General features: G+C 40.7%; 4 protein-coding genes and 1 long non-coding RNA gene across 61 annotated transcripts; 2 read left to right on the top strand and 3 right to left on the bottom strand.

Moving 5' to 3' along the window:
* Positions 1–4,062: 4,062 nt before the first annotated feature.
* HECTD1 (HECT domain E3 ubiquitin protein ligase 1) lies at positions 4,063–75,551 on the bottom strand. 50 transcript variants are annotated; one of them, XM_083504881.1, is made up of 44 exons: positions 73,789–75,551; positions 72,388–73,441; positions 57,620–57,886; positions 52,500–52,734; positions 51,396–51,623; positions 50,142–50,423; positions 49,509–49,779; positions 49,224–49,300; positions 49,038–49,136; positions 47,975–48,089; positions 46,965–47,139; positions 46,466–46,604; positions 45,830–46,000; positions 44,791–45,013; positions 44,658–44,702; positions 41,911–42,174; positions 39,968–40,044; positions 38,168–38,302; positions 37,602–37,748; positions 36,553–36,647; positions 35,478–35,583; positions 34,086–34,220; positions 33,223–33,362; positions 32,491–32,814; positions 31,130–31,296; positions 30,720–30,896; positions 27,723–28,559; positions 25,312–25,533; positions 21,223–21,356; positions 15,152–15,308; positions 14,419–14,641; positions 13,726–13,780; positions 13,302–13,484; positions 12,731–12,941; positions 12,553–12,638; positions 10,866–10,993; positions 9,539–9,740; positions 9,264–9,401; positions 8,474–9,081; positions 7,989–8,067; positions 7,779–7,872; positions 7,504–7,654; positions 5,574–5,718; positions 4,063–5,044 (listed from the first exon to the last, which is right to left on the bottom strand). In XM_083504881.1, the coding sequence occupies exons 3-44, from the start codon at positions 57,757–57,759 to the stop codon at positions 4,907–4,909; spliced, it is 7,758 nt and encodes a 2,585-aa protein (XP_083361007.1). In that variant the 5' UTR covers positions 57,760–57,886; positions 72,388–73,441; positions 73,789–75,551; the 3' UTR covers positions 4,063–4,906. The 50 variants fall into 50 exon arrangements, with proteins under 50 accessions (XP_083361007.1, XP_083360985.1, XP_083360996.1 ...); XM_083504859.1 differs by lacking the exons at positions 72,388–73,441; positions 73,789–75,551 and adding an exon at positions 64,038–64,381 and having other exon boundaries at positions 49,509–49,797; XM_083504870.1 differs by lacking the exons at positions 72,388–73,441; positions 73,789–75,551 and adding an exon at positions 64,038–64,381 and having other exon boundaries at positions 49,512–49,797.
* On the top strand, positions 64,570–98,745 carry LOC310710323. The gene is made up of 3 exons (XR_014527934.1): positions 64,570–64,940; positions 65,628–65,690; positions 97,386–98,745. It is a non-coding gene; the product is annotated as an uncharacterized lncRNA (long non-coding RNA).
* HEATR5A (HEAT repeat containing 5A) lies at positions 83,840–142,648 on the bottom strand. 4 transcript variants are annotated; one of them, XM_083505642.1, is made up of 37 exons: positions 142,548–142,648; positions 134,278–134,504; positions 133,633–133,844; positions 132,277–132,385; positions 131,504–131,653; positions 129,764–129,938; positions 127,439–127,599; positions 124,794–125,049; positions 122,822–122,977; positions 120,933–121,183; positions 118,470–118,581; positions 116,455–116,607; positions 115,945–116,044; positions 114,639–114,748; positions 113,122–113,285; positions 112,863–113,038; positions 111,113–111,218; positions 109,989–110,179; positions 108,867–109,026; positions 107,276–107,465; positions 105,947–106,116; positions 104,413–104,439; positions 101,568–101,706; positions 99,838–100,017; positions 98,792–99,031; positions 97,365–97,546; positions 96,804–96,872; positions 96,247–96,426; positions 95,636–95,867; positions 94,680–94,928; positions 93,945–94,072; positions 93,575–93,722; positions 90,447–90,719; positions 90,053–90,277; positions 88,813–88,964; positions 87,309–87,522; positions 83,840–84,718 (listed from the first exon to the last, which is right to left on the bottom strand). In XM_083505642.1, exons 2-37 carry the CDS (start codon positions 134,401–134,403, stop codon positions 84,420–84,422), a joined length of 6,165 nt encoding a protein of 2,054 aa, XP_083361768.1. In that variant the 5' UTR covers positions 134,404–134,504; positions 142,548–142,648; the 3' UTR covers positions 83,840–84,419. The 4 variants fall into 4 exon arrangements, with proteins under 4 accessions (XP_083361768.1, XP_083361767.1, XP_083361769.1 ...); XM_083505641.1 differs by lacking the exon at positions 142,548–142,648 and adding an exon at positions 141,946–142,183; XM_083505643.1 differs by lacking the exons at positions 104,413–104,439; positions 142,548–142,648 and adding an exon at positions 141,946–142,183.
* Positions 142,649–145,832: 3,184 nt separating this feature from the next.
* On the bottom strand, positions 145,833–151,373 carry DTD2 (D-aminoacyl-tRNA deacylase 2). The gene is given in 4 exon segments (XM_083510253.1): positions 145,833–147,722; positions 149,050–149,119; positions 151,063–151,250; positions 151,253–151,373. Coding segments are annotated over 4 exon segments (690 nt in total). The 5' UTR covers positions 151,359–151,373; the 3' UTR covers positions 145,833–147,396.
* A 3,952-nt stretch (positions 151,374–155,325) lies between these two features.
* NUBPL (NUBP iron-sulfur cluster assembly factor, mitochondrial) lies at positions 155,326–211,815 on the top strand. 5 transcript variants are annotated; one of them, XM_083509736.1, is made up of 11 exons: positions 155,328–155,492; positions 156,806–156,953; positions 158,272–158,306; positions 173,296–173,386; positions 180,744–180,783; positions 180,891–180,981; positions 192,178–192,271; positions 194,283–194,368; positions 203,639–203,759; positions 207,834–207,916; positions 210,043–211,815. In XM_083509736.1, the coding sequence occupies exons 1-11, from the start codon at positions 155,379–155,381 to the stop codon at positions 210,103–210,105; spliced, it is 966 nt and encodes a 321-aa protein (XP_083365862.1). In that variant the 5' UTR covers positions 155,328–155,378; the 3' UTR covers positions 210,106–211,815. The 5 variants fall into 5 exon arrangements, with proteins under 5 accessions (XP_083365864.1, XP_083365862.1, XP_083365863.1 ...); XM_083509737.1 differs by lacking the exon at positions 155,328–155,492 and adding an exon at positions 156,305–156,557; XM_083509740.1 differs by lacking the exons at positions 155,328–155,492; positions 180,744–180,783.
* The last annotated feature ends 5,525 nt before the right edge of the window (positions 211,816–217,340 follow it).

Here is a 217,340-nt window from a genome sequence, read left to right as displayed (position 1 = left end):
CTAATTCCAAAGTGGGGGGGGGGCCTCAATAGGTTATCTTCAGATCTCAGATCTCTGTCATGACCTCCCTGGAAGGGAAACTTGTACCTGGGCCAGGAGGGATGGAACTGAGACTGAAGATTAAAAGATTAGCAGAAAAGATGTGATGATCAGATAGATGATTTAGCACCTTCAGGGACTGTTTCCCTAAGTTTGGTCTAACCATAAAATTTTCACGGTTCCCGATTGTATGTGGATGCAAAAACCTTTTGAAGAAAACTAAAACAAAGTTTGAAGATATATCTGCAGGGAAGTATTTTATGTAGATTGGGTGTAATGGTTGTTGTCAGGGGATACAGAGCTTTGAGCTACTTAGCTGACAAGATCTCCCCTAGAGAATATTGAGGCTCTCGAGGAAGCTTGAATAGCAGGGCAGAACACGGTGAATGTTATCTTCTATCTGTTGGCTTCTTGAGGCCAACCTCTGGGGATAAAATCTTTGAAAGCACCATGACCAGGGCATGTAGAAAGTGAACTTGTAACACGTTCAGAGTACCATGGAAAGTATATAAACATTTTACTAGGGTCCTCCATGTACCCTACCTTTGAGGAGGCTCCATCCTATCTCATCATGTCATCAAACACTTCTGAAAAATAGGTTACTGATCCTATTTCATCCACTAGCTTGAGAGCTGTAAGCAAATTCTCTTTTCCCCCCTGATTAAGCTGAAGAGTTTTGATGCTTTTGACCAAAAGCCTGATGGGAAACCACCTACTTGAATAGGTCCAACTTAGCAGACAACTGCCTCCATCTCCCTGATGCTTTCACTTGTTAATGTAGTCTGGGGTACTAAGGGGAAACCATCCCCCAAATGCAAGACCAGAGTGGGAAAAGGAACTAATGATCACACCCAGGTTTTCTTCTCCACCATCCTTGGAGAGAGAGAGACAGACAGACAGAAGCTATATGTGGAAAACAAAGAAATGGGAATGTGAAATCCTTCCTTTGCATTGTGTTGAAGAATGAGAGACACAGCTATTGATGGGTTATCTTCCTTCTTCAAATGTGTTTACAATGCTTGTGTGTTTGTTTACTCCAAGTAGGACTGGTGGAAGCTGCTTGATTCACTGTGTCAAGAAGCCAGTGGGCTAAGTCAGGATGGCATTTCTTCCAATTCATGGTAGGAGTGGGGGGACAGAGACATTCCCCATCTGGAGTTAGCTTAGGAAGACTGATTGCCTATCTGGCTAGTATTGAGGAGCTTACTGGCCTCATTGCATCTTTCAGTGCTCAACGGTACAATGCTACTGTTATGGTGCTTAGTGATGGTTTCGTAGATTCTTCCAAGCACAATGGTGGGGATAGATGTGGCTTCCTGGGACGCTAAGGTATTTAGAAGGAAAAAATTAGAGGTTGGGATTGAGTGACCACTTAACACCCAAGAGGCCAATTACTGCTGCTGGGCGGGACCTATTCTAAAGAAATTTATGGACTTGGCCCAGGAGCTTCATCTAAACTGTTTCTCTTATCCCATCCATACATCAACAGAGAATGTTTTCTTAATAGCAACCCATTTATGTAGTTTAATGTCAGATGCATTGCTGAATGAAATTAATGTCTAGCAAAATGAATGGGTCTGGCTCAACATTCCATACACTTTTAATGTGAACTAGAGCTCCAAGTGAAGATTACGAAGTAGCAACTGCTCAAGCAATCTCTACTCTTCACAGTGGATGGGTTAAGGGAGTGGGGCCTACTGCTGTAAACATATCAGACACAGGACCTGGGACATTAAAGATTAGACACGCAGTAGGCACACAGCAGGTGGCACTGTGGTCTAAACCACAGAACCTAGGGCTTGCCCATCAGAAGGTTGGCGGTTTGAATCCCCGCGACGGGGTGAGCTCCCATTGCTCGGTCCCTGCTCCTGCCAACCTAGCAGTTCGAAAGCATGTCAAAGTGCAAGTAGATAAATAGGTACCCCTCCGGCAGGAAGGTAAATGGCGTTTCCATGTGCTGCTCTGGTTTTCCAGAAGCGGCTTAGTCATAGAATCATAGAGTTGGAAGAGACCACAAGGGCCATCGAGTCCAACCCCCTGCCAAGCAGGAAACACAATGCTGACCACATGACCCGGAAGCTGTCTGCGGACAAACGCTGGCTCCCTCGGCCAGTAAAGCGAGATGAGCACCGCAACCCCAGAGTCATCTGCGACTGGACTGAACAGTCAGGGGTCCCTTTACCTTTACCTTTAGGGGAAGGCACACAAGCCCAAGAAGTGCTACCATGACTTACCTTTAAGATAACCTACATGATAATTGGCTTTTTGGGTATCAACTCAAAAACTATCCCTGTACTTTAAAGGGGCTTGAAATAGTTAGAGCAAATGTAGCTGCTGCTCCTGTCACCCAACTGCTCACTCTGTGCAACTCTTATAAACAGTGTGGAGAAGAAGAGAGGCATCTTTTCATGGCTTATTATGAAGATGCATCTCTTGATTGACTCTTGGCAACGCTACAGAGACACATAAAAATTACAGGATAATTCAACACACCTAAGAGTGGATTATTAAATATCCTAATAGGTCAGTTCCGAAAACAAAATCTTACCAGCAGTAATGCAACAAATTAGGCATTATAAGCACTTGGGGAAATGACTGTATTCTGGAATATCAATTATTCTAACCTCCAATAAGGGCCCTTCCCTGCATTCAGTTTAAATAGCTGCCTTTGTTTGCTGACAACCCATTTTTGTATAGTGGATTTACAGCTTGATTGCTAAAGTGCTGAACGAGCAGTGATTGAAATCTGCTTGTTGTGAATGTTAAGAAAGAGTGCATTCCTCTGGTGAACTAAAAGCACCTGGAGATTAAGCAGTTGGTGCTATTGAGAGTAATTTATCTCAACATAATGGTGCATCAGTTCTATAGAAAAGAATATAATTTCATCATCAAGGTTAACCAAAATATGTCTGTGTCATATCCTACTAATGCAATGCATAAACAGAATGGTATAATGAGAATGATTACTGCCAATCTTACCTTTAAAGTTTTTGCTTTGCATTCAGGTTTTGATAATAATGGTAAATGTATTATATAAGTTTGTCAAGAAAGCAATGTTTTCATTGGGGTATTCCTGCATTGTAGGGAAATGGACTAGATTACCCTCGGTATCCCTCCCTACTCCAATTCTATGATATAAGCACTCTTGTGCCAGCGAAGTATCAAAACACTGTGAACTTGACACTGGTTATACAAGGATAGAAGGCCTGATATTGCAAAGATAGGAGTTGCTGATGTTTTTCAAAAATGTTAGATTCTACAGCTAAATTATGTGCAAAACCAATCTTCAGTGTAAAAGACTATCATTCCATTTTAGTTATATAAGAAAAATCCAACTACATTTACTAGTGAAGAATTACCATATTTGCAAGATAGGTTTTTTCAAATTAACACAAACCAGGAGTTATCCTTTATTTAAAATATTGCTGCGGTCAATAGGCCAGTCAGGCCACCAAGTTTTAAAACCACCTGACTATTTGTTTGCTGTGCTAGTAACAATGCAAGCTTACAACTATGAAGGATCTACGACTGTCAGGAGTGGCTTGAAACAAACATTATGGGCCGCAGGAAGAAGGGGGACATTTAACTCTGCAAACGTTCAGAATGCCTTGTCTAAGAAGAAATACCAAAAACTACCAGATACAAAACTACCTTGAATCAGAAATGGTTTTGCATGGCTTGCTTCTAAATAAATCAGCAAATGCAATTTAAAGAACTGATCTGGAGTTTATTAACTAATATTAAAATTCACCTGGCAAAGCTGCAAGGAACTGTAAATGTAATACATTGTAGGGCAAAGCAACTGGCTCATGGGACATAATGCATAACAGCCACCTGCTATACAACTGACCTGATTTTTAAAAATCCACTAACATTTGGAGCCCTTTTTGTACTTTTAGAGGAGGTTTGGAAACAGAACTGTGTAGTACAAGACCAAGTATTTTTATTTGAAGAAAGAAAGCATTAGAATTCAAGGCACTATTCTGTATACCAACATAACAGAAGAACTAGTAAGCGGTTTCATACGCTGCAAACTTTTTAATGATTAATGTTGAGCATACACATTGGAAATCTTTTTTTAAACTTCAAACTGCAACAAGTTAAATAAATGTTTTTAATATACAAAGAAAATACAACCAAAAGTAAAACTTGCTTTAAAGTGGGCCTTGCACCAGGGATCAGTGTCTTTTAAAAGCTTTATTGTTGAGCTGCACGCACACACACATACACACATACAAGGATTTAATCTTTATAGCAGGGCATTTAGAAATCAAAATGTATTCCCACTTGAAATAATAATAAAAGGTTGTGCATGATTATATGCAAACACCCCCCCCCCAACACTAGCATACTCCTATAGTGCAGGCACCATGAAAGGAAGGAAAGGAAGGAAGGAAAGCTTGAGATGCCCAATGACTAAGTTTTATGGAAGCAGATTTCTGACCAGTTAGCTTAAAGCCAGCAAAACAGGGATCAGTGATGGCAACTGTAGTGTACAGGGTATTAAACACTAAACTTTACACAAATACACTGTTATAAATCTTGTATCAGTGAACACTGAAAATCGGCAGATCTGCTCTTTGGAACAGTCAAACATTTGCTTCAGCTTCTGGTTGCACAAGCCCTTGGAAGCATCACACAGTGTTCTTGCCTTTTTCTTGCTGGCTGTGTAATTCATTGGGATTTGTTTCATTAGCAGCTAACAATTTTTCCATGTGTTTCCAAAGCCTCATGGATGGGGTGGGGGAAAGGCAAGTCTCAGTAGAGCACAGCGTGGAGATTGTATTTTCTGCACATACAACACAAGAGGCTTCACTAGTTATCAATGCAAAACCAGTTTGTCATATCCTGTGTCCTATTCATCAGCTCAGTTGAGATGAAAGCCTTTCTCCATGGTAGCAGCTAGCAGGCGCTCTCGCATAATCTCTTCAGAAGAATACTCAGGCAACTTAAGGTAGTGCACACATGTATTCACAGATGGGTAACTTGCATCCGTAGCATCAACCTGTGAATAAAAATCCACAATCAACTTTTAAAATAGCGAGTGTAGCACACATTTCCTTTTCAATTCTGTGTTGTTAAAGGTAAAGGTACCCCTGGCCGTTAGGTCCAGTCGCGGATGACTCTGAGGTTGCGCGTTCATCTCACTCTATAGGCCGAAGGAGCCGACGTTTGTCCGCAGACAGCTTCCAGGTCATGTGGCCAGCATGACTAAGCCGTTTCTGGCGAACCAGAGCTGCACATGGTAATGCCGTTTAATAGGTACCACTCCAGCAGGAAGGTAATCTACTTGTCCGGGCCCCCCCCCAAGGTCTTAGGGACAGTGGACTGGCCCCCTGCTGAAAAAGTTTGCTGACCCCTGCATTAACAGGTTCCATGAAGACCTCTGCCAAAGACCTGACAGGCACCTTGTGGAGTGCAAGCCATCTTCTGAGTACAAATGTGTGAGCTATCTCAAAGACAAGACTTCATAAAAAATATCTAACACACCTTTGCTTAGATATATAGTCAAAACTTTTAAGAAATGGCCATACCTTGCGTACAACAGTGAGACGGGGATGTAGATTAGCCAGGCCTCCTGGGGGAAGTGTTGAACAGCCAGTTGTGAATTGCAGGAATGCTTTTCTTTCATCAGAAGACATGCCACACAAAACTCTAACGAATCTCAGGAATCCAGGGCTAAAGTACAAAACAGAACAAATTTTAAATACACCTACAGTGTTGACTATGTGTTGCATAATCAAACCAGTGTTGAACTAGTGCATGAGCATGCACACACTGCATCTGCACATCACAGTACATTGGTTCTTGAACTTAATCCATTCTGGGAGTCCGTTCGACTCCCGAAACTGTTTGAAAACCAAGGCGCAGCTTCCGACTGGCTGCAGGAGCTTCCTACACTCAATTGGGAGCCACGTTGGACGTTCAGCTTCCAAAAACATTCATAAACGGGAACACTTCAGGGTTTGCGGTGCTCAGGAGCCAATTTGTTTGACAACTAAGCTGTCCGGGAATCAAGGTACCACTGTACACCCTAGTTGTTAAGTGGTTCCCACTTCACTCTTCCCCTAGCACAAGCAACAAACCATGCACCTGGTTTAGCAGCATTACAGTCAAACTGGGAATTGTGGTTTGTTTTTGCTCCAAACCAACCATGATATGAAGCCAAAAGTGGTTTGTCTGGACTGAAACAAATCTTAAACCAAAGGCCACGGTTTGTTACTCAGCTGCTCCATAATGAACTAAGTGTCAAATGGCTGACATGACCAAATGGCTTTTAATGCTTGTCTTTTACTATATTAAATTCCTAAATAAATCACCTTATCAAAAATTAGCATTTGATGATAAAGATATGTCTGTAGGTACACTTTATTTTTGTTCGGGGGCAGGGAGATTATTATTAAAGAAATGTTTGCCAAATATTACATGACTATGTTAGTATGTAAACATAGCATTTCCCTGTCTTCCTCTTTGCTGGCATGAAAGTTTATTTACTTATTGTGTGTTCACTCCTACAGCAGTCTCCTCCTCATTACCTACACAGACCATGAAAACGGCATACAAGCATCTAGTTTCAAGTCTGCATGAGGTGGACCAATGCTCAGAACATTGTGAAGCAATACCTAGCCGTGTACTTTTAAGCCTTATCTTATTTACCTTCCCCTGCCCAACATCCCCCCCCCAAAGGAAGACAGATTGCACAATTGAGATGTACCCATGTAGACATCAGTTCAGTGAACTATAAAAATCTGATTTTGTTTTATTACTGCACCAAACAGATCAAACCAAGTTGTTTGACAATAGTCCATTTACTGTGATTTTCTAAAAGTATTTTCTGTTTTCTTTTCATAACAGACAAATTACATTTTTAAAAGCAGGCACCTTCAAATGAATTGCTACAGTGAGGGAGTGACAAAAGTTCCCTTTTATCTTGTGTTTTACACTTGCTATGTATCTCCTCCACACTTTATGCAGGAGACCTGGTACATGTGAAGAAGAAAAAAACCTTGCTTGTTCTAGCCAGCTTAATAATGAAGCATTCAGAGACAGCTTGATAGAACTATCCAGCCATAAACATCAATGTGGGAAAAGTGTCTGGGTATGCAAGCCACTGGGAGATCAGTGGCATATGCAAAGCTGTAGACACCCATTTGGATAGCAAGTGCTGCTCAAGCGAAGCACCACTGATTAACAACACACTCATATCCAGAGGAGTGTATGGAGTGTTAGGTGAGGGGTAGTACCTCTGGTGGGGGACACGTCATGCTACTTCTGGGGTAGCCTGTCCACCTTTGGTCCCCCACCCTGCACTCAGCTCTTACCGGAGGCTCCTAGAAGCTGTCAGGTGTAATTATCTAGATTGAATTTTCTGCACTTGTCACGCATTTTCAGTGTCAACACCCCACAATTCCTTGTTGCCAAGTCCTGAAAGTAGTGCAAATATCTTGCCACTGGGTAAAGTACCTGTCTCGAGTGTAGCCAAGTTTAGGTTCTGTGTAGTTGATTATATCTTCAGCTGCCCACGACGGTGACTGATTTCCACAAAGAATCATCTGCACTTCTTCATGACTGAAGGAACTCAGCTTTTCCATTGGAAAGACTCTGTTGAAGCCATCTTGAAACAAAAAGTAAAAAAGCATAAGCACGAGCTGAGAACCATGTTATGTTTGAAATTCCTTAACTGATAAATATTTCCTTTAAATGGTTAAACAGCCCATATATGCTAGTCAGTTACATACCTCTAAAAGCATCCATCTGTTTCTGTATGCCAGAATGCATGCAGAAGTCAAATATCAGATCCACGTACTCCTCTGCATTATCCATAGTAACCAACTGTAACGAAATCGATGTAAATGGACAGAGAATGTTTACATTACATCACATCACAGAAGAATTTTGGGGAAATCAAGTAATATTTAACTCTCTCATATTAAGAATTTTTCCTCTACCTCATCTTCACCACCAGGCTTAAGATCCACTGCTGTAAAGCCATATACTCTGGAAGAAGGGCAAAACTGGAAATTCAGCCTGTAAGGTAGGAGATGGAATTAGTAGATACACAGCAACAGTGGCAGAAGACATGCTTTGCATGAAAGAGGGCCTAGATTCAATCCCTGGCATTTCCTGGAAGGGTTGGGAATTCTGCCTGAAACTCTAAAATGCTGCCATCAATCACTATGCATCATATTGAGCAAGATGGAGAAATGTTCTGAGTTTGTGCAAGGCAGTTTGGTTTGCTCTTAAGTGGGAATCATCTCACAAAATTTGAAAATTCCAAACAGGAACACAGTAGAAACGATATGGATAAAGCACTTTTTAAAAAAAATTCTCAGTGTATGGAACAAAATGTCTAAACATGCATAGGTCAATTTATTACTCCACAAGGCGGCCACATGTTTATATGAGCAAAAGGGGGGTGAGTGTAATACCTTACCCTAAATCTTCTATGCTAAGAGAAGGTCCCGATCCTGATGGGTTCTTCATCATTAGTTCCTGCATTTTAGTATTTTTCTCATCTTCTGAAAGTCCTTTGTTGCTTAATATTAGACGTCTCTTTATTGCAAGGTCTTTAATTTCTTTTAAAAATCTTGCTCTGTGAGGGTTTACCAATTCAAAATCTTCCCACGTTAAAATCCCATTAAACCAAGCTGGGGGTTTAGGCTTTGGTGGATCAAGGATAAATTCTGATTTGGAATCTTCTTCAAAGCTTCCTACTGAGAGAGAATCGTGCCCCTCTTCCGTAGACGCCTCTGATTGACTTTCTGTGCAGTGCAAGTCTCTGTCACCCCGCGACTCATAAATCAATTTGCTCATATTGCTTTTAATGTCTCCCATGCACATGAGTTTAAAGAACGGCTTAGAAATAGGCAAGTCCACCAGTCTGTTGTCTTGGATGCATTTGGCTAAGAAAATCCCCAGAAAGTGAAAAAGTTTGGTTATTCTTTCAAGTTCATCACTATCTTGTGGAAATGGTGCTGTGAACAGACCACAAGATCGCTGTACATAATATCCCGGAGGTTTTAATCCGCCACCTATATCCACCTGTTTTTTAAAAAAATAAAAAAAGTGAAGGAAAGTGTTAAGGTATTTCAAGAGATACACAAACAGAATGTATCTTATCAGCTCCACTTTACTAATATCCTTTACTAATATATTATTATATATTATATTATATTATATTATATTATCCTTTACTAATATATTATTACTAAGACAAAATATACCTGACGCGATTCATCATCCGGAAAGTCATCATCGCAGAGCCATGCTCCCAGTTCTGTCCTCTGGAATTCTGCTGCCACCAGTGCGTAAAACTCCAAGGTGGGTCCCAATCCTGTTCCTTCTTCTCCCAAAAACTCCACCTGGAAACCAGAGACCACAACAATAGTACTAGCAGTCTTTTGGAATATATCTTTTCTAATAAACAACTGTGCTCACTTAACACTACACAAATGAGAGACACAGTGAAGTATTCTTTTTTCAGAGGAACCTATTTTACCTCTAGGACTGACTTTCTGTCTGCATGAATCTGCATTACATTTTCTGCCCACTCCATCAAGGATTCACCACGTGGAACTTTTACTCTTTCATGTTTAAGGCGCCCAACTCTGAATTCTCCTGGATCATCTCTTCGCACTGTGCCTGTCGTTCGCGTTCGCTCAACAGTGGCCTCACGTCGATTCTGCAGCCACACTATTGCTCTGGTATCAGGAAAAAATGCAGATACATTGCTTTAAAACTCATACGCATCATGACTCAGAAAAGCTTTTTAATGAGACCTTCCTTAGGCCACTGTTTGCTTTCAAAAAATGAGTTGTAGATTTTATCATTGTTAATACCCTGCAACCTTAGGGTGAAGGGTGGGTAAGAAATATTTCAAATAAATAAAAAATAAGTGATATCCTTGCAACAGCACAGAGTTCAATGGGACAGGGTGGAGCAAGGCTGGGAGAACCATGGTTTGGCACTCCCTGTCTCCCACAGATGGCACACATATCTGCCACAAGCTACCCCCACCTCAACACCACCTCACCCTGCCCCATCCCAGCAAACACAATGCTGCCACTGCTGCTCTGTCCCTTCCATTCACACACACTGTTGCTGTTGTCACAGCTGTGATCTCTTTTGTCAGTTGCTATCATTTTTGCCAGAGGCTATGCAGGAGAACTGCCTTGAAGACAGAGTCTCTCTCTCTCTCTCTCTCCTGGTTAGCTTTCCTCAGCCTCTGACACCAGTGTTTCCTTATTATCTTTCTGCCTCTTCCTACGCTCTGGCCAACTGATTGACTCCTCTCATTCATCTGACCCTCAAACAGTGACATGCCTGCACTTAAATTCACTTCAGTCAAACCCTCTAACCAATCATAAGGTTATCCTTGGAATTCTGAATTCCCATTGGGCAATAACCAAGAATCAATTATTTTTAATGGAATGTGCACTAAACGTCCTCTCACAGTTAGACATTTTCCATACTCCCAATTCACACAAAAGCTAGATTTTGTTGTTAACGGCCAGAATAGAAAATTTTGCAAAACACCTCTTATAGCAGTCTAGTTGCTTCCTAGAAAAATGCCAGCTGAACCCCCTCGCCACGATCTTTTCTGACTATAGTTAGAAATAAAAGACCAGAGTCCCCCACCTTCACAGTGTTAACCATTTTCAAACCAAACAGCATCCATATCATAACAGAATTCTTGTATTTAGGATATACTACCTAAAAATTCAATTTCTTCACAAGGAAACACTGATCTTCCAAATAATGACATTAAAGAGATTAAATATTCTGAAACTGCAGCAAATAAGCAATTTGCTTGTCAGGTTTCTTACCTTGATGCCCCAAATGCTGTACATGTGAAATACAGCTGTCGAGTTTCGAATGGAATTAAGAAAGGGCACTTGCTAGTTATCTGTTCACACCAGTCTGGCAGAGCTCCGCTTGCTAGTGCCAATGGCTCCTGTAATTTAATACACCCACTGTTTAAAATGCAATGTTCTGAAGAACAAAATGTATGATGGATAAATAACTATTTATGCATTCATATTTTCCTACACACTCACCTTATACAACTAGTTTTTGTACTTTGTAAAAAAAAACAATTGTTGTAAATAGAATGGTCATAATTAAATAAAAATCTACTACTGTATGTTGTAGAAAATGGTTTGTTCTAAATGCATTCAAACGTCTCAATATGTCATCGCCCAACTTGACACAAGGGTTCCCAAGGTGGTGGGTGGTGGTGGTAGTTTTTGTGGACATTGGGCTGTCAACCACCATTCTGAATAAAGGTGGAGATTCAAAATGTGACTTTGGTGTGACTTCATCTGATCCAGGCTTCCTCAAACTTGCCCCTCCAGATGTTTTTGGCCTACAACTCCCATGATCCCTAGCTAGCAGGACCAGTGGTCAGGGAAGATGGGAATTGTAGTCTCAAAACATCTGGAGGGCCAAGGTTGAGGAAGCCTGATCTGATCTTTGGCATGATGGGCCCAAACACCACTGATTTCAAACTCAAGATTTCAAACGCGGCAGAAAGGGGTACCAACAGCCAGTTTGAATAAAGATGTCAGTCTGAAAGAGGACTCTGCCTGATTTTTGGCACTGTTGCTGTTGGCATCTGTCTGTGTCAAGAGACAATGGAGTGTGCCTCTGGGGGTGAAGTCAAACCACTGCATTAGCAGCACTGAAGTTACTTCCCCAGGGCGCAAGCCTGGTCAGTGTGCAGGGAGGTCCTGGGCTGCCCAGATGACAAGAACCCACTCTCGGCCTTGGGCTGAGGTGTGTGCACACAGTCCCAAACTTCACAAATTACACTATCCATTTTAAAAAATAATAATCCTGCTTTTTCAAATTCCAGGGAAACGTCAGCCACTCCCTGCTAGTACTAAATAAAGTAGTAGTTTTCTTAAATGTTAAGCTGTCATTTTTAATCACTGAATGTGTTGTATTCATTTATTTTACAGCTTTCCTCCAAGGTGTTTTAACTTATAGATAACCCCCATTTCACCCCCATTTTTATCTGCAAAATAATCCCAAAATAGATTAGGCTGAAAGGAAGAAACTGTCCAAGTTTACCCAGTGAGCTTCATGGCTGAGTGAGAATTTGAATCTGGTGCCCACAGTCCAATGCTGCAATTGTTAACCACACTAGACTTCATGCTTTTATAACAGTGCAATTTAAAGGAAATTCTAATTCTTTTATGACTTATGTCAGTAAAATCCTACCAATCTATGTTCAGTTTTCAAGATCAAGGCTGCAATTAATTGAACTGTACAACTGACTCAGCTTTGGATGCCTCACCAAAGCTCCCTTCCAGCACATGGCAAATTTCAGTATCAAGTACCATGGGCCATCTAAATAATGAAACAAAACCAGCAAATGAAGAAAAACCACATTCAAATAATTTTCACTGCTTCCTTTAAATAAGATGATATTTCAGACTTCAACCATCTACAACAGCTTCTATGAAACTAAAATGCCTCAGAAATAATCTCAGTAATAAATATATATATTACCTCAATCTGTTGAAGAATTTTTGTGGTGATTTTTTTGCTTGTGAATTCATCTGGTGGGAAATTAAACTGAAGCTGTTCATCTCCTTCTGAAATTATTAATAGAAATGAATAATAATGTACTAATAATATGTTTCCTTTGTGGAAGCTTTTAGGGGGAAATGTATTACATCCTACTTACCTTCTTGAGAATTTCGAGTTGAATAAGGGTCACTTGCAACAATATACAAAATACGGAGCAACTGTAGAACATCTTCTACTCCACAGGAATTCTGTCCACTACCAGCTTTGGCTTGAGGCTGTTCTTTTATTGAACTAAGAATGTCTGAGTTCTGAAGTGTGGAAATAGCTCCCTGGCTCAAACTGGACTTTGATCCATGTTCACAAAAATCCTGTGTAAATAAATGAATGGAAGGAAAATAAATACATAGTAAAGGTTAGAATTGTGATGTAATTATTTTGAACTTTGAGGCAGAGAAAATGTAAACATGGTTTGCATGATGCAAATACTGAGCCTTTAGCTGTTGTTAGGCACTATATTATTATTAATAATAATATAATACTGTGTCTATTCGAAAGCATACAAAACATTGGAGCTGGTAAAAGTTAAACATGAGGGTCACACATAAACGTATTTAACCAGAGTAAATTGCATTAGTCACACATCAAGTCCCTCTGTCAGGACTCATAACACGATGCAAAATAAAGCATAGACATTCCCCAAATCAATACTTTTAGATGCAGACATATACCTTGTATGCAGCTATGAGCTGGGAACAATTTCTGTTTTTCCTAATGCTTTTATTAGTGCCGGTTAATTTCCAGTGGCGCAGAAAGGCTGAATCCGCATTCTTCTGCAGGTAGGTTATCAAGTCATTCTTTGGTAATTCATCAGTGCCAAGGTACTGTTCCACATGCTCTATTGACCAGCAACCCTACAACAGGAACCACCAAATGTTGGTATTTCCTGGTTGTAAAGTTTGAAACATTTCACATGCACTACACACATTTCTTTAGGAACATGCATTTACAAACATTCTTTAACATATCTTCCATACAACAGAACTCAGTTAGTGTAGCTTTTTAAAAAAGCTGCTGCTTTTTTTTAAAGTGCACAAACTGCACAAAAATCTGTTGACAGCCACATAAGTATTGAAAAGTTAAGATTTATCTCACCATTTTCCCACTTTCTTTCTCTTTATCAGAATCCTTCATTTCTCTGTATACAATTCTAAACATGAAAAGATTTAGAGTTATTTATGTACTGGCTTTCTACAACAGAACGCACTATTTCCAAATCAGTATGAATCTTGCGATATAATTTAAATTGACTTCTGCTTACACTCTGCATACTAAAATAATTCTGAATGCTTTGCTGCGTGCCACACAAGAGTAGCATTGGTGAGTCAGCCAATGATGCTTCTTAATACTAGACTGGCAAAGCAGCTGATACAACGCATTCCAAGAATTCAACTGCTGGCGCAACAGCTCTTGAATCTTGTTTTTAAATTCTTTAAACTATAAAAACCATGAATACATTTTGAATTACAGGCCAGCTTGAAGCACAACTATTCATTTTGATGTAGCAAGTGCACTCTTTGTGGTAAGAATTCTTTCATCAACACTTATCTGTTACAATTTCAAAAACAGTGTAAGAACCCTAACACTGAAATGTTAAGGCAGGGAAAAAGAAATGATGCCAATGTTTACATAGGACTACCACTATCCAAACACTACTGCCGCACAACCACCATCCACAAGGTAAGAGATGACATAGCAGCAGTTTTTGATATAGATTGTAAATACACAGTGCAAAAAAATGCAGCCTTAGACTGCTTTAGATACAACATCAGATTTTAAATGTCTTACGTGTATGTTGGCTCCCAAATTCGTCTGAGCTTATCAGATTTCACGTTGCCATTGCAGGAAAGTTGTAGCAATTTTTGAACATAGTAAAAGATGGTTGATCGAAAATTTGTTAGGGGCAGCTCAACCTCACGAGATGTACCAAGGCCTGTAACTTTCAAGGTAAGTGCTAAACGGGGAGATGGTGTACACTCAACTTCTTCCAGGAGTTCCAAATGGGGTGTTCCTGTAATCAGTGATAAATCAGTGCAATGAGTAATAGGTTTTTTAAAGTCTGCAACAGCTTTCAACATCTCACATATATTTCATGTTATCGTAATTCTTATCTAGACCTGAAAATAAATTCAAAGTAAAGGCCTCTGAAATTTCACAACGGGGAGGAGGAGAGAATAAGTATTTCAGCTTTACCCTGTTACCCTTACATGGTACCTGACTCACTCATTCAAATCTCACTTGCTTCAGACCCCAACTCCTTTCTCCATTCAGCATCTCATTCTCATCAGCTTCTTCCCTGTGAAAACAGAGTGTGTCCCTCCCCTGCTACAACCTAGATTTGTGAAGGGAGAAAGTTTGGGAAGGTGGTAGGTATCTTAACATGTCCACCCCAAACCTAGTTGTGTCTCTCCTCCTCCAATCTTGTTCTTCTCTTAGGTTCTCTGACATGCTTGTGTATTTGTACGTGTATATTATATATTTATACTTCGCACATGGTTTTTCAAACAACTCATGGATATACCTGGGGGAGGGATTTCAAGATCAGTTGTCTGTTGAACATTAGTACGGCCAGGTCTAGGATCAAACGCAGGTACTAAAGCAGAAAACTGACGTTTCAAAACATAATCATCATCCCATGTTCTTCTACGACCTCCTTTTGTTTCATACTCTTCTTCTTCCTATTATGTAACAAAAATGGCAAAACGAACAAAAAAGCTATTTTCCTTTTTTAAACCCACACTGGATAGATAAGTACAAAAACTATCTATTGCTGCTGTTGCTAATTACTAATTAATTAATTAAATTTGTATACTGCCCTTCACTTGAAGATCAAAGGGCAGTTCACAATATGAAAATACAAAATGAGAACTCAAAATACAAAATGAAAGAAGAGCAAACCAATAACCCCTCCTCCCACAAACACATTTAAAAGGCCATAGAATGTCCAATCAGCCAAAGGGCTGGTTTAAGAGAAACATTTTCGCCTGGCACCTAAACATATGTAAGGAAGGCACCAGGCGAGCCTCCCTGGGGAGAGCATTCCACAAATGGGGAGCCACCACAGAAAAGGCCCACTCTTGTGTTGCTGCCCTTGGGTCTCTTGTGGATGGGACACACTAAGAGGGCCTCAGATGATGATTGGAGGTTCAGGTCAGTCCATACAAGGAGAGGCAGTCACCGAGGTATTGCTGTCCTGAGGCTAATAATAATAATAGTAGTAAATTTTATTTATATCCCACCCTACCCAGCCATTACCGGGCTCAGGGCGGCTAACATCAAAATATAAATACATTAAAACATAAGATTCAACAATCAACTTTAAGGCTCTATGGGTCAAAACCAGCACTTTTAATTTGGCTTGGAAATGAACTGGCAACCAGTGCAGTTGGGGCAGGATCGGTGTAATATGCTCAAACCATTTTGCCTGGGTGAGCAACCTGGCAGCCAAATTTGGCACCAGCTGAAGTTTCTGAACTGTCTTCAGAGACGGTTATTTAAGTTGGGTAAGCCATGAGAATAGCATGAGATTAGCTAAGTATAAGTAAACAAACTGAACTTGCTGTACACTGTAGATTCTCACCTACACTTTCAAAAACTTAAAGCAGGGGTCAGCAACCTAAGACCCATGGGCCGGAAACAGCCCACAAGGTCATTTGACCGGCCCACGAGCCACCCCTAAACCCCACAGTGCAGGGGCTCGCTTCCGTGACACCGGAAATCACGTCTGTGCACGCGCAGATGCCACAAATCATGGGCGTGCGCACTCATGCACATGCACAATCCGGCCCACATAGGGATCTCTGCAGGACTAATCTGGCCCAGGCAAAGATAAACCTTGCTGACCCCTGACTTAAAGCATCAATGCTATCCTGTTTAACTTACTTAAAATGCACAAACATAGCTGTCACTTGTTTAGCCAAATTTACAGAGGAAATTATGTGAATTCTCATCCTTGATTCTTATATTACCTCTGCAGCTGCAGAGATAAACCTGACAACAACAGATCTAACACAGTGCGTAAGGGACAGCAACAACCTACCACCTAAGAAGGAAATCATCCCTATGACAACCACAACGCGCTCTTGGACCAGCATGAGATACCTGGATGAGGATGAACTTGGTATCAGTCAAATAGAACACCTCAAGGTAGATTCGCCAAAAAAAGGAGTACTGATCACTAATGTTAGCACGCTGCACCCTTCAACTGATTCCATTGAGTACCTGGGCGATAATACATCTATGGACATTGCCAAAATGAATGAAATCCAACCAACAGATAAAAAGATAGGCCCAAAAAATCTTTCAAAGGCAAATTGACTAAGATCATTTTTTGGCAAGACAACGTGCAACCTTGCCTTGCTAACTTGGAATATTGCAGGTTGGCAAAAGAGGGTTTCTGACCAATCCTTCGCTAAATATATCCAGAGATATGACATTGCGTTCCTCCAGGAGACCTGGAGCACAAGTGAAGTGGAGTTAAATGGCTTTTCTGCGTTCTCCCTCCCAGGTCTTTTAAGTACTAGAGGGGGGCGAGTTAAAGGTGGGTTAGTTACTTTAATCTCAACAAGGCTAAGGGCCACATTTAAAAAACTAGACCCACTAGACCATCTGGCCACAGCTGTGCAAGTACAGTGGAGAACCCACAGCTGGCTGCTGATTAATGTATACCTACCCCCACAAAGAGAGAAAAGATTGATAAGAAATACTTGGGCTCAGTTAGAACAGTATCTTGACAAACTACTAAATCAATTTCCTGATGCCTCTGTAGTGATGGCAGGCGACCTAAATGCCAGAACTGGACAATCTGATGAGGCTTTGTGTGCCCATTTCCACGAAACAGTCCCCATTATAGAGGAAACCCACCCAATACCAGCTAGAATCTCAAAGGATAAAGGCTGCAATTATGCCGGCTTATGCCTACTACACTTGGTCAATAACTTGGACCTGGTTATATTAAATGGCCGTACAGAGGGGGAGAAGGTCGGAGAATTCACATTTATATCTAACAATGGCGCCTCCACAATTGATTATATAATCGTGTCGTATGATCTTCAAAACAAAGTTCTGGAATGCAAAGTGGAGGAGCGCTTAGACAGTGATCATCTGCCATTAAGTGCACTCGTAGCTGCGGGAAAGGATTTATCCTGCGCTGAAAAAATCGAGCATTCGAGCCCTACAGCTTTGGAGTTCAGATATTCGCGCATTAGATGGACAGATGAACTGCATAAGGAAATTTCAAGTAGGCTATGCTCAAAGGAATTCCTCATTAAGAGAGAAAACCTTATAACTTCCTCAAGCCATGAATTAAAGATAAATTTATTTCAGGAGTTAATTTTACTCCTTCAAGATCCCCTGAAGGAAAAAAGGAACAGGCCAAGTAGGCAACCCTCAGTATATAAAAACTCCAAACCCTGGTTTGATCAAGAATGTCAGGATATGAAGCTAAATTTACTGAAAAAATACAAGAATTATAGATCTGCCAATTTACCCCAACTCCCCACGGGTTGGTTTGAAGATAAACGGAATTATAAAATTTTGATCAAAAACAAAAAACTCCTGGCACAGAAAAGAGAATGGAAATGCCTAATAGATGCATCCAGAGAGAGAGATTCGGCCACCTTCTGGAGACTGGTAGCAAATGAAGTGCGACCTACTTCCTCAGAAGTGGAGTATACTATACCTGCAGGGACTTGGGAGGCATTTTTCCAATCTTCATATTCAGCTCTGCCTTTGACACAGCCACTAATACAGTGTGCGGCAGGTGATGAGTGGCCTCCGGTGTCGGTCGCGGAGATTAGGAGGCTTATTCAGGCACTCAAACTCAGAAAAGCCCCGGGAGCAGATAACATCTCTCCTGAACTTCTCAAAGCCAATATTGACTGGTGGGCCCCAGTCCTTGCCACCCTTTTCACCAGCATAGATCAAACAGCAATAATACCAGAGGACTGGGGATTGGCAATCATCATTCCCATATTCAAGAAAGGCTGTAAACTTGATCCAGCCAATTACAGACCAATCAGTCTCTTAAGCATCATCAGCAAACTTTATGCAACTCACTTACGTGAAAAGCTTGCGGACTGGCTGGAACAGGAGCACATCCTAAAGGAAGCCCAGGCTGGTTTCAGGGCACATAGATCAACTCTAGACCAAGGATTGGTATTGCAACATCTAGTGGAGAAATACACCTCAAAGAAAGGAGGCTCTCTCTATGTAGCCTTTATAGATTTCAAATCAGCCTTCGACTCGATACCCCGGCACAGACTTTGGGAAAAACTAAATGTCACAAACATCGATAGACGTCTTTTGCTTCTTATCCGTAGACTACATGAAAATACTCGGATCCGTGTTAGATGCGACCGTTATGGGAACCTATCAAAGGAAATCCAAAGTTCCCATGGTGTCAAGCAAGGCTGTGTTCTTGCCCCTATTCTTTTTAACTTCTATATAAACTCCCTAGTCGGAAAGATGGAGGAAGCAAGTACTCATTCCCCAAATCTAAATAATACACCAATCCCGGTCCTTTTGTACGCGGATGATGCAGCACTTATTTCCTTCTCTTGTGTGGGCCTAAGAAAACTTTTACGAGCTCTTACAGAGTATTGCGAAGCTGAACACCTAATAATAAATTACACTAAATCAAAAATTATGGTGTTCTCCAAGAGAAAATTCCGACATAAATGGAAAATTAATAACCAACCTATTGAGCAAGTAACATCTTTTAGATATCTTGGAATAATTTTTGATGAGAAGGGATCTTGGTGCCATCAGATTAAGAATTCCATTGTAAATGCGCAAAGATCTTCCAGAGCTACCATAAGATTCTTTTACAGAAAAGGAGGTCAATATGTTCCTGCTGCCTCCCAGGTCTTTGTTGCAAAAATACTTCCACAATTGACGTATGGCACCCAGATATTTAATTGTCAAAAACTCAAGTCCCTGGAATCTGTACAAACTAAATTTTATCGTTCCCTACTAGGGTTACCTACCTGTGTCTCTAACACTGCCATTAGGCTGGAGGTTGGCCAACTCCCTATTAATGCCAGGATATGGATCCTGAAGATTCACTTCTGGCTAAAACTCATATTTTTCCCAGTGGGAGTGGCTCCATTGACTCTACTAGACCCGTTCCAGTCTAAATGGAGATTGTCGCTTTATGAAAAATTGAGGGGCCTGGGGCTTTCCTCACAAGAACTCATAGCCTCAGGCTTTGAAAAGGCTAAAATGATGGTGAGTCAGCGAATTGGAGATGTAGAGCTTCAGGACCATATGAGCAAGATAGATAAATATCCAGCTATCCAAGACTATGGAAAAGGGTTTAATCTAACCCCATATTTGCTGGACCTACAAATCGCAAAATATAGGCGGGCGTTTACCCTTACCAGATTTGATGTATTGCCATCTGCCTTACTAAAGGGCAGATACGAGGGCACACCCTATGCTGAACGAGTTTGCCCATGTGGTCTGAAGGAGGTGGAAACGGCTTCACATGTGCTGTTACACTGCGACCTTTACGGGGATATCAGGTTACTGTTTATCTCCCCTATCGTTCAGAAATTTCCAGGCCGATCTGAATCTCAGCGGCTGAAAATCCTACTAGGAGACAAAAACCCAGAAGTAACACTGAAAGTGGCCAAGTTTTCTGCGGCCGCGATCAAGCGGAGGGCATTAGCTGTAAAAAAGTAAAAGATCTGACCCCTGGATAAGCCCCCCCCCCTTTTTTAAGCCCATACATATACTGTAGTGCATATATGAGTATGTATATGTGTGTGGGTGTGTGTGTATATGCGTACTGTTTTTATGTAAAATTTACAACTTTTAATCGACACCATCATTCCCTTGTAAATTATTGCTGCCTTTTATGTTTTTTTCTTCTCTTCTGGTCTATGACCGTAATAAATTTATTCATTCATTCATTCATCCTTGATTCTTTTCAAGCAGAATCAAGACTCAAGTTAATCTGGCATCTACAATTCAGATTTCTAACGCATATCACATATATGCAGTATTTTTGTGGGTGTGACGGTACTCACCAGTATGAAGTGCCAGCATCTCTTTTTAGGCTGGTGCATGGCAGCCACTTTGCAGTGGCACCCATAGAAAAATTATCAAAATACAAGTAGCAGCACCTCATTTTTAATCCCCCAAATTGCTACATATAAGCATACAGCTAAAGACTGTTTGCAGCCCATAAGCCATATCCAAGGTCATATTCTGTAAGAGTTCACCTCAGATAATTTGACACTGATATAATGGAACGGGGGAGGGAAAGTACCAAACTGGACATTTATTGTAGTAGAATCTATTTACATAATCTGTTATTTAGGGCTTTCTTTCGACGTTCCACTGAACTAATAATAAGAGGACATTTGATCTGTAAACAAGGTAGAACTTTTGTAATAAGCCACTGAAATGACAACAAGCTGTTGCTGCTGCTGCTGCTTTAAAAACGGACAAGTTCTCTAAATTGACAAAACTGGTCCACGATGAACAACCTATACTATACTACAAGTTCAGGAGAGTAGAAGGTTTTTTGATATGGTCCCCAAATAACTTCAGATCAGACAATATTGTAAAAATAGATATGCACTGTACCATAACTTCTTCATACTCTTGATCTTCTTGATTGTCATCTTCATTTTCGTCATCTTCTTCATCTGGCTCAGGTAGATCTTCATCATCATCTAACTCCGCTAACAGAGTGCTGGCCCGACAGCTATCAAGAAAATCTACACAGAACACACACAAACCACACACTAAGAACTCAGTTGCTTGTTGTTTGCTTTATAAAAAAAAAGGCTGTAAGGATGAAGACTGATTTTGTTCTATAAATTCAAAGCAGGAACAGGAAAAAGAGGCTCAAGACAGTAGAGAAGAAACCTATTTAATGAATTTTGACAAAGGGGGAAAGCATTTCAGAAAACAACCTGAAAAGGAATGGGAAACTATTTGGAATAAGGTAAGATACTCAGACAAACTGATCCCATTTGTAAGCACAAACCATTAGTGGAAATGGCTAGCAAGCCAATAATTTTGCTACTACAGTTGCAATACATGTTTCATAGAACTTATTTCCTTTCATTTTCAAAAACGTCATATAATATTAGCAAATTATCTCATAAACCACTTTCATTCCTGTAGCAATGTGTCAAACCATGAGAAAAGAAAAACCACAGGAACCCCTCTAAAATAGCAGTATTCCAAGTTCTACAATGACAACTACTAATACTGGTACATAGCAGGCCTTCAACCATTCATGAAAGACAGGTTTCCATTTCTTGTTCTGTGTTCAGAGCACCCAAAGAACTGCAGGTACATTGCTAACTAACAGCACTGAACCCACAACTGTAATGACACATATAATGCCTACAGTTTCAAACATGGAAGGATGGGTTTTTTTTCACTTTGAAAGCAATTATCAGTCCCATCAAAAATATAGCAATGTACATCTGCCTACATTGCAGGAGCAAGGCAAGAACGGAATTGGAAAATGGTGCTTTGTTTCCTATACAAGCAGAAATTGTGCATATATAAAAATCCTAACTCTAGGAAAGTCAGAAACTGCACATGTTTTTTACATACAATTTATGTTCATACGGGATGCCTGTCACATATGAAGCAGTCTAAATCCCAATACAGCGTAATCTCCTGGTTTTATAGGAGGCATTTTTGCATTTCATGGGTTGTTAACTTTCTTAAAACATATTACAAGCTCCTGAGATCATGCAAATGAGACTAACCAACCAGAAAGCCATCATTAAGCTTAACCTCCCATAACATCTGAACCTGGGACACTGGCTTCTTACTCTCTAATAACCATGCTCTATGGAGATTTTAACAATATATTCATAATTCAAAACTAATGTGGCAAAAACAACAACTCCTCAGGGATAAAAAAAGACAAACTGCTACTCTGATAATCACTTATACCTCAAATATGGCAACTAGCACTCAAAGCAAATTGTAAGACAACTTTCTAAAGTTTATGGCATTAGAACATCAGCCTAAACGCATCTTTAACAGGTACATGAATATATCTGAGAGATGCTTATAGCTTTCAAATTCTGCTTCATACTGCAGTCTAGGAATTCAACAGATACCACTTCCAGACTAAAAAATTAATTCTCATTCTAAATTCTAATTTGCAAAGGCCCACATAATTTCTTGAATCGGTCTGTACTCTGAAAGGATGCCTTCCCACAGCCAGTGGCATGCAGCATTTCCCAGTGGCTTCTGCTGATACAATGTGAAATATTCATTACAAGTTCCAGCACTGTCTAGGTTCATTCCCCCAAGAGCTTGATATAATTTCTATCCCTTAATTCTACCATTCCCTTTTGTCCCCAACGCTTCCCCGAGAACTTCCTTTTCAGCTCCTAACTCAAATGGAATCTATCCACGCCAATATGCGGTAAACCCTTTGAGGATTCTTACATTTATTCTACAGTAATAAAGCCTTTTGTTGGGGATCTTATCACTTCCATTTTGTGTGCAGTCACCCCTAAGTACCAAACAGGAAATGGGAGAAAACTAGCACTCTCTCTGCAGAGCTTTTCCTTCAAGCAATGATCCAGCGGTCATCTGTACAGTCACACAATTTGTTACTATCCGTGTACAAATAACAGCTAGGAACTTTCTAGACCTCTAGCTAGTGTAGCAGATTACGTGATCCCATCCTACCATTCCATCTCCTAGAACATTGCATTTTTGTGTGTGTGCTTTAAAGGGATGAATGACAATCTTCCCACTAAGTTCTCTTCCTACTGCCATGAAAGCAGCTCATGTAACTTTTTTTGCAGCCATCCCCTAAATAAGCTCTTTATTTTTAATGCTATTCTTCTGCCCCTCCCAGAATCTGGGCCTTCAAATCTCCACTATAATGTCTGAAAGACACATTACTATTCAGACTTTTCCTGCACATATATGATGAAACTGATTATTTTAAAGAACTGCTTCAGCCATGGCAGAAAAGTTCTGACCTCCAACAGCTCTGACTGTTGCATGAGTGTCTTAGAAGAATATAATGTTGATCCCTGTGCTTACTGCAAGAAATACACCAAGAAGCCTAGCAGAACCCATTGACCAAACTCCAAATCTCTTTGGGAATAAGCATTAGCAACCCCAGGACTTTCTGCTACTAAGACATCATCTTCAATTTTCCCCACATGAAAAGCTATTTGAAATGACCTCTGTGTGAAAATGATGCAGTTAAGCTTCTGTAGGTCTTTACTATTTCGAAGCAAATGTGTGCATGCCAAGCTGTTTTGTTTCCCCATAAATATGATTACTTATAAGCATGGCACCAGGTGTAAATATTTTTCTATAACCAGGCCTTTGGCTGATTAAACAATCTATGGTCTTTTAAATGTTTGTGGGAGGAGAGTTATTGGTTTATTTCTGTTTCTCTGTTATATAGTTTGTGGTCTCATTTTGTATTTTTATGTTGTGAACTGTCCTTTAATCTGTGAATGAAGGGTAGTATAAAAATTAATAACAACAATAACAACACTGGCCAGGTTTAGACCTAATGAACCCAGTTCTCAAGGTCATGTTGGGGGACTTCTGTAGGCTCGTGTGCTCTCTTCTTTCCTGACACATGCTTCCTCTTCTATTTATAGGATTTTCCTAGAGTTTGCTGACATGTTGAAGCTGGCAAACTATGGATAGCTGCCACTGAATTATGGTTTGCCATGTGATTTCACAGTTGTGTTTGTGATAATGGAGCAGTACACCAGTCCAGCTGACTGGAGATTTTGCCTGTGACAAGGGACCAGGCTAATGCACATGAAACAGTGAATGTGCTGTGGAGATGTGAAGTATTATTAGCTGTCAATGCCTTTCAACTTTCAATTTTGACAACTAAATTCATACATGTGAACTTTGATCCATAATGTGTTCTTCTATCAGAATATTCCACCCATGGGAGGCAACTCCTAGGGGCCAAGCTCCCTTCAACCCCCCCCCCATAACATATTTGAGGGAGCTGAACCCAAATTTGATGGGCATTGCCATTCAAATGGTGTGCATGCACCACGTCTTGTGATCAATTATGCAGGATGGGCTTACCTGGGGACCCCAAATATTTTATTCAAGTTGGCACCCCTGTTCCCACCCAATTCTGGATGGTCCACCAAACCCCAGAAGTCACCTTTGGTGGGGGGGGGAGGTGAGCAGGGGTTGCAATTGGAAGATGGGAAAGTCTCATTGCACAAGTGGAATTCTGCTCACACAAATTTTGATCTAAGCCACTGTTTTCAATGTGAACTTACTTCACAGAATCAATAACTGCAGCACACCATACTGAAAGACTAGACATAACAGTGATATAATACATATATAATCTGGATTTCTGAATTTTTAGAAGTTTTCTTAATAGGCTAAGACATTCAAATCAATTGCCCTACATTTTAAATACCTTTATACTGAAATGCTATATAAAAATATCATAAATACAAAGAATGTAGAGGATTGTGAAGAGCTGATGTTTATAGAAAAGATGACACTGGGAGTAAAAGCCTTTGCTGGGGAACCCTTTATGTAACTGGTAACAGGGTAAACAGCTCCGTTATTTGATATGCTTTAGTAATGAAATAACTAAGTGAGAAACCCATAACAAAAGTAAAGGTGAAAACAGAAAATTATTAATGGGAAATCTGCTTATGTTCATTTAAAAATGAAACTTACCATATAAAGAATATTCTGCTTCCTGACCTGTATCGCTCTCACTAGATGTTGATGTTAGGCTAGTAGTTAGAGTGTTACTAAGTGACTGACCAACAGATAAAACTGTAGTTGCTGTGGCTACATTGCTGCTGCTAGTAACACTGGATGTAGACATGGTCACTGTTGATGTGGTACCAGTTGTAGTCAGATTAGGAAAACTTTGGGCACCCATTAGAGGAGAAGCTATAGATAAAGATATGGTAAGATAAAATAAATGATCCAGAGTAGAACAGTTTGCATTCATGAGTGCTTCAATGTGTTTCAATATTTTAAATAGTCACCAAGTCTATCTTATTCATCAGTGCAAAATTACAGGCCAATGCAAGAAAGGGCTTCAAGTAAAACAAAAGACCAAAATAGAAATCTGCTTGTGTTGAAGTAGCCCACATTCTAGTTTTGAACAAGTACTATGATAAGAGCTAAGTGAATGTAATGCTGCTTCAATCTAGGCAGGAAAAACTGTCACCCCAAGAGACGAGTCAAACAGAGATTCTGTTGAGTGATGACATTTGTGCCTCTAGCAATAAGAGGAACATACCACCCACTAAGGGGTGGTCCTAGTGCCCTTTGGAGAATACTGATCACATATGTTGGTCCTCCAGAGATAAAAGAGTGAGTTCAGCACTGCTTTTGGAGAGCCCTTTCCCTTTCTGAGCAGATTAGCAGAACAGTTGCATTAACAAATTCTTCTTGGAAGCGGAGGGGAGGGGAGGAATGCTTTCAATAGGAACAATAATCTTTTATTTAATTTCCATGAATAAATTTGAACTTTTAAACAGGATTGTCTTGAATAGTTGCTGTAAATAGATCAATCCAATATTTTCAAAAGCATTGGTAGTAATTTAACTAATATAGAATGAACCAAGAATAATCTAATTTTCTTTATCTGCTTTGGGTCCCAGGTGTGCAAGCAACTGTGTGTGTGGTTTCTCCCTCTTTTCTGAGAATGCCAGAATGCTCTCTTAAAGGAAGAACAAACATCTCAAATCATACTTTCTTAGTGCATATATACATCCCAATCCACAGTTTGTTAAAATTGTTTTTGCAAACGAAAATCAAATTATGGTTTCAAGTTCTTACTTGGTACAACTTGAAAATCATGATTTGCCAAATAGTTTAAGTTCAAGCATCACAACAAACTTGGTTTAGGTTTACAAACTATGGTCTGGTATTACATTTGGACCATCTCACTACTGACTCTAGTGAGTTAATCCATTTTATTAGTGCTTATCATCGATAATATGGGGTGGAAAAATTAAACACAGTAAAATAATTATATAGAATAAAACTATGTTTTACTAAACTCATCTTAGTTCAAGTAAGTTTTCACAGTCATGTTTCAACTCATTTTTTTAAATATAAACATATGAGAAAATGGATTTTTACAATATTCTCTAAAGTGCAAATAATAACATTTCCAAATAAAGGGAAAGGTGAACAGCAGTTCCCTCAAATTTTCAAGTAATAAGGGCAGCAGTTCAGTTTCCAATGCACACGCTAGTTGGCTATTCTTTTCCCATTTCATATCAGGCACTGCTCACCACATTAAAAAAAAGACTAGAATGGCTGCACTTCCATGGCTCAACCCTCTGCCAAGCATGGACCATAGTTGACAAAAGACAAAATAGAGAAATAACTTGTCATCTTATTCTTTCAATATAAAACTAAATCAGCAGTATCTCCTTAGTCTATCTAAAGAAACCCTTTGTCTACATTCTTAACATTTTAGCCTCGTAGCAAGAACTGCAGTAAAGCATAGAAACAAAAATAAATGGCAGCACATATAAATCTGTGTTTGTAACACTCATTTGTTTTTAAAAAGTATGAGCAATTTTAAGACAACACTGTTTTCCCTAAGCTTTTTACCTATTTCAGATGAATGAAAGATTTTTCAATATTTTGAAGAGTGAGAATATAAGCACCAGAGTTTCCAAATTAATTCAAATTCAAGTACAACATTCTAAGCAAATTTCTATGAGACATGCATTTATTTCTAGGAACATCACTGATAGATTAGAATTAAGAAACAATTTAATGCTCTTCTAATCTATCCAAAGGATTTCAGTGCTATAAGTACCAGAATAGACTTAGCTATGATGTTGTGGCACCTAGATTTCTTCTTAGCAATGATATTTACTTTAATTCCCCCTGAAATGAAGCATTAAGTAAATGGAGTAAGTAAATCCTGCTGCACAATTCTTTAATTACTGCAGCAAGAGCAATTTTCCAAGACAATACAAAATTGGGGGCAATATAGCTATTATACCACCCCAGATGACTCTTCAAAGCTACCATTATGTCAAGAATGTCAAGCCCATTTCTTCCCATTTCACAGGTGCAGCATAAGTTGGCAGGTATTTATTTTTACTTACTTGCAGTGCTCATGACATTTCTTCCTAAAGTATTAGTGTTGTTATCACTGCTACTTCGGCTTAAATTCATGTTGTTAGTGGCATTGGTGCGAGCGATGTTCGCCACTCTCCGGACGAAGGACTCCAAACTAGAGGTTTCTCGTGAGGATAGGTTAGGAACACTTGCACTGGAACTCATTGGAGCCCCAGCAGCCAGAAGCGAACTCACTGATAGTCTGTTACTTGCTGAAGAACTAAGGGGTCTCTGAGAAGCAGCTTCTTTATTTGTCAGCTCAGATACCGAGCTAACATCTGGAGAACTCACACTAACAATTCCCATGGATATAGCATTGGACTCCCCAGTTGTGCGGATTGAATTGTCAGTTCCTAGCTTTCTTTCAACATTTTCATTTCCCACATCGGCTGTCAAGGTGCTGGTACTTGCACTGGACGCTGACCCTACTTCAGTCTGAGGCATGCCATCAGCAGAGGAAAGGACAACAATTGGCTCATGAACGTCAGTGCCTGAAACTATATTTTGTTCCATTACATTTTCAGATCTCCGCTCCATTTTTGTCGAACCCAAGCTGATGTCGCTGCTACTGGCCACGCTACACACAGAACTGCTACTTCCTTTTCTACTTGAAGAGCCTGCAGCAGCAGTCATCTTGTCTGGACAGTTGTTTTTCACCAAGCTGCTCCATGACTGCGTTGTGCCTGAAACAGTGGATGAAACAGGTTTGGGTGATGCCGCTGAATCAGGGTCGTACCCTGGGGCAAGCTTGAGGTCAAATTTTCCTTCTGCGCCCATACGGTAAGAGTTAGAGCCACCAGCATCCCAGGTGACATCAATCCAGCCTAGAAAGGGACAGGAGTTTGTGAGACCCAGCAGAAAGCAGACAGGAGCGTGTCAAGACAGTAGCTCCACAATATGGGATCAGCTTCTCATTGGGCCGCTATCTTGAGTCACAGAAATTACTTAATAGGCTTTAAAGCCAAACAAAATAATAGAAAGGTTTGAAATTCAAGCAGTGTGATCATTGTAGGTGTACTACATTAAAATGGACAGCTCTTACCATAGTTCAATTTAATACTCAAGATCTGAAAATCCAGTCAAAAATGTAAAAAAATGTTTTGTATTAAAAGTAACTATAAGTTTACATTTTTAATTCCCTTAAAAGTAAAGTTTGAGCTATGTGTAGTAGAAGTGTGTGGGCATTTAAATGGTTTTCTTATCAGAATACTTGGTAACTGTTATTATGTTTCACATACTCCAGTCTTTTAAGTTACTGGGGGAAATCCATTATTCTATTTTAAGTCAGCTCGCTAAGTATGGTTGGCCTCCATCCTCAGCCGTTGGTCAACCACAGCAGTGGTAAATGCAGTTCAAACTGCACCTGAAACCAGGCTTTCCTTTAGGTTGAGGCAAGACAGTCCCTTGAACCTTTATTTAAAAGGTGGATGGGAAGGGAGGGCAAACAGACCACGCTTGGGTCCAAGGAGCATCCTTGCAGCTTCCTTCTGCTTATGATATGAAGACCTTTCTCTATGCATTATTTTAATTACATTTTAAATAACTGGCACTCCAGTTTTTGTTTAACAATTACTCCCTTGGAAGAAGATTTTTAGTTGATATGGGAACTAGAGAGAATTGTTTTCTTGGAACTTGGCCTAATATGGTTCATAGAGTGAGGGATTCAGAGTGTGGGAGCTAGTTAATCAAATCTTGAATGCTAAAGAAGACAAGCACATTAAAATATCACCACAAAATTTTCTATCTACTTTTCTACTTCTATCTAATTTTCAACTACTTTTCACAAGTATTTTTAAGTGAATGATTATTAGGATGATTTTTTTGCATAATAGGAGAAGGATCATTCTAAAGAAAAGATACACTTGAGATGGAGACCTTGAATGTGGCATCATATCCTTCCTCAAAAAATAGATTTTTAAATCTAATTGCTATGCCACTGGAAATTTAATATCTGCCTCTTAGCATTCCCCACTTTGGTTTAATCATATATTAGTATTAAGAAAACAGAAACTTGATCCCAGCGAAGCTAGTAAGGTAAGAAATGGCAGAGAACTTGACAAAAGCTGAAGAAAAAGCAAGTTGCAAATGCCAAGCCAGAAAAGGGATAGCAAGGTATTCTGATATTATACAGACAGGAAATATTTATTCTTCTTAGACACTGGATCAATTATTCATACCCATAACTCAACACACAAAATATAGGAGCAGAAATGCCACAGCTAATCTGTATATTGGAGTTGCATGTAATTAGCACAACTTGTATGTAACACTGTATTTTATGGACATGTGAAAATCAAATGAGTGGTGGTACTTTACTTCCCCAAGGAATACTGTTCCAATAAGACCTTGGTTCTTGATCTCTAACCATCAAGTAACTCTAACATTTTCTTTCTTGAAATAAAAGTTTCCCAAAGTACAAGTCAGAATCTCCTAGAACTAGGGAAGTTAGGTGTGACTAATACCTGGGGGAGTTTATGAACCGGTTTGTCCTTCTCAATTTCTGGATGCTTCTTGAGGTCAAGAGGCAAGTGATATCTTAGGACTTCTTACCCACCCAGTAATTAAGTGAGAGGTTTTCTCCTGGTTTTTCCAAGGAATTTCACTTACTACTTCTGCAAATCTTACATTATTCTACAGGCTCCCTTTGTGCCCTGCTTTTCTTTCACTTTTAGGCAGTGATTTTAAACATTCTTATTGATTAACAAGTTCCATCACTATAAGTAAAACTTATTTTGAGGTAGAAATGTTTAGAACTCGGGTGCTAATTTTATCTGAAGAAGCTCAAACAGGTTTTCTTTATGTCAGCAGGTCACTATGACAAATGCACTCTTGATTTAACATGACCAAACAGTACACTATTTCCTTTCTGTCTTCCTTTTGATTTCTGAATCTATATTTCCCTAATCACCAAACTAGAAAATGCAGTGAACTACTATAAATAACTTGTGGAATAAAGAGAGCTAATTGTTTAAGCAGTTGCTCACCATTGTGCAATTCGCCTGTAACAGTGCCTTCACCTTGTGAACTACCATCCTGATCTCTCCATTTCCAATCAATTCCTCTGATGACACGGGCACCTGGAACCATGTACTTCAGAACCTGAGAGCGTACCAGTCTCCTCTGCCTTCGCAGATTAGCCTCTGCTTCTTTAGCTGCTTTTCCTACATGCAATCAAAACTAGTAATGAAACACTGCTGGTTAAGCTATCTATACAAGATTTAAGCATTCCAACTTGGTGGCAGGTATTTCAAATATCAAATGGATATTTTGATCTTAAAACATGCTTAGAAACATGCTCTAGATTGGCACTAAGTTTTTGAAAAAGTTTAATTCATGGCCTACATTACAATAGCTGGTGCTAAGAACAAGAAATCATTCTATCTACATTGCTTACCTAGCTGATCTTCACACACACCATTCACAGTGCCATAAAGTTCAAATCCAGAAAGAGAGAGGTAGTGTGTTTGCCCACTGGCATTCTTCCCCATTTGCTTAATTCTTACATGCCTCCAGCCTTGCTTCTCATCCTTTTGTAGATCTAGTGGCCATGTTGCTGTTGACCTTTACATTAGTTTGGGGAAGTTGAAGGAAAAAATTAGGTAATGATAAATTTAAGTGTCATGACAAAAACACAGAGAAATATTAATTATTTGTATGGTGGTTTTCATGGATCAAAAAGACCACCAGTTTACAAACAGAAAATTACTCTCTCCATTATACCATCACATGAATTACCGTATTTTTCGTCCCATAGGACGCACCTAGTTTTTTGGGGGGAAAATAAAGGGAATTTTTTTTTTCAGGGCGCCCTGAAGCAGAGCGCTCCGCGTGCCGGGCAGCAGGCTATCCGCAGCGTGGGGAGCCCTGCGGGGAACTCCTGCAGGGCTCCCCACGCTGCGGATGTGTTCCCGAAGCGCCGGGCGCTCTGCTTTCAGGGCACCCGGCGCTCCGGGAAACAGGCTGCTATCTGCAGCCTAGACATCCCTGCGGGACCTCCCGCAGGGCTGCCTAGGCTGTGGATGTCTTCCTGAAGCCTGGAGAGCGGGAGGGGTCGATGCGCACCGACCCCTCTCGCTCTCCAAGCTTCAGCGAAAGCCTGCATTCGCCCCATAGGACTCACCCAGATTTCCCCTTCATTTTTGGAGGGGAAAAAGTGCGTCCTATAGGGCGAAAAATACAGTAAATTTATTTAATAGTTGTGTTTCACTTAGCACTGTTGACTTGGGCCTTGTTCATATGTTATGGTAAACCACAGTTAGTGGCTTACCATGAATGGCCCAATTTAGGCAATTTTGCTTGTCGCTGCTATTGAATTGGGGGGCGGGGCAGATCTTGGCTTATTGTTTCGCTTCCAACAAATCAACCTGATCATTTGCTGAAAGCAAAACAAACCATGACCCCCAGTTTGGACATAACATAGGGCTGCCATGTTTCTACAGACATGTCCTGGAAATTCCAGTCGTATGGCAGCCCTAACATAACACTAAGCCAAGAATCGTGGTTGTTTCATCTATATGCTAGAAAAACAGCCAAGGCTTGTGTGATCCCAGTAAACCATTAACTATGATTTACCATGTTTAAGCCAAGCCACTATGGAAAGCCAACTTTTATTATTCAATGAATTTCAGCACAATGAAGTAAATCCGGGACCCAATGCTATCAAGAGGTTAATTTCCAATTACTTCAGTGGACTGAGAATGGCCCATACGTTATGAAACAACAATGGTCCATGTAAATGGAAATATTTTTACATACCCTGGTTCATTCAGACTGCAGTCATCAACATGAGTATATAGAGTAGTCCAGTTCTGTCCATCCTTAGATACTTGAAAAACCCAATTTCTGAGAGCAGATCGTCCATAACCACGAGCATGGCGTAATGTGTAAGCTGATGGTATCACCCAAAGACCAAGGTCTATAGCAAACCATGCATTTTTATCATCATTAGTATGACAATTCAGAGCTGAACTGTCACGGCTTAAGATGTCTTCCAAACGGCCATAAGGCAAATTTCTTCCTTCTGAAGATGTAACTACCACCAGCCCATAGGCGGCCGGATTTACCCATTCATAAGCTGTTCTACAATAGAAACAACGATGTCACTATTACTCATGAATACTTATTTAAAGCATTTTAACTCCCCTCTTCAGCTGAAAAGACTTCCAGAGAATGGGGAAATAATACAGACTCAAGCATCAGATCTTATAAGAAACTGGGATGGCAACAGTTCAGGGAGCCTGATGGAATGGCCATAGGTAAGTGACAGACAGTATAGTCCAAATTTTAAAAGCTAAAAAACAAAAGCTAATATGCCATGCATACTGCAAACTATGTCCCAATAATACATTTTTTAATTTAAAAATGATGCATGGAAAATCCAGTGTTGCCCTTGGAAAATATTCAAAACTGGCCTGCAGGTATTTAAATACAATGCTATTTCATTCAAGATTTTAGCACTGTCTCAAGCTGAAGTTACTGAAATCTTACTTTGCATTTGTTCCAATCCAGTAAATAATTCCATTTTCATCAAAATCATGCTGGTGTCTGAAAATGAATGTCTGCCCTTCTCTGAGTTTTCGTACAAAAACAAATGATGATCTATCAAAGTCATACCACTGCTTTGCCACCTAAGGAAGAAAGAGGAAACAAAAATGTATCACATAAGTATAGAGTTTATTATCATCACTATTTTTATATATTACTTTTTGGTCCAAAGACCCCAAAATGGCTAACAGCATATTAATACACGATCAAAATATACAGTAAAAAGGTAAAGGGACCCCTGACCAGCAAGTCCTAGGCTCTGTGGTTTAACCCACAGTGCCACCAGCATCCCCTAAAATATACAGTAAAGCACAATTAAATGTCATAATTCCATCAACAGAAACAATTTAAGACGCAATGTAAGAGGAACAAGAAAGCCTTCCCAAGATGGAGGATTAGAGGGTGCTCATCCCAACCCCCACATCTCACACTTGAGGACTAGAAACCTGAACAGACATTGACAAATAACTACAAAAAAACAGTCACCTCAAACAGAAGAATTAATGTAATTCTTTCTGTAAACATGATAGGCTGGATCGAGTGCTTGACCCAAATTTGATCTTCCATTCACATAAGCGGCTGAGATTCATAAATGCTCCAAACAGAAAAGACATTCACTAATGCCTCCTGCCTTTTCCCATATGGTTCCCAAGGATCTCAAGACCCTCCAGAACAACTTTTCAGTCACCTCATGGGAGAAATGGGAATCTGCAAAAACTGCACTTCCTCCAGTGGAAACTACCATGGGCTGAGCTATGTGTATGGGTAGTCTGAATCCAACCTGGGGAGAAGAGGAGTTTGCTCACCATTTTGAGGAGGTATTGCTCTAAAGATTCTACAGTTGCCAAGGGCTCCATTTTCAACATTCGACCTGTTCTGTCTATTAAAGCTGTCTCCCCAGAAGCACGCTCCAAGCGAAACCGCAACCGTCTCGTTAATATCTAAAGTCAAAGCAACAATATTTTTACTTAGAAACATCCCTTTCATTTATTATAAATACTAATGATTATGTTTTCAAAGTCAAGCAAGCATTAATAAACCAGGAAAATCAGCACAACTGACAAATCTGCATAAGCGGTATACACACACACTTACACAAATGCACAGATCCAACAGCATTCTTACTCTAGTAGAAAGTCTTTCCCACTCATGCGTAGTCTGTTTTGGACTCAATATGTCAAAAGTGACTGACATTGTCCTGGGTGGGCAGGCTGCAGCTTTGTTTAAATTCCTATCAATAACATTTTATGGCCCACTAGAGTTCATATGCTTTAGTCCGTATCTTCAATATTCACAATTTTTTTCATATTGTAATACAACCCCAATTACATTCCAAGTTCTTTCACCAGGAAGTGCTTTCACCAGGTCTCGCAAAAGGAACAGCACTGCTACATTTTCTTCTTCCACTCATACCTCTTTGGACCTGAGCTGATTATTAAAACTTTTATTTATTTAGAATGTTTTTATACAGCCCTTCATTGAGCTGATTATTAAAATTTTTATTTATTTAGAATGTTTTTATACTGCCCTTCATTGTATTTAGGGTGGGGTACAGTATAAAACAAACACAAAAAAGGTCAAGGAAGGTTAAGGAGGAAGCTCCCACACCCAACAAATTAAGAGTATAGGCTGTTATTTTTTTTACTTAATACTAAGAATTAATATGAAATCACTTTTCTATTTACAGCAATTATTTACACAGCCCTGCCTGGACCTCAACTAGAACCTTCATGCGTACACAGCAGCAAATCTAGATGATACCCATAAATGTTTGTTATGCCAAACCCACATTCCGTAAAACTTTTAATGGGTGACACCCAGAGTTGTGCAGAGTGGAACTTTGTAAACTGGATGCTCTGGGGGGTAGGATTTTTTCTATATTCCCCTTGCCTCAAAAATCAGGTCCAGAGGGCTGGGGACCCTCCAAAACAACATGGTAGATGGTGCTGGGGGCTGTAGAAGGAAGGGAGAATTGGCAAAAAATGCCTCTCCCACTTCTGTCTATGAATTTGTCCAGTTTGCAAAGTGGAAGACTCCATTGGAACTGATTGAAGCATTATAATAATGAAATAGGTCTGTATCCAACTAAAGTAGCTCAGGACAACTGTAATTTATGGAATTTTATAGGAATAGCAGAGATAAGGCACAGAAACATTTTTATTAGAATGTAGTAAATTTCTACCATATTGAAAAGTTACCTGAAGATTATACGTTGATCCTGGTGTATCATACAAGTGTAGAGGTAGACGTTCAATAGATTCTAATACTGCTATGAGTTTCCGAATTAATGCAACTGCTGGACGACTATGAACACAGAGAAGACAAATGTTACTGTCTATAATACAAAGGGCTTTGAAAAATGAACAGAAGTTATGAAAACTTCAGAGTACAATTACAACTTCAAAATGTTGTTGTGATGACAAGCTATTTTTAAAACCTTAACTCTGCCTATTTAAAAACCAAACTCAAGCCAGCTTGCAACAATAAACATGATCCAACAATATATAAAACAGAGATATTGCAATGGTTTGTCATTATGAGAACAAGTAACCACAAGCCTCAGACTTTTGTGCTCCCACCACACAATGGGGAGAAAATGTAAACCAACAAAATTTGTAACAAATCATCATTTCTCATTACACCCTTATAGTAGAAACTGCAGTTTGTTACTAACAATATTATATGCTGTGCATGGAAACTGTAGAACTTCCTGTTCATGCTTGCTTGTTATCACAGCAATAATGCATGATTTGGCATATGTCTGAATCAAAGCCAGGTGCATTGATTCATCAAACGTCAACACTTTAATTTTTTCTAGATCAGCTTAAGCAATGTTTAAAATGCTTTGTACTACATATCAAAGCTCAAAGCAATTTTTAATTATAAAATATTGCTTGGAGAATCTGAGATAAGGAGATCTGACGATAGTTACACATACCTTACATCTCCACTAGGTTAGATTACTGCAATGTGGTTTTACCACTCTCATTTTTTATTGTAACATTATTGTGTTGTTATTCCAGCAAAATTATCTTGGGGGCCTTGTGAGGGCCGAAACACAGTACAGTATATGCATTATTCAATAACTAATACTCTGTTTAAATGGGATCTACAACTGCAAAGCAACACTGATGCGGTAAACACCGGGCAATTTAAATACAAAAAGCAGCAAGTTATGTTCTAGTCCAAGACCAATATGCCTTTTACTATTGAAAGACAAGTATAAAAAATAGTTGTGTGCACACATTATTTTTCCAGGAACAACAAAATTACCTTTCATCATCTTCATTTTCACTGAAAGCTGTTTTGAATACATTTATTCTTTCCACTAGCTGACTACAATCTTGTTTCAAATCAAAATCCACATTCTAAATGAAAAAGAGGGAATTGTTAAAAGAATGGCTGCTCAAAATTTGGGATTAGGCCATTATGGCTAACTTAACTCATTACACAAGGAGAAAACCAACTTCTCAAGTACCGCCTGACAAAGTGACAATGAGAAATGGGGAGAAGTCAGATGCATAAATCACACAAGTTTTGAGGAAGAACAAAAAATAATTTTTGATTCAGAAAGACAAGTATCTTATTCTGGAATGCACTGAAGTTTGTAATAAAAATTGTGACAGTGAGTGACAGTCTCCTGTTGCTCCAAAGACTATCAACCTGAACTGTTCAGCTCTTGCAATGAGAAATAAATGTGCAGCCCTATTGAGGGCAAAGAAACAGCAAGTGTTAACAACACCCACCTATCCTAACAGCACCATTCCCAGCATTTTTAAAATCTTCGCCTTCTTCACCTCTTCTGATATTTGCTATGTGATTTAATGAAAGTAAAACAAGTGTTTATAGTCTGATTGCCAGGCTGCATCTTCCCTCTGAAAACTCTCCTTTGTTTTATGGGCAGCACTGTCTGTCCAAGGCATGGTTAGACCACTAGAGCAGCACTAGGTTAACAGTGCTGGTGCAAACAGAGCTTCATGTCTCTTGACCCCTGTTCTTTTTTAGGTTAAGTTTAAGTGAAATCATTTCTCACAGCTAATAGACTACACTGTAGATATTCCTTAAGAAAATTCAAAACCTTCTACATTAACTGTGATTAATACAGTTTCACTGCACTCTCCACCTGCCCTGCCCCCCAAAGCTCAGGTGACATACACAGTTATCCTTCCTTCATCCTCACAACCACCTCACGAGGTTAAGTTAGGCTGAAAGATGAAGTTAACTGGTCCAAGATCAGCCAGTTAACTTCATGGCTGTGAATAAAGACTTGGCTCCTTGGCTCCGAAGTTCCCCTCATTCCCTCATTCTGCAATAAAACTTACATTATTCAAAACAGTAAGAAGAGCCTGCACCAAGCCACTGCTGCACATTTCATATGGTGAAATAGTATTTTCATCCTTCAGAAGGACAATTAAGTTTTCCAGAGCAGTCTTCATTAAATCTCGCCAAGTGTTTTCTCCCTCAATAAACTGAAAAAGAAAATCAGATAATAGTGGCTCCATTCACTTTATGGTATTACACAACAGTAGTCTAACTGCGGAAACAAGAACTTCACAAAAAAGTACTGCATACACACAGTAAGCAGTACACTTCACATAGCATGGTGCAGATTTAAAACTACCATTTCCAGATCAGGCTGCTGTTATCTGCCACTCACCCTATTTCATATGCAAATTCCTGTGGCCCACTTTGACCTGGGCTTAGTATTATGAGCAGCTGTCAACAGCCCAAGTTAAAAGTAACCTGGAAATGCTTCTAAACTCACTTGGAGAATCTGCCAATACCATCAGACGAAGACAGGTGGATTAATTTTTATGTCTGAATCAAGTCAACATTAACAACAGCAGCAAATTACGCTTACCACTGCAATTTACTCAATAATACTTACCTGCCTATTTGTATGGAGCTCCCATGAAGATTCTAATTGTGTTGCTATGTTCCTCAGTGTTACAACTACACCTCTAGGCATACTTTCGACAGCTTTGAAATGGTCATCGTACAAGTCTCTTGCCATAGTCCGTACCTGAGCATCATTTAAGAAATCAGGATGAATTTACAATTTCATAGAATCATAGAATCATAGAGTTGGAAGAGACCACAAGGGCCATCGAGTCCAACCCCCTGCCAAGCAGGAAACACCATCAGAGCACTCCTGACATATGGTTGTCAAGCCTCTGCTTAAAGACCTCCAAAGTAGGAGACTCCACCACACTCCTTGGCAGCATTTCAAACCAAATGAAATATTTTATTGATATTTATGAATGCCAACCCTGGATTAGATTCGCTTGGAATGACAGTACATAAGTAACTTACAATTGAGTCAGAATGCTTTGTATGATTTTGTCTACAATGATAGCCAAGGATGTTTTCGGCTTTACCATTTGAAATGCTTTTGTAAATGGAGCTGCCAAAGATGGAATATGGAAACCTTTATCTACAAAACATGGGCTCTAGCACTGAACTATCCCCCGCACCCACAAGTCAGGATGTCAGTTACATTTCCCCTAAGAACCCCATTAATCTTGGTTTGTTAAACCAAAGTCCATTGGGGACTTTGCTCAAGGCTGTCTGCTAAATGTTATGGCTACAGATTTGATGTGTTTTTAAGAAGTGCATTTCCCCAACTTATTTTCAGACCCAATCCAAAATGCTACCTTTGTACCATACCATAAAGTCATAAACAATCTGCTTGAAGGTCTCCCAAATGAACTTTATCCATCTGTTCAAGCCATCTTCTGAAGTCTTGTTCCAGGTGATGACTTATTCAAGAGTTTTTAGAACACACTTTTTTTTTCATGTTGCCTCCCTGCCCCCAGTCTTCCCAAGGATGTCTGAAAGGCACCTTCATTCACTGGGAGATGCAGTCAGCTGTGTACCTCCCAATAACAGAGGGCTCTATGATTCAGTAGAGGCTTCTGGGAGTTTAAAGGGGGGGGTTTCCACAAATTCCCCCTTTCTCTTGCAGTCCCTTGCTGCTGCTGCTGCCACCGCCACCACACTGTTCCAAAGGGTCCCCCTGCCCTGTTGATCTGATGGGAGAGTGCAGGGAGGTGGGCTGCAGAGGGAGAGGGGAATAACCTCCTCTCCCCCTCACTTTCCACTAATGGAAAATTCTACTGGATGAAAGAGCCTTTCATCAGCAGAGGGGGACAATAAATCTCTGAAAAACTTTTTTTTGGGGGGGGAGGGTTGGAAACAAAGGTCTTTGAGGAACTATAATTCTTAGTGATATCTTCTGTAATCTGTTGCTTCTTGAGGCTGACCTCAATTAATACTAATGTATTAATGCATTTTTGAATGGACTTTAGATTTCAAGTGAGTCACTCTAAATATTGATGCAAGTGGAAAAACAAGTTTTGATCTAATGTTGCATGAATGCAGTACTACTCATGCAACAGAACTCCCCCATCTGCTTCAAAATCTGCTCTGCAGGTGTAGGGCAAGTAGGCTTGGCTGAAGGGGAGGCCTGGCGTACCTAACTTGGCTGAAACCTCCTCACCACTGCTCTAACAAATCCTTTAACTGATCTCATCACAGAAGTGAGAATTAATTTATATGCTTTTTAAACATAGATAGGCTAAGTATCTAAACCACCTCAAGCCAGCAGCTAGCATGTACAAGAAGCAATACAGAAAGTAACAAACTGAAATCCAAATTCTCCATTAAAATGTTTTAAAAACATACTAACCTTTTGTTTGGTTTTTTCCGACTTTGATTTTGCCTTTCTTCCCCTTTTGCCAGTCCAACCGGTCACAAATTCTGATCCTGCAAAATATCCAGGATATTATGTTGCCAGTTCATTTCTGTGCCCAATTCAAGGTGCTCACACTACTGTTTCAAGTCCTATACGACTTAGGCCCCCAAATAACTGAATGATTGCCTCCTTGCCTACAACCCCTCTCCTGTTTTCAGATCAGCAAAGAGGGCCTGGCCTTCTTGGTAGTTCCATCACACTCAGAGGTTGGGTCTGTGTGACCCTGAAGAAGGCATTCTCTCTGGAAACCCTTAAGTTATGGAATTCCCTCTTTACAGAGGTGCATCTGGCAACTTCATTGTATGCTGAAAACATCTCTCTTTAACCTGGCTTTGACACTTAAGGTATATTTTTAGGATCCATTCCAGTTGTGATTGCAATTTGTTTCACACTGTTTTAAATGCTGTATTTTATATTGTTGTAACCCACCAGGGACCTTCTGGCAACAGTCAAAATAAAAAAATTCCTTCCAGTAGCACCTTAAAGACCAACTATGTTAGTTCTTGGTATGAGCTTTCGTGTGCATGCACACTTCTTCAGATACACTGAAACCGAAGTTGCCAGATCCTTCTATATAGTGAGAAGGTGGGGAGGGGTATTACTAAGAAGGGTGGTGGGAATGGGTGATTGGCAGATAGCTGAGATGAGCCTGTTGACGACTCTTAACGACTGCAATAGGTATTACAGGAAAAGGCAAGGGGTGAGAAGGTGAAAAATGGCTTAGTCATGTATAATGAGATAAGAATCCAATGTCTCTGTTCAGACCAGGTCTCTCCATGGTTTTAAGTTTGGTAATGAGTTGCAATTCAGCAGCTACTCTTTCCAGTCTATTTCTGAAATTCCTTTGTAGTAAAACAGCTACTTTGAGATCTTGTATAGAATGTCCTGGGAGATTGAAGTGTTCTCCTACTGGTTTCTCTGTTTTATGATTCTTGATGTCTGATTTATGTCCGTTTATTCTTTGGCGTAAGGTTTGTCCTGTTTGTCCAATATAGAGAGCTGAAGGACACTGTTGGCATTTGATGGCATACACAATGTTAGATGATGAGCAATTAAATAGTCCCGAGATGGTATGTGTGATGTTGTTGGGGCCAGTAATGGTGTTGTCCGGGTGTATGTGGCAACAAAGTTGGCATCTGGGTTTATTGCAGCTCTGGTGCCAGTGTCCGTGTTAACTCTGGTTGCAGTATTATTGTGGGTTAGGAGTTGTTTAAGATTGGGTTCTGTTGCTTCTGGCAACAGGTGGAAAATAAAAATGATGGTGATGGTGTTACCCCTACACTGGCAGTTTAGACATTACAATCCTAGTCTAACATATCACAGTTTGCTAGATCAGGAATACACTGGGACCCCATGTGTATCTTCTCCCCTCTGCCCTTGCAAGCATGTTTAATGTAAGGTTTCCCTGGTCTGTTAAACCAGTTTAAGAAGACAAGAACCATCTACTGGATCAGGCTAATGGCACATCTAGTCTAGCATCCTGTTCCTGAAGTGGCCAACTAGTTGTCTATTGGAAGCCACAAAAGAAAACACTCCCCATTTGGGTTTCCTAGTAATCGGTATACAGAGTCATATTGCATCCGATGGTGGAGGCAGAACATAGCCATTGATAGCTTTATCCCCCATAGAAAGTATAATCTGGATTTGGAGTCATAAGTATAATCCTCTTTTAAAACCATTCTAGCTGGACACCATCATTACTTCTTGGAGCTGTAAATTCCATAGTATTGGCCAGATGGCCAGGGCATCCAAACCAGGAAATTATGGCTTAAGTGTTCCCTTCAAACCAGATTTATTGAAAAAAGAATGTAATTTCTGACCGAGCCACTGTAGATATATACATGCAATTACCTTTTTACACATATCTACATACTCACCTAAAGAGGTTTCAGCAGCAAATGAATGTTTAGTTCCTCTATTGGACTCAAAGACAAAACCTGGAAGATCTTCTTTTAATATTGTAGCTTGCTGACCATCTGAATTGTGAATAGCAATTTCTCCTTCCTTTAGACACGTAAGAGACCAATTCCCCACTGTGAGTTTAGCTGGGCCTGGGACAGATAAAATTGGCTGGCTTGTTGTGGATGGTTTCACCTGGCTTCGGGCTCTCTGTAACTTCTCTAAAAATTCACTTCGACTTTCTGTTAAAAAACACACACAAAAAGAAGTAAAGGCTAACTAGTATTTGACTTTTAACTATCAGAAAGTAATAGTTTAGTTTCCATGAAGCAAAATGGGTGGGCATTCGATGCAAAATTATGTTGTAGATTCAAGTTCTCAGGATAGATATTTTTCACCGGCCTCCAATATCACAATATAGGACAACAGAAAATGTCTACTGGCCAATGGTGAAAGTTTTATGTTTTGGAAATCATTATATTACATAATGATTAAATATAAACAAACTGAATAAACTGAGCTAGTTGTTAAAATCCATTTCTACTAAATGAAATGCATCTAGGGGAAAAAACCTTGGATTTTATGGAGAATGGAAGCATCCAAATTTTGGAACTAAAGAAAAAAGAATTGATTTAATAGGAAAAGAAAACCAAATGCAGAGTTGTAGTATGGAATTCTGGGAACTGTAATTAACTGCTTTAATAGCAAAAATGTCAATGTTGTGTGTTGTACATAACTGTGTAACATATAAATACATTTTATGTTTATGTATTTACTACTACATTTTTAATTTATCTTTCTTTGAAAATAAAATTCATTACAATGTCTAAATGATAAAATACACATTACCCATGTTGATTGGGTAGACACTACTGACAGCTAATGAAGTTGAGTTTTGCTATATGGTCATGTCCAAAGTACCTTCAGTAGACATTTAGGGCTGGTTCATATGGCCTCATACCATCATCTCAAGAACCGGTTAGACTTTCATGGAAGCCCTACTTTTTTCAAGTTGTGCTTTCATATGCACAATGACTATATACAACTGCTGAGGTTTCCATTATAACAATGGCACTATGCAGAAATGCAAAATCACATAAGTAATGCTATCACAGCTTGTTATGCTCCATCCCTCACAAAAATGTAAAAAGAACAATCTTAGGCATTCAATGTTAACTCATAAATTTCCTCTCCAGACAATAAGATTACTTACTATATTTCCCCATTCTCACTCAATGCTCTCCACCCTGGAAGTTCACAGTATTTTTCTGAGCAGGTAGAGGGGATTGACCTTTAAGTTTACAAGCTTCTATACTTCTGTGTACCAGGGCAGTCTCCCAAATATGTATAATTCACTCCTTTACTTTTTGGCTGCCTGTTTTCTTTTGTAGACTGACAAGTAATTCATCACCTAGGACAGACATGGCCAAACTTGGCCTTCCAGCTGTTTTAGGACTACAACTCCCATCATCCCTAGCTAACAGGACCAGTAGTCGGGGATGATGGGAATTGTAGTCTCAAAACAGCTGGAGAGCCAAGTTTGGCCATGCCTGACCTAGGATATTTACAAGAATGATATAATCTCTGACTACAAGTGTTTTTGTCACAAGTAACTGGGAACCTTCAAATCAAGAGTTTTACTGTGCCTTGTGTTAAGCCATGCAGTGTGACCAAAAAAAAAAAAAAAAGTTCCCAGGCGAAGGAGGCTAGGAACTCTTTTTAGGTTCTGAGGCTGCTCCCTAAACAGCCAGCTGATTGGCCTGACCTGAAAGGACTATCAAACCCTTGCAGCAGATATGGGATTTGCATGGGCAAACGGTCAGCTAGTCTGGCTGGCTCCTATCTCTGGCTCCCATTCCATTGTCCTTAGGCCCAAATCTCAGAAACTCATGTAGCCAGCCTACTACTTTACCAGGTCTCTATAGTCCAGCATTTTAAACAGGTATCCATTATAAATGAAATATCTATCACAACTGATAAGGTGTCAAAAAGTGAATATGAAAGCAGAGATAGCTGGCTTTGCATTTACATGATCCCTGCAGATCAGAAAAAATAGCTGAAAATTATACTGCCAAGTTATGTTGCTATAGCCTTATGTTGCTATTGCTTTAAATTCTATCACCTCAAATCTAAAAACTGATAAAATTAGCATGAGATAATTAAAAAGCTATTTTATGAATAAGTAGAGTTTAAGAACTGAACAGAAAGGCTTTGACCAAAGCATCAGAACCAGCCTGTAGCCTCACACTACTGGAAAAAGCAATTTCCTGAGAATTTGAATCAGAAGATCTATTACAGCAATTGTTCAACGGAATAAAGCAATCTTACAATTCACTGCACACTTGGCAGTGAAAAGGGGGCAGCAAGCAATATCAACTATGTTGAAGAGCTACAGATAGCTTAAGTACAATGTGAAACTTCTAGCTCAATGTCTTTCAGTTTCTCAGTTCTGATCCACCTGATGAGAAACTTTGCACCACTTTTCACACACATGCAATTTCATTCTGCTAGCAAGTTGCAAGCCACGTCATCATCATTCCAACTTGCTTTACCTGAAATGCAGTGGATTACCACTAAATATTGCCTTTTAATTACTGTTTGACTAATATTAGTATGCATGGAAAGAAATGAAGACAGAATGAAGCTAAGATGTTCACTGAACACAGTTACAAAGAAGTCAGTTGCTGTCACATGCTAATTGACAAAAGCATCACAATAAACTGACCACCTTCCACCTGTTTACATCCTTTACTATTTAGTGAGCCAATTCCTGTAAAAAAGAATGTCTCAAAATCAAATATATAAAATGTAAGATTCTTATGATATCTTTAAAGTATTAGTTGAGAACAACATTGTACCTGAACTATCAGATCCTCCTTCAGGGCTGCCACTGGAATACATTGTAGCTAGCTTCCCATCCAAGATAAATCTGAACCAGCCATTGCTACCATTTGATAGCTCCAAAGCTGCAGAATCACTCCAAATATACAAGCAGTCTCTTCCCCTAATGATTGACCAGTCTCTCCAGTGATAGGGTTTACCCTGCTGCAACTCTTTAGCATCTTCTTGAGGTTCGTCTTCCTGTAAAGCAAGATACAGATAGGTAGCCGTGTTGGTCTGCCATAGTCAAAATAAAAAAAAATCCTGCCAGTAGCACCTTAAAGACCAACTAAGTTAGTTCTTGGTATGAGCTTTCATGTGCATGCACACTTCTTCAGATACATCTGAAGAAGTATGCATGCACACGAAAGCTCATACCAAGAACTAACTTAGTTGGTCTTTAAGGTGCTACTGGCAGGAAGTTTTTTATAAAGCAAGATAGTTTAAATTCATTCACTGTGGAATTCCTTAAGGGATCCGTAATACATTGTAAAACGCAACAGGTATACCTGCAGGCTACATTCTTACAGAAACACTTAGAATTTCAGCTGACACTGTCTGCATACAATATACAGAAAGACACTTAAAAACTGGTACAGTGGTACCTCTGGTTACATACTTAATTCGTTCCGGAGGTCTGTTCTTAACCTGAAACTGTTCTTAACCTAAAGCACCACTTTAGCTAATGGGGCCTCCCACTCCAGCTGCATGATTTCTGTTCTCATCCTGAAGCAAAGTTCTTAACCCGAGGTACTATTTCTGGGTTAGCAGAGTCTGTAACCTGAAGTGTATGTAACCCGAGGTACCACTGTATCTTAAAAGCATACTAGAGACACAAAGTTTGCCCTTTTCTCTCCTATCCAAGCAGAAGGCAACAGACTGCAGCACCAAAAAAGTTTCTTAAATGAGTGTTAACACATTAGGTCCAGCAGCCCATTACTAGAATTTAATGTACTTTTCACTGATATTTAGTCACATTAAGGAATCCCAGACAGCATTCAAATATTGCGTACTTACTTTCTCTGGTTTAGATTCTTCTTCATTCTCATCGTCAGAAGTTGGTCCTGCCAAAGTTGAAACTTTACTTATCACACCAAGCCTAGCGAGCTGATCCAAGAACAGGTCGCCTCCTTTATCAACCAAATCTCTTATAATCTGTAATGCTAGCAAGTGGCCATCATCGTCATCCTGTAAAGTTGCACAGAAGTAAAATAATAGGGATGTACAGTAATTCACTGTATATCTTGATGTACAGTTAAACATTTATTACATAATTAACACCCACCACTCCCAACAGAAAGGCAATCACTCATGGCCATACCACTGCAGGAAAGTGTTAAGTCTAATTTTTGAGAAGTAATCCTTCCCGAGACAAGAAATGTAGGGACATTTCACAGATTAACAAACCTACTGTACACCCAACAGGGAATCACAATTAATCCCAATTCCAATGAGATATTTCTATACGAAGCACCACAATCAATCTCTTTGCTTCTTATATTGAATCCACTTAATCTAATCTATTCAGAGGCACATCTAATTTGTTCTTAAACTTCCAGTAACTTCCTGAACTAAGCATTTCAATGCTCCACCACACATAAAAACTAAACTGATATCATTAGAAAAGAAAATAAATAGAAAGATAACAATTACCTCTTGATCTAGAACAGTAGCAGTGATCTCTACCAGAACAGTAGGCAAATTATGCCCAGCATCAGAATCACAAACCTCTTTTAGAAGAGCTTCAGAACAAAAATGAATCATTTTTCTAATGAGAGCAAGACTTGCTTTCCTTTTAGAAAGAGAGAGAAATGATATTTTAAAGAATGAAACGGGAAACATACATACTTAGAAGAGCACAACACATTGGTAAATGCATTGAATTGCTACCCACTTTACATGCTGTCTATTGTTATCATCAGGTAACAAAATATTCTGACTCTGGCCAAGCTACAAGCTGGACTTGGAGTTGGGACATTGCTGATTTGCGTTTTTCGAATTCCATTCAGCATACCACCAAATATAAATCATCCAGATTTTGCTTTGCTTTTGGCTTGGTCATTCTTGAAAATCCAGAGCCTTGAAAGTATTCTAGCCACACAATATAGCATGTGAATCTCCACATGTACACACAGCCCTTTCCCCTTTGTACCTTATTGAAGGCAGCATAGTTTGTTGAAAAGTTTGAGCAAACACAGGCAGCAGTCTTTTCAAATATATTGGTGCCATTTCTGGATCACCTCTGGGCTCATTTGATTCTTCTTCATCTTTGTTTGAATCTTTCTTTTTCTTTTCATCGCCTTTGTTAACTGGACACATCCAGTCACCTATAATTGTAGAACACTATTAACACTGTTATGAGTTTTAAAATTGTTTTAAAGAAACCATATATAAACAATTTCCTTTCCAATGCAGATACAGACTAGGATAAGAATCTCCACAATACACTACTATAGATTTGTCTAGTATTAGGATCTACATCTTATATTCTATTTCCTATCTTTGAGGAAGAATGCATATGGTTATATAGCTGAAAAGGCAGCGTCCATGCAAAGGCAGAGGTATTGGCAGACTCTGGAGGAACCCCAAGTTTTACAGAAGTACAAAGAATCTTAAAGAAAAACCCTTGCCTTCCTGCCTCTATCACGTGAAGAGGGTTGTAACCCAACCCATTCTCCTCCTCATCCACCGCCTAAAATGTTTTGTTTTTGTCTGCTTGCTCCTACGGCAGGATTTCAGTTGGCCTGCTCATACCATAGTTGATAGCTGCATGTGAAGCTTCAGAAAGAAGTGAGACAAGACACTGCCATGTCAGGCTGTTGTTACTCTTCTGCCTTAACCCCCACAAAAATATTATGCCACAGACTATTATGGCATTTTTTTCTGGACGTTCGGCTGTCATAGCTACATGAAAAAACAATCTCTTATACTAGTTCCATTTGTTTTGAAACAGGGCAACAGTGAGCTTATTGCTGAATGCAGTCTGTTTATTTCAAGAAAATCTGGTAATAAATAATCAAACTGTTAACATTTCAGCAGTATATTTTTTTCAAAAAAAATGCTATCTTATGGCACGGATTGAATTCTACCTTATTAAATTCAACTTAAATTCAACCAATGCTTTACTATGACAAAAACTGCCTGGAATCTTTTTACACTAACCTGGAGATTGAAGAATAGCCACTACTTCACTGTGCCCTCTTTCACGAGCTTTGTCCAAAGGAGTCTTTCCATCTTCATCTCTCAAATCTGGATTGGCACCATGTCGCAAGAGAGTCTAAAAGCAAGTTATTATTACCAGAATTACTGGAATAAAAAAGCTACTCAGTATGTCAATGGTACAATTTAGGTTCCTCTGACTATGTACAGAACAGATTAATGACTTCCTCCCTCCCTCTCCTAAAGGGCACCATCCCTTACTTACTATTTGAATCAAATCACAGTATGTTGTGATATCTAAACCAGCTGGCTACAGTTTGAATTACAGTGGTACCCCGCAAGACGAATGCCTCGCAAGACGGAAAACTCGCTAGACGAAAGAGTTTTCCGTTTTGGAGGTGCTTCGCAAAACGAATTTCCTATGGGCTTGCTTCGCAAGACGACAATGTCTTGCAAGTTCCTGCGGGTTCCCCCCCCCTTTTTCTAAGCCGCTAAGCCGCTTATCAGCTGATCCGATCAGCCGATAAGCCGCTAAAAGCCGCTAATAGGTCAATGGGCTTGCTTCGCAAGACGAAAAAACCGCTAGATGAAGAGAATCACAGAACGGATTCTTTTCGTCTTGCGAGGCACCACTGTATTGCTCCAAATCAGAATTGATTCTAGTTTGGAGTAAGCACTCCTACTAATTTGCTGGTTCAGACATCATAGCAAACTGGTTTTTGTTTCAAAAACTAAGGAATGCTTTACAGAAGGGAGGAGGACATATACACTGCTCTTGCTCAAAATAATCCAGATCATTGAGGGTTGTCTGAAGGCAGCTATTGAGATGGTGAGATATGTTACATTGTTATGTTTTTGTGAAGAGTTTTGCACAACTTTCATACTTGCCAAGGGCACAAACACACACTAAATAAATGTGTTTCCAAAAAATAAAAATCACATATGCCAAACATGAAGTATTAAGGGACAGAACACTTTTAAAAAAAGACATACTTCAGCTGGTCTAAATGCTGATAAGGGATGGAATGATTTGTTATGATAGAAAAGATAAATATTTAAAAATCACCTTTGCTACCTGAGGTCTTCCAAAACATGCTGCATAATGTAAGGATGATGATCGTTGACCCCTATTAACATCAGCACCTCGTTCACAGAGAAATTCAACCTGTTTACAGATGAGCAACAGTTTATTTTTACTTGTACCATTTCCTTTATGCAGAAAATCAAAATAATGTTTCTTTTCCTTGTTTACCATTTCCTGAGTTCCAAAAGCAGAGGACCAGTTTAAGAGAGTTTGTCCTACATCATCCATAAAATTTGCTTCAAAAGCTAGAGGAGTGGAAAAGAAAGTGTCATTATATGTTTGCAACGATATAAATGAAAACAAAATGTTAAGTCTCAGTATTCTACCCTGCATATCAAACAAGCTAAAAATAATTTTCAACAAAAATATTATTCTTAGTGCCCATCCGTTATAGAGATAAACATTAAGAAGCAAACTAGAAATTACAATGTCAAATAGAGGTCATTTGCTTACCACCTGTGTCAATAGCATCTATTAGGGCATCGGTATCTTTGCTGCGGATGCAATCTATCAGCTGCCGATGGGAACGGTCTCCAGTACTATCAAGTCTACGCAATCCTGGGATTCTGCCTGTAGATCCAGCACTAGACTTTGGCAAGGCTTTCCGTCCTTCAAACAGTAGCACCAAAAGAAGATCTACCAAACGCATGGTATCAAGTACACATCTTTCATCACCCTGCAATGCACTCTCTATAGAATCTGGAAGCTCAGATCTTAGGAGATCCTGGAAATAATTAAAAGTCTGAACAATAAAAATATACAGGACTTTAGAAAATCCAATGAGAAAGGGATTGCATCTCCATATAAAAAAGCTAATTTTTTTATTATTTATTATTATTTCAATTTACATTGCATCCTTCCTCCCAAAGGAGCTGAGGGAGGGAGCATAAGCAAAGTTCAAATGTAGCAGTAACAATTAACATTTTAAGGATTTTAGAATGTGAACTAGACGAAGGTCTACACAAATTTATTCTTATTTATGATGACAGAAAATTAAAGAAACAAAGAACATACATACAATATCTGCCAAGAAGTAAAGCTTAATATTTTTTTTAAAAAATAGATATTTAACAAAGAAATTCTTACATGTGTTACTACTGGAGATCCTCTGCAGAGTGTTGATAACAGGCTTACAATAGTTGACACCTGGTTACTTAATTTGGAATCTGCAGTTGCAGATGGTGCTCCTGTGCTACTCCGGCCAGGTTTACAGGCTGAAGATGGTCCTGAAGCTGTGCCACCTGCTGCAGCCATTCGAGATAATAGCTCCTCAGTTAGTCCATGTTTGGCTAATGGCGCTGGATCAACTCCACGGCGTGTAAATCGGTCAGCCAACGAAGCAAAACAACGCAGTGCACCATCTGAAACCTGAAGGAACAAAGCATATAATTAAAAAGATTTGAAAGACAGAAAATTTAAAGTAAAAGCATCAATATTGACATTTAGTAAATTATACAAGAACACTGTTTCATATCAATCCACAGCTTCTGTACTTTTTTAGCTATGCATTATTTCTTTTACGACAACAGTCATTTTCTAATGCAAGTCCTAAATAGGGATTGTAATTGGGGAAATGAGACACAGCATTACGTTACAGATATATGTGGGATGAATAATCTCTGACCCAAACAGCATCCACACAACTGTTCAAGTGCAAATCCTAGCACCTAAGAAAGAATACCACGAATCCTCATTAGAGAGTTACTGTGGTATAGTGGTAAAAAGTATCAGACTAAAACACAGGAGACCCAGGCTCAAATCTGCATTCAGCCACAAAGCTCACTGGTGACCTTTGACATCACTTTCTCTTCTACCTACCAGGATTTATGTGAAGATAAAATGGGGAGGAGATACAATGTGCACGATCTTAAGCTTAAATAGCAGCTAGTGCTTTTCCATAACTACTTCCACAAAAGCTTGTGCAAGGGTTTGCATAAAAATTAGGCAGGTTCTATGGCAGTCCCAAAGGTTTCATTTGTGCAACTCTTTGGCTTTTATGTCACTTTATGTGAAAATAAATTAAAGCACAAAGTGTAAACAGATCACTGTTTACTGATCACCAAAGAACATTTTTTTCCTTCCCATTTCCATAAAAAAGCCAACTGCAATCCCTCTAATTCCCCATAGGAATAAAAATTAAAAGTTACATTAGAGCCAAGGATTTCATGCTACTTGAAATTAATCCTACTACCATACATCCTACAACCATACAACTGTTTACTTGCACTAGCCAGTGCTGGCAATGTGCACTAAATTCTTTGTAATATTTGTTATACAGTTCTCAATTCTGGAGTAACCTATTTACAGTGCTTTTTCAATTACATATTCTAAATTGTTTACCTGATGGTCTTCATGTTTTAACAGACTGGAGAGGGATTCAACACAAATTTCTAATGAGGAATCTTGAGGTTCCATTTTTCCACAGAGTCTGGATACTACAGCCATAGCAGAATGCAACGTATCTTTATGAACCAGGTGCCCACTGTCACGAATAAATGTCAACACACAGTTCAACCCCCCTGCTTCAAACACAGCGCCTGATTCACGGGTACAGATGAGTTCCAACACCTAGAATGAAAATGGAATTACACAGACAATCATACAACAAAGCATGCATTCTTTCCAATTCAATTCTCCTAGTGCTTATTCACTTTTTATTTTAAAATATTATTGATCAAAATCATCAGTATGAATGCATTAAACCTCTCATGGTGCCAAAAAAGCTATAAACATGTAACAGATAGGGGGCTGTGTATGCTGGCCCTGCCCCTCCACCCCAACATTACCCTGTTGAACAGAAAGATCTGAAGGGAGTTTGTAAGCATGTGTGAATCCATGATCAGGAGCCCTGTGCTGACACACATACAAGCTCTTTTCAGACCTTAAAGCTCAACTTGGCAAGTGGGGGGGGGGCGGAACTGGAGCACACAGGCATGCGCCTCCTACACATTTACAGTTTTCTAACAACGGAACATGGCCCCAGGTTTAAAAAGTGTTATGCGTATCTAATATTAGAACACCAGAAGCAGTTTGTGTCTGGAAGATACAGAAGCCTAAGGTAACTGGATAAGACATATGAGTTTTAACGGGCTATGTCATATATGACTTTAGCAGTCTCAAGGTTCAAATATCTAGGCGCCAAGCAAGATACGTTGCAGAAGATCCACAAACAGGATCTCACACAGGTTTTTAAAAATAATGTTAATAGCAATTGTGGAAATGCAATTAGATTTCCCACTTTTCAAGACAATTTGTCCACTAAGCCATCTACTTGAGACTGTTTGGGATAAGGGTATATTTTTGCAGAAGTTTTATTGTTTTGCTTAAGATATCAAAATTTAAAGCAATTCTGTCCTGGTCTTGTAAGTAGACAACTATTATAAAAAACATTTTCTTATTATGGAGCTTTGTTTTCTGTGATGAAGGAAAATTAATACACCATACCTTTACACACTGCTCAGCCAAGTCTCTGCTGGTTCTGTTGTTAAGCTCAACAACTACTAAACGATTACAAAGTGCTTTGATAGCACCATCCACTCCCACAATCCGTCGAGTGCATTCCGCTGATACATCCAAATAATAAGTTATAGCACGAGCTGTTACCTCCAATACATTGTCAGGAGCACTTTCATCAAGGAATATTTTGCACAGTGCTGGCAAAAAGGTACGAGGGGGACATCTGCAAGAAGAGACAGATTACTCATCACTAACATACACATTTCCATATACATTTCTGTGATCTTTGCCATTGCAGGGAGTCTCAGGGTCCCTTCCAACTCTACAATTCTATGAAAGATTCTATGAGCCACTGTTTAGAATTAACATCTAGACAAAATAAAATGATTACAACTGTTCTGGGGTCACAGATATGGGCTTCAATACTAATTTCAGTTTCATGAACAGAACACTTGCCCACTGTCTGAGTCTCCCTCTGCAAAAAAATGTTCCTAATAGTTGGCTGACCCTCTGTAAGATACTAGTGGCACAGGAAACTACAAAATGAAAACAGAACAGTTAACAATTGGAGGGACCTTCCTGCAAGTGCATAACTGCCTTCGACTCAAACAAACAACTTTGGATCCAATCCAGTAGACATATATTCTGGTTATAAGCACACCATCTATATCTGGAATGGAAAAGGAAATCTAAACTAGTTAAAAGCCTGTATGTGAAAATATTTTTGGGTATGTTTTTCTGAACTTACAGAGGACCTATGCTTTAATTTCAGTTACATAGTAAACCTCCATTAAAAGTCAAAATCCAATAATTCAAGGTAACAAAACCGCTACAAGCAAATGACAATAGAGACCACTCTGCACATCTGAAACATATTTTGACAGATTTCAGTTCTTTTGTCTGGATACTGTTAAATTAATGCCTTCTTATACATATGACATACTACCTTGATAAATCTTTGAGTACATGAAGGCTTGCCTTAACGAGGATAACGGTCAGTTCTCCTCCTTGCCTAGGTTGAATAATAGGTCCAAGATCAAGTGAGTGTGAGTGTGTGTGTGTGTTGGATATTGTCATGCACTAAATATTGGGGGGGGGTGCCATAGCTGAACAGTAGAGTACATGCTTTGAATGCAGAAGGTCCATGTTCAATCCCAGCACTTTCTGGTATTTATTATGACATTGTCTGCCTCCACTTAACAAAGTTCTCTAGGTGAGTTACAATAAGTAAGTTTTTAAAAAGTTGAACTATAGTGGAAACCATAAACCCATTAAAGAGTAAAACTATACAACTGGGTTTTTTTAAAAAAAGAACTTTGCACCCCCAAAATTAAAATGAATTTAAAATGAAGCACAGCCTAACAAAAATATGTAAAAGCCCTACGTGAATGGAAAGCTCTTCACTCAGTGCTTAAAATACTACAAAAATTGTACCAGACTCCCTGGAAAGGCTATTCTATAACCAGAACTAAAAGGGACTCAAATGCATTTGGCAGGGGCAGGTGGAGTAGGATCTCTCAAGATGGATCTTACATTCAGGTGGGGCTGGGCAAGAACCCTGGATAACCACTTGCTAGTCAATGTAGACAACAGCGAGCTACAAGGATGAATGGTCTGAGTCAGTATAAGGCAGTTTTCCTGCATTCCTTCCTGGACTGCTAGAACACTAAATAAATTACGATTATGACACAAGAAGTGCATGTTTGTGTTATTCTGTATGTTCACTCCATAATCAGATTTGTCTACTCAATTCTGAGTTTTCATTCCACAATAATGATTGTGCACAGAAAATTGCTTTGCCTAAAGCAATAAAACCTTTTTCTTTAAAAACTCTGAAGTTGGAAAAGATCAAATAAGTTAAGGAGCTAAATGCCTTTAAATTTTGTAATGAAATGGCAGCAAGATAAGTGAATCAAGTTTTTTGCACATACTCCAATTCAAATAGATACAAAATAATCACTCAAATTACAACTGTGATAAGAAAAGAGGTATAATATTGAGAAAAAATGTGAAATTAATCAGCAATATGTTTCACTATCATCACCATTCTACCTTTCTAAAGGCTGTTTCATACAATATACCTTCCATGGAACTATTTTGTACTTCCTCTATAGGGTGGCTTCTCCGGAGTTTTGTATGTGCCCGCCCACCAATCAGAACAACCCATACATGAGCTGCCACAAGCCACCACCCAGAATGTTTTGAAGATGCCTGGAGATACAGTGGAACCAATTTGCCTGGAAGAGGCAGTAAGCATTAAGTGGCTTATTGCATAAAATCATGCAAAGTGGCCCTAAACCTGGATGAACCTGAAAGTTTAGAAATTCCATAAATTAAATCTTTATTCTACCTGCAGCCCTACTGAATCCCTAGAGCCTGTCCCTCTCCACATATGGCAACTCTTCATTCTGTCCATTTCCATTGCTGCCATAGGAAGAATTTAAGTACTGTAAAGTTTTGTTCAAGAAACATGAGTCTGGGTAACCTGGGTAATAACTTGTAGTGACTAGCCAACCATCTTGCTACTCTGTAACACCGCATTTGTTGCCTCAAACAGCAAAACCATTTTACTCACCGTCCACAATTCAACCTAAGTAAATACTATCTTATTCACATTTATTTTTAAATTTATTTGTTGTTGTTGTTTAGTTGTTTAGTCGTGTCCGACTCTTCATGACCCCATATACCAGAGCACGCCAGGCACTCCTGTCTTCCACTGCCTCCCGTTCTTGCCAATTACTCCAAGCAAGCAATAGCATATTAACATTGGTAAAATAGCATTAACCTGGTGCAATCACCCCTATTGTGTGTAACTGTCTCCAGATTAAAGATTCCACCCTCCTTTTCTGTGGGTAAACATGCAAATTGCATGTTCACGTATACATATAAATAGAAGCACAGACAAGCCTAGGAACACACAGAATTCAATGCCTGAGCAGGGCTGCTCATTTTAGCAAGGAATATACTTTAAAACAGAGACAAAATACACATACACATCATGAAACATATACAAGATAAATAACATTACCCCACAGAAAAAGACAAAAAAAACTTTTAAAAAATCCTGAGTTTTTACCTAACAAATGAATCCAGTGTCACAATTAGTTTTAATAGAGAAGGAAATTTAAAGATTTCTGAAATTTACAAACAGAGTAGCAAATAGACAGGAATCACCATGCACCAATGTTACCCATAACCATTTTACTATAGTAATTTAATAAAGATGGTTCTGCACAATTTCAACTATAAATTCTAACTCTGTGGTTAAATCTCTGAAGGCGATATCCAACTAACAAATCCCTCTAACAGAAGTCTGTGCAAAGACTTCCCCCCTCCTCCCCAAATTGGCTTGGTGCGTGTCAAAAGAATCCCCAGAACAGTGCAGTGGGAGGGAGTCATTCTAACTAGCTGAAATGCTTATGCTGATGGAACAATTGCCATAGAGCTACAATGAACTTCTCCCACCAAGTCTATTCAAAGTATGACTAACACTGGATATTTTTATTGTTTATATTTATTTATATCCTGATGGTTTCCCAGACAGGGACCCAAGGCTGCTTACTTACAGCTAAAATAAAAAGCTAAAAACATAGGGCGGAAGCAATCATTTTAAAATTCAGTGGCAAATGCATCAAAGTATATATAGTATTTAAAACTTTCTTAAGTGTTATTGTGAAAAAAATGTGATGACTAATGATCAGGCTCCCTGAATCACAGTCACAGAAAGGTGACTTAACACTACCAACTAATATTAACAGGACAGAAGGACTGAAATGAACATCACTACCTGTAAAATGCTTTTTGAAAGTCAACAGTTTTACAAACAAATTTCTAACCTATATACCAAAGTGGTTGTTTTTAAACTAGTTAAGTCCACTAAGGACCAGAGTGCATCTCCAGTGTCCATCTCGCTAATTTTAAGTTTGTGGTTTATGGCTCTCAGTCATAGTAACATACTTTTAAATAGCAAAGATGTTCCATTTTCCTTGACTTTAGGTAAAATATGGTTCCAGAACTAATAGACATAGGGGCTCAAGAACAGGCAAGGCATTCATGCTACCATTTCCCCCCTAAAATTTGTGGTTTCTTAAGCTCTCTGGTCACAACAAAGGGTTTACTTACTCTTGGCAGATGTATTTCATTACAACTGGGAAACTTTTCTAGTTCATAATAAAAAGCAGTTTACTGCTCAGAAGAAAAACGTTTAAAGCAATATTGTTCTAATAACAACTACTCTTACGAGCTCTTGAAGGAAAGAAAAAATCCTATTAATCTCAAAAACAAAAGGCACATTATTAAATCTCCACAGTTCTTTCCTTATGTATCAATAAGTAAAGGTATCTTATTTAATAATAGTTTCCAGTCATCCACAGCAAATGACACAATTTAGAGACCTTAAAAATTATTAACTTTCAGTTCAGCTTCTCAGAAGAGAATCATGTTTTAAAACATTAAGATATGGTATAAGCACTATAAAACAAACTTGTCCACTATGACCCATAATTTCTAAGGTTAGTACTAAAATCTATTTCTGCTAACAGCTGCAACATTTTATAATTGTTATTTAGTCAGGGCACAGCTGAAACCCTCTGCTAAGTTTTAAAGTTAACAGTAACTGAACCGAACACTAATCTTAAATATTTCAGAAAATAAAGAATTAGAAGAACTTGAAAAGAAAAACTGATCTTTTAAAAATGATCTTGCTTCTGTCACCTTTTTTGGAAACACGCTTAATTAAAATTATCTTCCGCCCCCCAGTAGATCCATATGATTACAGCAAAAGCTGTAATGCAGATGTTTTTCTTATACCCAAGGATCTGCACGCATGCTAAAAGCAGCAAGCAAGCTCCCAAGAAGGAAATTAGTCCAGCTGCCTCCAGACGAAACACGCCTTTAACAAGAGTACAAACCTGATGTTAAAACAGATAGTGCTACAGCTGCTCTTTTTTTACTTCTTTTAATGATCACTACAGGTGTCAATGGATTGCTCAAGTCTGCCTAGAAACACTAGTTAACAGATTCAAACAGCAGTATTTCAGCTTGATGTGGATGAAATTGATCAGCAGATGTAAGCCTGCATGAAATTATGAAAATAAAAATTTACTTACGTTTCAAAGCATCGATCCACATTGTCAGACATCAAAAGCAGCATACATAACTGCTCCAGAGCTATTAGTTGCATGTCTCTTTCATCTCCTTGCCCCATCTGCAGCCACTCGAGCAATGTATCTGGGTCCACATCTGCCATGATTTTAAAGAGCTGCCTTTTCTTAAATTAAAAAGTAACCCAAAAATATTTTTAAAATATGGTCAGAATAACTTGAGTGCAAAAAATCTTCCACTCTGCAAAGATCCCAGGTTCCTGTAGTCTTTGCCTAAAAAAAGAAAAAGCAATCCATCAAGAGGTGTACAGTCAAATTTTAAATTGTGCTTCCCAACTGTATCACAACATTTTTATGCTGCAATTCTATACATAGATTGAACTGAATGGAATTTATTTCTGAGTATATGTGTAGAATTGTCAAGCAGATACTTACTGCAAAAAAATATGCACACTTTGGAAATAAATGTGTACCACAGTAACCTAAGTCTTGCAGTCAGGATAAACTATGCACAATAGATTATATCTGATGATTTAGTATACTTTATTTTCTTTGTGCTAATCACTGAAAAAGTGCTGCACAGTGTCATCCTTTACCAACAGAATTGGTCTTGTGTTGGGATATTTCACAAGGCACTGCTAAAACAGTTTCAAGGTTATCATTGCAGCCATAACAACCAGAAACATGTTTAAAAATATCACTATATAAAAGTGTGTGTGTGTGTGTGTGTGTGTGCTGCCCAAAGATGTAGTAAACAGTGGTACCTCGGGTTACATACACATCAGGTTACAGACTGCTAACACAGAAACAGTGCTTCAGGTTAAGAACTTTGCTTCAGGATGAGAACAGAAATTGTGCTCCGGCGGCACAGCAGCAGCAGGAGGCCCCATTAGCTAAAGTAGTGCTTCAGGTTAAGAACAGTTTCAGGTTAAGTACGGACCTCCGGAACGAATTAAGTACTTAACCCGAGGTACCACTGTAATTGGAACAGTACTCAGATATTAAACATTACTCATGTTATTAAAATAATTTATCCAGGGCTGTAAAAGTGCCAAGTGCCTGATCAACCAAGGATACAGAAATAGTATTGAAACCTAAGGATTTTAGTTAGAGGAAGCCTGATGCATAAAAAATTAATAGTGGTTCCCAGTAATTTGATATGCTTTTCTGCCCTAACTTTTAATCTTCTTTATATCTTTTCATTCATCATGTTAGAGTTTTGCATACAACACATAGGTTGATTATGCGAAGGTGGCAGCATCAAGCCCAGTAGTTCCAAAAAGGGCAACACCAGCAAAATGTCACAATCACAATGTTCCAGTACTGCATCAGTGCTTGTATCTAATACTATGCATTCATTTGTTGATGTTGTAATTATACCTTGTAAGAAATGACTATGGTTGTAAAGGGAAAACGGAACACTAGCAGTTCAAGAACTAACATCCTCTTCCTAAATAATAATCAAGTTGTTGTTTTTTTACAACTGGAACATCTACTGAAGCATTTTTTATCTTCCTCTTAGGCTATAAGGTACTGACATAATGATCCCCTCCAAGATTCAAGTTGTGACCACATAATGATTAAAATGAATCCTAAAGAGTAAGAAGGAACTTTTTCTGCTGCCATAATATTGCTAATTATGACCAAACATTCCTTAAATATTTAAGGAAATAGTGTGATATCCAATATTACTTAGAGTAGACTCAATGCAATCAATGTACTTGTCCATAAGTTACAATGAGTCTACTCTGAATATAACCAACACTGACTATTACCCTAATAAATTTTGGTTTAAAGAACTCCGATTGTTGCTGTTTTCATTCACCTTGACACAAACATCCCACTAACAGACTGCCTATTTGTAACAGAAGGGGTATGTATATCAATGATGAGATACCAACAAATGTGGCAATTACAGGCTACACTAGGAGCACTTTTTTGGACTGCACTACCCACAGCTTCAGCCCAAGCCAATTCATATTTACTTAAAAGTTTCACTGAGCTCAGAGCTGCATCTTTCTAACAGAACATACCATAAACTCCCAAGAAAGCTGTCCAGATCCTCCAGACCTTCTCAGTGAGCAGAGAAATGATGTCTACTGCCACTGCTATTCCACAGGCAGAAACAATCATCCACAGTGAAGGACAAAGGGAGACATTCTGTGGGTATGTCAGTCAAAACCCTGACCCACAGAATCCTATGAAATCTCACTCTCATGAAATACTCCAAGAATGGTGGCAAAACTATGCCAGCCCAGGAACTAGTGTTATTTCCACCCCCACCATAGCAGTCCATGGGTGGGAAATTTTTAAAAACCCAACCTCAGTAGGTAAAAGTAATAGCCACTCCTCCCACCTTATTCACTGGCAGGCAGAAAGCAGCAGTGATTAGAAAATGGTGGTATCTCCACCACATAATATCCCATTACTTTGGGACTAGATGCCTTGTTGCTAATGCCCCCTTTCTTGGGCAAGGTGCTGGAGTGGCCACCTTTAGGTGTTCTTAGAAGAATCAAATTATTTAGACCAATTTCAGTCTGGCTTCAGGTCAGGCTTTGAAACCAAAACAGGCTTGGTTAACCTGATGAATGAGCAGCTTTATGACAGAGACAGGAATATTATGACCCTGTTGGTTCTCTTGGACATCAGCTTTTGATACCACTGACTATGGTATCTTGCTGGACCAATGCTGCAGGGTAGGGGGTTATGCTGGACCAACTCTACAGGCGTGGTGTTATGGTAGCTCTGCTTCTACCTGCAGGATAAATTTCAAAGGGCTGCATTGAGTCTTTTGCTCTTCCCCATAGCAGCTGTGCTGTGGGATACCACAGGGATCCATCTTGTCCCCCAAGTTATTTAGAATCATAGAATCATAGAGTTGGAATAGACAACAAGGGCCATCGAGTCCAACCCCCTGCCAAGCAGGAAACACCATCAGAGCACTCCTGACATATGGTTGTCAAGCATCTGCTTAAAGACCTCCAAAAAAGGAGACTCCACCACACTCCTTGGCAGCAAATTCCACTGTCGAACAGCTCTTACTGTCAGGAAGTTCTTCCTAATGTTTAGGTGGAATCTTCTTTCTTGTAGTTTGGATCCATTGCTCCGTGTCCGCTTCTCTGGAGCAGCAGAAAACAACCTTTCTCCCTCCTCTATATGACATCCTTTTATATATTTGAACATGGCTATCATATCACCCCTTAACCTCCTCTTCTCCAGGCTAAACATGCCCAGCTCCCTTAGCCGTTCCTCATAAGGCATCGTTTCCAGGCCTTTGACCATTTTGGTTGCCCTCCTCTGGACACGTTCCAGTTTGTCAGTGTCCTTCTTGAACTGTGGTGCCCAGAACTGGACACAGTACTCCAGGTGAGGTCTGACCAGAGCAGAATACAGTGGCACTATTACTTCCCTTGATCTAGATGCTATACTCCTATTGATGCAGCCCAGAATTCATTTGGCTTTTTTAGCTGCCGCGTCACACTGTTGGCTCATGTCAAGTTTGTGGTCAACCAAGACTCCTAGATCCTTTTCACATGTACTGCTCTCAAGCCAGGTGTCCCCCATCTTGTATTTGTGCCTCTCATTTTTTTTGCCCAAGTGCAATACTTTACATTTCTCCCTGTTCAAGTTCATCTTGTTTGTTTTGGCCCAGTTCTCTAATCTGTCAAGGTCGTTTTGAAGTGTGATCCTGTCCTCTGGGGTGTTAGCCACCCCTCCCAGTTTGGTGTCATCTGCAAATTTGATCAGGATGCCCTTGAGTCCATCATCCAAGTCGTTGATAAAGATGTTGAATAAGACCGGGCCCAAGACAGAACCCTGTGGCACCCCACTAGTCACTCTTCTCCAGGATGAAGAGGAACCATTGATGAGCACCCTTTGGGTTCGGTCAGCCAGCCAGTTACAAATCCACTGAGTGGTAGCATAGTCAAGACTGCATTTTACCAGCTTCTTTACAAGAATATCATGGGGCACCTTGTCGAATGCCTTGCTGAAATCAATTTATATCTATATGAAGCCATTTAGAGAAGTCATTAAGAGATCTGGAGTTGGGTACCTTTGGGATGGTGATGGCATGACAACCACTTCTATTACTTCTGTCATCTAAATCAGCTGAGGGTGTGCAGGCGCTGGACCACTGTAATGAACTAGATTACAGTCAATAAATTGTGACTGAATCCTGGAAAGATGAAGGTCCTTTGGGTTGTTGGTTCTCATGTTGGGGAATGAGGCAGACAGCCTGCTCTAGATAGGACTGCACTCCCTTGAAGGAGCAAGTTTGTAGTCTGGGAGTAGTCCCAGGTCCATCTTGTCACCAAAGGTCCAAATGGCAATGGTGGCCCAGAGTGCTTTTGGTCACCTTTGGCTGCCTCACCTGCTACCACTGCTCCTGGAAAGGGATAGCTTGGCCACAAAAGTGCATGCTCTGGTAACCTGGTTTACTGTTAACTATTTCGAAACTTTTTGGCATGGCCTTCCAATGCAATGGAGAGATCAGGGAATGTATTTGGAATGCTATACCTTATTGACTTGATTTACATCAAATTATATCTTTCTATATATGCACTAAGCTATGTATGCCATTCCCACTGCTTCTGGGCATTGCTTACTTATTTATATGTTCCTAAAGTTCTGTTCTTGCTGTCATTCAATTTTTTATAGCTTTTAGAGACTGATGGTAAACTTTGTCAATTTTGCTTTAAAAAAAATATTTTAAAGTTTCTTTTTAAAAAATTAATTGGTCTCAGTGATTTGATAGGCTACTGATATGGATTACTATCTTAATGTACTGCTGATACGTTGTATTACTAGGTTTTTAAAAAATTCTGATACACATCACTCTTTCTTATGTATTAAGCCACTTTGGGTATAATTTGTTATAGAAAACCAGTATAAAAACTAATGATAAGCTGAAAACAGATGAAAAATTCTCATAATTCCCTTGTACTTCAGAAGCTAAATGCTATCTTTATTGGCATATTAAAGCTTCTTACTCTTACTCTAACATACAAGTAATTACCTATTTTTGTAAACCTGAGGCTGTTCCTAGGTCAATATAACCACCACACACAAAAGCAGTTTGAAGTAAATATGCCCTTTCACACATTTGCTTTTATCCTTCCATAAATGAATTATATTACAAACATGGAAAAAGTAAACTGTACAAAGTTTCTTCAGTACTGAAGTATTAGGGAGAGGAAGACTCTCTCCAGAATTGTGCCTTTAAAAAATATATTGTTGGGCAAAGTCTGCCTGTGTGTTTGCTTGTGACGTGTTAGCAATTAATAATGTTACCTTTTAACAACTTGGTGGGGGAGCATTCCAGAAAAAAACCAGCCTTATGATGTAAAATACTACCCAGTTATAAACAAAGTTACATAGAAATTAGTCAAACTTACTTTCAACTTGGTCTGCATGAGAGACCAAACTAAAAACAATAGAATGATTCCTGCAAGCTGAAAAACCCCAGGTAACAACAACAAGAAACTTTGTCCTGTATTAAATACATATATCACAAAGGTAAATCCTTCAAAGGCTGCCTACATGCACAGGGAAAGGCACACTTAGCTTAAATAAATAAAAGTCAAACACACAGTCAGGCACACTCTCCCACAAAGTAATAAATGTGGGGGAAGGGGCCAAACTTTTGTGGCAAAGCACATGCTTTCCACACAGAAGGGTTCAGTCCGCAGTATATCCAGCTAAAAGGATCTTAGGTAACAGGGCTGGAAGTTACCCAAGACTTTGGAGAACCGCTGCCGGTCAGAGTAGATAACTACTGGGCTACACAGACCGACAGCCTGACCATGAGGTACCTTCACACGTTCGTGATATAATTATTTGCCGACCTTCTACGACGAGAGTGAATAACGCCAACGCCAGACAATACAGCCAGGGATGTTACACTGACTTTTACAGATCCGGCTTGCAATCCAACCCCACCCGCAATTCTCCGAGAGTAAGCCCCGCTGAGCTCAATAGCATTCCCTCCCGAGTAAACACGGTTAGCATTACAGCCCCTAGTCACAAAGGAGAACCCAAAACAACGTAAGGCCACAAGCTCAGGCACCGAGAGGAAGCCGATCACTTCCCCTCCACAGGGCCCGCAGCCCAGGGCTCAGGCGAGCCCCGAGGAAGAAGCACCTGCTCGCCTCGCCTCCTACTAGGCCCACAGGCCCCAACCAGATCTCTTCGCGGCAGCCCGGACAGGCGACCCCGCTCGCTACCCTCCCGTCCCCAAACCCTCCGTTTCCCCAGGCCTACCAAGCCCCGCCGCGCCTGGACTCGGCGTGGCCTCTCTCCAGCCTCCCCCCTCCAGCCGCCTTCCCCACACGGACCCCGAAGCCCAGCCCGACCCGCCAGCGGCGGAGCCGTCCCGGAACCGCCTGCCTCGGAGCCCCAAGCTCTCCCCGCCTCCTCTTCTTACCCGGACCGGGCCGCGGCGCTCGCGTTGTCTGGCAGCCGCAGGCCTCGCAGGGTGACCCGGTCAGGCGGCTTAGGAAAGGCCGCCGCGAGGCCCCGCCGCGCTCTTGTTTCCTCCTCCCCGCTGCCCGAGTGAGTGACTCGCTCGCTCTCCGCGGCGCCGCAGACTTTCTCCTCAGACGCCGCTGTGGCCGCCTCAGCTTCCCGGCGTCCTTCGCTCACCTCCCTCAGTCCATCGCCAGGCAGCGACGCACCCCGTCCATCTTGATCCTCCCGGCACAAGAGCGGGAGGGGGAGGGTGACGGGGAAGCGAGCGCCACAGACACGAGAGGGGGAGGAGGAGGAAGGGGAGCGGGAGGGGGAGGGGGAGGAGCCCGTCAGCCTCGGAGTCACGCTCGGGCAGACTCCGGGAGATACCGAGGGCCGGCAGAGGGGGCGCTGCGGAGGCCAAGCTCGCGCCGGCGTTTCCTACGCTCTTTTCTTACCCGCCGCCGGTTACTTCTCGGACTGGTTTTCCCTCAGCTTCCTCGCCTCTCCGTAACGTTGGGGAAGCCTCGGGATGGGTTGAATTGGAAGCAGCAACAGCAACAACAACAGGAAGCGCCCTATCGCGTGCCTCAGGGCGCAATGGCTAACTTTTATTCTCCTCGCTCCCTCGTTAAAAACGAGGAAGAAGCGACCTCCCCTCATATCATATACTACACATGTCTCCCCCCCCCCTCGGCCCAGTTTCTCCTGTCCAAAGAGGAGCGAACTTGAGTCGCAGCAGCAGGCGAACGAGGGACTGGACGAGAGGAACAGAAATCAAAACCTTTCTTCTTCCCACGAGTCGCCATTACCTTGCGGGATGTGGCTTTAAAGCGGGATGTGAGGGGGCGATTTTATGAACGACAACCAAGTTTCTTGGGTGAGCGGAGGGTCCTACTAGCTGTAGCTCGGACAACGGGGTGGCTCCCCTCAGGCCCAACAAGCCTGGGGAATGGGCAGGGATTACTGTATAAGAACTGCAGGTCCGCCTACAACCGCCTTCAGAAGGGAAATGCGGTTGCCTTCATTATGTTTTTTTACCCCCAAAAATATAAAATATTATTATTTATACTCCGTCCATCTGGGGCAGTGAGTGCACCTGGCGAGTTGGGTCAGCAGGTTGTTCTCCAACTGCATATACTGCACAGACACTGTCTATTTAAAGCACATCGCCCACCACCAAAGACTTGTGGGAACTGTTAAGGGTGCTGGGAATTGTCACTCTAGGAGGGTGAACGACAATCTCCAGGGTTATTTGTAGGAAAAGGAAAAGTGCTTTAAATGTATGGGGGGGGGTGTACACAGCCTAAGTCAGAGATAGGGTGACCCTCCAGATGCTGTTGGGCTCTAAACTCCTATCAGCCCCATCCAAAGATGCTGGAAGTTGGGAGTCCAACGATTATCCTTAGTCAAGGTGGTCCTGTAGTGTTTTCTCCACTTGAAGATCCAATCTATGTGAGCATGTGGGCAGCAAAGACATCACATTAGAAGGGCAATATAAGGAGTGCTAATTTTACCGCCCAGCATTTAATAATATTTCCTATATTCCTTCTCCCAATGTGCTCAGGATTCAACTCTCCCCACCACAATCCTACAAAACAATTTATACCAAGGGACAATGAGCGGCCAAGTGAGTTTAATTAATTTATTTTATGTTATTTAATTTAATTAATGGTTGAGCAGCCATTTGAGTCTATGTGTCTCCAGTCTAAGCCTTATCTGTCTGATGCTACACTGGGGGGGTTGAGGTGGGTGACACCTCCAGTGTTTCGGACCACAAATGAAGTATTTCTCAGGGACACCTACATATCTGACTAGCTCACTGATTCTACATAATATTAAGTAATTGAGTGTAAGTTCAGTTATATACAAAGTATATGTAAATATTAACTAAAACAAACAAACAAACAAGGACAGGGCTCTTGCACCTTGAATGTAAGAGGGGAATTTTAGCAGGTGTAGCTTGTCATTCAATTATCTCTTCAGTACAACTATTAAAGGTGCAGGAGTCCTGCCCTCTTTTGCATCAGCCCTTCCCAACCAATGTATAGTGGTACCTCGGGTTAAGAACTTAATTCATTCTGGAGGTCCATTCTTAAACTGTTCTTAACCTGAGGTACCACTTTAGCTAATGGGGCCTCCCGTTGCTGCCGCGCCGCCGTCGTGCAATTTCTGTTCTCATCCTGAAGCAAAGTTGTGTTGGATGAGTTTCAGTTGGTAAGGCTCAAGGTATTATTTCTGGCCCGAGGTACCAATGTATGCCAAAGGCACAAATTAAAAGGAGGGAGAAGCTGTCCTAATGAGGTATTTTTTTTAAAAAGGCCTTTGGAGCTTGCTGCATCACTCCAAAAATGGGAAATGGAAATGGCACTCTTTATGAAGTAATGTAGTAAACATATGGCCAAACCGTTAATTTACAAGGTATGTATATTTCTCAAGCAGTTCCAGGGGAGCTCCCAAGCAGTTCAAAAATTTTAGTTAAAATGAACAATTCTCCAGTGAGTACATGTGCTAGTTATGGTCCTTCTCTCTTTAGCAAAAAGGTTGATGGAAGCAGAGAATCCATATGTGTATGACTGCAGTCAGTGGCAGAGCTTCATGCTCTGGCACTGGGGGGGGGGGGACGAAGAGCAGGCAGGGGGCGGGGCTGGTGTGCATCATGGGGGTGGGGCATGCTGCCTGCAGGGGCGGGGTGCCCAGTGCGGGCAGCCACGATGGCACTCTACTGGGATCGCGCTGCCAGGGACGGGGCGCTCCCCCCCTCCTCTTCCTCTGTCAGTGACTGCAGTTCCACAGGGCAGGGTTAACTCATTGGTAAGGATTTCAGAGGCGAGGACCTAACCATTTCAGCCTTGTGGATGCATGGGCAAATTGGAATGTAAATCTGAGCATTAGTCTATGTCATTTACATACCAGCAGAGCCATGGGGACAATGCAACTACACTATGTAGAAGGCAAAACAAAATAAAAATAAAAATATGTAGAAGGCAGTTCTCTGACCACCTAATTTCTTTGTATATTATTATTATTATTATTATTATTATTATTATTATTATTATTATTATTATTATTTGAATTTATATACCGCCCTATAACCAGAGGTCTCAGGGCGGTTCACAGAAGAAAATCAAAATATAAAACCACAAAATATATAATCAAAATAAAAACAGCACCCCAATAACCCCCCCCCCAAATAACCCTCATATTTTAAAAGGGCATAGGATGCCAATCAAAACAACCAAAGGCCTGGTTAAAAATGAATGTTTTTTGCAGTAATCTAACCTTGAGGTTACCAGAGAACAGACAACAGTAGGCTATCCCTGTCCAGATAGAGGCGTAGCTGGGCCACCAGTCAAAGCTTGATGGAAGGCACTCCTGGCCACTGAGGTCACCTGAGCCTCGAGCAACAGCAAAGGATCCAGGAGTATCCCGAATCTATGAATCTGCTCCTTCAGAGGAAGTGTAACACCATCAAGAGCAGGCAATCTCCCACCTATCTGGTCTAGGGAACCACCCACTAGCAGTGCCTCAGTCTGATCTGGATTGAGTTTCAGTTTGTTGGCTCTCCTCCAGTCCATTACCAAGGCAAGACACTGGTCCAGCTCTTTCACTGCATCGCCTGCAGATGTAAAGGAGAAATAGAGCTGAGGGCCATCAGCATACTGCTGACAACGTACTCCAAACCTCCTAGCAGTTTCATGTAGATGTTAAACAATGTGGGGTATAGGATTGAGCCCTGTGGAACCTTCAATGTGGGGTTCCATTCCCCACAAGGAACACCATTGCATTCCCCAAGTAACACCCTTGGGGAACGGCCATCCAAGTAGGACTGGAACCACCGCAAAGCGGTGCCACCCACCCATAGTTCAGACAGTTGCTCGAGAAGGATACCATGGTCAAAGGTATTGAAAGCTGCTGAGAGGTCGAGAAGAATCAACAGGGACACATTTCCCTTGTCTCTCTCTCTACCGAAGTCATCATACAGGGTGACCAAAGCAGTTTCTGGGCCTTATCCCCGATTGAAATGGATCCAGAAAATCAGTTTCTCCCCAAAGTGCCTAGAACTGGTCTGCAACCACTTGCTCCAAAACTTTGCTTAGGAAAGGGAGATTAGCAATTGGCCAGTAGTTGGTTAGGTTTTCCGAATCCAGGGAAAGTTTCTTAAGGAGTGGTTTTACCACTGCCTCCTTCAAACAGGCAGGGACCACCCCCTCGTAAAGAGGCATTGATCACCTCCCTGGCCCAGCCACCTGTTCCCTCCCTGCTGATTTTTATCAGCCAAGAGGGGCAAGGGTCTAGAATGCAAGTGGTCACCCTGATTGATCCGAGCACCTTGTCCACATCCTTGAGCCTTACCAACTGAAACTCATCCAACACAACATGACTAGACTCTGCTCTGGACACCCCATGATATTCATCTGCTATAACAGCAGGTATTGGCAGATGCAGGCGATTTTATCCTCAAAATGCTTTGCAAACAAGTCACAGTGAGGTACCATTGGTTCTATCACCTCCTTTGGGCCAGCCTGTAAAAGGCCTCGTACAACCTAGAAAAGCTCTGCCGGACTACATAATGATTCAATCGAGGCAGTAAAGTAAGCCTTCTTTGCTTCCTTCACTGCCACTAGGTAGGCTCAGGGGTTATAATGTCAATAGCCTGAGCCATTCGGTTGTAAAGACATTACAACTTCGACATTATGACATGCCTATGTGTGTTTGGTTGTTGTTGTTTTTTAGTATTTTAAGATAGTCCCAGGAAGCAACCATATGCCATAATGTGTAGTCCCTTCCTAGGATATTGTATGGGGGAAATATGTGCCTCTGGAGAGTACGGTTGCAATACAGTGCAAAGAAGCCAGTCCAAGGACTACCTCATAAGTACCTGGTTTTTAATTTGTTTGTTTTTTAGTAGAACTGTTCAGTGTTCACGCTTTTATTTAAAAGTTTACACATGAACAGAGTGTCCTGGACTCATTTTTGCATGTAGGAGAAACTGACACAGGACAGAAATAGGCTGTTTCATTCATTCCTACACATGAGGCAACCACAGCCTTGAGACAAACAGCTTTCTGCAGATAGACCCACCATGTGAGACATATTTTAACAGGGACTATACACATAAATTGTTGTTTGTTTTCACTGTTGGTGAATGTATACACACCATCATTTTTAATATTTCAGAGAATTTCCCTCAGCATGAAAGAGAATGGGCAAACCTTGTTCATATATGGTTGGGTACATTGGATCCCCTCAACTGGGGTTAATGTGTTTAGGAATGGGGGTAAACAGGTTGGAGGTTAGTTAACATTCTTAATTGTGTTTGGTTAAATCTGCATAAAATAGAGCACCCTTTAATTTTTGTTCTTGGTGTTTATTGTGAACTGCCTTAGGAAGGCCTTTGATCACAACATGCATTATGAAAAAAAACACCCCTAACTAATCAGTAAACATTGTGTTACGACCTTCAAAGCTGCAGTTCTGAACATGCATTATATGAAATATAGTTTCTGTTAAATTAAATCTGCTGATCATGTTCTAGGATATAAATCGAACTGTCATTCTAGTGTTAGGATTTAGCTCATTATTTTTAAAACCTGTAATCTATAGTTCTGAGATCCATCATTAAGTAGGAACCATCTACTCAGAACATTCTGTATATAATTACTCTCTGTGATTTGCTGTGAAAAAAGGCCACATTCAGGCACACTGGGTCATCACAGTGGCTCTTTTTGTAGAGTTGCATGACATTTTTAGTGAGGCTATTAGTCACAAAAGAAGTTAATAATATAATTAACGTAAGATTATAGTTTATTTAAATAGTGGTGACTATGTGGCAGATCCTTCCTGTAGTCACCAGGAAAATGGAAGTATGTAGAGAACCTGAAGACAATGGCAGTTCTTCCACCTCACACAGGACCAGGCAGTCACATGTCACTGTCCTAGGCAGACATCATTTAGGAAATCTTTAGTTACTCTGACTGACATGTGATGTGTCAATATCATTATAAGTGTAAAAGAATGCTGATCTTTAACAACAAGAAGTTATATTTTAATTACCACTGAATGGAAATTGGGAAGATATGTGGATTGTAAAATATTGTATAAAATGTGAAGTATGTCAGACAAAGCCGAGATTAGGGATGGCAGAGGAAATTAGTTCACTTTGAATTTTATTTTGAACCTACCACATTCATGCTTCTGAAAACAATATGAGAACTGAAACACAGTTCTCAGAAATTTGTACTTCTCCAAATGTTGTGATGCCACGTACACACACAAAAGGATGAAAATCATGTGCAAAATACACTCCATTAAATATTTTGCAAAAATCCCACATACTAGACAACATACAAAAATGTGTATATTAGGAGATATGAACACAAAGATGCATCTGATTGTTCATGTGGACTTCTTTAAAAAAAACACAACAATAACACGTACTGTATGTATCTTTTCCACAAACAGGAGCGCAAACAAGATTGGAACAATTGAAAAGAGAGAGAGACTGAAATTGACATTGCTGTGTGGAGTGTTCTGTTTAGTATTCCAGTCAGTTATGCCATCCTCCAGGATAGTCCATTCCATTCCCACCCAGTTTCCATCACCTGCCCTGCCCACATCATTGGTCAGCATTCCATGGCTACAGAGCACATTCAGTCTCCATTCAGCTATTCTGGGTTTTCTTTAATGATCAGGGTGGGGGAAGCTGATTGTAATGCCATCAGCTCCTGTTTCAGGTTCCAGGACAGAACACCAGTAAATATTAACTTAACTTTAAATACTAAATCTGGTAAGACACAAACCTGACTACCTAAACCTAACATAAAGGATTGATAGTGTTCCCGTGGATGGAGACTAGTTTATGAGCTGGGTGGACTGGTGAAAAATGGAGATGGGAGTAGTAAATTGATGGCTTGAGGGGAATTTGTGAGGGTAAGCCCAATGGAACATTTGTCCTTAAGGGTTACCAGGGCCTATAGATAGGCGTGAGCCTTGTGGAAAACATTTTGATCCCACTGTTGGGGACAGAGCTGGAGATAAGTGATTATCAGAAAAATATTTTAGTTTAAATCTTATTTATTGATGCATAAATAAAATGGGGCAAAACCTACCTGGGATAGAAAACATCAGCATTTATTCCAAATAGTCTACAGTGAAGCAATTAAAAGGCACTGTGGAGTTGATGCTTTTTACCATGTCACTTTTGACTGTCAATCTGCCATTATTCAAAAGATATACAGTTGTTTTAATAAGTAAAACAAATGGGGATAAATTATTAAAGTGGCATTAGCAATACAAAATATTTTTATTTTAATCCTTTGGATTTTTGTTTTATTTATGTGCCCCAAAATATCACAAAAACAGTTCCTGCCTCACACACTTTCCCAATTAAATTTGTGCCATTTTTAAATTTTAACATAAACATTTTAATTAGTCATATTTCAAAACACTGCATGACTGATGCTTCTGTGTATCAAACCATTCCAGGATTCAGAAATCTGAGCATGGTAGAGGTACCCTAAATCAGTGTTTCCCAACCGGTGTTCCGCGGCACACTAGTGTGCCGTGAGACACCGGCTGGTGTGCCGTGGGAGGAAGGCGGGCGAGTCGGGCGGTGAGAGGCGGCGGCGGCGGCGAGGATCCGCGTCGAGCCGGGGGCGGCTCCGCGGTGGTGGTGCCGAGCGGCGGGGCAGCGCGCGCAAAAGGGAGGAGCGCGAGACAGCGGAGGAGGAGGAGGCCGGCATGTCCGGGCAGCAGCAGCAACAACAGCAGCAGCAACTCCCGCCGCCGCCCCCTCCTCCGCCCGCTATCGCCGCCGCCGCCTCAGCTGCCCTCGCTCTGCTGCCTCCTCCCACCCCGGCAAGGGGGAGGGAAAAAACTTTCGCTTTTGTGCGTCCCTCCCGGCGTGACGCTGCGCGCTGACGTCACGGGGCGGGGCTTTAATGGTGGTGTGCCGCGAGATTTTTTTCCGGCTAACAGGTGTGCCGTTGCCCAAAAACGTTTGGGAAACACTGCCCTAAATGACCCCATAGATCTTAGCAACATTGCTTGGAATGACACAGTTTTCCAAGTGTAAGAAGAACAAAACACATTTATTATACTTGTGATCAAATGCTTAGCAATGTTGTTTTTCTGTACTTCTGCTTTATTCATACCTAGCACAGAATGCAGAACATTAACCTTTTCCATCTTATCCTTAAATTATTCACCATATAATTTATTTTCTTAAAGAAACAAATGTTTCAATCTGTTGTGCTTTTTCACAGAAAAAAATCATTTCCTGTTTCAGATTATTCTTGTTACAGTCAAAAGGATTAGCTACTTACTTGATACGTCCACTGAAAGGGTTACACAGTATACCGGTAATGTCTTATTCAGTCCAGATGGCTTTTCAGACATCTTCTTGAAAAAGACTTTTATCCAGAAAAGCAAATCCTGCTTTAAATCTTTTTCATTTAAAAAAGGGGGTTGGGTGAAACTTCATATTAAGATCCCAGCAGTTCTCTTTCAGTTTGACTCTTGTACAATCCTAGAACATGTCTGAACATAGGATCAACTTTGTGGCTTTTCCATCGTGTCACTGTCTGTAATCTTGGATCCCGGTAATCACAAGTGCAACTACGTCAGCTGTAAAGCACACTGTTTACCATTCACCAGCTTGTGCAATGTGCTGCAATGAGAAGTGTGTTAAAGGTTGACTATTACATTCTTCAAATGTTTTGATTAGTCATGTTGCTGTGGTTTCTGCCTGAGGACTATATGCAATGTAAGTTTTGAAAGTGCACTGTATTTGAAAACATCAGTCTAGTTTTTATACAGCCATTTCTGCTCAATTTCCACTTTCAGACATAACTAACAGCATCTTTCAGACAGGATCTTTCTCTGCTTAAAAAAGAATCTATAATTGAGCAAACATTCTATAGATGTAGCCTCCTCAAGCTTGTGAGTCCAGCAGACAGGAAGTGAACTCCCTGCTTAAACTTCCTGCTTGTGCCGGGCTAAGAGCTGAAGTGACGAGGAAGGCGTCAACTTTGATTCCAGCCAATCAGGAATTGCAAGACATACAATCATTCTGTGAATGCAGAACCACACTTATTCTAGGATGACTAACAATTTTTCTGTAGTACAGCTTGGCTTGCCTAACCACAATAGCTGTGCATGCCCTGTGGAACTTTTGACTTAGGGTTTCTGACAATTTCAAAAACAGTTTGCAAAGTGGTATTTAGCTGTAGTTCGGTGAAGGGGGATGAGTCAGTCCCTGTACTTGGGAACAGAGAGCTGGTCAAAGGGAGAACAGAAACTCCTTGTTAGAACACCACTTTCTCCCAGTCAGTGTTTCCAAGCAAGATTCAGAGAACTGGTTATCATGCCCTACAAAGCCTTACAGTGGTGCCTCGCAAGATGAAAATAATCTGTTCCACGAGTCTCTTCGTCTAGCGGTTTTTTCGTCTTGCAAAGCAACCCTATTAGCGACTTAGCGGATTAGCGCTATAACGGTTTAGCGGCTATTAAAGGCTTAGCGGCTTAGTGGCTAAAAGGCTATTAGCGGCTTAGCGGCTTAGAAAAAGGGGGGGACAACGAAAAAAATCGCAAGACTCACAAGACATTTTCATCTTGCGAAGCAACCCCATAGGGAAATTCGTCTTGCGAAGCGCATCAAAAAATGGAAAACCCTTTCGTCTAGCGGGTTTTTCGTCTTGCGAGGCATTCGTCTTGCGGGGCACCACTGTATATGACTTCGTTTCAGTTTGTGGGACATTAGCAGCCAAACCTAACAAATGCATATTATTGCTAGTTAACATGAGAAGGGGCCTAGTCCACAAAGCTATATTGCTAATACAGTAGGCAAATACTCAGACCATTGAAGTACAATTGGTAGGGAGGGCTCTATATGATGTCATTTCCCCTCCTCTCCTAGAAAGGAAGAAACATTTGGAATTATTATTTCTCTCTCTCTTCCTTTTATTGGCATTGGTACAGACATGCTTCCGCTTGCTCCAGCTTTAGGCACATTTCTGAAGCTGGTTATACACTCTCTCGCTCTTGCTCTTTGTGTGTGTCTATATTTGCTGCTACCTTTGTTGTAAGCCAATTCATGATTATCATCCGAGCAAATGTCCATTAATTTATTTAAGGAATTGCTTCTTATAAGAGCAATTATGTGTGACTGGCATTTACTCTGGCCTTAAGTCTTTTAGGACAATCTGATATATATGTGGAATTTCTCAAAAGCACAATTTGATGAACATTGTGTTCTCATTATATTGAGGACACTGATAATTCATTGCCAACCAGGCTTTGTAGGATCACAACACTGAAGGCTTTCTGAAAATATCTTGGAGACTTCTGTTTTTTTGCAGGCTATATCTCAAAGGAAGACTTAGTTTCCAAGTCTGTTTTATTTTGTTGGTGTTGGCTATAGCAATCTGAGTGTCTACTTGTTTTATTATTTGTTGGTTTCTAGCATTCACTTATCAGCATTTTCTTTTGTTTTTTTCTGTGTTTTATTGGAAAGTTTTGTATGTTATGTGCTTATTTTTAGCTTAAATGTTCACTAACTTAGGGGAAACATTCTGAAAATCAGGATACACATTTATTAATAAAAATTTATTAAGGTTTCAAACAGCATTTCAATAAATGCTAAAAACAAGATTTTGGGATACAAAGCCTTTTCCAGTCTCTTATCATTCTTATCATCACCAATCTGTTGATTTCTAGGAAGTCTGCACTGTGAACATTGTGAGTTGATATCCATGAGAACATACTGTACCTATGTTAATCTGTCCTGCTCTTTCTTCTGTCACTGAATTAAGGCCCTTCACATGGTCACTGTTTTCAAAGCTGCTCTCTGTAAGGGTCAACCTAGATATGACTTGAATTGCATGGATGCACTTAACATGCAAGGTTTTTGTTGCTGTAGTATAAATAGCAACCTCTTGAGTGCAGGGTTGGGCAAGTGAAGTTTATTCCTGCCTCTTTATTCGTGCCACAGCCTGATCAAAGCCGCCTCTCTGCACCTGCTGTTTGCTATTCCCTTCTGCAGTACTGTGCAAGAATCATTATGCAGCACATTGAACAAACAAAAGTAGTGAATATCAGAAAGAAAGCTCCCACCACAGGTAGCAACAAGAAAGGAAATTCCGAATAAACATCAGGAATAACTTTTTGACAGTAAGAGCTGTTTTACAGTGGTACAGTCTCCTTCGGGAGGTTGTGGACTCTCCTCCTTTGGTGGTTTTTAAGCAGAGGTTTGATGGCCATCTGTCTTGGATATCTGAGGTTCCTACATTGCAGGGGGTTGAACTAGATGTCCCTTGGGGTCCCTTCCACCTCTACAATGCTACGTTTCTATGATCCTACTATGATTTCACAGTTCTTTAAACAATTGAAAAATTAATGCAGCAAGGAAAGCAATTCAACATTAATCTGATTATAATAAAATATAGCTATTGAACATAGAACATTGTAAAGTTTTAAAAATATAAATTCATAATTTGTACTTGTTAATATATTAATATTATATTTCACGATATTAAATACATTTCTGTTTACAAAACTGTCTTGACATTGTTTCTCTTCTCAAAACCTAAGGAGTTCAACAAAAATGAAGGCTTAATTATTCAACTTCTGGCACTTTTGGTACTGTATCTGGAAAGTTAAATCAAATACTTCCCTTTAAAATAAATTAAGGAATTATCTCCTTATCTTTATTGCCTCCCTGTGGACCAGCTATATCACTACAAGAAGAAAACAAAGTGGAAAATGTAGTGCAGGAATATCCCATAAGGTATTCAGTGCAACAAACTTACTTTGTCACCTGTTGAACCAATGGCCTGCCTTTGAAGTTCATGGGTTCAGACTAAATTGGGTACATGGTGAAAGACTCATGTGATGTTCTCACCACATGTCTCACTTCCAGTGCAATGACATTTTGCCATACCACTGCCCACCCACTTAATCATGTGGAACCTGACACATAACCTTCCACTTATGCTCAGCCCAGGCTGGGCTCATTCAAATCTACATAATCCCCACACTGAATGCTGAATTTTTTTTGTGGGGAGTTTTTTTTTTAAAAGTTCACAAATTCTTCAAAAAATGTGAAGAACTGGATTTAAGATTTTAGAAATGAGGAACAAAATTTGGAGATTTGTCCATCCCTAGCCATAGGCCTATGCCCCGAGTCCTGACAAGAAGTACATTGACAGTTCTACAAACCATTGTTTATTACAGTACTTTATGTCTTCCCAGGAAGTCGTACGTATTACTGTGATGTCTGGGCGCTTCCTTATTCTTTATAATCAACTTATATCTGGCCTATTTCATGCATCTTAAAATCAATTGTTTTCATGTCTCTGTATCAAAGAAGGCATTAGATTATAGCAGAGACAGGCAAGATTGAGGCTTGTTGGATCTAGTTTATTTTTGTTTTGTTCTTTTACTCAAAGTCCAGTATCCTCAATCTCCAGTTACAAAATCCAGTACACAGCCATGTTCAGCTCTTGGGGGTACCATTTCCAAATATAAAAGCTTTCTGTTGTCATCATCCTCACTACCAGCAAAGCAGAGCAGAAAATTAATATTCTACATTTTGCTATTTCAATAAGCCTGAATCACAGATGGAGATTTTAGAAAAATGAAGAGATTTGTGTCAAGTGGATTACTACCAGCATGTGTTATTACGTCAACTAGTAAAGAAAGTAACTGATTTGCTGGAAGCAAAATGACAATTAAGAATGCATAAAAACAAAGAAAGCACAGTATTTGAAAGACATTTTTCATTCCTGGACTTTTAGGGGCTCAAGCTTGGTTCTTCCATAAAGTTCTAATAATGAACACCAAATGTAATTTATCACACTATTCAATATAATATACACAATTTTTGTTCCCTCTCTTTTAAGTAGGTGCAGAGGTCAAGTAGGCATTTGGAGAATTACGTTGAAAACATATGTTGCATGTGAAATCTCAAGTTCAGAGTTAGATATCAACCTCAGGGCATATCCTAACACGTTTATAGGTGTTTGTGTGAAAACCTATGGAAGGATTGGGTGAGATTTTGTTTTTTGTGGTTTTTTTGAATAATATTTATTGAAAAAAGACTTTTTTAAAATTACAAAGAGGAAAAAAAAAAACAAAATTCCAGAGGGAAAAAAGTACAAAGACAAGAAAAAAGAAAAATAAACCATCATTTTCAAATTCTCCACTTTCATTACCTTCTTTCCATGACCTCCTTCTCCTCCCATCTCTTGTATCTTGATTAATAATTGTCCCAGCAAATCCTTTCCATAATTCATAATATTCTGTCATTACATTACCTTACTCTATTTTCATCTTATCTTATATAAAAACCTTAAAACTTAAAATTTAAATCTTATTTTTACCAGCTTCTCATAACCCTTTGGGTGAGATTTTGAACCTGAAATGCCAGACTCGGGTCACATTTGCAGATATCTTTGTAACACAGATTAAAACACATAAAACATGTTCATGACCAGCCTGGCATTTACCAGCAGCACTGAAGAGAGGGACAACTCTGACATTATCACCCCAGTTCTGCATTCTGGGGAGTAGCTAAGAAGTGTTAATGATTTTATGATGGTAATGCCTCTTCTTCTGAATATTCGCACTTGCCTTCCAATGCTATAGCTCCCCTGCCCATCACCACTGAGATCCCACCCATAATTCCCTTATTCTGAATAGGATTTCCCTTAAAAAAGGGGGAAAGTTGCCAACTATGATCCCACCCCCACCCATACTACTTCCCTTCCTCCCAGGCACATGACTCAAAGGTGCTCAAGGGCCAGGTCATAATGGTTTTGATGATATTCCACAGTTACAACCAGATGTTATTTTCACTTCAGTAGGGAGATTCGCCCTGTTAAGAACCTCAGCTACCTTACCTTCTAATAAGGTACAGATGCTCTAGATAACGCTCCCCCACCTCCCACCCCAAAAGCCACCTCAGTAGATACCCAGCAACAAACCACAATTCAGCCCCTACTGTAGGGCCTACATATATAAAACACAAAGTGGAAAAATCTAGCAGCATTAAGTTGTTATATTGTCATTTCAAAGTGCATCTGTAAAGCACCATTCACGCCCCATTTGGCACAAGCATATACTTAACGTATTTTATGTGCTTTGTTTTTTTCTTATCTTCTCTACTGGTAATTGACTGGAATTATATATACAGTATATATACCATGCACATACTTTTTAATTTCCATAGTTCATCAGCAGTATACCAAAGGTGCAAATCAATTGCATATATTTTTCTTTGGGGGGGGGAGGGGGGAAGGCAGGGGAGATTAAGATCTGAGCAGTCCCTGCCTCCTTAACTAAAAGCTTCTTTCAGCTGGGAATATTCGTCATCTTCAAACTCCTCAAATCCTGTGTGGAAATATGCTTAGCACAAGCACTCTCTTAACCAATTGGCATGGGAGACATTTACATATTGAATGAGACCATACTATGTCTGGCATTTATCACTTCAATCTGCTTCCTGCATCCGTGCTGGTGTTAAATGATTAGAGCTAATAGCACAGAGGCATTATCAGAGATGCACTGGCATAATTTAAGAGGAACAGATGGGAGGTCTGGTGTTTCTCAGGAGGTCCGGGCAGCTCCCTCTCAAACATGCAGCTTTTCACAGGATGCCAAAATGTTCTTGCTGTGCTTTAGCTAATTTTGGAGAAAAACAGTTAAAAAAAAACCTAGCTCAATTTAGCTTTAGGTAGTAAACTGACTGATAGGTGTTCATAAATAAAGATAAATGCAAAGAACTAAACATTTTGCTATTAAAAAGAATTTTAAGGGCCAGACAGAAGAGAAAATGAGAGAAGTGGAGCAAACGAATGTGCTAGTTTCCCTGCAGTAAAAAGTAATGGTGACTTTTTGAGTTGGTTGTTAACTGCAGTACTAAATCTTCCCGTCTCAGTCAGGCTGAAAGTGTTACGTCGTACAGTTACAACAGTCTTTTATAGTTCTGTTATTGGTAAAGTAGGCGGTCTTAAAACATGTCGTTTAATCTATTAAAGAAATTATTCCACTTCAGCTCTAATTTGCTGCTGTTAATAGTCATGTGCACTCACATTTTTGGTGCAAGCAAATCAAAAGCAGTGAAAAAGAATTGGGACTACAATGGCCTAAATTTTTAAAATATACTTGTATGAGTGGCCAAAGAAGAAAACAACTTGCAAAATGAAACAAACCACACACATACAACTAGTTAACTAAATAAATAGAAGAAAACCCACGACTCAAATCCCACCAGGATTATACTTTTAGCATCAAGAATTAAGTTTAGGCATACGGTAAGTCTTAAAACGTTGATCGGAAAGAAGAAAATGGTACCTTGCTTTGGGAGTCAAGAAATACACAAATTTCTACAACCACTGAAATAAACTGAAAGGAAACCCTTTTTTGTAACCTGTAATTAAATAAATATTTAATTGGACTTTAAAAATGTAAAATTTCATTCCACTGCTAATATATTTACTGCATAGAAATTCTCCCCCCCCCCCCATATGTGAAAACTAATGCAGATCCCACACGTTCTAAATATAACAATGAATTGTTTCTTATAATTATGTCTCTTGATAACTGAATCAACATCCTGTAGTTAACATCTATGGCAACTCATTAGGAGGGATGAGCAAGCACAGCAAAATAAAGGCAGGAAGTTGCTTTTTAACTTCAGTGGTTACATAAAAAGTGCAAGTTGTTTATACTTGACTTTATGCGGCACTTAATCTTTAAGAGGTAGCATGGCAGTTTTCTAAATTCCCTGGAACTGAAATGGTATCTTCTTCCTAAATGCATTCAGTATAATTACCGGTACCTATACCCTAGAACCAGCTTAACTAAATCAGTTTCCTGTCTTCTCCTGTAGGCTCACATAAATTTACAAAATATGAGTGAAAACTACTTGTAATAAAGATTCTGGACAGATAAAACACTTCTTCATGTAGCACATAGTTATAAGCTACAGGACTTGCTCCCACAGGAGGCAGTGATAGAGAACAACTTGGATGGCTTTAAAAGTCACAATGGTTTTGTTCTACACCCTCTGTCAGAATCATAGAATTGTAAAGTTGGAAGGAACCTCTAGGGTCATCTAGTCCAACCCCCTGCAATGCAGGAATATTTTGCCCAACGTGGGGCTCAAATCCACAACCCTGCGATTAAGTGTCTCATGCTCTGCTTCTGAATAGCAGTTGCTCGAAATTGCAAGTTGCACTCCTATCATTGCGAGTTTCTCACAGGCATCTGGTTGGCTATTGTGAGGAACAAAATACGAGATTAGATGTGCCATTGGCCTGATTCAGTGGGTTTTTCTCGTGTTAATATACTTTTGCTCCACTTTAATGATTGAAAAGAGGCTTTCATCTTCTGGGTATTTCTTATGCAAAAAAGAATGTTCTGCGTGTAGATCCCATTTCAGGATTTTGCCATTCAGCGTTTTCTGAGCTGCCTCTGCAGTTCCTGCTCTTGGACAGAGACTACAAATGAGACTAGCAGCTACGACTGCACAAGTCATGATGTGGGAGAGGAGTTCTAAATCATTTTTTTATTATGACATACATGCCTCAAATAATTTCTTATCAATCCTTAATTCTCCTGTAATATGTTGCACTGCTTCCAAAAACAAAGTGTATCATCTGTGAACATCAATTGGATATAGGGATCTGGTGGTTTCTTGTGTATGTTGAGATGGACTGTGCCCTTTGGATCTTGAAAACCTATGCCAGAAGAATATGACAGGTCTTCAAAAGGTGGTGGTGGTGAGGAGATAATGGATGGTGTTAAACAAGTTAAGCAACTTTATTAAAGAAATAAAGGTAAAGGTAAAGGGATCTCTGGGGTTGCGGCACTCATCTCGCTTTATTGGCCAAGGGAGCCGGTGTATAGCTTCCGGGTCATATGACTAAACCAGCATGATTAAACCGCTTCTGGCGAACCAGAGCAGCACATGGAAACACCGTTTACCTTCCCGCTGGAGCGGTACCTATTTATCTACTTGCACTTCGTGCTTTCGAACTGCTAGGTTGTCAGGAGCAGGGACCAAGTAATGGGAGCTCACCCCGTCGCGGGGATTCGAACTGCCAACCTTCTGATCAGCAAGTCCTAGGCTATGTGGTTTAACCCACAGCGCCACCCGCATCTTATTAAAGAAATACCTGTTGATAAATCCATCAGAGGGAGACAGGCGGACACCCTGAGACCTCTGCTTCTTCTGGACTATCTCCCTCCCACAGTACAGACCCATCAAAAACCTGTAGGAAGGACCAAGACCGGCAGGTGAAGACCTCAAGGTGCCTGCTCCAGCTGGTCTGGTTTTGTTTTAAAAACAGGGTTTTTAGTGCAGCCATGGCGTTTTATGAACATTGAGAGCTGCTTTGAGAACACTAGAAAAGAGGGGTACCAATCTGTAAACGAATGAAATATCCATGTTTAGGTATACTATACTAACTCTGAACTACAGGTGCTGAGAACAGTTGTTCCCTTTATGCTCTACTTGTAAAAGACTGCTGTCTAGTATAGCCACTTGTTACAAGTTCACAGTTACACCACCAATAGCCACGATTGACTGATTTCAAAGCCTTCAGAAAGTTCTACCAAGATGTTGAAAATATGGTACACTTATATTGAAGAACACTTCCTTATTAACATTTTAATTCTAAATAAAGCACACTTATCCACACTTCGCTTTCCTCCGCTCTTTCCAGGCACAGTCCGCAATTTAAAGCTCTGTGTCTGAGCACCCTGTTGTTGTTTTTTCTCCTTTCCCTGTGGAAACCTGCTCTTTAGGAGCAAACTTCAATGGAAAACACGGATTGATGTTTGCTCCGATTCAGCTTTAAAGAGTGGGTTTTCGTGGGGAAAGCCTGGGGTTTTTATTTATTTATTTATTTATTTATTAAAAAAGCTTTGGCACAGAGCATTAAAAGATTCTGCATGGAAAGAACAGGGCAAACGTTAACTGTGGATAAGCCTATAGAGAAGCTGAATGCCAGGGTATCCCAAATGTGGGAAGGAACAGAAGTAATAGTTTAAGAGACCAACTTGTTTAAAAATGTACTTAAGACAAGGGTTGTAGTTTAAAAAAAATTAAAATCAGGTTTTATTAATAAAATAGCAAGCACACCAATTTAAGTGAAGAAAATTAGCTTTATGTAAATTAGAAAAATGACTTGTTAGAATTTTGTTCAAATGGTCAATTCTGTACAATTTACAATTTTATATACAAAATGTATAGCAAAATACAGTACACATTCCTGAGTCTCAGTTCTATGGATGATATTTTTTATTTTCTACTGATTATTAGATGGAAATACTGTAATTATCCTAGCATTTGGTTTATTTCAGATAATACTGGCACAAAAAGGCAATGGTTGCCAATACAATTCTTAAAACAATTAAAAGCTCACGCTATTAGTATAGACTTCTATACTAAAATACAATCCACTGCTAAGATGTAACGTTTTGTTTATTTCAATGACTCATTTGCAACTGAATACAATACAAGCCCACTTTAACAAATCTCCCTTTGATTCCTATGCATCTGAGTCGATACATCAAATTAGCCCATGGGGAGATCATCAAATGATCATGATAGAGAATGCAGAGAAACTGTGCATCAGAGCAGTTTTCATATTCTGAACAAAATATGAAAGCTTTAACCACCTCTTTAGCATGATAAATTTAAGAAGATATTTCCTGCCTAGGTGGGATTTTGTGGGTAGTATAAGGTATGTTCAATCATAAGTATATGTGCTTAACTTTGGAAATGTAAATCCTTCAGATAATAAGTGGAGCTTCATTACAGTCATGAGAACTTAAAGTCCCCAATAGTACTTCATGTGTGGATTTAAGATACTCGAAAGTAATTTTACACACTTTTATGGACTATTATTATTTTATTTTTATTTATTAAATTTGTATGTCGCCCTCCATTCGAAGATCCCAAGGCAGTTCACAAGAGACCAAGAGAACATCCAATACTTTTTCTTAATGATGTCGTTTGCTAAATTAGCAGCTGGAACATGTTACAGCATTGCAAGGAATTTATGAATTAAAATTACAATTCAACTGTGATTGCAGTATTAGTATTTTTAACAACTACTGCGGCTTAGTGTTGAATAGTATCCCAGATTTATGTATCTGAGCCTAGTCAAACGATATTCCAAACCTGGAGCCTTGGTGGCAACAGCTGCCCCCTGAATTAACACTCCACCTTGAGCTAACCACATTTTTGTGCCATTAATCCTAGTGCAAGATATAAATTTTCCTGTTTATGGTCAAAGATGCACATTTACCATACTCCATGGGAGCTAAATGTGAACACGTACAGTGGTGCCCCGCAAGACGAATGCCTCGCAAGACGCAAAACTCGCTAGACGAAAGGGTTTTCCATTTTGGAGGTGCTTCGCAAAACAAATCTCCTATGGGCTTGCTTCGCAAGACGACAATGTCTTGCGAGTTCCTGCTGGTTTTTTCCCCTCCCCCCCTTTTCTAAGCCACTAAGCCGCTTATCAGCTGATCCGATCAGCAGATAAGCAGCTAAAAGCCGCTAAAAGCGCTAATAGCGCTAATCCGTCAATGGGCTTGCTTTGCAAGACGAAAAAACCGCTAGACGAAGAGAATCACAGAACGGATTCTTTTCGTCTTGCGAGGCACCACTGTACTCAGTAATTCATTAGTATTTTTGCTGAAGCAGCTCTCAATGCTTAACCTGCAAACTGCTTTTAAAAAATGACAAGTGGTTTGTTTTTTTAAAAAGTGTTGATAGTTCCACACTGGGAACTGATAACCAAAGTAATAATGATAATAAAAAGCAAAACAGGGGGGCACGGATGGTTCTGTTACATTGTGCATTGACAAATCAGACATGATTTCCTTTGATGTATTTGTGCTAATATCAAAGTGTGAAATAAATAAGCATGTCAAGGTTCCTACATATTCTAATAAAATCTTCATTAGGTTAGAATGCTGCAGAGTACTGAGAGAGAACTTAAAGAAGCTAGTAGCATGGTAAAAAAAAATGATATAAAGTCTGCACCCTGATTGAGCAAGAGAAACCCTCTTCTGGACTGGGAACTGTGAATGCACAGCCTATGGGTTTCTCATGTCCATATACAGCAGTAATGGCTGTGAATGTAGTTCCTACTACTGACTGACTCAGTAGGTAGGCAGGCACATGCATGCACATCTCTGGAATTGGGTTATAATGTGCTGATTTTCAAAGTTTAGCAGAATGAAATTCAAATAAAAACCGCACTTCATTATAAGGACAGCTAGAAATGACAAGGGACAGTTTGCCATCTTTGATCAAAGTGCTTCGGATTTCAAACGTTATTCACAGAAAGTTGGTCTTTAGCTGAATACTTTTCCCAGGGTTCTTGGAATGCCTAGGTGCTGCCTTGTCCTTGATGCTTTCCTGATTGCCCTTCACGGCCGATTCAAGCCTCGCCTTCATTGGCGGAGAAGAAGCCATTAGTTTTTTAAAGACCAAGGAATATTGCGGACCAATCTGCATCAGGTACTGTAAAGCAAACTCATGAAGACTCCTCGCTGAACTCGTAGCTGATCCTAGGGCGTTCTCGTCCAAAAGAAAAGAAATGAGGATAGGGAGGAAGCAAGCCACTAGCTGAGTTCCTGTGAAAAAATTAAAAACAAAGGATTAATGCCACTAAACATCATTTAGTTCAAAACATAAAAGCAAACCCCACTAAACCCAGCAGGATTTACTTTTAAGTAACCATGCAGTGGATTGCACTATTAAAATCATTATTGCAACTAGTTATTGAGGGCTTTCCCCCCCTATGAGTGCCCTTCCTGGGGCCAATCTCAATGTGGGAGCATGGGTGGGTTTTGAATTTAAGCCTTCAGAAGGGGTTAACTAGTGGCTTTACTGTGACAGAAGAGCCTTTACGTCTCCCTGCCTGTAGCAAGTACCCTTCCAGCTGCTTGCCACCTGACCTCCCCACCTTTCCTTAGTGGCACTCTGAGGCCAAATATCTGGAATCAAGCAGAGAATTCCTCCAAAGAGTATTTATATACAAAGAGATTGCCGACTACGGAAAAAGGTAAATGCAAAGTTATTAATGGCATTTTAAAACCCAAGTGATACAATAAAATGTATTTTTGACTTTGGCTATAGTCTACAGGCTACTAAACCTAGCATATGTGATTTACACTGACATTTCGCTGACTGGGCGATTTACCTCCTCTTTCATTGTACTGTGCCACTATTTGGTTTGCTTTGTTATTGGTTAGTTTTGTGCTTTTTCATTTTCATAACTGTTCTTGTTTTAACTGTGACATTTTGCAGCCCTTAAGTTGCAAATAATAAATAAAATACAGATAATAATCATGTCACAGACTTTTAATGGAACTGAGCTGGTTAAAAACACAACAGCAAAAACGGATAATTCTAAGTTAGCCCCATCTATTCCTAATTGTTTTCCTCTGCAAAAGGGAAGGCCATTGTTAATTAGCTGATATATTAACAGTGGCAACACAAAGTTTAAAAAAGCACACTTTTAATTAGGCTTAATGAATGTGTGCATTTCTCTCTACTAAACAATATCGGCAGGGAGTTCAGCAGTCATGGAACATACTGTCAGTCGTTTTGGAGTCCTAGATGTGACATTCAGGTTGCTAGATAGGAAGCTGGAATCCAGAATGTCCCAAGTTAAACAAAAACATTTTAAGCAGGCACCAAAATGAGTACTGTACAGCGAAGGCAACTACCTGAGGTCAATCAGGTAGTTTAAGCTTTAAAGGTTTTCTAGTCTCTGTGTCTGCACTGAGGGTTAATTAGACCCAAATGTGCATTTCTCTCTACTAAACGAGTAAATCTCGCATCTTGAAGAAGTCACATAATATTCTGAGAGATCCCACCCACCCTGCTCACAACTTCTTTGAACTATTGCCTTCGGGCAGAAGATATAGGACAATGAAAACACGAACCACACGCCTTCTGAATAGTTTCTATCCAAGAGCTCTGATTGCACTAAATAATGATCTCAGGGCCAGTTGCAAGGTTTAGTAAGCAGGGAGTAGGAAGGAATGAGATAGGTTTTAGGTTATGTTATGCCTTTATTCTGGATTATGTTATGTTTTACAGATTATGTCTAAATAGGATGAGAGTGTCGGAGATACGTGCAAATGTATATGTGAACCCGGTCTTTGGGTGGGTGTTTGATTTTCGTTGTTGTGTATACTGTGTATATACGGACAATGACAATAAATTTATCTAATCAGCAGGGAGTTCCAAGGCTGCCATGCTAAAAGATCAGTTTATTACAAGGGCAGAACAAATATGTTGCGCCACTCGTAACTGTGCCATTTCCACAGACTGAAGCAATTGAGTGGGATCATATTTAGTGATTGACTGCTCTTCTACCACGCCCTTTCTCCTTAAAACCTAATATAATTGTCACAAATTTAAAATTACCCAGGGAAGAGTAACACAATGTGGCTGACAATAAACTTTTTCTGTTAAAATGAGCCCCCAACTACCACAGATCTAGACGCGACATTCAGGTTGCTAGATAGGAAGCTGGAATCCAGAATGTCCAAGATAGTTCTCCAAAACGCTATCCGTTCCAGGCACAGGGCAAACTAGACAGGAAAAGCTGAGGGGTTTCACCAAATGAACAAGGTGGTGGTGTCAGGAGGAGGAATTTGGATTTGTTAGACTCTGGGTCATGTTTTGGGGGCAAGCTGGGTCTATATAAAAGGGAAGGGCCTCACATGAACAGCAATGGAGCCACACCACTCCTTGCTCTTGACATAAAAAAAGTGACTCAGCAGCTTTTAAACTGGGGGAAACAGATAGCTGGAGAACATCCATTTTGGAATGAACTATGAGGAGAAGGATGAAAATGTTTCTGATCATCCAAGTGGGGACAGGGTAGATCAAAGCACTGAGTGTACAGTAGGACAGACTAGCCGATATGACACAGCAAATCACCAGTTTGGCAGCATCTGCTTAAGGTGCACATTCTCTACATAGCATATTGTGTTCAGAAGGTTTTTCCAACACTGCATGCATTTGATAGAATAGTAATAATTTAAAGAATACTTTTAGAAGTAGTCTCCAAGTGATGAAATGTTAACAGATTAGCACTGTCATGAGTCCTTAATATGTTGTCACAACTGAAATGCATTAACAGAGACATATTTTAATTAGCAACTGATTCCAGGTGTCAGTCTATTTTGCCCTACAAAAGACACTTACGATGTTCCTCCTCAGCGAGAGCTATAACAGCAGCCACAACTTTTATCCCTTCCTGAATAACCTGAAGTTCAGCAGAATTCTCAGGCTTGACTTTCTCCGTTTCCTGCAGTTTGCAAACAATTGATGATGCCAGTGAATGAATGTAAGGATATGAGATAGTTCGATTTGGATACTGGAAAATAGTAAGGAGAAGCTGGTAGCATTTAAGTTGCACCTAAAAAGAAAAAGGAAAATTCCAAGTTAAAACACAAAAATGTAGTATTAGAGAGCACTGCTGAACTGCATGTGGGGGGATGCCCTGTGCATCAGTACATTTATCAGAAGCAGAAGACTGCACCAATGTCAGTAGCAAGATCTGCTTTCAGATACGGCAGGAAAAGACCAGACAGAGTAAATTAGGCGTATTAATGCAGGTGTGTTGCCAGATACCAGCATATATGAGTACACTGTCTTTCCCCCCTCTTTCTGGTAGCTGTAAGCTGTTCTATGTGCAGTGATCCTGAACTTAAAAGGTAAAGGGACCCCTTGACCATTAGGTCCAGTCGTGGCCGACTCTGGGGATGCGGCACTCATCTCGCTTTATTGGCCGAGGGAGCCGGCGTACAGCTTCTGGGTCATGTGGCCAGCATGACTAAGCCGCTTCTGGCAAACCAGAGCAGCACACGGAAATGCTGTTCACCTTCCCACCGGAGCGGTACCTATTTATCTACTTGCACTTTGACATGCTTTCGAACTGCTAGGTTGGCAGGAGCAGGGACCAAACAACGGGAGCTCACCCCGTCAAGGGGATTCGAACCGGCAACCTTCTGATCGGCAAGTCCTAGGTTCAGTGGTTTAACCCACAGTGCCACCCGCGTCCCTGAACTTAAAAGGTAAAGGTAAAGGGACCCCTGACCATTAGGTCCAGTTGTGGCCAACTCTGGGGTTGTGTTAAGGACTCCATATTGCCCAAATCAAAATAGAAGTGCTGAGATCTGTACAAAAAACAACAATCCTTCAGTATCAAACAGAAGGAAGCACACTTTTTAGCTTTTCCACAAGATGTACTATATACTATATATGCATCACAGGTGAAAAGACCCTTTCCCCTGTGGCCATTCACTTTACTTCAGATGGTGGAGGCAGCTGCCTTTCAGTGCAAGACAAAGATCTGCCTTCATCATGGGCTGAGAGATTTCCTACTATTTAGCCCTACTCTTGCCTCAGTGATAATCAGTGGGCTCTGCTGCCTAGTAGGCTGGGGCTGAATGTGGACACCAGGGAAGACTAAGGATGAGGGCAGGAAATTTCACCAGAATAATTCAGACTCCCTAGTGTTGCCATGTTATTACTGTTCCTGATACCAAACCTGAATGTGAACTTTTATTTTGAGAATCAAGCTGCTTTGAGGGCCTCCTAGGCTATATAGTGAGATAGAAGCATTCTAAATAAATCATTCAAGGCTGAACATAAAAACATAGCAATTGTAGAGTTCTAAACAATAAAAACAATATGCAGGACTTACAATAGGATCTTTAGATTCCATTGCTGACTGAAACTTTTCAATGCAACACTTCTGAAGGCACTCCATGGTAGCAACTTCTGGACTTGTAGACAAAATGAATATTGTGACTGCAGTCAGTAGACTACTTTCATCCAATTCTTGATGAGCACCATCTACCAATTAAAAACAATCTTAAATTTGTGTTCTGAAACTGGAGCATTTCATCAATCAAAATGCATAAATCAAGATGCTAAGATCAATTGTATCACAAATCAACAGATTTTTTAGTTAAACACAGTTGGCAGATAAACACATATTTTTAAGAATGTACATTAAATACTCTTAAGAACTTTTACTCAGCATGAACTATTGCTGCAGAATGTTTGAGCCCTCCTCTTCTGTCAGATTTTTCCCCCAGTGAATTGTATGCATTTGCTTTTTATTAAAAAGCTACAATATAGAGCAAGGGCGGATAACTTTTCAGAACGTTTTTAGTCATCTACAATTAAGGATATGCCATGGATGAGACCTCTGCCTAAGCTCATGGAAAGTTGTTGGCTAGCCCAAATAGGTTGGATAATGGGCCGGACAGGTCATCTGTTTTAACACAACTTCATATACGTTACTACTGCTACTACTACCATGTATCTTTCCAGAGCTGAGCCTTACTCAGGTGTGCTCTGGGAAGCCTCAACTCTGATTAAGTCATTCTTCCAGGGAAGTCCATTGGGAGAAAAAGAAGGAAAGGTGTGAACAACGAGTGGCATCCAAAGGCTTTTGAAAAAAAGAGAAGAAAAGTGAGTAGAAGGCAGGAACAGAAGGTGCTCGGCTCTAAAAAGATGTACAACATCAAAACGGTAGAGAAAGCAAAGACAGGTATGGAAGAAGGGTCTGACAAGGGGAAGAAATGTGTGTAAGCCAAGTTCTGCCCAAAGTGCAGTGGGGTTGAGAAAGCAAAGTAGGGACTGTGGGTAAAGGAGGCGGCAAGGTCTAAGAAGCAGCAGATCACCATCAGGGGAGAAGAAGCCCCTATCTTCTTCAGCAACCCAACTGCCACATACCAGTTACCAGAAACTTGTTCAGATGCCAGACTTCGTTTTTTGTACTCAGACAGTTCTAGTACTAGACAGAATGCTGCATTCTACTTACTAGGAGTGACTCACTGGTGTGGTGTTTATGATATTTAATTGTTGGCATACCTCATCCCCCACTCTTATACTGTCTTGAGTTATATACCAAACACCTTCCTCAGCCTTAATACCTTGATCCCAAAAGTTAAGAATAGTGACCAAAGCACTGCGGAGCATTTCATTCCAAGCAGTCCGACTCTTCTCTGCCCGGGCCATGGGAGAAGACAGCACTCCTTTAAGAGCTTGTAACGATGAAGCAACAGTCAAAGGCAACTGGCCTGTGGGTAATTTCACAGCAGTTTCTCTGAGGACTCCAATAATCAGGTACAAGATAGTAGGAAGAACGGCAATGCTTCCTGTAGGATATGAGAAGGGGGTGATGAAAATATCATGGTTAAGAAGAAATAGCTGCCAGTGCACATTAAACAAAGGAGAAACATTGAGCTTGCATTCCTAGAATGGGAGGATCGCTCCCTACACTGCCTCTTTCTTCCTCTCAAATGAAACATCTTGGGAGCATCCTACCTTCTGGTGAGCAGACTGCAGGAACATCAGAGAGGATTCCTAATGCCACCGATACTAGTCTGCTTCCATTCTCCGATAACAACTGAGGCTTTCCAGATGTAATTCCAGGGCTGCCCGTTATCTTAGGGTTCAGCTGAGGCAACTGCCTTACGAGAATGCACACACACATCTCCAGGGTTGCAAAGACTAAGGACTTTCCAGGTATCAGTCCTCCCGTGTCTTTGCCTTCTCCAAATTCCGGCAAGGTTTCCTTCTCTTCAGCTCCGTCATCAACTAAAATGGAAGGACAGAGATAGAGAGGAGTGAGGCCTTGTCAGCATATAAGCACCTGGGCTGAGAGGTCTCCACTTGATCTGCTTACCAGGCTGAGTTCAATGTGTTCATATATAAAGCTCTTAACAACTTGGAGAGCAGTTTACCTACAAGATCGTCTTACTCCATATGTGCCAATGCAACTGCTTCAATCGGCAGAACTGGCCCTTTTACATGTGGCACATAATACCTGCACCACATCTGAAAGATCTTGATCTTTTAGTGTGGCAGCACCAGGACTATGGAAGTCCCTGCCTATTGATATCAGGCAGGCACCTGTATCGTATTCCTTTTGGCACCTGCTGAAGGCATTTTTATTTAGCCCCAGCACCTGCGGCTTCTTTATTTATATAAATATTTTTGTATATTGCTTTCCCATCATGAGTGGTTTCCATACAACAAAACCTTATTAAACAATCACCATCAAAATACAATTAAAACACCAATAATAAAACCTCAAGCACACGTTTTTCTCCTAAACACCAGTAATGAGTCCTGTCAGAACTAACAGCATTGAGATTATATACCTCACGTGCAACTCCAGAGGAAACTGGACACATTTATCAATGTCAGTCCCATATAAGTAATAATAATAATTTTATTATTTATACCCTGCTCATATGGCTGTGTTGTCCAAGCCATGAAACAGATGTAAATGTTGTGTGCTTGTGTTATAAATTGGGTTTAACTTAGAGGGTTGCTTTTATCTGACACATTATTTTGATACTGTGAATTCTAAGATACCTGGAGTTCTTCAGAAAGTAGGCAAATAAATAGAACAGGACAGTCACTTGCACCCATGAGGGATAGAAACCTCCTGTGCTTTTACAAAGGAAGGTTCTCCCAGCAGAAACCATGCCACAGAGTTCTTTTCTAAAGCATTTAAAAGCCAATGCCACATATATTACTTATGAAAATAATGCCATCTATGTAGATGACGCTTTACAAAGAACAGGTCTGACAGGTCCCTACCTCAAGGCTCTTCCTGTCTAATAACAGACACAAAGGAAGCGAAAGAGGGAGGGAAATGGAAGCAGAGGTCAACAGGGAAAGAATCTACAATTGCTTCAGCTGTGTGCATTTGGATTTTTCCTGCTGTGGAGGCACATAATTTGCAAAACAGAACTCCATGTTAACATGTATCACAATTCCCAATTTAGCTTCACTCCTGCTATAGCTGTACTACAAATTCACAGAGTAGTTTTATTCCCAGTTTTACTGCTGTGCCATAGCATGAGGATTCAATACATAAGAAGAACACTTGTGTAAGCACACCAAAGGCCCGTTTTATCCAGCAACCTTTTTGCCCACAATGGCAATCTCTCCACAGAAAACTGCTACTTAGGTGTTTGCTGCTTCCAAACCCGGAGGCAGTACATAGTCATCATGACTAGTTGTTGCTGGCAATTTTATCTACCATGAATTTGTTTAATCCCCTTTTAAAGCCATCTAAGGGGTAACAAATTCCATCATTTAGCTGCACTGTATGAACTTACTTTGCTTTGTTTGTCCCTAACGCTAGAAACTGTAATTTTGTGAGGATGGTGAGAATGTTTGATTTTCTTAACTCCCTTTCACAATTAAAATTCTTCTTGGAGAAGAAAGAAACAACAGTTAAGTTGTTTCACTTGTAGGGTATGAATGCCAACTGTTAAAACAAGCTACAGTAGTACCTCTGGTTACGAACTTAATTCATTCCAGAGGTCTGTTCTTAACCTGAAACCATTCTTAACCTGAGGTACCACTTTAGCTAATGGGGCCTCCCACTGCCACCGCGCCACCAGCGCACAATTAATTTCTGTTCTCATCCTGTGGCAAAATTCTTAACCTGAGGTACTACTTCCAGGTTAGCGCAGTCTGTAACCCGAAGTGTTTGTAACCCCAGGTGTTTGTAAGGTACCACTGTATATTAATTCTGACGCATACTATGCTTAACAGCTATGTTCATTATTAAAAGGAGGGAAGACTTAAATTACCATCACTAACTAAAATAATCCTATATGGGCGCAGCTCCCATTTTCAGAAAGAATCTAATGCAGGACAAATATGGAAATAAATTAGAAATGCAGGTTAAAAATCTACTATTAGCATTATGCTACCGGTGAAAACAGGGACACGGGTGGCACTGTGGGTTAAACCACAGAGCCTAGGACTTGCTGATCAGAAGGTTGTCAGTTCGAATCCCCACGACAGGGTGAGCTCCCGTTGCTCAGTCCCTACTCCTACCAACCTAGCAGTTTGAAAGCTCGCCAGTGCAAGTAGATAAATAGGTACCACTCTGGCAGGAAGGTAAACGGTGTTTCCATGCGCTGCTCTGGTTCGCCAGAAGCGGCTTACTCATGCTGGCCACATGACCTAGAAGCTGTACGCCGGCTCCCTCGGCCAGTAAAGCGAGATGAGCTTCGCAACCCCAGAGTCAGTCATGACTGGACCTAATGGTCAGGGGTCCCTTAACCTTTACCTTTACTGGTGAAAAGAACCGCAGCAATTTATTTATTTTTACTTACCATGGCCCTAAGATATTTATTCAATTCTAACACATAATAAGAAGGGCCCTGCTTAAGGGTGGCAGGAGAAATTTGAGCCAGAGAAGAGAGAAGCATGAAACCTGCGTGACTCGCAACTCCCTACCGTTTATTGTGTGAGATCTTGCTTGTTTTTAACTGATGTTGGTTTTCTCCTGTTTGTTTTCTTTTTTGTATTTTGCTTTGTTTTTATGAAGTTTTTATGTATTGTCCTCGATCAATATTTTGTAAGCCACCTGGAAATATGCTGGAAAGCCAGCATATTAAGTTAAATGCCAGCAAGAACAATACCTTCTGCACTTCTCCGTTTTTCCTTGACATGTTCCTGAGCTGCCAAAAGAATCTGTCGAACAACTTCTAGAGCAGCAAGTTGAATGTCAGGGGACTCTCTCGTCACTATAAGCCGATGTAAAACATTCAGCAGCTCAACACTCAGCTCCTGTATAAAGGGGAACAGGAAAAGTGTGGAACACACAATGCAGCAACACACATGGTGAAATGTATCACAGAGGCTATTTCAAGCGTCCTTCACATTATGTCATGAGAAATCACGATGAGAGAAAACGAAGGAAGCAATTTCTTAGAGACATCGGGTAGAAGCAATTATTGTTAACACAGAACAATTCGTAATTCATACTTAGGATTTCCAATAGATTGTTACCTGATCGCCACCAATCTTAGACCTTGGCCAAGGAACATCAAGCAGCACCCGTAAGGCATGTAGGCAAGAAGTAATATTTTCCATTCCTGCATCTGACCGAGGAGAACATAGAAATTCCACACTAATTCCTAAGAAGAGAGGAGAGAAATTATGCTGTGAACAGGATCAGAGTTGAATTTCCAATAAAGCATCAGTCAATCGACTGGTTTGGAAATATCTGGCCCCTGAAATTTGACTTGTGCTGTTGTTATCCATCTTTTGGTGCCAGATTTTTGCACCAGGCATTTGAAATATGATTTTTATTGGGCCTGTGCTGGGACGAGTATATATTAGTACTCTTCCAGCTGTATGTTTCAGTTTTGCTTTGTTTTAAATTGTTATACACCCTGAGATCATTCAACATGAAGGGCGGATTAGAAATCTTTTAACAAATAAGATGTAAGTAAATAAAATTCCAATTCCCAGAGACTGGGAGAACTGGGTTTCAGTTCCTCTGACATTCTGGGTTAACAGTTCTCAGTTAGATGGGACAATTAGCTCAATTAGATGGACCACTGGCTTGATTCAATGAAATAATGGTGAAATTTTGTAGTAATCCCATACAATGCAGAATTTTATCAACAGTAGCATATTAACCACTTCAACATGTGCCTAACAGCTCATACTGATTTCCAACGACAATCAGAAAAATTACATGAGAAAATAACACCAGGAAAAGTTCATGCATTTACTAACCCAAAACAAGATGAAATCTATCAGTGTTCACGTCTTCAGGTGATTTTACAGCAGCTCTAGATGTTGAATCTTGACACATTGTAGTTGGGGTGACAGGTCGAGAAAGGTTAGTTAGACCTTCATCTGAGTCACCTACAAGAAAACCTGTGCTGGTAAGCCACAATGCTGTTGCATGAAGAATCAATGCCCAGGAGTTTTGATAGTGTGGCCTCGAATTTTCAATTGTCTCTGCAGTATAGAAAGCACCACCTACAATTAAAAGCAACAAATGTTTACATATTCCAAACAGCTCAAGGTAGCTTTGTATTACTACTTTAATTACACTTTTTATGGTTAAACAATGAGGAAGGTTTGGCCAGTTATTCTTTAAAAGTAATATTCACAAATCATCAGAGATGACTTCAGTAAACTTCTTTTTAAATTCTGCAGTCTTACAGACATATTATCACTTATGCACCCACATTTTTGAAAATTTCATTTAAATTTCATTGGCTACATTCTAATTTACTGAATCAGGCCCAAACTATGTGGCAACAAAATTAGTATGTATTTTATGTGTATGTATTTTGATGAACTGAGTCATGGGGGTGGGGAAGGGTGTGTGTGTGTGTGTGTGAATTCAACAGTGCTTAGTTTGTTTTGGGTTGTTTGTTAATCTTGTTTTGTGGATTATGAGTGCAACAATGCCTTGTGAATCTTATGACTTGTGATGTTTAGCTTAATTTTTAGTCGTTTTCTTAACAGTATTTTACAGAAGGTGGTTGTTTTACTGTTGATTTGCAATTGTTTTGCTGACGATTTGTTACTTATTTTATACGATTTATGTTGTAATTGTGATGTTTTATTATTGTTATTCTTTGTAAGCTGCTTTGTGACTCATGTGAGTGAAAAGCAGCATAGAAATATAATAGATTAATGAATGAAATGAAATTGTATTGTTCTATTTGCCTGCCTACCTTCAGCAGGAAGTTGAGAGGCAAATTCTGAAGGCAAAGTTAAGAGAGTATAATCCTGGAGTGCAGCAAGCCAGAGTTTGCTCAGATTCCCCAGATCTGCTTGGACTAGCTCCAGAAGTTCATCCACTGGAGATATTTGATCCCTGCAGCTCTCCTCTGTGATGTTTATTACCAAGGGTGGTCTGTTGACATTGCTTTGCTTTTTCTGCCTTTGTACTGCAACTATATAGACCTGTTGAAACAACAACATGAAAGGACAGTCTCATTGATAGGCCTTTGAATATAGGGGCAAGACCTACTGGGAAGTGTTGCTGAGTTGTATGCCTGTTCCTTGAATAAACAGTTAACTTCACTGGCAACTGACTCTGCTTCTTCGTGCTGACTTGCATCTGACTCCAGCCCTGACAACTGAATGGACCAATGGTCTGACTCAGTATAAGCAAATAGGAATGCTCTCCAATTCCTTGAACATCAGGGTGAAATCCAGGTGTTTTTGCCAAACACCACAACTCAAAACTGGAAGTTGACCCCTGTAGATATTCAAATGTCTGATCCACAAGTTATAATTGCAAAGTGCTAGTGCTACCATAAATATGTATATTAAAAAGTACCTCTGCCCAAGCTTTCAACACAGCTAGGATCTCCATAACTGATGTGCCTTCATTGTACAGTTGACTTTGGGCTTCTTGTCCCGCCTGTATTTTGGTCAAGGATGTCACAAGCAATTGATGAACCCTCTGAAGGTCACTAGGGTCACTTACTACACCACTTGCTATCCAGGCACTGCAAACCTAGTATGACAGAACAGCAAACAATATAGTTATTTTTGTAATGCTACAAAACACTATGCCTGGGTTTGTGCTCTCTTATTTACTTACTTACTTAGGTTATTAGCTTTCTCTCTGCTCTGGCAAACCCATTATGTTTTTTTTTTTAAATAAAATTTTTTTATTGGTTTTACAAAATTTTTAAAACAATACAAACATATAAAAAGACCTGGCAAACCCATTATGCAATCATATTTAATGTTCAGAGGTGAAGCAGTCTCAAATACTAATTTTTAAGAGACAAGATAAAGATATAATCTTTATCAAGTTTTACCTGTGATTGGTCAAGAGTTGATGAAATTTGAATTCTATATATATATATATAGTTTTAAAAAACTTGCCTGGCATGCTTTTGCTGTTACATCAGGTGGTGTTTCAGAAGTAAAAGCTGGTCTAAGCGCTGCACCAACCTAAAATAAAATAATTTGATAACATGCTAAAAAATATTTGAATATTTTGAAGAAACTGGCAAAGTTAACATATTCTTACAAATCTGAGTATGATTCTCTTAAAAGGCAAAAGGTGCAACATGCAGAATTATTCCTAATCGCTTGCCAACTTGATGAACATTTTGGGACCAAGTTATACATTTCAGTTGCCACAGAGGCTTTCTGGTTTCTGCTACTCTTTATACTGGTAATTTGGTAAGCTAATTTAAAGTAACATATGTTATAAAATATTTTCCAACAATTCATTTATTTTAGGCCAGTTCCACCACACATTTACAAATTCAGCTCTTGATTCACTACAGTGATGGCTATTGTTATAAATTCTATTCAGCCTGTGTAGTAAGACGCCAATAATATATTCCTTTATAACACAAGTTTTCAAGTGTGATGTAGGGTTAACTTTTAATATGCATTTTATTTTTCAAATGCCTCTAGAACCAAAAGCCTACTTACATTTGCTTGATATTGTTCCAGAATCACATGACCTGGGAACTCTGGCTCCGGCACAGTAGCAAACTTCCGAACAAGAATTAACAACATCTGAAGGCCAGAAAGACGAAGCTGGTCACTGTGATCCGTGGCAGCCATAAAAGCCATGCGGATCAAGTCAGCTAAGTGCAGTACTAGGAAATCATCTGGTGGGGTGGGGAAGGAAAACATCATTTTGTTAATATGAAAAATGTAGTTTAGTGTGGACACTTAAAGCATGGATGCCTATCTCCCACCCCCTCTTCTTTCCCGTCCTCTGAATTGTACACCTATACATAAATAGGCATCATTTCCTGCTGAACCAGGAAACCACCAATAACAACAGCAGATTGTCAACATTCTGCGTAGAGTCAACATTTTAGGTGCAACATCTGGAAAAGTTTGCTTCAGTAATATTAACTTCCAGGGATAAAGCTGTGTTAGTCTGTAGCAGGAAAAAAACCAATGAAAGGGTTTGAGACATCTAAAAGATGTAACAGATTTATTATGGCATTAACTTTATGGACCAGATTTCATTTCATCAGAAGTGTGAACCATTACCCTCAAGTTGACGTTTCTATATGGAAAAAGCAGGCCAAAATGGTCTTAAAATATAAAAAGTCCATGTTAATTCAATTAAAGTTCAAATGTCTGCAAAGTTACACAATAGCAGTGTTGGATGACAAAATCCCAGGTTTACTCTCCAGTCAAAAAAGGCTCCAGAGTAGTCTAAAGCCACAAGTTATAAAAACATCCCCTACCTTGAGGATTAACATCTAAGAGACATTACAGAAAAAGGAGGAAACATTGGGAGGGAGGAGGGAAAATGGCAATCTCGGGCATTAGTTCATAGTTACTGAAAATGCCCAGCTGGAATGGAAACAGTTCAAGGAGAGGATGAGCAAAATGTCTGGCCTTTCAGCAGAGCTGGCAGAAAGGATCTGTAGAACCATCTCTCTCTCCTATAGTCTGATGGAATGGCTACTGCTAGATGCCAGCTTAGTATATGTAGCAGGACAGGAAGCCATACTGTGGTTTGCTTTTTTACTCAAATAGCCATTTGACCCCACTGTTACATTTCCTCCCACCCATCTATATCCACCTGCCAACTAAGGACAATACAACATGTATCTAATAATACTATCTGCATTAAGTTGACTCTAGTCTCTGAAAAGTTTGTGCCATAATAAATCTACAAACCTCTTTGTTCTTCAAGAGTATTCATTTTTCTCTTGCTCACAAATAAGCCTACTAACAATAATCTGAATACACACCTCAACGAATGACTATTGCAATAGCTGGAAAGAGATTTTGTTGGATCCCATTAAGCTACAGTTTGTCAAATTAAATTTAGATTGCAATCCTATACCCACGTACTTACAGTTGATGTCTGCATAAACATGAAGACATACCTCTTGAATCTCTTTGCTTCATTTCTTGTGCCAGAGCTATGTCAAAGTGCGCGTTGCCTGCATTCTCACACTGGCCAATAATTTTACACACACACTCTGCAGCAAATACTCTAGTAGACCATCGAGGATGAGGGAAGGGGTGCAGCTTTTCATTGTTTTCCAAAGCTAATGCAAATTCATCATCCCCTTGAGCTCCCTCTTCTTCTTGGGTAGTGTCCACTGAAGCCACTGTGATGAAATCTGCATTGAGATAAAGGGAGGTAAAGTGCAAAACACTTAATGGATCAGAGTACTGTTGCAGCAGTACCCATCAAAGACTTGGGGTGTATAACAGGGCAGAAGGGGAACAGGAGGAATAGAGATAGGGAGGAAGAATGAGCAAGGAAACAGAGCAAGAGGTGTGGGGAGTGATGCAAAGGAAACTTATTTATATTAAAAAATGTAACAAAACTACAGTCGTACCTTGGAAGTTGAACGCCTTGCAAGTCAAACGTTTTGGCTCCTGAACACCACAAACCCAGAAGTGAGTGTTCCGGTTTGCGAACGTTCTTTGGAACCAAATGTCTGTCACTGCTTCCGTGGCTTCTGATTGGCTGCAGGAAGCCTTGGTTCCCGCTTTGGAAGTCGAACAGACTTCCGGAACAGATTCCGTTCGACTTCCAAGGTACCACTGTAATAGAAACTACCAGCAGCTATGTCCAGGAAAGTAAAAAGGTCTTTCTTTGTGCCATGAAGTAGGCACCAGCAAAGCTTTGCTAGGAAGAGAATCCCATAAAATCAAGTACCACCACTGAGAAGGCCCATTTCCCTGGGGCCACCTGACTCCCTTCTGAGGAGGGCCTCCAATGATCACACTGCATGTGGCTCCTCCTTTTCCTCTGTGGTCTTCTGACTTAGAAGTTTTTATGAGTCACTCTTCTCACTTATTACATGAAATTACTTGTAAAATAGGTTAAGATATCAGCTGATAGTATGGTCAGTTGATTCATTGATTCATTTATGTAATGAGAAAATCTACTTTCTAGGAAGAAGGCATCAGCACATACCAGCAGAGGCAGCTAGAACATCTTTGCAGAGTTTAAGCCAGAAAGAGAGTTTTTCCACTCCCATTGATATAAGCATATGGCTCAGGGTCTCTCTGATATCTTGGCATAGTTTTGGATCCAGTTCCTTGTCCAATAAGCTCAGTAATGCACCTTCAAGGCCTACCTCTCTGATGTTAATGCCTGCAAAAGCAACAACAGTGTGATCTGAATTCATCTGCTGAGAAACAAGCATGAATCACAGCACTTTAAAGCTGACAAAAGTTTTTAAGTGCAATACCGTGGCAAAATATTTAACCCTGAAATAATAGCAAAAGGCTGTTGCTCATCTCATCTCTCTAGCATCCTTAATGCCCAAAGCATAACTAAAACCAAACACACTTCAAGACATTCCCTGCCTCTATACCATGTCTCTGATTTCCCCCCATGATTCCATATAGTAAGAAAATGTCTTGGGGGAAGTGTCATTGTATTATTTTTAAACCTCATTTTTAGAGCCACAGCAATAGTCCAAATTGACTTATTTCAGCCCTCTGTTCCAACATACAGATGCCTATTCCTTTAATATGACCAACATGCAGCTCTTGGAGATGTAAAGAAAGAAAATTAAAGAACCATCCCCACTTCTGACAGAGGTAGTCACAATTTAAGGGGAGGAGTTATGCTGATCCCTGTCCATTCAGACAGCAGACCACAAACTAGCAAGGTCAGCATGGGTAGCAGACTCCAAAGGAAGGGTTGTACACTTCCATACCCTTCCTTCTGTTGGGTTACCTCTATGACACAAAACCAGCCATGGACGAAGCTGGTGATCTGTTGATCATGAAAGCTACATCCCAAGTTACAATATAAGGTCAGAAATAAGTTACAATATAAGGTCAGAAATAAGCTCCTACAAGCCATTTACTTCAATCAAAATACTTATTTATTTCATTTGCATTCCACCCTTCTTCCCAAAGACACCCAGGACAGCAAGCAACAAGTGATTATACATCTTTAAAGTAATTCCAATACTGGGAACAGTCTCAGCTTAAAGAAGGAAGGTCTTCAGTAGGCATCAAAAAGACAAGTACGACATAGTAAGGATTACTGTGTGTATCCAGAAAGCAGGAAGCCAGGCCTGCCTTTCTGAGCAAAGTGTGCAAATCGGAGACCAAACAGGCAAATAAGAAATACGTGTCTGTTTCTGGACTCTACTGCTTTAGACTGCAAAGTGAGTGATTTCATGAAAAAAAAGGAGCAAACCCCCCCCCCCACCAGCCTTGCACATACAAAACTAGCATGCGAGACAGAAGACTGAGACAGATTCATCTCTCTGGCATGACAGTTTTATAGGAGGATATAGTTTTTGATGTGGTGCAGCAGTCAAACTCCCAGTCCTTCAGTTTGAAGAACTATAGGTCGGAACAGATAAACCTGTGCCTTTTGCGCCTCCAAGCAGTCAGTTTGCAATACACAAATATCTGCAGGATTTTGCATGGCAAGATACAAGTTACACAAAACCAAAAAAATATTTAAGAGGGGAAAACATGATGAGTGACACCCGGCTATGGTGGCCTGCTTGTGCTTAGCAGGACTCTGCTCCTCTCTCATCTCCTGCAATCCCCTGCGTTCCCCCAGAATCAGGTCTGGGTGTTTGGGAGAACATCCAGAGGTGACTCTGGGAGTATAGAGGGGAGAGGAGAGAGAAGTCCTGTTGCATCCACTGATACAAGGTTGAATCTCAATATTACCTGGACTAAAGTCTTCTCTGCTGTCTTTAGCAAGGGCCACAGCATGTTCAGATACCTCAGCTGCCTCTCTTTGTACAAGCTGATGCAAACAAGCTAGTACTGCTCTCCTCAACAACAGATATGAACTAGAGAGATTCACCTGAAATATATAGACAAAGGATGTAATCTGGGTTGCACTTTTATAGGTGGTATCTGAAAGACAGGAGCCTGAAGTTCTTTAAGCAATAACATTTCTGAAACAAAATTAGAAATCAGATATTAGAGAAGAAAAAGCCAGAGGACAGTAGTAAAAATATCTGAGTCAACCTCCACTATCTTGACTGTGTCTGGCTGGTGTTAACAGTTCCATCTATTGTTTCATGTTAAGTTTTTCTGTTGTAAATCACCTTGAACACACTTGGGGGAAAGGTGGGATACAAATATTTGTTTAAAAGCAAATGAACAGAAAGATTTCAACTACTTTAGCTATGAATAAACTAAACCCTTATAAAATAAAACCTATTTTTGGTTGTAGTCAATTAATAAGCATCATTTATTATTTTGCGCCCTCAAAGAAATGCCATTCACATCACAGGCATATAATCATTTTAAATAGAACATTAAAAATGTTATAATATGGCTAGGAAGTTGTCTTTTACTGAATCAGGCCATTGGCCCATCTAGTTAAGCACTATCCTATATTGACTGACAATGGCTCTCTGGGGTTTCAGACAGAGGTCTGTCCCAACATTACCTATCTGTGAATGATAATATAATAAGGGATGCTATGAATGGTGAAATATTGATATCTTTCTTACATATACACAGTACATCAAAGATACTGAACTAATATAACACCAATCCTGGCCTGACTACATTGACTGCCAATTAGTTTCTGAGCCCAATTCAAAGCACTGGTTTTGACCTATAAAGCCTTAAATGACTTGGAACTGCAATACTTCTCCCCGTATGATCCAACCTGGACCCTGTGATCATCATCTGAGGCCCTTCTTCATACATGAGAGGTCCGGAGGGAGGCAACAGGAGAACAGGCCTTTTCTGCTGCGACTCCCTGCTTAGGGAATGCTCTCCCCAGGGAAGCTCATCTGTTGCCTTCTTTACATATATTTAGGAGCCAGCCTGCTTCTCCCAGGCCTTTGGCTAATTAAACAACCTATGGCCTTTTAAAGAAGGGCAGGGGGATTACTTTTGTTTGTTACTATGTTACGTATTTTTGTGTTTTTATATTGTAAACCGCTCTGTGATCCTCAGGTGAAAGGAAGTATAAGGTAAAGGTAAAGGGACCCCTGATCATTGGGTCCAGTCGTGAATCACTCTGGGGTTGCGGTGCTCATCTCGCTTTATTGGCCAAGGGAGCTGGCGTACAGCTTCTGGGTCATGTGGCCAGCATGACAAAGCCGCTTCTGGAGAACCAGAGCAGTGCATGGAAACGCCGTTTACCTTCCCACCGGAGCAGTACCTATTTATCTACTTGCACTTTGACGTGCTTTCGAACTGCTAGGTGGGCAGAAGCTGGGACCAAACAACGGGAGCTCACCCCACCGTGGAGATTTGAACCACCAACCTTCTGACTGGCAAGCCCTAGGCTCTGTGGTTTAGACCACAGCGCCACCCACATCCCTTTGAAAGGAAGTATAGACATCATAACAACAACAACAATAACAATAACAGGCTCTCTACCAATGGATATGGCATACTACAAATACCCCCTTAGCAAAGCCTGCAGCTCTCTTACATTAGCCACCAAAATATTGCTGTTTCAATACTAGTTTAGAGAATTTCATCATCTTAATTTACAAACGCAGACATATTTAAAATGTACAAATTTTGCAGACTCATTAAAACTACTCTCAATAAATTCCCGAGCATATTAAACTTGCTGAATTATATCTAGGCCAGAATGATAGTATCTACTAAAATTTGAGTTTAAATGGAGGTTCTAAAATTACAATGAGACCAACTAAATGAGCATGGAATTATAGAGGAAGTTAACAAGTTCTTTTCTATCTTGTGTCCATTTAGAAGCCTGAAAAATGGGGCAGAGCTGGATGCATGCTACAAAGAAACCTTGTTGGGAGGTCATGTACCTCATTTGTCAATGGGAACGCATCAGAATGATAGGAGTAACAAAAGGAGGTAAAATGGACACAAAAAGTGCTATGCATTCACAGTTAATCAAACCGAGTCTGCATCTAATAATTTCTTACGTTGCGGCATGCACACTAACTTATAAAGGTAATTTGATGCATAGAAAAATATGCCTAGCACATATTTAAGAAACCAAAAAATAATAAGATGTTTGAAGTTAAGATTTCAAGTATACAAATGCTTTATGCAACATTGATTCAAGCTGATCTCACACTGAGATTTATGCATGCTTAAAAAAATGCCAGTTCCTTTTTTTATATGAAAAAGCCAAAACACACAAGCTTAACTGCAAGACAAATAACAATGCTCATTTCTGATCTCTTTCATTTTTAAGAGACTGAAAATGGCAAAAACAAACACAGAAAAAAACAGGAAAAAAATGCAAGCAGTACATACAAACCACACATACAAACCACACCCACACACCCTTAAAATGGTGGTCTCTCTTTTTTTTTAGTTTAAGATGTTTTAAGTTAAACTAATGCAAAAATAAAATAGACACAAAAATAAAATATACACAGCAAAGTGTGTGTGCCAGCTATAAAAATGTTAAGAAAGAATTTGGTTAGACCGGAACAAAACATAACTCAACATGCTAAAAGTTTTTCTTGACATTAATGGTTAAATAGAGAAAATGAGAAAATTAAAAGAAGAACACTGAAAATTGCTGAAATTTTAACAGTGCACAGAGACCTACCAACACAGAATTTTCCAACAAGATCTCCTGCACAAAAACAAATGATAATCCAGTCATGACAAAACCTAGGTATCAGAACCCATAGTGATCCCAACCTTCAACAATGGAAAACAAATTTACTGCCACAGGATGAGCACTTGCACATTTCAACTTTCATTATGTATTACTCCGGGTCCTTAAAATGAAAAAGCCAAATGCCAATACTAACTGCTGAAAACAGCTTTCTTGATTTTACTGTTTTATCTTTTGTAAACCTGCTTTGAGGGTTGGTTTCTTTTTTAAAAAAACAAGCAGTTTATAAATCTTATGAAACAAACAAACAATGAACTGATAATGTTAAATTGCATTTGAAACCAATTTATATTTTTAAATTTACACCAAAGTACTTGCTGCTTTTTAAAAAGAAAAAGCAGACCATAATACCTATAGCAAGATGGGATAGTTCATATAAGGTCTTAATCTAGAGAAGCTTGGATGCTATGAGCCGTGGCTGCCTTTGGATTGCAGCCAAAAGTTGTCAGGAGCAATTCACAACTAGTACTCTGAAGTCATAGGACCCCAACCCAAATGTGCTGCCAGAGCTAGACAGAGAGCCTAATCATCACACAGTCTGATATAAAATTATGTCCACCAAATCTCTACACTGGGGCTCATTGGGACTGGAAGAGTGGAAGGCAGGGAGATGAAAAGTAGGTGGAATCATAACCCAAGTAATTCTAGTTTTGTCCCCATCCTTCTCTCTGCTGTCTTCTACAAGGGGAACACAGAGACTAATGAGGAAGAAGCTGACAACCAGGGCCTCCCTAGGAACTGGTTTTAAGTAAGTCATGGGGGGGGGGGCTGAGGAAGGCAGAATGGGCTAGTGAGGCAGCACCAATGAACTGTCTCTAAAGATTCATTATAAAATAATATGTGGGAGTTTTTTCTCTTGGACAACATTAAGTCCATATATTTCTATTCAAAAATTTCAGTATTTTAGAATGAAGACGTGGCAAAAGCATTCACTAACTTTGTATGTTTCCTATGTCTCATTCCAACTCAGGCAACATTATTTTACAGACCTATCAAGGAATCATTTACTAACACATAGTGTAATGTGATACACAGATGCCATCAACTGCTAGCAATATTCTTCTGCTGCCCACACAGGACAGAACCAGTAAGTGGTTACACTAAAGGATAAACACAAACCAGACACCACACCGACAATTTTCAGAAGCCAGTGAGAGAACTTTGCAATATCCTAGGACGCTCTGCTAGTAACCAAAGACTCACCATACTTCCAACAAAAATTTATGAATTGTTTCCTCAGAACACTTTGTTCATTTTCAGTTCCCACCCTGAAAAGGCAGGTATTCAAAGAAATTAACCTGCCTCATGGAAGTAGTGCATGTTTCAGTTTATGCATCTGAAAAAGTGGACTTTAATGACTAAAAAAGTATGGCACATTAACAATTTTTAAAGCTGCAGTTCCAATGCTCTGTTTCCAAAGTTACAAAAAGAGGGAAAGCTTAACATGTAAATATGTACTTACACACAGGCACCGTACGAGGCTAGACAAGTTTACATGACGAGGAGCAAACATATGAAGTTGCTGAAGGCAAGAGATGGCTTGAGCTTGGACAAGGCAGTCAGGATTATCTTGCATCACTGCACAGCCTAGGAGACAAGATGCCCTCAAGGCTGAAACTGTAGTGCTGCTGCCTATAACACAGGACAAAGAAGGAAGGAGAAAGATTTCCCTCTGTCATGTTCTTTTCCCTCAGATAGCAGTTAACAACACCAAAAACTGCATTACTATTTGTTCAGCGTGTGCACCGCCTACGCTAAATCTTCTAGATTACTTCTAACATTTTTAAAAAACAGAAATACATAACTGAAAATACATAGGCTCACAAAACATCAAACAATGAAGTCCCTGCGCTAAACAAAACTATATGTAAAAAAAAATTTCCCCATACAAAAAGAGCAATAATAGAAATTACTGAGACAAATTGGCCAGGAGGAAGATGTTAACTCTAAAGCCCCAGAACTGTGCAGGGGCAATGCATATTGGGACACTGGCATGGGACTAAGCTTTACCCCTTTCCCCAGTCCTAATTAGGCCCCCAGTGCTGGCAATTTGCATGAGAAAAAACCTGATTAGCTTCATTAGGAGTTCCTTCTCCCGCTGCCCACCCTGCAGACATGAGATCTCAATCCACATTGCAGCAGGCAGCAGGTGGTTGAACACCCTACCTTCCATGCCAGGGTCCTTGAATGACCTCTCACCCTGCACTGGCTAATTTCTGCAATAAAAACCACACACCCAAGGGCAAAGAACATGGTCAATGTCACTTGCTTGGGCCTCAACCAGATAGTTGATCTAGGCAATCAGGGAGAAGGGCACCTATGTGCACCCAGAGGGAAAAGTTGCCTAGACCTCAAGACTAGTAGGGGTTCTCCAGCCAGGGGGAAAGAGCACTGGTCATTTGAAGCACTCAAGAATAGAAGCATGCAGGTCACATTCAATTTACCCATTAAATGAGCTTTGAGGGCTACAAACTACACCAGTGTTTCTGAGACTTGTGTCTCCAGCTGTAGTTGGACTACAACTCCCATCATGCCTAGCTAGCAGGGCCAGTAGTCAGGAATGTTGGGAGTAGTAGTCCAACTACAGCCGGAGACACCCAAGCTAATGATGTGATTGTGCAAGACTTGGGGAAAAAAATTGTCCCGATATGCAGAAGTCTGAACATTGTTTTAGTTCTTGCTGTACTCCATACACATTTCACTAAGTGAGAACTAGCAAAGCATTATCTCCCAGCTTCATGATCAACAGCCTGGTTCCTGTCTTGTCATTATGTCGCAAATATGTGCATACCTTGCAACTCAGGACCCAAAGTAGCGATAAGTGCATTTAAACAGCGACCAAGGCTTTGATGAACTTCAGCATAAGCAGGAGGCACAGTCAACAACAACATAAGAACAAGAGAGAGGGTAGGTTCCACATGCACGTGATACAGAGGACCAGCAGAATCAATGACCAGTGACAGAGAATGCAGTGCCCAGGTCTGTAAAATACCAAAAATGCTGTGCTGTCACACATACAAATGCACAAACATAAAATAATTTGCAAACTGTGACCAAAAAGAAAATTATTGTGTAAAATGAGTGTACTTCTGTGAGATGGTGCTAAATAATATACTAATAATTCAGTACGACAACATGACTGGAAATGATAGGAGTTTAAGATGAATGACCTGAAGAAACGTAATTGCTCCTCACGGCAGGGCTAAGGGAAGGGAGAAGTGAGTAAGTACCGATTCTGGCATACATGAATAGAGACATGATATAAACTGGCCTGTACTTTCTTGCCTTCCTCAGTGGCAATAGCAGCTCACTTAACTGCTGAGGGTTTTTATTAGGTAGGTGAGGGAATATAATTAACTATATGTTATTCCCTTACATGCCCACGTGTGTGGGTTAACTGACAACATGATCAGTTTATATTTAGTTTATAAATCACAGTTGAACATTCATCTTTAGAGGCAACAGCATTAAAAATAAGTGAAGGTGAAATACTTGTGTTTACAGCAAAAACAGCTTCAGGCATATGCATGATGCTGGAATGATTGAAGGCACACCTCCTTCATGGCTGGCTGACGACAGAGAGTACTATATGCTTCTTCCTCTCCAGGAGAGGAGGGGGAAACCACATCACACAGAGACTTCTCTACCAATTACGTTTCTATGGTCTGAGTCTGTCTATCAGCAATACAGCTCTATGGCCTTAACTCTTAGAAAAGAATATCCATAGTTATATTTTACTGCATTTCTCCCACACCTGCATCTAAAATGGAGATCAGAATATATGGCCCTAGCACGTGTAAGAGGAGGGGTGCGGTGCCACATGGGAATCCACGCAGATCATCTCTAAGTGTTCATGCTTATCTAAGAGCTGATGCCCACCCCCCGTGTGTGTGTGTAAGTTCAGGGAGCAAACACTGTCCTTGCCAACCTGAGTTTGAAAATTCCATCACCCTCTTGCCCTCCATCCCTGTTTCAGAAGAATAAACAGAAGAACTGCAAGGAGGAAAGGATAGTGAATAGGGCACTTTGAACAGACACTGATCCTTCACCCCAGATTCATGTGCCTTTCATGGTGAGTCTTCACGTCCCCCAACTCAGTTCAATATCAGTCACAGCCAACAAGAAGAACAACCAACAAGAGCAACAACAACCAAGTTAACAGCTCAAGGATTTGAAGTCTGCTTTTATGAAGGAAGACATACTTTACAAAATGACTATGAAACAATACTCAAATGAGATAACATTTTTTAAAGGTTTGCTTGTTCATAGTTATATACGGGTGGGGTATAAATAATAAATCTGTTACACTACTTTTCCACCTGAAGGTCCTCAAAGCCACTTACACAATAAAAAAAGGAAAAACAGTTGAATCCAATAAATACCTGTACTTCAGGTGAAGTGCTGTCCTGAGATAATGTATAAAGTATTCCAACACAAGCATTCAGGTGCTGAGTGGAGCCTATTCCTCCTAGATATCTATAGAGGGATCCCAGAGCCAAAGAATGTCCTGTTCTTGATATTACATCTCTGGCAGATTTTAGTCTATGTATTATAAAAAATAAAAAAATAAACTGGGTAAGAGATGCTTTGAGCTCAACTTGGTTTTGGGGAAAGTGTCACATACATGTTAAATCAAATGAAATTAGAATGGTGATTATAGCAACTGAGTCCAGCTTTACAAGATAACTTTAGTGAAGCAAATAGAAAAAAAATATGTTACTGGTGTCAAGTCTCCTCATAGCTAAGTGGTATCCTCTGCCCAGAACCCAGAGGAGAAGCTGAATGAATTATTTGCATCAATATTCACAATGGAAGATATACAGTAGCAGATCTCAAAACTGGTTTTTGCAGTTTGCAAACTAACTTTTGCAGGATGGGAATCTGACAAACTGAGGCAGATAGTGGTAATGAGAGATGAAGTTCTTGGCCTAATACACAAAATGAAAACTGACAGATTACTGGGTCTGGACGGCATCCACCTGTCAAATGGCTGACCTTCTAACAAAAATAGATAACTTGCCCCTCAGATCAGCTTCCATCCCTGAGAACTGTAAAGCAGTAAATATCACACCCATTATTTAAAAGGGATACAGAGTGATCCTGGAAATTACATTTGTCCTAGGAAAACTAGTGGTAATTATTGTTAAAGGGAAAATAACCAAGCTTATAGAAGAACAAGCCTTGCTGAGCGAGTGTGGCTTCTGCAAGAGCAAGACCTGTTTCACTGAATTCTTTAAGAATGTCATCAAGCATCTGGTTGACACAGTGTACTTCGACATTCAAAAAGCTATTGAGAACCACCAGAACATCACACAGAGGGAAGAAATGGGAGATTTTTTTTCATCTAGCAAACTTAAAAGCTTGCACAGATGGAACATTCATCATGACAATGAACTCTACCCTTGAAGCTTTTTCTTACTTCTGAGTATATATGCATAGGACCAAGCAGTTCATTTTGTAGTACAGTGCAATGTAACAAAACAATGCAATAAGAAGTGCCTTACTTGTCAAAGCTAATTTGCACCAATCCAGCAGTGAAGGTACTGTCAGCAGCTACTTGTGCAAGTCTGGCTAAGGATTCTGCAGCAGAACATCTTAAGAGTGGGTTACTACTTTCCAAGGCACTCATCACTAAGGTCAGGGCAGAGCTTCGAATTTCTTCAGAACCTAAATTTCCCTTGCAGCTAGCCAGATGCTAGAACAAAAAAAAAAATTTTTTTTAAAAGCTCAGTATGTAGATACAGCAGACAGAATTTTACAGGGATAAAGACTATCTATGCAATATCCCTACAGGAGTAGTTCCAAAGGTTGTGTTATTCTACCACTCTAACCTGCTAAATTTTGGGCAATGATGCCTGAAAAATGAATATAAAATATATAATCCATCTTCACGTGCATGAGCAGTTTATGAGCTGTAGGGAAAAGGTTTTTTCCAGACAACATCAAGCAGATGAAAACAGAGGTGGGTTGCACATATTAGCAGTATATTTTTCCATTTGACTCTAGATGCAAGAGGAAGATAATTATGTTGCCAATACAGGACACCTCCAGCTATACAAACATGGTTTCCGTTAGAGAGTTTCTAAACAATAGTGGAATGTGGATTCCTGCATTGCACCAGTTTTTCTCCTTGTCAATTCAGCATGTTTTAAAGGTCAGAAAAGACAGTGTCCATCATGCAATTCCACAGTGTGCACGAGGTTAAGAAATAATAAACGTGCTCAAAACGTTAAAGAGTCTGTAACATGTTCCCTTCAAAAAAAGAAGTGTATAAAGCACTTCTAAAAACAGAAAACTAGGACAAAATCTGGTGGATGGTAAACAGAAAGAAAGAGAGAGAAAACATTTTAGAAGGGGCAAGCAACAAATACGCATATTTAAAGTTGCATTTATTGAAATTATATTCAAACTCTAAATTTTCTTCCTGGTGATGAATACTTACAAAGAGTATAGAATTTAGTACAATGCCACAATAATGTGATTTATTTTCAAGGACATAGAGCTCTCAGAAGTATTATTCAAATTTTCTAATTCACAGAAACAGCACTATAGTAACACCTTTCAATGTTTAAGGTATAATCACTTCTTAGCCAACGGACCTGTTTTTGTAACAAAGGGAGACTCTTACCTTCAGAACATTAGAAAATGCTGATAGAACATTTTGCTGTACTATCTGCTGCCGTGATCCTTTGGTTTGTTTTATAGATGTCAATAATTGTTCTAATACTTGCAACCTTAAACACATAAAAACAGGAGGAGACAGGGGATATAACTAATCTCTCTGTTATTCAACCAAGTTCAGCAGATATCAGGTTGTTGAGCAGGGAACACTGCTTTTGCTGTGGCATGTCTCCTAGTGTAGAACCCACTATTTCCCAATGTGTCCTTGGGGTCCTTTCTCTGGTTGTCTGTTAACCCCAATCTAGTACACCTTTTATTCTATCTATCCCTTTTAAAAAAGACTATCATCCAACTTTATCATTCTAAGTAACTACTATAACACTTCATATACAGTGGTGCCTCGCAAGACGAAATTAATCCGTTCCGCGAGTCTCTTCGTCTAGCGGTTTTTTCGTCTTGCGAAGCAACCCTATTAGCGGCTTAGCGGATTAGCGCTATTAGCGGTTTAGCGGCTATTAAAGGCTTAGCGGCTATTAAAGGCTTAGCGGATTAGCGGCTAAAAGGCTATTAGCGGCTTAGCGGCTTAGAAAAAGGGGGGGGGAGCGGAAAAAAATCGGAACACTTGCAAGACGTTTTCGTCTTGCAAAGCAAGCCCATAGGGAAAATCGTCTTGCGAAGCAGCTCAAAAATGGAAAACCCTTTTGTCTAGCGGGTTTTCCGTCTTGCGAGGCATTCGTCTTGCGGGGCACCACTGTATTTTGTTATGTTTTTAAAAAGTGATGCATGTGAACTTATTTGCATATATGGATATACACCCACACTTCATAAATGAAAAGCATTTTGTTGTTTGTGTTCTGCATTTTGCAAGATATTACATTATGTAGGATTGAGAAAACAGGTGGGAAACAAGTAACTATTGCTGCTGCTCCTACAGTGGCTGGATTAATATTCAAAGTGGCCTATCACAAATGGCCAAACAATATCTTTTAACTATTCTTCCTCCCCACAGCCTATTCTCTTCCTACCTGCTCACCATCAATAGACCCCCTATGTGCTTGTTATACCACAGATTGGTTTCACAAATGCTTGTGCACCTGAATTAGAAAATGACAGGACAGGAAGGTGAAGGAGCTTCATAAGAAGTTGTGTATGCACATGAAATATTAAATTAGAACTAGATTGGGAAACAGAAAAGTGTTCATGCATGTTATTTCAAAGGCAGCATTACTTGGAATGCCAGTTGTTTTCAGGCTGGGGTGGGTGAGTGTAGAATGGAGACAGCGGTGGAGAGCTCTTGCTTTCATGCTCTACAGTGGCCTTTCCAAAAGGACATGGCAGGCCACTACAGGCAACACACTGGACCAGGCAGACATATGGACTAATCCAGCTGGACTTCTACATTTTTGGTAGAAGTTTCTGCTCTAAAGGAACCAGAAGGATCAAGATGTCTCAGACTTTTCAGATAGACATGAATGGATTTGGATCTGGGAAAACCAATTTCAAATCTCACCTATGCAGAACCAGGATGGGTAATAGCACCACTTTCTCAGCAATTCTTGGTAGCTAATTATTTTCACACATAAGCTAACCTGAGGCTGAAAATTAATTCAGCTTCTGTATAATATTTTATATAGATATATTTTTACACAGAGTCCTCAGGCCACATAACCATTTACTTTTTTTTAAATTCCAATGTGCTGAACATTGCAACACCATGTTTTACATGCACTAGTCATGATATTTTTTATTGTTTTTACCTTTGGGACTCTGCAACATGGGAAAATACGACTCCAAAGAGACGGGTTGCTGCTCCAATAATGGATAATGTTGGCGGTAAGGGTTTAGGCACAGAACCACCTTCTGCAGCTCTCTCATAAACCGAATATGGGTCATACTCCAGACTTCCACCAGCTATACTGTTAACTAGGAACAGCTGCAAAGATTGGAGAAGTGCAATTGTTATCACCAGACATCAGACTACCTTATCTGAATGGGTAAGTTACTGCTGAAGCATACCTGCTCTTCAATAAATCTGTGCTCTGTCTCCTGTAGTAAGGGACCCAGTAAGTTAAGTTCATCCTGGTGACACAGAGATGGAAGGTAAGCAGCAGAGGGTGACATCTGGTTATCGGGCTGAGTCAACTCAAGCACTAGTTCTTTGAGAACAGCAGAGAAGCTTCCTGTAAATTAAGGAGATAGAAGAAAATTACTTTTATGTAAAACTAGTATCTAAAGATATTATTGGCAAGGTGCTTAAGGACGTGATTTCTTTTTTATCTTTAACACAGAAGAATCAGGGGAAGTGCAAGTGCAGTCTACCACTGCCACAGATTCTGCAGTCAAGTCAACAGCATTTGGGGAAACTGCAGGGGTCAGCACACCTGGAGTGCAACACACGAGCCTCATCCCAGGAAATCCATCTTCATGATTATGGCACCTCCCTTGCCAAGTATGTATGGTATTTGGGACTTCTGATAAATGTGCCTTTTGGCAAGTCATAACACTAAACAAGTTAAACAAATGTGGAATGTCAAAACTTCATAATACAGTGTTACCTCGGGTTACATACACTTCAGGTTACAGACTCAGCTAACCCAGAAATAGTACCTCAGGTTAAGAATTTTGCTTCAGGATGGGAACAGAAATGGTGCTTTGGGGGCGCAGCAGCAGCAGGAGGCCCCATTAGCTAAAGTGGTGCTTCATGTTAAGAACAGTTTCAGGTTAAGAATGGAGCTCCGGAATGAATTAAGTACTTAACCCGAGGAACCACTGTATCAGGAAAAGGATCCTATTAGCTATTTTGAGCCAAAGAAAAATGCAATGAACAATTTCAGAAAATCCCACTATTTGTAGAGCATCGTGGTCAGGTTGAAAGACAGCATGGACACAAAAATGAATTCATGTACCTACCTAAAAACACAAGTTACTGAAGTAAACAAACAAAAAAATGTTTAACAGAATTACACTTTCTTCTTTCGCTTCAACACTTTTTAGCTTTTGTAACAGCTTTGTTACAAGTCAGGTTTGGTTGTATTGAACACAAAAGTTACTTTGGAATGAAAGTTATTTTTCTATTCGTATTCAGTGATTATGTGAGCAGAAGGCAGCTTGCATAACCAGTCCTTTTATTTCCCTACTCCATGTCTGCAACCTCCACAAAGCTTCTGTGAAGTGTTGGGGAGCCCTCCTGCAATTGGTTTGGTGTGATGTCTGAATTAAGCAACAAAGGCCATCAGAGCAGGCAAGCGGCATCTTTTCCTTTCCCAGGTACTCTAGATATGGCTTAAACTTCATTCAGGTGAAACTCTCTTTCCATAAACCACTGTATAAATGGCCGGCCCTCCTGGGAAACAGCTCTCTCAATTAATATTTTGGCTTGATTACTATCCACACATTTGGTATAAATATAAATTCATGATGTTAAATTACTTTTCCATTAAAATAAGACTGGTTTGTCCATTTGTCAATAAAACAAAAAGGACAAGAACAAAACCTTTGGAAGTATTTCAGGGAAGTATTGCTTGATGACTTACCTTCATAGCTCTTTGGAGGCAACAAAGTAAGCAGTTCATAAAGTCTTTTCCTGTACATCACTGCTGATGGTTTTAAAGGATTGCCATAGGTTTTAGTTAGTGAAGGAAGCCTTAAAACATAAAAAACCACATACTAAAGTCAAAAGAGAAAAACATCTATCCAACAAATTCCAGCTACTAGTTTGCTTTGTACCTCACCTAAAATTCAGTGTCTGGAAAGCTTAAAAAAAATAAAAATTAAAACCACTGTACAGCACTATATATGTACAGTGGTACCTCGGTTCTCAAACATCTCCATTGATGAACATTTCAGAACCCGAACACAAAAAACTCAGAAGTAAATGATTCCGTTTTCAAACGTGCCTCGGAAGTCAAATGGCTTCCACCGCATGTTTTTCAATTTTCTCAAATGAATTTGCAGAGAGCCCTTTGTGACTCGGTTTTCAAACATTTTGGAACTTGAACGGTCTTCCGGAACGTATTGCGTTCGAAAACCGAAGTACCACTGTATAGCAATTCTCAAAATATCACTCCTTCTAATGCTGAACTGAGGTGAATACAGGACGTTGTGTTTTAACAAGTCTCATCATTAGTCCATTAAACTCAGTATTGCCTACACTGGCCAGCTGTGGCCTCTCTGGGATATCTGGCAGGAAGTCCTGCCCAGCTGTATCTGGAGATGGCAGGAACTGAACCATACAAAGCAGGTGCTCTACCACTGAGCTACAGCCCTTCCCCATCAGGCGAGTCCAGACAGAATTGGAGCCAAAACAGGATGGCAAGAATCCTGCCCTAAAGCATTCTAGTAAACAGTTAAGTCCAGTAAGAGAGACCAAGAAGGTTCAGTAGGGTTTGAACATTGAAGTGTGGTAGGATGAAACAGTCTGCCTGAACTCCTTACAATTTATAGCATTCTGCAAGAAGACATGGTTGTCTGGCTTCTTCTAAAACTTCGTGACTATACAAAAATGATGATACATTTAAAAGGAAGAAAGAACTACTGCTTTTTGTGCTGCAAACACACAAGTAAGGACCTGCTAACCAGTTTCTGTATCAGATAGAATCTTGCACTGACTCTATGAAGGACTGCTCTAGAAGTTTCCAAGCAATATTTTCCTCTCTTCACGTATAAAATTTCAACCTGGATTGCCACATTAGTACAACAATCTGCACAAAACCATTACTTGGTTGATATTTGTAGAAAACACCAGAGAAATATTCAGTGCTTTTATTTTTTGCTATGAAATCAACAGCTCAAAATTAAAGTTTTAGTTAAAAATGAGTGCTGCTCAGCAGCAATACTCACTGTGTCAGTAAAGCAACAGCACATGGGAGGGGAGGAAGCAATCTTTGAATCACTTCATCTGTAAGGAGGCCCCCACAATGGATGATAAAACTTTTAATAGCTGGGAATAAAGGATACTGACTATTAAAAAGTAGAACTTTTATTTTTATAATGAATTATAGATGTATAACAATACAATTGTTTCATATGTCCAACAACGATTGTTGTTAGACATATGTAAAAAGGCTTAATAAAAATAATCTGGTCTATTATAGCTAACTGGTAACTTCTATTTCTAAACAGTAGGGTGCTGCAAATGGTCAAATTCCCTTTGTTTTACTGTGGAACGTTAAGAACAGTTCTTTTATGTACTTGAACCCATCATTTCTGCCATAAATGGGAAACTGGGAAAAAGAGATCTCAGGAAGTATACTGTATATATACACACAGTCAAAAAGATAACATCATTTTTCCTTTAAAACGTGAAGAGAGGGGAGAAATTACAAAGCAGCCAAGATAAATTCCACATACCACAGAGAGCACCTGCCCGGCTTTCCAGCGTCACTTGCCATGTAAATGAATCACCCCGGCTTTTCTCAGTTTCTAAATCTTTAGGCGATAATGGGAAAGCACATTTCCACAATAGCAGCATTCTTGGAAGATGGTGCTGAACAACGGCCGGACCTATCATGTTAATATTGGACATTTTCTCATATTAATACGATGCACTAAAATTCTGATGTCAACAACGAACCTTCAAAAAACCACCTGCTAGCTGCCCAGAGGGTTCAAGGATGATGGGAATTGTAATCCAGCAACATCTGAGAGGAGCATTTGTTAGCTGAAATGGAACTGCACCAATCAGGCATAAGCCACAGCACCCAAATGATCTAGTTGAGATTCCTGCATTGCAGGGCATTGGACTAGATGCCCCTCCAAGTTCTTTCCAACTCTACAATTCTGTGATTCTTATGAACACAGAGTGCATCTGGCACCTTCACTATACAGTTTTTGGCTCATGCTGAAAATGCTATTTGTAACCCTGGCCTTTGATGCCTAAGAGATATATCTAGGGCTCAACCTACTTATACAATTGCAATTTGGTTCGAACAGTTTTTGATGTTTTATTTTAAATTGCTGGAACCTTGGGATGAATAATGGGTAATGAATTAAAATCATCACCAACACCGTATTGTGCCATGCTACACAAGCAATCTGTACAGGAGTGGCAGGTGAATCAAAACGCTCGCAGCCCATACTACCACCTCTGCTTTAAACAATTGCTTTTCCTATTGGGTTTTGCTTACATGTTCCATTCATGACAAGGCTTAGTACAACCTGCTGTGCTCCTCTTTCCGCCATATGTCCTCTTGTGCAACAATCAATACATCAATCTAAACTCTAAGACTTTTAAGGTAAAAATGAAAATATTTTAACTAAAATCAGGAGTGTCGAGGCTTCCATCTGAAACAGCACATATACTGCAGCTTGGTTGGTGCATATGTAGGCCAGTAAAAGGAGCTAATGGGGAAATGAGGAGCTGGAATTAAACCAATCAGCTGTTCAGCAGAGCATAAAGACAGGGGAAACAGAATCCAGCCCCCATCCAAAAATAGGATTCCAGCTTTGTAGATTGGCCTGTGCCTGGGCTAGGCAATTGAGTGTGCATAATCCCTAGCTAGAGGTGACATGAATTATTTTGCATAATTACCATGAGCTCAAGAATTCAGGGAGGAATTCAACCTTGTGTCAGGGCAAGCATTTCAGCTTTCCCTCTCTCCCTAGCTCACACACTTTTCAGAGGGATCTCTCAACCCCCACCCCAGCCACTTTCAGGGGGATGAAAAGCCCTGGTATGCAAGCACAAGTCCTTGTCTAGGGCTTCTGCTGAAGGGATTCATTAGCTGAATCTCACACTTACCTTTTCTTGATGCATATTTCAGACTCCCTCCATGCATGTTAATGGTTGTTGTTAAAGGGGGGGGGGGAGAGTTAAGATTGCTAACTTAAGACTGACTACTATTGTAAAAACAAATGTATGCTGCATATAGCTACCGACTTCACCTTGGTGCTTATTAAATAATTAAAAAGTCACTGCTATTAGAAAAAAATATTATACAATTCAGTATGGCTTTAAAGATGTTACAGGCTTAGCATGTAGCCACTTTTGCCTGTCAGTCCATGAGCCAACTGGATAACTTCCCCACCTACTGGGCACAGTATGGAATTCTGATACATACTTACATATAGCAAAAACAAAGGCATTTAAACCAGAAATGGGCACACTTTACAGTTTTCAATGTATGCCCTTGTGCTGTAATGGGAACACTCTCAGGAGAATGATAATCTTGTAACTATTTAAGTTATCCCTGTTCCCAGGTTAATCACCAGCTGGGTGGGAGTGTTTACTGAGGTGAATAATTAGAATATAAAAAGCCAGGATTTCTTCCTTGCAAAATAAACTAAAAAACCACCATACCAAGCTGATGTGCAGAACGCCACATTCATATATTGAAATAAATAATGAGTGGGCTACTCAGTCTTACCCAATGTCATTAAGGCAGCTATCAGGAGCCATCCAGATTGCATTCGTTGTATTGAGATGCGGCTATTCTGAGAAGCAGAACGCAACAAATCCTCAGCTACTGTCATGACTGCCTGTGATAAAAAGTGATGGTTTTTGCATTAACAATTAAACACTTTCCGAGAAAGGCATGCATATTGTTTCTATATATTTAACAGCTCCCAAAGAGGATAAATGGGAGCTGTTAATAATCGGTAAAATTCCAGAGCAGCCACTTTTTAATTCTGGTTAGCAAGGAAACCTTGTGAAACCTTAAAGATGAACCAATGGTGAAAGCTTTTGAGAGCTCGACTCCCTGTCTTCAGATGCTGTGAAGTGGCCTTTTGCATGTGAGAGATGCATATTATGCCTTCTGACTGGCCACTCCTTTGTTAGGCAATTGTGTTTTATTTACTGTCTTTTCCTTGGACAGGCTCCAGAGAGGCTGCTTCATGAATGGCTCCTTCTATTCACAGAAGGTGCCAATATGCAGCAGAGGCTCCTAGCTGGATGAACAGGGGTGGGTGGACGTGATGTTCAAGGATCCTAAATGATTCCTTTGGCCTGCAGTCTGTACACCATTTTTCATGTTGCCCTCAAGGGTCCTACAACCCTGGAGGACAGCTTCTCAGGCAGCTGCAGGAGGAAAGAGGAATCAGTAAAGATCACCTCCCCATTCTCTCAGAGCAGAACTCTGTTCAGAGAAATTCTGGACTGAACCTAACTGTGATTATTTTAACTTACTCTTGTTTTTCTCTTGTAAGTCACCCCAAAAAACCTCTGGTAGTAATAGTATTTATGTGTGCATAAACAAAACAAAATGCTGGTTTAGAGGCTTAGAATGGTGGAGGGGGTAAGCTGGCAGTATCTTGTTGCTGAATAAAATACCCATCAGAACTTGGGATGGAAACACAATAAGGTATGCAATAAGGCTTTAATGGCAAGAGCTGTTGTTTCCTGCTGTTTGGACCTCTATAGTGGCAGCAAATGCTTACACTAAAACTGCCTCCTATTTTGGATCCCATTGGATTTTTTAAAAATGGCAATGGCTTGAATATTAAGTTTTTAACGAAAATGTATAAACTGCTTGTGCATATTTTCTAAAAAATCAAAGTAAAGCTTCAGTTACTTATAAAACACGATTATAATACACTTATAAAACATGATTATAATACCCAAACCAATGAAAACAAATATGCATGAAAGCATCGTTAATTAAAACAAACATAAAATCAAGAAAAGGTTTAGAACAAATTTCACTACATCATGTGTCTTGCTGGAGCATAAAAATGTTCAACAGGTGTATAGTAAAGGCACATGCTTAAAGTCAGTAGCCAAGGAGTTTCAAAACAAAGGTGCTGCCATACTGTTATCCATTGCTCCTCTTTAGTTAGGCTTGTAATTGCAGGTACTGGACAGATAAGCACCTAGATTAGACTTATTGGAGAGTCACACTTCAATTCCAGAGGGATCTTGAGATGCATATGGCATGCAAGCAAGCCAGCTGGCATGCAAGGTACCCACTTCAGATCCAGAGAGGTAGCAATGAAAAACAGAAATAAGATCCCTTGCCAAAAAAGCTCCCGTCTCCCATCACAGAGAAGCAACTTATCTGTGGATGTACTTCTAATTAGCCGTTTTAAAAGAAAATCTTTTGCTTGGCAAAGACCAAATGGGTTTCACTTCCATTGTTCAGGAATACAAGGCTCAGATTCCCCCCCCCCCCTCACTGACAAAGCTGCGATGTCTGTGGGAAAGTGGTGAGCTATGGTAATCTGCCAATTTAAACTAATACCACGCCAGGATGAGGTTATGGAAGTTTGAGTCTTTTAAAAGAATTTCACCAGCTCTTAAAGAGATGGAAACTCCATGAATTCAGAAAACATTAAGCGACTTCCTCAGACGAGAATTCCCCCATCTCTCTTAGTTCAGTCTATTATCAAGAGCGGTGTTAATTTCTCTATTTAAGAAACAGTAATTGTTAATATTTTAATTCTTTCACTGACCTCGTGTTTTTGTTTTTAAAAAATCAATTCACTGAGGATTATAGTCTGACCAAAACTAAGGAACATTACACTGAAGCTTACCCGAGAGTAAGTGCCTTTGAAAACAATGGGACTTACATGCCAGTAAATATACTTGATTGTGCTGTTAGTTATATATGAAGAATAGAACTCAACACTCTGTAAAAATGATTTATCAGTGTAGCTAAATGATACATGGATGGAATAAAAAATCTTAGATCTGGTGCACTCAGTGGTCTAATACATTGAAATGGACCAACCAGTCATTTGAAATATTCCAGGTTTTTCAACACTTTCTTCATCATGCACAAATATTCCCTGCAGTGAGGAACAGGCTGTTTAAAAAAATGTTGTCTATAGCTGTATCAAACAGTTAATTATGCCTTTGCACTGAATACCAGGACCAAGGTTCAAATAATTACCTTTCCTTTGCAATGTGGAATTCCTAAAGGACACATTCTGACAGCTCCCAGTAGAGCAGCAACAGCAAAACTGTAGCCAGTCACTGCTTCTGGGGAGGATTTGAGTGCTGTGAGCCGCTCAATACAGCGATCCAGAAGTGGCGAGAGAAAGCAGGGCAGTGCCACAGCAATGCAGCGCAAACACCATGCTGCTGCCAGCTGAACCGAAATACTGGGGTGGATAATAATGGACACCACTGCATCCAAAACCCCTGGAAAGTCAGAAATGTTAAAAAAATCAGCACAGCAAATTTTCAGGAACGGTACCTGAGCTAGATTCACAACTGACTTCTGAACACACTAATGAACACCATACTAAGCAATTCTAGGATGCTTCATGTCATAAATTCCAGGATGTTTCGTCTTGCTCTTGACCATGTAACTGCTAGTTTTCTTATCAAGCTCAGAAACTTCAAATATTTTAATTATCTTTTTTCCTGTTTTCTCCTGCTCTTGGTCAAGCTATCTCATTTTCTCTCTACGTACACTATCAAAAAAAATTGTTCACTGTCTTTTGGCTTCCTGCATTGACTACTGGCGCAACATTCATCTGATATGATGGTGCCCATATTATAATTTTCTGCTCATTCCTTTACTCTTTTAATTGCCATCCCATCGTCCCTCATCTTCATTTAAGCTTCCTGTACTTACTTTCAAATTGTTCCACAGTCGATATTCTCTCCCTGTAGCCTCTTGCCTGCTACCTAGATACTCAAGGATCCAATCTTCTAATTATATGTAAGATTACTCTCTCTTTTATTTGCCCTTTCACTTGCAGCTCCCTATCACTCAGATGTTCTACCTAACACCCACTTTTCCTTTATGATCGCACACACACCCTTTCAGGTGTTTTCCCATGGACACTCCTTCCCCTTTTACCTTCCCCCTGCTTTCCTCTTGAAAAAGTCTAATCTTTGATTAGATTATAAACCTGGAGGAACACCTACCAACCACAATTTCTATACAGGGCATAGTGACTTTAAGGTGCTTTCTAACTAATAAACATTATTATTACATAACACTATTGTAGTGTTGTACAAAGCTAAATCACCTTTAGTAGGGGAAATAATTCTGAGAAACTTATCACAATTGCAACAATTCACCTTCAGAGTCTGCTGTGAGTAGTGAACAGCTCTTTTCTCATTATATTTCTTTAAAATACTCTTTTTGTAAGATGTGCAGCCAAGTTCTAACATTTTATTTAATTAGACACAAGTATCGCTATTTTCAGATAACAGTTACTCCTAAGTAAATGCAAATAGGTTAAGGCCTAAATAATGATTATATAGAGAATATATCTATTTTAACTAAGAGCCAGAGTATTTTGTGTCCTACATACGGTTTAAGAAAACAGAGTAATGAACTTCAAATCTGTGTTGTTGTTATTTATATGCCACTCATCTGACTTCAAACAAATTATAAAACCACAGGAAAACATCAAACATTAAAATCTTCCCTATATAGGGCTGCCTTCAGATGTCTTCGAAAAGTCAGATAGTTGTTTATTTCCTTGACATCTGACAGGAGGGCGTTCCACAGATTCCTCCCCTCCCCTTGACAACATGAAAACTGATTCCAAAAGCCCATTCATCACACATCTCCTACATATTATCTGAACTAACATAGAATCTTTACTCCATAAGGATTTAAAACACACACACACACACACACACACAAATTGGGGTAATCTGAACCTGTATTAGAATTTGCTTTAATCCTACAGCAAGCTGATTAGACCAAGGTACCCTTAACATTTTGTTTTCTTAAACTGATTCTTTATATGATGAGTTTCAATGATCCAAAACATACATTTCACAAAATCATGGAGAACAAAAGGTATGATCCATTACCTGTACTAGAATCTTGTAGCACAGGTGCAGCAGTAGTGCCTAAATTCTGAATGAGGTTTCCAAGCTCTTCCAAGGAACATATAAGCATATGCTGGCTTGCTACCACATCTGTCGTACCAACACGGGTTTCCACGTTACTGTCACTCATGGCAGCATCTAGTAATATGAAAGAATTGTGTGATCTTTGCTACATTAGACAAAACAAGAGACTTAAAAGACTAGGAGGAGATAGCTGGTACATCGACCATATCTAATATGGTTTTGCAGTAAAAGCGGGGCTTCATGAAAACACTAATGGCAGGAGACATTGAGTAGCAAAAAAGATCAGCTGACAACCAACTTTGCAGATATTCTCTGCATCTGCGCATGTGTAGAGGAAAATAGAGATGTACTTGTTAAAAGAGTATGGGAGACCATATTTTGATGCCATGTTGTGGCAAACATACAGGTCCAAATCCAGAGAACGTTAACTCATACGGAAGGACCGCTGAAATTAATGAGTCAAAGCTAACTTACCCCATTGATTTTAATGGCATATTAACTTTCTCTGAATTTGGGCCCAAGTCAATTGAGAAGAAAAAGTAGGTAGAAGGGCACTTCAGTCAATGAACTGGTGTGCACATAAAACTCTCCCAATCGCTTAGCCATGGAAGCAGTTCGTGGAATTATACATTCCATTCTCACAGTCCCTTCCCTTTCAAGTGTGAATAGTCCTTACTGCTAATACCAATCTTAACCACATTTAAGTCGAAGAAGAGTTGGCTATTAACCATTAATTGAATTAAGGGTTTGAAGCCAATTTCAAAATTCTGATTAACAGTAAGCCCTGGTTAAGCATCTCACCTCCATATCCTGATTCAGAACCAAACACTAGCCTGGATATTCTCCGTTTTAAAACCTATATATTTGAGTAGCAATGAGTGGCTGGGGGCCCATATGCTCCCAGAGGCCCTGTCTTCTCATACTTGACCCGAAGAATGGAAAACTGGTACTGCAGATGATCCCTGCAGTAAGTAAGAAGGACTTGAAGTCATCACCTATCAAGTGGTTGTCAGTGCCTTCAAGTCCACTGGATTGTCATAATCTAGATTCCAGCATTTCTGACACAACGTTCATAGATGCAGTGTACAAACACAAACCTCCCATTCTGAGAGAGACTAATGGACCATATGGTTATTTTATCTTGATGATGACTAGCTTGATGCCACAGGGAAGTTCATAACCAATGAATATGTGCATGATTCCCACACCTGTGGAAAATCCTCAACAGCTAGAAGTCAGTGATACACAATAAGGTAAAAAGTAAAGGTAAAGGACCACTGGACAGTTAAGTCCAGTCAAAAGCAACTATGGGGTTGCGGCACTCAACTTGCTTTCAGGCCGAGGGAGCGGGCGTTTGTCCACAGACAGCTTTCTGGGTCATGTGGCCAGCATGACTAAACCGCTACTGGTGCACGGAGGACCGTGATGGAAGCCAGAGCACACAGAAATGCCGTTTACCTTCCCGCTGCAGTGGTACCTATTTATCTACTTGAACTAGCATGCTTTCAAACTGCTAAGTTGACAGGAGCTGGGACAGAGCAACAGGAGCTCACCCCGTCAAGGAGATTTGAACCGCTGACCTTCTGATTGGCAAGCCCAAGAGGCTCCGTGGTTTAGACCACAGCGCCACCGGTGTCCCTGGTACACAATGTGCAGTTCTGACTCCCATGGTGTTTAGTCAGTCATCAGACTTACCTTCCACATAATAACCTTAACCTAAATTATGGAGAAATATTAAAGGAACTCACAGGTATTTTAATTATTATTCTGAAATAAATCCCAAAGGGCCATGTGGATTTTTTTTCCAGATAAGGCATCGCTGGAGATGCAAACAGTACTGCATAGCCTTCATGAGCAGATTAGGAAATGATACAAAGTACTAGTGAAAAGGAGGGGGAAGGCAGAGCACATAATCTTGTTAGTCCCATACCCACAACTTTCTTCAGCTTCCAGATGGCTTGACAAATCTCCTTGGCAGTTGCAATTTGAGCTTTCCCCCCAAGAAGGCCCCCTACTGTAGCTCGGAGGATAAATGAAATACAGCGGCGGCGACAGATAGCGTCCATCTGAGTCTGAATAGCTTTAGGGTGAGACTGGGAAACGAGGTCCAGAACATGGGAAAGCAAGGCGGAAAAATTCCTTTCAAGCCACTGCCCTCCCAGCGTGGAGATAAATACCACATATGCCTGAAAGAGATTTGATTAAAATGCAATATTTTTACATCAAAATCTTCTCAAAAATATAATGCAGTATTAAAGAAGTCATAAAAGTTACCATTAAATAATATTAACAGGACACCAAAATAATTTTGTTGATTTTTTTTTAAGACAACATGTTTCCAGCTTCATTATGTGAAGTAAGGTGGAAACAAACTGGCTTTTAGTCATCTAAGCCAAATTTAGATGCTATGTTGGGGGGCAAAAACTGCTTTAAATTAAACCAGTAGCGACAAGGCAGCTAGTTCCTTTAGCCTCTTCCTCTCTTATATTTAATAGCAGAGCAAGAGAAACAGCTATTACTTGTTATGTAAACTGTTGCATTTGGCATCAGTATGCAAGAACTTCCAGCAATTTAATATTCTGCATGTAGCACCCACATTTAGTGCAAAATGAAATTTAAGAATTATTAGGTTACAATACAAACGCTTGTGGGAATTAGGGCATTTTTACCCTCACCCTACAGGTTTTATTTTTTAAATGTTTGCCATGACTGGATTATTCCTCCTTATTACAAATGAATTTTAACTGTTTGCAACTTAATGAATCAGAACAGAATGGAAGAATATAGAGAGCCCTTATTCTGAAGAAAAAATTATCTTACTGGGTATCAACTTCTACTCAATGCAGTTAATAGGTCAACCTCATAAATACTACATCCACACTGAGAATCACTCTGGGAAGAAACACATCCAGAAAGAAAATCAGTGTTGCACTATGCTGATCTGTCAGCACAAGCATTGCAGAATGCCAGATAGAATTATCCATCTCTCCTCCTCCTGAGCACTGTTTTCAGGGTTCTCCTGAACCCCAAAACAATTTTGGGGTCATGGGAGAAAAGAAAACCCATTGCATAAGTGGAAGCCCTCACACAGGAATTTTGGTGAAAGGACTCATTAGGTGTATCCCCACCAATATATTGAATTAGTTACGAGAGAGTTATTTTATGGCAATCTAACTTTAGAATTAAAACAAAACAAAACAGGTTTCAACATTATTTTATTTGAGCATAGAGAAAAGAATAAAAAGTAGTTGGAGGACAAGATCTTTTGTAGTTTAGCTGAATACATTTTCTAAGCATCATCCCTTCAGGCTTTAGACATGAAAACACAATTATTTTTCTTCAAAAATGTGCGGCAGAAACAGCCCTAAAATAATTTTCCTGAGTAGCCTGCTACAGGTTCTGGACTTCCATGCATGATGGAATTGTTTAAAGAAGAAACTGTAGCTTTATTTTTATTTTAGTTAGGATATTTTGAAGGGACACCTGGCCTCACCATGCCGCAGGGTGATTTGCTTGTTGGACGGTGTGGGGAGAAGAGAAGGAATGAATTAGTGTTTCAATAATACAGCAAGATTTTTTAAAGCATTGGCTCTACTGGGGAGGGGATTTGGGTGTCACTTCATACTGGCACCCTATGAAGGGCAATCAATTAACAGATGGCAAAGAATTAATCCCCTCCCCAATACCGGATTTGCATTTATGTCCCAAAAATCCTCAGCTCTACTGACTCTGTAACAAAAAGTCTCAGATACGAAATTGCTAAATATGAAACTGCTCTGAGATTAGTTAGTTCTCTCTGCCATGGCTCTCTGTCCTTGACAGTCACTGATCCGAAAAAATGTGAAAGATGTGTCATTTAAGTTGCTTTATTAATGCTTAATCAAGGAACAAGTTCTTTCAGACATCAGCTAAGAGCAATTACATGTTTGTGGGAAAGCAGTCAGGCTCATGGTCTGTTTCTCACACAAACCACGAGTGAAAGCCAAGGTTTTAGAGAGAAACACATCATGAGCCCAGGTTCAGATGAGGCAAGAAGTCAGACCATGCCTGGTTTCCCGGCAGTGGAGCAGCAGCAAGTGAAAGAGGAGCAAAGCTCCTGCGATTTCAGCAGCATGCACAAGCGCACTGCTCATTCACATCAAGCCATAGTTTATTTTAACTAAGGTTTAATGGGACACGCGAACCAGATCACAGAGAAGGCCTCACCATTGCAAGCTGCAGAATATAATAGCTCTTAAATGAAAGCAGAAGGGTTATTTAATGTTAAGAAATTTTTTAAAAATATGAAAAGACAATGAACTAACACAAACATTATGAAAGGAAAATTATAAACATTAAAATAATTTCATTATTAGCAAATAATTTTTTCTTTCAAAAAGAGAAATAAGCACCATTAGCATCCAAATAAAACACTGGGAAATATTAGAAGACAAGTAATTAGTCTTCTGTAAAAGCCTGTAAAATATTAACATGTAAAGTCAATTAACTAGTTCAATATACACTACCATGCAATAATACTTTCACAGAGAAACAAAAACAAAAAAGTAACTTTTACAATATATAACATAATCAAACCTGAGTGACTCCAACTCTAACATCCCTGCTGACCGAGCTTGTCCCTTTCAGAATATCACCACTGGCTCGTAGAAATCCTGTACTTCCCCGAAGGAAACCTGTACCCAGAAGTTCCAAGGCTTCTTCAAATGAGATCTTGCGAACATTTTGTCTGGCAGATGCTTTTTCAATGAGGGGGGGAAATGCATCCATATTTATTTATTAGTTTCTACTGTGTTACAACAAAGTCTCAGGCATCATAACTAAACTTAAACATTCAGTTCATACGACATAGTTATTGGGTTAAAGGTCTGAAGTTCAGTCTAATCCTATGAACATTTATCTGAAGTAAATCTAAATTCATTGGACTTTCAAGTTTGCACAGAGGATCACAGAATATGTGTTTGAGCCTTATGTAACCACCTTGAAAAACCATGGATACCACCTTGAGCTCCTCGGAAGATAAAGGTACATATATGTAATAAATAAAACAAAATGTGATGAAGTTATTACTGTTCACTGGAGACACTGGCTGAAGGCTAAATATCTACGAACGTAAGCTTTGGGAGGAATACACACAGTTGTCAATGCATGCACTCACAGGAACATTTGCATTTGGCTTCCTGGGTGAGGAAGATGGCTTAGCAAGGCTTATAAACAGTATAATTCCTGATCTAGGTAAACTACAGGGCTGTTGTTTATTTTTACTACAGTACGTAATGGAAGAGATGAGTGAAAGCAAACACATTTTACTGGTAGTTTCAGGCTTAGAAAAAAATACTATTCATTTCCAAATTTATCTAAGGGGAGCAGCAGGCCTAGAAGTAAAACTTCAATATCACGAATCATTCTAAGTGTTATTTAAATGAGAATGGAGCACATTAAAAGAATCCAAGTTGGATCAGTTGTCCACTAAGGAGTGCTTTGATTAGGAACAGGCTATTCAAGTTGAAACATGACTTCACAGTCATTCCTCCCCTATATTAACAGCCATTTTTCTCTCTTTCCTTCTGTTATTCCCTGCCTTGTCTGCCTTGGGTGTTTATCCACAGCGATGCCCATTTTGGAACACGATAGAGCATGCCAATGCTGCTGACTCCTATATCCCATGGATAAACTGTTATAGATTTATTTACATCTATAATCGACCTCTTTAAAGCTAAAGGTAAAGGTACCCCTGACCATTAGATCCAGTCGCGGACAACTCTGGGGTTGCAGAGCTCATCTCGCTTTACTGGTTGAGAGAGCCGGCATTTGTCCGCAGACTTCCAGGTCATGTGGCCAGCTTCTGGTGATCCAGAGCAGCACACAGAAATGCCGTTTACCTTCCCACCGGATTGGTACCTATTTATCTACTTGCACTTTGACGTGCTTTTGAACTGCTAGGTGGGCAGGAGCTGGGAACAAACAACAGGAGCTTACCCCATCGTGGGGATTCGAACCGCCGACCTTCTGATCGGCAAGCCCTAGGCTCTGTGGTTTAGACCACAGCGCCACCTGCATCCCTCTTTAGCTACAGCCAAATGCATCATATGTATATAAGCTTAGCCATCTGAAATCAGTTTCCAGTTGTCAACTGGAAGTATAGATGTGGTCAGGTTTACAGGAGGGTTTGTATAGTACAAGCACCAATCTTGCTGAAACACTCAGCACACATCTGATTTCTAGGGTGTAGGGCAAAGTCACATGGGGAGAAAGCTCAGACAGTGAGCCAATGGGGTACTGCACTTGAGGTACACCATCTTGTATGGATGCCAAGGTTTTAAAAACTAGAGAAGTATACTCAGTGTGTGTGTGTGTGTGTGTGTGTGTGTGAGAGAGAGAGAGAGAGAGAGAGAGAGAGAGAGACAGAGAGGTCTTTAGGAATGAAGCCCTGCTCCTATCGGTATGAGTTTGAGAGTATGGGCTGACAGAACACCATTGCTACTTTTAATTTCTACTACCCTGAGAATGCAAGAAAGCATGTGTCTTTCAAATGAAGCTATTGTTAAATCCCAACTGTATATGTTCTGATTGCATTTTAATTCCAGCAAGTGACCGAAACCTTCACATGGCAGGGGGAATCATATACAATACATTGTCATTTGTTAAAACCACATCTATTTTGAAGGCTGTTCACTATTTACTGCAGTTTGCCAATAATTTCTACATTACAGCCCTGTTTAGGGAAGTTTTTAGTGACTGGTGTTTTAATGTATTTTTAATCTTCTGTTGGAAACTGCCCAGAGTGGCTGGGGAAATCCAGCCAGATGGGTGGGGTATAAATAATATATTATATTCTTCTTCTTATAATTATTATTATTTTCTCACATCGACATAGGAAGAAAGAAACCCTAATAAATTTACCTGTGCCGCCTTGTTTAGATGTTACAGCACTCACTAACACACTTCCTAAAAGCTTAGAAACAGCAATTCGTACACAATAATTTGACCCTTCAAACGATTTAAAACACAGAGTTACAACACTATCCAGGTCTGTACTCCACATAAAACTTGCTTCGCTCTGCAGTTCAAGAAGACACTATATAAAACAAAAGCAAAAACAGGGAAACAAGAAAAGAAATAGGTTCAGTCTTTTTTGCACAAGTGCAATGCAATGAACTGTGGAGTGTCTTCTGCCAGCTTAAGCTGGTGGTCCAACTACCACCCTTATCTAAGCAAGGATAACCTGGCTAAAGTAATCATGTTCTGCTGATCTCAAGATTGCACTACCACAATGTGCTTTATACGGAGCTGACTTTGAAAATGGTTCAGAAGCTTCGATTAGTGCAGAATGTGGCTACACAACCATTGACAGGTATAAGGCAAACAGATCAATTTGCTTGTGGGTTTTTTTGAATTCTTGTATGTTGTAAAATCAATTACCGTATTTTTCCGTGTATAAGACTAGGTTTTTTCCTAAAAAATAATTTCAAAAGGTTGGGGGCGTCTTATACACAGATACATCTCCCTCCATTTTCTTAAATCAGAGTCCCCCAAACTACATGGGGGCATCCTATAGACAGAAAAATACGGTATATAAAGAAAATTATTTTTAAAAATGAAAGGACTTCAACCTCACTGGTGTACATTATTTTAAAGTATTCTAAACTTGGCAGGGTGATCCACTTTGGCGACAAGATATTCAACAACTTCTGGGCCAGAGTGCTAATACAAGTTTGTAATATATGGGAATGAATAGTAACTTCAAATCACACAAATTCAAACTGTTTTTTAAAAAAACTGTTCATGTGAATTTATACTTTGCTTATAAATTGACTGTAGACTGAACACAGGAAGAGAACTTAAGCTCCTTGAGGAAAAGGTGAGATATAAATGTAAAAGAAAAATGGATTAAAATAATAAAACTTGACCCGATTACTAAAACATGTGCTTTTTACTCTAATCTGTGGGGCTTTATTTATACAATGGCAGTCAAGACTGCAAAATCCTATGCCCTTTAAAAAAAGGGGGGGTATTTTGTTTTTATTTTGATTACTGTATTGTTCTCTCTATAAGATACACCAGACCATAAGACGTACCTAGTTTTTGGAGGAGGAAAACAAGAAAAAAATATTCTGAATCCCAGAAGCCAGAACAGCAAAGCAGCGATCCCTCTTGCTGTTCTGGCTTCTGGGATAGCTGCGCAGCCTGCATTCGCTCCATAAGACGCACACACATTTCCTCTTACATTTTAGGAGGGAAAAAGTGAGTCTTATAGAGCAAAAAATACGGTATATATTTCGTGGTTTTATATTTTGATTTTGTTCTATGAACCACCCTAAGACCTCCGGGTATAGGGCAGTATATAAATTTAATCATAATCATGATAAAAAGTACAGCTGGATAAGATGTACAAATTCTACAATACAGGTTGCACAGAAAACTGACCAAAAATACAGCCATTTATGTTCATGGTGGAAAAAGCTTCCTAGCAAAAATATTACATGGATGTATTTTTTACCAACTGAATTGCAAAATGTAAGAAAAATCTTTTCTGTGCCGTGAGAGAGATGGAGACAATTGATTTTCTTTTATCCTCCATTTAACATATGCAACTGTATACAGGAAGATTAATTACTAAAAACAATTAATAGGGCACTTTACCTTTGCAGCAGCACAGCGAACTGCCATTGATCTATCAGTTAAGCATGAACGGGCAGCTTTGTAAATATCTCTGTGACATGGAATAGCAGCAACTCCCAGACCTTTCAATATATTTTGCAAACTTAGCATGATCTCATACCGCCCTTGAGACTAACAAGACAAGAGAAAAAGGTCATGTGGTTTTCAACTAAAGGACATTATTTTATCTACTCATTAGTTACATTTTCATCCCATTCTTCCTTGAGCAAGTTTAGAGTAATGTTTTTAGCATTACTGAAATCATGTGAGGTAAGCTAGATTGAGAGATCTTGCCCAAGGCCCCTTAGTGAACTTCATGGCAGGAGTGGAAACTGGAAGATTAATTATCTCACACAAACCACAACATTCTAGTCTCTGCACTATTCAAGATCTCAAAACCTGTAGAAGAATTCTTCTAAAACAAAACAAATTTATTTATGAAGTTTGATTCAAGACTAAAGTAGCTTTGCAAGTATGTTAATGAATTAATAATATTATTTCATCTTATACAATAATTTATGCTTATTTAAAATTCATTCATCCATTCAATTTATATTCTTCTCTTCCTCCCAAAGGAGCCCTGGGCAGCAGTAGAAAGATGATTCTAAAAATATGAACCCAAAGGTAATTGTCAAGCCTCATAATCAAACAGTACTCTCCTACTGGGAAACATTTTCTTCTAATGACAGAAATAAGTCTTCTTTGGGCATTTTTTCCAACTGTCAACTCACCCAACTTGTTTCATGTTTCCTTACCTCTGCATTCTTCATTGCTTTAAGGATATTCCCGACAGTATCCACAAAGCTGTTGCCCAAAATTCTTCCCAGTTTTTTGTACAAATAGCCCAAACAAACCACTGCAGCACTTTAAAAAAAAACAGAGAATTGGAAAGGGGGGGAAATGGTAGTCAATCAACATATGTTTAACAAAATGTTCTTAGTAAATTATACGATGCCAGCATTTTATCATGCACAACTGAAGCTTACAATTACAAAAAGCAATTTAGTATTAAATTACTTAGGAAGTAAACTACTGTATTGCTAAATTGCATGATCAACACTAAAAAAAAAAAGCTAAACTGATTTCACAATCATACAGAAAAAGAAAAACATTGTATGATCCTCTTTCAAGGCAGTTTACAACTTAATGGATCTATCTGAATAAATAAATAAGCCAGATCACCAGGGCAGCCATGTTCGTCTGCTCTGTCACAAAACAACAACAGGAGGTCTGTGATACCTAACCCCCCACCAAACCAGCAAAGTGACATTGGCATAAACTTTAATATCAGGCATGTCTGAAAAAGTAGGCTCTTGTCCATCCCTGTCAACATCAGTTAGCACAGCTGGATATCTGTCAGGGCACATAGCTGAAGCCCAGCTGTAGTAAAGGGGAGCAACAGCCACTGTTGCTTACTGTTCTACCCTCCTGATTTGCCTTGCCACCCATTAAGAGTATGTCCAGCAAATGCAAGCAATGGTGATGGCCATAACAAGCATCAAGCCAACATAAATGGGTATGATGGACTAGCCCATGTGGACCTGCCAATGAGCAAAGCTACAAGCCCAGAAGGATCCCAGCATGCCTTTCCTATCTCATTAGGATTGAGTTTTCTGGTCCTCATCTGAGCCTGAAGGGATTTTTCTCAGCAGGACTTCCTCCAAGACCATGTATGCGTTCTACTCCCCCTTCCAAAGCCTTCTGGGACATTCATATATTGTGAATTCATCTCCATAGACCTAGCAATGATAACATTTTTCATGGCAGTCTCTGCTACCATATCAGCTCAAACTCTCAAGCTGCACCAATGAATATGGGATCTGTTTGGACCATTCTATTCCATCACCCCATTCTAGTCTCGTTCCTGCAAAGGGGTGTAATCAGAGAAAAGGACAGGAGGAAAGGCCTGTGCGTAGTACAGTATAGCAAGTGGAGCCCACTATGACTCTCTTGCCTGGGTCGACAGAAACTGGAAGTCACTCCTGCTATCAGTTACAGAGCTTGTCACAAACAATTTGTTAGTTTTTATTTAATGCGCCACAGACACTTTGCCGTTTTAAAATGAAGGAGGAATATTCTAATAAGACCTCACAGGACCTTTCCAGACTTACAGTTTTGTCGGCAGATAGCTTGGTGAATCATCTTTACTGCGAATAAGTTCATTGCATTTATCAATTGTTTGGTGCACAGAAAAAGTGTCCCCAGTGCTATATATTATAGCAAGATTCTTGGCAATAAGCTGTCTGGCAGGAGGCCCTGGGGAACTGGTTAATAAAGATATCAGCTGTTCAACAAGTTTGCTCTGTTTTTCCTTTATATCAGCCTGAAAACATAAAAAGAATACGTAGTTCATTTATTTATTTAAATTCATATACTGCCCTTCATCACTAGATCTCAGGGCAGTTCATAGTATAAAATATAAGATAAAATACACAAGTTTGGTTTTACAGTTAGAGACAAGGCTAAGTTCAAATTGTGGTTGGGTCTGAATGTGAACATCCTCTGCTTGAAAAGCCTCACCCCTTTCTGAACTAGGCTCAGACCCATTCAAGTCTAAGTCAGTCTCAAAATCGGATGCACACACACCACACTGCTTCTGCCATCTAGCCAACCCTTAACAGTCCCCTATATTTGGGTAAACAACGACTTCTCCTCAGCACACACTGGTTAGGACTGTGGTCCACTTAGGAGATGAAAGTATTTAAAAAAGACAATTATCTCAAAATGTTATTTCATTCCAGTTGTACAATACTCACCCGGCTGGTTGCTGGCAAAAGTTTTTCCAAAAACCTCAGCCACTCGAAAACAAACTCTGCTTTCTGAAATTCGCCCAGTTGGTTATAGGCCTCTTTATTAAGCAAAAAGCTGTGAGCCAACTCCATGCCTTAAAGCGTTTCTTTCTCACTATCTGAAAGCCACTCATGAAGACACAAGACTGTAGCTAAGGGATATTAGTATTCACAGGATGAACGAAATGGAATACCTGCACAAACACAAATATATTAAATCACAGAATGTTTGAATTTTAATGCTCAATCTTAAGAGCTTCTCCTCCAGCAAAAAAAAAAAAAAAGTCAGAATGAGGTACAGTGATCACTTTGCTAGAACATTTGTAACATATTGCTGTTATTTATTCAATTTCCACCCCATTCTTTCTCCCAAAGGAGCCCAGGGTGACACATTTCAACTGAAACAGAACCTGTGGAACAGTCACCAGCATCATAGGTACAATTTTACAGCTGCCAAACATCTAGAAAGGATGTACAAGGTATTTTGCTTCTTCTCAATAATGCTCATTTAGAAGACCAGGGTGCCATAAATTAATTTTCAGCACTGTTAACATCATATGCATCAGAAGAAGAGTGTTGGATCAGGCCAATAGCCCGTCTAGTTCAGCATCCTTTTCTCACAGTAGCCAATCAAAAATGCCTATAGGAAGAAATACTGTCACAATACACCTTACTACTTTATGAGAAGAAATAATTATTTGGGAGTTTCAAGAAAAACAGATAAGCAGTGGTATCACAACTCACAGGGATTTCAAGCAGCAAGTTGCATTTGCTAATAGGCCTTGACCCACACTATTGAACAAGCACACAATTAGAAATATTACAAAATTACATGGAAAAGGTAGCCAGGAAGGAGCAGTTAGACAGACCAGATCATGTGCTCATATTTACTGTAACATTTGCTGCACACATCAAAATGGAATAGCTACATGTAACAATAAACACCAATTCTACATGAACAAAATGTAGATCAATAATCACCAACATCCTACTGCTATAAATTAAGTTTGCACCCTATTTTTAACTGCAGAATTACTCATGTCAACAACACCAGAACCATCCAGGTTAAAGAAGGTTGATCACATCTTTTAACACACATCCCCTTGATCTGGAGACTCCAAGGACTGTGAAACAAACAAACAAACAAACACACACACACACACACACACACACACACACACACAAATGGACTAAAGAAAGAGCTATTCTTGAAAAATATATTCACCCAGGTTCAAATTACACCCAGAGCTAGTACTTGAGCTAGGAATACAACAGTACTGTAAATGACTCTACCTTCTGAGCATGAATCAGTTATATGTCGAACCACAATTTATTTCTGCTTTCAGTTTTAATTGGAATTTATAAAGGAGGATACAAAACGCAAAATCTGGTAAGCCCCCCCCCCCTTATCAAGATACAGAGGTTGATTTATTTCCTTCTGGAAGTAGATTTCCTCAGGAATACTGGTTATGGGGTACAAATATATGTATCTTGGATAGGGCAGAGGGAACAGAAAAAATAAAATAGGATTCTCCATAGGACACAAGGATATCTTCTTTATTTTCTAACAGAATGAATTAGTGGAGGAAGGGAGGAATTTTTACAGCTCAGATGAGAGCTGAACATGAATGCAACTGGGCAGTCCAGTGAGATCTGATTATCTGATGTAATTCAAGAGAAAGGTCCTATTTATTATTTATACTGTTATGCTAGATGCTTTCTAAACATAGAAATAAACTCCTCTAGTGTACAATTTAAGTTATCTATAATTTACACTTAGGTTGTGATCTTTCTAAGCTAATTTAGGAAGTATTATTGAAATCCATAAGCTTAATTCCAGGTAAACACACAAGATAAGACATTTCTCATGGAATTTTGCAAATTGATCTACATAAAAATGATGCTTATATTTCTGAAGTTATATTTCAGGGGTAGCATGGCAAAGCAAACGGATTTGTGAGCTGTGTGATTCCTGTTACACTCTTAGGGGCCATTCCCCAATGCTATATAGCTACTAGGTCCAAACTGGCACAAGCCTTTCAAAGATACGATGAGACATTTAATGCTATCCAACGCCTTAGGAATTGCAGTGGCATCTGATCCAAAATCTCCCAGCAATGTGTGTAGGCATAGCTATCTTTTTACCAGGTGCAAAGGTGATTCTGCAGACATACCAAGGATTTGTTTCCACAATAGCCCGATGTACATGCCCAGTTTGCCACCTATACAATCAATTTGTCCTGCACGTATTGAAACAAAGTGTTTATATAATTCAAACCTGAGGAGTCAATCCTATACACTTACGTAGGAGTAAGCCCTAGTGAACAAAACAGGGTATACTTCTGAACAGACATGAATTTGATTGTGTTGTTACATTCTAGCAAACACATGAAGATAGTAAGGAGTTTAAGTGTTGTGTGTTTGGGCTTTAACTTAAAATCTATAAATTATCTTTGATGGCTTTCCATATTACTGTCTGGATAATTTATTCACGATTGTTTGAGTTTTCTCTTTTTTCCTGTGCATTCACAAGTACCACCAAGACTAAGTTCATCGTAAAGGTATGTCTTATGTGTCTTGTTTGTTATTACGTAATTTTTGTTTATTTGAGAAATCTCAATAAAGTTTTCTGGACAGGACTGGAAAAAAGCATAGGGAAAATATCCCTAGATCATAATGTATGTATGTAAGTATGTATATTATTTAATTAAACCAAGAAACCTTTTTACTGCCAAAATCTGTAAACTTGGGGGGAGGGGAAGTGTTGTGTGTATGTGCTGCAATTTCCATGCTTGCTCATATAAAGGAAACACCCTTTTTCTGACTAAGGCTGCAATCCTAACTCTATTATCTAGTAGTAAGCCCAACTGAATTCCACAGAACTTACTTCTGAATAGACATGGCTAGGATTTCACTGTAAGAATAATTGCATACAAATGACGGTGCAACTGCAACAAGGAAATAAGATTGTTTATACAAGGTAATATTTTTTATTAGCGGGTGGCAGGGTATTAAAACTTCTTTCTACTGAAGAACATATACCGTATTTTTCGCCCCATAAGACGCACTTTTTCCCCTCCAAAAATGAAGGGGAAATCGGGGTGCGTCTTATGGGGCGTATGCCTGCAAGCCTCGCGCGCCCGGCAGGAGGTCCCACCGGGTGCGCGAGGCTTGGGGCGGCAGCCTGTCGCCCGAAGCACGGGGAGCCCTCTGGAGGGCTCCCCCTGCTTCGGGCGAGTGTCTGCAAGCCTCGCGCACCCGGCAGGAGGTCCCGCCGGGTGCGCGAGGCTTGGGGCGGCAGCGGACTGCTTGCGCGCACCTAGAAGCTTGGGGCGTGCTGAGCTCAGCGTGCCCCAAGCTTCTGCATGCCGGCAAGCAGTCCGCTGCCGCCCCAAGCCTCCCACACCCGGCAGGAGGTCCCGCCGGGTGCGCAAGGCTTGGGGCGGCAGCGGACTTCTTGCGCGCACCTAGAAGCTTGGGGCGTGCTGAGCTCAGCGCGCCCCAAGCTTCTGTATGCCGGCAAGCAGTCCGCTGCCGCCCCAAGCCTCCCGCACCCGGCAGGAGGTCCCGCCGGGTGCGCAAGGCTTGGGGCGGCAGCGGACTGCTTGCGCGCACCTAGAAGCTTGGGGCGCGCTGAGCTCAGCACGCCCCAAGCTCCTGGTGTAGCGCAGCGAACCTGGGTGGGAAATAAAATTTTTTCCCTTTATTTCCCCCCCTAAAATCTAGGTGCGTCTTATGGGCCGGTGCGTCTTATGGGGCGAAAAATACGGTACATTCATGAGTGGCATAACCTAGATAAACTCAACCTAAAGTTTCCCGCTTTCTCTGTTTCATTTTAGTGCGTTCAGACTCTACATTTCTGAGATTATATCTTCCAAATTGACAAACCTAACTTGAAGTTATGATTGCCTTTGCTCTTGCATAGCATAGTTCATCTTTACTTCTCAGGACAAGACAATGTCCAGTTCTCCATTTCCAAACTTCAGGCTTAATTGATGCTGCTTATGTTGCCAAAACTGCACCGTCCACAAGAATGGAACCCTGAGGTTTGTGGAAATACCAAAAGCCTTTAGGGCTGGGAAAACATAAGGAGAGGAGACCCAAACACCCCATGAGTACTGAGTAGGCTCACTGGCCACAGAATGCTGAGTGGCTGTTGAGGGTGGGAAAGGAGGGTCTCTGAGGAGGGCTTGACTGACTGGCTGAAACACACTGAACAAGAGCACTCCACCCTGCAAAAATTTGTTGCAGGTCCCAATTCTACTGTATATTCCTATTCCCATTTTGTCAGATGAAACAACATGTCAGTTCTGTTATTTGTAACTATGATAAGATAGCACTGGTAAATGTGATTGTAAAGAAATGGAATACATTTAAGGAACAGCTCCTCCTGATCTAAATGCCAAGTGCTAAGTATTTTGCCTTCCTTTCACCACCTATCCTAGGGTGGACTTCAGATTCAAGCCCACAGTACAATAAAAAATATTAAATAAAACCTTTAGGTTCCTAGTCCAGCTGTCCATTTTTCTTAACATGCTTTCCAGATACGGAAGTCATAAGGATTTCTTTTCAACAGCAAAGCTGTGCCTTTTTTTACTTCATGTAGCAACTTTCAAACTCTCATTTGACACAGCCACATCAGCAACTAGAAATTGCTTCTGCAGCTTGGTAGACTGTTTTTGCAAAGTTGTGCTTTGCTCTCTCTCCCCCTTGTTCCTCAAAGAAAGGCTGCAATATTGCACATGTCACCATTCAAACATCACAAACAGCAGGGGCATCATTTTCTTGCTGGTATAAAAGAAAGGAGGATGTAGCATTTGACTTATTAGGAGTTAACTCCTAATAAGCATCCTTCCCACCAGGCAAACCAGTCAGTTACTGGTTACCAGGCTGTACCATATAAGTCAAGAGTCAGGCAAAAATACAGATAAAATGTAGTTACAGATAGGTAGCCGTGTTGGTCTGCCATAGTCAAAATAAAAAAAATTCCTTCCAGTAGCACCTTAAAGACCAACTAAGTTAGTTCTTGGTATGAGCTTTCGTGTGCATGCACACTTCTTCAGATACACTGAAACAGAAGTTGCCAGATCCTTCTATATAGTGAGAAGGTGGGGAGGGATATTACTCAGAAGGGTGGTGGGAATGGGTGAATGGCAGATAGCTGAGATGAGCCTGTTGACGACTGCAATAGGTCTTACAGGAAAAGGCAAGGGGTGAGAAGGTGAAAAATGGCTTAGTCATGTATAATGAGATAAGAATGAGATAAAATGTAGACCACTCTGAGAAATATATTGATACTGAGCCATAACTGTGCAAGAAGTTTCACTGACTCTTTACTTGGAAAATTTCTGTGTGTGAGTGTTACCACCTGCTCTCTTTCATGAGAAACTTATGGGGAAAATGAAAAATGAATCCCACCTTTCCTTCAGAGTAAACTTTCCCAAACGGGCACCCTCCAGATGTTTTGGACTACAGGGATGGTGGGAGCTGTAGTCCAAAACATCTGGCAGGTACCAGGTTGGGCAAGGCTGCTCTAGAGAATTCATGGTGGCAAAACTGGCAGTCTCCCATTCCAACACTGGCTAGACTCAACCAGTGATAACTTTAACAACGTTATTGCATCATGTGCCTTCAGACTGGCACCCTCCAGTCTAAATGGTCTAAATGGATACAACACACACAGAAAGATATCCACTAGGCTGCATATCACAATATATACCAGCAGAATTAATACTTAGCCACTCTCATTTTGTCTTAGACTTTATGCAACTTTGTGTTCAATACTCCCCAGTAAATCACTGAACTGTGCTGATTCTGAACATGAGGCTGCCTTCAGAAGCAGCTGCTAACTGGGAATGGGTGCTGGAACTATGTCTTCTTGGTGTTGAATCAGCATCACTGACTCCTGATCCATTTCTGAGCTTAATTAAAAGTGGGGGTGCTCACTTTAAAAGTTTAAATACAAAGTACTTGTTGGATCATATTTTCCTATACCAGTCTGACCAATATCACCCTCAGAACTTTCCTGAGTGTGCCTCCATGTTCTAAGGTACGGAGGGTAGCAACTGGGGAGGCAACCATTTCAGTTCTTTGGGAAGTTCTTCCCAGAGAAGAGTTCTGTGGCTTCTATGTTGATGTCAACTTGATACCAGGTATTTTTATTCACCACTTAGGCACTGTTTAAGTGTTATCCACGGTGCCTTAATTATGCTGAATGTTCATTTACTCTGCAGTTTTGCTGATTTTGTGCAGTTCATGTATTGTTTCTATTTTGCTAGCGTGAACCCCTCCTTCCGAGGATGTCCATGTGAAGGTGTAGCTAATGGTCACATGAATAAAAGCAACAGGGCATTTCCTAACGTGCACGCTCAAGATCTCTGTGTTGCTCCTTAACACACTATGCAGCTTTATACAATTGTAAGCTTCAGTGAGTTCAACTGGAAGGAAGATTGCAAGCTTTAAGCTTTTCTACCAACCAAGTGGTTACAGGGTGGTTAAAGGGTGGGTTTTTCCAACACTTTTGATCTAGGTTGTATGTACAATCTTCTCAGGAAGCAGTAGTGATTGCCACCGACTTGGACAGCTTTTAAAAAGGATTAGAGACAAATTCGTGGAGAATAAAGCTACCACTGGCTCCTAGCCACAGTGACATACTGACTCCACTGTCAGAGCAGCATGCCACTGATGCGAGTCACTAGGAATCAAAGAGTGTACAGGTGGGGGGCCTGCTGTTGTGCTCAGGTCCTCCTTGCAGGCTTCCCATAGGTATCTGGTTGGATGCTATTAAGAAAAGGATGCCAGGCCATTGCCCTAACCCTTTAGGGTTCTTGTTATGTTATGATGAACTCCAGATTGACTGATCCAAAGTAAAACAAAACAAAAATAAAGTGTCCTCCTAAAGGCCTGACAGAACACGTTTTGTACAAAGCAACATGATACGGGTCAGCCAGAATCTCTTGTCCATTAGGAGCCTGTATTTATTTATTCCACAAGCTGCAAAATTACACCCTTACAACTTGCATTTAGTAAGTCTAGAATAGCCCCCCCCATCCTGCTCCATACTCAGAATCAACAGAGGCATACAAAGATGATTACGGTACTTTACACATAAAAATAAACATTCAAGGCTACCAGTCACCCTAATAATAAAAATTCGACAGCAAGTAACTCGTCCTCAGCCTTTAGGGACCTGTGCTTAGCTCTGCAGGCAGAAACTGGTGCTTATTCCACATATCCTGAAGGCTGACCCCACGAGGACTTCCACTAGCAGCTTTCCTGGGGGAGATAAGCGCACTTCCCATGGCTTCCGGGGCTGGGGAATATCTCTTTTTCGACCCAAGCAACCCCAGCCCTTTATAAGAGGCTGACACTTTCCTTCCAACCCTGCTACACTTTCCTTCCTTGTTCGCAGGCTTGGCAAGGACACTTGAAAACTTTGAGGTGACGGGTGTCCTGCCCGTTCCAAGGGGGGACTGGTCGCCGTTGTCCCCTCTCTCGACACCAGTTCTTTATTGAACCTAAAGTCTACCCCACAACCCGCCTCACACTCCACCAGCGGGGAACTGACGCGTGTCCCCACCAAGCAGCTGAATCCCCTCAGCCCGTCCCAGAAACCTCCCCGGAGGAACAGCTTACCTCCGACCAGCGCCCCGACGGGACTCCCAGCCGGCCAGGGTCGGCTCCTGCGCCTCCTCTCCCCGAGAAAGAAAGAGGAGGAGGAGCTGCCTCCGCTCGCCGGCCTACAGGCAGCTTCCGCGAGGGGAGCCGGGCTGCGTGGCGGGCTCCGCAGGGTGGGGTCCCAGGCAAGCCGAGCGCTCCCTCCGCTGCCGTTTCTCCCCTGTGAAGCAGGGAAGCCCCGCGCCCTCCCCGCGGATCAGCAGCAGGAGGACGACGAGGAGGAGGAGCCGCCTCTCGGGGCGCCCTCCCTCTTCCCCGCGGGAGCAGCCGCTCAGGGCCGTGCAATCGGGCCCCGAGCCATCGAACGCCCGCGGCGGCCAAGCGCAGGCCTCGCGCCCCGGGAGAGGCTCCCGCGAGGAAGGCGGCGCGGCGGGCCGAGGCTCCCTTCTCGGGTGGCGGGGCTGCTTCAATTCGCAGCAGGCGCCCCCTTCTCCTCCGCACTGCCTGCTTCCCCCCTTCTTCTTCCTCTTCCTCTCTCTCTCTCTTCTGACAACGCTATGCTGGTCTGTGCTGTAATCAATAGGCGTGCATATATGTTTTATTTATTTATTTTAACTCGCCTGAAAGGGGTGAAACCGTTGTCATTTGTTTTCGCAGGAATTATTGACGAAGCCGGATCCTCCTCCCCGCCGCACCATGTTGTCTTCTGTACTCACACTCCCTTTGCCAAGGCTGAAAAGATGAATTGGTTTGGAGCCGGCCCCAGGCAACCACAGACAAATAACTCCGCTAGTTCCGCTCTGGAGTCAAACTTTTCTTTCATTCAGGGCCAGGGCCATTCCTTTCCTTAAAAAAGAGACAGAGACTGAGAGAGTTGGGCTTCACTTAGTAACCAAAAGATGACGACAGGGGAAAGAGCCTTTTGGGTTTTTTAGCCTGCATTATTTTTTTATTTTGAGAAAACATTTCTTTGTGGCACTGCCTTCTTTTAAAACATCCACATTCCCTCTTGCGCTGCCCCCTTGCATTTGATCTCCTGCATTTGATCTAACTGCAGCCACACACACAATTTTGTTCACAACCCGTGTGTGTGGCAGCCCACAAAATGTTTGCTTCTTTGGACTTGGATGTTACAATGAACTCAGCAGGACACTGCCTGGTTAAAATGTTTCGTGCCTCCATCCCCAGTCCTGCACTTAAGGCCATTCAATACATTTCCAAGATACTTTGAAAAACATGTATGTGAACGCTCTTAAGAGTGATAATTGGCTCTGATTGTTGACAGAAACCCAACAACCCAAACAGTAGCAAAACTGATTGTGATAGAAAGTCACTTGGGCTACCTGGAAGCAATAAAAGCATTCTAGGCAGTATTGAAACCTACGGTAAGTGGCTGCGGCTTGTTTTCCATGCAGGCACAGGTCAAAGTGCTGGTGCTTATCTTCAAAGCACTCTACAGCTTGGGATCCAGGTTCCGGAAGGAGTCCCTTAAAAACTGTCTTTATGTTACAGTGGTGCAGCAATAAAACTGCTAACACAGTTTAAAACTGCTAACACAGCAAAGTTAAGCAGGGTCCTGTATGGTTTCAAACTGGATGGGGAACATGCATAAAGATTCCTGCTTTGCAGGGGCTTGGACAGGGTGACCCTCGGGATCCTTTCCAACTCTATCATTCTATGATCCCATTCCCCCCCCCCCCGCTGAGCTAAAGTAGGTGGCAGTTGGGGAGATGTCATTCTTGATTGTAATGATCTGCCTCTGGAATGCTTTCCTCAGAGATGTTGCCTGTTACTTATAAATCCACATAAAAGTGGATTGAGGTCTTTTTGGTGTCAGGCACCATATTATTTATTTTAATTGTATACTATTCACAACTGTGTGGTCACACTTTAACCCACAACATGAGTAAAATACCAGAGATGCCTCAGATAGGCAGAATGCAACTCTGAGGGTCTCTAGCAGGCCAACCAAATCCCCTGTAAGCCTGGGTAAACAAATACACATTGGAGTTTCTGATGGTTTTATTCCTGCAGTGCCTTGCAAACTAGACACATCAGACTGCGGAGACTTCAGATGTTGCAGACTGTTAGGCAGTTTTTACCATTACCTTAACCACCCAGAATAGCTCTGCTGGGGGGCAACTGGAAAAGTAATTTAGATTTGTTGCCATCGGAGTCAGAAATAAGTGTCTTCATGCTGGCCAACTTGTTTCTCCAAATTTGGTGGGCGCAGTAATGCCCACTGTTTGCTCCGAGTGTTTTTCCCAAGGCCAAAGTATCCCTACAAGCATTGTAATGATGACTGTTGACTGAACTCTATCCAAAAAAATGTGAAACAACCTGAGTCACTAGCTTCATTCACTTTGTGCTTAATATTACTCATAATGACCTAAGACAGCTGACTGTAACATGAAGGAGTTTTTTACCGTTAAATGCATCACTGGAGAATGGCGTTTACTAATGCACTGAATGAGCCAACAATCTGAAGTTCAATCCAGATAAGGCACTCTTGGTGGGTGGTTCCTTAGACTGGATGGAAGGGAGGTTGCCTGCTCTTGAAGGGGTTCCACTCCTCCAAAGGAGCAGGTATGTAGCTTGTGTGTACTTCTGGATCCTTTGCTGTCGCTTGAGGCTCAGGTGGCCTCAGTGGTGTGGCGTGCCTTCCATCAGCTTCAGCTTGTGGCTCAGCTGCACCTCTAGCTGGACAGGGATAGCCAAACTTCTATTGTCTATGTTCTGGTAACCTCTAGGTTGGATTGTTCCAACCAACACTCTAGAGCTGCTTCTGAAGATGGTTCGGAAACTTCAACAGGTGCAGAATTTGGTGACTAGGTTGCTCAACGGTGCAAGATGGTTTGAGCGTATTACACCAATCCTGACCCAACTGCACTGGCTGCCAATTAGTTTTCCAGGCCCAATTCAAAGTGCTGGTTTAGACCTATATAGCCTTAAACAGCTCAGGGCCGTAATACCTCAAGGACCAGCTCTCCCCATATGAATCAATCTGGACCCTGGGCTCATCATCTGAGGCTCTTCTTTGTGTGCCTCTTCCACATGAGGTCCAGAGGGCGGCAACACAAGAAGAGGCCTTTTCTCAGTTGGTTAGAGCAAGGCGCTGAAAATGCCAAGGTTGCAGGTTCGATCCCTGTATGGGACAACTGCATATTCCTGCACAGCAGGGGGGTTGAACTAGATGATCCTCAGGGTCCCTTCCAACTCTACGATTTTATGATTCTGCTGAGACTCCCAATTTGTGGAACGCTCTCCCAAGGGAGGCTTGCCTGGCGCCTTCATTACATATTTTTAGGTGCCAGGCGAAAACATTATAACCAGGCCTTTGGCTGATGAACATTCTATGTCCTTTTATATGTGTGTGGGGAGGGATTATTGGTTTGTTTTTGTTTTATTATGTATTTTGTATTTTTATGTTGTGAATTGCCCTGTGATCTTTAGATGAAGGGTGATATAAAGTTTTAATAAATAATAATAATGAGGGCGGCTGATTATTATAGTCTCCACAGTACCATTCCACCCTCCCCTTGTCTGTAATCCAAAATGTTGTAATCTCTTTCTAATGCAGCACATTGTAATTGATTAAGCGCCTTACATTCACATTTTAATATGTATGGTATTAAGAAGTTATATTGTGACCAATATCCAAATACTGTTAAAAAGAACATGATGTACTACTATGAAATTTAGAGCAGTCAAATAGTAAAAGATGTACAGATCAAAGCTACGTTAGGGAATTTACTTTTGTTGATTTTGCAAGTGGTTTTCAAGAGAACACTGTAATATAAGCAAGTGGGGAGCCAACTAGTCATCTACTATCTCATTACATATTGGAATATAGAAGCCCATCATCAAGCAACTTGCATGCCTCTGGAATGATAAGAAACAAGCACTACAAGAGGACAGAATAGAAATTTTTTCTTTTCTGTAAAAGAGAGTAACTTGATCACATTATTCACCCCAGAGTATCACAGTGGAAGCAGACACAGGTAAATGTCGCAAACACTGGAAATTGAAGATTCAGTACTATTTCTTCACCATTAACAAAGTGTCTATATTTATGATGGGCAATGCTCAATTTTAAAGTCCAAAAAAAGGAACTGGGGTAGGTTTTTTTGGGGTGGGGGTGGCATACAAAGTGCTACCACCAAAAGCAGGAAGAATTACATTCCCTAAATTGCCTCAGCCACCATTTCTCACCCGTGTGGATGCCGCAGTGCCAATCTCTTCAGCTTGCTGACTCATGCATGGAAGGCTAAAGATCCAAAACAGATCCGCTGTTCACCCTGTCATCACCTGCTGCATCTTTCCTCAAAGTCTGTAATGCTCTGCTGCCAATAGAAAAGTTACAGAGCCATAGTTTTGTTCAAGGATGACCTAATCATTGGCACAGGCTGGAAGCAAGTAGAGAACATGAACTTGTCTCTTCATCCTTCACCCTTGTTATGGTGGACATCTTGTTTCTTTGACATGTTAAAGGTAAAGGGACCCCTGACCATTAGGTCCAGTCGTGGCCAACTCTGGGGTTGCGGCGCTCATCTCGCTTTATTGGCCGAGGGAGCCGGCGTACAGCTTCCAGGTCATGTGGCCAGCATGACTAAGCCACTTCTGGCGAACCAGAGCAGCACACGGAAACGCCGTTTACCTTCCCGCTGGAGCGGTACCTATTTATCTACTTGCACTTTGTGCTTTCGAACTGCTAGGTTGGCAGGAGCAGGGACTGAGCAATGGGAGCTCACCCCGTCGCAGAGATTCAAACCACTGACCTGATTGGCAAGTCCTAGTCTCTATGGTTTAACCCACAGTGCCACCCATTAGAGTGCAACAAAAATAGAATCCTGGGAACTGGCTATTACTATGCATATTGATTTATTTATTTGTACTTATAGCCCATCCTTCACTGCCCCAGGGCAGGTTACAAAAAAATTAACAATAAAAGAAAAGGTATGAACTCAGTCTACCTTGGCCTAGCAAAGCAGCACTGCAGAACAGCAGTATGTAGGAAAAGGACGGACGTCTGCACAGCCAAAGGCCTGGATAATGAAGTTTGTCTTGACTCAGTGTCAAAAAGCACATGGTGATGATGCAAGATGGACCCGATGCCGCAACCTGGGAATCTCCGAAGTGAAGGCCATCTCCTGTTCCATCACCCCTCAACCCACAGAGTGGTGGCATTACCAACAGAATAGATTCAAAGACAATTCTGCAGCTGGGCCTCTTTTTGTCAAAAAACGAGTACCACTGATTGGTTAGGTCCCATACACGAAAGAGGAAGACATTTTGAGGCAATTTAACTCAAAAGAATTAAATATATTTATTAGCTGGGCTTACTGAAATCTTTTCCTCACTCTCAAATGCTTAGAATCAATTTAACTATATTCCTTACCCTTAACACAACCGTGCAACATTCCTTAGGCAGTATGCATGTCCTTAAAAAATAAATCACTTTTTCCCTCCTCAAAACTCAATCATATGACTGAAAGGTCCATTTGTATCCACTTTCAACACCTGCCGGTTTCCATATGTGCCGTACTTGAGAGCAACCCCAGCCTCTGCACATTTGGTATTTGCAGTCAGTTCTCGTTCGCACTGAGTCACAAACTGGGAATACAGCTCCATCCCGATTTCCTTTTCAATGTTGGAATGATACTGCATTCTTCTCCCCTTCAGTTTGCCACCCAGCGTGGCCTGGGGTATTACTAATATGCTGCCTGGCAAATCCAGAACAGAAACGTATTCGCCGCTTTCCGTTTCACTCAACTTCACATTCACGAGCGCATTTACTGCAAAGACAGAGAAGGGAAAAACAATTGCAGTTAGTAGGTTTGTGGTCATGCATTAGCAATGCAGCAAGTTAAATTCTGCCCATAAGGACAAAAGTCAAAACACAGGCATCGTGAAACAGGGATAGTACCTGAATTCCAATGTCCAGTTTCCTCTTATACAATAGTGGATAAGAAGCACATTTACCTGTACATTAGCTCCCTCTGCTGGCTACCTGGTATACATTTATATATCAAGAAAAATGAGCAAGTAGAAATACTTCTAACTGAATTAGGCTTAAGCCCAATTAATTTAATAGTTTTTACTGTCTCGTAATGGGCCATGAATAAAATTTCTTTTGAACCCTTATTCTGAAGCCTTAAAAGGGACAGCTATGTATTCTCACTTCATTTCACTCTCCTGGTAACCTGGGGGGGGGGGCATGGATTATGCTAAGAGACAAGTCTGTCCCTAAGCTTCAAAACTGTGAAGGGATCTAAGCTGGGTTTGTCCACACTCATGCTTTGCAGTACACAAGGTGGTACTCTGTAATAACACAAGTTATTAACTAATTTGGAAAGACCAGTCCAAGCTCATAGGGTTGTATCCAACCAAACTGTTCTGTTAGTGCCAGGACTTGCACTTGTGCAACAGAACTTCTCAATCTCCATTCCTTGGTTCACGCACCACACCACCCTAAATGTGCTCTGGAGGACTGGGGGAACCCACAAAACATATTGGGGGGCATGTGGGGGGAGCAAAGAGAGGGGAAATTCCATTGTGCAAGCAGAAGGCCTTGTGCAAACAAGACTTCTTTGGATATAACCCATGATTAAAATCCTACTTCGCCTTAAGTACAAATGGAAAAGAATTTTTAAGAACCAACCCCTTTGCCAAGAAGACTTGATACCAAGTGTGTGCCACTTAAAAAAATTTATTTTCAAAAGAAACTGCAGTATAAAAGAAAAGGAGGACAGAAAGTAACAGACATAGTTACTGATTCAGGCTACATTTCAATACTGCCTCAAGCCTTAAGCTAAATATGGCACTGTATTAATAACGCACTCTGCATCAACAAGCTTATTAAACAGCAAACCTTAATAAGAACAAGTTAATTAAAAAGCACATCGGACTTGTATGCAGAATGATTCGGAATGAAATACTTGCTTAGAACTTTCCCTGGAGAGCAGTTTTTAATGATTCAAAGCTTTTCATTACAAAAATCTCATGAAACAAGTTCTTATTACTATTTTATGATAGGCTCAATGATGCAGCTGCAGTTATTTGCATATTTTAGTGCCGTTTTAAAATGGCTGTTTTTAAATACTATTTTATCTAAACACCTACCCATTTTGGGAATAATTTCTTCACTAGCCCCTTTGAAGAAACATACATAGATTATAAGTCCTCGCTGTATCTATTCAAAATAACAAAGAAATATATTTACACATCCATATACCCATACGTTTTTTACTGTAATTAAAGAGATCTATTAATATTGTGCATGAAACCACAATCCTATGCATGTCTTCTTAGACATGCATGAGACTTATTCCCCAGGAAGTATGTCTAAGATTTAAACCTTAATTGGGATAACTTATTCATTTCAGTAGATGTAAACTGAAATGTTTCTGTATGTAAAATAAAAGCAATTTATTTTCCATGTCTAGATTCTGAAGTAATAGGTAATCTAGGACTTAAAAGGTCACAAGCTAGATTTCTTTTATGGAAAGTACTATAAAGACCACACTCGAATAAAATTAAACATTTTTATATCTGGGATACATATTTCTTTGTGCCTCAGACGTCATACTTTTAAAAACAACTTCTTCCATGATAGAGAACTGAATGTTTTATTTTCTCTGTTTCTTGAACAAATAAATACAAAGTTACATAGTTTATTTTGAGGCATACACGTCTGATATACACTCAAAATATAGACTTAGGTTTTCCAAACTGTATTCAAATTGTTAAACAAAATCAGCCAAGCAGCAAGCATATTCCATACATTGTTAGTCTCCGACTATCAGTTGAATCTCCAGTCAAAATCTTCAGAGTACAAATAAGCTGATCTCAGAATAAACATGAGCTGTATTGAAACAATAATGCCTAATCTGCAGTTTAGGAAAATATAATTAAAAACAAAATAAGCCAACAATAATATTAATGTCACTTCACAATGTCCTGTAACATCTGGGGGATTGTGTAAAGATGATTTTAATAAAAGAATGATAACTATCCTCATTTTTATAGTGTTGCAACAACCCTGTAAGATAGGTCAGAGATGAATTTGAATCCAATATGTCAAATCCGAGATGTCAAATGTTCACCACTCCAGGTGCTTTCACAATATGCATGGCCTATCGGTCAATGGCAGACCGCAAGATTCAATTCCTGATGTCTCCAGGTCAGACTAAGAATGAGTCCTGCCTGAAACTCTGGAAATCAGCTGCTAGATGAACCAATGTGGTGGTTGTTCCTAAACTCTGTCCCCTGCTCCCCACAACCTGAAAATTGCTGAGGAATCACTTGATTTTTCTGCCTGCTGTAGCAACTGTAAAGTACTGTGCTACATCAATCTAATTGTATTTTTACAGACATGCTGTGGACCACCTGAGTGAAACTCATGGAGTACCAGTGGAAAAAAGTTTGGGCTGCTTCCCAAGTTTCAGTAGGGATGTTCACACATTACATTAAGCAGATGTACTTTCTGTGCACTTGTGTAGACTACAGTCGAACTGCACCAAACAACGATTATGCACTCTTCTATACTAGCACCTGAGCACGTGCAGAGACAGCTCGTACCTGTGTTCAGTGCAACGTGTGAAAAAACCTGATCTCTACTCAGAATTAAGTCTCACCGAAATGTTAAATGTCTATTTTGGTCACTAGGCAGTTCGCTCCATGACTATCGTTCCCCGTGTAAAAAAAAGAAGAAAAAAGGGGGGAGAGGCGCCTTTGTAATGCTAAGCAATATGAGAAGAAACCGTGGCTTTAAACTTCACGCGTAAAAACGCCCACTATTCCGTTTCAGGATTTTTCCTGAGTTCCGGAAGCAATGGAAAAAAGCCATGGAAGCGAAGTACTTCCGGCACGGGGGGGGGGGGAATCCTCACGATTATTACAATAATCCGCATTGCCATCGGGGCATCTTGATTATTTTAGAAAGCAAGCAGGGTGATGTGCAGATTGAAGATCAACTCGGCGGTGGCAATATCATCATCATCATCATTTTGGTGGGGATAGGGACGAGCAGGCAGACAGGAGGAGAAAGCGATGATCTCTGCTCGCCAAGTCGGGGGATGCCCCATTGAAATCAAAGCGGGGCAACCCCGAGAGATCTGCCCGTGCAGACGTTACCTCCACCCACTCGGCTTCGGAGCCCGGCTCGGCAGGCTTCACCTGCAGCCTCGCGTGCAGGCACTGCTGCAAAAGGGCCCGGGCAAAAGGACCCCGGGTCGAGTCGGCCATAGTCCTCGGCGGAGGAAACCGGGAAAGGATGGCGGTCCCGCCTCCCGGCCCGCGTTTCTTTCCTTCTTCTCCCTGCTGATGGCCGAGGAAGCCGAGCGACACGTGTCAGGAGCCTGGAGACGGGACTTCCTGGTTCCTTCTTGATCTCCCTCTTCTTCACGTAGGCGGAAGTGAAAGCTGCTCATTGAAAACAGGATTTTAAGTGTCTTGTTAGCTTGAGCGCCGCTAGCAAAGCCTGGAAGGAACAGAAGCCAGAGATAGAAATCGGAATCGTGAAAAGTGCTCTGGAATCATTGGATGAAAGCACCACAAATACTTGGTCAAATAGCCACAGTTTATTTGTATGCCGCCTTTTGATTAAAAATATATATGTTCAATGCAGCTTACAATAGGAGGCAGTTAGTGTTAGTGAGGTTGCCTTGCTGGCATGAGTCACATAGGGGGGAAAAGGTCCTGCAAGGTTGGGCCTTTACATTTGTTTTAAAGCTACAGTTGATAATGAATGGAATAATACGGCAATTGGGCCTTATAATATGCAAATAATAAAAGCACACATTTATTGGTAGTGATGAAAATGCAAGATCTCACAGAATTCAGATACAAACTAGACATAAGAGGCAGAGAGATGCTGTTAGTCCATGTCAAAGACAATTTGTGCCATGAAATTACAGTATTGGGCATGTCTCACAAGCTGCTTGCCATTGATTCCTGAGAATGGGGAGATACCTAGCACAATGGCTTCACATCACACTTTGTATCAGATGTTAAAAGAAACAGTAAAGATGTATGTAGTGGTGACATCTTGTATTAACTATTATAACCCTTTTTTTTTTTTACAAAAACATGTTGGAGCATTCTACCTGAATGTCAAATCTGCTAAGATTTATGAATATGCAGTGACTGGAAATAAATGGGGAAAGATGCAAGAATGTATTAATATATCAAAATAAAAATCAGATGATGTAATGCAATGGGGACAGGGAAAATTGAAAGCACTTAAATAACTTTCTCCAGATGTGCTGATTCTCCCGGTTTACTGCTTTACTACCATGTGATACGCAAGAACCAAAGGTCACATTAATCACACCAAACAAACTAGTGATCATGTTACAAGAGTTCATAATGATTTTGCAGAACATCAGTTCTTTCCGCCTTTTTTGCTGGTACTTAGGGAATATTGTACTGCAGACATAAATAAGCTTTCTCTGTTGGTCTGTGTGTGTTCATGTGCATGCAGAAAAGCAGCTTCCGTATCAACAACACATATGCAGTACTGCTGGAGAGAAACAGGAGAAGCGAGGTTTAAGTATTTTAAATAAACCTTTTTTTTAAAAAAAAAGAAAGTGGTGGCAGGGAAGATGAAGGCAGGGAAAGGTAAAATAAGTGCAAACTGCATAAACGGCAAGACAGTATATTTGTTCAGAATCAGTTTTTTTGTCCCAAATGCACGAATTTCAGACACACCAAAAATGTAAATATAATTACATACAAGGGTAGCTTCTATTGATCCATATGAAGAGGCTACCAGTCTGGTTCTACATTAATATGCCAGAGTAAAATTTAAACTAGAGGTGGGAAACCATTTTTCAGCCCAAGCGCTGCATTAATTTCCAGACAACTTTCAGAGGGCCACATGCCAGTGTAAATGCAAATGTAAATTTTATCTTTGTACAAGTAGGCTCGTTTTTATACACATTCCAAACCCTGTTTTGCTGTTTAGATTGCAAGCATTCAAAGAGACAAACCATCCAGGCAAAAACACTGGCAGTGCAAAGCTGGAGCAGTTTGGAGGACCAGATAGAGAGACCTGCTCTAGTCTAAATGGAACTTTGCATCTCAAGGGCTGAACAAACCGCTCTTCATGCACTCTGACTGTGAATACTAGATTACTATTTTAAATATTTCTATCCCATTTTCCTCCAAGCAGTTCAAGGCAGCTCTCCTGTCTCATTTTATTCTCAGAACAACCCATTCAGCTAGATAAAGATTGAGAAAAAGTGATCTGCCCCAACATCATCCAGTGAGTAGAGATCTGCAGCAGCCTCATACCTAGTCAACTAATAATAGGGACATGCACCAAATACACATCCACGCATCATCACACAAAAGACAACACCTGCCTGTCTGCAATCCATCAGCCCCAGAGGCACAGCTGGCACTGATCCTGTTACACCCAGTCCTCACACATCCCTGCAGGCAGATATTTGAGGTCACCTATGCTGCTCACACTGTTTTCGAAATTTGTGGGAGATTTTTGCCTATTAGCAGGCGCCTTCTGTGCCAACTTTTAAATCCCTGCTGATAACGTTTCTATTCTGCCAGGCTTACGCATGCAATTAAAAATGCATATTTCCACAATGGTTAATTGATGTCTGTTTTTATAGTACGGTTTAATGTTTTATTGCTGTAAATGGCTTTGATTTTTTTATGACATATTTTTATAAACAAATAAAAGTAAATATTATGAGTGCTATTCTATTCTTTTCCATGAGAGGGAGCATAATGAAAACCCTTCAATTAAAGAAAATGTCAAAGTAGATTAAAAGCTCTGCTTCCCTGAATGCAAGGGGGAAGTGGCTGCTTCTTACACAAGTAGCTGCTTCTGCTGCTTGCATAACTACACTCTCTCTTTGGATGCCAAGGTGGTAGATCTGTTGCACCTTGTAGGGAGGGAGAGGAAGAGGAGAGGGACTAAGCAAGCAAGTAACCAGAAGTAACCAGTTCCCTCTGAGCAGTGCTGTTGGGACCTCAGGGAATGGGTGCATATGAGAAAAGATATACAAAGCACAGCCAGTGCCTGCTGGTTTACACAATACATTCAGAAAGAGATGGTATTAGTTAAAAGCCAGCCCACCCTCCTGCTGTGTATTTGATGGTGGTGCTAAGCCTAGTCATCAGACTGCCAGAAAGGAAATGTGAGAGCAGGGGCTGTGTCCCATAGGGAAAAGATGGGCAAAATATTGGAAACAGTAGCAGCAGATTTTTCAGGGCCAGCCCAAGACATTTTGTTGGCTAAGGCAAAGAACCAGTGTGGTGTAATGGTTAGAGTGCTGGACTATGACCAGGGTTCAAATCCCTACTCACTGGGTGACCTTATGCCGGTTACTATCTCTCAGCCTAATCTACCTCATTGGGTTGTTGTGAGGATAAAATGGTGGGTAAGAGAATTATGTATGCCACCTTTAACCCACGCAGGTGGCACTGTGGGTTGAACCACAGAGCTTAGGGCTTGCCAACCAGAAGGTTGGCAGTTCGAATCCCTGCGACGGGGTGAGCTCCCGTTGCTCGGTCCCTGCTCCTGCCAACCTAGCAGTTCGAAAGCACGAAGTGCAAGTAGATAAATAGGTACCACTCCGGTGGGAAGGTAAACAGCGTTTCAGTGAGCTGCTCTGGTTCACCAGAAGCGGCTTAGTTATGCTGGCCACATGACCTGGAAGCTGTACGCCAGCTCCCTCGGCCAATAAAGCGAGATGAGCACCGCAACCCCAGACTCATCCGCAACTGGACCTAACGGTCAGGGGTCCCTTTAGAAAAAGGTGGCATATAAATGAATGAATGACCTCTCCATGTACAAAAAAGCCGACTGGAATGAGTTACTGTTCTGCAAGAAAGGCTTCTACATGTGCTTCCATGGGAGGATGGAGGCAAGACCTTCTCATGGTCACCACAACCACCCTGCAGTGTGTCCCCACAGGTGTGCTTTTAATGCTTTAGCGATTTTGTCTGTGTGAACCCACCCACTCTGCCTCTCTCTGGGCAACAAACTCTCTGGGCAAGCATGATCCAGACAGGCAGGAGACACTCCTTGCTCATGAGAGCACCCCTGCCCAGTAGCAGAATTACCCCTTCATTTCTGCACATCTTTGAGTTTTTCAGGAGAAAAGCAAATGCCATTTGCTTTCCAAGCTTGAGGGATATGCGGTGTTGCTGTGGGCTGGCCCCAACCTCCCACCAGCCATGGACCCTCAATAGTTGCTGGCGAACGATTGATCACATGTGCGCCCTCGGTAGCTTCCTAACGTGACACTGACCCCTGCATACCAATCGTCTAAAGCCAAGGCAGTGCTAATAGTCTTTGTCGCTAGAAAGGGGCAAGTCCCATTTGTTGCTTGTTTGCTTGCCGCCTCCGTTGCCCGCCCCTTTTGGGGGCTGGGCTGAGGCGAGGCTACGCAGATCCATCGGCAGGCGCTGGGAGGGGTGCTAGGATGGTGGCGCGAGCTTATGCATTGGCGTTACAAACTGCGAAGAGAAAAGCCTTGCCATGGCTCCGGCCAGGCTGGGGTGGAGCCGCGACCTCGGCTGTTTCCGCCCGCTTTCGGGTAAGTGACGCGTGGAGAGCCATTTTCATTTTGGACAGGAGTTTGGATGGGCACGAGGCAGGCGGGAGCTCCGGAGCATATCGTTGTGCGGTGCGTCCTTTTCGTGCCTGGTGGATGAAAGGGGTTCTAAACAGCGGTTGGCGCGAGCTATGAAATCCCCTTTTCAAATTAATTGCACTGCACAACCCACCCACCCCTTTAAAAGTGTGTTAGTGAGATTGGTTTCAAGTGACATTTCTATAGCTCCATACGAAGGATTCTTTTGGGGTTTTTATTCCTTCTCTTCCTTGTTCACGTTCCAATCCCTCTAGTTTATTTTACCAACCTTACTTTTTTTACTGTCTCCAGTTACTTTTTGCACCACCATTCAATAACCATAATTGCATCTAAAGACTCCACGCATATACATCTGCATTAACTCTCACATACATATACAGTATATGTAAACAATCCCCTCCATTCCTCTTCCATGGACACATTTGCCCATATTCTCTGTTCCACATGCGCAGCTGCCTCCATCTGTCGGGGTTTTCTTCACTCCCTTTTTCTGAATTCGCACCCAGTTCTGCCAGTACCTCCCCCCTCTCGCACTGTACTTTCTTGCTATTGCTAATCGGAATGTGTTTCTCTGATTTCTTTTCACTTGCACACCCGCATTTTCATTCTTCTCTAGCAGATCCTATGCTCTGCTGTGTGAACAGACCCAGTCACGCAGCAAACTACCCTGCGATTCTTAGTTGCACGCATTCCTCTTACACTTCAGGAAGCACCGTCGTTGCCGAGGAGGTACTTCCGCCTCGCCTGCATCCATTTCCTATCGGACCGAGAAGGTACCTAGAGGTGCCTTGCTGGGCGGCGATTCTATCGTTTTAACCGCTTGCAGGCAGAAGCTTGCTTTTGCTAGATAAGCTGCTGCCTCCAAATCTTCTGTAGCTTCACTTCAGAGACGCCACACGGGCATGCGTGATGTATTTTGATATGGAAATAAGAGGACTGAAAGCGTTGTTAGTTGCTGGCAGTCCCTCAAGGATGCTAAAATTACTGGCTGCAAACTTTAAAAAAATGGTAAGCTTTCCTAGTTATGCCCACGTGCAGTTTGACACATCTCATTGGTGTCACGCTTGGCTTACAAACGTGCCCTAGGCTAGAGCAACACAGAGATAACAGAAGTCTTGCAAGGCGTCAGACGAAATAAACTTGCCAGTAATTTTAGTGGAGGAGCTGGAAACTATTTTTCTATCTCTCTCTTTCATACACAGATTTTGGTGTATGAAAACAGTTTAGAATTAGCACGTTTTCTGTTTTGTTTTCAGTCCTCAAATGCAAACGATGAGGTCCTCAAAGAGAAGCGTAGCAAAATCATGGCTAGAGGACTTCCAAAGCAAAAACCGATTCAAGGAGTTAAGCAGGTGTTGGTTGTAGCTTCTGGAAAAGGAGGTGTTGGGAAGTCAACAACTGCTGGTAAGTTCTGTGTATTTGATTCAGTATATTATTTCCCTTTAATTTGCTTGTAAATATAGGTGTGCGGATATAACAAGCTCTTATCTAACAATGTACACTTCCACTATATTGTACTCTTAGTTTGGATTTAATTTGAAAAGGTTTTTAAATAAATGTTTTTCAGCCTGAAATAAGCTGTCAGATATAAGCAGAGTTCTTGTTTCATTGTTATTTGGTACAATTTGTGATGCTCCCTGGATCAAGTACACAGTTGAAACTAGTTCAATAATTATACTGGGAGGGAAAGAAGCTACACTGAGAAATTATCCTCATGTTCTATTGACCTGAGTGTGTCCATAACACTGCTTGAATTTCAATATTTATTAGAGTGTGAACAAAAGTTTCCTCTACAAGTTGCCATTGTTTTGTTTTATTTAGGCAAAATAGTTAGAACTAGATAAAACTAAAAACTAGGGACCCAAATTTAAACTAGTGTTCATTTCCTAATACTTTAATTTTTCTTTTATTAGCTTAAAAAGTGGCTACTCGTTGATTTACTCTGACTTGGATGGTTTGTAGATTGTGCTGTAATTGTTTTGTTTCAAATCTACCCTTGGAGTAAGCCTGTTGCACATAGTGGAATATACCTCTAAGTAAACATGTACTAAACAAAATCTAAATTTAATCAGTTTAATACTAAGTCTAATGTGAAAGTAGCCCTTCATTAAAATTCCATCTGTTGTGTCATTTGAATAATTTTAAGCTCTTGGTGTTGTTTTTTTGGCTCACTGTTCTGAAGCTGTATTTTAGACAGTAACCAAAATAGTCTGAAGCACAATCCTATATCTGTCATCTCCCACTGAACTTATTTCTAGGTAACTGCATAGGTTTTAAGCCTCATTTCATGTTATGTATTGTAAACCATGAAAATCCTGACTTTCAAATAGCAAAGAAAGGGAAAGAGTCATTTTAGGATTGTCTGTGACTGATTTTTATTAGAAGATCCAACACACAGTCATTAGGTTTGAGATGAATCTAGTGGAAGAAGGAAAATACTGACGTCATACACTTCCAAATAAATTCTCCAATTAGCTATTATGGGTTAGGAGTTTAGGTTCTCTTATGAATCAGCAGCTGATTTAAGAAACATGGAAGTAGGAAATAGGAACAAATCATTTTTACAGTGAAGAGGATTGTACAGTACAATGTCCCAATGATTTGTATTGGGACCCATACTATTTTACTTATTCATAAATGATCTGGAGTCATGGGCTTCTTTTTTAGAAGTGATATCATCTCCGAGAGGCTGATTCTGCTAATTTTTGTGTTATTTTTTCAGTAAATGTAGCCCTTGCACTGGCAGCAAATGATTCGGTAAGTAATTGCCTGATTATTGTTTCAATATTGCTAAATATAAAAATCGATAAAAAGTTACACAGATGTTAATAAGCACCTTAATAGCTGGTATATAGGCAGAGATATTTTTAAAGGTTGCTTCTGAAATAGTAGTTTTAATTTCAGTAGCTAGCTTCAAATGACATCGTTGGAAAAAAGACACCATTTCTTCCACCAGGATTCTGCCCAATACTCAACTCCCTGACTCCTATCACTGAGAGGGAAAACTAGCTTTACATTAAGTAAATCTGCGTATTTTTAATGTTACAATAAATTTCATGATGTGGGTACGTGTGTGTAGTTTTCTAAGGGTAAGGTTCACAGGGCCCTATGAAAATGATTGCTAGACTCATCTTTTAAAGTACTAAAGTACATTTGTGAAATATGTCTATACTCTAATAAAAAGAATTCCACTTTTGAGAATTCAAAGCACTTCACATACATTATTTCAGTAAGTCTTTTCAGAAACTTGCCTAAGGCCACATTGACACAAACCACATATCCAGTTAAATAGGCATACAGTTGGAAGACATGACTAACCCCATGTCCACTCTATATGCATGCTCTGGAGAAGATGTAAAAAATCCTGTGTGTGTACAAACTATATTGTAGACTCTGCCTATCTATTAACAGACCCTGGCTATTCTGGGGACTGTGATCCCAGGGACAAAACTTAAACATGCACATGTCTGTATGTTCATAGTCTCTTTAAAATGTGCAGATTGGTCAGAAATGGAATTGGAAGTTGTGCTTCTGATGTATATTTCTTTTTTTTTTTTTTTACATTTATATTCCACTTTTCTGTCAAGCAGCTCAAGGTGGCATACATGATTCTTCCTCCTCTTAATTTTATCTTAACAACCCTGTGAAGTATGCTGTGCTTAGAGACTGTGACTGATGGAAAGTCACCCCTTTAGCTTCATGGCTGAGTGGGGATTTGAACCCTGGTGGTGCTGTGGGTTAAACCACAGAGCCTAGGGCTTGCTGATCGGAGGTTCGAATCCCCGCGACGGGGTGAGCTCCCGTTGCTCGGTCCCAGCTCCTGCCCACCTAGCAGTTCGAAAGCACGTCAAAGTGCAGGTAGATAAATAGGTACCGCTCCGGCAGGAAGGTAAACGGCGTTTCCGTGCGCTGCTCTGGTTCACCAGAAGCGGCTTATTCATGCTGGCCACATGACCCGGAAGCTGTCTGCGGACAAATGCCAGCTCCCTCGGCCAGTAAAACGAGATGAGCGCCACAACCCCATAGTCATCTGTGACTGGACCTAATGGTCAGGGGTTCCTTTACCTTTACCTTTACCTACCTTTAACACTCTAACCACTAAACCATATTAGCTCGCTCTTTAGTTGAATATGCGAAAAATGCAAGAGCTGAAATTGGAATTGGGGATTTCTGGTTCATTGCTCAGTCTCTGCTCTTTGCTATTTATGCCTGGGTGATATAAATAAGGGTTTAGTGGTGCAATGCAGTAGGCAAGGTGGTCATAATATCCCCTGTTGGCATTTAAGAAAATAACACACATTCCATGTGAATGAATAAAAAATGTCCCTGAAACATGGCAGTATTTGCAGCAAATATACTAGTATTAGAACAAGGCTGTCAAAACAAGGTTAAAATGTACCGCGTGAATTTAACAGTGAAAGTTCAAGGCTCTTGAAAAATCTGTCAGGAAAGGCAGAGGCAGAACTTGAGAGTAGCAGATGTTGCATTAATATTTGATACAGAAGTAAATTTTTTAAATCATTGTATTGGAATTAATTGCTTGATTGACACTAATAGGAGTCACCTGGCAAGTTCTCAAACACTGCATAGAAAGTGTTTCATAATTAATGCCTGGTGTTATTGCAGTGGGTGAAATTTACGATCGTGACACAATGGGTTAGCAAACAATGAATCATCTTTGTTTATAGCACTTGTGTATGCTGTGTGTGTGTTTCTGTAGCTCTGCTGTACCCCTCAAATAGGAGCTGTACAGTCATTATTCTTCAGTTTATTTCTACGTCATTAAAATAGCATTTTTAAGAACATGTCGTCATGTTACATTTCCCAAGTACTTACTGATCACAGAAGTCTGCATGATAAATGTGGCGAGTGGCGCAGAATGTCAGAGAGTGATTTGCAGAAATGATCTTTCAAGTTCCAGCTCTAATCTTGCCTCCTGCCATCAGATCTCACTTAATTGGCCTTGGACAAGTCACGGTTCTCCTAGGAGATAAAGATAGCCCTCTTCAGCTATTCTCCCTCAGTGTCACATAATCACCATCTATTGAGAGCAGGGACCGAGCCTGTTGGCCACTGCTCTCTCTGTTGCATCGTTGTGGTCAATGTCACCGCATTCCATGTGCTGTGAAAGAATCCCTGCAGTAGAGAGCCTGCTATTGTGTAGGCTTCCTGTGTGATTTAGAACCCTGCTATATATTTCATTTGACCTCACCATTTCTTCCTAAAACTGTGTGTATACATACACCCACTTCTCCACACGTTACTCAGGATAACACTTAACGCATCTAAGGTTGACTAGTCAGTGAAAGCTTATACAAAAATAAACGTGTTAGTCTTGCTTTGTTGCTTAAATTTCAACCAACTAAGAATATACAAGGTAAATTGAGGTTCTTGGGTTGCTTTTGCCTCATCTTTAAAAGTTGATGGCGCCGTATTTACAATGGTTTAGAAATGCTAGATTCGTTCTTAACTTGCAGTGGATCTTGTGTATCAGGGATGGGAGGTTTAATAATAATAATAACGTTGATGATGATGATGATGATGTTGTTTCACTTTGAAGCCCTATTGGGGAACTAGAAAAATATATAGCCTAAATTCACCACAAGATTAGTTTGTGAATTTAGGCTAGACACAGGCTTGGCTTTCTCATTTGCTACAGATACTAGATTCTTCTTATCTATTTGATGGAAAGACATTTGCTGTTATTTCCTGCTGGCAGGCAGCACTGCAGGGATCTTGTGGTTTGAGGCACTGAAGGATTCCTAATGCTAACCCTAATAACTCTTACTCTGCTTGTGTCTCAGAACTATAAATCTAGTCTTAGGCTTAGAAATTCCAACTTGCCTAAGAACCGACTAGTTTATTAATGCTGTGCGTACATGTAGAACTGAATCTTAATTATTGCAGTTTTTTTGTAATAAGATCTTTTGTTCTATTGGGCCCGTAAGACATACCCAGACAATGGTTTCTTGTGCACATGGTTGGACAATTGTGTGTTAAACCAACAACATGAGAAGCTTTCAAAAATAGTACGTTCATAGTTTCCATAGTGCACATGTGGACTAGGAAGATCTGTACACTGGATATCTCTTGATTTTCAAACCTGCCACATAGACATGTCTGTACTTTACTGTGGATGTGTGTACTATTTCAGTTTGATTTTCTTAAATCTACAAAGGTAGAGCTGACTTTAGTACTTGGATTCCAGAGCTGTTCTGAGTTTGTGTATGTGACTACTCATTGCAGATGAAATAATTTAGTTGATGGAAGATTCTGATTCAGTAATGAATGTCAAGGTCATCCATGTCAAGTATTGCTTAAAGCAAAGGGAGCATTCGGTCCAGTCTGGCTCTCTGGATCTGTAACAACTTCGAGTTACCAAATCATTACAGTTGGCTTAGTTAATTAACGACAAGAATGTGCAGTTCTCCGAGGTTGTACTGAGATTTCTAAACTTCTGCTGCTTTCCCCCTGAAGCGAATGGGCTTTGCCCAACTATCCTCCTTCTTAACTGCTTATTTAGTTTTGACAGGAGATTCTTTTTAACCCTCAGAAATGGCAGTAGCCTATTCTACTCCCCCAGGAGCCCTGTAGGAGAACTTTTGGCTTTTCTGTCAGGCTCACTCGCATTCACATTAGGACAACTGTGTATGAAAGCTGCATTGCCCCAGACAATTTATTATAGCAGAAAGAACTCAAATTAATAGAAGCCAGGCATAATACATTAAGATTGCATGTTTAGGAACACTGTATTTTAGTGAGCAAACACCAGCTGTGCATGACTGAGGATGGCCCAAATCCAGTTGGGAAATAGTGCTTATGCTGTCATTGTGCAGGAAAACTACCTATTCAACCTGTTTTAAAAATTCTTTTTTACTAAGGGCTGTGATCTAGCCAGCCCTCCTCTCCACTCCCATTTTGATTTGTGGCAGTAGAAGAGTACCCTTGAGGTTCTTGCAGAAAATTAGTTTTATATATAAATAAATGCGTGCCAACTACAGCATAGCTGAGTCAAGTATCCAGCACTGAAGATTATATGCAGCTCATTTGTCTGTGTGCAATCAGCACAATCTTGCATGAGACATTCATCTTTGGTTGGTTGTCATATTGCCTTTATCCCAAAGTATAAAATGCACAGGTAAAAAAACCTTATACTTTGCCTTTGGAAAACTATTGCCTGAGAGAAGGCAGTCATTGAGGGTTTGGGAGAGAGAGAGGTCAAATTTCAGAGAGGAAGATGGGGGTACTCTTGTCACGCCGTACATCCTGGTCCCAAATCCACTTCCTTACAGTCCAAATCCACTTCCTTACCACCAAAATTCATGCTTGCACACACACCTACACATAGCCTGAAGGCTCTGTTGATTTTTTTTAAGGAAACCCCTCAAATTGTTGAGCTTTCTTTAGGAAAACCTGAAAGTTGTTGAGCTTTTGTTAGACAAATACTAACCACAGTTTACAAAAATACGCTTTTTTTTTGCTAAGATCCTGGACAACGTGCCTCCTTTTGGAACTTCCCCTCAGACGTCAATTTTGCCTTTGAAATCCCGGTAATGTCCATGAAAATCCGGACATATGGCAGCCCTAATTCATTCACGATTCCACAGCCTGCCCTACAGTGGCCTAGAAAGCAAGACAGTATTAGTAAACTGGGCCCTTCTCAACTCAGAGATTTATGGAGACTCGGCAGAGAAGACTGCAGAACGGCCATTCTGAACACTTTAGAATTTTTAAATAGTATGTTCTGAAAAGGCAAAATATCAAGGCAAGAAAGCAGGGAATGAATACTACCAGGAACAGTTATCTGAAAATCAGAATTGGCCCTGCTAGCAAAACCAGGCCATTTTCAGTAAAGAACTCTTGTAACAGAGAGGTAGCCAGCAGAGGGAGTGCTTTTCACCATTTTCCTTCCTACGGCAGTCTGGTCATGACATCATCAAATAAGTTTTTTATTTTAAAAATCCACGCACAACTCTTTATTAGCAACAGAATCAATTTTAAGAACAGGAAATGGAGAAGTAGAGTAAAAACATGCTAAATAGTCACATCTGTGAGACTCAATGCAGAGTTGCAGATGGATCAAAAAGTTTCTTCAGCATGTTGGTTAGCTTACACTTCGCTAGATAACCTTGTGTTTGTGGTACCTGCTTGCCTTTTGCTGGTTTCAAATACAGTGGTACCTCGGGTTAAGTACTTAATTCGTTCCAGAGGTCCGTTCTTAACCTGAAACTGTTCTTAACCTGAAGTACCACTTTAGCTAATGGGGCCTCCTGCTGCCGCTGCGCCGCTGGAGCACGATTTCTGTTCTCATCCTGAAGCAAAGTTCTTAACCCAAGGTACTATTTCTGGGTTAGCAGAGTCTGTAACCTGAAGCGTATGTAACCTGAAGCATATGTAACCTGAGGTACCACTGTATAGCATCTTAAATTCTTGAAAAATAAGTCATCCAGGAAACGGAACATAAGTGAAAATGGTTGCCAAATGAAGTTCAAATACAGTTAAGAAGGATAAAATTTCAGGATCAAAAGTTAGGTCTAAGTTTTGGTGTATGTTAAGCCTCCTGATTTTACCTATGAAGCCATAATAACAAAGGAATTGGACATTTATGGGCATGAATCCTGTCTGTAGGGCATGGCTTTCCTTGTTCATGCACTCTTGCCCTTATTTAGAGATCCATATCTGGAGCCACTCCTGTGCACAGATCTTCTCTGAATTAGGAACTGTGGATGTGGAAATCTTATGAGCATCAGCATACAGATGTTGCTCATCAGCACTACACCAAAAGCAATTATCCAAATCCATCTTCTGTCTGTCAATTAGTGATACATTCCTAGAGCTAAACTGAAGCACTTATATCTAGAAGAACAATACTGCTTTACCATACAACAAATAAACACCAGGTCAAACCAGCATTCTTCTGTGCATTGATTTCTTGAAAGAGGAGGTCTCATTATTCACTGCTTTTGACACCTTAGTTACTTAAGCCCATGGAAGTGCATCAGTATGGTTCAGAAAACCTCCATTAAGCAAAACATTCTTAACTTGGGTTGCAATCCTATGCATATTTGAAGTAAGTCCCATTGAACACAGGGACTTGTGGGACTGGGTTGTTAAACAAAGTTATATTAACCCCCCCCCCCACTTCCACACAAATGAGCGGCTAATGAGAAAGCAGCAAAATAATACAATTAAAAACAAATACATATTGTAATGAAAATTGCTAAGAACATCTAAACACAGTCAACTATCCTCACAGCTAATAATTTCAAGGTTGCTAGGAATAGTGTATTTCCGCCACCTAATGCTTGGGTGAACACAAATGTTTTGCTTTTTAAATTCCTCCTGAATATTGAGGGAGACAAATTTATCCCACCAGGAGGGCATTCCCTAAATGGGGAAGCCGTACTGCAAAGGTCTCCCCTACTGATTGTCTTGCTTCAGATGCTTGATCTTGATATATTGAGAGGCTCACTCTTAGGTATTTGGGTCCCAAACCATTAAAACCTTGGCATACTAACACCTTGAATTTCAGGCCTGGTTACGCAATGTCCTATTGGGAAGCCCTGCTTACTAACCTAGCAGCTGCATTCAGCACTGGTTGCAGTTTCCAGGCCATCTTTGAGTGCAGCATCACATTGAGCGCATGGCAGTGGGAGCACAATTGGATCTTTAGGAGGGTTGTTGCTAAGCATGGACAACCAAGGCCACCTGGACTTTAACTGACCCAACTTCTTTCCAGTAGTGCAACGTAGGCGATGAGTGAATAACAAGGCTTCCGAACAAATTTTTCCAAAGCAAATTGTGCTTAAGATTTTAGAAAAGGTAGAACAAGCTAAACAGTTTAAGAATATTATTTTGGGGGAGAAAAATTAATTTATGGTTTGAGTAAGAGCGGAAAAAAGCAAATGTTGATAAAGGCAAACACATATACCTATTTAAGACTGTTTCCTAACAAATTCAGCATTTACCAATTTGCATTTGTTCATTGTCCGATCCTGGCTTCTCTCTCTAGTACTTTCCAATACTTCAGCTCTCTTAAAGTGTGTTAGAGCTCTTCAACTTTTTGAATCCATGGCTCTCTTTCTCTCTTCAGTTCTTCCTCAGGGGTTCTCAAATTGTTGTCTGCAGTGGTCCGCAAGCTTCATTCAGGTGACCCATGGCATGCTGGTATTGAATATTCATATTGACTTTTAATTGCATTCTTATTGGTTATTTTGTTTCTTATTGCATTTTATTGCATTTAAATTTGAATACTACGGAATGCTAATTGTAATACAGTAAAATACAATGTAAGAGATAAGCTTCCAGTGCAGCTCTTTACAATTTCTGCAAAATGCAAAGAAATTATTATGTGGTCTGCCAAGTCTGCTGGCAATTTTCAAGTGGTCCATGGACTTGGGGGGGGGGGGGCTAGTTTGGGAACCACTGATCTAACATGGTTTTTCAACTACCCTCCCAAACTTTTAATCAATCAAGAGGAGAGGAGACTCCTGGTTAAATTTTGGTTTCCCCTTAATTGCAGGTTCTTAGGTTGAACTTAGATCCTCTTGTGCAGAGCTATTTGAGCTAAGCCTCTCCTCAAACTTCTGTCCTTTCCTTTGAACTTTTGGCCCTTCTGTGTAGGAGAGGCTTTAAAGCATAGGTAGGTAAACTAAGGCCCGGGGGCCAGATCCGGCCCAATCGCGTTCTAAATCCAGCCAGCGGACAGTCTAGGAATCTGCTTGTTTTTACATGAGTAGAATGTGTCCTTTTATTTAAAATGTATCTCTGGGTTATTTGTGGAGCCTGCCTGGTGTTTTTACATGAGCAGAATGTGTGCTTTTATTTAAAATCCATCTCTAGGTTATTTGTGGGGCATATGAATTCATTCATTTCCCGCCCCCCCCCCAAATATAGTCCGGCCCCTCACAAGGTCTGAGGGACAGTGAACCGGCCCCCTGCTGAAAAAGTTTGCTGACGCCTGCTTTAAGCAAAAAACAACCATTTTACAATCTGCCTTGCAACTCAAAAGCCAAACACAAAATGGTTGAAAGTCTTTTGCTTCACGATTGTGTTGACCCATGCTGTACAGTGGTGCCTCGCAAGACGAAAAGAATCCGTTCTGTGATTCTCTTCGTCTAGCGGTTTTTTCGTCTTGCGAAGCAAGCCCATTGACGGATTAGCGGATTAGCGGCTTTTAGCGGCTTATCTGCTGATAGGATCAGCTGATAAGCGGCTTAGCGGTTTAGAAAAAGGGGGGGGAAGGGGGAAAAAACGCAGGAACTCGCAAGACATTGTCGTCTTGCGAAGCAAGCCCATAGGAAATTCGTTTTGTGGAGCACCTCCAAAACGGAAAACTCTTTCGTCTAGCGAGTTTTCCGTCTTGCGAGGCATTCGTCTTGCGGGGCACCACTGTATTAGGCTACATATGTAGTTTTGCAAAGCCACTTGGAAATGTTTTGATGTGTGTTCTTAACCACAGTTCTTTTATTTATATATCTATGTGCATTGATGGAGTAAAGCATACACCTGTGAACTATTTTTTTTTAAGTTTTGAGATGTTTGTGGTGTCCAAAGATGGCATTGCCATTGTCCTTGCAAAGCTTTGTCATGCCTCTCCCCTTTGCTCCTATGTCCATTCCCGAGTATTCTTTTGGTTTGTTAAAAATGGGAGAACCTGTAGATGGAAAAAGAGTGCTACTTAGGTTTAAGCACAAGCTAGGCAGTTTTCCAAATATTTATCCTTCAAATGGTAATTAGGGGATAAAGCATTAGAGTGACTATTTGAAGGGGTTTGATTAGCTGTGCATGCAGATAAAAGAAATGAGTCATGAATCTTCATAATCAGGTAAATTATGTGTTTTGTCTGAGAACAAAGGAGTTCGAAAATGGTGTTGAAGTCTTTGAAATCTGGCATGAAAATGTGGCTTCCCGATCTCTTAAATTGCAGCTTTCGTACAGTAGACACGAAACAGCATAATCTGTCAGAGTAACTCCAGTGGGTTTTTAAATAGCTTTGTGCATTATAAAGAAACATGATTTTTTTTTTTAAAAAATAGTAGTGCTAAATGAGATATTTGCTTTGATCTACATGATTACCTAAAATGGTACTGTCTCCCAATTGACATGTATATCAAGAAGTTCAGAGAAAGGAATTGGTGGAATGTGCAGTGATGATGCTAAGCAATGGCTGTGAACAGACATTAATTCTTTTACAGCCTTCAAGATGGCATGATAGAGGTATTACTGCTCACAGAGCACACATTCATTTCCCCCCTCTCTATTCCACTAAGGCTTTGATCAAACAGGATTTGCAGGTTTTTAGTTCTTCAAAATAATAGAAAGCCTGTCTCACCATAGTGGGAGGGACTCTTCCCACCCCAATATGTGCATTGATAGCCAACAAGACCTCTGTTATTCTGCCATTCTCTGAAAAGCGAATGTCTGCACTTAGGCTGTGCTTGTCATAACAAGCTATTGAAATAAGTCAGATACAGTGTTTGTATGCGTGTTGATAAATTGGCAGAAAACGCTAATGGGACTTGAGGCCGGCTCAGGACATTTTAGTTGAACATGCAGCAGTGTCCCTTTTCCTTCTCATTAATCAAGGATACAACCCCTGAGAAATTACCTGGTGTCAATGAACTGAAGCCTTGGAAGTGCTAAGATTACATTCCAGTAAGTCTGATATTCCCGCCACACTTAATGGCAACTGACTCACCTTATTATGTATTAGGGCTGCCTAGAGTGGAGCAGGGGTCTGTATAAGGTGTGCATGTGGCTTTTTTTTATTATTTTTAAAAGAAGGTTTTGCACTGCTAGGTAAAGGTAAAAGGTAAAGGACCCCTGGACGGTTAAGTCCAGTCAAAGGCGACTATGGGGTTGTGGCGCTCATCTCGCTTTCAGGCCAAGGGAGCTGGGGTTTGTCCACCGACAGCTTTCTGGGTCATGTGGCCAGCATGACTAAACCACTTCTGGCGCAACAGGACACTGTGACGGAAACCAGAGAGCTCGGAAACACCATTTACCTTCCCGCCACAGTGGTACCTATTTATCTACTTGCACTGGCGTGCTTTTGAACTGCTAGGTTGGCAGGAGCTGGGACAGAGCAACGGGAGCGCACCCCCTCATGAGGATTCAAACCGCCAACCTTCTGATCAGCAAGCCCTAGGCTCTGTGGTTCAGACCACAGTACCACCTTTTACACTGCTAGACAGAGTGGTGTGGTGAGCTATTACTGTTAGCTTTAGGAACACCCTCTATCAAGGACTGAGGTTCTGTTTGCCCAATGGTAGTCATGTTTTACATCTATCTATATATGTAAAAGTAATGTAATAGATTTCTTTAACTAAGGATGTCTGACTTTTCACCAAAAACACAACAACCACGCCCTTAATCTGCACAAATAGAAAAACAAGCCCCCCCCCCCCACGAGGTACCCCTTACGTTGCAAGGCTATACAACTTGAAAAATCACAACTGCAAAAATTATCTCTTACAATCCAATACTTGGATACACAGTACTGGAGATGAAGATGTTGCAGTTCCTGCTAATAAATAGTATTATATGCAGGGGTCCACCAATACGTTAGACAATGGCATCCATAAGTTTAACATGGGCAGCCAGTGGAGAAAGCCTCTAAAAGGTGCCACTGCAGAGGTAAGGTTCTTTAAAAGATGGTGGCAGCATGGGGAAGCAGAGGGTGCCTCTTTCAAAATGGGTCAAGATGCAGCATCAGTATAATGGATTTGGGTTTGTTACAAACAAATGTGCCCACATCTCTCCACAACTCCTCCCTCTAAATCCACCCCCCCCCGTTAGTGGGCACTGGATGAACATAGTCTTTTGAACAGAAAACAGGAAACCTGACCCTTATTAACTACCGGTAACAATAGCTGACAGTCAAGTCGATCCAAAATTTGTGGCCCGCCAGCAGCAAGCATAAATACGATGTTAATTTACAGCATCAGATAAAGGCAGGTGCTGATTATGGAACACTCAACCTTTGTGGCAGAATCAAGTTGCAAAGTTGGTACTGCTGAATATATATATATTTTTTTCCAAAAGATATTTATTAAAGTTTTTTTTAAAATATAACAATAAAAAATAAAAAATAAAAAGAAACAAAATACAACATAAAAACAGTTAAATAATTTTCCATAACATATCTTCCTTACGCTTATTTCCCCAGACCTCCTCATACCTCCCTTCTTTGTATTCCACTTCAATTTGTTAGTTCAGCAAATCCTTACCATTAAGCTTTTACCCATTTATAAACCTTTTTTTTTCGTATCTCCTAAAGCATTACAGCTGGAAACCCCTTCTAACATTCATTAATTTTACAATATTTCTGTAAATAGTCTTTAAATTTCTTCCAGTCTTCTTTCACCAACTCTTCTCCCTGGTCTCGGATTCTGCCAGTCGTTTCTGGTACTGCTGAATATAGTGGCCTGGTCAAACCTCAGAATTTGGTGTTGGGTGGGAGTGGAGCTAATGGTGGTTTCTGGTGGTTAGGGGGATTAGGGTTCTGGGACATGGTTGGCTTTACGTGCTGGGGGATTGGGCTGCCATATTTTCAGCGGGACTCCAAATAAATAAATGAAAAATCAGTTATTCCTTAATAACCAAAACCACTTCTATAACCCTGTCGCTAAGCTCATGTGTGACCGTGCATTTTAGTGTATCTGAATTATCAGTGCTGAGAAAGGTACAAGTTGAATAAGAACAGCTATTTTTAAGTTCAGAAGCTTTTATTGCTTATAACGGAATCCTGCTTTTCAAATACCAGCTTTTAATAATAATAGCTTTAGGCCAGCACCCTGCTGTGCTAACGGCGGTAGGCTTGTATCCAAAAGTTTCTTGCACAAGCAGAAAGATGCTTCAACTCAGGCAGGGCGGGCGCATGACTTCCAGTTAAGCTTCTCTTAGTGGGCAGCAGTTTATATCCCTGCCCCTCCACCTCATGACACCCCACCCCACCCCCACATGCTTCACCAAAGGGAGTTATAATTTATTTCCTGCCCCCGCGCAGGGCGGGTTAAAACAGTTACCCTACAATGTATAAAAGTGGTTTAAAAACAACTTGCAATCACAGAAGTAAGGTTGGTTCCAAGAATTATACATCTCAGGTGTCAAAAGCCAGGGGCAAAGAAGTGTTGCAGTAGCTGCTGAATGGCATGGACTGTTGTGCCATTTTAGATGACTTTTAGAAGACACCTGAAGGCAGCCCTGTTTAGGGAAGTTTTTAATGTTTCATGTTTTATTGTGTTTTTAATAATCTGTTGGGAGCCGCCCAGAGTGGCTGGGGAGACCTGGCCAGATGGGCGGGGTATAAGTAATAACAACAACAACAACTTCTTCTTCTTCTTCTTCTTCTTCTTCTTCTTCTTCTTCTTCTTCTTCTATTTATTATATTGTGCAAAGGTTGCTCAGGTGGAAGGGCAGCAACCCTGCAAATTGGACAGGCATCCTCCCTCAGCCTGTGCCATTCAGCACCATCCCCTGACCATTTGTGGGGAATTGTGTAGGGCGTTGTGTAGGTCGTGGTGGGAAGAAAACCCATCTTCCTCCAGCCATGTAATAGTAGCTTAAGTTGGAATCCAACTCATTCTGGAGTCCAGAACTGGGTTTAGTTTTTCTCTCAGGATCTCAACCATCTCCAGTGCCAAGTCTAAATGCCAGAAATAATTAGCGATTTCAGTTCATCTTCTCTTAAACATCCAAGGACAATCATTCACAGGTTTCCAAAGCAAAGTTTTCTCCATTGCTGAGCAATTCTTTTACAGCTCGAAAGCGTTTCTAATGTTTTAAACCAAACCTCCTTCAATTTCTTGCCTTCTGTCCAGCCGTATGTAGTAGTTGAGAGGAATTATGCTCTATCATCCGGTGGCTATCTCTTTTAAAAAACCTTGCAGAAGTGTGAAGTTGGAAGGGCAGACCTTAACAGAATAGCCCAACATTCACTGGGAAGTAGTGCTGCAAATAGAGGTCTTGAACTGCTAACGTGTGCTGTCCCTGCAGGGTAAGGAAATAACTTGCTAAGACAAACCTAAAGCTAGTAAACTGTGCCAAACGCTACAGAGAAGATAATGCCTTGTCTATTCTGGTCTGCAAATTCTTTTGTAGCCTGGATACAGAACTGGCTACATTTCAGCATGAAAGCAATATCTGTTTTCTTATGTGTTGTTTGTATTTATCAGCTGCCTATTATTCTAGTCCCTTTAGGCAACACACAGCAAAAATCAATACAATAAAATACTGGATCAGATAAAACAAAATCGGCGTATAAAATCTCTCTCTCTCTCTCTCTCTCTCTCTCTCTCTCTCTCTCTCTCACACACACACACACACACACACCCCACTATTGAAAGCGCTACAGTAATTCCATGGAAGTTAAAATAAAATGCTCAAATGCTGCCAAAGTAGAGACTAAATAATTAGTGATATTGACTTTAAGATACTAAATTTGTATAAAGATGTTTAAAAGGCTTGGGGGTGAACAGAGAAGTTTTCACGTGCTGCTGATAAATGTCACTATAAGCACCAAGTGGATCTCTCTAGGGATAATGTTCACAACCAGGGGGCCACCACTGAAAAGACCCCCTGTGTTTGGCACCCTCGATATTACAGATGAAGAACGCACTACAAAGTATCTTGATAAAGATACGTTTGAAGTATAGTCACCATATTTCACCTAAAAGGGTTAGTTGAAATGTGGCTACTATATTGTAGCATCAGGAAGCTGATGGGTTTGAATTCAATAGCACATTTTGATACGGTTGAATAGGGCATAGTTATGATTGGGAATGTCTCTCCCACACCAGTAAAGTTTTTCTTGCCATGCTAGTATTTCATCTGTAACAAATGACATAAGACCAACTTTCCTCCTCCTCCTCTTCTACTTCTGTTATCATGTGTGCATGTGTACGCACCACCGTACAACGTATAATATTCCTTCATGCAGTTCTTAAGCTAGACTCTAGAAAACTTTATGCCACAAAGCTTATGGATGCTATGGACTTTCTACGTAGGAACATAAGAAGCTCTCTCAAGGACCGTCTCTCCCATATGAACTGATCCAGACTCTGTGATCATCTGAGGCTCTTCTTTCTGTGCTTCCTCGGCAAGAGGTCAAAGGGCAGCAACACTAAAACGGCCTTTTCTGTGGTGGCCCCCACTTGTGTAATGCTTTCCCCAGGGAGACTCACCAGGTGCCTTCGTTACATATTTTAGGCACCAGGCAAAAACATTCTTCTTCTTGTAGGCCTTTGGCTAATTAAACAACCTATGGCCTTTTAAAGTGGGACGCAGGTGGTGCTCTGGGTTAAACCACAGAGCCTAGGGCTTGCCCATCAGAAGGTCGGTGGTTCGAATCCCCGTGACAGGGTGAGCTCCCGTTGCTCAGTCCCTGCTCCTGCCAACCTAGTAGTTCGAAAGCACGTCAAAGTGCAAGTAGATAAATAGGTACCGCTCCGGCGGGAAGGTAAATGGCGTTTCCGTGCGCTGCTCTGGTTCGCCAGAAGCAGCTTAGTCATGCTGGCCACATGACCCGGAAGCTGTACGCCGGCTTCCTCGGCCAATAAAGCGAGATGAGCTCCGCAACCCCAGAGTCAGTCACGACTGGACCTAATGGTCAGGGGTCCCTTTACCTTTACCTAGTTAATAAGTTACAAAAGTTAAATTAGAGCTGAAATTAAAGTTCACTTACAACTGTTGCACATAACTTTTTCCATTAAGAATGATGTGACTGTGTGTTTTCCTTCCACAGACAAAAGCAGTTGGTTTGCTTGATGCAGATGTGTATGGGCCTTCCATCCCAAAGATGATGAATTTGAAAGGAAGTCCAGAAGTGACACCAAGTAAGTTTGGCTGCATCTTACTCTGTGACGAGGAAATCTTGAGAGGCAGTGATTATTTGTGGTTGAGAGAGTAGGGAAAGATGCTCCTTCCTATCTTGCCAAATGACCATAGATAATCATGCTATGGTAACATTAATAGACTTGCATTGCATAAGGAGCTGCCTTTGACCACTGTTTGAAAACTGTAGTTCGAAATCCAGTTTTTAGGGTGTTGCCTTGGGCTGGTTAATGAGAACATACATAGCAGCACTGACAGAGATTCACAGACTTTTGGTCTACTTCTGAGCACAATTGAAAGTGATGCTGCTTACTTCTTAAAGCCCTATATGACTTAGGACTTGGGGATGTGTTCCCATATCAACTTGCTCATGAGTTGAGATAATCTTTGGACCCTTGCCTACAGGTGTCCCCATCATTCAAGGTAGGACGTGTTGCAACTAAATAGCAGCCATTCTCAGTGATAACATCTGGAGTTCTCTTCCTGAGAGGCTCAACAGGCATCCATGTTAACTTTTTGGTGCCAAACAAATGTGAGTCTTAATCCTTCCAGACTTCTTTTAATGCATTTATAGTTTTTGAACATCTTTGTTTTTGAACATCTCCATTGATGAACATTTCGGTTTTTGAATGCCGCAAACCCAGAAGTAAATGCTTCGGTTTTCAAACACACCTTGGAAGTCGAACATGCCACGCGGCTTCCGCTGAGTGCAAGATCCTGAGGCCTAGCTGTAGGCTATTGAGTTTTTGGTTTTCGAATGTTTCAGAACTCAAACGGTCTTCTGGAACAGATTGCGTTCAAAAACCGAGCTACCACTGTATTTGAAAGCATCCTGGTTTCTTTTATAAAAAAAGCACCATATTTTAACTGTCTTTGTAAATTGTCTTGGAATTTAGCTTTGCTGAAGGTTGATACGTAAATCTTTAAAACAAATGGAAGTACGTAATAGGGATGCAGTTTCCTCAGTGTGGGCGACACAACTAGGATGGAGTAAAGTTGTCTGCAGTAAAAAAAGCGGAAATGATATAGTTCTGGTATAGCTGCTTACCATGCATACCAATATTGTGGCGATGGGGAAATGTGAACGCCGTGCAGCTTCCAGTGTGAGCCCGGCCTGCCACTTGATTGCCTGATCATACAGAGGTCCAGTTCATGTTATCTTTCGGCGGGGTGGTGGTGGGAAAGATCGCACCATCTGGGCCTCTGCATTGTTGGTCAGTGTCTTTAAAAGGGAACTATCTGCATACATGCATTCCTGCCCCCTTAACTGAAACTCTGATTGTGAGGGGCTCTCAGTTATGGGAGAAGCCTATGGGCATACAACTGATTCCATCCACTTCACAGAAATTGCCTCCCGAACTTGTGAGGGTGGGGGCCTCAATGGGCCCTGCTTTTCTGTGTGATAACAGTCATGGGACTAGAGCACCCAAATAGGGCTTATTTGTGTGGAAATGAAGAGAGGCTTGTGCTGCTTTTCCAATGTACAGTTGCAGTGCTTCCGCCTCCCCCCTTCCCCGGCAACCTGGAGTAATGAATTGTGGCATAGTTGTCAGAATAAAAATCCTATAACTGAAACAAATTATGTGTGCTATACAAATATTCAGTAACTTGGACAGTAGGGCAGGCATGTGGCTAGAGTTAGGTGCTGCTTTTGGAACCAGGTAACGCAATAGTTGAGCCTTGGAATGCAAACCAGATCTGTAAAGACTAATTGTGAAATGATCTGTGTCACATCCTACCTGATTTCCTAACCATACGTATTGATGTGGAAGATCCTGTGGCCAGGGCACCATAATAGAGACCATTACAAGTGTTTAATGGCTGAGAAAAATTATCTGTGCTTGTACGTAGTGTTACAATAATGTCTCAAACCTTTGTGGGATAAGAGATTCTTACATTAGTGACATATATTGTTTCGTCTTCATGTGAAGATTTGTTATCCAAAGTCCTGGGAATGTCGTGGCATAGGAATAGGAGTAGGAAGAATGCCAAGTAATTGGTTTTTGGAGCTAGTCCACACCTTCTGCATCTCCTTACCTGTTAACATTGGATGTGTGTGTTATGGCTGGTTTTATCTGTGTAGAACACAAAATCTTGGAAGATGTAGATTAGGGGCCTCAGTAGTTTAGTTTAGAGCTCCCTTCCCCCCCAAGGGAGCCCCCCCCTTAGTCCACAAATTTTCATTAATGGATTATTAAATGTTTTGTTGTGCCCTAATTCCAGGCTTACTTAGCTGCCAGATGATTCCTTCCCCTTCAGAAAGGGGTGAGTGGAGTGTCTACTGACAGATAGTTTTTGGGTCCATACTATGTACTTTTGCTTGCAGGTGACACAGGGAGCGGTGGTTGTGAGGGAGCCTACATATTCCATGGGCGATACTGCTAAAATGTACCCAATACAGTGGTACCTTGGGTTACATATGCTTCAGGTTACATATGCTTCAGGTTACAGACTCCACTAACCCAGAAATAGTTCTTCAGGTTAAGAACTTTGCTTCAGGATGAGAACAGAAATCGAGCTGCGGTGGCGCGGCAGCAGCAGGAAGCCCCATTAGCTAAAGTGGTGCTTCAGGTTAAGAACAGTTTCAGGTTAAGTATGGACCTTTGGAACGAATTAAGTACTTAACCCGAGGTACCACTGTATTGTGGTAGTATGAAGCTAGCAGAAATAAGCAGTTGAGCCGGAAGGACCCTAGGGAGGAATAAACGGTCCAACTTTCATATTTTGTACCTAGCAATGAAAGAGAGATTTCTTCCGAGACTACCCCTGTTTGATTTCTAGTAGCAGCACCGTCCTAGTTCAACTATTCCAATTTCTTTTAAAAAAAAACTTTTCAAAGAATCTTCAGCTGAAATTAAGTATTTAGTCTTGGAGTTGCAAGAAAAGTAGCTGGACTAAACAGTGGCAGTTTGTTTAATTTGCAGACAGAAAGTAGTAAATACTGTCAATGGAGCTCTCCCCAGCTTGGACCAGTACGTACTGAATTGCTTTCTGAAGTGAAAAAGCCGTACTGTCTTGATTTTAAAACACTCATTTGGAAGCACCATGATTGTAATTCAGATATGGTTGGTAGCTGTATTTTACTTTAGTGTAAAAACACATAATCTGCAATGCATGTAACATGTTGCGTAATAGGACAGAAGGAAGTTTGTGACACAGAAGCTGGAAATTGTGGCTTTGCATGCCAAAGAAATAATAATTTGGGGTTCTGTGAGGCAGAAAATGGACAATCTGTACACACTCGTATCACATTCATGTCACCCCATGTGTTGATGGTTGTCTTTTCTTTGGATTTAGCCTGTGAGATCAAGAGATGCTAGGGAAGTTTGATTCTTCATATCGCCACCAAGGCCTCAGGCCACAAAGAGGGCTCTTTTCTCTTGCTTTCACTGGAGGGAGCCTCATTATCTTACAAAGATGGATGATTGCCAGCAATATAGAACTGAGGTGCCAGATGATAAATAACTGATCTCGGTGGTAGGGAAATGATTTAGTTCTTAATTCAGTGTTCTATTCTAAAGCACTTGTAGCGGCTATAGCAAGCTAGGTAGAAATTTAAGTGTTGCCCTTTTCAATTTCTGACATTTTTCTTAGGTAAGTTTTGGCATGCTTAACAGAGTAAACAATTTTAAAACAACCACTTTAAGGCCGATCCTGTTTAATTTTTTTAAAAAAATGTGTATTACAGTTTAGAAGTTCAGTTATGTTCCTCCCTAGGCTGCTAGGTTGTCTTTTGTGAGGTGGGAAGATTTCTGAGTTGAAACATAAAGCATACCTAGAGAACTGCAGCCTTGTTGCACCTTAAAGGCTAACAAATTTATTATGGTGTAAGGTTTCATGGACTAAGTCTACGACATTTGATGCATGCAGTTCCTGAAAGCTGATGCCATAGTACATTTCTCAGCCTTCAAGACGTTTCAAGATTCTTTACTGTTTTTGCTGCAACAAACAGAAATGTCTGTGCCTTTGAACATATTTGTTGTATAGATGAGTAAATTTTAGCAGCAATGTGGGATATTAAAGGCACTCAGAGCTTTATAATAGACCTTGTTGCTGAGCATTCTGCACTGTACACGTTGTTCCTAACAATGAAAAAATAGGTAACAAGTGTTATTTTGCGTGTTCTTCTCAGTTTCTTAATAACTGGCCTTGGCAACACAGCTAGGCTAAAGCACTAATATTTCCAAAAGCATGGGGAGGTGTGTATGATATATGCATTTTACTGTGATGGAGGCAATGTGGAACACTTCCTTCTAGGTGTATTACTGGTGATGCACATCTTGAATTGGGCCTTATGTCATTGAGGAGAAGAAAAATCTTAATTAAATCAGAAATGTGAAAGAATAGTTAGAGCAACTGTTTTAATGCTTTTGCTATCATTAGATTATAAGGCAAGGGGGAGAAAAATAAGCAAGAAAGCTGGTTGATTATACTAACTTTTTTTTTTTTTTTGCTTTAGGCACACTTTAAGCAGAGGTTGGATGGCCATCTGTCATGGATGCTTTAGTTGAGATTCCTGCATTGCAGGGGGTTGGACTAGATGACCCTTGGGGATCCCTTCCAATTTTAAGATTCTACTCCATACTCCTAAAGTGGCAGTTTTGGTATTTCTTTGCTGCTGACTCAGGACAGGTCCCTAGAAAATAGGGACTGTTTCAAGTAAACAGGGATAGATAGTTGGACCATTTATTTGCTGCTATTAAATATGCACAAGGTCCCATAAATGGAAATCCTAATTGTTTGGGAAAGGGCTAGTGATGGACAGAGAACCTTCTTCCTTTTGGTAGAAATTTGATTAATCACATCTGTCAGGGAACTGACATCGGAGCTAGAGGCGGAGGGAAGGCTCTCAAATGATGCTGGAGAAGGGCCCAGCAGGGAGAGAGGCAGCTCCGCAGATGGGGAAGCAAATCAGCGCAACACCAGGGATATAGAGGGGCTGATGGGGGAATTGGCGAGAGGGCTCCAGGACTCTTCACCGGACACCAGCGGGGAGAGCACGGGTCCTCCGCTACCCACGCCCACCCTGCGCAGAAGACTTCCGCGCAGAGAGAGTAGGAGGAGACTGGGTGTCAAACAACTTTTATGTTGGAAAAGATTTAAGAAACGCCCACTGACGGATTCTGCTAGCGACTGAGGCAGCCACGAAGTGAAGGGCTGCCCAGACTGAAAGGTTTAGCAAGGCAACAAAGCCTGGAGAGGCGGCAACTTACGCACGAGCAACCCATACACATTACAATATCGTTCACGGATGTGTGTTCAAAAAAAAGGGCTGGCCTTCAGATCTCCTGAATTCACATCCTGTATAGTCTGTGCAGCTGCCAGGTAATAAGAGTTCAGAGTTTATGCTGCAATACTCCCCCTGAATAGCATTGTGGCAAGTGATACCATTTGTCGTGGTAGTCTTTTGTGCTCTTCCTGATGAGACATCGTGAAAAAGTGAAGAGGTGGATAATAATGATGATTTTGAGTGGTGAAAGATTTCAGCTCTACAAAAAGGTGGCGTTCATGATGCAACAGATTCCCAAGCTTCTGAGTAATCTCATGCTGCAGTCTTATTTTTAAGTAGATGTGGAGGAGTAACTGCTCCATAACTATGCACTGAAATATAATTTTGGAGAAGGGAAATTAATAGTTGTAATCATGAACTATTGTCAACGGCACCAGCCACTTTAAAATGCACCTTTAAGTCCTACACTTGTTGCAACATTTTACGTCTGTGGTTTGTTTTAAATTCTAAGGCTGCAATCCATGCTGGTACCGCAGCACCGGAATGCCAAATCTCTTTTAGTTGTGTTTGGTGTTGCAGTTCCCACTGCTGAAAAGGCAAGCCTTTTTTTTCCCTAATCTGAAAAGTGGCTTGTCTCTGCGGTGGTGGGAACCACTATGGAAGTAACTTGAAATAAAGTGCTAGCTGTATGTCACAGTTTCCTCCTTCTGTACATATCCTGTCTGTTTGGTTTCCAGATTCCGTCCCCCTCCCCCAAGCATATGAAACCCGAGAAAACATGATATAGAATTTTCAAGCCATACAAACCATGATGATCTACTGAAACGAAGTACAAAGTTCAAATATAATGCTAAGTCAGGAATCATGTTTTTGCTTCTTCCGTGTGCTGGAAGAAGCAAAGCAGCCCCCATTGACACATTAATGGTAAACCATTCACTGCAGCTGACATGGTGCGTGAACTTGGCTTACGTACTCATAGGTTTTAAGTCAAAAATGCAAACAAGTATGTATTTGCTTTTGCTAAAGACCCATTGATGTTGGTGTATTTAATCAATCTAAAACAGTGCAGCCATAGTCTCCTATGGTTTTTGGCTTTCAGCATAACCAAGCATATAGAGAGAGCCGTTTTAAGAGCATCGATGGGGCTATTCTGAGTGGTGAAGCATGCATAAGGATTAACTGCAATATTAGGAGGCCATAGAGAGGATTGTCAAGAAAAATTGCAGTCTGTGTTCTTCCTGTTCCGTTAATTAGAGAAATAAAATAGAAGGTTGCCCATTTGATGACTTTTGTTCCAGTTCCTCCTGATAAGCATTTTGTGCAGTCTGGGCACCCTAGCACAGGCTGGTAACAATGAATTTTATTTTATTTTATTGCAAAAAAATAATAATATGCAAGTGCAAGGTTTATTGAGGGAAAGTGCAGTGTCTGAATGAATGCAAGATGTTTTGCTTCTCAGTGACATGTCATATTCTGTTTTTCATCAAATAAACTCTTGTTAAGAATCTTAAATGGTACCAAACTTCAGAAAGAAATCTATGGAGTAGAGTTGCGATATAATAATGTTAGAAACCACATTTTTGTTGACTTGCTGATGCAGCATTTTCTTGGGACTCTCCTTAAGTAAGCTTTAGCTACCTTTTTAGTTTGACTGGTAGCAGGTCCTCTCTCTGGATAGAATATTCTGGCTTTAGAGTCTGGTTTATTGGACTCGTCTTCACCCATGTTAAGAAGGTTCTTAGCAGATCTCTAGGTATCAAGCCTAATGTAGAACTGATACAGCTTATTTTCCTTTTAGGCTGAGGGCCATTAGGGAAAAAGATGTAATATCTTGGAAAACAGTCCAACAACAACAACTTATCACAGTTACAGATGCCAGAAATTACCATGGTTATACTGTATATGTGAGATCTTACTAGGTTAAAGCAACATGTGAATTGTGCTAACCTTGGTTATATGTTAATGTCATGACTGGCCTTTTGCTTTGCAATGAAGTCATAAAACTTTGAGAGAGTGCATACTGCTCTTATAGATGCCTCTAGTTTCTACACATTTCCACAGTCATAATGAAGAGAACTTACAATAATAATTTCTAAAAATGTATTTTTAAAACACATTTTCCATTCTAGAAAACTTAATGAGGCCTCTTGTGAACTATGGAATTGCATGGTAAGCAATCTGTACGTTCAAATCCATTTTACATATTTTCTTTCTCTATTTTGCTCCTTGTAACATGTCTGAAAGTTGAAAAAAATATATTTGCATTTCTCTTGTAGTATGTCCATAGGTTTCTTGGTAGAAGAGACTGCACCAATTGTCTGGAGAGGCCCCATGGTAATGTCAGCCATTGAGAAGTTGTTGAGACAGGTAAGGAGTTATATAAACATGTTGCTTTTTGAAGAAATTGACCCCCCCGCCCCCGCCTTTCATTGATAAACAAAGGAAAGATGATAAAGTTATTCAAGCCAGTGCTGATCACTGTATAAGAGAACAGTTTAAAAGAAGGTAGAAATACTGAGAACCAGATGGAAGAATCCTCCTCTCCTCCCCTCTCACACTGTTCTGAGGATTCTCCCAACCCTCCAGAGCTGATTTGGGGGAGGCACAGGGGGAGGACAAGGGGAGAGAGCCTCATTGCACTAGTGGGAATCCTTGTGCTCCCTTCTGCTAGGGCGCTGGGTTAGCTGAATCCATCCCATTGCTTTCCATTAGCGGAGAAAGACCATAAATTGGTGTCTGAGCTTTGCACGCAGAAGGTCCCATCATCTCCTGGTAGGGCTGGGGAAGACCCCTGCTTGAAACTCTGGAGAACTGTTGCCAATCAGTGTAGACAACACAAGGTCAATGTACCATTGCCTGACTTGCTGTTAGGTAGCCTTTAGCAACTTTCTAGTCAAATAGTGGATCATTCTTTTTGATAAGCAGCTGAAATTTGCTTTCGCGGACAATATCTATATTAGATCTTTGAAGCCAAGGCTAGATGATATGGCGGACATAGGGCTTCTGCTGAAAGAAATCGCTCCTTGTCTCATTCCCCTTTGTTGTTAGTAACTTCTAATGGCAACAATGTATGGTGGGACATAATTGGACAATTCAAGCAAGCAGTAGCCTATGAAGTGGAACTGAGGCAGAACAAAAACACTCAACGTGTGATGGTACCCATTAAGCCATTATTAGATGTTATGGAGGTGATGAAGGGCTTCTGTTTCCCGTCTGCTGTAATAGCTAGTTCCAGCCTTAATTTCTGCCAACACCTAAAAGTAAGATTTTACTCCAACCGTTGCTATTCTTAGTGCAGCGCCAGTATTGTTTGTTAACATAAAGATAAGCATAACCATGTAGCACAACTGGATAAGGCGTCTGCTAGTACTGGGAGATTATTATGTGTTCGGAAACACTATTTCTTTTTTGGTAGTGTGGTTTTTAACATATCACAATTGCCTGTGGTGGTGTCTCCCCCCCCCCCCCTTCAAACATGCCTTATTCTTATTCGGTCACTACCCAAAACATAATATACCACATTTTCTGACATCAGTACCTGCTTTACTAACAAGCAGGGCTGAGGGAGACCAAGGATGATTTGTGGGGGTGGGGTTGCAGTAACTGCAATATTGCTTCAGTCAATGGAATTCCCAAATGAGAAGCAGATGGCAGTTTCTTTCTCGTGGGTGTTGATAATGGTGTATACTGAGTTGGTTGTTACCTAGCAACTAAAGATGCAGTTGTAATCTAGCAGATCCAGAAGTAAAAAAGAAATGGTAGTGCCTTGACACGGGGGCCCGTTAATGATTTTCCCTGACAATGGAATTTCACTTGTAGCTGCAAGAAGGCTTTAAGAAGGACTTTCCTCCAATCAAAGCATTTTCCTTTTGTGTATAAACTATCTGCTCTTTAATCCTGCATCAGGACAAATGGAGTTTCCTTTCAGGAAAACAAAATGCTTACAGATACCAGCAAAGACAAGTAGAATCTGTTGAAGAGGAAGGTTTTATAACTATGCAACTGTATACATATAATTGCAGTGTGTTTTCATGAGTGTGTGTTTAAATCTTACTCCTGCTTGTAGCAGTAGGTAATGACCTACTGCCTACTCATAGTTTACCAGATTTAATTCTGTGACCAGGACATTTACATTGTAGAGATTCAGGCATCACATGCAGTAATTAAATAAAATATTTTATTGTTCCAAAGCTGGGTTTGATTGGATGTTCCATGACTCTTATATCCACATTTTGTTACTGGTCACCGCAGGTTAAACTACTGTTCAGAAGTTGTTTTTAAGTTTAGAGCTTTACAAAAAAAAGGGGGGATTAATTATTTTGTGCATTAATAGCCTGGTTGTAACTTTCGTTTTACAGCAGAATTTAAAGTAATAGTTCCTTCTGGTCCTCCTTTTCTGGTTATATATAAGTCACATAAATTGCCTTCTTAATCTTGGTTTATGATAGAATACATTGAGTTTAAGGGGCTCCCAGACATTGAGGCAGGGTTATAAAATATTAAATAAAGATCTCAAGAAAATTAAGTCAGTCAGATCTAATATTCCTAATGCATTTTATTGCAGCCAGTAGAAGAGGTCCATGGACTTGCATATAAAACTAGGCAATATTGTGAAATGGCCTTTGTCATCAGTTTTAGAATATTAAGTTTCTTCTATAAGGATGCGACACAGAAAACTATGAGGTATATCAAGTTGCTGTTCATGGTATTTTTTTCCTTATAGAAGTTTAGCAGAATTAGGTTCTGCAGATACTCCCAAGGCAGGTGCAAATACAACCGTCTGATAACATTAAAACTATTCTGTTTATATTCTTGATGGATTCTAAGAGAGAATGGAACTTTTAGCTACTCAGGAAAAGACACTGCTGCACTGAGACTTCCTTATGCTTCTGGAAGAGGTATTCTGGGACATGACAGTTGATTGACGATTCCCAATTCTGTAGTCAAGCCCACTGAAATAGATGATATCCTTTCCATTAGTGTAGTGGTTGGTGCAGACATAATGATGTGTATCCCCTAGCCTTGCTGCAAATATCCGTAATGTAGTGTAGCATTACCTGGGGGAAGATGTGAGCTCTCACATACTTCCTCTCCTCTTTGGAAACATTCCCCTTTCAGCCTTAATCATAGTTAACATCTGTGCTCTTAAAACAGTTAATTCTAGCCAGGGCTCGCTCTATTCAAGACTCACTTTTCAAAAACTGCTTAAGCCTCTATATTCTTGTATATGCCATCCCTCTGTAGAGGCATTTTCATGCTCAAATACCATAATTATTATTATTTAAATAGGCTGTAGCAGGGCAATTATTGTAAATACAAATTACAATATACGTTATGGGAAATAACCAGCAATTCAGTAAGTTTTAACGGTCGCTAGAAAGCCATCACATTTTTAAGAGATCAGTTGGAAATGTCAACAGCCTCTTACATTGTTAGCCTTGAGGTTTTCCAGCAGAGTGACTTCAGAGTGAATGCATTTCATCCCCAGCTCCATCACTCGGTGTAAAGAATAACGTTTTTGATAACAATAGTTAATAACTGCAGTTAATGGCGCCACTGAAGAACCTGGTTATTTTGTTTGAGTGTGCAGGCACCTGTTTTTGCTGGGCTTATGCTTCGAAACAGATAAGTATTATTTAACACTTGTGTGAGTAGAAGATGGCTCACACAGCAGACATTTATCTTCTTCTCTTCCCCCTCCACAGCTACTGCACTCTTTGAAAAACCTCTTTAGAGAATGGGGCGGGGGTAGGGAGACTTCCGGTCAGTTTGGGCTGAAGAAAGCTGCAGTAGAGGGTGAGGATGTGGGAATGTTAAGGATAGTAGGAAGGGATATAGTGAATAAATCTTGTCCTTCCTTCACTCACGCTAGTATGTGATGTAGCAGAGCAGATTCCCCTCAATATAGCTGGAAGCTAGTTTGCAGATTCGTTTGAATCTCTTAGTTAAGATTATTTCCTGGTGTCCCCTTTGATCCCTCTTAAAAGAATAAAGACACGAGAATCTTGCTGAGTAAAGCAACAAAAAGTTTACTCACATTTCAGTTCACGATTTGATCCCTGAAAGGCAGGCTTTACTTAATAGTTATATAAGAAACTGAGTTCATCTCTTACATTGAGACTGAACTCATGTGCTGCCGGCTGACAGCAAAATTACACCAATAGAACAAAATGGCTGCAGGAGAGCAGCATGGCAGCAAAAAAACAGCAAGCAAGAGAACAAGTGAAGCAAGAGATCAAGACAAACTAGACAAAACTGCAAGAATCAAGACTGAGAAAATGGCTGCATGGCTCGGCTCTTTTATGGAGTCAGCCGGAGCCATGCCCATCTCCCAGAACACATGCAGGTGGGGGATGCTCCAGACCAGTGGGACAGGAAGTTACACTGACTGTATGTTCCCCTGCCTGTGCCCACTCTAGGGAAACAAGGAATGTTGTAATTGACTGTACAGTGGTACTTTGAGTTACAAACACCTCAGGTTACAAACACTTCGGGTTACAGACTCCTCTAACCCGGAAAGTAGTACCTCGAGTTAAGAACTTTACCTCAGGATGAGAACAGAAATCTCATGCCGGCGGCGTGGCGGCAGCGGGAGGCCCCATTAGCTAAAGTGGTACCTCAGGTTAAGAATGGTTTCAGGTTAAGGACGGACCTCCGGAATGTTCATAACCAGAGGTACCTCTGTACCAATGGATTTCATCCCACAGAGCATACAGTACAACTCATATGCTTCAAGAATGTCCTCCAACCTTCTGGAGTGGCTGTCTGGAGAGTGCAGGGCCTGAAAGGGATAATTGAATTTTGTTGGAGGCACAGCCTTCCACTCATGCAGCCATTGGATACCAAACCTTGACTGTAGGAGGGAGGATTGGTCTCTAATCTGTTTGAAATGGCAGGTAAACCTCCCCCGTTTCCCTTGTACAAAGATGATAGACACTGCTGTGATGTTAGCATTTGCTACGCTAATACTATTACAGTGGTGCCTCGCAAGACGAAAAGAATCCGTTCTGTGATTCTCTTCGTCTAGCGGTTTTTTCGTCTTGCGAAGCAAGCCCATTGACGGATTAGCGCTATTAGCGCTATTAGCGGCTTTTAGCGGCTTATCGGCTTATCGGATCAGCTGATAAGTGGCTTAGCGGCTTAGAAAAAGGGGGGGAGGGAAAAAACCCGCAGGAACTCGCAAGACATTTTCGTCTTGCGAAGCAAGCCCATAGGAGATTCGTTTTGCGAAGCACCTCCAAAACGGAAAACTCTTTCGTCTAGCGAGTTTCCCGTCTTGCGAGGCATTCGTCTTGCGGGGCACCACTGTACACAAATGTCTTTCATGCAGTGTAGGTTTTTAATGGAACCTTCACTTGATATAAACGGAAATAAGTGCCAGAGTGACATTTGATAATAGGAAAAATTCACAGAGTTGGAGTGAGGTGACCAATTTTTGTTTTTATTTCATGCAATGTGTAGTTTGCTCTTGCGGTCTTTCAAGCAAAAGCATGAACTCTCCTATATGTGCTTAACAAGTAAGGATAAAAAAAGCGATAACTTTTTTTAATAAAGTTTTTTTGTCCTGCTTATACATTTCCATATGAAAAAGAATAATGAGGGAAACTGTTACTTGTCAAATGATACATTTCCAAAAAACACACACTTAAGGCTGCTTCAAAGTTCAGAAGTAATGGCCAAATAAATGATTGGCCATTGGTCCTGGGCTCGTATGTGCCTTTTCCCTACTGAGATTTCTTCCTGAATGCTCTTGTCTGCTGTTAGGATCAAAACTGACAAATTGTGGTTTGTGCTCAAAATCAGAATTGGGGAGCTATGTGAAGGGGTTTCCAGTTTTGGATTGAAAGATAAACATAGTTGCCCACTCATATATAATGGCAAACTGTCAATTTCTAGAATAGCAAAGGAGTTGGACTGCATGAAGGGAGATGAAAACATTCAAATCTGAAGTTCACCAAGCCATGGTATACAGTGGTACCCCGGATTAAGAACTTAATTTGTTCCAGAGGTCCGTTCTTAACCTGAAACTGTTCTTAACCTGAAGCACCACTTTAGCTAATGGGGCCTCCCGCTGCCACCGTGCCGCTGCTACACAATTTCTGTTCTCATCCTGAAGCAAAGTTCTTAACCCGAGGTATTATTTCTGGATTAGCGGAGTCTGTAACCTGAAGCATCTGTAACCTGAGGTACCACTGTATTAGCTTACATAGGAGCCAATATACAGAAATGGCTCAAGGAAATTATCATCATGCAGCGCTTCACATAGTGCAGCTTGACTCATATACGTAATAACCAATATTTTGAGGACGAATTATTTATGCTCATCCAGATCCTTCTTTCAAAACTCACCTTTCCTGTAAAGACTGGCTTAATTCTGATTCCCAGCTATAACCAAGCCCAAGCACTTTTATATTTATGCTTGTACGTCACTTGCTATCCTTGTCTCACCCTGATCTAAATATGGTTTATTACTGATTCAAGCCAAAGTTCTCCCCTGTTCAGATATAACGATGAACTCTGGTTAGTTTGGAAACAGAGAGCTAAATGCTTCTGATCATTTTGTGGCTACATCAGAGAAGAAGAAGAGTGTATGAGCCCCAGGCATGCTTATGTAGTGCTAAATCATGGTTTAGTGTTAATCCGAAATGGGTTAAATTAATGGGAATAGGCTGTTCACAAAACGTGGCATTAGTACAAGTGCACAATTTGCAGCTTTTCTTTGTTATTCTTCAAATGATACACATTACAGAATGTGTTCTTAAACAGCATTCCTGTGCGTCTACACCTTCACAAGTTGCTTGTGTTGCATCATGAGAAATGTGGTGTTTACGCTACTTACTTAGAATATACATTATGTGAATATCTATAGTTTTTAGTTTTAATTTGTTGGTTATACCTGGTGATTGATTAGAACAATTTGCCACAGAAGCTTTCGCGATGTTCCTGAATGAGGGAAAATACACAGACACCACATGGCAGTTAATTACACCGCTTTAACAATAAATGTCAAGGAAATGCTTTTTTTAGAAGAAAAAAAAAAGATGAATGCTGCGCTTAAGCAAAGTGCAATTACATTTCCAACATCTGAAATGTTTCACAACACTGTACGTACTCAAGCAGTGAACATTTTAGCATTTTCCACACATGCACAATGGCTGACAGATGGTGGGTGTTACAGGTATAATTTTGTAACCAACACTCACTTGTTTGTTTGCAAGAGGGAATTCCTGTTACCATAATGTTTTGTTAATCTGAGCTAATTTATTCCTACACAAAGAAGTATTTGCATATAGACACATTTCTTAGAACTGATCTTAGAAGAAGGATTAAGGTCATGATTTGGTAGAATGTTGCTTACAAATGAGACTTGCGTGCAAACTTCCATTTTCCCCCTGAAACAGTCTGCAGTCTAAAACAGTTTATTTGCACACATTTTCCCTAGCCAGAAACTACTATCAGTCTGATTGAGATGGCTTTTCATGAATGGAAGAAAAGGGCTGATAATGTAGAATGCCATCTCTTTTAAATAAGACACAAAGATGTCTTATCCACAACCATGATATGTGAACACGCATGCATCTTAGTAGTAGGTATACCAGATAGTAGAGCTGTTCAACTGTCGACACTGCAAGTATTTGCCTGAACAGTCTCTGCAACAGCTAAGAAGCTAGCACCCTGTTACTCCTGTGACTAGATGCAAGACAGCTGGAAGCCGCTGCAACTATTCTAATATAATTTACAGCCTTTTGCTTGCTACACATAGACGATAGGTATCCTAATTTCCAGATATTCATGATATTTGCATGGACATAGCCACATTGTTCTGTGTTGTGATAGGTCACACCCTGTGATTTAAGATCCTAAGGTTTTAGATCATTTGTCTAAATGGGCACTTTTATATTACACAGAAAATGTTAAATGCATAGAAAACAGGAAATTATTATGAATCTAGAACAAACTGGCATACTGTGATTAACTGGGACCTAACAGATTTTCAGAAAACTGAAAAAATACTGATATCCATTGGATTCTTTAAAAAAAACCCATTTAATAATAATAATAATAATAATAATAATAATAATAATAATAATAATAATAATTTGGGAATCTGATCTAAATAATACTCAACTTCATTTCTGACATTTTAATGGAACTTGTAGTCAAGGCCTACTTGAGTCCTGTGGTTCATAAAAAGGGGGGATGGGGGGAGTAAAATATGGAGCTACACCTCAAGTCATCCTGTGGTGTTGTGAGGAGGAGGAAAATGAGGGAAATAAGGTTATCAAGTGCTACAGGAACAGTTTCCAGCCTTTTTGGACCAATGGGCACATTTGCAAACTAGAGAAACTGTCACAGGCACCTCACATATAACTGCAGGCAAGCCCATACCACAGCCATATCCTATTGGCTACAAAGTGATGTTAATTTCAAACCTAATATCAGGGGAAGGGGAACCTCTGACCCCTAGGGCAGGTTTCTGTGGGCACATGTATGCTCAGGGGCACTATGTTGGTGACCCTGGTACTAGAAGGAGAAGTGTAGAGAAATGTTGACTCCATCCCCAGGTACTGTTGCTGTGCAATTGCAATCTTACTTCTTTTGAAGGTTCACAGGAAGCCCCTTTAGAGTGTATGAAGTTCATATGTCGTCTAAAAGGCAAACTGCTGTTCTGTTGATTGGCAGTCTTCCAATCAAATTGTGACCTTAATGTACAAAAAAAGGGGGTGGGACCAGGACCGGATGTAGGTTTGATGAGGCCTTCAGCTACTGAAGGCAATGGGGCCCTTTATATGTCCAGCTGTCCTTTGCTAACAACAAATTGTCGCTGTTTTTTGTGTTGAATATATGCTATATGGTAATTTATGGACCTAATAGGTATCTAAAGCTATTTGCATATAACAAAATATGTATTTTATCAAAGTAATTGTCGAACTGAAATAGAATTAAGAAGAAGTATATTAATAGTGAAATTTTTTTGAGGGGGGCAAGAGAGTGGGGCCCTAAGCTATAGCTTGTTTAGCTTATATATAAATCCAGCACTGGGTGGGACATTGCTTTTCTCTCCTACTTTTCTCCAGCACAGTATTCAATGGGCTTTTTACTGTGTTTTAAGAAAGTTAGAATAAAACTATCTAATGAAAAATACCCTCAGACAGACATTGCTCAGTTACTAATACTATCATTTCATGCCTAACGTCTTTTTCATCCATATCTAGTTATGCAAAGTCTTGGAATACTTGAAGTTTCAAAACTGCTGTGCCTGCTTGCTAGAAAAGGGATTCAGTGCTTTTCCCTTGAGTTCATGGGATAAATTTATATCTTATCTCTTGCAATCACTCCAGGCATTATTAATATGCTAGAATTAAAAGCTCTTGATTTTTACCTGCTGGATCAGTACTCTACAGTACTTAATCTCTCCAGATAAATCTCCTCATCTCCATTTTTCAGGTTGGGGGTGGGGAGATATGCCACACTGTTCTTAAAACATACCATTGGCACAAATAAATCTTCTCAAGAAGAAAAGATAATGGATTTAGGTAGAAAATTGATAGTTACTCATTGCCCATGTAAAGGGCAATGGGTCATACTGTGATCACTGCAAAGGGTGGAGTCCCCAGTGGTGTAGACAAGTTTACTTGAATATGGTATGTGGGTAGCAACTCTGCAGGTTAGTAAATGCATGTAGTTGGGGGCAAGGCTTGTTAGTTCAATGTGTGGAGAAGAAGGCTATTGAATTCCAGCAGGTAGCAAGACAGAAGGAACACCTATGGCTAAATAAGGATTGCTTTCCTGTTTCATAATCAAAAGACATTTTCTTAGCATTCGTTATTATGTTGTGTTTTTATGCATTTTTATATTGTAAAGTACCTGATGATGATGATCATCATGATAATTTATTTATACCCCGCCCATCTGTCTGGGTTTCCCCAGCCACTCTGGGCGGCTCCCAACAGAATATTAAAACAGAATAAAACATCAAACATTAAAAACTTCCCTAAACAGGGCTGCCTTCAGATGTCTTCTAAAAGTCAGATAGTTATTTGTTTCCTTGACATCTGATGGGAGGGTGTTCCACAGGGCGCGTGCCACTACTGAGAAGGCCCTCTGCCTGATTCCCTGTAGCTTCACTTCTCACAGTGAGGGAACCACCAGAAATCCCTTGGAGCTGGACCTCAGTGTCTCGGCTGAACAATGGGGGTGGAGATGCTCCTTCAGGTATACTGGGCCAAGGCTGTTTAGGGCTTTAAAGGTCAGCACCAACACTTTGAATTGTGCTCAGAAACGTACTGGGAGCCAATGTAGGTCTTTCAAGACCGCTGATCCTTGGATGAAAGGCAATATATAAATGCAGTAAACAAAATAAATATACAAAATATCAGATTCACCCTATTTAAAGTCGTGAAGTTCAGTGGGTAGCCTTGGTAGGTTGCCCCTCTCTTAATGACTAACAGGAGTCATTGTTGAAGATAGAGGTGGAAAATAGTTTAAATCTTCTGCTCCTTTGCGGAAGCATGGGATAAAAATATAATAAATACTTGAATAAGAAAAGCTGGTCATATTAAGCACCATTTTATACTGAAAAGTGTTCTTAGGTACTTGGCTAGCTTTTTCGTTGTGCATTGTGCACCATCTCTCTCAAATCTTTCAGCACATACAGACCTAATCTACTGCCAAAAAGCACATTTAACTTTTATGTAGCTTTTTACTAGCTTTCTTTGACTTTGTTCTTTTTTTAAAAAGTAGGGGTTTTTTTTTTAAAAAAAAGTTGATATCAGCTTCTCCAAACATAAATAGCTTTGCAATATCACTCAGCGATAGATTATATAAGTAAGGTCAATTCATATAGCCTCAAAAAATTCTATAAATGTGAGTCAGTCACTTTTGAAAACCATACAAAGCACTGAATAACATTGGATTATGAAATGTACACTGTAACCCTCTTAATACACTTTCTCCATAATTCCTCATTTTGTTCATATTCACTGAAAAAGACATTTTACCTGGAGTGGTGTTGCTCATTTCATTGACTCCACTCTTGTACAATCCGTTCAATATGTCTGCCGTCATTACCCTTTTTGACAACACTTTTTTTTAGCCACTTCTGGCCTGTGGGCCTAATGAGGCCTGAAAGGCTTCCCCATTTGGCCCACGAGTCCATTTCAGGGAAGCCACACTCACCGCTCCATCACCCAAAGTAGGAAAGACACAGACTGGGTTGCAGAGGAACGATTGTGAGTGTACACTAAGTTTGAGAGTTTGGTGCTATTTGAATATGGTGTATAACACGCAGGTCCTGCTACCCTCTTTCTCCTTACGTGAAAGAATCAGTTATCCAAACATACCTCACCCCCACACTCCACCCCCAGACCAGTGATTCTGAACACTTGCCCTGTGACCTGCACAGGGCTTTATATTTATTTATATTTATATATACAGTATATGTAACATAAGCAGGTGATCCTTGGTCTTTGGTCTGGTGCTATGAGACCTGCTAGACTATAGTATGTTTGACCCATACATTTAAAATTCATTCTTTCCTGCTTCATCCGTGGCCTTTTCTAGGTTGACTGGCACCAGCTGGATTATCTAGTAATTGACATGCCACCTGGGACAGGAGATGTACAACTGTCAATCTCACAGAATATCCCAATTGCAGGTATCTTTTTTATGGACTTACAGTGCAAGCCTAGCTGCGCCTACTCAGAAGTAAGTGCTGTAGAATTCAGTGGGGTATATTCCTTGCAGCCTTAGTTGTGATTAAAGATGAAAAGCGCCAAGAGGCTTTTTGAATGGCAGTAACAATTTCTTAACTTTAGGTGGCATCTAAAGGGATCCAGAGTGGTGGAGCCATTTCACAGTTTGTCTCTTCCCTCTGTGTTGTCCTTTCAGAATGCCTGCCCACCTGCCCGCCTCCCTCCATCAGAAAAGGTCTTAACTTGAAAAAGTTGAAAAATTTTGAAAAATTGAAGCCATACATTAGTTGAATTGAAAAATTGAAAAATTAGCCATACATTAAATGTCTCCTATTTCCTCTTTAAATCTTAAATTATTTTGGCTCTGGAATTTAAAGAGCAGTTTGATTTGAGGGTGGGAGGAGTGATGGGGAAAGGGATCTTGAGTAGCAAATATTGAACATACAGGTTGTATTTTATTGTTGTGACCTGGTCTGAGATTTGCTCAGTGATGAAGGGGGCTATAAAAGTTTTGCAAATAATGATGTCTGAAGTGAAGAACCATGTTTTGCAATCACCTGGTGAAGTGGAGTTGTAAACAATGCTTTTAAGTGAATTGGCAAACAACAGTAAATGTTTCCAATTCATATACAAACACTGGGTAGCAGCTAGGTGTTCAGTATGAGATATATCTGTGGTCCCCAAGTAGTAGCCATGGACAACCTAGCATGCTCAGTCTGCCAAGGCCCCCAACTCCCTATACATCTTGTTGAAAAAATGTATATAATTACTCTAAAAAAAGAAGAATTAAGATAAATTACTGATTAGACTATTGTGGAGAGACCACTTCACACCAGAAGCTGCCTGGCTTGGTTTGCAAAGAAGCAATTTAGATATAGCCAGAAGGAATCCTGCATTGCAGAGCTTTTAAAGTAGGCTTAGATGTCTCTTTCTGTTTGCCTTATAAGAATCGAACTGTTTTCAATAAACTGGCTTTTTGCTATTGGCGGAGGGCTGTATAAATAACACTAGCCATAAGTTGGTTTTTATTGAATAATGTTGAAGGCAGAGCAACGAATTTCTACATACAAGATTGTTGAGAAAATGTGAGCCAGCGTCAGTACATGTCAAAAGAAGCATAATCCAGGCAATGTCTTGTTCATTCAATCATCCTTAAAGTAGTTCATCTCTGAAAAGTGATTAGGTAAAAATTATACATTCTGCTTAAGCAGAGCTGTTTCTCAAGTGAATTTCAGTCGCATTTGCTGATTTTAATGATCAAAATAATTTCATACTTATCAATCCTATTAATCCTGCAGAGGCAATACTGCTTAAGGGGGAAGAATTTGAATCCTGTTCCTCAATGAGATTGTCACATATTTGATTTATGAATATTTTACTATGAATGAATGAATAAATGTGTTGGGAACTGTTAGGGAGTGGGAGGGAAGGAGTAATTGCTAAGCAGGAAATCATGTTTGTCTCAACTATAATGGTGGGTTTTTATATGTTTGGTTAGGTGTAGGCAGGTTCCAGAATTGGAAGTTGCCTGAAATGCCTGTAGTAACTTGTGGACTTTAACTACAGTACTAACCATGTGAAAAGAAAGCAATTGAGTTAATGGAGGCAAAGTCGTAATTTCAAGGCATTGTTTTCAGTGGCTGCTTTGCCATAGTAGAAAGGGCTTTCACTTGTGTAAGTTGAGGCACCGTATTTTCACTGATTCCCTCCCACCCATGAAAACTTTTCCAAAGGGTTGGGAGATGCCTTTGATCAGAAGGGGAAATGACAGAGAGAGCTGCAGAATATCTGGTTCCCCAATTTGCATGAACGGAGGCACTTTCTGCTCAAGCAAAGCCACCATTAATCTTTAATAGAGTTCAATATGTGTTTGCGCATGGCAGTGTTCTGTGGAACGAAACATCCTAATTAAGCTCAATACTAGCATTCTTGACAATATTGGCTGTAACAATGGCATATATTTCCTTTCCCTAGGGGCTGTGATGGTGTCCACTCCTCAGGATATCGCTTTACTGGATGCACGCAAAGGAACAGAGATGTTCAAAAAAGTGAATGTGCCGGTGAGCCTTTACAAATGCAAGTTGTTTGATCCCTCTAAATAATGGGTATGTTTTAAGAGGGGCATATGTGGTCCAGGGGGCCAGACTGGTCACCAAAGAATTTTCCCCCCATCTGGCCCCTGGAGGCATTGTCAACTTGTAACCAAGGGATGGTGATTTTTTTTTTGCCTGCAATTCAGTCTTAAGGGAAGACCTGCAGCTTAGTGGGTAGAGTGCATGGTTTGCATGCTAGAGGTATCCAGTTTGATCCCTCGTGGGTCTGGGGAAAACTGCCAGCTGCAGTGGGTGGGTGGTCTGATTTCAGTATAAATATACCGAAGAAAGTCACAATTTTGCTTATAAGTAAAATCACTTTTCTTCAAAGTTGAAGGAAACCCACAAGGCTAATTGTTCTGCCTTTGTAAAGCAATTGGTACTAGATGCATGGTGTCTGACCATTTGTGATCAATCTGTGGAGGAGGTTTTTGACTCGCCCCCACAAAGCCATTTGAATAATACAGTGGTACCTCGGGTTACAGACGCTTCAGGTTACAGACTCCGCTAACCCAGAAATAGTATCTCGGATTAAGAACTTTTCTTCAGGATGAGAACAGAAATTGTGGTGCGGCGGCAGCGGGAGGCCTCATTAGCTAAAGTGGTACCTCAGGTTAAGAACGGACCACTAGAATGAATTAAGTTCTTAACCCGAGGTACCACTGTAGTGGCCATTTAGATAATACCATCTTAATAGTACAGAAGGTGATAGTACCTGTTCTCTAAGAAATTTATGTTTTTCATATGTTCTAGTTGTTGATACTTTGGGGGGGGGAAGAAACTTGACTGTATGCTATAAATAACAGATGAGCTCTGAGGGTGATAGCAGAATTATTTCAGAAGTGAATTGTGGGTGTACTGCTTTGCTATACAAAAATACAGCCTTTGTAATCCTAAATATACTACAGTACAAATTAACCTGAAAGTTGCCAGCTATACTCCTACATAACACACGTGCAGTTTTTCCTTATTTAGGTATATTTGAGAAGTTTGAACGAATGAGTTTTCCATACAGAGAATTTAAACTTTTAGCTGCATGCCTAGCAAGGATGAATACAAATTCATGGACCTCCTAGGTCTGGCACTTCCAAGACCTGCCATAAGCCATTGTGCAAAAAATAATGGGAGTTGAACATGAAGGACTGTAAAGGGTGCCAGTTGATGCAGATCTTGAGAGTGACATTGTTACTTTACAGTGCTTCATAAGCAAACAAATCAAAAGCTTCCCCCCACCCCAGACAATGGGGGAAGACAGCAAAGATGGGTAGAGGAGAATATTTTTTTGAGAGACAATATTCTGAAGCTTGCTCAGATATTTTAATCTGGTCTTCAGATTTGGTGAGGGTTTCTACCACATGTTTCTCCTCTCACTGCCACCAAACTCATCTTTTGATTTGAAACATACAAAATCTGAGAGACAGTAATATTCATTGGAAGAACCACTGATGGTTAAGTATGAAGGTAATGGTTAAACATGGTAATACTTTAAAGCACAATGAAATATGGAGAAGTAAATAATAAATCAAAGGAGGTATGTGTTATTTCACAGTGTGTTATACTTGTACAGCTAGTACTTAATCAAGACACAGCTTAGACAAAAACCCATAAAAAAGCTGTTTATCTTCTGCAGTTCCTTACAGAATTACTCATAGAATTTGGTATCTGGGGCAGGATGTTCCTGAGAACAGAACAAAAGTCTCATTATAAAATAGCACGGGCTGAAAGTTATCGGGACATCGCTGGTATACATACTATATAACAAGTCAGTTTCAGTCATTTCCACACTGCTGGCTTTTTTTTTTTTTGTAGACCTGTTTCAAATTATAAATAGGACAGAGCTGAAGTGCATTGCTTTTCCGTGAATATGTTTAGCAGTGTCAAAAAACTTTATCCACAGCAAAGATGGCGACCTCCAGAATTTTATATGAAAGGGTTCAAACATGTTTGCCGGCACAGGAAGTATTGCCCTCATTCTTACAATGTTTGCCCTCCGTGATAGCACCAAAGAGCCAAATATGCATAGTGCCATGGTGCCGTATTCCATAGGAGTGGCAGACCTGTAGCCCTGAGCCAGATCTTTCCCACCAGATCCAGTGTACTGGCAGCGGCAAAACCTGCACAGACCAATTGCCACCCCAGGGAACATCAGAGCAGTTTGGAGTGCTCCTACCTGCTTCTGGAATGCTCAGTCTTGTTATGGTGGCAATGCAAAAAGGAACCAAGGTACCTTGTTCTGCTGCAGTTTGCCGCAACCGAGGAGGGCGGAGGCATGGGTTGAGTAGTTCTAGGCAAGAAGGAACACTTTTTAGGTTTATCCCCTGCTCTGGGAGTGCTGGCCATGGAGTTGGTTTTTTTCTTCCTAAACCTATGAGAGAGCGTGGGGGGGGGACTTCAAAGGGCTTTCTTTAAACCCACCATGCCCTCACCATTAGAGCTCTCCAGCGGGAAAGGGACAACGGGGAGGTGGCCTTTGTGTGGCAAGAGTATGAGTGTCTGGGTGCAAGTGGCAGTGAGTTTGGGTTGGCATCGCCCACTTTGGCAGCTCCTACCACTGGCCTTCCAGGAAGAAGGAGGAGTTGGAAGTAGCAGCAGATTGAGCAGGTCATGACAAGGAATTTGGGGTGGGTGGGAATTGGGGTGGTCTTGAAAAGAACACTTCTACCTATGTGAACGTTTGGCACAGCCCTAATGACAAAATATAGATAACCCACACCATTGCCTACCTTTAAGAACTAACTATTCTTCATGTGATGTACCCTTAAGCTTAATTAAGAATAGTATCAATCATCTCTGTAAATAGTTTCCTCTTTTTAAAAAATAAAAGTCTGGCAACTGTGGTGCTGGTTCAATTAGAGCTATGCCCAAGGAGTTCACTTGACTTGAAACTGGAGTAGCTTATACTGAGAATGTACTAAGTATCTGATATGGAATCAGAGCTAAAACATCTCATTGGGCATTTGATATTTAGCATCAGTATAATATTATCTTTGATGCAGTTGAGTTGCATCTTATGCTTGCTTTAGCAGTATATATACATAACCAGCTCCATTTCAGATCCATTCCAGCCCTTTTCTTCTGCCTCTGTCTCCCTCTGCTCCTCCCTTCTGCTTTCGTTATCCTCTGCCTGCCTGCCTCCTCCTCCCTTCTGCTGGTTGGGGAGAGGGAAGGCAGTGGAGACACAAGGCAGGCTCCCACCTGCCAGCCAAGGAAAAGGTAATTTTGGTTATACGTGCAACCTGTGGAACAAACCCTTGTGTATATGATATGTTGCAACTGTACTTCCTATCTGTGTTTGGTATGACACTGTATGCTCTGCCTGAACCTCATATGATGGCAAAACCAAAACACCGCACTTTAATGCCACAGGTGAAAATGCAGTCAAATAAGCTCCCTTCAGCTTCAATTATCCAATGCATGAGGTGGGCAGTGGGGATGAGCATGCTAGCTTTGCTTCCCCCCACCCCATTTCCCCCCATTGCCCTCAACTTGTGCAAGGAAGGTGACTGCGTGAAGCAGTGAGCCTTCTCTATCTGTGGAGGCGCTCTGCACATTTTGGAACCCTGATTTTCTAAGATTCTGTCGCGTTTGGGGTGCCTTCACAGATACAGGCAGCTCCCTGCTTTGCACAGTCGCCCTCCGTGAACTGAGGGTGACAGGAACGACAAGTGGAGTTGGGCAGAGCTAGCATGTTTCTCCGGACTGCCCCTGGCGTTGCTTGGAACATGCTGCATGCTCAGAGCTCACCAAACTGCCTAATAACTGAAAAGCCTGCCTAAACAAGTAGCTGGGCAAAACTTACAGATAATTTTTCAGGGCTGGGTTGTTTGAAATAGTTCTTTTCCACCTCTCCTGTGCTCAAGGCAACTCACACAATATTTCAGAGATAAAAAGTAAACATTGGGGGGTGGGATACAGCAGCAGTCATCAAGACACCTTCAGCTCACAAAAGACTTCCTAAACAGGTGGGTTTCATAGCTGCTCCTAAAGGCAAGAAGATTGTTCCACAACTACTCATCTTCTTACTGCGGCTGAGCTGATTTCCTGCAATTATGATATTCAGACAGGATATCTGAAGTGTAGCTCTCTCTCTCTTGGTGATCATTCTTGGCCAAGTAAGATTGTCTTCTATGAACGCAGGGGCTGGTGCCCGTAGGGTCCCATCTTCCTGGTGAAATTATATTTGAAATAAACCTTCTGTTGTCAACAGAATACTTCTTTCACCATAATCATGGTGCCGGGGTGATTTCAGGGTGGATGGGTTTACAGCTGGGGAGGGGAGATTTGTGGCAGGCATGTTGTGCCCATATGGTTTTCAAATGTGCCCATGGGGCCCACAAAGGTTGGCAAACCATGATCTAGAGCATTTACGGGATGGTTAGGGCTGACTGAGTGCCAGATGGAAATAGGGAGGAGGGATGTTCTGCTGTATATGTGACTGACACAGACTATACAAAAGAACAGACTGCTGTGTTGACTTCTAATTAGGGCCTCTTTAAAAATGGATGTTGGCCAGACCATAGAAATTAAGATCAAATGAGCCTGGTTCATAGCTGTATTACAAGAGCCAAACCATGCTCATGACTGCAACCGCAGACTGCAGCCGTAGTCAAACTATATGCTGGCAGGGGAGGTGAGTGTCTGTATGGACAGAGGTGTGTTTGACAGTTTTTACGGCAGCCAATTGCCTTGAATGTGAACGCTAGGTTTCAGTGGAAAAGTGGCTTGCTCATTCAGCCCAGTGCAACATAAACTGTCAAAAACACCTCTGGATATGCATACACCTCTTCCCAGCTCATGCATACTGCCGCATAGAATTGCAGCCCTAATCTTGTGCTGCATACCAAAATCAGTTATTTTGTCTGCATTTGTTTTACCGTTCGGCTATATATGTTTTAAATATTTATACTGTGACTCCAAATATTACTATTAGATATGAGAGGAGACGAGACATAATATTTGTTGTACGTTTTCCTCAATTGTTATGCGCTAAGACACACTGAACTGGTACAGGGAGAGGCAGAAGCTATGGAAAACAGTGGTGACAAAGTCAGAATAAAAAAAGTCCTTCCAGTAGCACCTTAAAGACCAACTAAGTTAGTTCTTGATAAACGGACATAAATCAGACATCAAGAATCACAAAACAGAGAAACCAGTAGGAGAACACTTCAATCTCCCAGGACATTCTATACAAGATCTCAAAGTAGCTGTTTTACTACAAAGGAATTTCAGAAATAGACTGGAAAGAGAAGCTGCTGAATTGCAACTCATTACCAAACTTAAAACCATGGAGAGACCTGGTCTGAACAGAGACATTGGATTCTTATCTCATTATACATGACTAAGTCATTTTTCACCTTCTCACCCCATGCCTTTTCCTGTAAGACCTATTGCAGTCGTTAAGAGTCGTCAACAGGCTCATCTCAGCTATCTGCCAATCACCCATTCCCACCACCCTTCTGAGTAATACCCCTCCCCACCTTCTCACTATATAGAAGGACCTGGCAACTTCTGTTTCAGTGTATCTGAAGAAGTGTGCATGCACACGAAAGCTCATACCAAGAACTAACTTAGTTGGTCTTTAAGGTGCTACTGGAAGGAATTTTTTTATTTTGACTATGGCAGACCAACACGGCTACCTATCTGTAAGTGGTGACAAAGGTCAGCTTCCTCCTCTCATCTTATAGCCAGGCCTAGAAGCTCCTTCGCTGTAGAGATGAAATTGCTGGGCACCTCTAGATTGCCTTTCAGTAAGTTCTTTCGAGTTCTGGCTTCTGTCCTAGTGAACTTCCAGTATTACGTCTGCACACACCCTGAATAGTATGCACATCCAAATGTCCTTTATGCAAAAATCAACCCAGTTTAATAGGTATCATCCATAATAGGGCTTGGTGAGTTTTCTTTTGGGAGGGGGTTCATTGCCATATGTACTTTTGGGGATTCCTCATACAGTCGTATCTCGGCTCCCGAACACCTTTGGAGTTGAATGATCTTGGCAGTCCCGAACAATCAAAAACCAGAAGTGAGTGTTCCGGTTTTTGAACGTTCTTTTGGAAGCTAATAGCCCTATGGGGCTTCCGCGGCTTCCAATTGGCTGCAGGAGCCAATTGGGTTCTCTTCAACTTCTGAGGCATGGCTGTATTTGAATTTAGCAAGCATAGCACACATGTGGTAGGTTTATATTACACCAAACTCTTAAGTTAGCCTCAGAAATATAATTTGAAACACTGAGTTCAAATCTGTTGATAATAAATAGGTTTAATACCACAAGTAAGAGAGGCGATTCTAATGCAGTGGTGCCTCGCAAGACGAAATTAATCCGTTCCGCGAGTCTCTTCGTCTTGCAGTTTTTCGTCTTGCGAAGCGCGGCTTAGCGGCTATTAACGGCTTAGCGGCTTAGCGGCTATTAATGGCTTAGCGGTTTAAGAAAAAGGAAACAAACTCGCAAGAACTCGCAATACGTTTCGTCTTGCGAAGCAAGCCCATAGGGAAATTCGTCTTGCGGAACAACTCAAAAAACGGAAAACTCTTTCGTCTTGCGCGTTTTTCGTCTTGCGAGGCATTCGTCTTGCGAGGTACCACTGTGTTTTTCTAGGCTTGTGCAAAGGGGAGAGAAACTAGTGTGCAGAATGTGGTTTGAGTGATGAATAAAATATAATTAGTCTCTCCCTCCCGTCCTCATTAAGAAAGAAAGAATTGACGCTACATACAGCCTTGCTAACTTTCCTGACAGGTTTTCTAAGTTAACTCAGTTCATTTAGCTTTTAAAGCGACATCTAATATAAGTGCATTAGGTTTTCCTTCAGTAATTTATCACATCATGCCAGATGTCATTATTTCTGTTGTTTGATTTTTAAATATGTTTCTCTTCATTAGAGTGAATAGAAAATCATAGTTCTTTCCTCCCTTCTCCCCATCCCCCCTTGTAAGTGGTCCAATGAAACTGGTTGTCAGAGCTGCTTCCAGGTCCCAGCTCACAGAGGACCACGCTAGCCGGCAGTAATGTACAAAAGTCTTTATTGAGTTACAGTTTCCATTTCCAAGCCGCAGCGCGCAGCTCTACGTCTTAGAAGCTAGACCGGCGAAGCTCCGTCTGAGTCTCCGCCTCCTGTACACCAACTTAATACTCTAGCCTTACTCCACCTCTTCCGTCTTTCCTTCCTTCTCTGGGTCCCTCTGCCCCCCGTGGTCTCTTCCTTTCTGGACTCTTCTGACGCTGACCCCCCGGACTCTTCTCCCTCCTTGCGGCGGGCTTTAGGACCTGGCTCCCTATCCGGGCTGCTAACCGTGCCGCCTTCCTGTGCATTTGAACTTGGCGCGCACGCCCAGCCTTCAACCTTCCTCTTGACCGTTTCCTCGCTCCCCGATGGAGGTGTGGCCAATCCTGACTCATGCCCTCCCGCTTGCGGCGAGCCGCCTGATCCCGATACCTGGGACTCCTCCCCCCTACTGCGCTCTGGTGGGGAAGCTGGTCCCGATTTCCAACTGCTGCTCTCTGAGTCCCCTCTGGTCCCTTCTTCCTGGGGTGTCCCCCTAGGCGCCCCCTTGCTCTGACCACTGGCGCCCCTTTCTGTGAATCTTCCGATTCACTGGAAAGACTCAGAGATCTCGGGCTGCTGTCATCGCTCATATTTCCTTCGGATTCCTCCCCCTCGCTCTCTGTTTCCTCCCTTTCCTGTGCCTCTGCTCCTGAACCCCTGACACTGGTGCTTTAAGGGCATAGATAATATTACAGAGAATGTTCACAGTTTTCCTTTAGCTTTGGAATAATTTGGCTACTAACAATGAGTTCACATTCAATTGTCAGTCAAGGCAGCAGATCACCTTATTTATTTAGCCTGTTGCTCTCAACATGCTTACTTGAGAATAAGCCTCATTGCACAAAGTGGGATGTACTTCTGACTGTACATGCTTAGAATTGCACTCACACCATTTTTTGCAGAGGTTTTAAGCTCATTTGCTTGGCGTGAGTTGGAGCTGAGAGACTTAGAAAGTTGGCAGTTTTGAATTTCAGAAAAAGTAGCTCTGACGCGCCAGAGCTTGAAGCAATAATAATAATAATAATAATAATAATAATAATAATAATAATAATAATTTATTTGTACCCCACCCATCTGGCTGGGTTTCCCCAGCCACTCTGGGCGGCTTCCAACAGAGATTAAAATACATTAAAACATCAGTCATTAAAAACTTGCCTAAACAGGGCTGCCTTCAGATGTCTTCTAAACGTCAGGTAGTTGTTTATCTCTTTGACATCTGATGGGAGGGTGTTCCACAGGGCAGGTGCCACTACCGAGAAGGCCCTCTGCCTGGTTCCCTGTAACTTGGCTTCTCGCAGGAAAGGAACCGCCAGAAGGTCCACGGCTGTTGTTCCTTTTGAGTGGTCAGTGATTTGAAATGGACGCTGCTTACCGATTTTCTTTCTGCTTGCTCAACCTGTGAATTGTTAATAAAATGCTACTCATCAGAACTATAATCTTCCCAAAGTAACTGATGCTGCCTGGGATCTTCTTACCGCTCAGAGAATGGTGGGTACAAAAAACATAATTGTAATGGATGGAATTTCGTGTTGTGCTATGACAGTTCTTCTGTCTACATGAACAGCCTGCCAAATGGAACAGTCCCCTCTCTTCTCCCCCTGCACACAGCCCTGCAGAAGCGCTGATTTGGGCACCAGATTGTGGGTGCCCAGTGGTGTGTGCATTGCTCTGCCACCACCTGCCATCACAGTGGCGCCAGAGAGCTAGCAGAGGTAAGGCACTGAGCAGTGGTAGCCAAGCAGCCCGCATGTGTGACAGCAGGGCACACACAGTGGAAATTTTGTGGGTGTCCAGGCACCCAGGTCCCCCAGAGATGGCACCCGTGCTACCCCTGGGTGTTTCCCCAGTCCCCTCCACCCCCAAACCAATGGGGGTGCAATGGGGAGTTTGGGGAGAGAGGAGGGGGAGGAAATCCCTGGTGCACAAGTGGAAGTCATTGCATTGGGCTTCTGCTGACAGGGCTCGTTAGAGTAATCCTGCACAACATATTTATAGCATGCTTCATGATCGTATTCATGATGTCAAAATTGTGAAATGTAGACATGAGAATAATTTCCCTACCATCTAGAGTGGGGGCAGAGCTTTTCTTTTGCAAGTGTCTGGATTTATTTCTGTAGGGTTGGCTAGTTGGAAGAAACTAACCTTTTCTATTTTTTATTTAGCCTCTTTCTAACCTTTCTGAGTTTTTTATATTTGCCAGGTCTTGGGGCTTGTTCAAAACATGAGCCTTTTCCGGTGCCCAAAATGCAAACACGAAACCCACATTTTTGGAACTGATGGTGTGAGGAATCTAGCCTGTGATCTTGGTCTGGATGTTTTAGGTAAGAATGTGGTGATTGAAAGTATTAGATAAGAAAGAAGTAGAATTAAATCCAGAGTTATTTGATTGCTGTTTAATCCTTTTGAAATAAATGGACTTCAGGCACTCAACTGAACTGTGTTCAGGACTACTGTGTTATATAGAAGGAAATGCAGAATATGATTTATTTGGCCTTGATCCTCCACATCCACTGTTTTACATCATACATGTTTCCAAGTACAGCATTAATATGATTGGACTTGCCTGTATCACGTCATAGGAACCTTTTTTCTGATCAAATTGTGTTCAGAAAGCATCTGACTCTTTCAAAGAGGGAGCAAGGGAGAGAAAGAAGGTTGTTGTAGTGATCTTCTGTTTCCTGAAAGAAGATGGCTTATCGGCTAGACAAGAAGCAGGTCTCCCAAGTTCTTCAGCTGGGGTGGAACAGACCTTCCCCAGCCAGGTTTCTTGCGAGGGTGGCTCCCCATGGTTGAATTTTAGGGAACAATGCATATGGCTCCATATGCCTCATTCTAGTTGAGGATGAGTGATAGATGCAGGAAGATAGGACTGAGGGGCGGGGGTCCACAACAAAGAGATTTAGTCAGACCATCAGATTTACAGGCAAACCTTAGGTAAGAGTGGGTTGGTTTAACCCCACCTGCCCTTTTTCTACCCTACTGTCCAATGAAGGCTCTGTAAGTTGCATCCTCCCTAGATGAACTTTGCCATTTGAGACCGTTACCTGTTGCTGCCCATCTTGTGGTTTCTGATGGCTTACCTTGTCAGGATGCAAATGCAACAGCTTCTGTTGTCTTCATCGCTGGCTGCAGCCTTCATATTTCAATCTCAGGTGTGTCATTAGCAAGAGGAGCTACACATTTTTCTTCCCACAGCTTGGCTTCTTTCTCAAAAAACCCTACCACCACCACCACCACCCATTTTACCATATATGCTCTGTCCACTGACTCCTCTCACCTCACAGCTCCCTCCCTGTCTTTAACCCTGGTCTGTAGCTCTGCCTGCCATGGCCCCTTTCCCCAACCTAGTGCTTTCTTTCGACACCTTGCTCTGCTCTGGAGCCCCTTCAGACTGTAGCTCTCTCAGCTCATAGGATAGCAACGCCGTTATGGCTGAACGGAGCAGCCATGAGGGCAATTTGACCAGAAGAATATGGCCCTCCACGCTGAAAATAATTAACAGCCCCCGATGAAAATCATTCTTCTGCGTTGAAGCCTGCAATGTTTCAGGTATAAGCTGGTAATGAAATGTAAAATGTGGCATACCTCAATTAAGCTGGTAAATGAGATAATTGTGCCTGCTAATGATTTATATTTTCACACCGTGCTATAATTATATCAGTTCATACAGATTATCCATTTAGAACCAGGAAGTGAACTTCATAAAAAAAAAAATTGTCATAGAAGCATTAGGGGCTGACAGAGACCTAGCAGAGCAAGGAAATCCATAATTAAAAGTACACAGTTGGGTTAGCTTGGCTGTCTGCTGGAAGCGTAATGAGGATTGGAGCCTGGGATCTTGTTTCAGCTGTCACTGGTACTGACCACTGCTAAGAAGCCTCCCGTGACAAAACGTCCTGCAATTAGAGTTGATTCATGGTCCTTCTGACGTGCACCTATATATTGGAGCACATAATTAGTGTAGAGTTATCTGCATCGGATACGCCAGAGAGTCATGAAACACGATTGTATCCAAAGTAACGCTAAGCAGCATGTTCCATCAGTGCGAGAGTTTTGAATCATTGAATTATAGAGTTGGAAGGGACCCCAAGGGTCATCTAGTCCAACCCCCTGCAATGCAGGAATCTCAACTAAAGCACCCATGACAGATGGCCATCCAACCTCTGCTTAAAAACCTCCAAGGAAGGAGAGTCTACAACCTCCCGAGGGAGCCTGTTGCACTGTCAAACAGCCCTTACCATCAGTATATTCTTCCTGATGTTCAGTCAGAATGTCATTTCTTGTAACTTGAATCCATTGGTTCAAGTCAAACCCTCTAGAGCAGGAGAAGACAAGCTTGCTCCATCTTCAATGTGACAGCCCTTCAGATATTTGAAGGTGGCTATCATATCTCCTCTCAGTCTCCTCTTTTCCAGGCTAAACATACCCAGCTCCCTCAACCATTCCTCATAAGCCTTGGTTTCTGCTTGCACAACAGGATTCCCCTCTGTAAATACCTTCTAGGGTTCCCCCAATCCCCTAGAGGAGATTTGTGTATGGGGGTCCCCAATCTAATGTTTCTGGCTCCCCAAGACCACTGATTTTGACACCAGTAGCAAAAGGTAAAAAGAAATAAAGCAAGAATGGCATTGGGACAGAGAGGTTTAAATTTCTCCACCAGCCCAGCACCTTGAAAAGGATCTAAATCGCATCTTCTCAGTCATCAGATTGATCTTTTTACAAGCAAGCAAAGGATAATAACCCTTTCTCCTCAGTCGATATACACATATAAGTTGAGGAGAGGACAGTGCAAGTGGGCATGTGAGATGACTGATAAGCCCCCAACCTCAGTGGCGTAGTCAAGGATGAATATGGTCCTTGGGCCAAGTAATGGTTAGTAACCCCTGGAAAAGTGTAAAACAACACACAACAATTTATAGACATGTAGGAATGAACTTTCAACATCAAGAATATTTTATCCAGCTTCTGCAGTGTGTGCTTTCTAAATTTTAAACATCAGGTATCAATATTGGTCATTCTTCACAGGTTACCTTAACTTGTTTTCATTTAAGGCCCAAGCCCAATATTTGTGACAAACTTTATGTAATAAACAGGGTGCCCAGTACTTTTGAGAAGGGGATTGAATCACTGCAGAATCGTGGGTGACTGACTGTTGAGAACTTGGTCTGAGCTGCTGGATCCCCAGGCCCAACCTTTCATCATAGCAAGGGGACCAACAGGGGCTTTTGTCTCATGGATGGCAGAGTTGTGGCTCCGGCCTGGGACGCTGCATTAGCTGTGGCAAATGCACCATCAGCTACAGAATAATGGCAGTGTAGCTTTCTGCCCCAGCACCTAGGAAGTCTCTTTACCCGTGGGCCTCTGCACCTGTGGAGAGGGCAGTCCACAGCATCATATAGCTCCTCAGTCACCCTTGCAGGGAGCATCAGATTTCTCCCTTAAAATTGCTTTCTGTACAGCTATTCTTACCATTTTATATATAGATTTGATTTATAGTCAGCTGTTGCGTAATAATTGTCATTGTTGGAATCTGAAAAAAGTTTAATTTTCCACAAGAGATTTTTGTTTTTAAAGGATGGGACCATCCTGTGTGTTATTGTGCCATTTTTCTTTATTTCCGTGGCGGTCCCCTGCTGATTAGAAAAGCACAATACACAGTTGTTAACTGTTGGAAGGGAAATTAATTGAATATGTAACAAGCACTTAATTAAATCAGTGGTTCCCTAATAACAATAACACTTCCTTTCATTTTGGCAATTAAATATTTAAGCCTGTATTTGAATATTGATTAGGATGTTACAGTTGTGGAAATCAGCAGGGAATGAACTGCAGTACCGAAGAAATAATGTGGGGCGTGTACTAGCTGGAAGCTGGGAAACTTTACTGCGGACCTGTTCTGTGAGCGCTAGGCACTGCATGCATTCGGCTGGCCTTTTAGCTTGAGTTTTGGTATAGCAGGGCCACGGAATTCTGCACTGCAGCACAAATGAATTCAAAGCCAGTTTTTGGTTCCAGACCAGAGTGGAGACTGGAAAGAAAACAGAATGCCCAGTGGTGCATGGAAGTCCAACATGCTTTCTTTTGTCACCCTAAATAGGTCATCGTCTATGAATTTTTGTTCCCATTGGGTAATTGCAGCAGACAAAAAGGGAAAAGACTCTCCATTTCCGTAGATGACTGTAAGGCAGGGTTCTATCTAGCAATAAAATAAAAAAAATATGAATAATGTTTCTTTAACAGATAGTTTGAATGACTTTGGCAGTGCGTGTATTTCAGTTGATTTTCATTCAAGTGTTGCTACTTACTGCGCTGAAATATGAGTAACACCAGTGCTAGTTGAATTTAGGCCATGTATAAAATATTGAGCTTAAACGTCAATTTATGGCTTCATACAGGTGACATTCCTCTACATGTCCACATAAGAGAAACATCTGATGCTGGCAAGCCCATTGTGGTCTCACAGCCCCAGAGTGACGTGGTGAGTTTTAATGTAGTTTGTGTACAAATCTCGTCTTGTTCATTTTTGCTTTGTTTATTACAGTGCATGTGCCACAGCTCCCAGCAGAATATTAAAAACACAATAAAACATAAAACATTAAAAACTTCCCTAAATAGGGCTACCTTCAGAAGTATTCTAAAAGTCAGCTAGTTGCTTATTTCCTTGACATCTGATGGGAGGGCGTTCCACTGGGCTGGCACCACTACCGAGAAGATTCTCTCCCTGTTTCCCTGTAACCTTGCAGTGAAGGAACCACCAGAAGGCCCTTGGCACTGGATCTCAGTGTCCAGGCTGAATGATTGGGGTGAAGACACTCCTTCAGGTATACAGGGCCAAGGCCGTTTAGGGCTTCAAAGGTCAGCACCAACACTTTGAATTGTGCTCAGAAAGATCCTTCCATGCTAAGAAATAAAAGGAAATTTCAGAAGATTTAATAAATAGACCTTGAAGAACACTTTTCATATTATTAGAATTATTCATAGAATAGCCGAAGGCCCAGTTCTATCTGATGATGAATGGAATATTAAACCTGCACATATCCATTAGAAAATGAAGATATTTATAACATGATACGCACCCTGTGCAATCCAGCTACCATTTTATGCCCCCAAAATGTTCCAAAGTGGGGTGAAAAGAATTTGCTCACTACCTTCCTATCCTAATGTCTAATAAGAAAGCCAACAAGATGCAAAAAAATTAAAATGTTACTTTTCACAAGTTTATGATAAAGGAAATAATATTACCTGTGCATTCTTTTAAAATAGAAAATTAAGATATTTATTGTGTCATATTGTCTGTGCTTAGGAACTCTGAGATACCTGTTTGCCTCCTGTGTTAGGTGATATAGATACATGTGCAATTCTCATAAGGGACCCAGGCATGCAACTTGCCATGCCTTATAGTTTCACTGTTGCAACTGGCATAGCTGGCTTCGTTTCACTTTTAAAATACTTTGCATGATTGGTCATGGAACTGCATTGGTGAAAACTACAATGTACGTCTTGACTCTGCATGTGGTTTTACTTACCCACACACAGAATGGTCCCTTTGGAATATGTCCCTTGTGCTTTTTGTGCAGGAGTGTCTTCAGAAATCATAGTTTAGGAGGTGGCCAGGAAGAGGAACCTCTCTTTATAAATCTGTAAAGCTTTAAAGCAAGATAAAGTTCATGCCTTATTTCTGAAGTTGAGGCCTCAAGGTCTTTTGCAGTCCTCTGTTCATCTGTAGTTACACCTTGAGAGCATTTCTGCCATTTCTTGGCTGTTTTATTTCTCTTTGCACTACAGAGCAGGCCTTTGGCCTCCAATTGATGGGTCAGCAAATTGTTAATGTTAAGCTGTCAACTTTTCCCTTTGCTAAGGAAAACGCACACCTTTCTTTGCAGAAAGATGAGCTATAGAAAATCCCATTTAGAAACCTCAAACCGAAAAGAACAGAAAAACCTCTAAACTGAGAACATAGTTTATTAATATGAAGACAGTTCAGAATGATAAATGAGAACTGTAAATTTCTCCTTTCCATTTCCCTCCATTAAAATTCTCTTGTTTCACTTCAATCCGTCTTGTGTTGCTTAGAAATGATGGCACAAACAGTTCAGTCCAGCTTTATAATCAGATAAATAGCCCATTAGGAAGAATATGAGTAGGAGAAAAAGTTCAGCATGTGTACATGTTAAGTTTACGAAAAGTGGAATCCAGGTTTGTTGCGGTTCTGATTGATTCTTGCCTGCTGATGAAGGATGCAACAAGAAGGGAAATACCTTATGAAAAACTCACAAATTATCACCCCCCCCAATAGCTAATGATCCTATATAGGAGTTTCAGTGGGTACTTGCCAGTGCAAGGTCTCCCCATCCCATCCGGCGAACCGAAATTTCATGGCACAGAAGCTGCATCATTTGTCAACATTTTGTTGGTGATGCATTTTTTCTCTTACAATTAGAAAGTGTCTAAATGTTTCATTCCATAACAGCTCAGCCAAGTGGTGGGAGCTGGTTTGCTGGTGACAGAAGACAGCCAGTTTGTTGCCTGTTTTATATAATATTTTATGCCGTTTTACTCTGACCTAGGAGGTAAACACATTGCCATTTTAAAATATTTTTACAGGCCCAAGCCTATCTGAAGATTGCTGCTGAAATAGTGAAAAGACTGCCAGTTTCTCCAACTTAAAGCCATATTTTTGAGGTTCTGTGACTAGAACTCTACCATTTGAAGTGTGACAGAAGAAATGATATATTATGGAACATGACTTATTTTTTATTTTGTCTTGGAAAATTAAATGTCAGTACCAACTTAGTGCGATTGTCATATCAAACATTTGAAGCAAACTTTCAGCATGCTTTAGCAGCAAAAAGCACCCAACTCATATTTGGAACTCAGGATTTTTAGTGCATCATTCAGTAGGCCTGGTATTGAAGAGGAAGAGATATTTAAAGAGATTTTAGCGTCTTTATGTAGGTACACTGACAAACACCAGAATGCACCACTGCATGTGTGGTCAGTTTGTTTCTCTCTGTCATGTGTCTGAATTAAAGATGAAGATACTAGAAATGTAAGATAATTATGCTCAGCTTTGAAGAGTTATCATTAGCCAAGATTCACTTATAAGCAGTCAAACCATTAACTAAGAATCCTAAGAACTGGCTTTTTTATGCATTCTCTTATCAGCTTATGTTCGATCATAAGATAATTTTCTTATTGTAATTGTCTGGGGAAATTGCTCCATTTCCTTTGTCTTGTTGAACCTGAATAAACCCAAAAATCAGCAACAAGCTCTTCATTAAAATTAGATGCATCTCAGATCAGGTTGCCAAAGGAGGAAACAAGTGATAAAAATTAATTACTGATGATTGCATATATGAATATTTTCCCGCTAGGAAATAATAGCCCTGAATCTATAAACAAAAAGATCTAATTGCCCTTTTTTATCAGTGCATACTGCGTGGTTTTGTCTGAATTTCCTACTGCCTTAAGTCTTGCATCATTATTTTCTGCTGATAGAGCCGCTCACAGCAGGGGGAGGGGGAACTGAATATGAATGCATCTAGCATTTAGGCTTACATAAACTGAAAGTGTGTTTGTACATAATGGTGTATTAGTGTCTCTCTATTCAATTCTATATATTTTTTGTTCATGCTACTATTTGTTCCTGTTATATAGGTTCTAATGATAATGTACAATCACTCATACACAGAATAAGCAAGACAACAGGGTGTATTCAATATAGCGCTAAGGTGAACATTCCATCAGCACAATAATTTATCCTTCGTGGTGGAACATTCTCCCCACCCTGCTCTCACCCTCTTGCATGCCATCTAAATCTGTTTCCCCTGCCTTGCAGATAGTAAGGTAGCTTGTTCTAGTCCAAAAAATTAGGCCTAAAATTTTACTGAAAAAGGTTATGTGAGTAGCTGTCTGATTTTCAGAGTTTAGACTGAATTCCTGCCATTTTGTTTTCCAGCATATACTATTCAAATAAATACAGTCTCCCTATGAATGCACGGGATCTGAGATAAAACATGGTAATGATACTATAGGTAATGGGAAATAAGCTTTCTATCAAGGCTTTCCAAAGAAGGCTTCCCAAGGGAGCGAAAGCGAGATAAATTGTGCTGAGGCCTTATTCCAGGAGTGCATCTCTCATCACCACTAAGTTATTTAGTGGTTCGTATTGTAGGGGCAAGGTGCCTCCCATTCTTCCTTTATACTGAGCTGGACTACGATGCCTTTTATAGCACTGATTGGCTTTTGGAGAGACTGGATCCAGATGCACCATTCTCAAGTTTCCATCTTGGAAGGACAAAGGCACACATTTTCTCCCTCTTGTTTATACTGAGCCTTGGCAAACTGATTCTATGATTAAAAGTTTCCTAGAGCGTCCATGAAACGTTTCTTTATTTTTGTGTTGTAAATTTTTGTGTTGTGTTTAAATAAGAAAGAAGGAATTTTGGCAATTTAGTAGCAATACTGATTTATAAATCCTTGCATCTTTTATCCATAACAGGATCAAGGTAGCCTGTGCATGCATGTATGAATGCTATTGTTGCCATGCGGACTTCTGTTTGGAATACACTACTAAGAGTTGTTTGGCATCCATCTGTCTCAGGAGACAATGGAAGATAATGTTTTCCGGGGTGAAGACAAACCATGGGAGAGTTACAGCACCAGCTGTGGCTGTAGAGACCGATATGAGAGAGACATGTTTTGTTGCAGCTGATGCATGTGTAGCATGGCGTTTCTTCTTTCTGTGCTTCACTCAGCAGTCATTCCTTCTTTGGTTGCTATGGATACACAACCTGATTGTCTCCAGACACTGCAGTTGTCTGCAAGAGATTCCCACATGGTGGGGTTAATCCTGGCATGTGATGCCCCAAATCTTCCTGATGCAGCGCATGTGGGAGGCATCATTCCTGGCAGGTGTAAGTTGCCCATGTCTCACTACCATAAAATGGTGTGCTCAGCACGTAAGCCTGGTAGACCTTCATCTTGGTATTGATCATTGGCCTCACATTCTCCCATACCCTTTTGGAGAGGTGAGCCGTTGCTACAGCTCCTTTGCCAAAATGCTCAGCATTGATGGAGAAGTTTTGGTTATGGTGGAGCCCATGTAGACAAAATTGTCTAGCACTTCAAGTGTGTGGTCACCAATGCTGATGCTTGGAGTGCTGGCGATGTTCTGACCCAGGATGTTGGTCTTTGTCAGGTTGATGGTAAGGCTGAACTCCCTGCAGGTTTGGGCAAAACAGTTGATGAGATCTTCCTCAGAGTGTGCTGTCAAGGCTGCAAACATCTCTCAGATAAGGACCTGCTGCACTTTTGTCTTAGCATGGAGACATGCCAGGTTGAACAGATCCCTGTTGCTCCTCGAATGGATTTACGCACTGTCTTCAGTCTCATTGAAGGATATGAAAGCAACAAGGCGAAGAATATGCACAAAAAGTTGGGTTGAGAATACAACCCTATTTTACACCACTCTTCATAGGGAAGGTATCTGAGGATGAGCTATCATATTAGACATGTTTTTTTGTGGAAGGACATAGTCATCTGGTGGAGCTTCCTACTTTATTGAGCAGTGTGAAGAGTCCTTTTCGACTGCCGACCCATTGATTTCAGTATTCTCTTGCTGGTATTGATCACTGGTATATGTTGGATGGATTTATTGTATTTTACATACTTTTGGAACCTGCTCTGTGATCACTTGAAGTGATGAAAGGTGGTCTCCAATTTTTTTGAAGCAAGATATCATTTAAAATATCCATACATGTTTCACTGTTAATTTTGAAAAATCAATTAATGAGAACACATCAGTCCTACTGTTTACTGTTTGTTGCTCTTTTCTTGTAAGTTATCCGTTTTATCAGTTGCTTTTCCAATGCTGAAAATTCAGTATTGTTGCTATTTCATACATGCAGATGTGTTAGTTGATTAAAGAACTGAGCTGCTTTACTTCACTTTTCTCTCTAAAAATAAATGTTTAGTGTTTTTTTAAAAAACAACAGCAGCAGCAGCAGCAATAAACTGTGCTATCTTACAGTAAAAATTGCAAATGTTGCTAAAGCTAGCCACTGCAGAAAGCCATTAAAATACTTCAAGAAAAGGAGCCAAAGGCCTGCTGAAATAGAACAGTCTTATATGGCCAAAGACAAGTAAAGATGGAGCCAGGTGATTTGGAAAATCAATAAAAAAATAATTGGGGGGGAAAGACAGAGCCAGGTGGACCTCCTTTGAGAGGATGTTCCAAAGTCTCAGCAGAAAGAACACTTGATGGCTCCTAACTGAATGTGTGAAATGCTTCTGTTGAAAAGCACTGTGTTTTGATGTGATACAGAAGTTCTGTTTCGGCATTTAAGAGCTCTTATGTGAATTAAAGTTGAAAAATGACCATAAACTTGGTGGGAGGTTTGGTGGGGGAGAGACTTCTAAGTGCCTGGAGAAAGTTGTTTTTGTGGAACACTTGATGGAAAATTCTAAACAAAATGTGACCCCAAAGGACGATTCAGCCCTGAAATAAACATTTTCCCAAACACCTGGAGCTCCTTCCACCCCATCATATATAAAATCATCAAGTCTTGCATGCGTCTGGCAAATGACTCTGCCTGCATTTGAAATTATCCGCGGATAATGGACAGTTGCATCTGGAGACACTGCTAGGACTACAACACTGACTAGGAACATAAGCTGTCCAAGTGTAAAAGCCAGGCCCAGGGCATGGTCAGTTGAGAAAACTAGGACCAGGAGGGTCAGGCCATCCCCTGGCAGGGACCTTGGGCTTGACTGTTCCATTTTCTAGAGATAAGGGATATAGCAGCATTGGGGCCCCTCCTTGGTAAACAGTGTGGAGAGAGACAGGGGCAGGATGAGTAGAGAAAGCCGGCTGAGAAAGAACCAGTATGAAGTAACGACATCTGTACTGAATCCACAAAGAAAAGCAATTTTTCTGAGCAGCTTATCAATTATAGGAGTGGAACTGACTGCTGAGTGAACATGTATAGGTTCGAGCATCTCTTTTTGTATTACTTTACCACACTCTTAACACAATTCCACCCACCCCCCAATGGGTGAAAAAGCAGGGGGGGCTGTTTTGAGGGCAGAAAAAGTGGCTGATGGTGAGGTGGTTAAGGAGTACTTCCCCACTATTCTTTCCTGCAAACTGGCACCCGGTTTCGTTTATTTTAAAATAACCAGACTTTTCATGTTTCCTGTGCGACCTCTGATTTGGCCCCATCCTAAAACACTTTCCATGCTAGTTTCAAGAGACTGCAGTCTAGGGACTCTCAATCCTCCATGTCGGAATGATGGCAGCAGCTCCAATCCAGCTGGGCTTGATGCTGTGAGAATAGTTATGTAAAAGTACCAACCATGCTGTGCAATTAAACTTCCCCTACAGAGTAGGAAGAGTAGTCATGGCATAATTGTACACGTCATATAATTGTGCTATTAGCGCAATTAAATGCGTATTTATTTCTCTGGCTGCTTTCTCCACTCTTTATTTTTAGCTGGCGTTCTAAATAAAACTGCTGATAGGGAAGCAAATTAACCTCAAGTGTTTCTTCACACAAAATAAGAGATTTAAGTATACAGTTCTTGAGCTTCTTCTCTTTCCTTTTTGGTAAATAAAGCATTTCCTCAGATTCTGATGGGTCAGACACAAGTGTGGTTGTGTTTAGCAACTTAGGTCACATTTTAACAACTTAGCAACTTAGGTCACATTTTAACATTATAAGGTAATGAATACCTTATAAACTGCTGTATGTACTAATGTGTATCCTCAAATTATGTTCAATAATGGTAACATTTGGTAAATGTTTTGCCAGTCCTGAAATTTCGTAAATGTATTTTTGGCGTGCAAATCTTGGGGATTTAAGGTCCTTGAGATAGCTTTGTGACTGTGGCACAAAGCAAGTATTTTCAGATAAATCTGTATCACTTACAACATTGTAGCTAAACGGTTTGCCTGTGCTTTGTAAGGTTGACAGTATCATACAGAAAGAGCTATAGAAACACTTGTTTTTCCATACATCATATGTATGCATTCTGTCAAAATATGCTCATGTGCATCTCACCTTTTAAACAGCTGTGCATAGGATGCCTTTAAATCTTTCTAATGCAGCAGCAGGCTTGATTTAAATTAAACAATTGTTTTAATGGGCAGGTGCTCAACAATAGCATGTTGGCTTTACTATGTATGCTTACCTGTACTGCTCCAGCCTATATTTTGGTTTTAAAGCCACTTCACTTACAGAAATGCAATTTTATTCTTGTTTTAGTCTAGTTTTAATATGAAAATGAATTGCAACTTAATAGTCAGTTGGCACTGCCCTTAGATTTAGGCAGCTGAAGATATGCATCTGCGGGGACCAATTTGTCAAAGGATTCTTATCAGCTGTAAAGTAAAATTGTTCAGTGGTCTCAAAGAAAAAGATGCAAGGGTGGAAGAACTAACCTAGAGGCCGGGAATCTGGGCCCTTCAGATCTTGTTAAACTCCAGGATGTGTAGTGGGCCTTATAGTACAGCAGCAGCACGGGTTAGCAACCCCTGAACTACCCCAACACAGCATTTCCAAGGATTGTGGGACAGCGATGAAGATCTCATACAGTTCCAAACCCCAATAGCTGTTTTTCAAGGAGCTGTAGCTCAGGGATAGAGTGCAGGCATTGCCTGCAGATGATCTTAGGTTCAAACTCTGACATCTCATGTTCAAGTGATGTGAAAAACCCAAGAGGGCCACTGCCAGTAAGAGAAGCCAAGAGATGGACAAACAGCATACTGGACAAACATCAGGTCATAACCTGATATAAGGCAGCTTCCTGTCTTTCTAAATCTAAAAAAAAGTTGGGTGTTCCAATCACAGATTTCATGGGTCATAGGCCCTGAATTGCAGGCAAAATTCTACCATTTTCTTGAGCCACATCTGATGGGGGACAATTTGGATTTTAGACCTCAGTATTATCTGCTGCTGCATAGCAAGTATACCTGCTTATTTGGAAGTGAAGCCTCTCCCCAATCCCCTGGCTGATATTTCAATAAACTTTGTACATTATGGTATGGTTGAATATTCAGCAGTCTAGAAATACTTCCTTAGTGGCTCTCCCACTGCAACTAACAGCAAAGGGACTCTTTGGGTTTCATGTTTGCACATCAACAGCAGTCTTGACCTGAATTTGACCCAGGCTGACATTCTCCGAAACTGATCAAAGATCAAAACAGAATATTATATGGCTACCCATAATTGCAATACACACTCGCTGCTATAGTTTCTTTTGGTTTGTTTGTTTTATTTTGTAGTATTATTAGTCTTTGCATATTTTTTATTTATTGTGTAGGGACACGGGATGTGATCAGAAGGCTGATGGTTCAAATCCACGTTGTGGGGTGATCTCCCATTGCTCTGTCCCAGCTTCTGCCAACCTAGCAATTCGAAAGCATGCCAGTGTAAGTAGATAAATAAGTACATCTGTGGCAGGAAGGTAAATGGCGTTTCCATGCACCCTGGCTTCTGTCATGGTGTTCTGTTGCGCCAGAAGTGGTTCAGTCACGCTGGCTACATGACCCGGAAAGCTGTCTGTGGACAAACGGTGGCTCTCTCGGCCTGAAAGCGAGATGAGCGCCGCAACCCCATAGTCGCCTTTGACTGGAATTAGGGTCCTTTACCATTACCTTATTTATTGTGTGTTTAGAAGATCTATTTTTTCTTCACAGAAGTGAAAGTAATGATTGCCAGCAATGACTAAACAGACCACAACTTTTTTCTGGAACAGGATAGTTCTAAAAGCAGTAATAAAACCATGCAAGGAAGTTAAATGTTAAAAACTTCCATTTCCTTCTCACAACAGCTGCATCTTGGAGAGGTTCTGATAAGGGGCTGAAGAACAGAAAGGCGCTTGCAGCCAAACGAGAGTAAGTG

Source organism: Podarcis liolepis (genome assembly GCF_965112155.1).
Source record: "Podarcis liolepis genome assembly, chromosome: 1".
Taxonomy (NCBI): domain Eukaryota; kingdom Metazoa; phylum Chordata; class Lepidosauria; order Squamata; family Lacertidae; genus Podarcis; species Podarcis liolepis.
This window is presented reverse-complemented; position numbering and strand designations above follow the sequence as displayed.

Bases quoted from the DNA above. Each gene is read 5' to 3' on its own strand.
- HEATR5A (XM_083505642.1), bottom strand. From the start codon at position 134,403: ATGGAGTTGGCTCACAGCTTTTTGCTTAATAAAGAGGCCTATAACCAA. The intron at 132,386-133,632 runs GTAAGTCTGGAA...TTTTTTTTAAAG, and splicing joins AGCTATCTGCCGACAAAACT to TGCTGCAGTGGTTTGTTTGG. The intron at 88,965-90,052 runs GTATTAAGGCTG...TTTAATTGGTAG, and splicing joins TCTTAACTTTTGGGATCAAG to ATGGTGCTCATCAAGAATTG.
- NUBPL (XM_083509736.1), top strand. From the start codon at position 155,379: ATGGTGGCGCGAGCTTATGCATTGGCGTTACAAACTGCGAAGAGAAAA. The intron at 173,387-180,743 runs GTAAGTTTGGCT...TTTCCATTCTAG, and splicing joins AAGTCCAGAAGTGACACCAA to AAAACTTAATGAGGCCTCTT. The intron at 192,272-194,282 runs GTATCTTTTTTA...TCCTTTCCCTAG, and splicing joins ACAGAATATCCCAATTGCAG to GGGCTGTGATGGTGTCCACT.
- HECTD1 (XM_083504859.1), bottom strand. From the start codon at position 57,759: ATGGCAGATGTGGACCCAGATACATTGCTCGAGTGGCTGCAGATGGGG. The intron at 46,001-46,465 runs GTAATTGTTATC...GCAACTTTACAG, and splicing joins CTACTGTTCTAGATCAAGAG to GATGACGATGATGGCCACTT. The intron at 9,741-10,865 runs GTAAGAAACCTG...TCCTGATACCAG, and splicing joins ACAGCATTTGGGGCATCAAG to AGCAATAGTGTGGCTGCAGA.